Here is a 255,842-nt window from a genome sequence, read left to right as displayed (position 1 = left end):
GTAAACTAATCATTGCAATGTTAATTCATATCAAAAACAGGATACACTGTAAAAAGTTAACATGCAGTTGTTGCTTTAATGAGGTATTTCTACCTGATTCTGCCTAAACTCTAATATTGTTGTTGTAACCTACTTAATCGAGTTTATAACATAATAAAAGGAAATGCTGTTTTAATTTACAGTTTTTTTCGATTGCTAAACGACAGTGAGCACAACTGGAGCTACATGTGCAAAACTCTAACAACAGTCTGCACTACCAACAGTCACCTAAGCTAAACAGTTCACCTCACCTGCAAAACTCATTCCAAGCAACACAACTCTTAACACATGGCTCAAAACAGCTCAGTGCAGCCAAACACTATGCACAACCCTCACTGAGATAACACACACTGTCACTCAGAACACACTGAGAGTAAAAACACTAGCATCAAACACCAATAGAAAATACAAACTTTTCATCTTTACAGTTTGAACAATTTCAGTGACTTCACACAAAGTAATATTTTCTTCAAAGAAAAGAGTGACATTCTTTCACATGATTTATTTAAATTTTTAGAACATAACAATTCTTTAAGGTAAATGAAAATTAGCAGTTTGCTTCAATAGTCTGTAGTAATTTACGGAATTACAGTAATTAGAAAAAAGGGGTAGAAACTAAAAGTACAAACTGTAATTCAAACAAATAATTGAGGGGCTAATCCTGCCTCTCTCTAGCATCAGGCCACAGGTTTTCATCAACATCACATCTAATGTTCTCTCTTGCCATGCACCTGGGGAAGAACCTTCTGGAGTGCCTTATCCATCCCTGGCGTGTCCTCACATCCGGCACGCATCCGCCCTCTCCCTGCCACCCTTCTCCCTCCACGTACCCGTCTTCCTTGTTCCATTTCCAAAATCCATCTTTCTGAGCTCATATATATGTGTGTGTGTGTGTGTGTGTGTGTGTGTGTGTGTGTGTGTGTGTGTGTGTGTGTGTGTGTGTGTGTGTGTGTGTGTGTGTGTGTGTGTGTGTGTGTGTGTTCACTAACAAGTCTAAAACCTGACCCCTGCTTAGCCTTTCAGCTGAAATTGCACTCAGCAGTGTTTGAAAGGCACAAGGCTGAAATCTATTCTGTTTTGAATGTGTGGTTCACAGTTTTGACAGCAGTGTGTTAGCATTTGAACAAAGTGCTGTAAATCCACAGTGTTGTGCAGGTTGTGGTTAAAGTCATGGGATAAGTGTGTAGAGTTTTGAAAACTGTGTTCAAGCAATGAAACACGAACTAGAGTTTGGTCCACATGAACTGCTGCTGTGCAGACTGTAGTTAGAGTTTTGCACATGTGACTCCAGTTGTGCCCACTGTCATTTAGCAATCGAGAAAAACTGTAATACAATGACCCAACATACAATTTCCAATAAAGCTTGGTATGGACACATTCAACACCTTCTCCTTGCTGATTTGCAAATTTTGCTTCAAGGAGAAATTGTGATTTGGGGTTATTATGCACATTGTGTTGTATCAAATTGAAAATCGAAATTGACAACGCTATTCTTCAGCACAATGGTAACCACGACATTCAAAATCAGAAACTTCTCTAAATGTTCAACATTTATAACTGAACATTAAACATTAACATAAACTTATAAACTTATATACTTTCCTTTTACTGAAAAACACATTAAATAACACTTAATCCCCAAATTTACTCTCCCAATGCAGTCCCTTGCAAAGCATGCTGGGAACTACAGATCCACTGCCCATGGCTGCATTTCTCAAAAGCATTGATCGTAGAGACCATTGGTGGCAATGGCTCTACGATCCACTTAGGCTTACGATGCTTTTGTAGTGCTTGTGCTTAGGCTGTGGGCACTCAGTGTGGGCAAGCTCACCTGTCTTTGCTTAGTGGTTCATTTTATACAGTGTGCATAATGATGAAAGACACTGTTGACGCAACTAAACTGATGTGTTTTGAATAAACTAAATTAAATTGTGCGTAAAAAATTCTTCAATCAAATTAAGTAAGGGTAATTAATTAATTTTTGAGTGTATTTACATCATGATGGAAAAGGACTTTCATCATATAAAACAAAAAAGATTAACAAACTTATTAAGTAAATTGACCTTGCTGGAGAAATCAGGTTACATTTACTGACAGTTATGCTTCAGTAAAACCTTGTTGTTGTTGTTTTTTTCAGTTTGGTTGAATTCAGTTATAATCAGTAATCTTAAATACTTTATTTCATTTCAACAAAACCAGTTATAGATGTTACCACATGAAGTACATTTTCTAAGTTGAGCTGACAAAACGCTTTTTTTCTGTGGCCTAAAGATGTAATGATCCGAATGACCACATTAGATTAATGCAGCTGTTCAATTAGGCAGATATAGTCATTTAAATTGCCTCATTAAATTTAATTAATTCATGAGCAATATTTGCATAATTATAGGCTATATGATACTTGCGTTCCATTATTCTATTAAATGATCACATAATACACAAAAAAATAATGGCTGTTTTCCTATTAATTAAATAAACACAAACTATATTCAGCAGCCTGCATGTCTATTGAAATAAATGCCATTTTGAAAAGACATCTTCATTCTTATGAATCTAAAAGTTTCATCTTAATCTCCTTAAAAGCAATTTATTGTTAATGTTTAAATTATCATCTTCTCCGAGCATGGGTCAAGACCAATTGGCTATGGCAAGTTTGATAGATTCCCTCGTATTTGATGAGGGTAATTATGCATAAAATGTGCTATAAACAGCCCTTATACTGTAAATGCCTAAGCCCAAGTGTGATGAATTATATGGTCGAGAACGCATTCAAGGAATATTAACTGGCTGCAGTTTTGGAGGTGGAGAGCAGAGGCAATTTAAGACACATGCACTGAAGTACTTGGACGTGTTGTTAAATCTCAATGGCAGATGATTTCTTAGTCAGGGAACTGCTGTTATATTTATTTATTTATATGATATTTTAGCAATATCACAAGACCAAGACTGCTGAATTTCCAAATATCACCCAACAGTTCAATGAACTAGAAGTTGCTATTAAGTACTTCCTTTAATCAACGTTTTTGAACAACTGGGGTGAATAGTTAATGACTCGCTCATTAATCACAGTCACTTGTCACCACCTTGTGTAATGGTTTGACCTGAATACTCAATGTAAAATCCATTTTTGGGTCTTTGACTCTTTTCTGTAGTTCCTTATGAAAATAGTTTGTAACAATAAAGTCAGCGCTGAAAATCAAATTAAGCTGTAGTGAATTTTTTTCATGATAAAACACTGCATCTCTTTATTTTTTACTTCATTATAAATAGTTAACTTGATTTAAAGAGGTTTAGTAGAAGGCCAAAGCATCACAGTTCCTGGGACAATTTTTTTGCAATAAATTAAAATGTAGTTTAAATTTATATTAAATGCAGTTAGTTAAACTTAAGAGTGATTTAAGTTATTTCATAATTACTTCTATTGTCTTGGAAATATGGTCAAGTGTGCTGCCAAATGTATTGACAATCATATGGTAAACTAAAATGTAATGTAATTGTAACGGGAACAGGAATTTTAATACTGACCCTTGAGGTACAACAACAATAGACAAAAGGTGTATAAACTCAGTTTTATTAACAATCTTTCAATACATAAAACACACTATATATAGATGTATACACAACTAGGAAAAGAGGTTAATAACATCTATATACGCGGTCCATGGTCACGCTAAAGATCACAGATGATTAAGTACACATAAGCATATTAAGCAAGTAGCACTACTGCTATAAAAACCAATGATAAAAATATGGCGCCCTCTAGAGGGAAGTAAAGTCCCAAGGTCACAGTTATCTCAACGCTGGTAGATGCACCACTAATAATTCTACACTCGTGTACAAAAATCACATCACACACACACAATCACACTTTCATGAAAACAAGGGTTAAATAACCATAAACGCATGTGACAAAAGATACACAGGATCACACAGCAAACTGCTACCACGTTAAAAACGCTGCTTACACGAGGAATACCCTTTCACCACATTCACTATTCAAGAAAGTTATAGCGAGCAGCCAGACCTTATAGCCTAACCATTGTCTGCTTAATAAAACCCCCCGTTTCTATACAAGACATAAATTAACAGCCCAGCAACCACTCACGGCCAGTCCACAGTTCAAAATCACAGTACAAGGAAATCGCCGCCGTCTCCGTCTCTTCGTTCCTTATGACGATGCAGGGGATCTCGCGCCTCCCGTCGACAGCGTTCCTCCACGGACGGCAACCGTGAAAACTCCACCCAGGACTGCGAGGAGGGGAAAGTGGATCAGTCAACTTTTCACAACAATATCACGGGGTAAAGCCCACTCGTTCGCGAGACAGTTGCAAAACTACTTCCCTTAAATACGAGGAATAGAGTGCGTTGGGATAATTCTTTCGCCGTCTTCACTGCGTCCAAGTAGATAATGACCAGCTCGCGGCTATCTGGAGAATCGGAGGCGGAACAATACCGGCGTCTCCGCTCTCGTGGGTTGCGGTGCGTGAAATCGTGTTCGGGCTCCGGCTACTCGACCCCAGGTTACCAGAATCCATCAGCTTTTATCCTCTCCAGCCACTAATCATGAAGGCTGCTGATCGGTCCCCATTATCAGGCGCACCTGTGGATGATCGTCTCAAACACACACAGACATGTGTACAACCCCGCCCCCCAGACAGTTTATTCAACATCTCAATTACGTGTAGCCCCGCTACATTTTCACCCCCCTTTAATAGGGCTCGTCCCGAGCACTAAGAGTCCAGTAATAGGGCATAATGTCCCATAGTTCAATTTATGGTCCAGTCTGTTGCGACCTTCAAGGTCGGTAGCGCACAGGAAGGTTCCCCCGGTTATCACGGGCCGGGTACCGACTAGGAGCACATGCCTCCGAATTTTGGTAATGTTCTGGGGCTGTACAGGGGTCTATCATTGGCTGTGGTGGGACTATTGTGTCCTGAGCAGTCCCTACCATTTGCAACTCTGGGCCAGGGGCTTCATGAGAGGGGGCAACTGAGGCAGAAGAAAGAGGTGGAGTCACTATAGGGTTGAATGGTACGTTAGCTGGCTCTGGCAAGGAGGTCGATACAGGGTCGAGCCGATATGGTGGAGCTGGCTGGATTAGTACCACAGGAGCAGGAGGCCAAAAGGTTTCTGGGCGATTGGCTATCCCAGGTTCGTATACCCCATTCTGATGACCTTCCGCGGTGTCATTATTGATTGCCGGAGGGTCTCCAGGACATGGCCGCAAATTGTTACGATGGAGGGTTCGACATGGACCATCTTTACCCTCTGGTCGTATGGTAAACACTGGGCGGTCGGGATGGGACTGCCCGACAACCACAAACGGTGCTGGTAGCCACCGCGGTGCAAGTTTACCTTGAGCGCTGCGACGAAAGTTTCTCATCAACACCCTCTCTCCTGGCAACAGTGGCAAGGTCCGAGTGTTCCGATTGTAATGCCTCTGGTTCCAGTGGTTGCGACGCTCTGCATTGTTACGGACAGTTGCATAGGCTTGCAGAAGAGTCTGGTGATGGCTTCGGACCCAACCCTCTAAACTATCTCTACGTTGGGGTGGTGCAACCTCGTACAACATATCTACTGGTAGCCTGGCATGGCGGCCAAAAACAACGTAATGTGGAGTCATCCCGGTGCTTGCGTGCGTGGTGTTATTGTAGGCCTGTAAAAGTGCAGGTAGCCGGCTAGGCCACTGGGCCTGGGACTGTGCTTCGATAGTGCAAAACAGAGCTAGGAGAGTGCGATTAAACCTTTCGCATGCACCGTTCCCCTGTGGATGGTACGGGGTGGTACGCATCTTCCTACAGCCATACATCATGCATAGTTGCTGCACCAGAGTTGACTCGAACGCTGCCCCCTGGTCTGTGAGAATTCGCTCTGGGCATCCAAAAGGGAGGATAAGTGCCGTCCACAGGGCCTTTACTGTGGTAAGAGCCGTCTGATCCTTGGTAGGTACAGCCAGTGCGTATCTAGAAAACAAATCCGTAATGATCAGGATGTACTGGTACGTGTCAGAAGGTCTCCCAAGGGACAGATAGTCTAAGGCCACAGTCTCAAAGGGGTAACTAGAGTCAATTGGGCACAGCGGGGCTTTTGGCTGAGCTCCTGATTTCCCAACTACACAAGTGGTACACTCTGTTGCCCATTTCCGGGCATTTGCACTCATCCCCACCCAGTAGAACCTCCTTCTCAGCAATGAGACCATTTTGTCCCCACTCGCATGGGCTGCTGCCTTATGATATTCTTCCCAAAGTGGTCGGGCCTGCGCTTCTGGGATAATAATTTGCTTCACCGGTGCGCCTGTATCTGGTTCCGCAACGCACCTCACCAGGGTCCCATCACACAGCTCCAAATGTCGCCACTCTCGGAGCAAGCAGCGAAGCTGGGGAGACAGAGTCGCCAGGTTATGGGCTACCGGGGGCTCATTGCTCCCCTTCCAAGTATGTAGGAGTTGCAAATCAGGATCATCCCTCTGCCGTTCCCCCCATTGTTTTTGCAGGGTATGTGATTCTAATGATGAAATGCATGCCATGGTGTACACCGTGTGTTCCGCTGCCTCTCCTGGCAGCCGTGACAGGACATCAGCATTTCGATTGGCTGTCCCTGGTCGGTAGCGTAGATTGTATGAATAGTTTGCAAGTTGGGCCACCCATCTTTGCTCCGTCGCACCCAGTTTCGCCGTTTCGAGATGGACCAGAGGATTATTGTCGGTAAAAACGGTAACCTCAGCTCCCCACAAATAATCTTTGAACTTTTCTGTAATGGCCCACTTTAAAGCCAGTAGCTCCAGTTTAAAGGAGCTATAATTTTGGTCATTACGCTCAGTGGAGTGGAGGCTGCGGCTGGCATATGCGATGACCCTCTCTCTTCCGCCTTGGACCTGAGCTAAAACAGCCCCGAGACCATCCAGGCTAGCGTCAGTGTACAATCTGAATGGAAGCTGGAAGTCTGCATAGGCCAAGATGGGGGCGCTAAGGAGGGCCTGTTTCAGATTATCAAAGGCCACTTGGCAACCAGGTGTCCACTGGATAGGGGCAGAGGGTCTATTGGCTTGTCCTTGTAGGAGTTGGTGAAGGGGAGCTGCTACCTTGGAGAAAGCTGGGATGAAGCGCCGATAGTAGCCGGCAAAGCCCAAAAATGATCTCACTTGTTTCACCGTCATAGGCACAGCCCAATCACGGACAACCACCACCTTATCTGGATCCGTCGCTACCCCTTGGCTGCTGACGATATGTCCCAGATACGTCACTTTCCTTTGAAACAGATGGCACTTCCGTGGCTGTAACTTCAGGCCATGTTCTTGAAGACGGGTAAACACCTTTTCTAGGTGCTGCAAGTGGGCTGTAAAGTTGGATGAATAAACAATGACATCATCAAGATAGATAAGGAGATGATCATACACCTGTGCTCCCAGACAGCGTTGCATCAGCCTCTGGAAGGTGGCTGGGGCATTGCAGAGGCCAAAGGGCATACGCTCAAAGTGATACAGGCCAAAGGGGGTGGTGAAAGCGGTCTTCTCTTGGTCTTCCGGCGTGACCTCCACTTGCCAGTACCCACTTGCGAGATCGAGGGTGGAATACCACTCACACTTGGTTAGGCTAGTGAGGGATTCCTCAATGCGAGGTAGAGGGAAGGAGTCTTTGTGGGTTATTGCATTCAGTTTGCGGTAATCAACACAAAATCTCCATGAGCCATCCTTCTTCTTGGCAAGAACCACTGGAGCAGCCCACGGGCTCGAGCTCTCCTTCACCACCCCGCTGTCCAGCATGCCCTGTAGCAAGGTCCTCAGTTCTGGATAGAGGTTTGGGGGAACCGGGCGATAGCGCTCCCGGATTGGGGGCGCCGTGCCAGTGGGGATTTGATGGGTGACCACGGCTGTTCTGCCAAAATCCTCTTCATGGGCTGCAAACACATGAGACCACTTCTTTAAGAGGGCCTTCAATTGGGCCTGTTGGTCATCGTCCAGCCCTTCACCATGCAGAGCTAGGGCTGGGTGATCGTCACTTAGGGTCCGTCCCACCTGCTGTACATCAACCTCGATGACTTGGGGGCCAGTATTCCGTAACACTAGTCTCGTCCGTCCCCGCACGTCCTTTTGGTCGATTTGGGTGACTGTAGCCAGGGGGCATCGTTGAGGCAGCTCCATGGGGAATGGGTTTGGATTACAGATACGCAGGGGAACCTTCCCTCCCCTGGTCCAGCTCAACGATCGAGCCACTCGCCATTCGCACCCCTGGTTCTCCATATCTTCAATCAGGACAGGGCAATCAGGCAGACCAGCAGATTGCGGTACATGAGCCCAGACAATCATTTCCGCGGAGGGAGGCAACACCACCGGGGGCTGTCGTTGGAGTCTAGCCACACCTTGAAGCTCCACTCGAGTCACGGAAGCTTCAGCCCTCCGGCAGGCAGCAAAAGCTGTATCCCATATTCTTTCTGCGGAAGGGGGGAACACAGATTTAAATGCAGCAACTCCGGGATGGCCACCTTTAAAAACCCCGGTCCAGCAATCTGCCACAACGTTCATCCCCAAGAGTCCATATTCAGTGTTAATGCAGTCATCGCGGACAATAACTACCCCCTTCCCCTTTACCTCGAATCCCCCAATACAAAAGTCTAAGACGGCGTAGCCTACATAGGGAATATACAGGCCATTAGCTGCTTTTAAAGCTAGCCATGATATACGGCTAGGGTCTTGTATACATTCATCACCAAAGTGGCGCTGGAATAGTGTTTGGCTAAACAGGGTGACTTGAGAGCCAGTGTCTAGTATGCATGGAATTCGTTGCCCTTGGACAATTACCTCGATTTCAGGGCATCTACCAACCATGGAGGGTCTTTGTTGGGGGATGGATAAGGACCCCTCCCGGTTCACTTGCCCTGCTGTGACCGGGGGTGCCGAAAACCCGTCTGGGCTGGGCGTCGCCGTGGGCAGAATCTCTGGATGTGTCCGGCATCCCCACAGTCACGGCAGATAGCTTGGCCTTGAGCATCCCATTGGTAATACGACTGTCCAGGAGGGGCTGATCCCAGGCGTTGGCGTTGAGGGGCATTGGACTGTGACTGCCAGGATGGTTGAGGGGAAGTCTCCACCTCCGGCAGTGGTTTCAAGCATCCTTGTAGCTCCTCTACAATAGACTTGCCTAGAAGGGTTACCTGTTCTTTCAACTCTTGGCGCAACTCAGCCCGCAGAGCTTCCTTCATTTGCTGCAACTCTGTGACAATGGGAGTAGGCCGTGGGTATGATGTTCCAGCAACGGTTGGGCAAACGTTGGCTTCTTCGGTGTGGCCCAGTTCCCGCTCTAATGCTTTTGCCTCCTCACAAGCCTCCGCAAAGGTGAGCGCTGGGGTCCTTCGGAGCTGCCTCTGTAGCTCCTGCTTCAAGGATCCCGTTCTCAGGCCCATGGCAAACTGTGTCCGTAGCAGCTCATCATCTGTCCCGGCGTCCAGGGGATCCCTGGCTCTCCATCTGTAATGCAACTCACGTAAATGGAGAATGAAATCCCCGAAACCCTCCCCAGGTTCCTGTTTACGATTAAAAAACTGGACTCGCAACTGAGCTACTGGTCGTTGGACTCCATACAGTTCACTTAGGGCCTCTAAAATCTTGGCTGTCAGTGTCACGTTTGTTAGCCGCCAACAGCACCACCTCTCTTTTAGCATTTGCCTCCAATGCGCTCAGCACAAAGTCCACCCGTTGCTCTACATTCAGCCCCTGGGCCCGGATAAAGGCTTCAATTTGTGTTTTCCATTCTAAAAACTTTGATGCACCCCCTTCCCCACTAAACTTTGGGACCCATGGCCCCCCCATAAACCATGGCATTAATGCAGCTACCATTTGTGGCTGTGGACCCGCTACCTGAGGCTGCTCGCTGCTATTCATATTGTTGTGTACGTCAAGGGTCCTGCCGACACTACGCCAAAATTGTAACGGGAACAGGAATTTTAATACTGACCCTTGAGGTACAACAACAATAGACAAAAGGTGTATAAACTCAGTTTTATTAACAATCTTTCAATACATAAAACACACTATATATAGATGTATACACAACTAGGAAAAGAGGTTAATAACATCTATATACGCGGTCCATGATCACGCTAAAGATCACAGATGATTAAGTACACATAAGCATATTAAGCAAGTACCACTACTGCTATAAAAACCAATGATAAAAATATGGCGCCCTCTAGAGGGAAGTAAAGTCCCAAGGTCACAGTTATCTCAACGCTGGTAGATGCACCACTAATAATTCTACACTCGTGTACAAAAATCACATCACACACACACAATCACACTTTCATGAAAACAAGGGTTAAATAACCATAAACGCATGTGACAAAAGATACACAGGATCACACAGCAAACTGCTACCACGTTAAAAACGCTGCTTACACGAGGAATACCCTTTCACCACATTCACTATTCAAGAAAGTTATAGCGAGCAGCCAGACCTTATAGCCTAACCATTGTCTGCTTAATAAAACCCCCCGTTTCTATACAAGACATAAATTAACAGCCCAGCAACCACTCACGGCCAGTCCACAGTTCAAAATCACAGTACAAGGAAATCGCCGCCGTCTCTGTCTCTTCGTTCCTTATGACGATGCAGGGGATCTCGCGCCTCCCGTCGACAGCGTTCCTCCACGGACGGCAACCGTGAAAACTCCACCCAGGACTGCGAGGAGGGGAAAGTGGATCAGTCAACTTTTCACAACAATATCACGGGGTAAAGCCCACTCGTTCGCGAGACAGTTGCAAAACTACTTCCCTTAAATACGAGGAATAGAGTGCGTTGGGATAATTCTTTCGCCGTCTTCACTGCGTCCAAGTAGATAATGACCAGCTCGCGGCTATCTGGAGAATCGGAGGCGGAACAATACCGGCGTCTCCGCTCTCGTGGGTTGCGGTGCGTAAAATCGTGTTCGGGCTCCGGCTACTCGACCCCAGGTTACCAGAATCCATCAGCTTTTATCCTCTCCAGCCACTAATCATGAAGGCTACCATGATCGGTCCCCATTATCAGGCGCACCTGTGGATGATCGTCTCAAACACACACAGACATGTGTACAACCCCGCCCCCCAGACAGTTTATTCAACATCTCAATTACGTGTAGCCCCGCTACATAATTTCTACTGAAATTGAATGTTATGCATTTAAATATATTTGTACATATATAATATTACATATTTGTAATGTTGCAATTTAGTACATTTAACTGTGTTATTTAATATTGCAATTTAAGTTAATATATATTATTAAAAGGTTATTCAAACATAATTATTTAAAAATGATGTACACTAACATAGCCTAAGTAAGCTGTTTTATTTTACATGGAACAGATTGCCTTATGGTGAGATGTTGTATCGTTTAGTTTCATTTCCATGAACTTTTAAACTGTATGTTCCTGTTTTCCTTTGTTCCTGTTTCTAGTTTGTTTCTATGGTGTTCACTTCTGTCTTGTTTAATCCCCTGTTTTCTTGTGTATTTAAACCCTCAGTTTGATTCAGTTCTTGGTCCTGTATTGTCTGTGCTGTGCTTAGCTGTTGTCTTTTTGCGTTTTGTTTTGGAATTACTGTCTTTGTTTTTTGGTTTGTCTTGTTAATAAATGTTTTGACTTAACCAAGATCTTCCTCTCTTCTCCCTGCCGGACCCTGTCATAGCAGCGTAGTGTTGGGATCACGTGACCAACCAGATACCACTGCTTAGCTTCATTAACCTGTTATTTGACCCATTTGCTCACGTAATAAATTAGACTTTATTATGCATAAAGCTTTTTTTTTTTTTTAATGTTTATACATCATACCGCATCCATGCCATTAAGTCTTAGTAGAAGTCCAAGGCAATAGCCATTTTTTCTCAGCCCACAAGTGCACCTTTATGATGGCCATATTTTATGGAATAATTTTTATGAAACTCAACATTTAAAGGGATACTTCAGGATTTAACATTAAGCTTTGTATTAGTAGAAAACCTGTAGTATTTTCGAATTACCGTGCTTCCCACCCTCATATCCCCCTGAGACGAGAGATTTATGTATTTTTTGTCTGGAAAAAATCCTCCGATGACGCAAAAATCGTCATTTTGCGTCATCAGAGGATTTTTTGGCCAGAGGCTAGAGACTACAGCCAGTAGTAGGGGCTGTCCCGCATGTCTTCAACCTGCCCAAAGAGGGTGGGATCTCACTCACAGAATGTACACATAGTGTCAGCCATCTTTCTTTGGAAGCTAAGCTAACAGGCTCTTGTTCTGTGGAGAAAGCTGAGTAGTAGGAGAAAGCTGAGTAGTAGGGGTTACCATCCTCTTTTTCCTGGACATGTCCGGCCGTCGAGATCGTCCAGAATGTCCGGGATTCGGCTTTTGATTTCTGCAGTCGCCATTCATTGTTTACATGCACACCTTTTGTTTCAATCTAACTGAATTCATTCCGATTGGTGAATCTGAATGTAGTGTTTACATGAACGCTAAACAAGTGATCGGTTGATGTGCGTTTTAATATTGATAAGAAAATTCCCGCTCCTCCGTGAGAAGTATGAGACCGGTGCGTCTCAGTAATCACGCCACCGGCCTCGCGCCGTTCTCCCGCGGCCCTCAGCCTCGTCCTGCTCGCCACAGTAAACATGATGAATGGCGACAGAACGCAAAAGCGGAATCCCGGACATTTTGGTCGCTCTTGAAATCCCGTGTAGACTCGTCACGGAGACTCACAAGTAGCCTAGCCTTGTTGTTTAATTGCGCGCTCTTACCGGTAGGCGTGGCTTGGGAGTGGCCTCCTAGGGCAGCGAAGCAAGTGCATTCTGGGAGTTGTTGTCTTTCATCCACATAAGCCAAAAATAAATTTTCTGGCTTTTCTCAGTCTAGAAAGCTCCAAATTCAAAAATAATATCACTTTTCTTATACATAAATGACCCATTTTAAATACACATTCATCTTTCCAGAGGTGAAGTATCCCTTTAAAAATACTGACCTGCATTTGGATTAATGGCTAATCTTTTAGTGGCCTATCTACATTTGTCATAAAAACATCAGAATTCAAAACTGCCATTAGAACACATTAAACGTTCAGAATGTGGGCGTCCTGAGCCCTGCCAGCACTCCTGTCTGTCTGCTGCCAGACACATGTCCCATAAAACATGAACTCCAGCTGCTGTCTCTAAACTCTGACCACAATCCATTACAGTGTTTTAAAAACAAACCTACTGCCTTCTGTTGGCATTGATTTCTGCATCCCTGTCCTGGGCTTGTGTGCTTGTGTCTACAAGCGGGGCAGCGTTCAGAGTTATGGGTGCTCTGACTTCCCCCTTGGTCCCAGTTGCTGTGGAGGTAATGGTCTTGCGAATTGATTGAGTGGAATGGCTGCAGATGTTCTTTGTCTCCAGCAGATGCCTCTGTCCTTTTGTCTTCCTGGTTTGTTTTCTGTTTTCTCACATCCGAAATGAAGAGTTTTATGGGTTTCAGCGTTGAGGGCACAAGAGGGAAATTGTAAAGAATCGAGGGAGAAAGCAAGCACGCCTTCGGCATATGGCCTTGGCCAGAGGAGAATTTATGGATAAGATAAAGATACACATGGAGATTCGTATCCCTTTTTTTAAGTGATTATAAGATGGAGGGTGTTGCAAATGACACCCTTGTCAAAGGCTAATGGGTAATTTATTTCTTAGAATCTTAACCTTAGATCTTATAGCCTAAGCACAAAAAACACATCTTTCTTAACATAAAGAAACAAAAAAAGGAGAGTGGGAACTCTGGCACAGTATACAAACTTGGCTCATTTTGACCATCTACACTATCTGACTTTAAGCCTGAAAGTCTGAGACTATAATATCTGGGATTTAAAACTTAATTCATCCAAATACTAAGAATATACGAAACTTTTTGAACCAAAACAGATTAAAAAATAAGCAGAAAGCACATTGCTGTTTATACATAAAGCTGTATAAAAATGCTGTTTGAAATATAGAATTTAGAGTATACATTACACATGTATACATTACAAATGAATGTTAATTTAATACCAAAAATTTAAATAGATAAATGCTTATTAAAATGTAGAATTTAGATAAAGTACACCATATCACATCATAGGACAAGTCAACTATAAGCACATGCAAAATTACATCTCTTTCATACTCCCACATTAGCTTTTTTACATTTCTATAACCTTGGGATTAAATCCGAATGGCCGCTGAGACAAAATGAGATGTAGTTTGTTTCATGGAGAGTATGATCACAAATCCTAGTGACATTCTGGTCCTCGGTCCAAATCTCAGAGATGTAAAGACATGGCTTTACACTGCACCGAGGAGCTGTGAAACAGGCATAGACGCAGCAGTATGATCCTTTTGGCGAGGTGATGGCCTGTAAGACTCTCTCCAATGCAGGATGTATCAGTCGTAGAGATCGGAGCTCAAGACAGAACCCAAAGATACAAGACCTATGATCCAGAGGAAATGTCTTTAAATGGAAGTAAAGAACATCTACTGTGAATTTTAGATCATACAATCACTAAGTGACCCTCTGCTAGGTAGGTGAAAGGTTAAATAGAGATACCAATAGGCATGTCAATCAAAATGCATACTGGACATTAGCACTGACAGAATGCAGTTAGTCTGCTTTAAAGTAGACCCAAAGGAGAATATCGTCTTTGTTCACTCTTTCTTTCTTCTTTCTCTGCAAGTTACTGAATCGTTTTTCTGGAATTAAATTGCCATCATATAGGTTTCAACTGATTTGAAACCCCATTAGCACTGCTCTACTAACAATACTGTAACGCAGTTAGATGTTGTGGGAAGAAGGAGGCGGGACCCTGCGAACATTCAACACACAATTTAATAATAAAATAAACAAATACAAAATGAAAGTAAAAGACAGCGACCCCTCATGGACGACTGCTGTCACATATAATAAAACAACACAACACAAGTCCAGGCCTGTCTTCTCTCGGTCTTCACTGTCGTCGCTCCTCCTTTATGTTTCCGCTCCTCCGTGAGAGATACGAGACTGGTGCGTTGCGCAGGTGTCGCTCATTATCAATCATGCCACCGGCATCGCGCCATTCTCTCACGCCCCTCGGCCTCGTCCTTGTCTCCACAAATACTTTGTTGCAGTTGTGGCCTAATGGTTAGAGAGTCGGACTTGTAACCCGGAGATCGAAGGTTTGATTATCAATACCGGCAGGAAACGACTGAGGTGCCCTTGAGCAAGGCACCTAACCCCCAATCGCTCCCCTGGTGCCGCAATGAATGGCTGCCCACTGCTCTGGGTGTGTGTGTCCACGGTTTCGAGTCTGTGTGTGTTCACTGCTCCTAATGTGTGTGTGCACTTGGATGGGTTAAATTCAGAGGACAAATTCCAAGTATGGGTCATACTTGGCCTTCAACTCAACTCACTTAACTCACAGTGACTGTTGCAGTTTTTTCAAATTGCTTTGTGGTATCTGACCTGCATTATATTTAATGAATAATCCAGAAAACTTACTCTCCCAACAAATGTCTATGAAACTTCCCCCAAATCTAACATCCCAAATGAAGCTAACACACTGGCAGAACCCGGTGTCCTGTTAAGACTGATAAGACTTTTTACGACCCCAAAAGGAATTTGCAGAGAGTTGTGACTCTCACTTAATTCTTGCTGAGGAGGAGAAATAAACCCTTTTAATCCTATATATTCAATATATAACCAATTGAGAAATGTATAAACATGTATCTAATTTTCCCATCTCATGATTTTCCTTTTATGTGGTTTGGCCTATGTATTCATTCTCTGTTTTAAACTCTTTTGAATTAATGTTTCAGACTTGCATACTATGGTTAACCAAAATCATATGTGTAGCATGTTTAGTCTCTAAATTGTCTCTGGTCTCTATAAACTCCAATCTTCATCCCCCATTTGTTAATTTACATTACATTTTGCTAACTTTGTGACGCATTAGTATTATAATCTTGAAGAGTCTTTTGTTAAACACCCAATCAAATGACATGTTCAAAGGCCTGCTTGAACAAAAGGTCGTAAAGAAATTCCCTCCAAAGGGAACAACTTCTTATTGGCTCATAACCCTCCAGAGGGTGTGACATCTTCACGCTTTAAAAATCACTGATCACAAGATCACGCTTTTCAGTCTCTTAGGCCCTGTCCCAAATGGCGCACTTCATGTGGACTTTCGGTCTCGTGGACTTAAATTGCGCGTGCTCGCCGAGTCTACGAGTCCGTAGGCCGTCCCATTCAGCATTTTAACGCTCAGAAGTGTGCTCAGCAGCGCCCCCTTTGTACCCTTGAAGCGGTCTTCCGTGAAGCCCGCATAGATGCAGGCTCCACACACTTTAACTACCCAGGAATACTTGCGAAAGGCCAATCAGACAACGGATGGGAGGAGATTTCGCTCACGGACAATTGTTGACGAGGCTGAGAAGAAAATATTACGTTTTTTATGACCTAGATGTACATTTTACCAGTTGTTACCTACAGTTTATACAAACATTATGGTCATCGAGCAGTGGTTGATGTCTCAAACATAATAATGGTGCGTTGAATAATACGATAGCATTATGATTCATTAAATAAATAGAACTGAATGTCAGGGCTTTACTGAGTCATGTAAACATAGTATGAATATTGAAACCTGTAAATTCATCTGAAACTCATGCACATTTTCATTATGTGTTAAAATTGTAATCTTAATTCAAATGGAACATTATGTATTATTATAAAGCGGCAACATTCTAATCTGAAAAATGAAGCCGCGAAAAACTGCAATACATCGAAAATCCGCTAGGGGAAGGTCCCAAAAGGGAGCAAATGTCCATACACCGCCATGTTAAAATGTCCGTTTTCACAGCATAAATTCATGTTTTTACAGGTTGGTCCCATGGACTTTTATTGTATTTTTCGATAGGTTCCGAGTGCCTGACAACTGTGAGGGGGGTGAATTTTTTTCTGACTCGTTAGTTTAGATCGTATTTAGATATAAAATGTATGACAAATAAGGGCGCGATTGACAGCTTGATTGACAGCTGACAACGAGCATAGGCTGCGCCGAGTGGAATTCCTGAAATTTTACGTCTCGGCCATGATCTGACACAACACATCATACCTGTAAGTTATCCTTTCTGAACATTTGTATTGAAATATGGCGCCGCCCATACCCCCCATAAACGGCCTCAAAACCGTTCTTCAGAAGTCTATGGGTGACGTCACAGACGCTTTGTCCATATTTTTTACAGTCTATGATTATTATGTACAACTGTATACATCATTTAAATAAGCATGATATATCTATTGTCTAATGCCCAGGTGGCATGCACAATATCAAAATATAGAACTGTAAAATTAGGCTGTGTAGTTGACATGGAGATAAGACGTCGGAGCGCAAAAATTTGATTTCTCCTGTCCAACAACAACCAGACCGTTATTTCCGGCTTGACGATTGAGTCTGTCCCAAAAAAGACCTCTCAATGCGCCCTCGTGGACTCGCGCCAAGGGCCCTATAGATGTGCACTACATGACGTCACCAAAGTGTGGACTCTGAGGAAGTCCACAAGTCCGGAGTGTGCCATTTGGGACAGGGCCTTAGTCTCTTAGGGTGTACTCACACTAACCAGTTTGAACCGTGCCCGAGTGCGTTTGACCACCAAAGCGCGGTTCGTTTGACTAGTGTGAGTGCTCCGAACCGTGCCCGGGCGCGGCTCGATTAGCCGGCCCTGGCCCGCTTGGAAGAGGTGGGCCAGAGCACGGTTCAGTTGGACTCGGGCGCGGTTCGCATGCAGTGTGAGCGCTAACCGTGCTGGACTCCATTGTGTTCAGTGAGAGCGCCGCTCTTCCTGTTTATCCCGAAACCGTCGCACCATAATGAAGTAAGCGTGCTCCGGCACGAATGCTGAAACCCTATGTGAGTGCAGGCCAGAGGGGGAGTGGGGAGGGGGGACAATCGTACTCGGGCCCGGTTCATGGCAACCGTGCCTAGTGTGAGTACACCCTTAGTCCCTTTCTGAAATCCTGATGTGAAGATGATGCTGAACTAGAAGTTTTCTAAGGACTCCCAAGCTTGTGCCAGGCTGCGGCCTTGTCTTTTCATTCACCAAAGATCCTCTGACTCACACTGGTTCTCTCTCATCAAGACAACATCAGCAAAGATCAACTGGAGCCTCAACAAATTGCATCAGGACAGTTTAATTCAAATGGTTAAACAGACATGCAAGTGTCAAACTTAGCCTCATTATTGGATCCATTAAGTATCCTTACCCCTTTAAAGAAGGGCGTGTTAGAACTAAACTGATGGTTTGCTCAAGGCTGTTGATCTATGCTATAACTTCTCACTTTCCTGTTTTCTGCTTCAGCTCTCTTTCCCTTGGTAAACTGTATGCATGTTAGAGTAGTTTAAGTGTTTTGAGTTATGTTTCTAATGTAGAGAACTGTGTTTAGAGTTTTGAAAAAAGTTTGTTTTACAATTGCAAACTGAGTGTAAATAGTATAATGTGCGTGCAGTTGCAGACTTGGTCTGAAGATTATGTGCATGAGTGAATGGTTTCACTGAGTGAGCCTCAGTTCATTAATCAGCACCTGGTCTGCTCATAGAGGAACATGTAATTTATAAAAACTAGGAACACCCTCATAAACTTATTCTACTGCAATCTAAAAAATATTTAATAAATTATTAAAATAGGTTTTGTCTACTGCAAACTGGTGGAAACACCTTTAGTATGACCTCACCAAAGAGGCATGCAACTACCAGATCATTGTGGTTTGTGAGACTGCTCAAATGTTTGTGTCGGGGCCCTGGCAAGGGATCAGAGAAGCCTTTTCAAGTTTCAGACCTTCCTTTCCTTCTTTATTTTCCTTTATTCACAGAATCCCCAAGCCCTTCCTTTCTTCGGATGTGTATTTGTTAATCGTGGCCACAGTCAAATCTTCTCTGTTAAAAATGTATTGACTAAAAGAGACATCAAAGACATCAATCTCACTTTATTTTCAAAGGAATAATGGCAATATGAGGTTTGAAGAAAGAACAGCTTTCTACTGAACATGCAGAATATCTCAGACCACACTGTGATCCTTCTCCAAACACAATGATCACGCTGAAGAGAGATGTGGGGAATTCCATGACAATGACTTTCTCGGTTAACCCTGCAGTGTCAAGTGTCACATTTAGCACTATTTTAATTACTTCTGTATTCTACTTTATTACTTCTTTAATATATATATCCAAATTCACAACCTAATAAAAGTAAGTAATTATGTCTAAAGCAACTAGAGAATTTACAAGCCACTATATATATTTATATATATATATATAAAGAAAAGTATAAAAGAAATACATATGTAATGCAATGGTGTATATGTGTGTGTGTATATATATATATATATATATATATATATATATATATATATATATATATACGGGCATCTAGTGGTTACACCATTGCATTACATATGTATTTCTTTTTTACTCCCACCAGATTGCACTGATATACATTCAAAAATGTTAAAGGCCTTGTCTATATTCTAACATGAAATACTGCCTTAATTAAAATAAAATAAAAAATGAATGGGGAAAAAATATCATAATTATTGAAAATATTAATTAGTACCATACAATTCTCTATTGTTTTTTTTTTTATAAAAGGGGGGGGGGGGGGGGGGTTGGGTTGCAGGGGTTCGGTCACTTTTTTTTATAATTTTTTTTATTAATTTTAATTTATTATTATTACAATTATTTTTATTTTTCTCTCGCGCCTTTTACGAGTTCATCAAACCCAAAAGGAGTCATGAACTGGATTGTTTTATTATTTTATAATGTTGCCTGGGGTGCCCTTATAATGTTAGTATGATTTTTACATCAAAAATTGTCATTATTTATAAATAAAAGGCATTTTTCCAAGCCTGATTTCAGCCTCAGATTTGAACGCTCTGTTTTAAGGGGCGTGTCTGCTGTGAGACTGCAGTGCAAACGCCCACTGCTGTGATTGGCTGACATGCTTGCATATGAAATAGCTAGTATTACATGAACTCTCTCGAAAACTTTTACTACGTTTTTACTATTACAGCTATCGAGATTAACAAATCGTGAAAAGTATCATTTAAAGCATTATATTTAAATCTATTCCATCACATGAAAGGTTGCAGCATGATGAGCACTGACTGAGCAGATGACAGTCTGTTGATCGCGTGAATAAAGATCTTATCATTGCAACGCAATTTTTGTAAAATGTTTAGCACAGACACCTAAGCCAGTGGGAAGGGTTGTAGGAACCGCGTCATTAAAAATGAATTTAATCCACTGGTCCCTGATAGCTTGGTCCGTTCTTGGGAGAGAAAAAAACATTTCCATGATTCTGATTCTGGCAGTCAACAGAGCAACTCACGTGTGCACCACGTTTCTGCATCTTTCACGGTCGAGTGCGTACTTCGAATCGGAATTCAGTAATGGCGGCGCTCGACTGAATATGAGGGGGAGAGGGGCAGGGCGGGCTTCCTGCAGCATAGAGACAGAGCGCATCGCGTCATAATCTGAAGACCACGCCCACCAAGGGGGAAAACAATCAAACCGTCTCCATTGACTTTGCATTGCGAGAGGCTGCCTCCTTGTCGTTTCTTGCTTCTAACAAAAGACAGAATAATGCCTAAATGCTGCTATGTGACAAGGTGTACAGCAAACAAGCTAAGAAACCCAGAAATAAGTTTTTATTAGCTCTCGACCCCAAAAAACGAGCGTTTGAGGACATAAAAGTGGATACAGGCTGGAACGAATGGGTAATTTGTGGGATCCTGACACTCTGTATGCACTAAAAATACACTACGTGTGCAGTAAGTTAAACATTTAGTCACTGGTGAGTCAAATATCCAAATGTCAGTTTTATACATTATATTTCTGTAAGATAAACTATCCTGTGTTGCCGATTACAGTCTCCTCCGGCGGGCGTACGTTAGTTTTCAGAGTAATGAGACACGTGACGCTCTGTCTCAACTGCCTGTATCCACTTTTATGTCCTAAACACTCGTTTTTTGGGGTCGAAAGCTAATAAAAACTTATTTCTGGGTTTTTTAGCTTGTTTGCTGTACACCTTGTCACACAGCAGCTTTTAGGCATTTTTATGTCTTTTGTTAAAAGCAAGAAATGACAAGGAGGCAGCCTCTCGCAATGCAAAGTCAATGGAGACGGTTTGATTGTTTTCCCCCCCGGTGTGGGCGTGGCCTAAACGCGCTCTGTCTCTATAGGTCTGCGGTGTCCATATATGGTATATCCTGCGCCGACTTGACGTCAAGTCGGCGCAGAAATTAACATCACGTATTTGAGTGCGCGTGCACGTGGGCTGGTTGACGAACCCAGGGGTAAACAAACGCTTCACTTTTAAATATCGGCTTCCCGGCCAGTGTATAATCGTTAGGCAATCATAACATAATTTTTTTCTCGTGGAAATGACTCCTTTAAGTGGGTAGGATCAGTCAACAAACTGTCCCAGGAGGGGATGCAACATGTATAGCATAGCCTTCTGTCAGCACAGGATTTACATGTGATAAATGCAGGGAGATAGTCAGGCTGGCGGAGAAGATTTCAGAACTAGAGACACGCATCCAAACTTTAATCGAGGTTAATTATAAGAGTGCAAGGGCTTTAGATACTGATTTGGATGCAACTAGCTTAGTGAACTCAGTACATTGTCCGGTTCCGGCTGTAGTAGAGACCGTGCAGCAGGCCAATTGGGTGACAGTGAGACGCTGTAGTCGCGGGACAAAACACTGCTCTTCCATTCCGATTACCATAACAAATAGATTCATCCCCTCCTGGGATGGTGCTGCTCTTGACTCTAGTAATATAGCACATAGTCTTAGAGCTCAAACATGAATTGGGGCTCAGGTCAGGAAGCAGAGAGACTGGCTAAACCGACCGTCTGCCAGCTGTCTCACATCGCCAAGGTCAGATAAATCCCATCACATAGAGCCTCTTTCACCCAGATATCATCATATAGAGACTGTGTCTGTTCCCCGAATTAGGAAATACAAAAAACTTCCAAACCTATATAAGGGTAAAAATTTAATTGATGTTCAACAAATAAAACACATACAAATGAGCAAATGATAAAGCTTGGGTTGCTGAATATTCGATCCCTTACTTCAAAAGCACTTATTGTTAATGATATCATATGATTACAGACTATAACCTAGATGTGCTGTGTTTGACAGAAACCTGGCTAAAACCAAACGATTACATTACTTTAAATGAGTCCACCCCACAAGATTACGGTTATAAACATGAACCTCGTCTGAAAGGCAAAGGGAGAGGTGTTGCTGTAATTTATAGTAATATTTTAAGAATTACTAAGAAGTTTAGTTTCAACTATAATTATTTTGAAGTGTTGGTGCTTAATGTAACAATATATAGTGTAAATGATAAATCACTTTTGAGATTTGTGCTGGCTACTGTATTCAGGCCACCAGGGCACCATACAGACTTTATCAAAGAATTTGCTGACTTTCTATCAGAGTTAGTACTGGCTGCAATTAAAGTCCTAATTGTTGGTGATTTTAACATGTAGATAACGAAAAATATGCATTGGGATTGGCATTTAAATACATTTTTAACTCTATTGGAGTTAGACAGCACGTGTCAGGACCTACTCATTGTCGTAATCATACTCTAGATCTAATATTATCACATGGAATCAATGTTGATGCCGTTGAAATTCTGCAGCGGAGCGATGACATCTCAGATCATTATCTAGTCTCGTGTAAACTTAATTTAGCCAAGGCTGCAAAGCTGACTCCGTGTTACAAAATGTGTTAGACCTATCACTTCTGCCACTAAAGATTGCTTTATTAATTATCTTCCTGATCAGTTTCATCATCTCAGCATCTCAGATAGCTTAGAAGAACTCGATATTGCGACAGAAACTTTTAACTCTCTCTTTTCCAGAACTTTAGACACAGTAGCTCTGTTGCGCTTAAAGAAGATTAAAGAAAATTGTCCAATGCCATGGTACAACGAGCACACTCGGGCCCTTAAGAGAGCAGCCAGAAAAATGGAGCACAACTGGAAGAAAACAAAACTAGAGGTATTTCGCATTTCATGGAAAGAGAGCACGATTGCATACAGAGAGGCCTTAAAAGCTGCCAGATCTGCTAATTTTTCAACCCTATTAGAAGAAAATAAACAAAACCCTAGGTATTTATTTGAAACAGTGGCTAAATTAACTTAAAGCTAACTTAGCTTAAATTAAAGCTTCATGCCCAGAAGTTTCCAAGCAGCACAGCAGTAATGACTTTATGAACTTCTTCACTTATAAGATTGATAATATCAGGGAGAAAATTCTAACTATGCAACCGTCTACTACAATATCGCATCAGGGAGTCCATTGTAGTCTCCCTAACGAAAAATTTGATTCATTCATTGCTATGGGAGAGGAAGAATTTTCTAAACTTGTTAAAACATCTAAATCGACAACATGTATGTTAGACCCTATACCGACTAAGCTACTGAAAGAGATGCTTCCAGAGGTCATAGATCCTCTTCTTAATATCATTAATTCATCTTTGTCATTGGGATACGTACCAAAAACTTTTAAGGTGGTTATGATTAAACCGCTTGTAAAAAAAAAACAACGCAACTTTATCCTATAGAATAAGTAAATTACAGGCTGATCTCGAATCTACCTTTTCTGTCAAAAATACTAGAAAAGGCAGTATCTTCACAACTATGTTCCTTTTTAGAAAGAAATGATATCTGCGAGGATTTTCAATCAGGATTTAGACTGTACCATAGTACTGAGACAGCTCTCATTAGAGTTACAAATGATTTGCTCTTATCATCCGTTCGTGGCTGTATCTCTCTATTAGTGTTATGATTTTAGTGCTGCATTTGACACTATCGACCACAACATTCTTTTAAATAGACAAAAAAAAAAATGTTGGCATTAGTGGAATTGCATTAGCATGGTTTATATCATACTTATCTGACCGTGTCAGTTTGTAGCAGTAAATGAAGAGATGTCTTATCGATCAAAAGTTCAGTATGGCGTACCACAAGGCTCAGTACTAGGACCGTTGCTGTTCACTCTGTACATTAGGAGATATCATTAGGAAGCATGGCATTAGTTTTCACTGTTATGCTGATGATACGCAGCTCTTTATTTCTACACACCCTGACGAAACTTACCAGTTCACAAAATTAACGGAATGCATAGCTGATATAAAAAACTGGATGACTAGCAATTTCCTACTACTTAATTCTGAAAAAACAGAGATTCTAATAATTGGACAAAAAACGTCCTCATGTAACTGTCTAACACTTGATGACTGCTCTGTCAAGTCCTCGTCGTCGTTTAGGAACTTGGGTGTGCTTTTTGATACCAATCTTTCATTTGAAAGTCACGTGTCTAGTATCTGTAAAACCGCATTTTTCCATCTTAAAAATATATCTAAATTACGTCATATGCTCTCAATGAAAAATGCAGAACAATTAGTTAATGCGTTCATGACATCAAGGCAAGATTATTGTAATGCTATTATGGGTGGTTGCCCTGCACGCTTAATAAACAAACTGGTACAGCTGGTCCAAAATTCAGCAGCTAGAGTTCTTACCAGAACCAGGAAGTATGACCAGATTAGCCCAGTTCTGTCAACACTGCACTGGCTCCCTATTAAACATTGTATACATTTTTAAATATTTCTGATTGCTTAATGGTTTAGCTCCCAGTACTTGAGCAGGCTCTTAACGCATAATAGTCCTTCACGACGATTGTGATCTCAAAACTCCGGCCAGTTGATAATACCTAGAATATCAAAATCTACTGCTGGCGGTAGATCCTTTTCCTATTTAGCACCAAAACTTTGGAACAATCCCATACGGAAATGTAATATATGTACACATGAAATATACATATATTAAATATATCCACATTAAAATGTAAACATATACTGTATGTACATTTTATATATCTGCCCATATATAAAACCTATTAGAAAATGGAACAATTTCATATATTAACATAAAACTACCCCATATATTTTATGTATGTATAATACAGTTTTTTTGTATATATGTCACATATATAATTATCAATATACATGACATATTTCATTGTATATATGTTCAATATACAAACTACCCATATATGCATAGCATATTGCTTACATACATGTGGCATATATATGTAAATAAATAATAAAATACATACAATAAAATGTATGTTTGCAAGTAGAATTTGTGTAGTATTTGTTTTGTTTTTATGAGCCAGTTAAGATAGGTAAAAAAAAAAAAAAAAATCAATTTTATTTATAAAAAATGGTGCTAATTCTAAAATGGGATAGAAATTTAAATGAAATGTGGATTGTGTAGACTTGTTAAAAGTTCAAGCTGTTCAAATAAGGAAAACACGGAATGAATTAATAAGGAAACCATACACTAAGTAAAATTCTGGCAGCTGTGGTTCCAGCCCTTTACCACAATTTTACGGTTTCAACAATGCTGCAATTTCACAGTAAACTAGATGTACCGCATCGCGGTACAAAATATGACCGCCGCTCAGGCCTGCACTGGCTTTCCACAAAAATAAATGACGTGGAGTAATTTGGCTGTATTGCGTGTTTATGTATATACCTAAAAAAAGTAATAGTATGTGCATGTCTGTCTGTGTGTGTGTGTGTGTGTGTGTGTGTATGTGTGTGTATTTGTGTATGTGTGTGTATTTGTGTATGTGTGTGTGTGTGTCTGTGCGTGTATGTATGTGTGCGTACATGTGTGCGCGTGTGTGTTTGTGTGTGTGTGTGTCTGTGCATGTGGATTTGTATGTGTGTGTATGGGTGTGTGTCTGTGCGTGTGGATGTCAGTGTGTGTGCATGCTTGCGTTTGTTTGTATTCCTGCATGTGTGTGTGTGACAGTATCATCCTAAACCAGCAACCCTTCGCTCAACAGCACCATCTACAGGCCGATGAGTGTACAGTCACTAAATGTGCACATAAATGAATTTATTTTATACCCCCCCATGGATGAAATTCTACAAAACTTAGCAGAGGATACCCCCAGAGGTTGTCAAGTTAATCATACACATGAAATATGGTGCAGTTCTGAACATCTCCACTGAAGATAGGGGCGATTAAAGCAGAATAATATTGCATTTTCATTTTTTATGGGAGGGGCGCAAATCACAAATGAGTGATTATGGGCTAGGTTGATGTGCCATAAAAATTTCTTCATCCTCGGTGCCACGGTTCAGGTAGTTATTTAGGAAAAACTGCATTTTTTTGGGTTTGGGGGGGCCCAGCGCGCGGGGGGGGGGGGGGGGGGAGTGGCCCCCGGGGACCAAACGAAATTTTTCCGTAGAAGTCTAGTGGGGCTACATGCCCACCAAATTTCATGTTCCCCGGTGTTTCGGTGTCCCTGGTATCGTTGACGAAAAATTTACGGGGGCCCCAGCGCAGGGGGGGGAAGTGGCCCCCGGGGACCAAACGAAATTTTTCCGTAAAAGTCTAGTAGACCAACATACCATAAAAATTTCTTCATCCTCGGTGCCACGGTTCAGGTAGTTATTTAGGAAAAACTGCATTTTTGGGGGTTTGGGGGGGCCCAGCGCGGGGGGGGAGTGGCCCCCAGGGACCAAACGAAATTTTTCCGTAGAAGTGTAGTGGGGCTACATGCCCACCAAATTTCATGTTCCCCGGTGCTTCGGTGTCCCTGGTATCGTTGACGAAAAATTTACGGGGGCCCCAGCGCGGGGGGGGGAAGTGGCCCCCGCGGACCAAACGAAATTTTTCCGTAAAAGTCTAGTAGACCAACATACCATAAAAATTTCTTCATCCTCGGTGCCACGGTTCAGGTAGTTATTTAGGAAAAACTGAATTTTTTTGGGTTTGGGGGGGCCCAGCGCGGGGGGGGAGTGGCCCCCAGGGACCAAACGAAATTTTTCCTTAGAAGTCTAGTGGGGCTACATGCCCACCAAATTTCATGTTCCCCGGTGCTTCGGTGTCCCTGGTATCGTTGACGAAAAATTCAGTAAGGTGACAAAAAAAAAAAAAAAAAAAAACTTTGACAATCCCTATATGACCGGCTAGCTACGCTAGCGGCGGTCATAATTACTGGCAGCTGTGGTTCCAGCCATTTACCGTAATTTTAAATTGTACTTGCAGCAATGGTTACAGCAATAATTCTACAATACATAAAAAAATACATAATACATAATTAACATTTCTAGTATATGTAGTATGCCGACATAAACTATTTTTCACAAGATGGAGAGAAAATAAATACAGAAGAACTAGATTATGGTACATCATTTTCTATTTATTAAAACACAAGCAAAAAAATAGGCATTTACAAATTGGCTGAAACTGATACAAACAGTAAATTAAAAAGGAAAATAGCACTTTGCTTTAACAAACACAAATCCTTTAACTCTCTGGTGTTCTTCGTTCACTTTTGACCACGAAGATAACAAGTGTGACTCCCAGAGGGTTAAAGAATTTGTCAAAAAATTTAATTCTCATGATTCTTTTACCTTGATACAATCCCAGATGTGCACAACTGCCTTTATTCAGCAGAACACAAACATTTTTAGAAAGAAATTCAAAATCTTTAGATGCATACCATGAAAATGAAAGACTATCATTTGGAAAGTCCAAACGTAATGCATGAACCTGATCAATTAATATCTTATGTAGCAAAACAATGGGTGTAAACAAAACAAATAAAGATTTAACAAAAAAGCTCTTCCTGTCTGCACTAAATTTATTGCGTAGCTGTGCAACGCAAGTATGCAGGCATGCTAATGTGAGTAAAACGATGCTTTGATTGCAAACAGAAGAATGAACTTCATATGAAAATTCTGATATTTCAAACGGTATCAGAAGCACTAGTTTAAAGTAGAGTGACTACGTTTACATGCTGTCAAATATCGGGTTATGGTCGGGTTAAGGTCACTATTTGGGTTTCTGAAACATTCGGAATAACCCGTTTACATGCGTGAGTAGAGAGAGTTACTCCTGTATACATGGAATTTGTAATCAATTGGCAATATCCCGATGTAAACGGCGACGCACGGTTAGCGTCTGGACGTACGGACAATGTTAAGACGCAATGTGCGTCATTTCCGATTCTTCTTCCTGTATCCAAAGGCAACAACAACAGCAGCAGCACGCGGATAATGAATAGTTCGGGGCAGATAGCGATCGCCTTTGTTTGCGATTTCCTCCTCGCTCCCAAAAGTGTGGTGCTGTGCTGCGTCTCGCCATGTTTACCTCTACTTCTTGTTTACTTCCGGTATACTGCACGCGGGTTTTTGTATGCGCCGTCTCTACTCAAAAGACCAAGATTCCTTGCGAATAGAACATGCGCAGAACACAAATCAATGTTCCTTTTGATGGGGATATGCCGATACGCGTTTACATGACCAAATATTCGGGTTAGAAAAGGGGTACCCCAGGGATAATATCCGGGTTTTTAAAAACCGGGATATGAGCATATCCGGGTTTTTGCCGGTGTTTACATGGCCGTGCGCGACCGGGTTATTGCTAATATCCCGGTTTTGAACGGGTTATTGGCTGCATGTAAACGTAGTCAATGTTTAACTTATTGATTTGTTTCTTACATTAATCACAATGCTGGAACCCATTTTCTTGCATTGTATGCATCCTACAGAGCTTGAATTTCCTCCAGATTAAATATATGCATTTATGTTCTGATGAAGAAAGTCATATACACCTTGGAAGGCATCAGGGTAAATAAATAATGAGAATCTTTATTTTTGAAATGATGTAGCATTATATTTTTAAACATTATGATAACAGTTTTAAGAGGATAAAACAATGTCTAAGAGAAAAGTGTAAATTGCCCAGCCCAATGAGAGGATCTAGTGAGTGAATTAACCTTAAGAGACCAAAAAAAAAAAAACCCTTACACCCACTTTGTATAGATCTGGCAAGACGTCTGTCGAAACTGGTCAACACACCCAGGTCTGAGAAGAAAAAAATAAATGTTAGTGATTATATATAGCACATGGTAAACGATACTTATAAATAACATTGCACACACTTTTAAATTAAACATAAAATTAACTGTTTAGTAAGTAGATGAATGCAATTAGAAACTTAAAGGGATAGTTCACCCAAAAATGAAAATTCTGTCATCATTTACTCACCCTCATGTCGGTCCAAACCCGTAAGACCTTTGTTCATCTTCGTAACACAAATTAAAATATTTTTGATTAAATTAAATTAACAGCTATTTAATAAACACTTTGAAGGCCCAGAATGGTAAGACATCGTTAAAATAGTCCATGTGACTACAGTGGTTCAACCTTAATTTTATGAAGCGACGAGAATACTTTTTGTGCGCAACAAAAACAAAATAACGACTTTATTCAACAATTTCTTCTCTTTTGTATCAGTCTCCGACCCACGTTCACGAGAGCACACACGGTACATGCATGACCTTGTAGTCACATGGACTATTGTAATGATGTCTTTACTAGAGATGCACCGATTGATCGGCTGGTGACCGGAATTGGCCGATTTTCACGTGACCGGCCGTGACAGGCGACCGGCCGGTCTGTCTGACAAATATCGATTTTATGCCGGTCAAATGCACTCGGGCGCCGCATGATTAACATCGCGCAACATCAGCATCACACGTGCACACGCAACACACATATAGGAAACCTCGTGAATTACGTCCGTACAGACCGCAAGCGCGTATTTTTTTTCGGCGTGCATTCACAACGGGAGCAGGAGCAGTGCGTGAGCGTCAAGCAGGAGCGTCGCGAGCAGTGAAGCGCGTGTTTCGGCGCCGAGTCTATTTGTTGCACTACTCACGCTCAATTAAAGGGAAAGCACACTTTTGATGGACAAAATATCCTAAATAGGGTTTCACAAAAAAAGTGCCCAAAATGCACAGAATTTGCGTCTTTTAACCTGTTAACCCTCACCAGTGCGTCGGCGCACTGAAGCGTTTTTTTATTTATTTAGTTCAAAGTTACTATCAGATTAAATGTTTTACCTTGACAAACTATACATCATTAAAAAGATATAAGACTCAAGTTTCAGTATTTGACAACTATTGTATTCTGAGAAACTTATAGTGACAGTTATGTCTTATTTTGTGTCAGGAGTTATGAAATGGAAAAATGCGTTGATACCTTTAATATGATTTATGACCGTCAGCTGGTCCATTCAGAAAAAAAAACTCCGTGCTGTCGTCATGACAGCGATTCACAAAACAACGTCCCTCAGGGCTTTTAGCTCAAAAATGTGCAGACTTGGAGAAATATTGATATATTCTCATAGATTCACATAATATTTCTATAGACAGGAATAATATTTATTGAATTTATACCCAAATGCGTCGATGTAATCATTATGAGCGCTTCTTACTGAGATGTGCTGTGTTTTCAATTCATACCAATAGCCTGAGGGCGCTATATGCACAAAAATACTCCATATATGGAACATGAAGAAGAGCCATAATCATGTGACCTTCAAGGACGTCACTGATAGCAGCTACACACAAAGCTAACACAGAGATCGCTGTAATATGCAGATACAGACGTTTTGAAGACAATAAACATGATTGCAAATGATATTTGATATTTGAGTGTTCTTCAAGCAATGCCAGGTATTTTTATAATAATAGATTATATTTATAATGTAATGCTAATCGATATAGACTTTATCATCGTGCATACTATAAATAATATATTTTCTTTCTGATTTTTTTTTTATCTGAAGCCAAATTAGATCACAGAAGATTATTTAAAACAATCGACTTGCGTTATAAAATAAGTTTGAAGCACAAACATAGTTTTAATCTCATAAATGGTCGTGTATTGATGGTGTGCTAAGTAGGGGTGCAACGGATCAAAAAACTCACGGTTCGGATCGTTTCTCGGATCAGAGTCACGGATCGGATCATTTTTCGGATCAGCAAAAAAAAAAAAAAAAAAAAAATTTTATTAACACTTTTAAATTATTAAATTAAAATATATAAAATCAACTTAAAGTGCACAAGGCATAATATCTTCTTTTTAACATAATTAATGAAAAACAACTTAAAGTGCAACATAAAACGGCATCTCCTTCCTTTAAACATGGACCAATGCTTTATGTGTTTCCACTGTCATATAGGGCTGTCAAAATTGCTCAAAAATGACGTTCGAATATTCCCTCTAAAAAACACATATTCAAATTATTCGAACATCTGGTTGCGCATTTTGTCAATGACGTGCATTAGGCCTATGTCAATAACAGGACAAATTAATACAAAGATACATAACTACTTGTATATGTAGTTCATTTAAGTTTAAACATATTTGACAACGTATTACCTTGCTCGCTCGCACTCGCAGGCACTCTTTCTCTCTCTCTCGCCGTCACCCATGCTGCGTTCACACCAAACGCGAATAGAGCGTCTGGCGCGAGTGAAGTCAATGTAAAGACGCGTTTACGCACGTCTGGAGGTTTTGCGGCGCGAATGAGGCGTCACGCTCTCTGCGGTTCATAACGCTCGCCATGACCACGCTGTGTGTGGACTGAACATGCGCACAACTTTTTTTTCATAAATCAATCCGCGGATCACGTGAGTGCCGAACCGAAGATATTGATCCGAACGGATCACGGATCAATGATGATCCGTTGCACCACTAGTGCTAAGCTAACATGCTAGCTAGCTCAGGTGCACCTGTCACCTAGAAGTTATTCTTTTATGGGTTTTTTTTCTAAATAGTAATGCTTTTCTGAAATGTTTTAGTGCATTTGATACAGTTTCAAATGTAAGTGAGAACTTTGATAAAAAAAATTAGGGATTGAAACCCTATGAATAGCCTGTGAATAGCCAGTCGTTAGTAACTATAATGCAGACAAAAGATATGCATATTTAGATCCATAACCAGGCTGGAGAGGTGTGTGAATGTGTACTGGGGAGACTGAGACTGAATGGGGCTCGTTTGCACCACAAAACAATAGAGACAATAGACTGAATAAATGACTTAGATGATGACTAAACATCAGTAGCATTTTTAGAGTCTAATCAAAATAAAGTAATTTGACGTGATCTTGAAAAACATTTAACCAAATACAGAGTTTTAGACTTATCATTTTCAGATTTTAAATATAACATGGTCACACATATGGCTTTAGCTGCAGTGCATTTCTAGATTGCTCCAGGGCCCACTTCAATTTTATTTTCATGAATATGTTTAATAAAAATACATTTCTAATAACTTTACAAAACTTTGAAGCTATTTAAAAAAAGTTTTTTTCATTATGACAATAATTAATTCTACATTTACAATAAACTACCAGGTGTCAGCTTTCAAATGAGATCATACTTGTGCTTTTAGTGCAAAGGGTTCATGAACTGTATGTGTTTCAGTTTGGGTATGTCATTTCTGGGGATTTTTCAAAAGTGGCGTTGCAGCTTAACAGGTTAACAAGAACTGGAGTAGGCTATGTCAGAAAAGAACTGAACTTTATTTTATTTTTTATTTATATATTATTTTATTGCCATTCCCTGTTTTCATACAGACTTTAGTTTGCTAAATACATATATAAAAAAATGATTGGATATTGAATGTGAAAAGGAAATGGTTCTTCCATAACACTGCACTTTAGATGTGTGTGAATTACCCACACCTGGAGTAATTTATATAGTTCTATTTTATAGCGTTTATCTGTTAAAAAAAATATGTACTATGCAAATTGTAAAATGTTCTATAACAGAAAAGGTATAAAATAAATATTTGTGTGTGCTGTAAAGTGGTTAGAAAAAATTTAATCGGAATCGGCTAAAATCGGTATCGGCAGGTCAAACTTAATGAAAAATCGGAATCGGCCCAGAAAATTGTAATCGGTGCATCTCTAGTCTTTACTACATTTCTGGGCCTTCAAAGTGTTAATTAAATAGCTGTAAATGGAGCCCTCGACCTTAGTTATCGGATTTCATCAAAAATATCTTAATTTGTGTTCCGAAGATGAACGAAGGTCGTACTGGTTTGGAATGACATGAGGTTGAGTAATTAATGACAGAATTTACATTTTTGAGTGAACTATCCCTTTAAGTAAATAAATGAGCGTGTAGGTTTGTTACCATAGAGAAAACAACAAAATATCACCCTAACAGAAACGGGGGCCAAGATATGACAGTTTAGCTGTGTGTAAAAGGAATTGATTTTCCAGTTAGCCAGAGAGGATTGAATAATTAGATGATTGAGTGTGTGTCTGTAAACTATGGGTGTATTCTGTATGCTACTGGAAACATGCATGTGAATTTGCATGTGCCTCACAAATGCATAAATGGCACTGCATGTGTGCACAAATTTTGTACAGGACTCTGATCATACAAAATTGGAAATACATCCTATAAAAGAAAACCAAACCACTTGCAATATTACCTCTTTATAATATTGTTCCAGCTGTTCCAGGCAGGTCCAAGTAGTTCCAGGCATCTTGAGGATTTGACCGCATTACAGTTCCATATCACGCCGCCAAACGATTTCAGTTATCTCAAAGGTCCTTAGGGCCTAGAACAGCAAAATACCCAAAACCCACAAAAAATGTATCAAGCAAATAAATATAACTAACAACAGGATAAAAATTACAAACCTTTTTCATGTTTTATCATCTATGGAACGCATACTCTCTTTATCCCATACAAACGCACAAAGATATAGTGCAAGCACACACTCGCACTGTCGCACATAGACCGTAAACGGCAAATTTATTAATAAAATAGTTTTAAAATTAAAAAGCGTACCATTTCTTAGTTACATAGTAATGTCGCTTTTCTTGAATCACTTCTCTGTTAGCTCTAATAACATTTTGAACTGAGGCTTGGTATCTGATAAGAAAAAATACCTTGAGGTGTGGTCACCGAGGATGAATAACTGACGACGAGCCGTTGAATTGCACTTCGAGTCGTGGCTGCCTGCATTACAACCTCGGATGTGCATTATTTTTTCAAATAATTCAGCAGCCCTTCATAAATTATTCCCAAACCTAGAGTAATAATCTGATGGAGAACACTGACTACAGTGAAATGCCTCACCCAAGAACGATCTATGTGGCTGCAAACATACGATTCGCGCCAAGTAACTTAACGTTGGTAACTTACAGTCAAAAAATAAAAGGCGAAGTTGAGTGCAACATATTAAAATAACAACAAAGAAATAAACTTACCTTGAACAATTACCGTCTTTAGTAGACGCAGATCGGTAAGAACTTTGAAGAGATGCCGTTGACCGCTTTCTGCAGACGAGACAAGAGAGCTCGTGCCTCGTGTGGTGTTGAAGTAGCCCCGCCCCCATGTGCTGCTTTTTTACAGCGCGCAACCGTTTTTCACAGAAACAAACCGGTTTACTGTTAAATGCTGTACATTTACTGCAAGTGCTTAATTTAACAACCATTAGCTGTAAATTTACACAATTTAGCTGTTAATTGAAATAACAGTATTTTACTGTTGGAAATTGTCTGTATTTTTTCAGCAATTTTTGCATGTAAAATGTATGTTGTTTAAATAAATTGGCATATATAAATTAAACATATCGGTGACATATATGGTCATAACATACAATATTATATAAATAATAATCATATACATCATATTAATATATGACAATATACTCATTTAATATGGAAAATGTATATATGTTATAAACTTATATCAACATATATCTAGAGATATGTATATATGTGATAGCAATATATTGTCTTATATTTAGCATATATGACGGCATCACTTGCGATATAGGGACATATATGTCATATATTACATTTCCGTATCTTCCTAACATTGTTCGGGAAGCAGACACACTCTGTCAGTTCAAATCTAGACTAAAAACACATCTCTTTGGCCTAGCATACACATAACACATTATAAACTATAATTCAATGTTAGGCTGCATAGATTAGGTCAGCCGGAACCGGGAACACTCCCCATAAATCCTGATGTACTTATTACATCATAAGAAGGATAGCGTCTACGCTAATATTAGTCTCTCTGTTTATCCGAGGTTTACCACAGTCCGCCGGATCCAGGCCATATCCAGATCTGATGAATGACCTGTGCCTGGACACAATGACAACTGAGGTGTCAACCAGTCCCTCCCATGTGAAGGCCTCCTTCCCTTTCCTTTACCTCAGTACAGATAAAATGTTGTCGGGATGATTCCGGTTCACGTGGCTACGCAGACGCGACAAAACATTTCTGTATTATAATTTTTTGAGGCCAGACAAGTAGTTTATTGAGGGTTGATTTGTAAAGAAGGACTACACACCTGTGCACATATATATTCAAATGCGCTTACCTTTAGACTGAACACGTAATGCGCATGTGTGCAATGTCTGCGTTTTCGTGGGTTTGCGTTTTTGAGGTTTGTGCAGAGATAACGATAATCGGCTGCTGGATAATCATTTGCACCTTCTAACCTTTTGCGTTCTCGAGACACCAGGCACTGTTTTGTGCGGATGGGCAGCCGGAGCGTGTTAAGGGATTTCCTGTTAGAACGGTGTCGTGTTAGCGGCCCCTAAGTTAATTACTAATGGTCTTCGCAACGGAAGTGAATCAATCAATTAGAAACTAACTTTAGCTGGACAATAACTTTATCATAGAGCTGTTGTAAAGCCTAAACAATCTGTTATGGTAATTTCCTATTATCTCTGTAAAGCTGCTTTGAAACAATCCATATTGTTAAAAGCGCTATATAAATGAAGGTGACTTGACTTGACTTTTGACTGTGAAAACCACATGTGTGACTCCCAAATGAGGAGGACCAGAGGGTTAAACATATTTTTCAAAATTATTAATTTATTAATTTCTTCGTCTGTTAAACTTAAATGAGAAAAAAAAATACAACACATCTTTTAAAGTTAATTAATTGTGAATTCTGGGATTGGTGTCAGAAATTAAATCGAATCTGATGTGGTCATGTAGGGCCGAATAAAAAAATTGCTTATTCAGAAAGTTTTATTGAATCATTGTTTCATAAAGAGAACAGATTGTTGCTTTCCTTTAGTAAACACAGTTAACTCATTCACACTTAACTCATTAGCTTTAATTTGAAAGTGAGTGTTATAGTTCATGTGCATGTACATTTATATCAAATATTAAAATACACAGCTGTCTAGGATTTTGATGACAGCTGTTTCATCAGTTTTTCTTTTCGTCAGGAGTTTTTGTGACTTTCTTCTTGTGACATTTGTCATGCGCTTGTGAATCACTGACATAATCTTCCTCTCAGTGTAAGAGATGCTTGTTTGTTCTTCATTTTGTTCTCAATAACTCACTCAAAACACACCGGAATATTCTTTTCCGTTTCACTTCTCATTTATAACCACAAGTTTTATACAGTTTAAATAATTATACTGTGAAGGTTGAATAAGTCAAAACGGGTATTGCATGTAACAAATAGGCTGTCTTTCCAATTCATAAATTCAAAACAATTCCTGTTGTGCACACCTGATGATTGTTATATTTGTTCTTATTTGACACTTTTGACAAGATTTTAAGCATAGTTAGCTAAAGTTGAACTTTCAGGCCACTTTGAAAATGTATTTGAACACGAATGAACATTAAAATATCATAAATGTTATTGTTCTTACTAATACTATTATATTTGTTTAGAATTTGTTTAGAGCTCTTTCTTAACATGAAGTGTTTTATGATCAGTTGGCCATCACTATGATCACATTAATGTTTATATTGACAGTAAGTACCAGCAGACTTGAGTCAGCATTGTGGCAGGAGAAAGGAAGTCATGAGGAACAGATGCTGTATATTTCATGATTTACTGAGTATCATGGGAGACTGGGCAGTACACTAATGGAAACATAATGATAAAAACACACAAACTGATGTTTAACCTGCCCACTGCAAAAAAGAACAGAGCACTGCCAACAACACAGAGGACTAGGTAGAGCCGGTAACCAGAAAAACTTGGAATAATTTTGTATTAAACACTGGAGTAAAGGCAAGACATAGTTGTTCTCTTGAAGGTGTATGCAGGTTACATCCATAGGCCAGTAGGTGGCAACAAGTGACTGTCTTTATATACATATAGTTTATTTGCAAGTGTACATTTTTTTTAATATTGTATAGCCTATTCAATTTCACAATGTCAAAAATGGAATTTTCTGTGCATTTTCCTTGCTGCTTCTGTAAAATATTTAATGTAAGCTTAAGATTTTTAAATCTATTTTTATGTTAATACATTTAATCAAGTCAATACATTTTCAGATTAGTAAAACAATTTGTCTTCTCTTAGTTTTCTACTGCTCTTTCACTGAATTCTAACATCATCTCATCCCTGTTGAATTTATGTGTCCAGCTCCTGCTGCAGAGCCAATCGAGGACGCCCCTTAAAAAGTTTATAATGATTAAAAAGGGTAATTTATTAATACTGACAAATCTGCCAGGCAAATGCATAGTTTCCCATAAAGCACTTAGATGTCCTTGTCTGGGGTTCCTCTCTGCATTTCTACCATGTTGAACACTCGAGAAGAACGTTGGCTAACAATGTTACTTAAAGTTAACTTGTAATAAAAAAAAATACTATACAGTAGTTTGTAATTAACATAAAAGTGATTAATATGATGGATGCAGGAATAATGTTTAAAATATGAGATAAAAAAGGAAACTTTCAATTTTCTGAGGTCAATTGTTCCCAAATCTTCAGTTATTAAGGCCATAGTTACAAGGTGGTCACATTGCTAAATGGATGTCTGAAGCTTAACTACAATTATTTAGCCTCCAAACAAAATCATATGCCAACATATGTGCAGCATTTTTTATTAATAAAAATAGAAATAATTGGAAGAGGAATTAACATTGAAGTGTCTGGTTTAATGGAACAATCCATTGTGCTGTTTTGTTTGTAAATGTCATTGAGCTATAGCTCTGAAGACTGTCTTTCATCCATGAAGTGAACAAATAATGATCAAATGTGGATGTGTGCACTGTTAAAAAAATCTGTAGAAATTACAGTATTATTGGCAGCTACTTGCCAGTAACTTACTGTAGATTTAAATTGATGTCATTTACTGGCAACAGTTTGTTCAAAGTTAAATGAACATTAAACATTAACAAGTCTTTATCTTTACAGAATAAAACTAAAATAACAGCCTCATGCAAAGCATTCTGGGAACCAAAATCTGAAGGAAAATAACAGAAAAAGGTTGATGAAGATTTCTGGTTCCCAGAATGCTTTGCATTAGGTTGTTATTTTATAGTTTTATTCTGTAAAGACAAAGACTTGTTAATGTTTAATGTTCATTTAACTTTGAGCAAACTGTTGCCAGTAAATAACATTGATTTAAATCTACAGTAAGTTACTGGCAAACAGCTGCAAAACTACAGCAAATTGTTTACAGTGTGATAATACTTCATGTATCATCAACATGTGTGTGAGGAAAACACATGCCCCACATTATAATGTAACTGATTGTCTAATAAGCTGCTTCAGAATGAACAGAGAGGGATGGGAGGTACACCATAGAAGCTCTGCTTAATAAATGTGCAATTTAAACGGGAATATGGTACTATCCTATAATTTCCAGATGTGTCTAAAGATTAATCTCATTTGCTTTATTTTTATAATGACAAAATGCTTATTCATGGTCTATGTAAATGTTAAAGATACCTATAGCAGCTGAATAAAGTTGTAATATAAAATAAATGTAATAATAAATACAATTTAATAATTATAAAATAATGAATTGATAGCTTCAATTGTAAAACATCATTCATGTGGAGAAATATTGCATCCTCTAGTCTGTTCTGCAACACAACTAGCTACAAAGAAATGACTTATTAATGGAAGAAATCCAAATATATATATTTTTCTTGACTCAATTCCTTTTTAGGAAAGGAATCGAGTTAAGCTGGCATAAAATGAAAATTCAGTATCTTTTAAATTAAGTTACAGATCTTATCATGAACCATTTATCCGTAGAGATTCATTTTCTTTCTTTTTGACCTCATAATGTTTAATCAAAATTACGTAACTCGATCTTCTAGTGAAAACAAACTTCTCTCTGATAACATATACCAGACATCTCCAATCATTTAGTCTACTTAAACAGCATCCCTCCCCTCCACAAACGACGGCAAGCTAACATTCTTTTTTGAGTGCAACGGCCAACGGCCATACTCTCAACAATCAATGATAGAACCAAGTGCCTGTTACATTCAGATGTACATCACGATATGAAATTAAATATTTGTTGCTAATTTCATTACATCACTACGTTTGTAATACAGAGTCGTCAGAATAACCACTTGCAGCAACAAACCTACATTACAAATATTATTACAACTTGAAGTAGTTGGCTTCACTACACTACCTCAATCTGTATTTGTCAGCTAAAGCTTGTGGGCAAATTGGTAGATCAGGAAGTCTGAGGGTAGGAGGCAGAATTTTTTTTGCATGTTTCCACCTAGAAATCCAAATGACTGCATTAGGGGAGTCAAAAAAGAAAAGGCCTCAGCATGTGTCTGATGCCACAGCACTCTCAAGAGGCCAAAAATTACAAAAGCTGCAGTTGACTAACAGGTTACAAATTAGTTAAAACATCTTAATACATCAGAAAATTTAAACCTTTTATTACTAAAATAACACTCAAGGTGTCATTTTCCTTCACAATCCTATATTTCGAGTTTATTATGTCCCAAAAAAAATAATCATTTCCCAAATAGAAAAAAAAACAAAACAAAAAAAAACACGTTTTACATAGCAAAAATTGTGAAGTATTTACATTGTGAGGAAAACAACTATCATCGGTTTGTCAGGACCCGTCTGTGAGAGGCTTTCTATTATGGTTCAATTCGGTCACAAAAGGGAGGCACTTCATATCAGATAACCTTTACATTAGGGACTTAGAAAACAAACATTTTAATCACTAACAGGTGCATAAATACTGGTATGCTGAAGTTGGAAATAAATATTCAAACCCCAGAGATAACTAGTAATAACAGTTTGCTTATGGACACCATTAGAAACGTTTGAACCAAAAAGTAGATCTTTCAAATTAAAATGAGACCTTTGGAGATTTTGGAAATAGTGAATTGAGGTAAACTGGCCATTTAGCTGACTGTCTAAAAATGACAACTTATTCACTTACTAAGATTTAATTTGTTTCCTAAAATCAATCTCCCAATAGGACAGGCTTTGTAAAGTCAATAAAATGAGACAAGAATAGATCACACTAGAAATTCAGTACCACTTTGAGGTAAATGTACTACACCAAAACCAATATTTTAAACAACTGTACGTGTTAAATTATTGCGTATTGTTTTCAATAGGAAGGAGACTGTGTGAAGTTACTAACCAGCAAAAGTTAAGATCACCTGGTGAATCTGCAGTTAAAGTCAACCATGCACTGATTAGATAAAAGGAATTTAAACTGAAGCCACTGGTTTAATCGGTCAACAATAGGGGCACATTTGGATTATAATCTGCTAATGTCAAAAACAATTTGGTCTTTGAATACCCCTCTGATGTGCTTACCTAGCCATTTCTCACATTCAATATCTGAACAACTCAACTAACCTTTTAAATGCTGCACTCTGCACAGTTCGGTCACTTTTGAAGTTAAATAAGACAAAGTCCGATCTCTGCTTAACATGCCTCTCTTTCTCAGTGAATGACAATGTGTGCATATGTACAATAAAAACAAGATCATTCTGAGAGATTCGAATCAAATGACTGGGCAAAAGAAAAATCACTAGAAAAACATGAATAAAAATAGAAAATTGAAAGTCTTGTGATGGTTCTGAACATTCTGAGTTGGAGTCTGTTGGCTCAGTCCTGGAACAAAGGATGGTGAAAGGTGAAAGTGTCATATCTTCTCCTGAATGAAAGGGTGCTGCAGGGCCTGGTTGATGCTGATGCGTTTAGCAGGGTCCAGCATCAGAGTCCCATCCAACAGATCCTTCAGCTGCATGACCTTCTTCCTTTGATCCTCAGGTAACCTCTGACCTCCGATCATGTCCGCAAGTAGGTCTTTAGTGGGGTTAATAGTGCTCATCACAGTTACCTTCTCCTGAAAGATTAAAAGAAAGTGCAAGAGAAAGAGAAGGATAAGAAAAAGGAAGCAGATGTGCGCGGTGATATCATAGTTTATCAAAAGTAAATTAGAGTAAATTAGAAAATCAATACATGTGAGATCTGAGAACATACCCTTTCAGTCACTTTGTCAACCTCGATGTATAGGAAGTTCAAGTTCTGGTCAAAATGTTGGTCTTTAAACAAGCCTTTCCGGATCATCTACAGACAAATGAAAAATAAAACACCATGTAAGAGACTTAAATACAATAATAAAGCGAGTAAAAGTAAAGAAAATTCTGAAGGTATAATATGGAACTTTTTTGTTCAAAATTAAAATACTGAACCCTGTTATAATTATTTATATTTTAGACCTGTCGTGATGGTTTTCATTGGAAACTGTGTACATTGATCACTCGCCTGTGCGCGTCTCGTCATATCCGTAAATAGAAAAAAGTTGCTCCGGCTATTTTGATGCATTTATGGTGGCATAGGTTAGTTGTCACAATGAGCGAGAAAGGATGACATGGAGCAGCTAAATCTCGAACCTCCAGGGAATCACTCGTAAAAAATAAATAAAATTTAAACACAGAACAGAGAACGTGACGAAGCTCGTAATAAAACGAGAATCAAGATTGGCTTTGCTTTTCAGAGATGGCTGAGGGATTTGAAATGTTGTAAAAGCATTTGAGATGCCGTTTTCATTACTCAATAGGTGAATAAGGTATTTTATTGAACAGATAAAGTGCCATATTTAGCTCATTGTAAAACTATCCATTTTGAAGGGTTATTTCATTATGGTTGTTGTAGCACTGAGCTGGAATATATTTTCAAGGAAGTACCACATATTAACTCTTTCCCCACCAGTGCATTTTTTAAATGTTGCTAACCAGAACGAACAGAGCCTCTGCTTTTAAACAAACAAAATTTGATCTAACTTTATGCATTGTTTTTTTTTATTAACACTTGAATGTGGGCAAGTTTTTTTTTGCAACATTTTGAACAAAAAGCTGAGAAAAATCGAATTTTTGTCGAAGACTACGTTTGGATTGGATTCTGAACAATGATCAAAACATAGATGGAGTAAATCGCTTCCATCAACACCCCAAAAGCTTGCACAGTCATATACCCCTTCCTGGGTAGACATTTCATTTGGTAACATTAGGAGGTTTCGATTTATATGCGGTTTAATGTTTGATCGTGTTATTTTATGTGCTTCTATTGCTAGTTTCTGCTTCCCATGTGTTTTGATCCATCCTAGATTCTGTACTCTTTCAGGAGATGAGTAATAGTGCCTCCTAACTTATAACAGTGACAACATGGATTGCCGGAAAATTCCATCAATGGAGGGAAAAAGAGTTAATGGGTACAGCTACAGTAATGTCTTCAGCTACTCAGTTTGAGATGCTTTCCATCTAAAGTAATTATATCTAGTAGTTAAGGCTAGTAGTGAATGTCTGAGCAGTAGGATAATCTCTCTCTCTTTTTTTATAGTTATGAAAAAGAACCCATGTGGATTCTCAGTGTAAATTTCCAGTACCTTGTTTGGCATCTTGCCCTTCACATCCATGGCCAGTTTCAGCATGTGGTTGTTGGATCCACCAGGGAACAGGATCTTCCCTGCGTACAGCTCATACAGGGTACAGCCGACTGACCACATATCAATGCCATAATCATATGGTTTACCAATGACTAAGGAGAAAGAGAGATTAAATCCAATTACTAGGCCCACATAGAAATGGTTCACATGTTCTGCTGTTATCACACAATTACAGTGCAAATTACCGATTTCAGGTGCCCTATAGAATCTGCTGACTAGGTAGGGAGTGATTTCATTGTCGGCAACATGGGATGCAGAGCCGAAATCACAGAGTTTAAGAATTGTCTTTGACTCGTTCACCTGCAGACAGAGAGTTGAGTGAGTGAGTGAGTGAATGAATGAATGAGGTCTTTGGAGTCAGGGGCCATATAAATGATGCTAACCAGTATGTTGTCTGGTTTGATGTCAGCATGGAGGATGTTGCAGCGTTTCAGTAGTTTGAGGGCCAGAAAGAGCTGCTGACTGTAGGAACGCACTGCCTTGATGTGTAGCCCCACGTCTTTACCATACTTTTTCAGCACTTCCCGCAGATTCATACTGCAAGACACAAATATGGCAAAAAACAGCTGAGAATAACTTTTGCATTATCTTTGAGATTATTAGTTATTAGGGGTGTAACGATACACGTATTCGTATTGAACCGTTCGGTACGAGGCTTTCGGTTCGGTGCGCATTTTCAAACCGAACGGTTCGTTGGACCATTTTTCCTGCCGACCAAAATTTCGTCATTTCAAATGTAGGCGCGTTGCGCGTGTCAAGCGCGCTCATAATGTAAGAGACGCCGGCGCGACCACAACATTGCACAACATCAAATGACAAACGTAATGCAAGCGGAACGAAATTGCTCATTATTGTGTGGTTGACGGACCGTTTATCGGTTTGGACCAGTGCAGCGCGAGCCGATCGTGATCAAGCGACACTGTTACTACACAACGCTAATAAGAGATCCAGTAAAGAAAGCATTTGAATTCGCCACATAAGTAATAACATTGCTGCGAGATCTAGTGAGAAACATTCACATTTCTCCGTTATTAACGGATCAAACAGCGCTGACGTGGAAACCTGGAAGAAACATTGTGCCATGAATGAACTATCCAGTGTCCACAGATCAGCAACATTCACCATGGATTTACTGTAGTAACACTAACTGCAACCATGGAAGTTTGGCAGGAATAGTAGGCTATAATGCCTTCAAGTAACATTACGTCGGTTTTATTTTGACATTATGAATACAATTGCTGCCCTCAAATGTTAATCTGAACTAAATAAACCTTATAACTACTAACGTTACAATATTACATTTCATTTTTTCCAAGGAGCTGTTTTGTTTTATATGCTCCTAAGAAGAGTCAATTATAGCTCCAGAATTGCTCAAAGTAAAAAAAAAAAAATCATACTTTATGATGAAAAAAAGAATAAAAAAAATGAAATCAAGGAAATTTCTCTGGCATTTCTTTATTTTTGCTGTAGGCTATCGAAAACGTACCGAACCGTGACACAAGTGTATCGTATCGAACCGTGAATTTTGTGAACCGTTACACCCCTATTAGTTATGCATTACATGTTAGTGACCTTATCAACATTAATATTTATAAGGGATGTGCAGATGATTGTTATTTTTTTCTGATTGGCTATTGCAGCATTTTGGGTGGTTCCTGATGTCTGATTGGCTAGCGTTAGGACAGCATGCAGTCCAGACTGGCGAAAAAGTGACACTATAGATTTGAAAGCGCACACAGTAATGCCTTGGAATTACTTTGATAACGAAAATACAGTTAAGTGCAAGATGTGCAGCACCACCAATATATCATATGCATAACATTATGAGAACACTACTGTAATAGAATTTTTTGTGCTTTAGGTGCCTGTATTTCAGCGTTGTTGTTACGGGAAGAGCACATTCACAATGGAGGTACACATTCAGACATGCACGGTCAAGTTCACGTGAGCATTCACATCCTTTAGTGCAAGTCATAATATTATTTTTATGTTTTATATATCAGATTAATCTCATATAGGATGCGTTTAGTTGAGTTTATTAACCCGCTAGCAAAACACTTCAGATTACGCTGTTCATTCACTCTTCAGCATCAGCTCAAATGGCAATGCACGACATTGTCTCAAATAACCAAATCATAGTCAGACATATTCCTTTGAGGTTTCTTAAAAAATAAAAATAAAATAATAATAATAATACTACATCAAAAATAGTCAATTTTGAAATGAGACATTTTTCCCTACCCTGATTTTAGCCCTTTGATTTGAACTCTGTTTGAAGGGGCGTGTCTGCTGTGAGACTTCAGTGTAAACGCCCACTGCTGTGATTGGCCAACATTTTTGCATATGAAATAGCTAGAATTACATGTGAACTCTTGAAAGCAAGTTTTTACTAGTACAGCTCTCAAGGTTAACTAATTGTGAAATTGTGTTAATTTAGATTTTTGGCATTATATTTAGATCGTGACATGAAAGGTTGCAGTGATGAGCATTGTAGCTGATCACCGACATATTGAGAGTATGAATGCAGTGATCTCGTCATTGTAAATTGATTTCTGCACACTAACGAATGGTTTCACCATAACTAACAGTGAAAATGTAAACAAGAGATTTGTTGATTCTAAAGGGAGTTTTGGCAAGAGTCCAGAACTCAGTCACTGATAAACTTGCGCTGTTTGATTGACAGCTCCAGCACAGCAGTTTGATCAATTTGATATAATTTAAGCACAGTTTAAATAACAGATTATTTTCATCCTACTAAGAGAAACAAAGTGAAATTGACCATTTAGTCACTAGGTTGATTACTGGTGTACAGTTTACTCTTCAGCTTCACCTCATGCAGCTGCTAATACTTTTAATAATTTGTCATTTTTAATAATTTAAGATAACTTGATAATCTAGCAGTCTTATTTTCATATTTTGATAGACATATTTGCATGTCATATTTCTATTTGTCAACATACATTTTTGTGCCAGTGTTTTAAATAAAATATTGTCATTATCGCCATGACAGACACACCCCGCCCCCATACAATTTTTTTAATCTATCAGTACTCAAAATAAAAATAAAAATATTGGACATGCCCATCCCTAATATTAATATCGGTTATTTGATATCAGAATCTTTTAGAACTATTAGGCCGATAAAGAAAAAAAGATATCAAGGCTGATAAAGAAAAAAAGATAATATGAAGGCTGATTTTCACCCCAATTCAAATACTCTTTTTTTTTTTTTTGCATAATTTCTTGTTCCATTTCAAGGTTTAAAAGTACCAAACATTAATTTTTATTCATTTATAAAATGGTTTGATTCCTTATGTCACATCAAGAATGTACAATTTTAGATGCATTTATGAATTTACACAACCTTTCAAAAGTTTGGGGTCGGTAAGATCAAATGTTTATGAAAGTCTCGTGCTCACCAAGGCTGCATTTGTTTGATTAAATAAATAAATAAAACCGAAAACAGTTATTTTAAATCGTAATATTTCACATTTTTACTGTTTTTAATAGTTTAATACATTTTAAAATGTAATTTATTCCTGTAAAGCCAAAGCAGCCATTACTCCAGTCTTCAGTGTCACATGATATTTCAGAAATAATTTTAATATGGTGATTTGGTGACTCAAGAAACATTTTTATTATTAAATGTTGAAAATTGTTCTGCTTCATATTTCTGTGGAAACCGGTATTTTTTTCAATTTTATTTTCAGAATTCGTTGATGAATAGAAAGTTCAAATTTAAAATACAAATCAATTAATATACTGCATCCTTACCAATTTTCTAATGTGATGTATTGAGGAGGTTCACACAGATATTTGTCAATTTCCACAACACTCTCCCAAACACACACACACACACACACACACACACACACACACACACACACACACACACACACACACACACACACACACACACACACACACACACACACACACACACACACACACACACACACACACACACACACACACAATGAAGTACCTGAGAGGTTCAAACACCAAACAGAGATGCTGTTTGTGGTAAAAGTGTCTGAAGAGACGCAAACAATGAAATTTATCGTCAGGATCTGCATCATTCAGCTTCTTCAGAAACTCAAGTTCCTTCAGTCCCGTCTTCTGCCTGCAATCAGACAACAAATTAAACTACTGAATACAAACTGTTTTCTGAGCCAGGACTACACTGACTGAACTAAACAAAATAGTACATAAACTTAACATTTAGGTTAAAATTAAAGCTTTTAAGTGATAAATTTTTTTAAATGAAAGCTTTTATAATACATCATTTAATTAATTGGATTAAAAAATTGATTAAATTGCAAATTAAACCAATTTTGGCTGAGAAACTCCCCAAAAAATATTATTTGAAGTCATTGTGTTGGATGAGAAAAGTGTCCAATAGACATTACAAAAGAAAAAAATATTTTGATTCAACATTTTATTACACAAACTTTGACTACAATGTGGCCATAAAATTTTTTTTTTTTAGTTCAGAAGCTGCATCTGAAGTGACATTTAGGTATATTTACAGTACATAGACCGTTTAATGCATCTCAGAGGTGGCATGAATGTGAATAAAAAAAGTGAAATTATACTAGTGGTGGGTGGTATGACCAAAAATTTATATCACGGTATTTTTCAAAATTATACCAGTTTCACGGTGTATATATAAGGGTGTATTTTTTTTTTTTCAAAGCATGACTGGGTGTTAACCACATTTTCTACTGAGAGAGAGAGGAAATACTGCAGTAGATTGACTTAGAATGCCCTCTTTTTACTGTCATGAGTGAATATTGTAGAGAAATTCCACACTAGGATTAATACAGGTTTGCAAAGCCCCACAAAATTATGCTGTTTACGCTTAGGCGCTTTAGGAACGGCAGAAATAGCGGTTTCCCCGGTAACGGCTGTACACAAAGCAGCGCAACGCTCATAAACGCTGCTTTATCAGAAAAGATAGATGAATTAAATGAAAATAACATCGAAACATTTCTAAAGACAGTCGGTTCCATTCAAAGATGCATTCATATAAAAACACCCGCGCTGCATTTTGACTTTGAAACGTGCAGTGCTCATGTTTATTCAACCATGTCAAAATCTTGTGTAAAATCTATTTGTAGCGGGCAGTGTTGATATTGTGAACCAATGTATGGGAAACACTAATATAATTTGAGAGCTATCAATTATAGTTTAACCCATCCATCTTCACAGTCACGCTTGCCCTCACCACAGTGTCACCTAGGCATGTGCCGGTATCACATTTTCATGCTGCGATTAATTGAGTGATCTTTTATCACGGTATACGGTATTATCACGATATTTTAATTGCACATGAGAAACAGATGGATTTTGGGGGGGGGGGGGGGGTGTAAAAAATTTATTAAAACTTGCATCACAAGGTGTAATTGTGATTGTCAAAACATTTGGTAACTAAACTGAATTTTATTAAGTTTAGTGACAACACCATGTTACAATGATTACATGGTACAATGACTGGTAGGCTACTGTTTGTATTGCTTAACACAAATTTAACGATTTCAATTCAATACTTGGGATTTGATTTAAATCTTGATTCAATATTGACTTATTTTGGATAAATATTAGGAAGGCTACAGTAGATAGCCCACATGTTATTTTTTTCTCATGAAAAAAAATATATCTCACATAATGCTATGTAACCATATAGAGCCCTATCAGCTGGTATTATTAAAGGTTACAAATAACTAATTAAATCAAATATAATGTGGTTTTCATTATAATAACAATAATGTAATGACACAAGTAAAAATATAATAAATATGTAAAAAAGTGCAGTGCACATATTCAGCAAAATACTCCTCTTTATGTTTTAGTCATCTAACATGCTGCTGGTCATTAAATAGTTTAAATGTAACGTTCTGTGACACAATTGTTCTCCTGTTTCATATCAAAAGTAACCTGCTCTGTCTTGTTTGACGGTCTTCGTGTCCTCTTTGCTCCGCAATTTTTCTCTGCGTGAGAAAACGGATGTGTGGCGTGAGCGTGTGAGAAGTCTCGCGCTGAATGCGTCGAGTTGGCAGCTCTCTTTTAGAAGCGGGATGGATCCGGATAGATCGCCGGCGGCCATAGACTGTAGGCGGCGGCGTTCCTCCTTCCGCCATGCTGCTTCTCCATGTGAGGACTGTTTACATTAGACTAGAAGTGCAACGGCCGCATGCTCATACACGTGGCGATTGTTTACATCAGAGTGCGCACGTGTTTCGCGCAGCATAGGCAGTGCTTGTTTAAGCGGTTGATGGAAAATAAGCTATAATGCACGTTCTAAAAATCTAAATTCGGATCTATTATTTTTCACGGTATTTTGAAGTGCCCACGATAACAATATCGTGCATATTCATTACCGCGATTTATCGCATTACCGAATACCGGCACATGTCTAGTGTCACCAAACGTTGTTTAAGCAACATACACCAATATATATAAAAAATTCAACAGCACTCTAGCCCTTGTGGTTTTGCTAAACTATACACCATGAAACTTCAAATAATAGCTGAGTCCCAAATAGACGCCTGTCTCTTTTACACGCCTGGTGTGGCTACAGGTTTGGATAAATAAAGGCCGGTCTCAAATAGAGGCCCGGTCTGTTTTTTAGTTTCGGGTTGTACTTGATCTTCTAAAACCCGCCAGATCGTCTGTTTAAGCCAGTTCTATGGAGCAGATTCCGCACGCAAGAGAGTCCTGCGCATCTGGGCGGGAGCTGTTAGCGCAAGCAAGGCAGCCAGAGTTAGCGGAGGCCAGAGAGGGAAGTGGAGGAGAGCGACGAGGAGGAGGATTTCGGCAACTTGTAGTTGAGGATCGCGGTGATGATAGTGATGAATAGGGTTCTTTTGTATCACATGATTGCAGTTGTTTTACAGGGTAGCCTTCATTCTTTCTTGTTGATGTGTTTCGGGCAACTAGTTCATAGGCTCGATGGATATTACCGGTAACTTGTATTGTTCAGCCCATGGCTGTCACATCTTTTCGTTTTTTTATGCTGCCAATAATCTAAAGGGGGTCGCACACCTTACGAGAAGCGCAGCGCAGCGCAGCGTCGCGTCTATGACAACTCGAGGTATCGCACACAGGACGCGCACTTTGTCAGTTTATGGCCAGCAATATTGTTATGTTTAAGGTAGGGGTGACCCCGAATAGTCGAAGATTCGATGCTTCGATAGGAGGAGCCTGATTCGACTACCGATCTCACGGTCGAATCTTCGCAGAGGTGTTATGAAACGATCGAGGCTCATGCCACTTTGGCTATATGAGGGCGCTCAATGTCTGATTTCACATAGAACAAGCTTTTATGTAAATACGTTAATATTCAGCCTATTATGATAATGCTGTAGGCCAATATAAAAATGTGCAAAGAAAGAAGCTTTTAATAAAAAATTTAACGTGCGTGAATAAATCCAAACACCCCGAGACAGATTTAAGTTTCACTTTCAATCCGTGACCGACAGAGGAGCGTCTTCGCGGCAAGGATTTAAATCTTTAACAATGTCTGGGATAAGAAAATCTAAAGTGTGGATGTACACAATCAGAAAGGATATTCTCCAAGGCTGGATTTAGCATCAGGAAAACCATGATCGCACTTCTGCCGGCCAACGTTAACATGTTTCACGCAAAGCCTGGGTTTCACGTTAGAATGTATTTTATCCGCGCGCACAATTTGAAAAGACTCCAACGGACAGACAGAGTGAAAGACGTTCAGGATTTGTTCTCTCGATCAGGTACAAGTGATTTCAAAACTTTTCAGCCGGTTCTAATTTTATTTTTGGATGCTGTGAACATTTTTAGCTAAAAAGACTGCCTCTCCAGTTTAGCATTTATTGTTGTTTCTGCAGTTAAAAAGACAAAGTTGAAAATTCTGGCTACTATCGTTATTTTAATAATTTCTTTATTTTTATTTTATTTATTAATCTGTCAGGGTTATCTAATCTAACTATTTGTGGCTTGTGTTTTGAATGTATGTTCCCCTGCACTTTAGGCATTTTGCACACATTTGCTCCTCATCCTGTGACTTGATTCTGATTTATTTCGTTTTGTATTTTTTATTTATTAGAAAGGTATATTCTGTTCTAATTTAATTTAGTAAATTATTTGTTTATTATTTCGGTGCATCGATGTTGTGCTGTAGGCTGGCCTGCTCGCACAGGTAATTTAGCCGATTTAATTTGATTTGCATGTGAATGTGAAATGCAAATCTGCAGTGTGGCCTTTCTGGAGTTATTTATGTTATTTCTTAGTTTTATTGATCAAAAATGTTTTTATACATTTTCTTCTATATCTTTGTGTGATTTTCTGTACATCGCGGCTTTGAAACGTTAAAGCCCCGCCCCCAGCCCCACCCCTATACACATGATTCGACTATTAGTCGACTATAGGCAAGACATGACGATTCTGATTCGACTATGAAAATCCATAGTCGGGGACAGCCCTAGTTTAAGGATATTATGGAATTAAGATCATGTCTGTACTATGTTATGATTGTACTGTACAATTAAATACAAACGTTGCTTAGTCTGCACACTTTACCTCAGAGCGTACGTTAACTGAACGAATTGAGCATATCACCTGAAAATCCAATAACATCAGCAATTTTCATTCAAGCAGCTGGTTTCTGTAAATGAGTGTAAAACTGAATGTATATTGCAGCACAGGGTGAAGTCAGTATATACATTAACGACGATTTGAGACAATGTACACTCAGAGAATAAGGTGTTCGAATTTTATAGACGTGGTGCTGCGCTTTTCATCTGGTGTGCGACCCCCTTTAGTAGGGCTGGGTATCGTTCCAAAAATTTCGATACCAATACCGATACCTTGATTTCGATACCGGTTCCTGAACGATACTTTTTCCGATACCAATTTTATGAAATCCATTTTAATAAGATTACATAACACATTACATCAGAAAAACTTTGGTTTTATTTTTTCCGTTTGACTCATGCTCCTTAGCCAGTGCACAAAGGAACAACTTTTTTTTTTAATAAAGAGCTCATGCTCACCAAAGCTGAATTTGTTTGATCAAAAATACAGTAAAACTTGTAACATTGTGAAATAGTATTACAATTTAAAATCTTATTTGAATATATTTCAAAATGTAATTTATTCCTGTGATGTCAAAGCTAAATTTTCAAAATCATTACTTCAGTGTCACATGATCCTTCAAAAATATGAAAACGATGTGCTGCTTAATATTTTGGAAACTATGATCATTTTTTTCATGTTTCTTTGATGAATAAAATTTTCAAAAGAACAGCATTTATTTGAAACAGAAATCTTTTGTAACATTACACATGTTTTAAGGTAATTTTTGATCACTTTAATGCATCCTTACTGAAAAACAATTCTGACTAACCAACAATTTTTTGAACGGCAATGTACATTCTGTAGGTCATTATTGCAATATAAACACTGTCAGAGTGATCAACAAGGTATCTCTTCATTTACCAGTCGAAGACGAAGCAACTTCTGCTCTTATGTTTACTCCGTACACTGTTCAAGGGCTCCATCATATCTGTCGTGGTACCGGCCTTTGCAGCAATTATTTTACCGCAAATACTGCATCGCGCGCTGTTGGCATCGAGCCTGGAGAAATGTAGCCACACTTTTGATCGACTTATCCACATCTTTAAGGTATTGTGTGTGTGTGCGCGCGCACTCGCGTCTCATAGGAGTATGTGCGTGGAGAGTTTGTGTGTGTGCTCGCGTCTCATTGCGTATGTGCGCGAGTTTGTGTGAGCGCGCGCCTCTCATATGAGTATGTGCGCGGACAGTTCCGCGTGTCTCGTGTGTGTAGAGTTTGCGTGTATTTGCGTGAGTGACTTTAGGTGTGTCGTTGTGCATTTTATATGTATTTGTTTGAGCACTGACGTTGACGAGTTAACCCCTTAGGTATCGAAATCTGGTACCGAACAACGAGTCATTTTTCGATACTCGATAGTATCGAGGCAATTCGGTCGGTACCTAAAAAGTATCGAACTCGGTACCCAGCCCTACCCTTTAGACATACAGAATAGGCTAATTCTTGCATTAACTGATTTGTTAAACAAACACAGATTTGGTAACCTCCTAGCCTGGGAAAACCCAGACAACTTCCGGCAAATTTAGATTTGCTCTGCAAGTAGTCTGGCAAAGAGCTCATTCAAGCCCATTTCTAATCCCTCTAAATCACGGCACCAATCAGAAACGTTGGGGCGGGCTTTACACGATGACGATCGCTCTGATTGGTTTTAGGTCTATCCAATTGCACCCAGAGGCATTTGAACGACGTCCGTTGGTGAAGCGCAGCAACTTTTAAATGCATATTAAAATTGCAAACACATGAGGACAGTCTCCATGAAAGACCCACTGGCAGATGAACGTGCTACTACATTTCTCTCCGAAACGGTAGGAAATGAAATTAGATTTAATAGAGGATTTTAACTGTGACAAGATGATTGACAGGGCAGTTTACGTGACAGATCCGTCCGATAAAGATGACGTAGTAGTATGTCCCAAAGCTTGCCTACTTTTTTGCTACACATTCAAAAGTAAATACCTTTTCTTCATAAAAAGAGTACATACTTTTATGGCGTAGTGTAACTTAGGCGAATTGGGACGCAGCATATGGCTTTACACGATGACGATCGCTCTGATTGGTTTTAGGTAGAGCCCGACCGATAAAGGATTTTTAAGGCCGATACCGATACAAATATTTGGTGATTTAAAAATCCGATATATATATATATATATATATATATATATATATATATATATATATATATATATATATATATATATATTTTAAATCCAGAAACGCGTAACAAAACATGAACAGATTTCCCTAACATTAGTTATTTGTCGTTATTTAAAGGGATAGTTCACTTTGAAATTAATTTTTGGTATGTTTTAGCTTACCTCAAAGGCATCCAAGATGTAGGTGTCTTTTTTTCCGCAGTAGTTTCAATTTTTATATTTTTAGGTCAAACCGTTCTTGTCTGTCAGTCATATAATGCAGGTCTATGGTCATTCTCAAAACACAAGTACAGAGTCCAAATTAAAACAATTCCCCGTCGTCCAAATTAAACAATTCCCCATCGTAAGTACACATTGATGGCCTAAGACACGAAACGAGCGGTTTGTGTGAGAAAACGAACAGTATTTATGGCTGCGTATAAGAGGTAAAAACGATATAAATACTGTTCGTTTTCTCACACAAACCGCTCGTTTCGTGTCTTAGGCCATCAATGTGTACTTACGATGGGGAATTGTTTAATTTGGACGACGGGGAATTGTTTTAATTTGGACTCTGTGCTTGTGTTTTGAGATAATGACCATAGACCTGCATTATATGACTGACAGACAAGAACGGTTTGACCTAAAAATATCAAAATTGAAACTACTGCGGAAAAAAAGACACCTACATCTTGGATGCCCTTGAGGTAAGCTAAAACATACCAAAAATTAATTTCAAAGTGAACTATCCCTTTAAGAGTCCTCAGCCTTACTAAAATAATATGATAATGCAGTTTTTTAAAAAAACTTGTTTATTTTATTGTCACAACAGAACAGAATATATTAAAGTTCTGATAAATATAATGTATAAAAATACAAACTTAAGATATGAAACTTAAAGTCCTTTGAACAAAAAAAAGTCAACTATTATTATTAATATTGACAGTAATAAATCAATTATGTAATAATGTGTGTGTGTGTGTGTGTGTGTGTGTGTGTGAAGAACTGATAAGATTGTAAATGTGTACCTTGAAATGCAATGTAAGTCGCTTTTGATAAAAGCGTCTGCCAAATGTCAATGTTATAAGCTACCTTATAATTACAACGTCAACTTGCTTATCCCTTTACCTGCACTCTTTTAATTCTATCCATCTATTCCATCAAGCTACAACAAACCATTTTCAATCATCATTTGCTGCCTGCCTTATAAAATCTACTACTTAGTAGTGATGCACTAAATACATTATGTGACTCGTTAATGCTGCGGTTAAACGAAGTCAGCAACGCACACTTGGATTTCACACACGTGTAAAAGAAAAGCTAACTTTTATGCACAGGCCATGTTTGATACTTTTTCTCTATATCTAAATGTTCACTCCTCGCGTGCCTAACTTACATTTTACAATGCAGGGACTGGAACTACAGATATGCTAGTTATAAATACAGTACTAATCATTACTTTATTTAGGCAGAATAAGTTCGTTGTGATTTCCAAGCTCATTAGCCGCGTTTCCACTGTCGGGCCAGTGCGAGCCAGGGCTTTAAACGGGCCGTGCCGGGCTAATAGCACCGGGCCTGCGTTTCCACTGTCGGGCCAGAAGCTCCACAGCGCTTCACTAAAACACGCCCGTAACACGCCTCTCTGGAACAACGTCACACTAACCCATTCACCAACAAATGGAAGTTTTATCAGAAAACTAATCAGAAATCACTGGAAACCGCGTTTAAAACAAACATGATAAAAGCGGCCGTTTGCTGGCATTTTTGTTGTTTACTTGAATATTTAAAACCCAAGCATCGATGTTTTACCACAGGTTTACAATAAAAAGTGATACATTGATCATAATGAATTAATTTATGTCAAAATTGCACATTAGTCACTCAGAAATAAATTAGGTCTATTTCACAAAAGAAAGAGGACACACTTACTTCTTCAGTCGCGTCTGTTACTGTTTATCTGGTAGTTGCAGGACATATTTACATCACATTTAGATAGAATGATCATTTCTACAAATCCCGAAAAAGCTCCCGAAAAAAAGTTGCTTTATTTTATGATAGTCCGGTATAAAGAGACGAGACGTAGGCTACTGACAGATAAAATAAAAACATGACTGTGATAGCCTTTATGATTGGTCTGATTTCTTCAAGCGTTCACTATGTTTTTACACTATGCGTATCTTCAAGCGTTTACTATGTTTACTATGGTAATGGTTAGCGCGCATAGTCTTTTGCATCACAAACACAAGGTATTCAAACATGAACGAGAGTTAAATTATTTTAAAAGTCTTTAATGCTGACAGAATCATCCGGCGCTGCCGTCTCCCGACTCAGGTGAACTCTGGACTCTGCTCGTAACCACTCCTCTAGCCCGAGCGATCTTCCTTGTATAGTGCCCTCTGGTGGACAATCTATGCAGCGCCACCACTCATAACATGGTTGAAGGGTGTTTCGTCCGCTTTTATTTTATTTTTTAAATATTCATTTATCGGCCATTATAAATGCCGATACCGATAGTTTGAAAAATGCCTAATATCGGCCGATAGTATCGGTTTTAGGTCTATCCAATTGAGTCCAGAGGCATTTGAGCAACGTCCGTTGGTGACGCCCCTTTGGAAATGAGTTATTAATGAAGCTTTGCTAGACCATAACTCAGTTACTACTGAGAATGGTCTGGTTTTAACCAGGCTAGTAACCTCCTACTGTCATGCTTTTCGTCTATCAACCTATGCTATTTGGATCGTTATCTCTAGGCCTACACTCAATGAACAACATCTCAACACAAAATTAAAGGCCTGTCTCATATAGACGCCTGTCTCAAATACAAGCCGGTGCAGTTCGGCGATTTGGTAAAATAAAAGCCTGGGCTATTATTTGAAGTTTTACGGTAGACATATTATATAAATATATAATATGTAAATATAAATAAAATGTAAATAAATATTTTTTTGCCCTCATATCTTGAATTTTAGTGGGTTTTTTTATGCATTCTAATGGATTTCAACATGCAGTCAGTCATTGCCCTGCATCATGTTTGTAACTAAACTGGATGCAATGGGTCGGGGCGGGGCAAGCTGAGGGGGTCAAAATTGACGTGTTAAATCGACAGCCCTAGTTAAAATATAAAAGAACACAAAAGCACAGAGATGGTCATTGTTTAGTAGGATACTTACATGAGCTCATTGTTTCGGATGATCTTGACTGCCACCTCCTGGCCAGCCCGGGCAGTGTCTCTAGCTCTGACCACATTACTGAACACACCCTGTCCAGTGTACCCATACACTTCATACCGCTTCTCCAGTATTTCACCAATGTTCACACCTTAAAAGAGTTGTTTTTAATGATTCATTCTTGCATTTAAAATATATTTTCTTTGGAAAAGAAGCAAAGCTTTAAATGGATTTAAAGACTTAAATAAGGCTTACGGTAGTATCCCTCTGCATCAGTCCAGTTGTCCCTGAGGTTGGGGTTCTCCTTAAAGTCTTTTCCAATGCCTGCAGCCCTGAGTCTGGCACTCTGTGGATGGGAGAGAGACAGAAGTCAGATCTCTCAAAGTAACCAACTGGTAACTGGTTTAATCTAATGCCGGCAGAAAAATCAAATAAGTTTACGTCAAAATCTGCAGCAAACATGTCATCTGACTCAGTGAACATGTCAGGTGCCGAGGGCTTCTTTGGGTTGGCTCCTGCATAAAATACAATAAATAGTTAGTCATGCATTAGCTTATAGATTATTTGTGTCATTATGAGAAAGACCACCTAGATTAAAAATTGTCCCTACAATCTGAAACATTTCCTGAAAACTGTTCAAGCAAGAACCCTGCTAATGTGCCAACTTCAGCCAGAGTACACCACCTTCTTTCTCCTGAGCGATGAGGTTGTGCTTGGCCTTGATGCTGGCCTCAAAAGTGTTAACATTCTCCCGCTCATATTCCTTCACGTCGGCCGCTACCCGTTCCAGGATGTCATCAGGGGAGGGTGAACGGCTGCGGGTGCTACTCTGAGGACTGCTGGGTTCTGACGCCATGGAGCCCATATTACTGTCCTCATTTACCATTTTATATTTCTATATCAAAACAGAACAGTTTTATAATACAAAAAATTATATCTCTCAATAGAAGGAAGTTACTGTGCCTCAGGATGACTGTTGTATTGTTACCTGTACGATTGCAAGCCGCTGTTGTCGTCGCTGCTCAATCAGAGCCTCTTCATCCTCCTCTTCTGCATCAAAATCTTCCATCCTAAACATTTACATCCAGGCGACTTTAATATAACCATGTTAAAAAGACGACTCAATGACAGTGTAGAGAACTGCAGCACACGTCTGAGAAAATATTAGATTAAATATAAATTCTGCATTAAATAACCTTCTCAAAAAAGGTTGATAAAATACAGTCAAATAAACAATTTCAATATTAATAATATTCCAAAATGTAAATAACACTTAATTATTTAAATCACACTTGCCTGACGGCTCATGCTACTGCTAACCTGGACACCGACGTCACTTCACTGAGTTGAGAAAGGCACGTAAAAATCCTGACAGAAAGCGATGCATAAGGATGTAGTATAACGACGAATTATAATTTTTTCCGAAGTGTTGACAACTTAGTGTTAACTAATAATAGTTATAAACTGGTACTACCAACAAAGTATTTGTGCATTCCTGGAACTGGACGTTGTTACACTACATCCTTATGCATCGCTTTCTGTCAGGACTTTTACATGCTTTTCTCAACTCAGTGAAGTGACGTGTGTGTCCGGGTTAGCAGTAGCATGAGCCGTCAGGCAAATGTTATTTAAATAAACTCCTGATGTACTTACAAACTTTCCAATGCCTTGTTTTATGAGTAAAGAACCCAAGGTGTCACACAAGACACATCTCATGATGGGTAAAAGCAAAGAGCTGTCTCAAGACCTTCGCAACCTAATTGTTGCAAAACATAATGATGGCATTGGTTATAGGCGCCATTCTAAGCTTCTGAATGGTCCAGTGAGCACTTTTGGGGCCATAATACGGAAGTGGAAAGACAATAATTTCACCATAAATTTGCCTCGACCAGTGCTCCTCGCAAGATTTCTGATAGAGGAGTGAAAAGAATAATCAGAAGAGTTGTCCAAGAGCCAACACCAAGTTGTATGGTGTTTTTAGGGTAATGTGCACTGCCATTTCTCCTCCAAATATGGTGTGTATTATGGCATCCAAACAGTTCAATTTTGCTCTCATGTGACCACACTATATTCTCCCAGTATTTCACTGGCTTTTCCAAATGTTGTGCAGCAAACTTTAAATGAGCTTCAACATGCTTTTTTTTCAGTAATGGAGTCTTGCGTGGTGAGCGTGCATACAGGCCATGGCGGTGGACTGCATTACTTACTGTTTTCTTTGAGACAACAGTACCTGCTATTTGCAGGTCTTTTTGAAGCTCTCCACAAGTGATCCTTGGCTCTTGGACAACTCTTCTGATTATTCTTTTCACTCCTCTATCAGAAATCTTGCAAGGAGCACTGGTCGAGGCAAATTTATGGTGAAATGATTGTCTTTCCACTTCCGTATTATGGCCCCAAAAGTGCTCACTGGACCATTCAGAAGCTTAGAAGACCATTCATGGTGCAAAGGACCCTAGTTTGATTTTACTTCGAACCATCCCTTTAAGGTAATAAAGAAAAAGAAAGGCTTTTTGCATTAGTGAAATAATTGAAAGGGATACTTCAGCATTTAGCATTAAGCTTTGTATCAGTAGAAAACCTGTAGTATTTCTGAATTTTTTGAAAAGCATATATTGCTTTCTACAGTCGCCATTCATTATTTACATGCACACCTTTTGTTTCAGTCTAACTGAATTCATTCCGATTGGTGAATCATCTGAGTGTTTACATGAACGCTAAACAAGTGATCGGTTGATGTGCGTTTTAGCATTGCTAAGAAAATTCCCGCTCCTCCGTGAGAAATAGCCTACAAGACCGGTGCGTCTCACAGGTGTCGCTCATCAGTAATCACGCCACCGGCCTCGTGCCGTTCTCCCGCGCCCCTCAGCCTTGTCCTGCTCGCCACAGTCAACAATGAATGGCGACTGTAGAACGTAAAAGCCGAATCCTGGACATTTTGGGCGATCTCGAAATCCCGGGCAGACTCGTCACGGAGACTCACGATAAAACGGCGTCTTTTAAGTTTCGAGTCAACTAGTAGCCTAGCCTAGTTGTTTAACTGCGTCCTCTTACCGGTAGGCGTGGCTTGGGAGTAGCCTCGTAGGGCAGCGAAGCAAGTGCATTCTGGGAGTTGTTGTCTTTCATCCACATGAGCCAAAAATACATTTTCTGGCTTTGCTCAAAACTAATTTCACATTTCTACTACATAAATGACCCATTTTAAATACACATTCATCTTTCCAGAGGTGAAGTGTATCCCTTTAAACTATTTGCAAATATTTTATTTTTAAGTATGCATACATTCTCTCTACATGAATCAAGGAAATGATAGCATATTTCCAATTCAAAAAGGCAAAATTTTATAAAAAAAAAAGTTGAGTAATTTGCATTGCCGGATACTGTCGGTAGTTGAACATTTTTATTGTAAAACAGTTGTCATATTAAATGTTTATCTACTTACATTTTACGAGGCATTCGTTCACTGTTAACACCGTTCTGTGAACAGTAAGCCCCCGCCTTCTAATCATTTTGACATTGATGAGCTAGACCGCTGAACTTTGTCATCCTAACAAAGAGCGGTGCATAATGGAGTGCATCAGAGCAGCATCAAGAATATCAAATAGCCTACATTGAAGTGAATCTCTTATTTGCATCGAAAGTGTAGAACTCTGTGAGCTCGCGCAAAACATCTTCAGCACAGCGATTCATTTAAACGCCTCTGATTGGCCTATGCGTTCAACAGACATGTCTGTGATTGGCTACAATGCTCAACGCTGCAAAAACACGTTGTAGTAACTAATGCAAAGGGAAAAATATAAATAAAACTGTAATATGCACTTTTCATGACTAGTTAATCATGACAGCTATAATCTTATTCACATTTGTTTTTCTGATTTGCCTAATTGTTTTGCTCTATGAGAAAGACAAGGTAACAAAATATTCGGGGCTTTACAAGAAACATTGAGGGCTTAAGCCCTCTTAGCACAGCTCTAGTGCCACCCCTGGTTTAACCTATCTATCTTCACCGTCACGCTTAATAAAGTGGACTTGACTTGACGTGTTACTGTCAATCAAACCATGCAACAGTACATTACGCAGCAGACTGAAATTGCATTTCTCCCATACTCCAATGTGCAATATTAAAACAAGATTTGACACATACCAAGCATAAACTAAACAAACTAAACACAGCTGTGCCCTAACCACAGTGCAAAAAGCGACCCTCTCAAACAATACTGCGTTCCGATCGTTGTTAAAGGGACAGACGGTATTGCTGTATATTAAAAATTCATATCATGACAAAAATAATCATCGGTATTCGGTATGAACCGGTATACCGCCCAGCAGAGTCCCGGGTACCCGCATAAAAGTGGCTAAAACGGGTGGATTGTGACATTCCTAAAATTCACGGGCGGATAATGAACTCCTTGCGGGCGGGTAGCGGATGAAAAATATGTGCAATATTTCGTATGTCTAAATTACCAGCATTACACATACGCAAATATGTGTTTTAGTAAAAATATTATTGTTTGCCGTAACCCGACCGACCCTGTCAATTTAGGACTGACCCAATTGAATTTTTTTCTCCCCTTTTAGTCCGACCAAGTTGCGACATTAAATTTCTCTGTACTGTAGGCTAATAGGCCTATGTGTTGTAGCCCAGTCATTAAAAAACGATTTAGTTTCATATTCATGTTTAAATAAAATAATATACTTTTTTTATTTTTATTTCATGGTGATTATATGAAAAGTGAAAAGCATGAATAAGATAAGATGATCCCGAATATCGGAATATCGTGAGACAAATGGAGTGGGCAGACATGATTTTGACCACTTCATTAAGTTTGTTAAGCCTTTCTTTAAAGTGAATTTCGTTTTGTATTAATTGTACCTTAATTTTAATCAATGTTTCATCTACCAAATTAATGGTTTAATAAATAAGAATATAGCAGGCAGGCAATATAATCAGGACACGGCCGGAGGCGCCCGCGCGTGAACTGAACTGATCGTCTCTTAAATGAACCGAAACTCATCATATAAGCTACTTGCCTCACAGACCTGAGAAATAGAAAGCATGAAATGTGTACTTTTAAACAAAACAATTCAAAACGAAAGAAAACAGACTGTTCTCTGCTTATAATCCGTATGAAATGTGCATTTCTCTCTGGCGCGTTCACTACTGTGAAGATCGCGAGTCAGCATCGTCATCTTTGACACAGAAAACACTTGCTTATTAATAAACAACTGAAATGTCTCATTGATATATTTGACAGGCCTATTAATAATCATTACTTTTCCCAGTTCTTTGTGACAGCTTTTAGGTGCGTTATTGGCAGCGCACCCTTATGTTACATGAACGCGTCACCTGTGTGGTTTATCGCGGGCACGGGTCGGGTAACGGGCCAAATATTAACGGGTCTGGGCGGGTGCGGATTTAATTTTGATATTATCACGGGTGACGGGTCGGATCTGGTGCTGAACTTTGCGGGTACGGGCGGGGGCGGGTCTCCAAAAATGGACCCGTGCAGGACTCTGCCGCCCAGCACTAGTTCGGTTGCTCGAGTTTTGTCCCGAATTGTCCCGAAAATTATACTAAAGCAAAATCTTGAGTAGCCTAGTTATTGTCTGATAAAACTAGGGCTGTAATCAACCAAAGAAAATCTTGGTCACCTGAAATCCTGAAATTTTCAACAAAAGAAATCGACTAAAAATGACGTTAGGAAAAAAAAAACGTTAAATGAATTAGCTGCGCACTGTGCGCAGTACTTGGTAGCCTTGTTGTCCGCCTAAATGAATTATAAATAAACAAAAAACAAGTAGGCTATTTGCAGTATATTAAATTGTTTTTGACCTAATTATTTTGCACTGAAATGAGTCACAAGAGTCTGTCGGCTCTGACAGCGTTGCATCACGTGCACCTGCGCAATATTAGAGCCTATGATTTCCGAAAATAGTACGGTTGTCAACTAGTGATATCATCACAAGAACTTTTGACTGAGGAATATACAACATAATTTAGACAATTGTTTTTGTCATATGTATTATTAATAACTGACAGACACTATCATTTCAGCCGCTCTGTGCAGCTCGCATGAACATAGGAGCTCAGCTTCGTGGCTGAGACACGAATAGACTATTAACTTAAAGCTTTTACTCTTAAACACAAAAGGCACGTCCACTTAATAAAAAAAGAATATTTATTAAACAACCCAGATCAAGAGCAGAAACTAAATGAAGTGCATAACTGAAAAATAAAGCATAGGCTTAAAACGAATACAAACAGTGGGCACAGCGCAAATTTGCATTCGACTTTTTTCCCGTTTTCTATTTTAAAAAAATGCTGCCACACTGCCGATGTCTTTGTTGACATGGTAGAAGAGGACTGACTATGAATTAAACGCTCTCACAATTAAATAAATAATATTCAGCAAACCTTCTAGTAGCCTACTTTCTTCAATCTGTCTCTCTTCTCCAGTGGGTTGGGATAATCCAAAAGAAGTGAAAGCAAGAGGGTGTTCTGAAGACAGACTGTTACCTGTGAAACAGGGGTGCTCTGAAAACACCCCCATTAGCAATTAGTACTTTCCACCTGATAAAATGAACGCGGAAAAACTGATGAAATGAACGCGGCAAAACTGATGAAATGAACGCGGCAAAAAAATCGACCAATCAGAATTTTGGTCGAGCCAGAACGTATCGACCAATTAATCGACTAGGAGATTGCAGCCCTAGATAAAACATTAAAAACTGTCTGTGGAGGTTGAGTCGTCCTGCAGCCAGCCCCCGCCGGCTGCTCATTGGCTGCAGCATCTTTTTTCTTTTTTTTTTTTTACAAAGCTAACTAAAGCTAGTTCTAAGCTAGTAGAACTAAAAGTTCTACTTTAGTTCTGTAGGCGCGAATTTATATGCATTGATAAGCGAGCGCAAGTTGCAGCAGCTGCAAGGACAGTGAATGTGCAGGCAGCCAGTCGTAAAGGAGTGTAATAATAATTTTGGCATTAGGCTTATTAGTGTTATGGCAATATAGCCTGAAAGATCTGATTTACACACTGTTTTTTGTTTTTCACAAGGACATTTGAGTTCATGATTTTAATGTTGTTTGTTTGTGGCAGACTAAAGACTTGATCTTTGAATAAAAATGTGTTTGGTTCAGGTTTGAAATTCATTATCTTTTATTATAGGCTATGTAGTCTGATTATAGTAGGCCTACCCCCCACTCGTACCCCCCCTTGCCCTTATGAAAATAATACCACTACTCACACTTCTTCAGAGGAGGAGTCCTGGTCTGCTTTCATACCCTCTGACAGACTGCCTTTGAACTTATCTTCATCTCGGCCCCGCCTCTTCCTCCTCCTCTCACGATCTCTGGAGGTGGATCGTCGTAGTCTGGAACGGAAAAACCGATCCCTATCAGCAGACCTGCCAAAACAGAACAGTACATTAAACAATTATATTACTTACAGCACTACCAGACTGGACTGGGTTTCACTGAAAAAAACTACAGTTCAAGAAAGCATTTCTCACTGTGTCTCACCTGCGTCTTAGGGGCGATCGACTTCGCCTTCTGGGGGAGGATCGAGACTGTCGCCGTGGTGATACAGACCTACGTCTGAGTGGTGAGCGGCTCACTCTGCGCCGAGCTGGACTTGTTTCCCGTGATCTCCCAAGTGCATCCACACGAGGACGCTTCCTAAGAGACATGAAACATTTGCCAGATAAGTTATTTTATAATAGGTCGTAAGCAGAGGTAATAAGCATACATAAACACCAATTCACCTTAAATATTCAAATCTTAATGTCTATTATTCTGACCCTAGGAAAGTAAAAAAAACTTCAAGACGTGTATGAATTTTACTTTAACCCCAGGCTGTTTTAGTGAGGACTCTACCTTTTAATAGTGTACAAGAGATTTTAGAAACTGCCTCAAACCAAACAATTAGGTTCCCTCAATGGCACAATCTACTCAACAGGGAGATTCCCAGTGACTGGCCAGTCCTTCACCTTGATATCAAACCTAAAAAAAGCTCTGATCAGGGTTCAACAGTGTGAGGGTTTCATATACATTTGCAACTAAGAATAGATACAGCACAAACTGTAAAATGCATTTAGGAGCATGAGTACAAAAAAGATTCTTAAATATCTTAAAGCAGAGGTATTCAACCATGCTCCTGAAGACCCACTGTCACGAAAAGTTTATTTCCAACCTGCTTCAACACTATTGTTTATGATTTCCACGCCTTCCTGGAGAGTATAATTAGCTGGTTCAGATGTGTTTGATTAGGGTTGGAGCTAAACTCTACAGGACAGTGGGTTGAAGACCTCAGTCTTAAAAAGTCTTAACGACGAACATCTTAATTATTTTAAGAGGTCTCCATTTTAGGAATGGAAAAACAGCTATTTGACCTAATATGATTATTAAACTTCAAAAGGCAATGATTTAGGGTGTGTTCGCACTTGTAATTCAGTTGTCTTGGTTCTTTTGGTCCCCGACCCAAAAAAAAAAAAAAAAAAAAAGATATATAGATTGGTTTCCGTGAAGCGAATCTTTTCAAACTTCACAAAAAAACAAACAAATGCTAATTAGGTGTGTTTCCATCAAATTGTTTGAGCGGATGATGGTGGTATTGGTAACCAAGTAACAAACAGTAAATAAAACCCCATCAGCGGAAACAGCCTATTAGTCATGTGGGTTTAATGTTCGCTATGTCAGAATTTATTCATCATATGCGTTTCCATCTCCTTTTAATCGTATTAACTTTTTCGCACAAGTCAAAAACCACCTCAAGCAGGTGTAAAAACTTTTCCCCCAAAATCTGGCATTTCCATCACTTGTTTCTGATACAATACTTCAAAATTAGCATAAAAACAGGGTGACGGCAACAGCCATTGTTCGCTTAGCGTTTACACTTATTGTTTTTTTTTATATACCAAACTTAAAGATACACACAAAAAAAATTCTGACAAAATGTGTCAAATATTTTGCATCATAACTTAAGGGCCTCGGTTAGGGCAGTGAGCGAGCCTTCTCTGTGACGAACTATAATAAATCCAAAGATGATTCTGCGTCCGTGCAACCTCTGTGCTACAATACTCTTGTGGCAGAGATTTTTCACGTTTAAAGCATAATGTTTTCATAATGTAAAGCAGTAGAAAATTACATAGCCGCCATCTGTTTAGTCACTAAAAATGAAAATGACAAAAAAAAGGACAAGTATCATTATTTGCGGTCTTTCTACGATTTTTGCATTTGTGGAGCGATCTGGATCTGTGTTTTTTCTCAATTGAAACGGAATTGCTTTTCATAAAATAGGCTCTCTTATGTGAAGACAAATTAGGTATAAAAAAAATCTTAGATTTTTTTTATTAATATGATTAATAACCGTGATTATCTGTTCAACCATTATCGTGCAGACCTAGTACGATTGACTTTCTTCTGTGGAACACAAAAGATGTTCCAAACAACATTGAACCCTTACTGACATTCTATCACAGTTTTTCAAAAGATCTTCTTTCGTATCCCTCAGAAGAAAGTCATGCGTGGAACAACAAGAGGGTGAGTAAATGATGACAAAATGTAATTTTTTGGGGTAATTTTCCCCTTTATAAAAGGTGTGCTGATGAATACCTGGAAGGGGAATCTCTCCGGCGCTCATTTGAGCGGCTTCGTGCTCTTCGAGCGGCTGGTGATCTGTTCCTAGAAGGTGAGTGGCTCAGTTTGGTGTTCCGGTCCACAGAACCTGAGGGGGGCTGCGGAGCGGAGTTGGACTGGCGGTCCCTGTGGCGAGGTGAGGAACTGCGTCGGCGTTGAGGGCTAAGAGCTCGGCGTAGATGAGGCGACCGATTCTCTTTCCCAGAAGAGGTGTCTTTGGATGGAGACTTTCCTGGCCTCTTTTCTCTGTCAGTCTCCGATCGACCCACCCGGGCATCTTTAGAACGAGATCGTCTATCTTGTGAACGGCTCTTGCACCCTCGTGAGCCTGATCTCTGCCTGACTTGTTCCCGCTTATCTTCTGAACGGGGAGGAGAACGTCGATCGGAATGTCCCTTCTGGTCTGGTTTTCTCTCTGCAGAGCATCTCCTCGTAGATGGGGACTGGGACCTTCTCCCGCGCTCCCTAGATTTGTCCCTGCTCCTGGAGCGTTTTTTCTCTTTGGACTTACTATGCTCCTTAACGGTCTCTTTCGCACTTTTGGTCGTTCGTTCAATCTTAACGTCCCTCCCGGCTCTCTCTCGGGAACGACTGCGTCGTTTAGTGCTTGGTTTGCTGGTGTCTGTTGAGTCCCGTCTGGATCTACCCCCCCTGCTAATCTGGTCTTTAGGTGAGCGGATTCTGCCCCCACTACCTCTTTGCCGTTGCTCCCCATTACGTGCCCTTTGCCCCTCTCCATCCTCTTCAGAGCCAGAATTGTAACCCTGTAGAATTAGGCCCATTCCTGACTGAACTTTCCCCTCCATCAGCTGGCTGTCCAGCTCAGCTTTAATCAGTGCTCTTTGTTTCTCCAGATCTTCAAGAAGCGCCTTGTCATCCAGGGCTGCATTGCCCAGTGAAGGGGAGCCATCCTCAGCTCTCCCCTTGATGGCCCCAGGCGGCAAGGAGGACGGCTCCTCTTTGCGCCTGTGCTTCTTATGTTTGTGTCTATGTTTTCGTTTGCGTTCCTTATCTTCCTCAGACGCATGTTTGTGTTTTTTGTGCTTGCTACGGTGCTTGTGTTTCTTTTTCTTGTGTTTGCTGCCGCTGCTGCTGTGATGTTTAGGACCGCTTTCTTGCTTCTCTCCATTCACCTCCACTTCATCCTCACCCTCCTCTTCATCCTCTCCAGACATGTCACCATTTTCATCCTCATTCCCGCTCTTCTCCGGACTCTCCAACTCCTCTGACCTGTAAATATGAACAACACAAACACATTAACAGGCAGAATCAGTAAATCTTAAATGTAAAAAGAAACAAGGGTAATTTATGCAAGATTTCAGTTTTTCCTTGTAATAGTCGTTTCAAACACAATGTTTCTTTAAAAGCACCTTTTTTTTTGTTGCGCTTGTTATATTTAGGTACCAAATAACATGCTGAGGTTTACCTAATTATGTTTCATCAAGGCAACACAGTGTTCTTCACAAGGACACACATGCTGAGCATAACTCACCAACAATATAAATAGGTATGTTAATGTACTTAGGGATAGGGACTGATGATAAATTATACTACTTTAATGGTTTAACTGACAGTAATTTTCTAAATTAGGAGAGATAACTAACAAACGGAGCATATTGATCATATCAAGGCTAACTACGGATAGGATACCTTACGAAATAAGCTAACCATATAAATACTTAAATTCAAAGGACGTGGTAGAGCTAGGTGGTAGGATGTGGTCGGCTTTCAAAACTGAGAACTTCACAGAACCAACCGAAGTCATTTTAAACAAATTAATCTTGACAACTGGCTACTTGAGAGAATTTAGCACTAGCATGCTAACACTAGCCGGATACGAAAACAGATATCAAAACCCTCGTAGTTCACTATTAGAAAAACCCAACCCAAACAAAATCCGTCCCTTTTCCCTAAACACCCCCATCTAGGCTCTAAAATGCGTTGTTGGTGGGGTTAAACTACGCACGTGCTCTTACCCGTTATTCAGCCTCTTGCTCTGTAAATCCATTTCCACTTCGGCCATTTTGTTTCAACAGCGGCCCGCTGTGTTTATTCTTCAGCAGTGCGATTATGAGGAGGAACAGAGCGCCGAGGAGCGCTTGTGCTCCCTAGTGTCTGCATTAACAACTGCAGATAATTTATATGAATTTATAAGAGGACATGTATTCCTGTAAAAATGGTACCAAAAATAAAATAAAAAATTTGGTTGCTTTACTAGCCTATTTAGTTTTTAAATAGTCCTGCTGTGTTACAAAAAGTACAAATATTTCATGTAGTAGCAATTAATATGAGGCTACAAAAGATGCATCCATGATAATTATAATTATAAAATAATTAACGAAATTTGATTCGAAATAGTGTAAAATGTATATCTCATGTTTAGGCCTATAGATCTGTTAGATATTTTGTTTGTTCTTCCCCCTTGATGTCACAAGTGTTGCTGGTATTGTCCAAAAACAGTGTAACTTTGTTTAGTTTTCCCCCCACACACCTTGTTGATCATGTGAAGTTGCACCAGAACAATTACACAACATTTCCAGAGTACGCTATATTGTTACACTGCAGGTGAGAACATGCAATAAATACTTTTTTATTTATGGAGCTGTAGTGTGCCAAATATTCATTTTTGTGACACTGCAGGATACACATAGCTTGCTTAGTGTGTTTAGGCTACTGACATAACATAGCCTATAGGCCTACCCTAATTTTAAAAGTCACTAATGTTGTGACACTAAATTATTTGGTGAGCTAGAAATAGCAGTTGCACTATGCAAAATAACATAACTTTCAGGGGCCGTATTCACAAAGCATTTTATCTTACCACTAGGAGTACTCCTAAATCGCACTAAAAGATTTTAGCTAGGAGTTTTCTCTTAAAAGTTATTCACAACGCCTTTCAGACCTACTCTTAGTAAAGAAAAATGAAAACTCCTAAACTAAGATCGAGTCTTCGTTGCTATGGATGACGTCATTACTCATGCACGAGCTTGACTGAAGTGACCACCTTGATTGGCTGATGATTGTAACGCGGGAATGATTCCAAACACCTCCCCTACGATGATGAGTGACAGGTGACAGGTCTGAGAATGCGTGCGCTACACAAGTAGTGCGAAGGACGGAAGATGATGAATAACTGAATAAATAGCCTAAATGAATAAAGAGTAAGGCAAACCAAATATATAGTAGCCTAATGAAACATATGGATTGATGCAATATCTTTGCAACATTATTGAATTAATCTGTCACTATATGCCTCTGCCTACGTTTGCAAAGAGAAGGACATTTTAATTTGATTCACAATGAAACGTTACAATTAGTTTACATGCAATGAGTAGCCTAGGTTTGGTTGTTGTTGGTGGCGTTATTGCATCCAATGCAAAATTGTTCCCTCGCGATTGGAAGCTCCTGTAGCCGCCGCATACATATTTCAAAACATCGCAACGTGAAATGCCACAAAAAGCGGTTTGTGAATAGGTCTTAGTGAGTTAGGAGTCCTCTCGACTTCTTTTAAGCTGTCCCAGGCTTAGGTGCTACTTTTAGGGCTAAAATGCTTCGTGAATTACTCTTAGTCAAAAAAATGAAGAGTCCTAAAGTACGAGTGACACGGCCATTATTTTTAGGAGTTGCTCCTAAATTCGCCAGTTAGGAGCTACTTTTAGCCTTAAAATTCTTTGTGAATACGGCCCCAGAACAACATGAATTGATTCTGCAATGTCAGTCCAAGATTTTATCGTTTGCATTTGCAGTTTGTGAATGAAAGATGTATATAAATCTGGAAAAGCTTTCCTTAGGACAGGTCCTCTGATCAAGAATCTCTTCAGAATGATACTCTATTGCACTGCACATGGATGTTAGAACTGATGTGAAGCATTAACTCATAAGCTCATTGGCAGAGAAAATAGTATTGCATTATAAACATCCATATTAAATATTTAAGCACCGTTCAGTAGCCTATTACTCACTAATATTTTGTTTTACTGTAACTATACTTTAAAACATTAATAGGAAATTGTGTCCTGCTAAAAAAAAATTAAGCATAAAGGCACATTTCAGAGACAAGCATTTTATATATATTTTTTATTAAAACCATACAAACATTTGTTGTAATCTGATATAAAATGAACAATGAGACTTTGCAAAAACTTCCCAGTCTAACGGTGCTAGGCACCACAACTCCATTTTGATCTCTCTGTTTAATGGGAGGGCACAGGGATTCCTCCTTTATAGAGTAGGATACTTAAACTAATTCTGACCCCGGATGCCACCTAAACTCTTGACTACAGTTTACAGAATGAATATGTATTTACAAGCATGAAAAAACAAAACAAAACAATTTTTTTTTTTTTTTAAACAACAAAGCAACCAACATTGTTTACATGTTACATTTCTCAATGCCCAACCAACAGAATATATTTTTTTATGTTTCATGTAACATGTTAAGTCATAGGACTCTTTCCATACACATTTTATTTTTGGCAGTGATTATTTTGTATGGAAAGGCATTAATAAGGCACATACCTTAGGCTCAAACCCTTTAGTCCTTTCATTTGGGAATGGGTCATACCACTTTTATGTTCAAAACACTGACACACAACTACAGAAAAAGTTCAAATAACTGTACAAAAACAAACAGAACCTAATTCTCAGAGTACACATTTTAAAAAGCTGTACATATGCAGTTTAGAAACTGCAGGGTAGTTTTAATACTGCTGAAAAGTCTCTTAGCTCTTGCAGTGGAGCTCGATGTGTCTTGGTGTTTATACGTCTTAATTTCGCTAATTAAATAATAAATGGGTAAAAACAGGTTGATCTAAACAGCATACATGATATCTAACTATAGATGCACACAGCACACAACTGAGACAAAGAAACAAATAAAATTACTGATATATTTAGATAAATTTAAACATGAATTGACACCGATGCTTTCAACACCCTTTTGGCCACAAACTAAACAATCTTTGTGCAATAAGTATGTTGAGATTGACTAAAATGACCATAATGTTTTTTCCACAATGATCACATAACGCACTGCCTAACGTCAGCACCAGTCATTTACAATATGATCAAAATGATGATATTTACAGTATAAAAAAAAGAAAAAGAAAAATTACATTTATTTACAAAGATACAATTAATATAATCAAGGTTCTGAGATATCAGCTCTCAGTTTGCATTCAGCTCTCCACACTTATACAACAAAATGGTCCCTCTTACTTGACATGTTGTAAAAAAATTGATCAAAACAACATTTGGTACTTAAGAAATCACTGAAACATCATTGATTTAAGACACTTAAAAAGACAATTAGAATAATCAAAATATGACACTTGGGCTTGTTAAGAGTGATATTTGACCCTGTCTTGACCTGTTGACAGTTAAGTCTGTCTGTATTCAACACTGTTTTTGAAGTATGCAATGCACTCTAAAATAAAGGTACACAATACATGAGTTAACCTACTCAATTTAGTGGACACTGAGTACACTTGATAAGAAAAATAGCATGCACTTGTAGCAACAGTGTACAAAAAAACATACAGCAACAACAACACGTGATGGAAAGTGTCTCCTGTCATCATTATATGTATATAAAAAAAATAGCCTCTATATATGTATCTATATGGTTTTATTGGTCATTGCCTCTAGGACGATGAGACAGCTTTAAAGTAGATTGTAAACTCTTTGTCAACATTGCCTATTAAACTATTTTAATGAGTATAAAGGAAGTACTTTTTTTTTTCTCATACCACATTTAAACATTACATGCATATGTCTGTTATATTTATCTTATCTATAACATAGTTACGATTTTATTTTTTAGTTTTTGGAGGAGGAGTTCACAGACTACTGCATAATAGCCAGAAATTTACTCTCTTCTGCGAGGGTGGTAAGGAGGGAGCTCATGTCACCTATAGCCATGTTGTTAGTGCCTGGATGCATGCTGTGAAATGTAGCAGAAACACGAGGAGTAGTCAGTCGAGAGGAAGTCCGAGACAGACCCTGGAGAAAACTAGGACTGATTATGTCAGACACCACACTACCCTGCTCAAAGCCATCCTCAAGGATGGAACAAATATCTAAACCCATATTATCTAGGACACCTGGGCTTCCTTCTACCGTGCTGGTAACCTGATCAACCCCAGAGGAAAGAAGAGCCTCAGAAGGTGTTTCTGTCTCTTCTGTCAAGGACTCCATTAGACATGACTGTGCTATGTTGTGAGAAGATGAAGTTTTGGACTCTGTTGTGTCAAAACACTCAGCAATAAACACTGGCTGTTGTTGCTGAAAGGAAGAGCAAGTGCTAGTTTGAAGGTGATCATCTGCCTCAAGCTTCAGCCCTGAAACCTGATTTGTAAGGGAGCAATTGGTGCCATTTCCATTTCTTAAGCTTTGCTGCAGGCATGAATGTGCATTTTGACTGTTGCTTACATGCTGAGTGGAGTAGAACTGTGGGTGATATAAGCCTCTACGGCCACTGTTGACAGGTGGGTGGGTCATAGGAGGCTGGGGCTGGTGAGGCAGTAGTGTTGCCGGGGTCAAGCTGCAGTTTGCTTGTCTTTGCAACAAAAGGTTACCGCTGATTTGATGTGTTGTGGGATTTTGCTGGAGGTGAGTTTGGGATATAGTTGTCTGCTGGGCACAGCTAGGGCGGATGGGCCCCAAATAGATATGAGAGAAGTCTGGTCGACCAAAGTTATTGTGCCTTGATTCCAGTTGGGATGTTGAGGAAGACTCAATCTTAATGCCTGGATTAATCTTGGACTGCTGTTGGGCTGGTTTTGCAATTTGTTGATGCTGCTCTGGATGTCTGCACCTGTAGCTCATACCTGTCATGTCTCTTTGAAGACTTAAGTGTTGATCTATGAAATCTGTATGCAGTTGTTGCTGCACAATCATGTTTCCAAATCGACTAAAGGGGTTGCTCACAATGCCACTCTGGTCTGACCATCTTTCGCACCTCTGAGATTGCTGCCTGGGTGGAGTAAAATCAGCACTACCAGAGCTCACTTCATTCCACTGGATAGGCATTACATCTTTACTAGTGTCTTTCCCTTCAGCCTCTTCCTGTTGCGGGCTGAGGAAGTTCTGGCTGTCTGCAATACCCTGGTCAAAACTGGATCTATGGGGACTGGAATCACTGCTATGGTTGTGAGCCGATTCCTGATCTTGAGAATGGAGATACTGTACCAAATCATCTGGTAGGATGACTTCATTGACATGTAACAAAAGACCATCCTGGTCCATGGCCAATTCCTCAAGTGCTGATTGCTCCATGATGCTAGGAGGGCATGGAGAGTGTAGACTCTTCTGAAAGCTACCTACTTGGCAGGTATAGTTCTGCAGACTTAGACTGTGATCTTCTCCATCTGAGTAATGATTACTAGCAAGATGGGGTAATGAATTCATGTTGTTTAGACTGCTAAAACGCTGTACCTGTGGCAAGCCGAAAGCACTAGGATCCCGTGGGCGCACAGGGTCACTGGCTCGTCGATCGCTATTCCCTGGACCTTCACCAGGGTACAGTCCTCTCCGTTGATACACTGCTTGACTGCCTTGTAAGTTGTGCATACCATCACTACAGCGACGTGGCCTGACCAGTGGTGGTAGTGTAAGCTGGCCTGTGTTCTGTCCATCTCTCATCAAAGTCAGATGAGTCTTTAGACTCATTTGCTCCATGTTGGGCAAGGGTGTGGGAGGAGGCCCACCTGTAGCAGCTGCATATTTGGCCTTCAGGTGATAGTGTTGAGCTGGAGTAAGGTTCAAACCACCTCTTGCTCCCATTCCAGTTCCTCCGATACTTCCACTTCCACCACCCCAGCTTCCACCGTACATCATCCCAACTGAACTTCCTCCTCCACCTCCACACTGGCTGGCTTCACTGGAGCGTCGGGAGGCATCAGTGGAGATAGGGTCATACGAATCAGTGGCACTGAGATTGTGGATACGCCGATGATGGCTGTGCTCAGACTGCGAGGCCTGGCTAGATCGGCGGCTGGAGAAGCAGGGGGAGATGCCAGAGGAGCGACGGCTGCTGCTTAGGTAGGCCGAGCTGGTGTTGCTACCACTGCTGTCCCGCCGTTCATGCAGCAAACTCAAAACTGTCAGCTCTGTGTTGGACGGCTCAGGACGTGGAGAAAGCTGGAGCACCCCCACAGAACTACTCCTACCAAGGCCTGAACCTAATAATGAGAGATACTCTTGTTAGGAGAGGTTGAATGTTATCATTATTATGCCATTATAGTCATATTTAGACACAAATGGGTACGTTCACCCAAAAAGAAAACTTCTGTCAAACTGTACTCACCCTCACATCATTCCAAACCGTCAAAATATCTTCTTTTATGTTCCGCAGAAGAAGAACAAGTCATGAAAATGACATAAGGGTGATGACAGAAGTTTCATTTTTGGATAAATTAATCCTTTAAGTTTAAAAGATTATAAGAACACCTGGTGGTCTGCACTTAAATTTGTAGAGTTTGGTATGTTGACAAAGCTCTGAAAGTAAGACTTACCCTTTCCTGTGAGGGCAGGCAGGGCCTGGCCTTTAGGGGGTGGTGTTGGGGACAGATGTCCTAGCCTAGGCACAGCTCCATTCACCTGCCTTAACCTCTCCATCTTAACATGTTCCATCCAGCGTAGGGGCCGTCCTACACTTCGGCGTGTCTGCAAAGCTAGTGTTGCCGTCGTGGCTGTTGCAGTGGATACTGTAGAGTCCATAATGGGGGCATCCTCCTCCTCTCCCTCTCCTTCCTCCTCCTCTTCCTCCTCTTCTTTTTCCTGGTCCTCAAGCACTGCCACCTCCCCCAAAAGCCCAATGCTGTTTACAGCAAGCTGGACTCCACGGCCGATATGGGGGCCGCTGGTGGACTGGTCACTGCCGCATGAAGACTGACTGCCAGGGCTTGGCTGAGACGTCTAAGAGAGGAAGAAAGAAGAGAACATATTTTTAAAATGTTAAATTTATGACAAAAATTAAACAATCCTGATATTTTGGCACATTTTCTATAGGTGAAACAGAAGAATGCAATGAGGAGAATGAAATGCAATGTTGAGAAAATTTCTCGCACTCAGCCATATAACAAGACCTATTAGAGCAGATGTATTCACCCCTGCCCCCGGAGACCACTGTCCTGCAAAGTTTATTTCCAACCTGCTTCAACACACCTGCCTGTAATTTCCTGAAGACCTTAATTATCTGGTTTATCTGGTGTGTTTATCTGGTGTGTTTGATTAGGATTGGAGCTAAACTCTCCAGAACAGTGGGTCTCCTGGAGCAGGACTGAAGACTTCTGTAAGAGTATATGGTTAATGTGAGCAATAATTCTACACAATTTCTTCTTTCTCAGTTTACATAACACTGTATTTGAATCAATTTCATCTCTATGTCAGCATGGAATGTAAACTAAAGTGAATCACAGACGTGTGAGAAACAGGTTCCCTCATGCTCAGCAGCTGCCAATATCAGAACTAAATGACCAACAGCGGGAGTAGAGGTAAGCTTGTTTGCCCCATTTTCAGAAAACAGGGCACATGAACAATGGTCTCCCTGTAGAGCTGTTGGGTCCTAATTAGGTTGTTTTTTTGTGTGTTGCAAATGGATAATGGCTGCTAAAGAATTGGCTATCTTGTTAGTAGTGGTGTAAGAAAGCTTGTATTTGTCTTTGAAATTTGCAAATGCGTTTTCTCAACCTAGAGCTGTACAAAGATCCAGAACACAATGAAACCATAAGTGCAGTCACAGCTCACTGATTTAAAACGGCAACAGAGTTCCAGAGCCAAATACATAAACAGTTACTAGAGGTAGCTTTGTCATGCAAGCTGATATAATACTCATGTGACCATAGGCAACAATATTATGACAACAAAGTATGCACCATGCTTTAAATAAAAAACCAAAAAATATTTTTACATTCAGCATTAAAATATGTAAGAGATGACATGATGCTGTTGACCGATGACTGAATGAATAGCCAAAATTGATCCAGATGGCCCAGACTTCAAAGGATAGAATGAGTAATAAAAAGAGAAAAGATCAGACCTATAATAACATCACCATTCTCACCTGATCACCCACTGTCCTTATTAAGAGAGGAAAAGTAATGCGTGTGGTAGTGGACAAAAAAGATATTCAGTTATTTATTTGAACATGCAAGGCAAAATGTAGCTGGCTGTAAGCAAGTATTAGCTGAGCAGCTATGAAACCAGGAATGGAAGGGGTAAAGACATACGTTTTGAAGTAAACATTTGTAAGACAAAGGCCACATACACACTGCAGTTAAATTTGGTTGTCACTTCACCTCTTTAATGCTTAATCCCATTATGTATACCCGCACAGTTCAGAAATTTACGGGAGTGACAACTGCATTCTACAACCGTATTAACTCCCGAAAAAATGCAAGTAGTGACAACACTTCTACGCAGTGTGTACGTAACCGAACAACTAGTTTTTAATGACATATTTAAATGCACATCAGAGATATTTCTCTCTTCTGTATGAGCTCTGCAAGAAAATCACAGAGAAATAGGTACTAGGCTTGACTCATTCATGTTGCCAGATCTTGCTAAACAATAGCAGATATGAATAAGCCTATAATAAACCAAAATAAATCCAAATGCTTTATATTGCAAATAAGGCCTCTGTTGACGGTGTTTTAGTTAAAATTTCAAAACATAACGAATCTTTGGTTACTGTAATATTACTTTGTTCAAATATAGCGGATACCAAACATGTGAGACGCCAGAACATTACTATGGTTACCACGGTGTTAATCATCTCAGGACTGTGTTCTGTACACACACAGAACGATAATTTAGGGGATTCACTTCTGTATTTAAATACAGGAATACTCCTGAAACTTTCTAGCTTGTACATGGTCAAAAGGACATAGATTTAGATTTCAATAGGTTGGATTTCAGTTTATTTATTTTACATTTTTGGAGATGAAACTTTAGCATAAGTATAGCAAACCATTCCTTTTTGTAAATGTTATCTTTTTTACATGGAAGGAAGCTTACCATGGGCTTTTCTGTTTTGATTGACTTCACTTGTAGACATTCATCCTGTTTCGAGGTAGCGTGGTTATACTCCCTTTGGTCCGTGATCGCTCCGAGAGGCAGTTGTCCTGGTGACCGGCTTTGTCCATTACCTCCAGGTTCTCGTGGCTGAGGTGGGGGTCGTGGGTATGTATCCCCACGCTGTTTCTTGGTGACGTGGGCTTCAGGACCATGTACAGTCTTAACATGTTTCCGTAAAGAGCTGGGATCAGTGTATCGCTTAGTGCAACCAGGGATTTTACAGACATAGGGTTTCTAAGATAAGTAAAGAGAGAGGGAGCATCGGCATCATGTAGAAATATTAAACTTAAAACAACTTAAAGTCAACATGAATGGTATAGTCACAACTCATTCTACTTCAGTGATGTGATGTATTTTGAGTAAAAATAATATTCAGTGAGAAAATTATGTAGGATGGGACCTCATTTTAGCCAGAAGTTCATAAGAAGACCAGGAACATACTTGTCCAAACCTGACAGTGTTAGAAGCAGGCCTTTTGCTTGGTACACTCCTGTTTGTGAATTTACCTCATTGGAGTGTGTGCGATTCTGGTGTTTGGCTCGGTCGGACGCGTTGGAAAACGCTTTGTTGCAACCTTCATGTTCACACACATATGGCTTCTCTCCTGTGTGTGACCGCAAATGTGTCTTCAGATTCTCTAGTCTGGAGTAGGCCTTTGAACAGCCTTCAAACTGACAGAGAAAGGACACACAGTTGCATTGATTTGTTCTAGACTGTCCAAGGCTTTTGCAGCAGGTAGGTTCGTAGAAAAAAAAAAAATCAGGTCAAAAGCTGTTCTACCTATTGAAATGAGTGTCTAAAAACAAAACAAAAATACCAAATGTATTTAATATAATTCTCACCGTGCATTTATGAGGCTTCTCTCCTGTATGTCTGCGCATGTGCACCACCAGCATGTACTGGGCCTTAAAGGGTTTTTGCTCTCTTGAACATTCCTCCCAGCGACACACAAACTCCTTCTTTTCTCCATGGATATGGTCATTATTTATGTGCTGTGAGAGGAAGAGAAGGTCAAAGTTCATGTTAATGAATAATATGATATATAGTATGAAACATTTACCACACTATGGTATGCTCCGGTAAAAAATATTTTCCTTATGTCTACTTTAACAAGAGTTGAATATTTAAAAAATGAGTTTACATCTATTAATGTTTTACATGTTAGATTGAATGTACTTATTAATATTAACATCTACTTTGTATGCAATGCAATGACATTGTTGTGCCACTAGAGGGCTTCAGGATCACACAGTTGAGGCTTCAGTAACTGCTCATCAATTGCTTAACCACTGCAAGCACAGAGTATACTGTGTTCATTTTACTCAAAACAATAAATATCTATGCAATATCTTATAGAAGAGATTCTGCATCATAAAACTAGGGGTTACACTATGGAGGATATCTAAGATTATGGTGTCTCATTCTCTAGTGGTCAACAGCAGCAGTCTTTAAGGGAACTTTTAGAGAAGTTTGCAGAGCTATCTGGATCAACATTGAAACGCAAGTTGAGCATCAAAAGAAGCTACTCAGACATCTACATGAGTTTGTCTTTTCCTTGTCTTTTGTCAGGCTTTATGTGCAATTTTTATGGACGCCCATTTCTGCACACATAAGAAAAAAAGTGATTTTGTAAATCCAAAAATGACATAAAAAGTCATAATTATGGCATCAAATAAAAAAATTATGACATAGTACAAGATTAAAAGTCAGAATTATATTTTGTCATAACTTTGACGTCATCAAGATATACTAAAGCGTGATTTTTTTCTTATGTGGCATAAATTGGCTTCTATAGAAATGTTAGATCAGTTAGTCCTGAACTTAATTTCAATTACTTTAATTCTTACAATCAATTACTTTAATTGGAAAACAATGCTATATTTGTGTTGTATGTTTGTGAAAAGTAATTGTTAAAAATCTCTTTATGTTTATTGTAATGTGAAGTCATTCAGACTCTATGATTCTTTCTTTCTTTCTTTCTTTCTTTCTTTCTTTCTTTCTTTCTTTCTTTCTTTCTTTCTTTCTTTCTTTCTTTCTTTCTTTCTTTCTTTCTTTCTTTTTTTTTTACAAACTCCCTGCTCCTCCTTACAATGATCAGTTTCCCTCTCTCTCTCTCTCTCTCTCTCTCTCTCTCTCTCTCGTTCAGTATGCTCAGTCTGTTGTGAGTGATCATGGTTTGTGAGTCTCAGTGTCCGATTTAAATGGGATTTCAAATAAACCCCTGTCACCTCCCATCAGTATAGGCCTATGGTCTGTAGTTGACAAGTGCTGACAGATGTGCTGCTGTGGCAACTTTTGAATCTAAGGTTTTAGAAGGGGTGGATTGGGGGATGTGTTGGGGGTGAAAGATATTGAAAGTTTAGTGAAAGCATTTCTAATGCCAGAGCTTTCCAACTGCAGCCCATCATCTTCATTCGCCCCTCTTGTTGATACTGTCACCCCTGTCTTAACCAAACCAATTACTTCCTCTCACTCGCTGTCATTTGCCCCTTCTCTCTCCTACAAGCCATCAAATCCCTGTTGCGTTTCTTCTATCTTTCTCTCAACATGCTGCCTCCACCTCATTTTCTCTATGTAACCCCTTTTTTATTTGTCTGGCCATCTCTGTCATGCACACACGTGCAGCAAGGGAGTTGTGAAGGGCTGAGGGTTTCAGAGGAAAACACACACTTTCACGTAAACCGCTGAGCGAATGAGGTCAACATCTGGCATCCACACAAATACAACAGTGTGCAGCACTTATGAGGGCTTTTCCTGTCCCGAAGCCATTTGATTTAAAAGGAACAGACACAATATCCTGAACATAAGCGAGTGGGATTAACGCATTCCAAAGCCACTGAGCATCTCTGCAAGAGATAGAACGATCTCGTATGGAATACAGGGAAGAATATGCAAGAGAAAGACAGACAGACAAGCCAAGAGAGAAAGACAAAACAGGAAAAAAAAAAAGACAGCCTGAGTTGACTTCCCTTACATACAGAGTAGAAGAGGGGACAGACCAGACTGACAGTTGGAAGTCCAAGAAAAGGCAGAGTGAAACGGCTTCTAAAAAAGAGTGAGAGGTGGCAGCAGAGACAGCGAGCAGAGCTCATCCTTTATTCCTCTTCATGACACAAAGGCGGCCTGCATCACAGTCCTCCCCGTCACCTCGCTGCAGTTACAGCCAAACTTTCACAGAGTTTGGTTGAGAAACATGCACATTTGTGTGTGAGCTGAGTGAGTGTATATGTGCACACTCAATATTTGCACTTCTTCATCACTAGACGTCAAAGTCGGACTGTCATTCAGATTTTTCTTTTCGACAAAGAGTTGAGCTTCAATCCCCTGTCTGGGTTGAGTTTATGTCAACTGATCACCATGAGAATGCCAGACCTTAATTGAGAATAACTGTGTCACAAATTTCCGTTCGTTTCCATAAAACATCTTCCATAAAACGCTGTGTATGGAAATGCTTTCTTAAGCCCAAAGTATTCACTTTTGACACAAACGCTTAGAGTGTAACCGAAAAGTAACTCCATAGTGTGCTTGAACACAGGAAGTCGGCACATGCACACTAAAAGTGTAATTTTTGCCTTCAATTTTGTCCAGTGTCTGTGCTAGTTATGACCAATAAAAATTTCTCTGTAAAAGAGGTGGACAGTAACAAAGTACATTTTATACTTTTTTTTCACTTTTTTCTGTACTTTACTTAAGTATTATTTTTTCTGGAAACTTGTTACTTTAACTTCACTACATTTGAAAGACAAATATCTTATTTTTTACTCCACTACATTTCTGTTAAGGTCCCTTGAGTAGAAAGTAATGTTAGTCAGGGCATGATTTTTTTTTTTTTTTTTGCTAAAACGTGATTGGATTTTTGTCTGATATCCTATCAGTAATCCCTCTTGTAGAACTTAAAGTTAAAGGGATAGTTCACTTTGAAATTAAATTTTGGTATGTTTTAGCTTACCTCAAGGGCATCCAAGATGTAGGTGTCTTTTTTTCCGCAGTAGTTTCAATTTTGATATTTTTAGGTCAAACCGTTCTTGTCTGTCAGTCATATAATGCAGGTCGATGGTCACTGTCTCAAAGAGCATGCACAGAGTCCAAATTAAAACAATTCCCCATCGTCCAAATTAAACAATTCCCCATCGTAAGTACACATTGATGGCCCAAGACACGAAACGAGCGGTAGCCAATGCGACATCTAGTGTATATATCTATACCCGCCCGTGTCTTGGGCCATCAATGTGTACTTACGATGGGGAATTGTTTTAATTTGGACTCTGTGCATGCTCTTTGAGACAGTGACCATCGACCTGCATTATATGACTGACAGACAAGAACGGTTTGACCTAAAAATATCAAAATTGAAACTACTGCGGAAAAAAAGACACCTACATCTTGGATGCCCTTGAGGTAAGCTAAAACATACCAACATTTAATTTCAAAGTGAACTATCCCTTTAAAGTTTTATTTTCATGGCAAATAAGTATTTCTGTTTTGCTCTTTGTTAAATCAGTATTGCTGTTGGTCAGTAATACAGCTTTAATTTACAGACCACTTGATTCAAATGTGCATGAATGGATAGTACACATAGATGTGTACTTCTTTTGTGGGGGTGGTAGGAGTGTTAAATAAAATAAAAAAGACAATTATGGCTGTCTTTTTTGTCAATTCAGATGTTTAATTTCTATAGGTTTTGTAACATTCTAAAAGCACTTAATTCCACAGTTACTACTTACTGGTAGGTGTATTCACTAGGTTGCTTCAGAGGCATAAGGTACTGTAACAATGCAACAATAATAACACAATGCATTGACATTTACTTTTTACTTTTGATTCTCAAGTGCTTTTAAAAGCAAGTTCTTCTGTACTTTTACATAAGTAAAAATTGGTCTTTACAACTTTTACTTGTAATGGAGTAAAATTTGACCAGTAGTATCTGTACTTTCACTCAAGTAAGGAAGTTGCGTACTTTGTCTCTGCTCTGTACTCCATTTAAATGAGAGTTTCTTGTACAGTATTTGTAAATCCCCTTACAAGTGCTCATCAACTTTTTATTGTTTATTGTTGTTCAGGTCCGGCTTACCTTGTGGTCAAACTAATTTCAGTCAGGACCACTCTGTTTGATTAAGATTATTGTAGAGGCTCTGAATGTTATTTGGCGGTAGGCTTCCCTCTGAAGGGTTCAGCTTCTGAGTTGTCCACAAGCAAACCTTGCTGAGGTTTTAACCGTACCAAAGTTAATTATTAACTCCTAGGTGGCTTGAGCCCTTTTTTAAACAGACAAATAAAGATAATGTTTTATAGCTGAAGTCTTCAGATCCTTGAAAGATGTATGCAGATATCTGCTAAATTTGTAGAAATCACAGATTCCAAACAATTCTAAGCATAGCTAAAAACCCTTAACATGAGAAGATTCGCTTGGATTAATGAATATTTGTTGATTTATTTGCAGACGACTCGATTTAAAACTATTCTTTTCATTCATTCATCCTTCCTTTTATTCCTCGCTCCAAGTGGGATTCCCTGTGGCATGTGATCTGTCTGCCGGCCCTGTCGCTCGATAACACAGAGAAAGAGCAGCAGAGAGAGATTGCAACACATCCCTGAATGCTGGTACTCTCGCCTGTACAAATGAGCTTAATGCTGTCGTGCGTGATGCATGACCTGGCCACGCTGATAAAAGGATGGAAGAGGAAGCGAGGGAAGTGATTTGGGGGGTGACACTAATGCCCTAATGGCCTGATGTAATGGCAATGGTTATTGAGCGGATGATGGCGTTGTTGTAAGTGAACGAGGCTGCAGCCAAGGGAAATAGACTAACAGGTGCTGATGCTACACGTGCAGCTTTGAGGAGAGATCTATTCATCTTCGGCCTGCCATGGTACAGGACAACAGCAACCACTGGGACTCCCAGACTCAGAGGAAGGAACAAGATGCTTACTTTTATTTGTTTGCTGCATGCAAATACAAACAAATGCACCCTGGGGCATAGCTCCAGATATATATGTTTTGCTTTCTTACATTACTATAGAGCAAAATGGCCTGTGTGAAGTTGAATATTTTCAGATTACTGCTTTCCATCATATAGCGCACGCGTGCATTAGGGATGTGTATAGGCAAGAATCTGGTGATACAATCCGCATTGCAATACAAGGTTTACGATACAATATATTACAATACTATTTATTTTTTAGGGAGGGGATCAAATTTGAGGAAAACTGTCATAAAGAATACATATGCATAAAACTCCATTTTTTCAAAAAAAATTATTTTTATTTTATCAGAACAGTGGGATCTACATTTGCATTTATCAGTCCATGTAACATCCAACATCATAACACCATTTAGCGAAATTGAAGATTGAACTGGTGTGATGTCATGTCGAAAGAACTGCTTTATAATAGCGAGTTGTAACTCTAATTGAAACTGACACTATAAAGCTGCTAGCTTTAATGCCATCTATTGTGTAAAGTGCTATATAATAAACATAAACTGACCTGAGTGTCGAATTGCAGAACTCGTGGAAACATATCCATATTGCTATGATCAGATATTTTCTTAACTGCTGTTTCCTATTCACCGTCATTTTTGTTGTGTTACTCAATAAAAGTGCACAGAACATATTTACATATTCAGCTAAACGTTGCCACAGCAGAGTGGATGGCACCGAGATGTTAAGTGTGCTCTTAGATTCGATGTGTTCCCTTAGTATTTGGTTTTGGCATGGCTTATTTTGCAAACAGCATTTTTGTCAATCTCCTTAGTGCCAGAAGCCAAAATAAGTCCACACTTCTTCAGCTCTGTACACCGTGGTGGGAGCTGGTATAATTCTTTATTCTTCATTGATGGTAACCATAGATATGTACACAGATGCCACATTTGATCGCTCCAGACACGTTGATGCGCCATCTTGGAATGGTTAACATGACACTGTTCATCACTCACACTAACAAATCAATACATTTTCATCAAAAATGCCACAGCATTGTGCAGCCTATGGCTGTAAAATCCACAGAGTTATAAATTCCAGATGAAATGGGATAACCTGTCAGAGGTGAGAATATGCTGGTTTGTAATTTTATGTATAACTCAATATGCAATGTTCATATGCAGAATTATCACATTAATGATAAACAACATGCGGTAAAATCATCTGCTAATGTCTACTGCAGATATAGATATTCATATATGTGAATAACTAGGTCGCAGATACACAGTCAACTTGCTCTTGAGTAGTCACCAACCGGATTTGACCATTCCAATATGGCGGTACGCTGAGACTAATGAGGCATCTATGTATATATCGATGGTAGTAACTAGTGAGCTGGATTTGCCAATGCTAATGTAAGCGTACAAAGTAGTGTACAAATGAATTTACTTAAAAACTACATTACTCTTTCCCCGCCATTGACTGAATGTTCCGGCTATCCATGTTTTCACTGTCACATGTTGGGCGCTATTATGCATCTTCTAGTACAGAATCTCTGGATCAAAACACAGGTGAAGAAAAGCAGAAACAAGTGATAGAAGATTGCTTATGAAAATGTAAAATAACGGGTCCATTAAAGGGCCCCTATTATGCTATTTTAAAGTTTCCTAATGTTGTTATGGACTCTCCTACAACATGTTTACATGCATCAAAGGTAAAAAAAAAAAACTGTTTAATTTCCTCATAATATACATTTGCACATCATCACATTTTCAATGACTCTCAAACGACTCGTCAAATGAATCAATCTCTCTAAATCCCTCCTTTCCGCGATATACTCTGCTCTGATTGGCCAGACAGCTCAGTCTGTTGTGATTGGCATACTGTGTACAGCACGTCGAAAACAAAACCGCCCATTGCCATAACAACGTCAGCTATGCTTGTCCTGAGGCTTCCTGCACCGTAAACTAAACACAGTAACGAACAATGACGTCGATTTTACCATATCAATGCAAGCGCGAGTCCGATGATGAAACATTGGAAGAACTGTTATTCAACCCGAACCTCCATTGCAAGGACGACTCAAGCAGGACATTTCTCAGTGATACACTACTCAGTTTGAGGCACATTATGAGATGTTGCAACTGTAATTCCTCACCATCAGCATTAACAAGTGCATGTCCATCAACAAACCGATTATTTTACTTGTACTAATTTATTTACAGAGTATTTTTCTAATATATTGCGGTGAACATGTGGAAACTGTATCAATAACAGTAATATTAGAGTGAATGATCTTATATAACATAAACGTTGGTAAAACAAATATTTCCTCAAAGTAGTGAGAACGACAGACAATCTGCATTAATAGACAGTTATAGGTAATCGTGGCCCACAACTGATTAGCAGAAGTATTTCAGTAAGACAGTAATAACGTGAGTTAGCCAGTTAGCAGGAGACCTACACAATATAAAACTCAAAACTAAGTATTTTGAACACCATCTTTCAAGAGCAAGCGGTTTGTGAATCCTGCATTGAACTCTGAGATTTGAGAAGCAGTCCTCAGTAAAATAAAGGGAACACAGCAAAAGTTTAGGATTATACTGCTGTGATATCGTGGTAAAGATTAACTTTAACCACTGATTCTTCACATGCTCGTCCTTGGGCAGTGAAAAAAAACTGGCTTTACCTTCACATTATAGAGCACAGCGCCGTCTTCTCGACATGATGCTATCCAGTATCCACAGGAATCAGCTGCTGGTTTGAGGTTCAAGTTTTTCCTGGTGTCTGCGCACGCAATAAATGGGCGGGCAATAATCTAATGTTTCGTCTTGACGTCACAACGAAACGGCTTATGACTCGTTTGAAAAACGTTTCATTTAATTGACTCAAGAGTCGACTCTTACTTTTGAAAGACAATAACTTTATATAAAATCAATATATCAATTATATAAATCAAAACTGCCTATATAATGTTACCGAATGAAATGTCGAACCCATGAAGAAGAAATGACTGTGAAGCTTTGGGGGTGTTCATGGACGTGATCTATCATGTTTTGATTATCATTCTGAATCCGATCCGGATATAGTCTTTGACAAAAATGCGATTTTCTCAGCTTTTTGTTTAAAATGTTGCTTTTTTTTTTTTTTTGAAACTTACCCACATTCAAGTGTTGATTAAAAATGGACACATGAGGCTAGAATAAAATGTTTTAAAATGGAAAGAGTTAAAGAACAGTAAGGTATATTTCAAGTATAAAACATTTACTGTATACCTAAATGAACAAAGCTTACAAGTATACTTGCAGTATAAAACTACTAAACTAGTAGTTTACTGAGAGTATACTTCAAAGTGTTCTTTCATAAACTAAATAAATTTACTACAAGTATTAAAATAGTAAACTACTAGTATACTTATGTTCACTTTTAGTACATATGTAGTACAAATGAAAAAAAAAACTTAGTTGTGAACTAGTTGTGCATTTATAGTACACTTAAACATATACTTTTATATACTAAAAAGTGGGCCAATTTAGTCCCAAGCAGTATTGAAATAGTACACTTACAAGTTTACTACTAGTACATTGATATTAGTACACTTACTACATAAAATGTACTTCATAAAATGAACTTTTTTTCGTAAGGGACAGTTTACACTCTGAGATAACAACACTGCCATATTGCAGTTGGAGTTAAACCTCAAAACAAAGCCACTGCCACAAATCTTGGATCTAAACAGATAATTAAATATTGATACAGTGTTTTTGAGAATTGTGTATCAATATTTTCTTACAACCCTAATGTGAATGAGTGCCCTAATTTGAAGCTCTCTTAAATTCATCTGTATTGTATTCTTATCTGGTTACTTTTTCTAGGCCATGGCCTAAAATGCAGCCACACATGAAAAGTGCCTGTTTACACGGCAATTTCACAAAGCTCCGGGATCCGCAACAGCATTTAGCGTTATCACATACATACTAATAAATCATGCTCTCTTTTTCACGTCAGTTGCTAAAGCGCAATGAAAAAAGGAGGAAAAGCTGACAAGAGGCATAAAAAGATGGAGAGCATTAGTAATGTGTGCGGAGGGAGTCAATTGGCATGTGTAATTCAGCGCAGCTTTTCATCTCCGCATAAGATACTCCAAACAGATAAGGTGTCTAATCCTCTGCCTGATCAAAAAAAATCTACATTTTGCCAATTAAAGGGTCCTTGCCAGCAGCCAGATAGGGGTCCGCCTTCCCACTCAGCCCAAGTTTATCTCCCCCAGCACAGGGAGGAGCACAGAGCAGCTTAAAAGTGCTATTCTTACCATATACACACAAGGACATAGACCACCCCACAGCGCCACCATCAGTCAAAACCACCTTGAGGGTGGAGGGAGAGACGGAGTCAGAGAGAAAGAGGATCTAAAATTAACTCTTAGTAAAACAGCCAAATGAGAGTACAAATGGACTCTAAAGTGTAAAAAGGCTAAATATTACACTTTTGGTATTTGGTATGAGTTAATAATTAAAAATAGTAGTTTCCTACAACAAATCAAATATCAATTCAGCAGATTATCTAAAAAATTAGGACACTATAACAGGTCAAAATCACCATTTTATTGGGGTTACAGATATTTCATATGTCTCTGTTTCGTTTATCACTGGGCATCCTTGTTTACTAGCAAACCCACACGCATCAGCTAACATTAAAGAGCCCTTATGAACTAGAGTACCCCTATTGAGTGAGATGCAAAGAGAAAGACTGAGAGAGAACCAAGGTAACCTGATTGGGGGTAAACTAATAAGGTGTTTTTTTCTTTTTTTCTCTCGGGGATAAGTCAAAAAAAGATAAATAATGAAATAAATCAGTACAATTTGACACTCGATTGGTATATGCTGACTGTGTAGAGCAGATAAGTGCGCTAAGTTGCAGAGATTTGATGTTTATCTTATTGAGAGTGCTAAGCTGTGCTGATAAAAAAGCGCAGAAATGTGTCATGGTGTGAGCATGTTTTACATCACTGATGTGCTGGCAGTTTTTATATCGTTAAGATTGTTCTAAAATATCACAGTGGCTCAGTGGTTTTGTTTCTATGCTAATGTATCTTACTTTTTTCCCCCCACATATCACAGTCTAATTTTAGGTTGGGATATAGTTTTTCTGTGCTGCGGTTGTACATTTTTTTTTTTTTTAGCTTAATAAATCTACAGTATATAAACATTTATTTAATAAAACATTTGTTTTTCCAAAGTGTAAACAGAAAATGTGAACAGAACGGAATATTTGGAATCTTTTTTTTTTCTCCCACCAAACAATCTTATGGAGGTCGTGGGATATGGGGGAGGGGTCTTATATCTTTGATATATGGAAATAACACCCCCCCCCCCCCCCCTCCACTCTTTGTTGGATGAGATTCACTGTGGTCCACACACTGCTCTCATCCTATTACTGAGAAAAGAGCGATAAGAAGCCTCATCCTTTGCTCAGTTGAATTAGAGGGGAGAGAATGAATTAGAGTGTAGGCAAATATTTTTATTAGCATGTGGCTATGGCAAAATAAAACACAATAATTGAAAAAAGGCAAAAGAATTGGAAAACAAGCATATTTTTTATGAGACAGTGATGAATATCACAGTGATTTGAGGAATATCAGATGTTGATTTAAGAAACTATTTCATTTTCAGTGCTTAAAAATATATGCTAATGGAGGAAAGTAAAAGAGTTAGAATAGAATAAAACTCACTTTTTCATAAAATAATACTCATTGGGTTGTTGATATGATATTTAATCTATCCTACAATGTGATACACTAAAACTATTTTAAACAAACAAACAAAAATTATTATTATTATTATTATATATACATTGTATATATGCATTTATATGTTTTAATTACCTGATATAAATGAAGACTACATATTTATACTTTTTAAAACGTAATCTGTGATACCTCAGGATTATTAGCAAAAAAAGCTAAATGAAGATTGTGAAAATTGTGAAAATTTGTCATTGTTACAATGTAACTTATACATTTAAATACTGAGTAATATTAATTAACTATATGGCTAGGGTTAGGATTGGGTTTGGTTTAGGGTTAGCTACATGTAATTATGCATAATTCATAATTATTACATGTAATTTATCTACCACTCAATTACTAAATTCTAAATTTTGATTTCAAGATTTTTCTAAAACGTAGAAAAAATTTGTGATATATAGCGAACAATGTGCACATCCCTCTCTCAAATACACAGTCAAGAAATTGTCAAGATCTTCAAGCTTTGAGCACAGGCCTTCAAATGTGGGAGGCAGGCCATTCCAACTGGAGGCTTTCAATTATAGATAGGGGTTTGCATGGCCGCCATGGATTGCCATGGATTGCCATGTCAGAGTAAGAATAGACAGCCATGGAGAACTGGGAATCTTTCTATCAGATGTGTGCCTTTGGGGTTGGTGTGTGTTTCTTTGAATGTGTGTGTTTGTGTGGATGATAGGAGACAAGAGCTGTTAAAAGAATGGCTGTGTGTGTGTGTTGTCCAGAGAGAAGTGGTTAAGGGAGACAGAGTGGTGTATTTTCAACAGGAAGTGGGCTTTCATGTCCCTTCAATCTATGCCCAAGCTTGGGAGTGGCTGTGACAAATGGGATGTCTGAAGCGAAATATAGGCTTTCAAGGTGTGAATGTGTGTCTTTTCCACCTATTTAAGACCCTTATCATAAATGATTCTATTAAGAGACTCAACATTTTCATAGATTAAACACAGATGTTTTGTCCACTCACGTGCACAAGCTGCTCTTGGGTGTCGAACTCCCTGCAGCAACCTTCCCAGTGGCAATTGGTCTCATACACTACCTCCGGCTCTTGCTTGCCCTCCTCTTTATCGCCCTCCTCTTTTACCAGAGTCATTCCATCCATTTGCTCCTGCACAAACGCATGCAGCAAATTGGTGAGGGCATTTGGGTCAATAATGAAAACACATTTGAAAACACATACAAATATAACGCTAATGTGTATTACTGCAGCGTGATGTGAAGGAAATTACTATGTGTGAAAAAATTATATGTGTGGCCTGGTATATGAGAGTTATTCAACAGTGCAGATGAGACGGTGTATGATAAATGATGTTATTTGGAGTACATGACAGCTAGATGAGCTTATTTGTAATCATAAACACAATGCTAAATTTAATAAAAATGGATCTGCTATTTGGAATACCTCTTGAGAAACATTTAGCTGTATGCCTTTACAGGGATGTTGTTCTTTTTATCAAGGGAAAAATGCCCTGGGAAAACCACTTTGCTTTTTAGGTGCCACAAATTATGCAGATTTGGGGATTGTTTATAAGTTCTAGAAGTGTTAACAGGTTTGGAAATGGAAACCAGGCTTTGTGAATTCAGAGGCCTGCAGTCAAATGTAGGTTATATAGTACATTTGATTTAGCTCTGTTTGGACTACAAAGTGAGAGAAAATAAATGAGAAAAACAATAAAAACAGAGGTCTTTTTACTCAATTCAGCAGTCGCCCAACCATGTGTCAGTAAAATGTGTCATCTAATTTTTCTTTCATTTTTCCATTCAGTTAAGCATCTGATTAAAAGAAAAACAATTTCCTTCTGAAGCTGTGGAGATCAATGGGGCTTATCGCATCTGAAGCAGTGCCACAACAGGCGACCAAATCAAACACACAAATAAATAGCTTTACAGTATGTAACATAATTGGTCCCAAAGCTCTTGCTGTGTGTGCATGTGTGTGTAGCCCAATGTGTATGCATGTGCACTTGTGTAAAGATGCATACCTGCATGCTAACAGCTCCGGGGCTGGGTGGCTCCTCATCTGGTTTGAGTTTAGAGCGTTTGTGGTGCATGGGATCACCTGTGCTGCTCACAGCTGACTCGCTGGTGGGTTTAGTCTAGAAATAAATATTTTTAAAAAAACACACATACAAATAAGTTACCACATAAAGAGTATAATCATCATCATCATAAATGTAGGTCCAATTTTATTTTGGAGGCTGAATGATTACCATATTCATGTTCACATTCATGAGATGGTTCTCCAAGATACTTAAAAAAAAAATAGTATTACCATGGTCCATCAAAGGAAAACATTGTGCCCCCTTGTGAAAAAGAAGTACACTTTAGTTTACTTATTAGTACGTAAATATTCTACTTTAAAAATAATATACTTAAAAGTGAACTGAACAATGTTTTAAGACACTTAACTGCATGCTAATTGCAATTAAATGAAAATGTATTATAGGTTAAATTTGTATTAAATGCAATTAGCTGAACTTTAGAGTGCTTTTTTTGACCAACTTAAGTAGGACTTATTAACTTTATATTGGCCCGGTTTCACAGACAGGGCTTAGATTAAGCCAGGATTAGGCCTTAGTTCAATTAGGACATTCAAGTAACTTTTATAAATGTGCCTTAGAAAAAACATGATGTGCATCTTGAGACAAAACAATGGCACATATTTTAAGATATGTCAGTGCAAGTTGCTTTCAGTTAAAACAGCTCAAACATGCATTTTAGTCTCGGACTACCTTAAGCCTTATCTGTGAAACCGGGGGTACATGTGTTAAGAAACATAGATATTGTCACCATTATGTGCAGTTTAGTTTTGTTCATGGACTTTTAGTTTGTAAATCTTCAGTTCCTGTGTTCCTTTGTTTAAGTTTCCCGCGGCCCGCCACTAATCTGTAACCATGGTCTCTATCTATCTATCTATCTATCTATCTATCTATCTATCTATCTATCTATCTATCTATCTATCTATCTATCTATCTATCTATCTATCTATCTATCTATCTATATATATAATTTTAGTTTTTAAAAAATATACTTTTGAAATTTGATGCACACTAAAAGTGCTCATTCAATAATATTAAGTACACTTCTTTTTCACAAGGGACTAGCATGGAACATAACTGAACTAAAAACTATTGTATTGCTATAGTCCAAAAAAAAAAGAAAAAAAAGTATATTACCACTGTATTTTAGAGAATACCACAGTACTGCGATGGTAGATCAAAAAAGCTTGATTTTAACATTGTACTATTCTCAAAAAATGGATCTTCTTTGTTAGTGTAATAATACGCATACATATAACAAATCCACTTTGTTAAACAAAACCCCCACAAAAACAAACACAATTAACATGTTGAAACAGACATTATTCTCAATTTCTCCCTGAACAGCAATATCCCTTCTTCTGACTCTATCCGCTCATTCACTGCCTCTCTCTCTCTCTCTCTCTCTCTCTCTCTCTCTCTGCCAGAGGAAGTCCCTTGTGACTGACCAGAGCCAGTAAAGAAGAAGGACTCGGTGGGAGAGAAAAAAGTAACATTCCCTGGATGAGAGAGCATGATTCCTTGGCTCTGAAGGAAGGTTTATCCTGCCAGACTCCTCTAGCAGAGCGTTTAACTGCTTTCAGCTTCCTTTGCTCTTAAATCACAAAAAAATACAGGAGACGTGTGGAATACTTATTGACGTTATTGTGACTCTTTAATGAGCATACATGTACAAAATTGGAAGATATTACTCAAAATCAAGCCAAAAACTAATTGTTTTGCATTGAGTATTGAAAATAGAGCAGATGAGTCTGACATTTTGGTAAAGGCACAGGGATTCAGTCAAGGATTAAACCAAATATATTTACTTAGATGTTCAAAACCCTTTTTGGATTGCAAAATAATTTATTTAGCAGAGTGACCAGTGCATTAACTTGCCGAAAACACCCGTTCAAACCTTGCAAATCATTGAAGTAAATTATGACAGCATGTTTGTTTTTGGATGACCTATCCCTTTTAAGCTCAAGTATTCATGAATTTATGCAATTTATGAATACATTTTAAAGACAATCTTAGGAATATATATTGTATACCATATGAAGTGTATAAAACTAAAATAAAAAAAAGTTCCTTGAGAGCTTAGAAATGCAATAAAAAAAACAGTGGTCTGCTATTTCTCTGTCTGTCACATTGAGCAATGCTCACACCTTCTCTCTTTTTCCATTAATTGTTCTTTTACAACCACATGGTGAGACAAATGTCCCATGATGCCCTTCTATTAAAGAGCCTGCTGCTGTCTGTGGTCAGGCGGGGGAAATGGATGACAGTTGGGACGGAGTAGTGGGTCTGTAATGGCTTGAAAGGAGAGACTGGCATTGGGACAATCTCTGGAAACACAAAGAGTTAACTTACTAAAGTAAAAAAAAAAAAAAAAACAGGGATCGATACAAAAATGGATAAAAACAACAAGATGCACTCTGCAGATTTTAATCGAGCGAACACAGTGAGTATAAATGGATGGGAGCACACTTGGGTGAAAAAACGAAAGAAGAAAAACACTTTTACGCTCATCCTTCAAAGGGAAGGTTTGAGAATGTATCTGTGTCTGATTAATGGTGGAGGTGGTGGGATTTTTGCTCTTAACAAGCTAGGTGTTATTTCTCAAAGGTACCTTCCAGGCAAGCTCACCAGCTCTCTGCATCGAGACACAACATAGAGACTACGTGCACACAAGGGAAAAACTCCCATGAGGCCTGTCTGCAGCCACACTTTCTCAGCTGTTTATATATGCTGCTGTGTTGGTGGTGCATGTTTTCATGAGCCACACACAATAACAAATAGCGCTGGCTCTTGTGATGATAAGCACTGAATAAATTTAAGCCTTGAGGGGGAAAATCACTGTGTGATCTAAACAAATTCTATTTGCTGTTTACACCCAAAAGCAATCATGTTAAATGATTTAAAAATGCATTGTGTTGCTTAAACTCGAGAAAGAAAAAAATCTTGCTTCATCTAATTTTAGTTCTCCCAGCTTTGCATGTGTATTCTAACTGACTTGTGAAGGCGGTTAACACGTGCTCCAATAAAACCGAGATGTAGTGCTCATATGGGAAACACAAGTTCAAATCCAGCTTGCGTTAAACTGTCTCGTCTCCATCATCTCTTGCCATCTCTCCATCTTTTCTATCAATAATTCATACAGTATTGAGAACTGACCTGTGAGTCATTTAAGGCTGTGGAGTGTTCTGTAGGTGCCAGACTGGAGGGGGGGATCCCAGGAACAGGTCTCTGGGTGGCAAAGGCAGGAGCTGGGTGCACGAGGGGCGGACTGTGTCCGAACGCAGAACCTACGATACCCGGTTGCCGACTGATCAGCTGCTGATGCATTTGTAGTGCTACAGGCGTCGGAGGATATGCAAAACTCAATGCAGGGCTGAAAGACAAATAGAGGAAAAAAAACAACAGCTTATAAGAAAGATTCAACCATGAGAAAGTTCATGTTGCAAATGAGTGAAATGGTGATGTGGTACATTACAAATTTTCTTTATATAAAATTTACCATTGATTGAATATCAGTAATTTAATATTATTTATAATACACTATAATTAGATTTTTAATGTTTTCTGAATTTTTTTTTTTTTTTACCAAGGCTACATTGTTGTGCATAATCAAATTACAGTAAAAACATTAATACTGTGAAATGTTACAATTTAAAGTGACTGTTTTATTATTTGAATCTATTTTAACAAGTCATTATTCCTGTGAAGTAAAATTTTCAGCAGCCATCACTCCAGTCTTCAGTCACATGATCCTTCAGAAATCATTCTAATACGGTAAGCTGATTTGGTGCCTGAGAGTCTATGAAAACAGTCGTGCTGCTTAATATTTTTTAGGGATTCTTTGATGAATAGAACATTCAAAAGAACTGCATTTACTAAAAATAGACATTTTTATATATTATATTTTATTTTATTTATTTTTAAATGAAATGAATAGTCTTTACTGACAATTTTGATCAATTTAATGCAGCCTTGCTAAATAAAATAATTAATTTCCAAACAAAAAAACAAAAACTTCTGAAAGGTAGTGTAGGTAATGTAATATAATAATATAATAGTATAATATAAAATAATATTATCAATAAAATACAATTATTAATATTAATAATTACCATTAGCCCAAAAAATACAAATATAATTTACTACACTGTTAATCTTAATTAATAAACAAATATATAAACAACAACAATTATAAACCCTTTAAAGAAAGGTTCCAATAGTTCATGCATAAATTATGAATCACCTGTAGAGAATAAAAGCTGTATTTAAGCACACTATTGAACTTTCATATATCACCTCCTCCTCTATAGATGCCACAGTCTCTTTAATGGCAAATCCCTGGTGCTCAATAACAGACATTCATAGGGGTTTCCATTCATCGTGGGACATGCTGGCCGCTCCATGCAAGCTCATACATCTACTGGTCTTATTAAAGGCAGAGAGGAAATCAATGTAGCTGGACGCTGCGTGGCTGACGCAGCTGTCTCATCACTCATTGGGCTTGGACCCTCGCCTGCCATGTCTGTCTATTCATGTATACACGAGATATGACTGATTAGCTTACAAAAAACAGTCACTGATAATCATTCTCAGTGTGGGAAAGAGGAACATTTCTGTCATCTTTTCTTTCTCTGAGACCCCCACCCAAACATAGGTAAAGTCACCAGGTAAAGGCATTTCCTAATAGTGCTGGATGGCAGATGTCAAACTGAGTGACACATAGCCAGGGATGCTAGCTATGTCTCACACTATGTCTCTTTGGTAGATACATCGTTCAGTTTGATAGAGAAGTTACAAAAACTGAATGTCAAACAAACAAAAACAAAAATTAAAAAGAAATCTCATCTCCGGTTTAACATCTGTTGTAGTACTCATTACAAATTAATTAATAAAATTGTCTGAGGAAATTAAATCTCAGGAAAAAAAAATCATTTCACATACACTTCAGTTCAAAGGTCTGGGTTAAGTAATTATTTTATTTAATTTTTTAAAGAAATTGACACTTATTCAGCAAGGATGCATTCAGATGATAAAAAGTGACAGTAAAGACATATATAATGTTACAAAAGATTTATATTCCAAATAAATGCTTTTGAACTCGAAGACTCGATCGCACAGGTAGGTAATCCACCGGTAAAAGTTCAGTCTAGAACGACGAGACCAGACCCACGTGTTTTTAGTGCTGGCTTTTATGGAGGAACTGATGATGCTGATGGCAGACAGGTGTGGTAATTGAGTGTGCACAGGCGGCAGCCAGAGAGGATGATGGGACACGTAGTATGCTGAGGTGACTGGTCTGGTGACTGAGAAGGACATGGCAGTTGTCCAAAGGCACAGACCAAGATGGCATTGCAGGAAATGGCGAAGGGCTGACAACCTCTAGCAGAGGCAGGGCTGGAGGACTGGCTGAGCAGGGCGGTGACGGAGGCAGATAAAAAGGTAGACAGGGTTGAATGTAACAATACATTGTCCATGCAGGTGTCTGTGCTGTCTAGGAACAGCGATGAAAAATCCAAAATGGGGTGGGATAGGGTGGGAGACGATACCTCTGCGCTGAAGTCAATCAGCCAGTCCTCAGTCTCAAAATTCATCAAATTTCCCTCGGCCACTGATATCGTGGGCTCACACCCCTGGTCAGACTCACTTGGGGGCTCCTCTCCTGGGGCGAGTGTCCACACTGCCCTCTTATCTTCAGGCACTGGCTGACGTGTCACACGGTAGCTCTCCGTCTGCAGGGGGTCACACGTTTCCTTCGTGGTCGATGGTCGTGGAACGGACTCTGTGTCCGGCTGTGTTCTGGACCGGGGGTAAACATTCTCCAGACACCAGATGATAGCGTCCCTCCAGTTCAGTCCAGAGGTGTCTGGGAGGTCTACGGGGTGATGGTAATTCACCCCGATCCAGAACAGAGACTTCAGGGTCTCGTCGTCAAAGGGGCTGGTGACGGCAAGGCAGAAGGTCTTGGTAAAAAAAAAAAAAGTCCAGGTTCTCATGAGCCACAACAGCAAATCGTGCTGCATAATACATTTTAGGTCTGGTCTTCTTTCATGGAACAGAAGAATGCAGACACAGGTAAAATCTGAATAGTTTATTTAATGACACACAGGATGGTAGCAGGTGTGTCTCTGGATTGCAAATAGTTAAGGTGAAACTGGCAGGAAAATGACTGTTCTTTTCTGTTGTAGGTGGAGATGACAGGTGACTGGAAGACCGGCTGACTGGAAGAGGATATGATCACAGAAGACTGAAGACTTGACAGTTCAAGATATGATCGCACAGGTAGGTAATCCACAAGTGGGTAGTCATGTTGAAGTTCAGCCTAGAACAACGCGACCAGACCCACATGTGTTTTTGGTGCTGGCTTTTATGGAGAAACTGATGAGGCTGATGGCAGACAGTTGTGGTGATTGTTGAGTGTGCACATGTGTTAGCCAGAGAGGATGGGAAATGTAGTGTGCTGAAGTGAGTGGTCTGGATTGTGCAGCAACATTGATAATAGTAAGAAATGTTTCTTGAGCACCAATTATTAGAATAATTTCTGAAGGGTCATGTCTCACTGAAGATTGGAGTAATAGTTGTCATTTTAAATTTAAATAATAATAATAATATCTGTTAATTTAAATAATAATATTTCACAGCATTACTGTTTTTTTGATCGAATAAGTGCTGCCTTGGTGAGCATAAGAGACTCCTTTCAAAAACATAAAAACAATTTACTGACCCCAAATATTTGAACAGTGGTGTATGTCTGTACCATTTTATAGTAGTGCAAGTAGTGTGTTTACACACACACACACACACACACACACACACACACACACACACACACACACACACACACACACACACACACACACACACACACACACACACACACACACACACACACACACACACACACACTTACTGCAGAGAGTAGGCAGTAAGTCGGAATATGGGAGTGTGTTGTGACTGGGACACATTTAGATATCCCAGCTTAAAGTAGCATTAGGTTGATCAGTATCTGAATATTGATTAGCTCATATGTCAATAACAGTGTCACTGATGTCACAAGTGCTTCATTATCCACTTAAAATCTGTCTGGACTCCTGCTATGAACTGACCGAACTAATTGAGCCTCATATAAGTGAGATCAGGTTGAAGCACTATTGAATTTCAACTAAGACATACTAAGTGGGTGAGTTTTATTCACTTCATCCACAACAGATTCTCTCTCTTTCCCATTAAAGCTTGTGTTACTGTCCTCAGCCCAGACTTCACTTCCTTCCCTTGTCCCCCTCTTCATGACCCTTTCATTTGTCATTCCCCCTTCCTCTCCTCCTTTCCAGCATGAGCGATTGCGAAGCGGCAGTGTTAGGATAAAGCTCTCCTCAGCTGATGGAGAGAACATTAATCAGGTGATGCATATCAGACAGACGAGTGTGAGGGAGGAGGGGAGGAATATGTTCACACGCTTCCTCCTAATAGTGCTCTCTATGTTCCCTCGTTTATTTTGCCGTCCAGTGTTCATTCATCACTTCACTGCTGAGGATGTACTGGAGTGTCCACTTTCAGCACGGGTCGCTTTTCCTGTCTATCTCTTTCTCAGAATCTCTCTCGCATTATCTTGCCTCTTGTCTGTTCCAATATACACCACTCTCTTTATTTTCATACTTGGTACAGGGTCCAAGTTTGGAATAATATGAAGGTGAATAAATAAAAAATTTAGGGTAAACTATAATTTTAAAACCTGTCAAGTGAGAGACGAAGACTGGCTCATCTCAAAAGGATGTGAATGACACAATAATCTGTCCTGAAGGAAAAACTAAACTATTCCAATGACATATGCCGTACGAAAAAAACAAAAACAAATTTAAACAAAAATTATGTAAAATCCAGTTTTATGGCCAGCCAGAAATAATTCTGAAATTTTTTTTAAAAAAATATTTTTTATTTACTCTTGTATGTACCTGATAGTGCCGGCTGAGAGGTGTCCGTAGGATCCACTGGTGGATGAGCTGGAGCGGGAATTATTGAGAATAGTGACTAGAGAGTTGGGCGAGGTGCGAATCATGGCCTGCAGGTCAAAACTGGGGTCAGACAGGCATGGGGAGCTGGGAAGGGGTCGTTTTCTGCTGGGACGATTTGTGAACCTAGGACTGGGAAATCGAGAACCTGAGGGAGATAGACAGACAGAGAGAAAAAGACCATAGTAAGTAAAACCTAATAGTAACACAAATGTCAAAATGTATTTTATCTTAATTTTATTGTATTGTATTTTTTATTTCAGAAAAGCTGTTACTATCGAAGAGATATGGGAATTACCACCATAAACTGTCAGCCAGATATTTTATAGTCATGCCTGTCGAGCACAAATTTCCATTTTCATGTGGACAGTATATTGTTATTGTGAACTAACCACACAGAGGGCTTTACATATATTATTATTTTTTAATTATGTGTAATTTATTCATCATAGACAATGCTTTCAACAACGATTGCATTTCCTGCATTGCATGCATTTTGAACACACTGTAAAAACAAGTTCGACTACACTTTTCCCACTGCTTTTTGGCAGCATCAGTGTGATATTGAATCATGTTTAATTGGGTTGAATAGTGTGTCAACACTGAATGGAATTGCACTAGTTGTTTTTGAAAAGCTTTCTCTAGAAAGCAGATCGAACGCAGACAGGCCCCTCCACTCACGCACAATGACTGGCACCTACAGATTAAGAAATGACTTTTGTTGTCTTTTCATTGGCAGATGTCACAAACAAGAAAGAAGGGAGGGAGAAGTGAAAGGAGGAGGGGAAGAGAGGGGTGCGGGGGTAATGGTGGTCTTTTGTTGTATGGAGTGACACAATGACTTTGTGACTCATATTTTTTTCTTTCAGTTATTCTGTACTTTTTTAACAGAAAGCATGCAAACAAAACAAAATTACGCTTTCTCTCTCTCTGACTCTCTCCATCTCTTTCTACTTTGACACATACAGTGATTACAGGGTCTGTCATTCATATTTAAATCACTGTGTGTGTGTGTGTGTGTGTGTGTGTGTGTGTGTGTGTGTGTGTGTGTGTGTGTGTGTGTGTGTGTGTGTGTGTGTGTGTGTGTGTGTGTGTGTGTGTGTGTGTGTGTGTGTGTGTGTGTGTATTCACACATTTGGAACATCTTTTTACATTGTTAGCATTCTGCTTAGAACTGTGATTTAAGCCTTTGAATGATTTTGGATGTGTGGAGCACAACAAACACAACGTGAATAATATTTAATTAATAATAATAATAATTTTATTTGTTACATTTATATAGCACTATTTCTAGGTACTCAAAGTGCTTTACATATGGAAGGGAGAATCTCCTCAACCACCTGCAATGTGCAGCATCCACCTGGATGATGCGACGGCAGCCATATTGCGCCAGAACGCCCACCACACACCAGCTTATTGGGGGAGAGGAGACAGAGTGAAGAAGCCAATCATTATATATGGGGATGATTAGGAGGCCATGATGGACAGAGGCCAATGGGCAAATTTGGCCAGGATGCCCGGGGTTAAACCCCTACTCTTTTTCGAAGGACATCCTGGGATCTTTTATGACCACAGAGAGTCAGGACCTGCTTTTTGACAGTATGATGTCCTCATCACTATACTGGGGCATTAGGACCCACACAGACCACAGGGTGAGCCGTACCCCCTACTGGCCTCACTAACACATCTTCCAGCAGCAACCTAGTTTTCCCAGGAGGTCTACCATCCAGGTAGTGACCAGGCTCAATCCTGCTTAGGTTCCGTGGGCAACCAGTCTTGAGCAACAGGATGATAGACACATGCACAAGCTTACACACCCATACACAAATTAATCCATATGTACATGAGCATGACCATTATACACACATATAATTCACACTCATATTCAATACTATGTTCAGTCTATAAGGCCAATTTGGACTGGCATAAACTCCAAGATGGTCTCAAGTAGTTTAAATCAGCAGTTATGGTCTGTTTATGATATGAGCTGGTTAACTTAGGTAGAACAAGGAATGCAAAAAGATGGTTTACATAGGTAATCCCACTCTACAGATAAAGCGTTGTCGGGAAAATTCGTTTCGCGTACCTACCCCGAAGTAACAAAATAAAATAAAATTCTGTATCAAAATTTATAAGGAAAGACCAGTACTTTGTTTAGGCTTGGTTTGTAGGGAATTACAAACCTGCGCACATATATTCAAACGCACATAACTGTAAAACCAATTCTTAAAGGAACCGTATGTAAGATTGTGGCCAAAACTGGTACTGCAATCACTTTCAAATTACTGTAGAGCGGTGCATAGATATCCATAATAAATCCTTTATTATATGATATCTATGGAGCGGTGTATCCCCATCCCCCTCCCCCTGACTCGAGGTTGCCAGTTAGGCTGCAGGATCCAGCAGGAACGTAGGCTGCTACAAGGAGCTTCCAATGGCAAGTGACGAGTCCTACACAGTACGTTTTTTTTCGGACTTTGTCACGACGTATTTCAGATTCATAACGAGGTCTTTTAGGTTTCGTAACGTTAGACATTTTTTATCCGACACGTTTGTAGCTGCAGTTGTGGTAACTAGAGCAGAGCTGGCAACCCGGATGCCGAAACACTACTGACTTCGTGATTAGTAGATAGGTGGAGGGTGGAGCATCAGGCCAAAACACAACATGACAACATCAACATCAGTTGAGGGCTGCAACTTCACTTTTAAATGACAATATCTTGGCCGGACTACTGTTGTCAGTAATATAAGTATTTGAAATGAACATGATTTCTTAATGTCTAGTGACATATCAGGGCCATTTTATGATTAATTGAAATACATTTCTTACATACGGTTCCTTTAATGCGCATGTGAACGCCATCAGCGTTTATCACAAATTCGCGTTTAAAGTCTGTGTAGAGAGCGGCCCCTAATTTAATAACAAATGATCGTTGCGACGGAAGCGAATCAATCAAAACTAACTTTAGCTGGAAAAGAACTTTATTAAAGAACCGCTATAAAACCAAAACAATCTCTGTTACCTTAAATTATACGTTTATCTCTGTAAAGCTGCTTTGAAACAATCTACATTGTTAAAAGCGCTATATAAATGAAGATGACTTGACTTGACTTAATTGAAGCTGTCACCAGCTAAACCAGCTTATTTTTTCTAGGTTTTGATGGACTTGTTTTAGATCAGCAATGTTGTTTATTTCTGACAAAAAACTATTGGTAGAACAAATAATGTCGGTAGTCAAAACCAGTATGAAAGTTCCCAAAACATACACTTTACTGGTTAATAAAATGCAAATTGCAAATAAAATAAAAAAAGAAGATTTTACATTTAATTGGTCGTTTAAGATGATCACCAGCTGGTCTAAGTTTTCACAGACTTATTATTATGATATTATATTGGCAGTACTGGTATATTACTGGCATGGGCTAGCTAAGCAAGTTTAAACAGCTTGACTACTGGAACTATGATGGATAAACAATCAAAACCTGCATGAATGTGCCCAAAACACCTTTTCTTGGTCAATAAGGTGAAAATAAGATATTCATGTAACCAGATATGCAGTTAACTGATCTGGTCTATTACTGGCATACACTGGTTAAGCTATAGGTAAAACAGTGGTTCTCAACCAGTTGGCCGGGGCCTACAAGGGGGCCTCAGCAAACTTATAAGGCATCAAGATGACTTAAAATTATTTAAAATGAGACAAAACAAGCTTTAAAATAAGCTAAACTACTAAAAAATGTATATTTAATTTACCCCCAAACTCCTGAAATTCTAAAATGTAATTATTTAAATTTTAATTATAATTATTTTAGTTACTTAAAAATGGACACAACTAATTTCTGTAAATTGAAAAGAAAGTTGTGTAAATTGTTGTGGACAATGGGGGGCCTTGGAGTCAATAATGTTGAGAACCATGATGGTTGAACAGCCAAAGAAAGAAATTGCCTAAAACATATATACATACAAATATATTTTTATTTATATATTTTATTAGGTTTGAAGATGAGCCAGTCTTTGACAATTCCTGTAGTATGAGTAAATATTACATGCTTGGTCAAACATCATTATCAAAAAAGTGTGGAGGAAAAAACAATAATTCCATCTACATCCTGCAGAGGGTCCAAATTGAGGTGTGTAATAAGTAGAATCTAATCAACACTGGCTAATTAGAAGCTAACAGGTTGAACAATGCACGGCTTGAACACACATCCACAGTACAGGTTCATTCTTTCATTAGTCCGTACTTCTCTAAAAGTAATTACACTGATGTGAACTGAGCTCTAAACTACGACTGTGCCATCCCATCCCCATTATTAACAAAAGCTTCTAGATAACGCACTTCTCCTCATTCACTTCCCTTCTCAGAGTCTATATATCATAAAAGAGAGCTTTAAAGTGTTAATTTGGCTGGCATGGAACACACATTGTTAAAATAGGATGAGTTATTACCAAGGGCTGATCACAGGCGATTTGAAGTTGGGGGGACGCGACATCTTCATTTGAAAATGGTGGCCCTAATTGTTTTGTTTCAGTCTATTAATCTTAAACAGTGCCACAGTAGAAAGGATTTCTCCGGTGATGAATAGTGGGACATTCCAATTCCCACCTAATAGCAATTAATTTTCTGATACCCATGCAATTTTGGCTAGTTTTAATTAGTTTGTGAGAAACGGCAGAGTGGGGAAGCTGACGGGCTAAATGCATTCTCATTAAAGACTAACGGGCCAGTCCACCTGACCTCTCTTCAGTCACCGTGCCTTTAATTTCCTATTTACTCTTCAAAATAACTCATTTGCATATGTTCTGTGCAACCCCCCCAACCAACCCCCCAACCCCCCATACCCCCATACACACACACACTTATTTTTTTCTCAGAAAAAAATCAATTTGACCAGTTTAATTATTTGGGAATGGTTTTAAAGGAAATAAAGATGTATTACTTGTTCCACTTACAACTAGTCTCTCGTTTGACAAAAAAATAAAATAAATAAATAAATATATATATATATATATATATATATATATATATATAATAATAATAATAATATATATATATATATATATATATATATATATATATATATACATACAGTATATACATATTTAAAAAAAAAACATGCAGCTTTTGCTTTTTTGATTGGTTAAGGTTAGAAATAGTCAAAATATATAGCCTAAATCTGCCCCTCTGATAGGTGGATAGGATAGGTGGACGTTGTAGACATCAGAAAAGAGTATGCAAGTGGAAAACTTACTTTCCATAGCCTGCAGGTACTCCATGTGCAGGGCGTTGCTTGCAGCCCCTGTTGTGGATGCCACTGAGGGAATGATGTCAGCGTAGGGGCTGCGGTGACCTGCAAGCAGGGCCATCTGGTGGTAGTACTCTGCCGTGGTCAAACCAGTGTGGGGTACTGAGGGGTCAAAAAGAGTGGAGAGGACATAAAAACATCAGTCATTTGATGAATACAAAACCATTCAAAAGTGTGAGGTGAGTAAGATAAATAAATAAATAATACTGAATTACTTTCATGTGACACTAAGGAATGGATCACCATCACAGCAATCAATTACATTTTAAAATACAGGTATATCCAAATAGAAAAATGTTACTTTAAATGGAAAAAATATTTCACAATATTACTGTTTTTAATAAATAAATGCAGTCTTGGTGGCCATAAGATAATTATATATATATGCAAATGACTTTTTTTACTCTCAAACTTGTGCATCAATGGTTTAATTAATATTTGACTTCAGAAGACTTTGCAAGAGTCATATGGTCCGGGTCCATGCAGTCTGTGTACCTTCGGATAATTGGTTTTCGATGGCTACACTTGTAAGGATTCTTAAAGCGTTTATTGCAACTACTTTTCATCTCTTTCTCATCAAACAACCAGACTAATGAATGGCTTTACACAAACCGTAACGGGGAAGAACGTAGACAAGGTTTTTTTCTGTGTAGACATAAATTCACCTACGTGTGCCGTGAAATATTAGTTTATCTCACAAAACAAGACAAGTCACCTTTATTTAAATAGCGCTTTATACAAAACAGATTCTTTCAAAGCAGCTTTACAGTGATAACAGTGATTATGTATTTCAGCTTTTGTTCAGCTAAAGTCAGTTCAGTGTTGATTCAGTTCGGTAGTAAAGATCATCAATTATTAATTAGTTAATTTCATCTACAAAGCAGTTCTGCAAAAAATTATGTCATTGTCCAGCTCAGTTTAGTTCTCATACAACAGCATCCGTACAGTCAGATCAATAATTTTGTTGAATATTAATTTACTTTGCATCTGCACCCACAACTACCCCTCACCTGCATGATAGGGAACAGCACACCGCCTGTTCCCTATCAGCATTTACTCTCAATGCTGCGCTGAGTTTAGTACGGTGAGTTTTTGTCGTGGCCACAACATATAAACTCGTGGGAACGTGATATTAAGTCGTGGGAACGTCATAATATCTCGTGGGCACGAGATCGTATGTTGAGCGAATGACATCCATTTCTCGTGGCCACGAATTAATATGTTGAGGGAACGGCATCCGTTTTTCGTGGCCACGACTTAATATGTTGAGGAAATAGCATCCGTTTCTCGTGGCTACCAGTGTTATAACATCTGGGAACCGAATCTTCACACGCGATACGGGCTCCTCCTTTTACTTGATCTTAGTGCTGCGTTCGATACTATAGATCACACAATACTCTTAGATCGACTACAAAATGATACTGGTGTTCAAGGACAAGCATTAAGCTGGTTCAAATCATACCTATCTGACCACTACCATTTTGTCTATTTAAATGGATACAAATCGATCATAACTTCGGTAAACTATGGAGAGTGCCGCAGGGATCTGTGTTGGGCCCTCTATTATTCTCAATATATATGATGCCACTTGGAAATATTATAAGGAAACATGGAATTAGTTTTCATTGTTATGCTGATGACACTCAAATATATATTTCATCACGGCCGGATGAAAACGCTGTGTGTTAAAGATATAAAAGATTGAATGACGCGTAATTTTCTTTTATTAAATCCAGACAAGACAGAGGTAAAAAAAACGCCCACAAAACCTCTCAGAATACAACTTTAACATCGTAGGATGTCCTGTTACTTTATCCTCTACAGTAAAAGACCTGGGTGTTATACTAGATTGCAACCTGTCTTTTGAAAATCATATTTCATACTTTACAAAAACAGCCTTTTTCCACCTTAAAAACATTGCTAAGCTACGTAATATGCTATCAGTTTCTGATGCAGAAAAGTTAGTTCATGCATTCATGACCTCGAGACTAGATTACTGTAATGCTTTATTAGCTGGTTGTCCTGCATCCTCAATAAACAAGCTACAGTTAGTCCAAAATGCAGCCGCTAGAGTTCTTACTAGATCAAGAAAATATGATCATATAACACTGATTTTATCATCACTGCATTGGTTACCTATAAAGTTCCGTATTAATTACAAGGTATTGCTACTGACTTATAAAGCCCTAAACGGCTTAGCTCCAGTCTATTTAACGGATCTTCTATCGCCCTATAATCCATCACGCTCTTTAAGATCACTAAATTCGAGGCTTTTGGTCATACCTAGGATATCCAGATCCACCAAAGGAGGGAGAGCATTTTCACATTTAGCTCCAAAACTCTGGAATAGCCTTCCTGATACTGTTTGTTGCTCAGACTCACTCTCCCAGTTTAAAACTAGATTAAAGACGCATCTCTTCAGCCAGGCATTCATATAATATTTTTAATCTTACAGTTCAAACTACAATCCGGCCTCTAGTTCATAAATGCCAGAGGAGAACTGGCCCCCGACTGAGCCTGGGTTCTCCCAAGGTTTTTTTTTCTCCATTAGGTCACCTGATGGAGTTTTAGGACACCATTAGGTCACTTGATGGAGTTTTTCGGTTCCTTGCCACTGTTGCCTTTGGCTTGCTCAGTTGGGGATATTTTTGGGGATATTTAATTTAATTTTATCAATCAATAAATTCCACTAGAAACAAACCTTGTTGTATTATTTTAATTGAATACTGTGAAGCTGCTTTGATACAATCTGTATTGTGAAAAGCGCTATACAAATATACTTGACATGACTTGACTTGACTTTTACCCCGGTCATAATTTACTTTGTTATTTGTTCATTTAAGTTTCTCGTAATTTGTTTTTGTTTATTGTCTTAAACGGGACTTTATTCGTGACCAGAGTATTTCATTCAAGCTAGCAAATTTCCGACGAAAAAGCCCATTCAACTTAAGAGTGCGCTTCAGGTGTCTTTCACTTACGTACCCATGTCTTAATGCCAGAGACCGCACTATATCTTTATATGACATTCCTAATTCAAAGTAAAATGTTATTTCATCAGTCATCTCCATCTCCGACTGCTGTATGGTTGCAGTATTGACCGGTGTGGTAACTCGTGGCCACGAGAAATAGATGCCGTTCTCTCAAAATATGAAGTCGTGGATAATGATGTTGTTACCTCAACAAAATGATCTCGTGGCCACGATTTATTATCAAGTTCCCATGACTTAATATGACGTTCCCACGAATGAATATCTCGTGGCAACAACTTATTATCACGTTCCCACAAGTTTATATGTTGTGGCCACGACAAAACTAAGGGAACCGAACATGTCCCCTCCCAGTCACCGTAGTTTAGTGCTATGGGAAAACATCTTTGTTTGACCAGTTGTGAAGTATGTGTGGCAAACACGCTAAAAACTTTAAATAACTTCTGATGATGCGCGCTCGTGAGAGGCTGTAAATAGACGTGAAACAGTTGTGCTTTCAGGTTTTCTTTGTCTTCAGAGAACCGTATTGTGTGTGTGCTACACTTTCTATCTGTCCACTTTGTTAAGAGTTAGCGTTCCAGCTGTCAGTGTGAAGAAATATGTCATGTCGCAAACAATCAGAAGATGCATTCCTCCATGTTCACGGACCATCCCTGGTTATGATACGCATGAGTTCTGCTTTGAGCGCTTGTGTTTGAGCATGGCGAGTGTGAGCACTGTGAGTTGTTTTCCATTAAAGTGCTTCTTGCTCGTCTCGCATATCACGAGTTGATCTGGCTGAGGAGCGGGAGACGGGTTTTGCTCGAAATTATTGTAAGTGTGAACTACACTTATAATTAGAGTAAAATAGTATGTGTATTTGGTGTGCTGTCCGGGGGAGGGCTCCGATCTCGGAATGTGGCCTGAACCCAGAGTACTCCCCCGTATCCCTGGCTGGGATTAGCCTGGGTTTCCCCATGCTGCCTTGCTCGCGGCGCAATTTTATTCACGCTGCTTGGCAGCCTGGACACCAAGGACCAGATTTTCCCCTGAAAAAGGGAACCAATCACAGAACGGGGAGGGAGCAGCAAGACGATGACGACACCGAAGCAGTTTGTTTATATCTATGGTTCCAACATGGCATCAGACTCGACGTTACCTCTACCCTCATGTTTATCTTGCACAAACGGTAATATTCGCTAAACGCCATCGTGTACAAATAAATCTTTGACCCATCGTCTTTTTCCTCGTCGAATTTCTGTCACTCTACATACGTCATCTGGTATAATTGAAGCGATTCGCTATGAGCTACGTACAGGCGCATTTGATAGACATTCATAGCGCCCAATAAACGGCTCTGGGCATTCGTAAACCACGCCTCAAATACGAGAAAATGAACATGTGGTTCCCGACGTTAGCCAGGCTAGGCTGGGATAGGAACTAGCCTAAAGTGAGGAGTCAGGGTGGCAGAGGAATGCAGAAAAGACTGTTGAGGAAAATAGGTGAGTCGGCAGTATATATATAGGCCTCCAATCGTACTGATTGGGTAGATCATTTGAACGTGCTCTTCCTGAACTTTGTTAATAAAACCTCTCATATATATATATATGTGGAGGGAACTGAGCAGACAGGAGATTCCATTTCTCTCTTGTTCCTATGATCACATGCAAACGAATTATGTGTGTTTGCAAGCTATGATTTTATGATTCTTTTTTTAAACTGTTCTGGCAGCGTGGAAATTACTGCCAAGTATCTCTCCTTGGGTCTTAAAGACACAAGCATAATGAAATTAGATTAATGTCTTAAACAACATTTTGAATACAGAAATATGAAATGAATGAATGACAAAATGAAACAATACTTGGATCATGAAATGTCGCCAGTAGGCGGCGGCAAGTCAATGGTTAGAGATGTGGCCTAATGGTTAGAGAATCTGACTTGTAACTCGAAGGTCGCAGGTTCAAATCTCAGTACTGGCAGGAAATGTAGGTGAAGGGAGTGAATAAACAGTGCTCTCTTCCACTCTCATTACCCACAACTCATTACGCACCAAACCCCAAATCTCCCAGGGTGCCCCAGCCCGTGTGTGTGTTCAATACTGTGTGTGTGCACAGAGCACAAATTCCAAGCATGGGACACCATACTTGGCCACACGTCACGTCAATTTCACCTTCACTTTTAGGCAAAGAATTTGCAGATTTTTTTATCGGAGTTAGTACTGGCTGCAGATAAAGTCCTAGTTGTTGGTGATTTTAATATACACGTAGATAACGAAAAAAGACGCATTGGGATTGGCATTTAGAGACATTCTGAACTCTACTGGAGTTAGACAACACGTGTCAGGACCCACTCATTGTCATAATCATACTTTAGATCTAATATTGTCACATGGAATGTTAATGTTAATGCCATTGAAATTCTGCAGCAGAGCGATGACATCTCAGATCATTATCTAGTCTCGTGTAAACTTCATTTAGCCAAGGTTGCAAAGCTGACTCCGTGTTACAAATATGTTAGAACTATCACTTCTGCCACTAAAGATTGCTTTATTAATAATATTCCTGATCAGTTTCATCTCCTCAGCATCCCAGATAGCTTAGAAGAACTCGATATTGCGAAATAAACTTTTGGCTCTCTCTTTTCCAGCACTTTAGACACAGTTGCTCCTTTGCACTTAGTAATAAATAAAATAGTCCAACGGCCAGAAAAATGGAGCGAAACTGGAAGAAAACAAAACTAGACATTTTTCGAATTTCGTAGAGAGAGCATGATTGCGTACAGAAAAGCCTTAAAAACTGCTAGATCTGCTTATTTTTCAACTCTCTTACTGTGCGTTCACACCGCCGCCGGCGATAGTGTCAAAGTGGCTGGAAGTCATTCATTTTCAATGAGAGCCGATGGCGAGCTCCGGCGAGGGCGGCGCGGCACGTCTTGGACAGTGAGAGCGGCGAGGAGAGTTGAAGTCAGGTCAACTTTATGGTAATAAGCTATGACGCGGTTCGGCGGCAACCAGTCAGAATGTAGAAGTCCTCCGCCTGAGAGGATTCCAGAGAACGCAATCATGTAAACAATAGGCTTGTTTGAGATGCGCCTTGCCTCGCCTGAAATGTACGCGAGAGTAGGCGGCTGCAGTGAGGGGAGGAGTGAAAAAAGCGCAGGCAAGACGGACAGTTCTCTCTTCTCGTAGTGGATCTGACACCTGCGAGATCAAAGATGGATATCGCGGGATTCACCGGATTCACGCTCGTGCACAGTGTTGCTAATAAACTGGATGGAATTTAAGTTCTGTTGCTTTTATATGAAAATAAATATAATGAACAAGACACCCAAAGTAGCCTACTTATTTAATTCCATTCCAAATACATGTTTATCAATCTTTTTTTCTTTAATACATGTGTTGTTGTTTTCTTTTTCTTTTCTTTTTTATAAAAATTACATTGCATAACCCATAGAGATCGCACTGTTAGATAGTTTGGGAATATTCACACATAACGTATACACATAAAACATGATATCAGAGTTTTAAAATCAAACATTTTAAAAGAGAACAATACATCACGGTTGTTTAAACCAATGAACATTAAGCTGTGTCGTCAGCAAGTCGTTTCCCATCGTGCTTTTGATCAGCGCAGTCAGTGGAGAGCAACTGCGCTCGACTGCAGAATCCGACAGGTGCGCCTTGCGCTCGCGAGAGATTTTTGACATACGTCAGCATGACATCAGAGCAAGGCGGACCGCACTCGGACACATTTCTAACCGGCATGCATGTCGCGCTGATCACCGCTGATCGATTCTGCGCAGATTTTGCTCATCTCAAACAAGCCTATTGGTCCACTTCGATCTACGTCAGAGCATCAGAGCGTCCTTGAATCTTTCTCCAGCGTCGTTGGCAGGGCGGCGAGAGCGAATTTTGCCGCTCTCGCCGGCGGCGGTGTGAACGTACAGTTAAGCCCTATTCGGACAGGACTAGATTAACATAGAGAGGTGGGGTGATGTAATTTTACCACAAGACATCTGTGATAATAATGGCCAATTCGCAAGATATCATAGTAAAACTAGAAGAAGTGGGAGGGGTAACTCGATTTACGCACCGCCGTCACCTCCCTGTCATCATGTGAGTAATAAGTTGCTTCCTGATCATCATCATGTGCGCAAACACACACACACACACACACACACACACACACACACACACACACACACACACACATATATATATATATATATAACCTTTGTATCTATATAAAACAGTTAGGTCCGGTCGGATGTATTAAATACATTCAGATTGTAAGTTGGTAATAGGCACTTATCTAACGCTAAAAATAAATGTTGTGCCTCTAAAAAGTGCGTTCGACCTTCTTTTTGATCTAAATGGTGTGTGGAAAACACTTGAGTTTTGCCACAGATTTGTCTCACTGCCTAGAACGCAACTGAATGCTTTTTCAAACGTCTCCATACTTGGAAAAACCGTGGAAAACTATTTTTAAACAGGAAATTAGGGAATATTTACGTACATATTTACAGCGGTTCTATTCGCACGGGATGAGTATTACCTGAGGTAATTTTTCCGGACCTTGATTGCTGACATGGCACATTCGGACTGGACTAAAATCACTGAGAAGCTCTGGTAATAATTACTTTACCACACTTATCCATGTTAAACTAGTTCCGTTCGAATAGGGCTAAAGAAAAAAACAAACACAACCCTAGGTATTTATTTGACACAGTGGCTAAATTAACAAGTAATAAAGCTTCTACTTCTGAAGTTTCCAAAGAGCATAGCAGTAATGACTTTATGAACTTCTTTATTTACAAGATTGCTAATATTAGAGAGAAAATTATAAATATGCAATCATCTACTACAGTATTGCATCAGGCAGTGCATTGTAGTGTCCCTGAGGAAAAATTCCATTCATTCGTTGCAATAGGAGAAGAAGAATTGTCTAAACTCGTTTAATCATCTAAATCAACATGTATGTTAGAACCTATACCGACTAAGCTACTGAAAGAAATGCTTCCAGAGGTCATAGATCCTCTTCTTAATATCATTAATTCATCTTTGTCACTAGGATATGTACCGAAAACTTTAAAGCTGGCTATTATTAAACCTCTTATAAAAAAAACCCAACTTGATCCTAGAAATTTAGTCAACTACAGGCCGATCTCAAATCTACCCTTTTTGTCAAAGATGCTAGAAAAAGCAGTATCCTCACAACTCTGTTCCTTTTTAGAAAGAAATGGTATCTGCGAGGATTTCCAGTCAGGATTTAGACCGTACCATATGAGACCGCTCTCATTAGAGTTACAACTGATTTGCTCTTATCATCCGATCGTGGTTGTATCTCTCTATTAGTGTTACTTGATCTTAGTGCTGCATTTGATACCTTTGACCACAACATTCTTTTAAATAGACTCGGAAATTATGTTGGCATTAGTGGAATTGCATTAGCATGGTTTAAATCATACTTATCTGACCGTTATCAATTTGTAGCAGTAAATGAAGAAATGTCTTCTCGATCACAAGTTCAGTATGGAGTACCACAAGGCTCAGTACTAGGACCGTTGCTGTTCACTCTGTACATGCTACCCTTGGGAGATATCATTAGGAAGCATGGGATTAGTTTTCACTGTTATGCTGACCAGGGGCGTAGCACAAGATCCCGGGCCCTATGTATAGGCAGTCCTGATGGGCCCCCGTGTTCCAAATAAAATATATTCCAGACTTTTCAAGGGCCCTCTCTCCCCTTGGGGCCCTGGTAATCAGTCCTGGTTTTACCCCCAGTCCGACGCCCCTGATGCTGACGATACTCAGCTCCACATCTCTTCGCACCAACGAAACTTGCCAATTCAAGAAATTAACGGAATGCATAGCTGATATAAAAATTTGGATTACTAGTAATTTCTAATGACTTAATTCTGAAAAAAAAAAAAAAGAGAACTAATGATTGAACCAAAAACCTCTGCACGTACTAACCTAGAATACTGTCTAACAATTGATGGCTGCTCTGTCAAGCCTTCGTCATCGGTTAGGAACCTGGGTGTGCTCTTTGATACCAATCTTTCATTTGAAAGCCACGTTTCTAGCATCTGTAAAACCGCATTCTTCCATCTTAAAATTATATCTAAATTACGTCATATGCTCTCAATGAAAAATGCGGAACAGTTAGTTCATGCGTTCATGACCTCAAGGCTAGATTATTGTAATGCTCTTATAGGTGGTTGCCCTGCACGCATAATAAACAAACTACAGCAGGTCCAAAATGCAGCAGCTAGAGTTCTTACTAGAACCAGGAAGTTTGACCATATTAGCCCGGTTCTGTCAACACTGCATTGGCTCCATATTAAACATCGTATACATTTTAAAATATTGCTGATTACTTACAAAGTACTAAATTGTTTAGCTCCCCAGTACTTGAACGAGCTCTCAACACATTATAGTCCTTCATGTCTATTGCAATCTCAAAACTCTGACCTAGCCTCTGATTCTACCTAGAATATCAAAATCGACTGCTGGCGGTAGATCCTTTTCCTATTTAGCACCTAAACTTTGGAACAGTCTTCCTAACATTGTCCGGGAAGCAGACACACTCTTTCAGTTTAAATCTAGGCTAAAAACACATCTCTTTAACCGGGCATACACATGGAAAATTATACATTCCTATTATTCAAATCAGTTAAATGATTATTAGGAACCAGGAAAACTTCCTATAACAGCCGGTGTACTCGTTACATCATAAGAAGAATGGCATGTAAACTAATGTTAGTCTTTCTGCTTATTCCGAGGTTTACTGTAATCAGCTGGATCCAGGCCGTATCCAGATCAGATGGTGGACCTGCGCCTAGACACGACCACAAACGCATGATGTAGTCATCCGGATCTGGACCGTATCCAGTCCAGATGGCGGACCTGCACCTAGACACGACCACAACGCATCCCTGAAGTGTCAGCAGAGATTGTGTCTACTAGACTCTCCCCTGTGAAGGCCTCATCGACACGGATCCTTGACAAACCCGTCTGCATACCGGCGTTACTCCAATCTTCAACCAGATGGAACTGGATAATATTCGGATTTTTCTAACCCAATCTGACTTCTGACCTATAATGCTGCCTGAATCATAATCATACACTGTTCGTTCATTGGCCAGAGGAGAACTGGCGCCCCGACTGAGCTTGGGTTCTCCCAAGGTTTTTTTTTTCCATTCTGCCATTCCGCCTTTTCCCACCTTTGTTGCCATTGTTGCCTGATTCATTCAGGAATAAAAATCAAGTGGCTGTCTATATGGGTCAGTGAATCACTCACTCAACCGATTGGTTCAAAGACTCAGATTCATTCAACACCACTCTGGAATTAAACACCACTCTGCGTGCCTATGCTGAGAGTCAGTCGCACAACGGTTCTGTGACTTTGCTTTGGAAGTTTACAGTAGATGGCAGATAAAATTAAACACACCATTTTCAGTGACATCAATTAATACTCAATATTAATGAAATAAACTCAGCGTATTGCAGTTATGACTGCTGTATTGACACTTATAAAGATACAAGTCTGTGCTTCATTACAATGTAAATGCATTTGCTCCACGCTGTCCAGTGCGTCGTGGAGCTTTGCCACACAGAGTTTGAGAGTCGGCCAGCTAAATAGAACAGGAGGTGTGCTAAATGAGTAGACTACTGGGTAATGTGGGAGCAAATGAGATACATTCATATTTCCGAAATAAACACTTATAAAAGTTTATTTCTCTGGCACGGGTAGTTAGCCATAGTGAACCTATGTCTACACAGAAGAAAGCCCTGCCTAGGCTCTGTCGTGGTACGGTTTGTGTCAGGCCATTAGTCTGGTTGTTTGATGAGAAAGAGATGAAATTCAGTTGCAATAAACACTTTAAGAATTCGCACAACTAGCAACAAATGACTATTATTCTGTTGAACAGAACTGAAGAAGACATGATGACAGCACTGTTTAATCTTTGCCTGACCAATCAGTGGTAAGGGGCGTTTCATTCCCGAAGTCAATAAAAAGTCACGCCTGATCCTCTTCCTCTCACTTCTGTCAATAGTGGGAAGAGGATCAGGCGTGACTTTTTACTGCGCCGAGTCAAATTACTCCCGAAAGTGCTATTCCGCCATACATTATAGTTATCCTTTTTAACCCGCTTAGAAAAGCGCCACGTTTTATTTTGTGTCACCATACTTGATCGTATAACTACTCGTGTAACTGTTTTTAAATAGGGAAAACGTTGATGTGTTTGGTCACTTCTAAATTCATTGCTGTCAGATACCATTGAATATACAGTCGTGGCCAGAATTAATCATACCCCTGGTAAATATGATCAAAAATGGCAGTAAAAAATAAATCTGCATCGTTTATCCTTTTGATCTTTCATTAAAAAAATTGGCAAAAATCTAACCTTTCATTGAAGTAAAAGAATTGAAAATGGGGGGGAAATCACATTATGAAATAAATGTTTTTCTCCAAAACACGTTGGCCACAATTATTCATACCCCTAGAATTTTTTATGAATAAAATATCTCTGAAGTATATTCCCATTAATATTTACCTTTTTTAGCACATCAGGGTGACTAAGAACATGAAATTGTCTAGCTATGACTTCTTGTTTCACAGGAGTTTAAATATGAGGAAGCACAAAGGCCAAATTCCCTGAATCATCCATCACAATGAATAAAACCAAAGAAAATAGTTCTGATGTGCAGCAAACGATTGTTGAGCATCACAAAATAGAAAGTGGATGTAAGAAAATAGCTAAAGAATTGAAAATCCCCATTTTGACCATCAGGGCAATAATTAAGAAGTTCCAATCAACTAAAGATGTTACGAATCTGCCAGGAAGAGGACGTGTGTCTATATTGTCTTAATGGACGGTGAGGATGAAAGTTTGAGTGGCCAAAGACTCTCCAAGGATCACAGATGGAGAATTGCAGAGATTAGTTAAGTCTTGGGGTCAGAAAGCCTATTAAAAAAAAATCAAACAACCCCTACATCCCCACATGTTGTTTGGGAGGGTTTCAAGAAAAATGCTCCTCGCTCATCCAAGAACAAACTCCAGCATATTCAGTTGTCAGACATGACTGGAACTTCAAACGGCACAGGGTTCTGTGGTCAGATGAAACTAAAAAAATTGCTTTTTGGCAGCAAACACACTAGATGGGTTTGGTGAACACAAGGATAAAAAGTACCCCATGTGTACAATTTAATATACCATTGGATCTTTAATGTTGTGGGCCTATTTTTCTGCTGGAGGTCCTGGACTTCTTATTCAGAGACCTGAATTGTGAATTCTATCAAATATCAACAGATAAAAAATCAAAACCTGACGCCTTCTGCTAGAAATCGTATAATGGGCCGTGGTTGGATCTTCCATCAGGACAACGATCCAAAACAAACATCAAAATCAACACAAAAATGTGTTTGGGAGCACAAAATGAAGCTTCTGCCATGACCGTCCCAGTTCCCTGACCTGATGAGTGGGGTGAACTGAAGAGAAGAAGCACCAACATGGATCTGGGAATCTGAAGGATCTGGAGAGATTCTGTATGGAGGAATGGTCTCTGATCTCTGGTCAGGTGTTCTCCAAACTCATCAGGCATTATAGGAGAAGACTCAGAGCAGTTATCTTGGCATAAGGAGATTGCAAAAAGGTATTTAATAAAAGGGTATGAATAATTGTGGCCAACGTGTTTTGGAGAAAAACATTTATTTTATAATGTGATTTCCCCCCCACTTTCAATTCTTTTACTTAAATGAAAGGTTAGGATTTTGCCAATTTTTTTGAATGAAAGATCAAAAGGATAAACGATGCAGATTTATTTTTTACAGCCATTTTTGATCATATTTACCAGGGGTATGATTAATTCTGGGCACGACTGTACTTGGGCTAAGCTAAGTACTATCAGAGTGTCACCGCGCGTCAGAGCGATTGAGTGCACGCACCGAGATGAGAGAGGTATGTATCAACTCGTCTTAGTTAAGGGAATAACATAGTTTAATATGAAAAAACGGTGGAGTATCCCTTTAAGTTGTTTTCCCATTTTCTACCCCTGAATGTAAAAATTAAAAATCAAGGCAAGTTCTTCTTTTCTTGTTTAATAATTTTTTTTTTTTTTTTTTTTTTTTTTACATACTAAAAAAAGCATAGTTTTTTTTCATGTTATTTATTTATTTTTTATATATTAAATAGAAGAAAAAAACAAATGAATGCAACATACACCGACCGGACTTCTTTCATGATACATTTATAGTGATTCGTTGTTATTACTGGATCTTGACAGGCCCCATTCACTTTTCATCATATGGAAAAATGTGACGCCTAGACATTCAGCTATCTCTAGCTATATCTAGCTCAGTCATGAAACTCTGGAGGGCGCAGGTTGATAGGTCCTTTACATGCAATCTGCAAGCAATCACAACATTACCACATGCTGATTGGCCTATGCTGATCCTGCAGCCAATGGGACTGCTTGCTATACATTTAAATAGTCTGGTTCAGTGTTTACTGCAGGGTAGTCAGATTTACTCTGAAACTCTCCACCTCCCCCAGCTCCACATGCCTAGATCTGTTACGGGATTTATGTATGTCTATTTATGCAGCATCAGCATGTCTTAAATGCTCACAGGAGCGTGTCTGTGTATCTATTAGGAGTAGCAAGTCCATACTTGTTCTGCAGCAGCAGCAACAGCAGCGGCGTATCAGATCTAGTCTACCAAGACCAAATACATTAACAAATTCATTAACATGCTAAAACTTTTTTTGAAAGTTGTCATGAATAAACCTCTTTTATGTTTCAAAGAGAAATCATGAGTTTGAAAGGACATGAGGGTGACTAATTAACAAAATGTAAATTTTTTGATTAAAAAATGGTGCCAAATTTTATATGCAAACCTTTAAACTGCTTTTTTTTTTCTCTCTTTCATGTGTTCCCTCTATCTTCCTTCTAATCTTTAGCTACAGAGTGATACAGGTCCTAGAAATTCATCCTAAAAATAAACTTTTGGCAACATGCTTAAAATAACACACAAACACACACATATACACGCACAAAAAAGGAAGGAGAATAAGAGAAAGACTGACACAGTGCTTCTCAATGCAAATACAAAATCAGTTTAGCTGCACAAAGTGTTGTGGCTAATTCCTGTCTTCCCCAGAAGAAATGAACAGAGCGGATGAAAAGATCTCGACTGACGCCCGGACTGAATGCATGGAATATGCATCTCTGATTGGTTGTGTGAATGTAAGAAGAAATTCCAAATTAATTCGATGTGGGTATTTTGTCTTAAGTAGTGAGGGAGGGGTTAGGGGGGCTTCCTTAATTGTCTCCGTTGTTCTGCTTTGCCTCGGCTCTCGCATTGAGCCGTAATGTGCCTCGTTTCCTCATTCACGTGCAGAAAGAGCTTTGCGGAATTTCTAAATTGGAGATGTTGGCACCGAATTGCAGGACTGGCGGTGGGGAATGACTGGAGCGAGCGTGTTCTGCTTGTGGGATATCAGAGTGGCAGTTTTTAAGGATGAATATGCATCCTCAGTATGGTGCGCCACCAGAGCCAGGAGGCATTCTGCTGGTGGACCATGTAGGCATCTGGGAGAGTACATGAAAATGTCTTTAAAACAGGTTTGGAAAGCAAACAGAAATCAAAAAACAAAATGATAAAGTGAAAGAGCAAAAAAAAACAAAAAACTAGCACCTATGTTTAGTAATTCTCAGCCACCAACATGAAGTGGAGGTTTTATAAGGAATACAAAATATGATTAATAATTTTTATTTTAGAATTCATTTTATGTAACTCAAAAAAAAAAAAAAAAAAAAAAAAAAAAGCCTAGTTTAATGTGAATAATAAACCGTTTATCTATGTTCATGGAGACTAAAAAGCACTTCCTGATAAAAAGACCAGCCTAGATGAGCATAATTTTTTTTTTTGAAGACCTGCTAGTTGAAGTTGATTGATAAAGGAAGTTTTGCTGGTTAAGATGACAAGTGGGGACAGAATGACAGCAGAATCCAAAACATATTTTGTTGTTTTCAGCATATAATTGTATTAATAATTGCATATATTTATAGGATTTGTATTACTGTTATAATATAAATAAAATAATTATAATTCATCAACATGCCTATACAGTATATCATAGTTTGTTTTACAGAGTTATCCATAATCAATCAATCAATCAATCAATCAATCGATCAATCAATGTACATTTTTTGTAGTCTGGGGTAAAAAGGCATTTTTTGCCATATAAACAAATGGCTTTTCAGTTTTCACCCAAACCACAAAAGGTCACATCAAAACAAACTTTTTATTTGTTTATTTTAGCCCTTAATAACTATACATCTGGAAATGTTTCATTTCTTCCTTTGACACATGTGGTACATAGCAAGACCTGGCTGACGTGAGATGGCACCGCAGTTCAATACAGCCGTGATTATCTGTGGCCTCAGAGAGGCCTCCTTTGGTATTTGAGCTTCAGGCTTCAATTAAAACTCCATGCCTGAGGAGAAGGCCAAGAGGCCAGCATACTGCAGAGACTCTTTAAAAACAGCAGGCTCTTACTGACCCTGTAATGAATTTCCCAGTCCGCCTTCACGCAAAAGAACAAAAATGGCTCCCTGAAGTCCATCCTCTAGTCTAAACCATTCCCACTTCTCATCCTTCCCTCCCTACTCGTGCCCTCCGCCCTCAACCATGGCCTTGAACTTCACCCCCCTCTTAACTCAGGATGTGATCGCTAGTCTCTGCCTGACACGCTGAATGTTCCTCCAGAGGTTTTCTAACATGAGACAAAGAACAGAGAGAGTGACCCCATCCAAATGATCAAACTATGGTCTCCGCCTCCAGAGAGAAGCTAACTCTAATTTTAAATAAGAATTGTAAGAATTGTATTGTTATATGTTTGCCACATCCCAGACTTTACCAGACGGAACGACAGATAGACAGACAGACAGACAGGCAGACAGACAGACAGACAGACAGACAGACAGACAGACAGACAGATAGATAGATAGATTTTTAGAGGGCCCAGAACAGGTCTCTGAGGTACTCACCATCTGCGGGACTGAGGCCCCTTGCCGCAGAGATCATGGACAGAGAGGGACTGCTGTGCAGTGAGCGGATGTAGTCCATATAGGGGTTAATGTATGGATGTGGGGGGTTAAAGGGCGACTCCGCCCCCACTGAAGGGTTTCGGTGCGGCGAGATCCGGATAAGGGAGATATCAGAAAATGCTGGGCTGGCTGCCAATGCAGGAGGCCTGGAATCAGAGACGAAGAAAAGCATTTAAGCACCTTAGGAGTCTTTTTCAGATGGTGTATTCTTCCTCCATTCAGCGGGGTGGGATGTTCCAAGTCTTTGGGTTTATTTGCAAAATGTCATGTTAACTGTGCATGTACAAACCAAAGCATATGCATACATTTAGAATGAAGCATAGAAGAAAACAGAGCTCAGCACAAGGCACAAAAGCTCGGCATGTGATCTATTCTTTCTCGATCCCTGCTCCAGGTCTAGCGTCTGCACAGAATGGTGTAGGAGCTTGAGCAGGAAATGAATGGTGACACTATCTATCGGCCTCCATCTGCAGGGCCAAATCACAGAGTGAGCGGGAGGGAAAAAGCCCAAGCTAAATTCCAACTTCTCCCTCGCAGACATTTCCTAAGATCAAAGCCAGCTTTCAACACATCACATTTTAATCAGACAGAGACGGCCAGGAATTCTTACCGCTACCCACAATGCCTTGCCATATTTTCTTGAGATGGTGAGTGTCACTCAGTCTGAGGATTTTGTTGTTGTCTTAAACAGCCCCTATTCAACCATTATTGTTTTAGTTTTCTTCAAGCAGGACTGTCAGTGTGGGTTTGCATGACTTAGTATGAGTAAAATCAAATAAATTGTGTTTCTTCTGTATGAATTTAAGGAATAAGTGGCTTTTAAGAAAGAATAAAATAAAATGAAGAAGATAATCTTCACTATTGCTGAAAAATCTGAAAATGTTTGGCCAAATTACTTTAAAATAATAATTACTGACTCTTGCAAATATACTTGACACACAAACGCACACACACACACACACACACGCACGCGCACACGCACACGCACACACACACACACACACACACACACACACACACACACACACACACACACACACACACACACACACACACACACACACACACACACACACACACACACACACACACACACACACACACACACACACAGTTCTGTAGAGAACTTTGATTTCAAGTGACCTCTCTGAAGGGCCAGATGGACCCAATTACAGTCTAAAGCTTGTCCACACTGAATTGTCTCCTGTTGGCCTCAGGAGTCTACTTCACCAGCCACTAATGAAAGAGATTGGCCTGTATCTTATAAATGAAGAACTAAAGCAGAACCAACAAAACTCTTTCTTAAAGTGTCTTCAAATCATTCAATGAAATTCTGAAGGGTTTTAGGTAAGCTAAAAGTTAATGGAGATTATTTTGTATATAAGCAATACAGCATTGAATCTGATTTAATAGCTTAATTTCAAATAATCAAAAAAAAAAAAAAAAAAAAAAAACTGATTCTTTAAATCTACATGGAATCAGCACCTACATCCAGTTCTGTTAAAGTTGATTAAAAACTAACACTATTAAAAATAGTTTTCGTTGATTGAAATTAAGCTGAATTAAAATGAGATAAATATTAGATAGCTAATTTAAAATTAAAAACTTTAACTAAAACTAAAATGAAAACTGAAAATATTCAAATGATGGCTGTCAAAATTAACTTGTTAATGCATGCAATAATTATTATTATTTGTTTCAGTTTAATGCATTTTTGCTGCGTAGCATCCATTTTTTCCATCATCGTTTAGCTAGCATTACATTATATGATCACGCTCTTATTCATGCAAATGCTTTTAAACTATTTAAGCACTACAAGACACAAAAGAGTGCGGCTCAGGGCTCAGTGCGGCACTGTCTTGCATGCGTCTGTGAATCTCCTGTCTGTGTGACACACACATGGCTCATGCGCAAGAAAGTCACTTCAGACAGCGTGCCGGCCACATTGAGTTTTCTTTTGCGCTTGAACGGACAAAAACACACAAAATTATGTAAAAAATCAAATTTTTTCAACCCCTTCTTTAATATGCATGACCATAAGATACACATGCACAACTACATACATTGCTGGATACAAAAAAAATGACAAATAAACAAATCTACACAAAAACAACAAAAACAAATACACTTAACTGTAAACTCACATTATTTAACATCTAATTTATACGCACCTTGATTATATGCATTATTTCATGTTTCATGATCATCTGTCCTGGAACTTTAGAAGAGGGCTCCATATTTTTTCAAAAGCAGTCATTTTGTTTTTAAGTAACGCAGTCATTTTCTCAAGTGTGTCTACTAATAGACTGAACCATTGGGTAATAGATATTTTTGTTCTATTCTTCCAGTTTAATAGTATTACTTCTTTTGCTAATATGGATAAGGTCAAGATAAATGTTTTTGTTACTTTTGAAGCGCTAATATGAGAAAGATCTGAAAGGGATTTAGAGAGATTAAAATCTAGAATCACTTCAAGTTTATATATAACTTCTGACCAGATTTTCGTTATGTATGTACAGTTCCAGAAGGAGTGAATATAATCATCTATACTATTTTGACTGTATGTACATTCATTAGTGTTGGCATGGCCCATCAGAGACAATTTACTTTTTGTGATATGCACTCAATATAGTGTTTTGTATTGTAACAACTGTTTTCTGGAATTACTAGATATGACAAACATATCTTTGCAAAGTTCTAAAAGGTCTAGGTCAGTATATTCAGAATGAAGATCGTTATTCCATTTATTTGTAGGTAGAGAAATTATGGAATCATTGGAGGCTAGGCTATTATATATCCATGATAATAATTTGATATAAGGTAAAGATTAAAATTTTCATGATTACTATTCACAAAGGTATTGATATTAAGTTTACTTTTTATAGCTTCCTTTAATTGTATGCAATATTGTAATCGTTCAAAAGTCATAAAAAGTCATTTTCAAAAACATCTCCTAGTTTAATATTCCCTTTCTCTTTCATTTTTAGGAAGAGAAAATATTTTTTGTTTATAGTAAACATATTGTTGTTCCATAATGGTGTCCAAGGAGGAGGTGAGATGAAAAATATACTGTTAGCTTTCCACCACACAAAATAATGTTGTTTATAGTAAGATATTCAAAACAATTATGTTTCTTAATGTTGTTGTCAATAAAAGGGATATTTTTATTTTTGTATTTCTTGAATTGATGACTGTTCTATATCTTTCCAAACTAAAACTAAATCACTATACCAATATTTAATGTATTCTAACTGTATTGCTAAGAAATAGTAGTAGAAATGTGGTGCATTTAACCCTCCGAGAGGTTTGGGTTTCTGTAAGGTTGTGAGTTTGATTCTTGGTTTCTGTCCTCACTGCTCTTGACTGAATAACTTTTGTAGCTTTAATAAAAATGAATCTATATTTAATTGATAATTTATGCAGTGAAGAGTGCAGTGTTTGATCACTTTATTCAATTTCTGTATATTTCCTACCTGTTAGATCAGATATCTAAAATATACTGTCTTTATTGTTTCTACATTAATTTGGAGATTAAGATATTTAAAATATACTGTCTTTATTGTTTCTACATTAATTTGGAGATTAAATGTGAAATTATTACAATATAAAAATATAATAAAAACTTTAATGTTAGGTGCGATTAATTGCAATTAATTACAGAAAAATGTGTAATTAATGTGTTATTTTTCTAATTGATTGACATCACTAATTAAAATAAAAGCTAAATAATATCAAAATATCAATTGCTAATTGCTTGCTAATTTCAAGTTTACTAATTATCTGCAAATTCTCTGTTTGTTTAGTAAAACCATAATTTAAGCAAAATAAACATTTAAATAAATACTGATGTTAATAACTACAGTAACATTTTAATTCAATACTCCACTTAAGATATTCTAACTACATGTCAACTACCAGTCATTAGAGTATTAGTAGACTGTCCGTTTAATATCTGCTAACACTTTATTTTGATAGTCCCCCAACATACATTCTACTGATTATAAGTAACATTGCAAGTACATGTCAAGTAGTCATTAGAGTATTAGACCTACAGTCGACTATATTCTAATGAGTGTTAGTTGACATGTAGTTGCAAAATATTGTAGTTGCAATAGGATTTTACGATTATAAAGTCACACTAAATGTTGTCTATTAATCTCTGAATGTCACATGACTTTGCAGTACTTTTCAAGATGAAAGATTGTGCCAGTTTTGAGTTTCACCAGATCCGTTCTGGTTCACATATTAACGAAGATGTGTTTCGCTTTTGGAATGTCTGAGTCAACTGCTTGCCATGCTTTCTCATAGGCACTACGGGACATTTTGCACATCTTCAATCACAAGACATGTTTATACTTCCTCCCCTAACACACACTCCCATACCCATGCTACAGCAGGGGTGTGTTCAGGCATGCAAATGTGAGTGACAGCACCCTCATGGTGTGTGTCTTTATAATGTGGAAACATCAGCAAACTACTAAAGAGACAAACACATACTCATGCCTTAACAATGCAGTGAAGGTGTATGGCCCCTATTGCCCAAACTAAACAAACACGTAAACACATACACATACACATACACACACACACACGTACACGCACACACTTTCATGATGAACCTTTTATGACAATCGTGACAAAATAACCTACAATGATTATTTATCTCCAATCATGACACTTTACTACAAAATCAATATTTGCAATAGTAGCTTTCACACCGCTAAAAAAAAAAATCAATCGCCCTAAGCACTGGCAAAAACAAACCTGACATGAACTGCACTAAATTTACACCCCCTCAGACCTATATATTGATTGCTGCCATTCAAAATACAGTACCTTTAGTGGTAACTTTACACACTCATTCTTAACTTGTTTTAGAAGACAAACGGCCACTCGTTTCTTATTTTACAAATATACAGTGTTATCAGAAAGAATGCAAGATTATAAACTGATACACTATTGTTCAAAAATGTAGGGTTTAATGCTTTTGAGAAGTCTCTAATGCTCACCAAGCTGAATTTATTTGATCAGAAATCATGTTTTATAATATTGTTTCATATGTCCATATCAACACCATTGCTGAGTCAGGCCTGACAACTTTTGAGTTTAGCTTGGAGTGAGAATTATGGAAAGGGGGGGATGTAAAAAAAAAAAAAAAAACTTGGACATTTGGTCTCTAAACAGAATTGTATTAAGTTTAGTGATGACATGTTACAATGGACTGGTAGGCTACTGTTTTTATTATAGCTTGACACAAATTTCTCGATTTCAATTCTGTGATTTGATTAGATAATTTTGGATAACTATTAGGTACATAGTATTCTATTAACAAATACATGTTAATACATGTTAATTTTTCTCAAGAAAAAATAAATAAATCTCACCTAATGCTGTAAACATAGAGAGCCCTGTCAGTTGGTATTATTATTAAAGGTTAAAAATAACAACTCAAAAAAAAAAAAAACATTTTTTTATTATAATAACAATGTTATAATATTTTAATGATATAAGTAAAAATATAATAAATATGTAAAATGGTGCACTTATTTAGCAAAATACTCCTCTCTATAGCTATTTTTTTCTAGCCAACTAACATATGGTCATTCAATGGCTTTCCTGAGGTAAATGTAACATCATTTATCGATATTATGTATGGGGCATATACACTTCGGTAAGTTGTACTGTATCTTTCAACATTTTCTATTGTTCATTTGTGTTTATTTACTATTAATTAGTAGTAAAGAGTAAAAGATGATCAGTTCATGTGCCGCTTGATCTGAGGCGCTACAGCGATCTGTCACATCACATTTACGAGTGCCGAAACGGTATTTATTGTTTGAATTTCATAATAAAATCGACCAAAATCTGAGAGCTGAGAATTTGTTTCATATCAAAAATTCTCAAAAGTCTTGTCTGTCAGTGTTGCTTTGCGAATTTTCTCTGCGTGAGAAAATGGATGTGTGGCGTGAGAGTGTGTGAAAAGTGTCACTTGAGTGAGTCTCACACTGAATGTGAGTTGGCAGCCCTGGCTGAGTATTTTTTCCTTATGACTTTAGTGAACAAACACAGACTCAAAAAAGCAGGTTCGAAATCGCTGGTGTTTCTTACGTCACAAACTACCTTGTAACCAATCACGTCAATGTGTCGGCGGCTTTTAGCATATCATTAACATCGAACTAGCAGGGGAGTCTCAAGAGAAGCCAGGTTATCCCGGTATATTTTTATGTTGATATGAAAAATGGGGTAGATTTAGCAATATGGCGGGTGTATGATGTATATTATGATGTTATGATGAACTAAATACCTTTCTCCACTGACGTTCTGAGTTGTTCAATGCGTTTGTAAAAGGATGCTGAATTTTAGAGAGGGCAGCTGACTGACTCTGACATGGCGAATGGGAACATGGTTTGTGTAACATTACCAACACATTAACTACCATTATGTGTCCGACGTTGTAAAGGGTGATACCAGTTTGCAGCATATTGTAACTTGAGTAAAGTTGACCAAGTGATCTCTGAGATGTGTGATTAAGTGGAGGCAGGGCTAATTTGCTTATTCATGGATCAGAGTATACTAAATGGGTGTAGTTTTCTTTGATGAATAGGAACTTCAAGAGAACAGCATCCATTTGAAATACAGATTTGAAATCCTTAAACATTAGTAACATTATACATGTATTTACTCTCACTTTTATCAATTTAATGCATCCATGCTGAATAAAGCTATTAATTTCTTTTTTTTTTAAAGGAGAATCAAAAAAAGAAAAAAAGAGAACTTTTGAACCATAATGTATATGAAAAAGACAGAGAATGAGAACTCATAATTTAGCATGACAGAGGTCTTTTTGACATGTAGGGAAAGATGCATTCCACCTCTTGAATAGTTATATCATGAACAGGCCGAGGGAGAGAGAGGGCTCCACATATGGAAACCATTTCCTGACCCCCCAACCCCCCTCCCCCCTCCTCCTCCTCCTCCCCCTCCCCCCTCCTCCTCCTCCTCCTCTCCTCTCCTCTCCTCCTCCACAAAGACACACACTTTATCGTTGTTCTCTGTCTCTCATCTTTTCTTCTGCACGTTGTCACATGTTCATTCTCCTCGTTCTCCTCATGAGACTGTGCTTGCAGCTTAAATTAACAAATTTGGACTGACGTGCTTGTGTTATTCTTCAACAGGAAATGGTGTCAGGCCATGTTAATATTATGCTGGCAGCAGAGCTTAACAACGTTGTGACTTTTGCGGTTTAAACAAACTGGTGTAACGGCTCCCTGCTATGATCAGAGTAGCCGGTCTGCAAATATATACTTGTGGTGAGAGTAAAATAAATATTAGCTTGCATTAGCTTACATTGTTTGAGACACAAGCAAATGTGTGTCTGATTTAAGAAGAAGGCACACTAAACTTTGTTCCTCTCAGACTGTGTAAACATAATCTGAGCTTAATTAGTGATAATGTTCAAGGTCACAAGAGCCAATAAATAAATAAATAAATAAATAAATAAATAAATTACTGTTTCTATATAATAGTAGAATATAACATTTTAAAATATTAACAAACATATATATATATATATATATATATTTTTTTTTTTAAGTTACATGCTAAAATGTAATACTTAACAGAGGTTTGTTCTAAGTATGAGCAATACAATTATATATAATGATCGTTCTTAACAGCTAGGTCATAAAATAAGTAATGATCACAAGAAAATGTATAAAAATGGACAGTTAGTATCATCTGTCTTTTATTTCCCAAAGTTGACAGGAAGTCTGAATTGAGCAGATCCCTGACTGATGCGAGAGAGAATGAGATCCCATAGTTCTCTGACTAGAGCACAAGTTCTTCTTGGAGCACAATGCCAGAACTCCGGCACAGCAGCGAGAGAAAGAGACGAGACAGAGGATAGGGGAGAAAAAAGAGCGGGCACAGGAAAGCAAAGGGTGTAGGAGAGTGGTAAAAGAGAGGAGAGGACAGGAGAATGATGAGGGGAAACGGGAGATGGCCCCTGACTGCGGAAACAGCGGCTCTTTAATGTTTCTCTTTTCACAGAGATCAAAGAACAGAGAGAGAGAGAGAGAGAGAGAGAGAGAGAGAGAGAGAGAGAGAGAGAGAGAAGCTAAGAAAGTGTAAAAGCTAACCCGAGAGGAAGAAATAAATAGCGAGAGGGGTCGAGGAAAGCTCAGGGTGTGAGGAATGACGTATGATTCGCATGCTGGAGAGATGACATGACATACATTAAGGAATATTGACAATAAAGCACAGAACAAAACAAAAAAAAGCTTGTGTCAGCTATTAGGAGATATACTGCAAGGCAGTGTGTGTTAGAGTAGATGTATCTTATGTCAGTATGTGTGTAAATATTAATGGACTATTGAACCATTTGGCCAAAAGTGTTGCCTTTAGAAAACTTCTTTACATTTCTGTGACACCAGTGTCACCAAACAGAAATGTTTAGCTACATCCAGAACACTAGATTAAAGGGATTAGTTCACTTAAAAATGAGAAGTCTGTCATCATTTACTCACTCTCATGCTGTTCCAAACCTTTATGACATTCTTTATTTCTACTGCAGAACACAAAAGAAAATAGTTTAAAGAATGTTGGTAACCAAACTGTTTTGGTGACCATTGACTTTCATTGTATGGGCAAAAAAGAAAAGAAAAAAATTGTGTTCAGAAGAAAGAATAGTAAGAGTAAACAACATTTTCAGAAAAATGTACTCATCCTTTAATATTTACTGTGCAGTAGTGTTTTTTTAAATAGTTCGTGAATCAGAACACATTAATAATAATAGCAATAGTAAAATGAATGCTAGTATGTTATTCTGAACAACAATAGCTTACTACTCTTACTATTTCCGCTATAGTAGCAGTGTTGTTCTCAATGCAGCCAATCTTTTTCAAACAGATTGCATAGACACTCCCCTTGTCTTCCATTGGTTGCACAAAAAGATACTCCCGCTCCGAACACATGATATTGTTTTGATATCTTCAATGAGCCACAGTGTTTGCAGTTTTCAAGGAAATCAACCTACAAATGACTACATATTAAGTTGAAGGAGAAAGCATTTTTGCATCAAATAAATACATGCTTCAAATGAAAAACATCTAACTTGCAATTATTTATGGCAAAAAACATAAGACGGCAAAATAGATTCTGCGCACCCAAGCTCTAAGTTTTATTCCTTACTGGTTGCAGACAGGATTTCAAAGAAACCATGGTGTTGTACCAGATCATGTCCTTGTGAATTTCTGACACCCCGTTTGAACTTTCTCATGCTTGAGCATCAATGGCATTGCACAAATCTCTGATAATGACAAAAAGAACATCTAAGCTGTAACCAAGCCTGGATAGGATGATTTTTATGGGAGGTGAGAGGATTTCTGAACAAAAGGGGAGGAATAGTGTCCTCCCTTATTTGTGAATTTATGTTCTTTTCACACCCACAGTCAATGAGAGACAGAGAAGAGGTTGAGATGAAAGGGATGAGAGGGGGAACGGGGTGGAGATAAATGTTCAACTTAATGAACAGCGCCTCCCTTTAGGACCACCAGGGACCGCCTCACTTTCCCCAAGAGAACCAGAAAAACTGTCCTTGTCTGTGGCCAGAGAGAGAGAGAGAGAGAGAGAGAGAGAGAGAGAGAGAGAGAGAGAGAGAGAGAGAGAGAGAGAGAGAGAGAGAGAGAGAGAGAGAGAAATACAAATGGCCAGAAAGATTAAGTACGGCTTTGTAGTTTATCTCTAATTTCCTACTAAAGGCATGTGTGAACTTTTCATTTTGGGTTCATCTTGAGACAAAATACCCCTATACTGCATGTATGCCCACAGCTACCCAAATGTCCACAGCTACACACACACACACACACACACACACACACACACACACACACACACACACACACACACACACACACACACACACACACACACACACACACACACACACACACACACACACACACACACACACACACCACATTTATATCATACAGTATAAACTTTATAAATCAAGACATAAATCCCTTGCAAGATTTTAAAATTTTGATTAATATAATGTTTGCATAATCACAAATAAATAAATATAAATATATATTTAATTTTATAATATTTGTAAGCTTATTTCTAAAGTGTGTGTGACAGCCAAAACTACCAAGCATGTAGTGTAAACCACAATTTGCAAAGTTTATGTTACAGTTGAACTTTAAAAGAGCTTGTTACACTATCTCTTCAGCTCTGTTTGTTTCTGTACCACAACTGTGAGTAAACTGTAACTTCTATTAAGGAAATGTTTATGTTCCAGCGCTCTGCAAAGCAAAGCTTCCTGCAAGTTGTTTGGAAAATTTCTCTGTCATAATTAAATGGCATTTTAACCATCAGAATAGGGCATTACAAATAACAAGTCTGTACAGGAAGTCCAAACAAAAACCGAGACATCAAAGTCAAGTGTGCTACGATGAAGCTAGCTATTTTGAAGCTAGCTGGCCTTTCAAATGTGAAACAGTAAACAAATAACCAGTTATAAAATAAACTAAAATAAAAAACAGCTGTCTTTAAAGTGTCTGCTGCATCTTGTTGTTTTAAGGGGCATATGGTGCATTAAAAAGTAATCACTACTCTAAAGTTCCAACCCTTGAGAGCAATAAAATTGTTTACAGTTCAATAGTACTGCTTGAGAAGTGCATTTTGGAGAAGTTTAACTTATTTACGTTATCTGTGTGAGCATACGTGGGGTTAACCTCTCACTCCAGTGCTGTCCTGCAGTGTGCCTCGGGCAAGAGAAAACAGAAGGCCAGAAGAGAAGTGTTGTTTTTTAACACAATGAAAAGAAAGAAAGAGAATATATCAGTTCCTTTTCTCAATGCAGCTCTCGTCTTCAGACTCGGGCAAAGAAACAGCACCAGGAGCCAAACACAAAGACAAGGTTATGCAAACCCTGGACAGTGTCAATATGGTACAGCATGTAACCACCTTGAGGAGTTAACACAGGCGGGACAGGCACAATGAGAGATGGTGATACTGGAGGTGAGGGAAGGATTTAGCCAGTGTAGTATGCGTGTGTTTGAGGGATTTCAGACTGTAAAATAAGATTTCAGTTGAGGACTCCATGTGGCTAGGAAAAAAATTACCACAGGATGCAGAAAAAAAAAAAAAAAAAATCTGCTCCCAAAAGTCTCTCCCATATTTTTTTTCTATGTAAAAGGCAGGCAGGCTTTTGGTAGGGTGTGGGCCGCAATAGCCTACTTTAGTCACACCAGTAGATCCATCTTGTTCAACTAATAAAATGTCAAGAACGGTGTGTTGATATTTAATCATGAGTGAACGTTCGGGAGGGACTCAAACTGTGTGTGTGTGTGTGTGTGTGTGTGTGTGTGTGTGTGTGTGTGTGTGTGTGCGTGTGTGTGCGTGTGTGTGTGTGTGTGTGTGTGTGTGTGTGTGTGTGTGTGTGTGTGTGTGTGTGTGTGTGTGTGTGTGTGTGTGTGTGTGTGTGTGTGTGTCTGTCACAGTAGCAGAGAACATCACATGCTATACTACAGAAGACCAGAAACACATGTGCATGAACACAAACACACACATGTTCAGATTTAACTTTAAAAAACAAAATCAATTAAATCTCGCTTTTTTTCTATTTAACTATGAGATTTAATTGAGAACAAATGAAGACTTTAAATCACCTGCTTCTTGGATTTTTCCTCCTAAGACCAAAAAAAAAAAAACCCCAAAAAACAAAAAAAAAACAACAACAAAAAAAAAAAAACACGTCTAGATACTAATCCCTGCAATATTTTTATAAAAATGTTATTTCTCCTACAGCATGAGAGGAAAAACATTTGAGATTCCCATGAAGAAAATTTTTCTGGAAATATTAACACAAAATTTCTTTGGTGTTTCTTATTAAAGCCAAAATTGTGACAAAGAGGTCTCTTTAAACATATTACTAATTGTTTGAATATGTGATTGCATATGAGAAAGAAATTTTTACAGAGAAGGAAAGTGTGATGAACGTGTTTGCATGCATCCAAATGTGATGTGGATGACCTCACAGACAGACAGTTGGTTCTACTTGAAAAGGGAGAAAAAGGTTTTGGTAATGGTTGAAAAATACAAATATACCTCATAAATAATTAATGATTTTGACAACACAAAAACATGCCCCTGTAACATCAGTGGAGAAAACTTATATTTAAGTGCTATTATAGAAATATAAATAAATCAGAGAAATTAAGTGACAGGAGTAGGAGAAGAAATTAATTTATTCTTAGCATGTCTAGCCACCTCATTCCAGACAACCAAATGTTTTAGCAGCTCCATGTGGTAAGGTCGTAAAATACCTCACTGGTATACATACATTTACACAGATCTTTAAGAGAGCATGCTGGCACAAGAGAGAGCGAGTCAGAGAGTGTTTGGGACACAGAGAGAGTGGGATAGGTTTCTGGCTGAGAGCAGGTATAGGATTTATTGCTGTGTTCTGAAAAGCTGGTTGAACACTGTAACTGCCCCCCTGAGCGAGAGACCAGGGCCTGCTGCTCAGAAGTCCTTAATGGAAACTGCACATTTTTAGCCTGCTCCCCTCCGCAGGGGCCAAACGCCACAGCACATAGATATACGGCAGACTTCTCCACATTAACTCATCCACTAATGAAATACTGTTCACCAGAGTGCAATCAGTTATACTAACACTGGAATCTGAATGAATACATTTATTTCTATACATGATGAGAGAAGATTTATTGAGTAGTGCAATTCAGTTCTAAATTTCTGTGTATATAAAAAAGAATGACTTCATTAAAAAAATCTATTTATAATTGTCATATTCATCAGCATAATCTGTGATGAAAAACTGGATAGATTAATTCATAAATTATCTTGACAATCAGTTGTGTGTGAGCGAGTGAAAGAGTGTGTGAGAGGGGGCGTGTCTTCTCAAGCCAATTAAAAGAGGACGTGGCCCATTGAGTGACACTGAATGACTGACAGTCGCCCTCCTTAAACTGCCTGAATTTGATTACATAGATTTAGCCTGTCAAGATCTGCAGTTCTTTTTTAAAATGCATTCTTTACCATTCAAATTATTTACCCTTGAAATATCTATAGTTGTTGGTTACTGTAGAAAAAAGTATTTGTTAACAACTGATGTTGACCAAAAATAGACATTTAAAAATGTAATTTGAATATAAATTAAGCAAAATTTTAGTTATTACGTTTTAGATATTACATTTTATAAAAAAGAATCACATAATAAAAAGGTGTTTAAAAATAAGAATTATATATATATATATGTATATGTATACTAGATACTAAATAAGAATAAGAATCCTTTTTTGCTTTACATACAGTATAAATAATTAGTATTTAATCCGTTTAAAATTGTCACACATTAACAAATCCATATGCGTGCGTGAAAAGGATTCTTGGAAGATTGAAGGCCTCAGAAAACGTAGCTTCTTTCTCACACACTCTTTTTTCCCCTCTATCCTCTCATTTGCTCATCTGTTACTTGTAAGTAATGCTTGAATAGCCCTATAATACCCACCTTTCTCATACTGGCTTAAAGCTATAAAAAAGGGGTTGGCCATGCATTTAAGTGATGAAACCAATGTATTACCAAGCAGTGAAAAAAAGATATTACATCAGTCTGCTCTCATTTCTCCTAAGGAATTTATCTCACTTCTTTCCAAATCCTTAAATTGCTTGAGAAAAAAAAGAGGGGAGATATTTTGTCCATTCTTGAGCATCTCCACAAAGTGGCATGCAACTTTCTTTGCATTTCCCCCTCTCTCTCTCTCTCGCTCTCCCTTTCTTCTCTCGTGAAATTGAAGAGGCTTAATGTCAAATACGGCTAAAGCCAGCCTTTCCATATCATACCATGCAGTGTGAAAATTACTAGGGCGATGATAAAACGGCTAGATAGCAGAAGAGAAGAGAGAGGAGAAAAAAAGAGGGAGGCCGACAGAGAAAGGAGGTAAAAGACGACAGAAGGGAAGTGACTCCACTCAATTATACTGCAAAATTGGTATGAGTGAATATTTTTCATTCAGGTGACTGATGATATCTACTGAGCAGCAATGCAGATAAATAAAGGAGCTTTCTGTCAAGTATAAACATCATTAATCATGAGGCCAGCCACCGCCTGACCGCCTGTCCTCACACCGCAGCACAGGAGCGAGGAATTAAAGAGAAAATGAGGGGGTCGGATAGAGAGAGTATGAGAAAGGAGAAAGCTAAGCTTTTAAATCTGGAAAGGGGAGGCATGAAGGGGACCGTTCTTTAGACTTAGTCTCCATGTTGGGATATTAGACATTCTAATGTCATACTCAAGATGACAGCACTTTATAGACTTTCTTTTCCACTATTTGAAAATTATGGAATTTTACAGGATTCTAATTTACTGCGCAAGATTATCAGGAATAACTATTATATTTTATACAACATTTACTATTACCCTGATTTAAAAAAAGAAGATACCACATTAAATAAGGCCAAATGCCCTGGAGAATCTATAATTACAGTTTAAAATAACAGTTTTTTATTTAATTTATTTGAAAATGTACTTTATTCATGTGATGGCAAAGATAAATTATTTTACTTCCATCAGTGTCACATGGTCTTTTAGAAATCATTCTAAAACATTGATTTGGTGCTCAAGAAACATTTCTTATTATTATTTTGAAACAGTAGTTTTGCTTAATATTTTTTCAGGATTCTTTGATGAATAGAACATTTTAAAAGAACAAAATTTATTTGAAATGGAAATATTTTGTATTCATGCTAAAGCCTTTACTGTTTTAATATCAATTTTATGCAACCATAGCTGAAAATAAGTAATTTCAACTATTAAAAAATATAATGACTCTTTTGAATACTCACCCTTAAAATCGGCCTTGTAAATGTATATTTATATTTATAAAAACATAGAGCATATATGAAGAAAGAGAGAGTGCATACATGTTTGCGTCTGCAGGGGGCTGTTGAGATAAAAGACTGTTCTTTATGCTAAACACAGCGTTGCCACTCAGATTGGGCAGCCTGACAACAGTTTATGTAAATATCACAATTCAAAGCACTCGTCACACACATACACACAAACAGTGCAAGCATGCACCAAAATGTAATGCTGTGTTTTGCTTTCTAAAATAAGCTTGAGATGGGCAGCAGTATTATCACAATCAACACAAATGGTCATCTTATTTTGTTATTTTGCTTAACTTGCATTACTTTGAAAACCCACTAACAAACAATGTCTTCAGCCAACTGCAAAAATCTGGGTTACCACTCTTAAAGTGATAGAAAAATAGCGAGGGGAGAGTGCAAATATTACAGCCTATGCATAAACATTCCTCTTTAGTACTGCAAATCATCTGAGCCACTCTGAAAACAAAGAAAACAGGAAGAAATCTCTTGCTTTAGCCTATTTGGAATGTAGTTGAAAAACATGAGACAACAGCCTGAAGATTTTACTTTTGCCCACAAAAACACATTCCAGCACAGCGGCCATCAAATTTGCCCAGTTAAATCTCATTGGCTACCTGGGGAAAGACTGCATGACTGCAGCTATTAATTTGACCCCAATTAGTGACTGTAAATGAACAGTTAAGGTGCTTGTAATTTTCCCTAATTGCTTGATATTAGGCTGAATTCATTGATTATTGATTGAAGAGAACACAAAGGGCAGACTATGGATAACGAAATTATGCACTTTAACACATTTGAGGAGTTTTGATTCACCAAGCACATTTCTTTTTTTCTTTTTTTTATCTGAAAGCCATTTTATCCTTTACTACAGTTCTTCTAAGCAGCTGTGCTGCTGAGCCAAGCCAGTGAGTCTATTAAGTATGTGAGGAGTGTGTCTGGTAATGTGTGTTATTTTATTGCTTGCTCCGAGCACAAGAGGTTCTAACTCTTGAGTAAACTCGGGTGTTGGGCAATTAACTTGAGACGAATGCCTCCGTTTGTCTAAAGCAGTCACCAAGGAGACCGAAGCCTGTCACTCGGGCTTTGTGAGTGTGTGTGAGTGTCTTTTGTTTGGCTAAGAAAGTAACACTCATGCAAAAGAGAAACTGAGTCAGTGAGTGAACGCTTACTATTAAGCACCAGACATAATGAGCAAGTCAGCAAGATGCATTTACAAACAGACACCCTGCAGAGTGTCTATTTTGCATTTATCGTATTTGTTTAAGGAGAAGTGATCTGTTTAACCTGGGATGAATAGAGCCAAGCTGTCCGCAGGTCAGGGCTGCCAAAAGGTCATGAGAGTCATGTGATTCAATGATTAAAATTATTTATTTATTTATAAATTGTTCCAAAAAGGAGAATAATTTTTTTAATTACTATAAAAGCTAAAAATATTTTCTTTAGTCATTTCAATATAATTTCTATAATTTTACTGCTATAGTTTTGCAAAAACAAAGATTCCGAGATGTGGCCTGGTGAGTAGTTTATTAGACGTGGTCCAATAAATTGAATAAAACAAAACTACTCAACACATACAGTACCACTCCGTTGGTGCTTTGGCACAATGGCTGACTTCCTGTATGAATGTATGACTTCCTGTGTAAGTCAAATAAAACAAACAGCCACATTAGTCGACACAACCCCCGCCATTTAATATTGAATACCACACCGGTGCCCTCTCCCATATGAATTCATAACCCACACGATTATCCTCTGCAGTAATTGCGCTTTTCCATGGCCTAATAAGACTGCCGCGGGAGAGAGGGAGAAAACACAAAGGACAGTTAATTTGTGATTTCCTCTGCTCATTCGGAGGCAAATTAAGTGTCAAACTGCTAATATGAAGCATATTTCATTTTATGAGCTTTTAATTTAATTCCGTTCCCTCATATCACAGCCATTAGTGTCGTTTAGCGAGCTACGCTAGCAGCTTCCACTCAGAGCAAAGAGGGCAATAAATAAACATGTTTCAATTAAAGTCTTCTCAAATAATAGGACAGGACTGGCTAACTCTGCCTTGTCAACCAGCAAATCAGCACTGGATGTGGGAAATGAGATGGTCATTACCACTGTGTTTTTCTTTCTTTCTTACCCTGTTTTTTTTTTTTTTTTGTCATAGATGCCCACTCACAGCTGAGAAAGGCTGTGTAGATTGATAGCACTGCCGCGAGGTGAAAGCTACTGTAATTACGAGCTGTAATGAGGAGCTGCATGGGAAAGTACTGCAATAATATCCCGGCTGATCCTAGGCATATATTTAAGAGTGCAAATAACGATTAATTCTGTTCACCAAGGAGAACTTGTCTTAAACAATTTAATTTTTCTTTTTTTTAACATCCACTCCAGCATCTATGTCACTGCCTTACACAAACAAACACTCTGTGCACTTTCTGTTCACTTACAGGTGTAACAAAACAGCCAAACATATTTGATGACACTATCAAAAGTTACTTACAGCATCTTCAAAAATAAGGTAACACTTTATTTCGATAGTCCACTTTAGACATTCTACTAACTATAATTAACTTTGCAGCTACATGTCAACTAACTCTCATTAGAGGATTAGTAGACTGTCTGCTTAATATCTGCTAACACTATATTTTGTTGGTCCCCCAACAGACATTCTACTCACTAGTAACTTGGCAACTACAAGTCAACTTGTTCTCCTAACCCGAACCATAACACCTAACCATAAACTAACAGTCTACTGACAGTCTATTACAGCCTACTAATATTCTAATGAGAGTTAGTTGACATGTAGTTGAAAAGTTACTTATATATAGTTAGTAGAATGTCTAAAGTGGACTATCGAAATAATGTGTAACCAAAAAGAATAATACAAAATAAAAAATTTAAATAAATAAAAAAATATAAAAAAATCACAGAAATGTGCACTGTTTAAAATTTTGAGGTTGGTAAAATATAAAAATATAAAGTCTTACTGACCCCAAACTGGAATTAAATCCAATACAATGGAATTAAAGCAACTGTTTTTAATTGCCCCCATAATCTTCCATTGTAGGTGGTTTTAACTGTCAAACCCTGTTTCTTAATGCATTTGTCTGTCTCTTCTCTAATTGTGTGATGAAGTTTGGATTTGAAGATGTCAGAAAACAAGCTGCATTGCCAGGAGACATCTGACATGTTTTCATTTTGCAGGAGTGAAATACGATTTTGCCCACCTTTACAGCTTCTGGGCTGTTAATGGTAATCAATACAATGAATTGATGGATAAATGCTTGAAGATGGTCATTTCAAAATGACAGCAATTTTTTCTTTTTCCAAAATCAAATTTAGGTCTTATTACTTTTTGATCAACATTAAATCAGATTCCCATAAGGACTACAAACCCTACTTATTTAATTCACATAAAGAAGATTAAACAATACTGTTTAAAAGTTTAAAACTCATTACTCATTACTCATAACTCATTCAAAACTTTTATTCAGCAAGGATGCATTAAATTGAGCTTTTTTGCTGTTCACATTAGCTAATTCTGATCAGATTTGGATATGCACAAAAATCGGATTTGATCTGACATTATACACTAAATGTGTTACTTTACATTAGCATTACTTTTTCTCACCTGAGCTGAGCTTGTTTTTTTTGTTGTTTTTTTTTAACAAAATAACAAAAGTTCTATTCTATAAGGCAAATTTACACCTGTATAATAGCGAGCGCAGCTCAAACAAATGTAACTGCCATGCTGGATTGCAGAAGAATAGGACACAGGAGAAGAATGTTCCCCACTCTTCCTTCAGCAATAAAAACAAAACAATTAAACACAAATGTGATGTTTATCTAAAGTGATTTTTGCTTATTGGTATGGTTGAATTGGATCATCAAAGGTCAGCAGCAAAGACATTGGTTAATAAATTGAGATTAATTATATAAAGTACATTTGTATTTTTAACATATTCAATTATTGGAGTCAAGTCAATTCAAGTTTTATTTATAGAGCACAAGTTTAACACAACCGTAGTTGATCCAAATTGCTTTACAATACAATCAAATAAATCAATTTTAAAAAAAAGGAGTAAAAAAAACGAAATTGAGATAAAAATCAAGTATCAAAAATAATTCAATGTATGTATATACATAACGTAGAACACCAACTAATTTAGTGAAAGTGAAAGTGACACGTGATGGCCAAGTATGGTAACCCATACTTGGAATTTGACCTCTGCATTTAACCCATCCAAGTTAATGCACACACATTAGGAGCAGAGTAGTGAGTAGTTAACACACACACACTGCAAACATGGATACACACACCCAGAGCAGCGGGTGTGTGTGTTTAAAATACATAGACAACATCACTCGAACGCAAGAGAGTAAAAATAGGTCTTTAAACTGGATTTTAGGTTAGCATAATATTCTGAGTTTGCACTTCTCAGTTTGTATTCAATTTAAGGAATACTGAATCTGTTTTGTGCAAGTGAGATGCATGCATGCTCACATTTAGTCTAGAACTACAACAACCATCATGTTTAAACAACGCCTCTGCACCTTACTCCTGATTTCTCCCAAAATGGGGACATGAGAGATGTCAGTAAATAAACGAGAAAGTAACTTGCATTATTTGAAAAAGTAACGGTAAATTTAAAAGTAATGCATTACATTACTCGTTACAATACATTACTCGTTGCATAAAAAAAGTAATCTGATTAGTTACGTAGCTCATGGTACTCATAATGCGATACCCTCAACACTGCTTACTACCATCGGTTTACTGTCAGTTTAAATAAAAGTTCTTGCCGTTTCACTAAACTATATTAATGGGAGTGGACACTGTTATCGCTCTTTGTCATATTCAAAGATTCAAAGTAAAGTGATTTGTGGGACGGCTCACACTTTGTTAAGTACATACATAAAAGTATGTCTGTCTACTGCAAGGCAATTGTAGCAAGTCAGGCATGTACTGTGAATACAGCCGCCCCACCTGTAATTTAATTCACTTGATAAACCATGGCAGATATTTGTTTGAGTCTTGTTTGAGCCTCGTGTTGCCCCATTATCTCCACATAAACTGAATGCTAAATTATATTTGTCATTTTGTTTATACTGACATTGGACATAAATCAAGCCCCTGGCGCGTGTCTCTCCCCCCTTTTCACACCTCTCTTTAGCACGTGAGTTAGAGCTAGGAGATGACATAAAAAATTCATTATTCTTAGCGGTGTAATGGGCACAAGAGAGATATGACTCTAGAGGATGGAGAAGGGGGGATGTGGGGAAGGCAAAGGATGTAATGATGAACAATACAAAACGTAATATGGACCAAGTAGCTGCCCCATTCAATTTGTCCCACCATAGGGCTACGATGGTTTCGCGTGTCATGCAAAAGAGGCGGAGATAGGGAGAAAAGCGGAGACAGATGAGGATCAAAAGGCAAACACATATTGTAATTTAAAATGGGAACATGGTGTTCTGAAATGAATACAAAACAATCAGAAAAAGGAAATGATGAGTAAAGAAAATGAAAAAGAAAGTTCAAAAGATTATAAATGCATACTTGCACATCTCAGAGATGTGAGGATGAGAGCAGGGGAAACTGCTGTGGGAATCCCCCGTATAGAGAACTATACAGAACCCGTGAGGGAACACAAACATGCACACACAAACATGCACACTTACATAGACTTTGATTCTATATAAAAACTACAATTCTGAATATCTGAAATTGAAATTTCTCTGTCAATACAAAACACACACAAAAAAAATTTATTCCAACTTTATATGTCACAATTGTGACTTCATTCAGTATCTCACAAAGTGACTTTTCATCTTGAAGAAGGTAACATCTTCATACAAATTTTTACACAGTGTACAATAGCAACACATTTGGGGTTGAAGTGGGGTATTGTTGTGCTACATGTGACAGCTTGCAGAACAGCTGTGTGAGAGAGGAGTTTGTTACATCTTCTCTGACGGGGCCTGATGAGCAGTTTTAGAGGAATCATGCACTAACAGGCTCTCATGTCTGTCTCTGTGTCTGATGCACTCATTAGCATGTCTCTTGTCAATGTGTTCACCTAGTCTTTGATCTCTGACACAGAACTACAGATCATCTGAGAGATGTATGGATCAGATCCCATGGAAACAGTTAATGCACGTGTACTGCAATACCGCTAGACCAGACATGGACACCCCTTCTTATGACACATCTGCCAAGATGAGAACTGATAACATTATACAGATAATAAAATAATACTAACAAGTCATAATCTATATTAAAATCGAATCGAAAATGTGAACTCCTTTCTTGTTTAGATTGAAAGTCATGATACATTTAAGGCATATTAAGGCAACACTACAGGTGAATTGGGTAAACATTTTAACAGACACTTTATTTTACCCAGCTGATTAATCACATTACATTAAGATAAATGTTTTGTATTACAGTTTTTCTGAAATGTTATGTTTAAATATGCAAATTACTCATTATCTAATTAAATTGCACTAATTTGCATACATTTCCAGCACAGATATATGAACATTAGATAATGTCAGGTTAAAAATTCTTGTTTCATTTTGATAACATATTACAGATTTTGGATATCTCTTTTTATCACTCCATATAAAATACTGTCAAGTTAGGTGTACTGTACGTAACTCATTTAGGGAGGCTCATTTTGAGAAAACATGTTTTACAAACGTATAGTACTGTAATTGAAATTATACAGTATAATAAAATAAAACACTTTTAATATGTATTTTGAATGTGTTCTTGCCAGTAGCCTGAATGACAAGTTATGGAAGCAAAATAGCCCAAAATCTCTAAATTGAACAGTGCCTGTAGTGTCTTACATTAAAATTAAATAGAAGGCTAAATACATTAATGGGGGCATTAAATATTGGAATAGACATAAATAAAGTTGTGAGAGTTTGTGTGTTTACTCACACATGTAGCGGTGGTACTGGCGAGGGTTCATAAATGTATCGGCCTTGTGCGTGTCTATCATCAATTGGTACCGGATGATGAAAAGCAGGAAAGAACTGGGGTGCAGCTGTAAAAAGAAAAAGAAAGATTATTAAAAACGAATTGCAATTAAATGTTTAAACAAAAGAACCATGTTACATAGTAATTTGTTTCATAAGGGTGCATTCACAGATTTGTTTTTTGCAAACAAACATAAAGCTATATAAGTACACTAACACCTAAAAAATACACAAATCTGTGTGCAGCATCATCATAAAAACACACAGTTGCTTCAAGGCTAATCAGCAACAACAACCTTTTGTGATAAGATATCCTGTATAGTATGTCCCACACGTGCTTGTGTTTGCATACTGCAGTGTTGGATTGCGTGCTCCGCTACATTTCAACAAGCTTCAAAAAATTATTCGTCACAACAGTCAGAGAGAAATGGGAAGACTTCCAGAGATAAAACATTAAAACACTGGGATAAAATCTGATCACAAACACAATCTATATTTAGACCTGATAGAGGAGGCTTAAAGTATAATCAGCATTACCCATCAGCATAAAAATCTTTCAAAGCAACTCAACAACTCGACTCAACTTTCATCACATAAATGGCGACTTTTAAAAATCTGAAGTAGTTCAACCCCTACTTTGAATCACTTTGAGTTTAAAAGTGCTCCACTGTTTTAGGTTATTCTGTGTGGAACTGGTGTCCTCAGCATGTGTGCAAACATAACAATTATTTTGGGTAATGTGAGGTCAGTTGACAAGTGTGACATGTCAGTGAGACCATGAAAGGGTATCTATGTCACGGAATCCCCAGATTCTAATTGTCTTAAGGATGGCATGCCTAAAGTGTGGCAAAGTGACGCAGCATCTTGTTGACTTCTCAGGGAACGTTCTCTTTCGAGGGAACTCAACGCTGTATCATGGCATTGACACTATGGAAACATCAATACAAGCACTGCTACACTGAGGAAGAATACCTGCCCAACAAAGCTGTGTAACAGAAACCACAGAAAGGTCCCAAGAAAGAAATAACCTGCAGATAGATGTTCTTTGAGGATCTCCAGCACTCTATCAAGCAGGCAGTGGACTGGGTTTACGTTGCGATGTTCACAACATTACACAAAGTTAGGGCATATAATTTCCTCAAAAGAACTCAAAATTCTCACAAAATCAGTTAAGACACAGAAAGTCATGAGCTGGTATCCCTCAGGGTCCAGACCCAAATTTTCCAAATCTCTGGCTGGAGGTGAAAGGGGTGAAAGCATCATCGAGGCAATACACCAGATCTGTAAACCATACCCGGGCTGACCAGAACAGAGCCACTAATAATAGATAAACTCAGTCTTGGCGAATGCTTGCTAGGACTCCCCGGAGCAGAGCTATCCGAGGAAAGGCATGCAGAGAAAGCCTCAGCCACATACAGTATGTACCATGGCATCCAGCCCCAATGGAGCTGGAGGAGTGAGGGCAAACCAGAGGGGATAGTGGGTCGACACCTTGGAGGTGAACAAGTCCACTTCCGCTTGGCCGTACCTCTGCCATATGGTCTCCACCACCTGTGGGTGGAGTCGCCATTCCCGGGGCCTCAGTCCCTGCCTCGACAAGATATCTGCTTTCACATTTGCATGCCACAGAATGTAAACTGCCCTCAGGGAGAGCAGTTTGTTTTCTGCCCAGAGTAGGATCTGCGGCCCCTGCCTGAATAGGGGGTGTGAATGCAGCCAGCACTGGTGATTGATGTAAGAGACCACTGTAGTGTTGTCCATGCAGACCAACACATGGTAGCCTTACAGTTGTGAGAGGAAGTGTTTCAGTGCTAGAAACACTGCCCTCATTTTCAGACAGTTTATGTGCCATGAAAGATGAGTATCCTTGAAAATGATGGTCCTTGATTAGTTGCTTGAAAGCTGCCTGTAACACGGTATGTTGTTATGGGAAGGAGGAGGTGGGAACCGGAAGAGATTGCAGAGCAAGCTTCTGAATCCAAACTGGGACCCTCCAACAGGGCCTTAGAAAGGGGGAAAGATGGGGGAATACTAACTGGACCTGTGATCCCCATGATTAAAGCCACCACCCCTCCTCGGTAGCCGCAGAACCTGAACCATGGGGCGCAGACTTTCGACTTTCCTCCCTCCAATCTGGGAACGGAGATTTTGTATTGTGCTCAAAGTGCACGCAATAAACCCCTTCGAGTGCATGCTCCTCTCCTAAATAAAACACACACGTGTGAGTCGTCCCCTGTAATATAGCTGGGACATGGTGTCACACATCTCCTATACTGTTTGCCTGCCATTTTTGTTGCTCTAACTACCATATGAGACAAACGAGATACAAAATATGACAAAATATACACACACGGTACAGACATGCGGCTTCCTGAAGACAAAGAACCTGGGGATTCCGTGACGTAGATGGTCTCATTGACGAGTCACACTACGTCACCAGACCTCATGTTGGCCAATAGAATTGGCATGCTTGCACACATGCTTCAGGCACCGGTTCTGCAGGAGGCGTTCTTAGAGTCAAAGCAGCGCCATAATGCAGTTTTGAGTTCCCTTGGAAGGGAACCAAGAAGCTTTAAAAACTACTACAAACCCTACAACCTCCAGCACGAGTTGCAGTCACACACAGACTGTGACACAGTGCAGCAGGAATCACAGTTCACTGATCACGTGACGATGGCGGAGGATTTGTTGCGCGACAGAACGTCTGATAAATGTCTTAGGGGCGGTTCACACGGAAAGCGTTTTTCCATTCCAATGTGCTACTTTTCCATTGTTTGTCTATGTATACACGCGCTACATGGATGTGTATAACGTTGCGCTCACGTCTTGCATCTTTTGCAGCGTCTCGCGCCTGACACATCATTCTAAAAACGCGGCTCAAGTTAAAATCGTTTAAACTTTTAAAAAACGCATCTCGGGACCTTGCGTTTTTTTCCATTCCACTGCCAGAGCCACTGCGATTTACAAAACAAAAACACGTTAGGTGTGAATGGCCCCTTATCTTGTAGAATGTGCACTCAGCACCACCACTACGGACTACACGCGATCACGAATTAAAAAAAGTGAAAGTAAAATACGAGCTCCCTGATGCCCGCAAATTAGGAATCTGACAACTCCTCCCAATATCAAACCTATCTCTGGACTGTGTAGTTGTGGCTCTGGTCTCTGTTTTGGTCTCTGTTTGCACTTTGAATCCTGAGATAGTACTTTGATTATGGTTGCACTTGTTGTTTGCACCAATAAGACTAAGAATTTAATTTAATTTAATTTAATTTGTTATTTGTACTGTTTTTATTTCTATTCAATTTGTGGAAAGGAGTTCAGTTAGGAGGTCACACACAGCCTCAATCAGAAGTTCTGGAAGCTCATAATTCATGTTTTTAGCTTATAAACATCTGCCGTCCTTGTGCCAAGGTGTTTAAGGGCTGTGCCCAGGGACCAATGGGCATCTGGGCCTAATGCTGCACCATGCCACGAGCGCCTCGCATTTGTAAAGCCCTGCTTTACCTCATTCCTCCCCTTACATTAGGGGCTGTTAACGTGTCATAGTCAAGTCAAGTCACCTTCATTTATATAGCGCTTTAACAGTATGGATTGTTTCAAAGCAGCTTTACAGTGATAATAGGAAATTAACGTAACAGATTGTTTAGGTTTTACAACAGCTCTAGGATAAAGTTATTGTGCAGCTAAAGTTAGTTTTGATTGATTGATTCACTTCCGTTGCGAAGATTCATTAGTTATTAACTTAGGGGGCGATAACACAACACCGTTCTAACAGGAAAACCCTTAACGCGCTCCGGCTGCCCATCCGCACAAAACAGTACCTGGTGTCTCGAGAACGCACTCCCTGAAATAGGTTCGAAGGTGCAAGCGATTATCCGTTATCGCTGCACAAACCTCAAAAACGCGAACCGGCGATAATGCAGATGTCGCGCAAATGCGTAACCTCGGATAAACAAAGAGACCAGGCACGTGCAGAGGGGGGGGGCGTTGGGTGCTCGAGCACCTGCCCTTTTGCCCCTTGGTGCCCAAAGTGCCCTTTTTTTTCAAGGCAAAATTTCCTCTCCTTTTTTGTAACTAAAGGCCCTTTTGTGGATGCCTGCCCAATCTAACTATTAGTAAAATTAATGAATAATTTAGCCGTAAATAAAATGACCCACATGATGACCTTTCACCTGACGAACTCAACCGGGACGATTCCTCACGCTGCACGCGCATTTTTAAAATTTGCGCGGCTACGCGCACTACCAGACGATATCTTCAACTCTGCGGCTGCTGGTAAGTGGTGTTTCATTCTCAGCGAAGTGCTTATGATGTTTGTTTACTTATTATTATTATTTTACAAGAACGACGTGAAGAGAGCATGCAGAAATGTTTACATTGCTGTCTGTGTGTAGGCTGTAGAAGTTACGTTAGCTTGCTGTTTAGGGAGAAAAGTTTCACGGGTGTCGAGGGGTCTGGTCTTTTTATGTTATTTATACTTTAAACTATTATTATTATTACAATATTTATTTAAAAAACGTAGAGTGCCTTAAAAATGATCACAACACTGGTAAGACTTACCAGTATCTTATGTTTTGTGTGCAGCAGCCTCTGTGAACATCTCCCCTAGCAGCCTGGGCAGAGTCTGCAGCTTTACAGCAGGTCAGTGAGCTAGTGAGCCAGTTCCAAACACTGTCAGCTATCTTTACATCTTGTCATGGTCACATAAAAATTGTTTAATCAGCTAATATATCTCCTATATGTTTGTTTTAATGTCTACAGTCTCAGATCAACTCCAGCAGTATCATCATCAGCAGCAGCAGCAGTAACAACAGCAAAGGCAGCAAACTCACTTAAGGACTTTAGTAAGAATTTACCAGAAACAGGTATCACATTAATGTTAAAAATATTGTAAAGTATTAATTGCTGTATTTTTTTTCTGTTTGCTTTGTTTTTATTTTCATTGTATAAATGTAACTCTTGTATTTTTGTAAATCAGTTTATGCCATGAAAATAGCCACAGATGCTGACATGGCATTAAATAAAACTATACTATACTGTACTGTACGAAACGTGGGCCACGTTGATTTTGTCCTACACAGTTTACTATAACAGCTGTTCTTTATTATTCTGTAGGCTATAACAGAGAAGGAAAAGCCATCAGGTTGGGGCAACTTAAGATACTTCAGTTTCTAATCCCAGAGTTATTCATATGTAGCCTACACATAATTATTTAAATTTTTTAACTTTTAAACTTAAAATTTGTCTTTCCTGTTTCTTTTTCAAAACTGCATCAATGCATTTGCTGCCGTATCGATACAGAATCATCCATATTGATATATTGCTGTATTGATATTTTGAGCACAGCCCTATTTAAAGCCTTGTTCCATGTGCCCCCTTTTATACTTTGAGCACCTGCCCCTCCAGAGGTCTCTGCACGGCCCTGAAAGAGACTAATAGATGCCATTCTTCTTATGATGTAACAAGTACATACATCAGGATTTATGGGGAGTGTTCCCGGTTCTGACTGACCTAATCTATGCAGCCTAACATTGAATTATAGAAGTCTATAATGTGATATGTGTATGCTAGGCCAAAGAGATGTGTTTTTAGTCTAGATTTGAACTGACAGAGTGTGTCTGCTTCAATGTTAGGAAGATTGTTCCAAAGTTTTGGTGCTAAATAGGAAAGGGATCTACCACCAGTAGTCGATTTTGATATTCTAAGTATTATCAACGGGCCGGAATTTTGAGATCGCAATAGACGTGAAGGACTATAATGCGTTAAGAGCTCGCTCAAGTACTGGGGAGCTAAATCATTCAATGCTTTGTAAGTAATCAGCAAAATTTGTTTAATAGGGAGCCAATGCAGTGTTGAAAGAACCGGCTAATATGGTCATACTTCCTGGTTCTGGTAAGAACTCTAGCTGCTGCATTTTGGACCAGCTGTAGTTTGTTTATTAAGCGTGCAGGGCAACCACCCATAATATCATTACAATAATCTAGCCTTGATGTCATGAACGCATGAACTAATTGTTCTGCATTTTTCATTGAGAGCATATGACGTAATTTAGATATATATTTTTAAGATGAAAAAATGTGGTTTTACAGATACTAGACAGGTGACTTTCAAATGAAAGATTGATACACCATGTAACGGCACTCAGAAAGCTAACTGGTGAAACTGAAAGTACTGCAGCTCTCATTCCAACACTAGTCCTTGAGAAAATCATATCTGATAAGATCAAAAAGTGCAGAAAGCCAGAAAGAATTTGACACTGGACCCAAATGTGTTTTTGAGGGCTGTTGGACTATTTCTTCTCCTTTAACGAAAAGAACATAGAAAGAACTCAAACAGGGATGCATTAGAAAGCTGAATTTATGACCAGCTGCATGCTGGGAAACACATATAATCAGAAATGAGAAAGGATCCATTATCAAATCATTACAAAATTATAACAACAAAACAGGACAATCCAGTGATATATTTCAAAGAGTTTAGATTTTTGCATACAAGACTGAAATTACATTGCCATAGTATTGCTATATAGTTTCTCTGAGTATTTTTAAATAATATTTTAGTGTAATTACAACTTTTCTATCCCAATCTCTCTCTTTGTTCTTCTTTTATCACTCCACAAAACATATACTCTACATATACTGTACAGCACTCCAGTAAACCTTCAACTCTCTCCTCGCTATCTTTCAGCACTTGTTTTATTCCACTCTGTTCCTGTTCCATCACTCATAATATTATGTTCATCCCTCACATCAACACTCATCTCTCCCTTGCTCCTCAAAAGTTGTATGCTCCCAAATTCAGCTTTCTCCACTCCATCAGTAGCTCATTTCAGAGCCGCTCTGCACTCTGTCAACCCTCCTCTCCCACGTTCCTCTCTTCTCCTTCATCAACTTCTTCTTCCTCTCCTGTATCAACCCCGCTATATTTCCACACCAATTCTTTCACTTTTTCCTGTTCCTTATCTCTTATTTTCTCTCAGCCTCACTCATATGCAAGTGATCATTGTTATGGGCACCTTTAGCTTATATATATTGAAAAATCTTTTTTTCTTTTTTTTTTTTGTATATGGTTGCTAATTTTAACAAGGTAACTAGCAGTAAAGTAACTTGAAAACCCCACTTGTTTCCTAAAATGTATTGTGTGATGGTAATGAAAGAAGTATTGGGGACAACAATTATAATTTTTTTAATAATTCTACACATAAATAAATAAATAATTTAACACGAAATCTTAAGTTCTTCGTTATCTTTTTTTTTTTTTTTAGTTTTGTAATTTTAAGAAAATTTCAATAAATCTATAAAATTATCTTTGTTAAAAAAATGTCAAGGTAGGGGACAAGTAAAATAATCATTAAAAAATTTGAGATAATGAGCACTCATGAGAGATTTATATAATTTAATACAAATTCTTAAGTTCTTGGTAATATTCATTTTAAAGTTTTGTAATTTTAAGAAACTTCATAAATTTATTTAAAGTGCCCCTATTATGGTTTTTCAAATACGCCCTGGAGTCTAGACTGGTGTAATCAGGTGGGTGCTGACTCCAGGGCGAGGGACCTTGGGCAAGGAAGGTCCAGTGGGCAGAGACTCTGGAAGGGTGGTCTCGGCGGGACGATACTCTGGAAGGCTGGTCTCGGCAGGACGAGAATCCGGAAGAGTGGTCTCGACGACACGAGACTCTGGAAGGGTGGCCTCGACGGGACGAGACTCTGGAAGGGTGGTCTCGACGGCACGAGACTCTGGAAGGGTGGTCTCGGCAAGACAAGACTTTGGAAGGGCGGCCTCGACGGGACGAGACTCTGGAAGGGCGGCGGGGATGGAAAGGGAATCCGAATCTGCTTCTCCAATGGTGCAGGATGATCCACTCACCCACCGGATGTTCTCGATGTATTCCCTCAAGGAACACGTGGTGGCAGTCCATGTGGCGCAGCCGTCCCATGGTGCTTTCTAAACGCAGTGGTCAAGGAGGCTCAAAAGCCTGACAACTCAGCACCACTGCGTGGTGGAGCTCTGTGGGTGGAGGCCTCAACATGACAACTCTCTAAAACAAGAGGAGGCCTGGCAACGTCCTAAGCAAAACTCTACTCATAGTGAAAGGGCATGACTAAGGAGGCTCATAGAAAGCAGTAACTAAGGAGGCTCACTGATAGCCTACTACTTAGTAAACTATCTGGCGTCTGAAAAAGCATTCACAACCAGCTTCCTTCTGAAAGCAGTGGCCAATAAGGCTTGCAAAGAGCCCAAACACAGCACTACTGCCTGCCGAGCTCTGGGGACGGAGGCCTGAATATTGCTATCGGCGTGCTACGCTCAGAGCAGCTTACCAAGGAGGCTTCGCAAAGCCTAACTCTGACCCGCTATTCAGGTGGATCTCTAGGGAGTGTAGGCCTGAAAGAGTGACTCTCTATAAAGAGAGGAGGCCTAACGACACTCAGCTGCTGTAAAGGCAGTAGTCAAGGAGGTTCACAGAGAGCCTAACAACCTAGCTTACTGCCTGGCTGATCTCTGAGGACAGCATGGCGACTCACTCTAGCATGAGGCAGCCTAACAATGTCCTATGCTCAGGAGCTAAACGCACATGCTCCTCTCTCATGTACAAACAAACAGTCTCCTGAAGACAAGAAAGACGAAGACGTATTTTACAGGTGCCTTTTATACTCACGGTCGCACCAGTGGTGAAGTCATAGGCTGCCACATGCTAGGGCTGCACAATTAATCGCAATTTCCATGTAATCGCACTTAAACCGATTTGGCTTATTGCAATTTTGAAATCGCAAAGACTGATTATTTTTTATAATTTTGTCAGCCGATCCAGGTTACTACCGATCAGCCGCACTGCACTGACAAGCTGCGCATAATAGCAAGCCTTTGCCAAATCGCGTGCGGTTTCTTTGCGATTAATTGTGCAGCCCTGCCGCATGCCAAGGTCAAGTTCATTGTCGTGTTTAGACTCATGCCTCAGACACCAGTCATGCCTGAGGCATTCCCCATAGCAACCCCTAGGGAACGCAACTTGAGTTCCCCTTCGAAAGGGAACATGATATATAATGTTATCTGTCCATGAGAGAACAAAAGCAAACAGTTTACAGAGAACAAAAAATTATTAAAGCTATCTAATATCAGATAACGTATATATAATGGCCGTGGGCTTTTATTTTATTTTTTTTAATTAACGGGCTCGTCGAGGTCGACCCGTTCGGCAGATTTACCTCAGCTCGACGAATATGCAGTCCGTTTTCAAACCGACGACTACTTCAACGCAGAATAATGACGTTTTTCGCATATCAATGACGTGCGGGTCGGATACATGCGACCTGGCCGTTCAGACTGAAGTCGCATTTGAAAAGATCGGATATGTATCGGATTTGGGACCACATACCCAAGTGGCCTGGGTCGCATTTGAAAAGATCGGATCTGTGTCGTTCAGACTGTCATGAAAAGATCAGATACAGGTCGCATATGGGCAAAAAAATCGGAATTGGGTCGTTTCAGCCTGCAGTGTGAACGTAGCCTAAGTTTTATTTAGCAAGCATGTCAAGTCAAGTCAAGTCATCTTCATTTATATAGTGCTTTTAACAATGTAGATTGTTCCAAAGCGGCTTTACAGTGATAATAGGAAATTAAAGTAACAGAGATTGTTTTGGCTTTATAGCAGCTCTAGAATAAAGTTATTGTCCAGCTAAATTTAGTATTGATTGATTCACTTCTGTCGCAACGATCATTAGTTATTAACTTAGGCGGTTATTAACACGACACCATTTTAACAGAAAACTCTTTAAGTTCTCTCTACGCAAACTTTAAAAACGAGAACCTGTGAGAATGCTGATGACGTGCACATGCGTATTACGAGTTCAGTCTATAGGTATGCACAAATGGAAAAGACCATTTACAGCCAATACAGGCAATTTAACATAGGAAATATATGGTTTTCAAAGCTTTTTAACAGTTATAGCGCCACCTATGGTCCGATCTCCATAAAATTGTGCATGCTTGTTTAGAATGTTATGTCACATATGCTCATTGCTCACCAAGTTTTCGTTTAGGATTTATAGGCTTTTGAGTGTATTTTGCCACGGCCATTTTCTAAATGACCCTGTTATAGACCTTATGCGCCAGAGAAACGCGGGCGCCGCCATCTTTAGAATATTGTCTTTGAACTTCTGTTTTTGCGGTCGCTCTGTATATTCCTATGGCATTGCTGTCCAGGAGTAATTAGCTTTTGAAGTGGATTTACTTAAAGGGATAGTTCACTCAAAAATGAAAATTATGTCATCACTTACTCAACCTCGTGTTGTTCTAAACCTGTATGGGTTTCTCTGTTCTGTTGAACACAAAAGAAGATATTTTTAAGAATGTCGGTAACCAAACAGTTGATGGACCCCATTGACTTCCATAGTGGGGAAAAAAAATACTATGGAAGTCAATGGGGTCCATTTGACTTCCAACTGTTTGGTTACCGACATTCTTAAAAATATCTTCTTTTGTGTTCAACAGAACAGAGAAACCCATACAGGTTTAGAACAACACGAGGTTGAGTAAGTGATGACACAATTTTCATTTTTGAGTGAACTATCCCTTTAATGTAAAGTTAACGAAAGTTATGAGGATTGTAATGTTTAAAGCAGATGTCTTAACAAATTTCAGTAGACCGGGAAGATTTTAAAACGAGCCGTTCATTCATAAATATGCAAGATTGCTGTGAAAATACAGACCGGAAGTCAAAAGACAACGAGCGGAGCGCTGAAAAGGGGCGGGACTACATAAGGTCTATAGCCATTCAAATGCAAAAGTTCAACTTTTTTTATTTTTTTTTATAATTATTGATCTAGAGAGTCTAGATAATTGTTCTAGACTGGTTTGGTTCCAATCGGCGAAAAACCTAGGACTAGTTTGCAAAAGTAGATTTTTAATATAATCGCGAATATTTAATGAATGATTTGATTGACAGCAGTAGTTCTTGAGGCAAAGCTGTTCAGTATGAGGAGATCTATCAAAAGATATACATTTTGTGTGCATGTGTGTAACACCACGTGATTACAGCGCCGTAAAACTTGTTTGCGCCAACTAGTGACCGATTTCTTTCAAGACCTCAGACCTCAAGGGCCATGAGTCGAACATGCCCACTGAGTTTTGTTCTGATCAGCTTCCGAACGGTCAGGTGGTCATAGCCCTTTTTATGTTTTTCTCATGTTATAGCGCCACCTAGTGTTCAATCGTCGCTATTTTTTTACTGTGACCTCAGATTGAACAAATACATATGTGTACCGAGTTTGGTGAAGATATCTAATTTACTTCTCGAGTTATATCCATTTTAGTAAAATAGGCTCCTCCCACAACGTACATTTTCACCCTTAGTGACTTTTTTCAATAGTAATTTTCTGAAGACAACTGCTACACTTAGTAAAGGCCCAAATTGTGCATTTATAAATTGGTTGTTATTAAAATAAAGCTGCACATCTGCATAAAAATGTAGTTCATAATAAAGAAATTTACATACCCTGTTTCTCTAAAAATCGTCGATTGTCTTACCATGATTTAGAACTGAAGGATTTAAAGCTCATGAGAATGTCTACGATGCCATCTTAAAAAAAATTAAATAAAAAAAATAAAAAGCGAGAAAAAACACACCTTAAGCTATAGCAGTTTAATTTGCTATCACATTTTATATTTTGTGGTTTTGCGGTTTGTGTGAGTCCTAATATTTCCAAGACTAAGACCACAGGTCTTATAAATAGTTAATATATAAATAAATAACTATAATAAAAAAATATTTTTAACTAGGGCACTTATTTTCAAAGATGTGGTACCTTGTTGTAGCACTATAATTATGCATTTTATAAGTACTTATATATATATATATATTATAGTTTTGAATTTGCAATACAGCTATTGTATTGAGATAAATAGCTTTGGCTCTGCATCCAAAGTAAAAACAGGAGGACAACCAGTATTTGGCTGAGAAATGGCCTCTAATCTCTAGTACACCAGTGCATTGCCTCCTAGGAAGTACTTCATCAGGCCTATAGTGACGCAAGAAACTTCCTAGAAAGGGAGCAAAGGGAGCACCCTTTCCCAAAGTTACTAATTTAGTTTAAACTTTTTCAAAAGCATGCTGTAAAGTTCGGTCTACCTTTCCCAACAGCCCTGCTTTTGAACTTCCACTTTTTGTAGCCATGCATAATGCAGAGGGCAATTTTTTGCTATCATTATTTCACAGTGCATTCATTAAGAAGCGATTATAAAGGGTTTTAATGAAAGAGCTGATTAAAGGCAAACTTTGACCAGACTCATTAGTTTCTGATGGAACACAAACACACGTTGAACAGAAAAGAGAGTGTGAAGATGATCACAATTACAGCTTATTATTTAGGAGGATGATACGCCCTGAAGCATTTACTAAAATCTCTCCCATAATTATTTTATGAACACTTACTTCTTTCCTTCTCCTTTTCTCTCTTCAAGTTTTATTACACATGCTCTTTGGGGGGACTGCCGTAATATTATGTTAACTCCCTGATTGAGAGGTAATTGTATTGTGACCAACAGATCAGATTGAGAGAACTGCTTCTTCTGGCACTTAAAAAGTCATAAGCAAGTCCAAGAAGAGAAAACTTTCAATGATCAACAGTGTAGCATTGCTGACCATCCTCCAAACACCTCTGGGTCAATGATGTAACATTCCTTTAAAAAAAAAAATAATAATAATAAAAAAAAATTCAACCAACCAACAAACAAACAAAAACACACACACACACACACACACACACACACACACACACACACACACACACACACACACACACACACACACACACACACACACACACACACACACACACACACACATTCAAAAATGCAACTATTAATACAAATACTTGAATACAGCTTCTATGATGAGTATGTTTTTTTGGTCATTTGTTTTTTGGACTGGATAAACAAAAATGTCAGGATGATACAACTGTCCTGATATCTTATGCCACATTAAAAGAATTATACATTTTTGGGGGAAAAAAACCTTGTGGAATGATCTTCTATTAACATGTTTTATTGATTTATTCAAATACAAATAAGATCTTACAAGATCTCACATTCAATGCTTAAATAAAACATGTTGTGATGTTTTTTCCAAACCATAAGAAACCAGACTGAATACAAAAACTTGTTTACAAAGACGTGTTTTATGCAACAAAAAAAAAACATAATAAATGATAAATTGTTAGAGAAAGGGAGAGAGGCTGGTGAGTTTGTGAATCAGTAATGTAGAACATATGATGGCTCTGTGCCATTCTATGTTGTGTGTGCGCCTTGCACGTTGCCAGATTTCATTACGCCACTTCACTTGCTCATGATCTCACTGCTCAAACATGCTCGCCTGCACAGAGCTGATGACTGAGGGGCCAACGAGCAATAAACCCTGTGAGTTTGTGCAAATTGTACGTGCCAATGGGAAAGCAAGTGCTTATTTCACCGTATATGTGTGTGCAAACCAGAAAAAAACAAAGTATCACAGGCAACCAAACACACCCATTCACACCTGTGTGTGCTTGTAAGCAGTTGATAAGCTCATGATGAGAAGCATACCTTAAGGACACCAAATATTGCAAACAGCACGCGTCTGGTAAAGCATTCCGAAAACAGGCTGCAGGATCCAGCTGTGTCTGCGTGTAAACACACATGAGCACTGTTGAGCGCTGCTCTGCGGGGGTTGCTGTTGACTTGAGCATTCTGTTTAATTATAGTTCCCGATTGGTGTGACGGTAATGGGCTAATTACAGCTGTATAAATTATCCAAACGTACCAAATGTGTCTGGAATTGAGGTGGTGGAGTGCAGGCATGGGAAACAAAGCAGAAATACAGAGGGAGGGAAGGAAGGAAAGGAGGGATGGATGGATAAATATTTTGGTTGTTAAAGTGTGTGTTGTGAGTCGGACTGTAGGTTTTCGGCCCTCTCTGGTGTTCATCACTTAGTTTAAATGCTAACAAATTCCACCCGCTTAGATTGATTCCATTCATTCAACATCCAACTTGTAAATAGTGAGGCTGATTATTTTATTAAAAAAATAAAATTAAAATAAATAAAAAAATTAAGAAAATATTAATTCAGAGTAATTATATTTAGTTATATTATAATAATTATATTTCTGAATCCCTTTTTTTTTTGGACAAAAAACAAACAAACAATAAAATAACAGTGAATAATTGCTCATAAACAGTTTTTTAATCAAATAATTTGACAATATATTGTGATAGCATAATATGGTCAGTCTTGCAAAAGTGAATAAATAAAGGTTACTATTTCTATTCCTATCCTTTCCCCTGTATACATGTAGGGATTATGTAACAAAATGTATGCTGTATAGGGATGGAAAATAATGATTATGCTTCTCTACAGTCCAGCATAAACTGGAAAAGGAGGGGTTGGGAGAAAAAAAGTTGGTCTAATTGTGGCTTTATCAAATAAAGTGCCAATCACATAACAGAATCCTTCTATTCATCCCTCAGCGGGATAATTAAGGAGGGTCAGTATGGCAATAATTCCCTGTGCCTCTTTTGAACAAGGGACAGCAGGAGTGAAGAGAGACGAGTCTGCATTAAGGTAATCAGTGTAATCATGGTCAGGTCTCGGAGGTAGATAAGGGTCAGCACCTCAGGGCAAATTAAGACCTGTACCTAACTGGCTCCATTTGTCTCACTTTCAAATTTCTCACTAGCTTTTCTCATCCTGTTTCAAAAATGTTAACCACTACACTTTCTGACTTTGCAATTCTAAATATATTGTAAATAAAATTAGCTTTGGGTTCAACAGCTGATGTTCTCTGATACTGCTCCAACACAAGATAAATTGGCACAACTATTGGTTTTCATTTTTCACATTTGTCATTTGTTCTTTTTGTTTACACATCCACATTCTGCACTTCGCTCCGTCCCTCAGCGGAAACCCGCATCCCTCTTGGCACCTTGAGAGTTATGGCCCAAAAACAAGCAGGAGTTGTAATCCATTTATTCTGTCCCACCAAACAAAAACTACTCAAATAATCCTCGACAACACAGGTCTTGTCGAGAGACCAGGCCTTAGGAGAGAGAGAAAGCACAACTTAGACAGTCAGGGAGTGAACATCTCTCTTCCTGTTTCTCGCTGTCTCTCGCTCTCCCTCGCCGCCTCTTTATCAAGCAGGTGGTGCCCAGGGGTGGCTGGCCAGGGCTGGCAGACAAAAGCGTATGTGTGTAAACTTTAAAGCTGATTAACCCGGCCCCACTGCCTTAATGAGTGCGCCGAGTAGCGGGCACCTCAGAGACCTCCGCACTGAACCCTTCCTGCGCTTCAGACCCAGCCAGTCATCCCACTCCACACACATCAAAGAGCTTCCAGCACAGAGCGGAGAGGTGAGGAAAGTGGGGGGATGGTGGGAGATGAGGAGGGGGAGGATGGACAGAGGGATCCCTTATCTCCTCCTGAGAGGATGCTGCTCTGCAGAGTGAGATTGTCTCGAGCTGCCACCTGTCCCAGCCATCTTTGAAGGCAATGCTAAGCCTGTGATGGGCCTGACCTCCTTCAGCTCCCTTTCTTTTATGTTTCTTTTTATTTTCTGCTTAGTTACTATCCCCTCCCACCCTTTCCACCTAGCATTCTTCCCCTCCACCCCTCTCTGTCTTGGCTTTTCTTGTGATTAGTACTTGAGGCAGGGATGCGTCCCTTGTTACCGCATACAGACTCATAATAATAATTAAAGGAGGGAAACGTTATTAGTGCTTTCTGTCCCTTCAAATAAATACCTAGGAAAGCACCAAGTGGTGGTTTCCCTAACATTAAAGGGGACATGATTTCCTTGCTCTTTTGAGAAATAGTTCAATGTATCTGATAGACATAATCTGACATTAACAACACCATTGTGATATACCATCTAAGCAGAAAAAAAGAAAATGTCATTAAGACATTTTCAGGGTTGTGATACTATACTACTATACTATAAAAAGAAGTGGATACGTGCAATAAGTATAAATAGCATTTAACAACTATTTACACTTAGTGAAAATAACATCTGTCGCTATTTTTCGAATTTACTGTTAGCCTCCCGAAGTTTTAAGAAGTTAGGACTTGCCTAAGTTATAGTCATAATGGGCCATACCAGACAAATATAAAAAGAAATATCTGCTAAACTGTTTAGTAGATCAAAATTAATTATTAAATCATTATTTTTATAATGTACAAAGTGTAAAGTCTATCCCCTAACTCTAAAGGGCCTTTCACACTGAGTGCGATTAAGCGACTTGAATGTATGTCTCAATGACTCTCTTGTACGAAACAATAGATCCCTATGGAGCTATTCACACCAGGCATGATCAATCACATTATTTTTTTCGACCAGTGTGTCGATTTTTTTTTTTTTTTGCCCTGCAACGAAATGAGCCATCCAATTAGATTTGAGCTTACCCGAGCCGCTGCTGTTGCAAAAAAGTGTAAGAGTGGTGGCGTTGTTTTGAAAACCTGTGTAAACACAGAAGAAAAGTATTCCGGAATAGAAAAGAGAATGGATATTGTGTTATCATTGGTATCTGCATGTTCTTTATACAGATTATAATTTCTATTCATTTTCCACTGAATTATGCGATCTGAAGAGCTTGAAACAGCGTACAGAGCGCTGTTTTCTTCCGTGAGTCATAGAGATCATTCGCTCTAGAGCTGTGAATCATATTATGGAATCATAACTCCTGCCCTTCCTAATGACAACATTGTGTTCCACTTTAGATAGCAGTCAGAAGTTATTTTACATACTCGATGATGGTTTCTGTATACTACCAAACTTTATTTATCTTAATTTACTGTTGTATATTGTGCAGCGGATGAGGTTAAAACCAAATGGGAAAACCTACGAAATACATATATGAGGAAAAATGTATTCTCGCCACCTACCGTGCAGGCGGGAATTAGCTGAAGGCAATCAATCGTATCTTGTTCAGTGTGAAAGCTCCGTTCATCAGCGATTCGCTTAGCTTTATCGTGCCACGCTCAGTGTAAAAGGGCCTTTACTCCTAAACCTACCCTTCACAGACATTTATTTTTATTTTTTATTTTCATAAAACGTAATTTTTTATGATTTATAAGCTGCTTTTCCCATGGGAACCTAAAAATGTCTCTTAAAAATTACTAGTATTTTTATCCTTGTGGAGAAATTTGGTCCCCATAATGTAGGGAATTCCAGGTGCACACACACACACGCACACACACACACGCACACACACACACACAGAGGACTGGAGCGAGTGTAATGCTGTCTGAATACCCACTGAGGATGAGAGTGAGAACCAGTGGTGTGATTTATTTACACAGTAGTAGTCCACTCGAAAAAGAGAGAAAGAGAAAGGGACCTCATAGTCAAGCCATTGTTGTAGTCTCCCACGTTTTTAAATTTCTCATACAGATAAGAAGTTTCCAAGAAAAACTGATGTCCATTACTCCAGTATCAGGCTGAGGAACATTTCCACTCTATTCCAACATGCTTCACCCTGAACCCTCCAGGCGAAAGAAAAAAGAAAAGAGGGAAGTCAAAGAAGCACATGAATCTAATGGTACAGCCATACACGGCAAAACTCCTTTAATAACCTCTATAAAAGAGGATCATAAGATTATCTGTGGTGTACTAAACTAAGAAGGATAATAACAGTAAAAGATTCACTTTCAGAATGAAAGGATCAGGATGAAGGAGAAGAAGAGACTTCTTACTAGTGCCCAAAGACTGCTCCCGGCATCTTGGCCCCTGTGAGCTCTGGTTAAGCCGTAGCAGGGCCCCTCTTTCACAAATCCAATATGGAAACAACCATGCAGACCATCCTTGCCATTAAAGTTGTTAGTGAGAGCCTCTCTATGGCTTGTATCTTCATTTTGAGACATCATTGTATTTTTATGATTTCATTGCAAAAAAAAGTCATTAAAGCCATGTAAACTTCGGAGTATAAACTCCAAACAAAAAGTATGTGGGTGTTTCTTCAACCAAGGACATGCTCAAAAAATATTAAATCTATAAATGATTAGAAAAAAAATCCAAATACAAAAACCTTGTTACTCGTATAGATGAGATATGTATTAGAATTGAAATGCAATGTTTTGCTGAAATGTTTACCTGGTATCTAGCCAGTGAGACTGATTTTCATTCAGTCATAAATACACGTCAACTCATGTCATCAAGACCACGGGGTATAAGGTGAACCTCTCAACATCATACTGCTCTAGATAAGTTCTTAGGAAAGGACAAGGTTTCATTTAAACAACAACTAGCATGTAAGGAGGTTTACATAAATATTTATTATGTCCAAGTAAAGTCCTAGTCAAACAACCAACTCCACATCTTCATTTGATATGGTTATCCAGAATACACTAGCTGTTAGATTGGTTCTGGTCATGTCTATATCCTTGACAGCAGATGTTTACAGTTCAGTGGCCAGTGAAGGTTTGATTTTAGAGGTAAGGGGGAAATAACACCCAGCACTACCCACCCAATATATCAGTGTCAAGCTCAATCTTTTTCACCATCTCAGAAAGCCCTCTACAAGTCTTTTGTTCAGGCGGCGGTGGCATGCTATGCTCCACCAAGGGCACTGAAGTGGGAATATCCTCTGATATGGTGCGCACCAATGCAGAGCTGACCAGACAGATGCAAGCAGTTTGGATGTGTCTGTTTGGTGGGATATCATCAGTCCCTCCTCGTGTTGGTTTGTCTGGACTCTGGTGCAAGGCATCAATGAGGCTTTGGTAGAGGATTATAGGCTTCAGGAAACTTGGTAGATCTTTATCCAAGCAAGAACACAGGACTGAAACTGTAGCCCCACAACGCTGATCAAGCTAAAGGTGGGAGCCAGTTTGCTTTTGAGTGGGGACAATATTTCACACTGAGAAGTTGTAGACCGACACTAAATAGGCTTAGGAGTTGACCCTCTTTGCAGTAATGACACTCATGGGCTTGAATGTAAAGGACAAAGGGGCTTCAAAGAGCTAAACTCTCAAAATCTTTGGGAAAGTGCTTGTGAAAAAGCACAAATGCTTTAAGACCATAAGGACAGCCAAGACTGCACTGTGCAACGTGAATAAACCTATTGTTCAGTTGAGTTTTCTGAGGAAAAAGGATATGGCTTTGCGCTGCTGGGACAACCATGTGTATGTCCAAGATTTTAAAGCATTGAGGAACGGCAAGATTTTATCCCTCCCTGCTTGCCTTGTTCAAAACATTCCCATTCCATCTTTAGATTCATATAAAAGGGAAACATTCAATTCAACAAGCTTTAATTCCCATAACAGGACATGGCTCTTACTGGAGAAGGGCACATCTGTTTAAGAAAATACAAACAATTAGGAAAGAGGATAAAGAGAGAGAAGAGAAGGCTCTTCCACTTCCCCAAGAGAGATAAGAAATGCAACGGCAGCAAGTGCCTCACTGTTGCTGCTTCCCGATGACCAGCGAACAATATAAACAGATGTCACAGTGTTAGCCGCATTTCACACTTCCACATATTTAGTGCTCTTCCCTTCATTAATCCGTCTTTCAATCCTGCCGTCTTATCTATACTGTGCATTAGCATGGTGCTAAGCAGGATATGGGACTCTTATCCAGTGTTTGTGTGAGAAAAGAGGATAAGTCTCAGGAATGACGGCTAATGCTAATGCTTCGACTAATGCTCACAAAGAGGGCTATTTATCCTGTGCGCTCTTTATGCAAAATTCGCTGGTCCTTTATGCACTTATGCAGTGTGTGTCTACACAAGAGTTTGTGTAAATGCAGTATTAGCACCTTGACTCGCTGAAGTAACGGAGGAGATTTGTAGGACTTTCTCAGAGGTCCTTGCTGTTTTCATGCCTTGCCCCTCCTCTGGCACTTGTCGTTTGGAGCTTTGTTCCTGACACCCACTCCCAGGGTGCCCCTCTGTGTGTTACCGTGGTGACCAGGTGTGCAGAGGCGGCAGGTGGAGGCTCATTTAGGCGCATTAGGCCTTGACATGCGCCAGCAGGAAGAGTAATCACGCTTTACCTGCCACTAGTACTAGTGCATACACAGCACAAAGAGCCCGACTCGCTCTCCATCACATACTCTCACACACGCACAGTCTCACACTTACACTAGCACACACCTGGGACGCATTTACGAGCTGATGGATCTCCAATGGGAAAGAGAAATGCAGGGGGCTCTGTCGAATGTGAGTGTGTGCATGTGTATTGGGGTCAAGGTTTTTCACAACTCAAAGCCTGCAGAACTGAGTGAATGGCACCAGTGTGTGTTTTAAAGCAGTGATGGGGATAGGGAAGGGTTAGTTAAATGGTTCTGGCCTCTCATAATCCCCTCTGGTGAGGAGTGTACACCACATCTATAATCAACGATACACCGAGCCCTTTATTTAATCATAGTTGCTTTGCAGTCTAGACAATATAGGTTTCAAACGTCACACTGCAAGAAAAAAAAAAAAGAAAAAAAAAGGTTTACAGTATTGAATACCCCTGGGCTGAAGCAGTAATTCACCTTTTTAATTTTTTATGTAAACACCTTAGTCTACCTGGAAGTGTGCACTGTTTTATTTAAAAAGTTGGACTAATAGCAGTATTGTGTAATTGTGTAATTAAAGTGTAACATGTATTTAATCCTTTAAATATTTAATTTCGCATTGTGTTATGTAAACTTGGACAGACAGATGAAGGACTAGCTTGACTATAAAAAAAATCTGCTTTAGCTAAATTATAACTGCACAAATAAATATTCTTACAGAGCCCATAAGTAATCACCTAACGTAGCAACAACAAAACACCATGTTATTGTTGCAGTAAGTTATACGTTTTATGAAAATATAAAGAAAATATAAAGAAAATATAAAAACCTATTCTGGATCTTTTAGGGATTCTCTTATTGTGAGACAAATAAGTAATGGTATATGCAACTTATGGAGCTGTAGATATTAGTTTAACAGGACTTTAGGACATTCTCACTCTGTTGTTCAGGCCAACTTTAGCAATTTACAAAACATTTTTTTATTTAATAAGAATCAAATCAAATGCCAGTGGCATGTCTGCGAAATGTCTCAAAAGCAATAATTTCTTCCTGAAGAGTGAGACATGGGAAGAGTGCCTCGCACTCCTTCTAGCATTCATTCCATCATCAACTTTCTCCACTCCACAGTTCATTGCTGCCCTGGTGATCCCCCATGCAGAGAGAATGGACCTTTGGACGACTAAGAGGCTCCTTTGACATGTCCTGCTGTTTTTGAACTCCTCTGTTTCAGTGTATGCCTTCTACACCTGACCTCTGACCCCCCACCACCCTTTCACCCTGCACCCTCTGCCCCAAATCCCCCCTCCGGGCTCCAGCCACCCGGAACACCCCTTTTTCACTTTTGTTCTTTTTTGCCTTGCCCTTTTAGCCTCTGTCTCTCCCCCACATTTTAACTCTCTCGTTTCCCTTCGCTTCACTCTTTTTCTTTGTCTCCCTTCATGTTTCCCTTTTTTTTTTCTATAAACCATTTAAAAGAATGTTATGAGTTCAATACAAATTAAACTCATAAAGCACAATGTTTATTAAGACAGAACAATATCTTCAACTTGTCAACAACAACAATAATAATAATAGTAATACTGATTGAACTTGATGAAAACTTGAAACATTTCTTTGCTCTCTCATTTGCTGGAGCACCCCAACCAAACGCTGCCTCATCGCAGGCACAGAATGGAGATTTCTTAGAGGTCCTTACTGTATAATCCATACCTTCCCATTCATCCGACACTGCCTCGCCCCATTAAAACACTCTCTTTCTGCCTATTTCTCTCAATTTCTCTGTAAACAGAGAGTGGCAGAATTGCTGAGGTGGTCAGGTCTGTATTAATCAATATTTGAGGGTCTGACTGGTCGGATTGTAGTTGACCCTCGTGCATTAAGACGGATGGATCAAAACTAGACCAACAAAGCACTTGGCTGCTAATGAAAGGGCCTAAATGATCAGTAGTACAGTGGTAAATGGTTTTGTGAGAGAGAACAAAGGTAAAGGGCATTTAATTAAGTGCTGTGTATTAAAACTACACTGTCAAACCTAATTCAAAACCAATTTAGCGAAACTAAACAAGCTATCACATCGGATCCTCGTCCATAGGTGATGACCAGGCAATGGTGGTCCGCAATATTAACCTCTTAAAAGGCATTGACTAGCCTCGTCTCTCTCTCTCTCCCTTTATTTATCTCCTTCACTCTATCCTGTCCATGCATAGGTTCTTGCTCTCTTGCCAAGAGTCTCTCATGATTATTGATTATAAAAATGATGGGGGAGTCCGGTGGACCAGAGAAAAACAAGGGAAAGTTAATATGGAAAAGAACAAGGCAGGGGGGAGTTTGACTGCTCTCCGCTCTGTGGCGCTTTGATCACGCCGTTGATGAGCGAGACTGGAGTTGTGTGCTTATACTCGGCCCCTAATGAGGGAATTAGGGAGCAGAGAAGAACGTCCCCCATACTAACTTCCCCTCTGAAAAAAAATGAAAAGGCAAGCGAGAGCGAATGAGAAAGAAAGGGCAAATAGTCAACTGTCAGGCCCAATCAATCCATTAGCAGCTTTGCCTTTTGCCTCGCAAAGGGGGAAAAGTTAGTGTGCTGGCCCTGCACTAGATGTTCGTCCTTGAGTTTTATGCATAGACAATATCTACATTCTATAGGGACTTGATGTTCATGGTTCATTTTGACTGTCCTATGCAAAACACATTACTGAGATAACTTATGTAGGTATAGGTTCACCCAAAAACGAAAGGCAGGAGGCAGACATTTTTTTGTAACAAATCAAATATCAGTTTGTTCCTCACACAAATGTCTTGGATATCTATAAAAGACATTTGGTGAACCTTTTTGTCAATATCTACTATTTGTTGCAAAAAAAGTAGCAGCCAATACATTCTCCAAAACGTCTCGGGTTACGACTGTAACCCTTGTTCCCCGAGAAGGGAACGAGACACTGCGTCGTCCTCGTGACGACACTATGGGAACGCCCTCAGCGTAACGCATCTGAAGCATGAATGAAATCTGTCCAATCCTGATTGGTGCTGCGTCATGACGTAGTAGATGACGGCATAACCGGAAGATACAAAGGGACGCCGGCACAAACACACGTTAGCTCCTTTGCGATGAAGCACGCGCTCTGCCCGTGATAGGTGTGGCGACGAGACGCAGTGTCTCGTTCCCTTCTCGGGGAACAAGGGTTACAGTCGTAACCCGAGACGTTCCCCTTCGAGGGAACTCGCACTGCGTCGTCGTCGTGACGACACTATGGGAACGCAATGCCCACTATGCCACACCGTAAGCACGCCACCCTAGTGTGAAGCTGGGAGACCAGGCACACTTAGGACGCGATCACTCTGGCGCCAGGCGTCACAGGGAGTTGCAGACTAAAAAAAATCTTATGAAGGTGTGTGGAGTGGCCCACCCAGCCGCTTCGCAAATATCTTGAAGCGAGGCTCCAGAAAGGAGGGCTACCGAGGAGGCCATGCTCCTGGTAGAATGAGCCCTCACAGCTATAGGTGAAGGCAGACTGCGCACCTGATAAGCCATGGCTATAGCCTGAACAATCCAATTACTGATTGTCTGCTTGGATGCAGGCAGCCCTTTCTTGGGTGAACCAAAGCACACCAACAACTGGTCTGACTTCCTCCACTGAGGGGACCTCTCAAGGTACACTCTCAGGGCTCTGACCGGGCAGAGCAGGTGAAGTCTCCCCTCTTCCGCCGTCACGTGAGGTGGAGGATGGAATGCCTGAAGAACCACTGACCGTGCCACATTAAATGGCACCTTGGGCACATAGCCCGGTCTAGGGTGTAAGATGGCCTTAACTCCGCCAGGGGCAAACTCCAGGCAAGTTGGCAATATAGCCAAGGCCTGGAGATCCCCCACTCTCCTCAGAGAGGTGATAGCAAGGAGAAAGGCCACCTTAAGGGTCAGGTTCTTTGCCTCAGCCGACTCCAGTGGCTCGAAGGGGGCCTCAGCCAACCCTTCAAGTACCACCGCCAGGTCCCAGGTTGGAACTCTGGAGCGAGCCGCAGGCCTCATCCTCCGAGCCCCACGGAGGAAACGTACAACCAGATGGTGCTTCCCCAAAGGCCCCTCACCTATAGGCGAGTGGAAAGCCGCAATGGCAGCCACATACACCTTAAGTGTGGACGGGGTAAGACCGGCGGAGAAACGATCTTGGAGGAAATCCAGCACTGAAGCCACTGGGCATTTAACTGGGTCCACCTCACGCTCTCTACACCAAGTGGAAAACACATTCCACTTCAGGCTGTACAGTCTCCTGGTAGAGGGAGCCCTGGAGCTGAGTAAGGTCTCGACAACATCTGCTGACAGGCCAGCCTCTAGGTACCGAGCCCCCTCAGGGGCCAGACCCAAAGGTTCCACAGCTCTGGCCGGGGGTGAAATATTGTGCCCCCTGCCTGAGACAGCAGATCCCTCCTCAGAGGGACCTGCCACGGGAGGCCGTCTAGCAGAGCTATAATGTCCGAGAACCAAACTCGGGTCGGCCAGCGGGGTGCTACTAAAAGTAGACTGATCCCCTCTCGGCGAACCCGCTCCAAGACCCCCGGGAGCAGAGCGATCGGGGGAAATGCGTACAGACGCAGCCTCGGCCACGTCTGCATCATGGCATCCAGCCCCAGCGGAGCTGGATGTCTGAGAGAGAACCACAGTGGACAGTGGGACGTCTCTTGAGACGCAAAGAGATCCACTTCCACCGGGCCAAATCTCACGCATATGGCTTTTACCACCTCTGGGTGGAGTCGCCACTCCCCGGGCCTCAGCCCCTGCCTCGACAGGACGTCTGCTCCCTGATTTTGGTCCCCGGGGACGTACATCGAGACGATATTTTCCCCTGGGACCACAGGAGGAACTAGGTGTGCCAATCTGCATAGAGGGCGCGACCTCAGACCCCCCTGGTGATTCAGATACGCGACAACGGAAGTGTTGTCCGAGCGTATCAGGATATGGTGGCCGCGGAGGTCTGGGAAAAAGCTCCTCAGAGCTTTGTAGACCGCCAGCATTTCCAGGCAATTGATGTGCCAAGAAGAGTGCCGGGTCTCCCACAGACCTCTCGCAAAGCGGCCGTCCATGACCGCGCCCCAACCAGTAAGGGAGGCATCTGTTGAAACGGTTTTCCGGCAACATGATGCTCCCAGTACTGGTCCCTGGGACAGGAACCAAGGTTTCCTCCATATGACGAGAGAACGAAGGCATCTGCGCGTTACTCTGATCATACGGAACGGATTTCCCCTCGGGGAAAACCCCTTGGCTCTCAACCACCACTGTAGGGGTCTCATGTGTAGCAGGCCAAAAGGTATGACGTTGGACGCTGCTGCCATGTGCCCCAGCAGTATTTGAAACTGCTTCACAGTGAGGTTGTGGCCTAGCTTCACTCTGGAGACCAACGCCTGTATGGAACCCACCCGAGCAGGAGACATTTGTGCCCGCATCGTCGTGGAGTCCCATACCACTCCCAGGAACGTAGTCCTCTGGGAGGGCGTCAACACGCTTTTCTTCGTGTTTCTTCGTGTTCTCAGCCCCAAGCACCTGATATGAGCGAGAACGACATCTCGATGTCGAACTGCCATATCGTACGACTTGGCTAATATTAGCCAGTCGTCGATGTAATTGAGTACACGAATGCCCTGGAGTCTCAGCGGAGCCAGCGCTGCATCCATGCACTTGGTGAAGGTGCGAGGGGAAAGAGCTAGGCCAAAGGGAAGAACCCGATATTGGTACACTTCGCCCCCGAAAGCGAACCTCAGGAACTTCCTGTGACATGGAAGGATGGAGATATGGAAGTATGCGTCCTTCAGATCTATCGTGACGAACCAGTCCTCGAACTGGATCTGACTCACGATGGCTGGAATTGTGAGCATCTTGAACCTGAATCTCCTCAGAGAACGATTCAAGTGCCTGAGATCTATTATTGGACGCAACCCCCCATCCTTCTTGGGAACTATGAAGTACCGGCTGTAGAACCCGGACTCCCTGTCTGGCAGAGGAACACGTTCTATGGCCTCCTTGACCAACAGGGATTGAACTTCCTGTTCCATAACCCGAACCTGCTCTGAGCCGACCACAGTCCAGACCACCCCGTTGAACTTCGGGGGAGGGGAGCTGAACTGCAGTCTGTAACCCAGCTCTACAGTACGCAGGGCCCACGCAGATATATTCGGAAGCATGACCATGCGCCGAGATAATCTACTAAGGGAACCAGCCTCTCAAGGCTGGCCTCGGGTGTCAACCGAGCCTCATTCCCGACCCCCTGAAGCGGCTGACCGGCAGGGAGCAGTCGAGAATGATTTTCGGTGTTTGTTCGCTGCCCAGCCGCAGGTCTTTCTAGAGGCGGCTGGAGCGGCGTGCGTGCGCGGGAAACACAGCACTGATTTCCTGAGAGCTCCGGGGGGAGGCGACCTCGATCGCTCCACCCCGGGGGGGACAGCTCTGAGTGGTCCGGCCGCAGCTAGGACCACCTGGCAGAAGCCTTCTTTGCCTAAAGGACGGTCCTCAGATCGACCTTAGGCTCAGAAGGCTTGCCGCAAGAGCGCCGTCTCCTTTGCCAGGCTCCCTCGGGAGGGGCGCAGGAGGCGACACTCTTTTTGCACCTGTCGGTGCGAGGCTCAACATTTTAATTCCTCAAAATTAAATGCAGCCAAAAAAAAACACTAGATAAGTGAAACGGTGGTAGGCTGAATTAAAATATCTAACTTCTCAAAGTCAGATAATATTCCATCATTTTAATTCCATTAAGAATTAAATGCAGCCATAATCACCAGACAATACTGTTTGTTTAGTTTATTATTTATTTAAACGGTTTCGTAATCTACGCGCTGCCTCGGCAAACGCGAGATTCGAGCCGTCGGTCACAATATATCGGCTTTCATCCCTCGAGAAGAAAGTCACCAATTGCGAGGTTGAAACATCCGACAGCGCACGGCTTTTTTCTATGCACGCACGCCGAGATATTTCTCAATGAACACTGCCAGCCCCCTCAGGAGCTGACTGTGAATGCCTCGCACCCAAACAGTATTATTTCACAGATCGTGTGTGTCCCTTTTATAGCAGACTCGTAATCTACGCGCTGCCTCGGCAAACGCGAGATTCGAGTCGTTCACAATATATTTGGCTTTCATCTCTCGAGAAGAAAGCCAACGGGCGCGAGGCTGAAACACCCGGAACGCACGGCTGTGTGCGTCAAGATATTTCTCAATGAACACACAGCCAGCACCCTCAGGAGCTGACTGTGCATGCCTCGCACCCACACAGAATCTTTAATGCAGAGTAGCCCCGTAATCTACGCGCTGCCTCGGCAGGCGCGAGACCCGAGCTATAGATTCTGTATTGCAATGCAGACATAATCTACGCGCTGCCTCGGCAAACGCGAGATCAGTCACAGAATCTTTATTGCAGAGTAGACCCGCAACCTACGCGCTGCCTCGGCAACGCGAGATCCGAGCCACTAGATTCTATATTGCAATGCAGACGTTATTTGTGACAATTCTTATAGGACAAACAACACCAAATAGGACAAACAGTTTCACACAGAGCGCTGAAGAGCAAAAAGCTAACGTGTGTTTGTGCCGGCGTCCCTTTGTATCTTCCGGTTATGCCGTCATCTACTACGTCATGACGCAGCACCAATCAGGATTGGACAGATTTCATTCATGCTTCAGATGCGTTACGCTGAGGGCGTTCCCATAGTGTCGTCACGACGACGACGCAGTGCGAGTTCCCTCGAAGGGGAACATGTTACTTTGTATTTCACTTTTTAAGGTGAACTATCCCTTTGGGATTTAAGGATATGTCCTAACATATTTTAGGATAAATAGCCAAAAAGTATAGGTTCATTGGATTAAACCAAAAAAGCCCATAACTGCATATTGAGAGAGTGCTTGTCCCGAATATGCCCCAAAAAACTATGAAAAATTGTAACTCACCATAGTGAGGGTCCAAGTATCCATTGCGAGGGTCCATAGCAAACAGCGTCCCCCGATAGGGCAGGGTGTGGTCTGCCAGGTGGGGCAGAGAGCTGTGAAGTTCTTTCTTCACCAATGGGGAGCGATCTTCTGTAGAGGTGGATGGCTCCTCACTCAGTTTTCCTGATGTGCCCAGAACCGCGGTCCGCCCACTGATGGCGTTACGCCTCTCGCGATGATACGGGGAACCTGAACTGTCATCCTCTAAATGAGAGGAAAAAAAAGAAAAGAAAAAAAGAATGAATATGAAACTTTTATTGATAAAATATGAATATTTTAATGTATTTTTACATTTTATTTTATTTTTATTATTACTAAATATAATTTTAAATGTTGCCACTTTATTGAAAAGTAGAGTACAAAGAGATGAATTTCAAGAGGACCACGACTAAATGTGTTTGCATGTGTGCAGTTATGGTCTAAATCTGCAGTTCTCAATCTTTTTTACTTCAATCACCCCCCAAAGACAATATTTAAAGGCTCCTAAATATATTTCTTGTACTTCTGCTGTATTGATAAAAAACTGCTCATTTTGAAACTTTATTTTCAGAAATTGAAAGTGGCAATATATTAAATAATACATAATTCAAATAATTAAATTCCATATTACCCAGAGTTTCAATAACTGAATGTTATTCAGCATTTCTACCTGCTAAAACATTTTAGATCTAAACATAACTAAATCATTATTAAACATGATGTTTTAGGATTTTATTAATTTCCACAAATTTCCAGGTCTGGAAATCACACTTTTAAAATTCCCTCATATTTCCAGCTTTTCAAAGAAAATTCTGGTGCGTACATTTTTTAAGGGCATTACATAAGAATATGTAACATAAGCTTAACAAACATATACCATATAACAAACATAAGCTTGTTTCCAAGCAGCACAGCAGTAATGACTTTATGAACTTCTTCACTTATAAGATTGATAATATCAGGGAGAAAATTATAACTATGCAACCGTCTACTACAGTATCGCATCAGGCAGTGCATTGAAGTCTCCCTAAGGAAAAATTCGATTCATTCATTGCTATAGGAGAGGAAGAATTTTCTAAACTCGTTAAATCATCTAAATCGACAACATGTATGTTAGACCCTATACCGACTAAGCTACTAAAAGAGAGGTTATAGATCCTCTTCTTAATATCATTAATTCATCTTTGTCATTAGGATACGTACCAAAAACTTTTAAGCTGGCTATGATTAAACTGCTTGTTAAAAAAAACGCAACTTGATCGTACAGAATTAGTCAATTACAAGCCAATCTCTAATCTACCTTTTCTGTCAAAGATACTAGAAAAGGCAGTATCTTCACAACTATGTTCCTTTTTAGAAAGAAATTATATCTGCGAGGATTTTCAATCAGGATTTAGACCGTACTGAGACAGGTCTCATTAGAGTCACAAATGATTTGCTCTTATCATCTGATCGTGGTTGTATCTCTCTATTAGTGTTACTCGATCTTAGTGCTGAATTTGACACTATCGAAAACAACATTCTTTTAAATAGACTCGAAAATTATGTTGGCATTAGTGGAATTGCATTAACATGGTTTAAATCATACTTATCTGACCATTATCAGTTTGTAGCAGTAAATGAAGAGATGTCTTATCGATCAAAAGTTCAGTATGGTGTACCACAAGCCTCAGTACTAGGACTGTTGCTGTTCACTCTGTACATGCTACCCTTGGGAGATATCATTAGGGAGCATGGCATTAGTTCCCCTTCGAGGGAACTCGCACTGCGTCGTCGTCGTGACGACACTATGGGAACGCCCTCAGCGTAACGCATCTGAAGCATGAATGAAATCTGTCCAATCCTGATTGGTGCTGCGTCATGACGTAGTAGATGACGGCATAACCGGAAGATACAAAGGGACGCCGGCACAAACACACGTTAGCTTTTTGCTCTTCAGCAAAGCGCTCTGTGTGAAACTGTTTGTCCTATTTGGTGTTGTTTGTCCTATAAGAATTGTCCCAAATAACGTCTGCATTGCAATATAGAATCTAGTGGCTCGGATCTCGCGTTTGCCGAGGCAGCGCGTAGATTACGGGTCTACTCTGCAATAAAGATTCTGTGACTGATCTCGCGTTTGCCGAGGCAGCGCGTAGATTATGTCTGCATTGCAATACAGAATCTATAGCTCGGGTCTCGCGCTTGCCGAGGCAGCGCGTAGATTACGGGGCTATTCTGCATTAAAGATTCTGTGTGGGTGCGAGGCATGCACAGTCAGCTCCTGAGGGTGCTGGCTGTGTGTTCATTGAGAAATATCTTGACGCACACAGCCGTGCGTTCCGGGTGTTTCAGCCTCGCGCCCGTTGGCTTTCTTCTCGAGAGATGAAAGCCAAATATATTGTGAACGACTCGAATCTCGCATTTGCCGAGGCAGCGCGTAGATTACGAGTCTGCTATAAAAGGGACACACACGATCTGTGAAATAATACTGTTTGGGTGCGAGGCATTCACAGTCAGCTCCTGAGGGGGCTGGCAGTGTTCATTGAGAAATATCTCGGCGCGCGTGCATAGAAAAAAGCCGTGCGCTGTCGGATGTTTCAACCTCGCAATTGTTGACTTTCTTCTCGAGGGATGAAAGCCGATATATTGTGACCGACGGCTCGAATCTCGCGTTGCCGAGGCAGCACGTAGATTACGAAACCGTTTAAATAAATATTAAACTAAACAAACAGTATTGTCTGGTGATTATGGCTGCATTTAATTCTTAATGGAATTAAAATGATGGAATATTATCTGACTTTGAGAAGTTATATATTTTAATTCAGCCTACCACCGTTTCACTTATCTAGTGTTTTTGGCTGCATTTAATTTTGAGGAATTAAAATGTTGAGCCTCGCACCGACAGGTGCAAAAAGAGTGTCGCCTCCCGCGCCCCTCCCGAGGGAGCCTGGCAAAGGAGACGGCGCTCTTGCGGCAAGCCTTCTGAGCCTAAGGTCGATCTGAGGACCGTCCTTTAGGCAAAGAAGGCTTCTGCCAGGTGGTCCTAGCTGTGGCCGGACCACTCAGAGCTGTCCCCCCCGGGGTGGAGCGATCGAGGTCGCCTCCCCCCGGAGCTCTCAGGAAATCAGTGCTGTGTTCCCGCCGTCCAGTACGCTTCGGGCCACACTGATTTCCCGCGCACGCACGCCGCTCCAGCCGCCTCTAGAAAGACCTGCGGCTGGGCAGCGAACGCGTCCGCACACCGAAAATCATTCTCGACTGCTCCCTGCCGGTCAGCCGCTTCAGGGGGTCGGGAATGAGGCTCGGTTGACACCCGAGGCCAGCCTTGAGAGGCTGGTTCCCTTAGTAGATTATCTCGGCGCATGGTCATGCTTCCGAATATATCTGTGTGGGCCCTGCGTACTGTAGAGCTGGGTTACAGACTGCAGTTCAGCTCCCCTCCCCCGAAGTTCAACGGGGTGGTCTGGACTGTGGTCGGCTCAGAGCAGGTTCGGGTTATGGAACAGGAAGTTCAATCCCTGTTGGTCAAGGAGGTCATAGAACATGTTCCTCTGCCAGACAGGGAGTCCGGGTTCTACAGCCGGTACTTCATAGTTCCCAAGAAGGATGGGGGGTTGCGTCCAATAATAGATCTCAGGCACTTGAATCGTTCTCTGAGGAGATTCAGGTTCAAGATGCTCACAATTCCAGCCATCGTGAGTCAGATCCAGTTCGAGGACTGGTTCGTCACGATAGATCTGAAGGACGCATACTTCCATATTTCCATCCTTCCATGTCACAGGAAGTTCCTGAGGTTCGCTTTCGGGGGCGAAGCGTACCAATATCGGGTTCTTCCCTTTGGCCTAGCTCTTTCCCCTTGCACCTTCACCAAGTGCATGGATGCAGCGCTGGCTCCGCTGAGACTCCAGGGCATTCGTGTACTCAATTACATCGACGACTGGCTAATATTAGCCAAGTCGTACGATATGGCAGTTCGGCATCGAGATGTCGTTCTAGCCCATATCAGGTGCTTGGGGCTGAGACTCAACACAAAGAAAAGCGTGTTGACGCCCTCCCAGAGGACTATGTTCCTGGGAGTGGTATGGGACTCCACGACGATGCGGGCACAAATGTCTCCTGCACGGGTGGAATTCATACGGGCGATGGTCTCCAGAGTGAAGCTAGGCCACAACCTCACTGTGAAGCAGTTTCAGAGACTGCTGGGGCTCATGGCAGCAGCGTCCAACGTCATACCTTTGGCCTGCTACACATGAGACCCCTACAGTGGTGGTTGAGAGCCAAGGGGTTTTCCCCGAGGGGAAATCCGTTCCGTATGATCAGGATAACGCGCAAATGCCTTCGTTCTCTCGTCATATGGAGGAAACCTTGGTTCCTGTCCCAGGGACCGGTGCTGGGAGCATCATGTTGCCGGAAAACCGTTTCAACAGATGCCTCCCTCACTTGGTTGGGGCGCGGTCATGGACGGCCGCTTTGCGAGAGGTCTGTGGGAGACCCGGCATTCTTCCTGGCACATCAACTGCCTGGAAATGCTGGCGGTCTACAAAGCTCTGAGGAGCTTTTTCCCAGACCTCCGCGGCCACCATGTCCTGATACGCTCGGACAACACTTCTGTAGTCGCGTATCTGAATCATCAGGGGGGTCTGAGGTCGCGCCCTCTATGCAGACTGGCACACCAGATCCTTCTGTGGTCCCAGGGGAAACTGTCGTCTCTCAGAGCGATGTACGTCCCCGGGGACCAAAATCAGGGAGCAGACGTCCTGTCGAGGCGGGGGCTGAGGCCCGGGGAGTGGCGACTCCACCCAGAGGTGGTTGAAGCCATGTGCGTGAGATTCGGCCCAGTGGAAGTGGATCTGTTCGCGTCTCAAGAGACGTCCCACTGTCCACTGTGGTTCTCTCTCAGGCATCCAGCTCCGCTGGGGCTGGACGCCATGATGCAGACGTGGCCAAGGCTGCGTCTGTACGTATTTCCCCCGATCGTTCTGCTCCCGGGAGTCTTGGAGCGAGTCCGCCGGGAGGGGATCAGCCTACTTTTAGTAGCACCCCGCTGGCCGACCCGAGTATGGTTCTCGGACATTGTAGCACTGCTGGACGGCCTTCCGTGGCAGGTCCCTCTGAGGAGAGATCTGCTGTCGCAGGCAGGGGGCACAATATTTCACCCCCGGCCAGAGCTGTGGAACCTCTGGGTCTGGCCCCTGAGGGGGCTCGGTACCTAGAGGCTGGCCTGTCAGCAGATGTTGTCGAGACCCTACTCAGCTCCAGGGCTCCTTCTACCAGGAGACTGTACAGCCTGAAGTGGAATGTGTTTTCCACTTGGTGTAGAGAGCGTGAGGTGGACCCAGTTAACTGCCCAGTGGCTTCAGTGCTGGAGTTCCTCCAAGATCGTTTCTCCGCCGGTCTTACCCCGTCCACACTTAAGGTGTATGTGGCTGCCATTGCGGCTTTCCACTCGCCTATAGGTGAGGGGCCTTTGGGGAAGCACCATCTGGTTGTACGTTTCCTCCGTGGGGCTCGGAGGATGAGGCCTGCGGCTCGCTCCAGAGTTCCAACCTGGGACCTGGCGGTGGTACTTGAAGGGTTGGCTGAGGCCCCCTTCGAGCCACTGGAGTCGGCTGAGGCAAAGAACCTGACCCTTAAGGTGGCCTTTCTCCTTGCTATCACCTCTCTGAGGAGAGTGGGGGATCTCCAGGCCTTGGCTATAATGCCAACTTGCCTGGAGTTTGCCCCTGGCGGAGTTAAGGCCATCTTACACCCTAGACCGGGCTATGTGCCCAAGGTGCCATTTAATGTGGCACGGTCAGTGGTTCTTCAGGCATTCCATCCTCCACCTCACGTGACGGCGGAAGAGGGGAGACTTCACCTGCTCTGCCCGGTCAGAGCCCTGAGAGTGTACCTTGAGAGGTCCTCTCAGTGGAGGAAGTCAGACCAGTTGTTGGTGTGCTTTGGTTCACCCAAGAAAGGGCTGCCTGCATCCAAGCAGACAATCAGTAATTGGATTGTTCAGGCTATAGCCATGGCTTATTAGGTGCGCAGTCTGCCTTCACCTATAGCTGTGAGGGCTCATTCTACCAGGAGCATGGCCTCCTCGGTAGCCCTCCTTTCTGGAGCCTCGCTTCAAGATATTTGCGAAGCGGCTGGGTGGGCCACTCCACACACCTTCATAAGATTTTATAGTCTGCAACTCCCTGTGACGCCTGGCGCCAGAGTGATCGCGTCCTAAGTGTGCCTGGTCTCCCAGCTTCACACTAGGGTGGCGTGCTTACGGTGTGGCATAGTGGGCATTGCGTTCCCATAGTGTCGTCACGACGACGACGCAGTGCGAGTTCCCTCGAAGGGGAACGTCTCGGGTTACGACTGTAACCCTTGTTCCCCGAGAAGGGAACGAGACACTGCGTCTCGTCGCCACACCTATCACGGGCAGAGCGCGTGCTTCATCGCAAAGGAGCTAACGTGTGTTTGTGCCGGCGTCCCTTTGTATCTTCCGGTTATGCCGTCATCTACTACGTCATGACGCAGCACCAATCAGGATTGGACAGATTTCATTCATGCTTCAGATGCGTTACGCTGAGGGCGTTCCCATAGTGTCGTCACGACGACGACGCAGTGTCTCGTTCCCTTCTCGGGGAACAAGGGTTACAGTCGTAACCCGAGACGTTTTCACTGTTATGCTGATGATACGCAGCTCTATATTTCTTCACACCCTGACGAAACTTACCAATTCACAAAATTAATGGAATGCATAGCTGATATAAAAAACTGGATGACTAGTAATTTCCTACTACTCAATTCTGAAAAAAACAGAGATTCTAATGATTGGACAAAAAACTTCCTCACTTAAAGGTGCTCTAAGTGATGTTGGGTGACGTCACTTCTTGTTGACGTTTAAAGTATTGTCAAACAAAACAGAGGCTAGCTAGACCCTCCCTCCTCCTCATCCGTTCACTAACCCCCCAAACCACACCCCAAATTTTTCTTGTCGGTTATTGGCTGGAACAGCTTGTTATGTTTCGTGGTGCGGGTTAGCCCAGTTTGTTTTTCTTGCCGTTTGTGGAGCCTGGGGTGTCTACAGAGACCGCGTTTTTTTACAGTGTGTTCAGGGGACAGGCAGCTAGCGGATGGTGAGGAGATGTTTGCTGTATGTGACAAAAAATGTTTTGGCCTAAAAAACGCGTGACATCGCTTAGAGCACCTTTAAAGGGATAGTTCACTTTGAAATAAAATTTTGGTATGTTTTAGCTTACCTCAAGGGCATCCAAGATGTATGTGTCTTTTTTTCCGCAGTAGTTTCAATTTTGATATTTTTAGGTCAAACCGTTCTTGTCTGTCAGTCATATAATGCAGGTCTATGGTCACTGTCTCAAAGAGCATGCACAGAGTCCAAATTAAAACAATTCCCCATCGTCCAAATTAAACAATTCCCCATCGTAAGTACACATTGATGGACCAAGACACAAAACGAGCGGTTTGTGTGAGAAAACGAACAGTATTTATATCGTTTTTACCTCTTGTACACAGTAGGGGTTTCATCAACTAGTCGACTAGCCGACTAGTCGACTGTCACAACCACTAGTCGGCGCTGTCGGCCCTAATCGACTAGTCGGAAAACAAAATGGCGTCAGGCGCTGAGGTACCTATGCGTCCAAAACGGTCAAGGTCATGGAGTGCAGTGTCGCATTTGGTGCAATATAGATGGACACGCAAAACGGGACACATTCAGAATTAATAAACATTTAGTAAACTACAGAACAGCGCGAGTGGGAAATGGCGCACCTCACGCGGGCAGGGCTACGAGAACGGACACTGCACTGGTGATATAAAACGCACACACACAGGTCTGTTAACTTAAGCAATACTTTTAAGGTTGTCTAATATTTTTCTGACTAACAAATTACTGACACAGTAGGCTAAAGGGTAGATTTAAAAAAAGAAAAACGAAATTTAAATAAAGAAAAAAACAAAATTTAAATAAAGAAAAAACGAAATTTAGGCTAAATAAAACAAATGAAATTTAAATGAAGAAAAAACGAAATTTAAATAAAGAAAAAACGAAATTTAAAAAAGAAAAACGAAATTTAAATAAAGAAAAAACGAAATTTAAATAAAGAAAAAACGAAATTTAAATAAAGAAAAACGAAATTAACTTAAATTAAAAACGAGATTAATTTAAATTAAAAACGAGATTAATTTAGATTGATAATAACGGGTAAAAAGACTAATACATTTTGTTTCTATTATTCTATTTTCCACAATGTCAAAGCAACGCAGCTTAACCGAAAACACAAGCTCAGGCATGCACTTCGGTCCATAGAAACTCCGCTGTTCTGCACTCTAGCGGTTCGAGCCGCGCCTGAATCGCGTGTCTCACGCAGGCAGTGTGCAAACTCCAACCTGTTAAGCTGAGACGCTCACGCCACGCAGCCAGTGTGTGTCGCAGGTGATACAAAAATATAGTGGTTCAGTATAACCTACATCAAACTTGTATCGGCCTATATGTTTAAATGATATTTGCTTAAAGATGCAATGAAAAATGCACAGTTAAAACTATATGCAAAAAATATGTCGTGATGTTGACAATGTTATTGTCTGAGGCTAGCCATGTGGCAAGTTTATCTGCAACGTTCGCTGATGCGCGTGGTGTGGCAGTTCATAACAAGAATTTTTTAATTACAAGAATGTTTTAAATAAATGCTGCTGTTTTTGTATTAACACAAGAATAACTGATGAATTTATTTATTATGTTATTTCTGAATTTCAAACATACATTTCCAATAATTCACCAGAACTCCTTCCTCTGTCTTCCTTAACAATGCTCAATGCGTTAATGCGTCAATTTAATGAATAAATAATTTAACGACTAGTCGACTAGTCGTCGACTGTTATGCAAAACTAGTCGACTAGCAAAAATCAGTAGTTGTGAAACCCCTAGTACACAGCCACGTCCAAGTGATCTGAGAGCACGGGCGGGTATAGATATATACAATAGAAGTCGCCTTGGCTACTGCAGTTCATTGGAACGAAACCGTAGCCAATGCGACATCTAGTGTATATATCTATACCCGCCCGCGCTCTCAGATCACTTGGACGTGGCTGTGTACAAGAGGTAAAAACGATATAAATACTGTTCGTTTTCTCACACAAACCGCTCGTTTCGTGTCTTGGGCCATCAATGTGTACTTACGATGGGGAATTGTTTAATTTGGACGATGGGGAATTGTTTTAATTTGGACTCCGTGCATGCTCTTTGAGACAGTGACCATCGACCTGCATTATATGACTGACAGACAAGAACGGTTTGACCTAAAAATATCAAAATTGAAACTACAGTGGAAAAAAAGACACCTACATCTTGGATGCCCTTGAGGTAAGCTAAAACATACCAGAATTTAATTTCAAAGTGAACTATCCCTTTAATAACCTAGAATACTGTCTAGCATGTCCTCGTCGTCGGTTAGGAACCTGGGTGTGCTCTTTGATACCAATCTTTCATTTGAAAGTCAAATCTCTAGTATCTGTAAAACCACATTTTTTTCATTTAAAAAAAATATATATCTAAATTACGTCATGTGCTCTCAATGAAAAATGCAGAACAATTAGTTAATGCGTTCATGACATCAAGGCTAGATTATTGTAATGCTATTATGGGTGGTTGCCCTGCACGCTTAATAAACAAACTACAGCTGGTCCAAAATTCAGTAGCTAGAGTTCTTACCAGAACCAGGAAGTATGACCATATTAGCCCGGTTCTGTCAACACTGCATTGGCTCCCTATTAAACATCGTATACATTTTACAATATTGCTGATTACTTACAAAACACTACATGGTTTAGCTCCCCAGTACTTGAGCGAGCTCTTAACGCATTTTAGTCCTTCACATCTATTGCGATCTCAAAATTCCGGCCAGTTGATAATACCTAGAATATCAAAATCGACTGCTGGCGGTAGATCCTTTTCCTATTTAGCACCAAAACTTTGGAACAATCTTCCTAACATTGTCCGGAAAGCAGACACACTCTGTCAGTTCAAATCTAGACTAAAAACACATCTCTTTGGCCTAGCATACACATAACACATTATAGACTTCTATAATTCAATGTTAGGCTGCATAGATTAGGTCAGCTGAAACCAGGAACACTCCCCATAAATCCTGATGTACTTGTTACATCATAAGAAGGATGGCGTCTACGCTAATATTAGTCTCTCTGTTTATCCAAGGTTTACCGCAGTCCGCCGGATCCAGGCCGTATCGAGATCTGATGAAGGACCTGCACCTGGACACGATGACAACTAGGGTTGGGCCGATAGACGATGCCATCGTCCATCGTGATGGCTGACAGACATCACAATGTTGAGTTGTTTTTGCTGCTTCCATAGACGCCTGCATAGACGCCTTCCATAGCTGCTTCCATAGTTTGTAAAATACATTGTGTATTTTACAAATTATAAATGTATTGTTTTGCTATAAATTATATGTATTTAAATGTCTGAAACTTAAAATAAACATTATGTGGTTTAAACACTGAATAGTTGTGATATATGACAAGCATTGAGAGCACCCGTCTTTGGCTCAGCGCCAGCCATAGCGCAGAAGCACAGTTTGAATCTGGCAGTTATGTCACGTCACTGTACATTCACTCCTTAGTGGTTAGCTGATGCAGAGTGTGCCAAAATCGAAATTGCTGATGAGATGTAGAGGAAAATATCTAGTGGAAAATAAGAATGTTATGTTACGTTATGCTTGTTGTCTGAGCTTTGCTAATGTCATGGTCATATCAAAACCATCATTATAGCTAGTACTACAATAGGAAAATTCATGGCCACAAAAACCGATACATAGATACACAATGCAAATACACAGAGACACTCATAGGTAGACCGACCTACAGACAGCGGCAATAAATATGTGGAACAAGTCTGGTCACGCTAAGAGTTCGGGTAGTGCAGGGAGGCATTGTTAGTGCTAACATGTGCTTTAGGGAGCTCTTTATGGGTTTTATGTGCAAAGCCTCCTGGGCTTGGCCTCTTCCAGGCAAATGTGCAGGTTCATAGCTTCACACAAGAGCAATGGAGTGACTCTGTGTCTCTGCTTGCCACAGTCTGTGAAATAAAACAGGCCAACATTCAACATCACAGCAGCAGTCAGGCAAGGATTTCCCATAAGCTCTCTCTCTCTCTCTCTCTCTCTCTCTCTCTCTCTACTTTTTTTTATCTTCTTTTTTTTTTCAAAGACACAGAATCCCATGGAGAGGGCAGCTGAGTCTTTTCCCTGCATTCCAAACTGCCCATTAAATGGCCTCATGGGTAGTATCAACGCCCACAAGCTATCCGCCTTCTCTCTCTCTTTCTCTTTCCATATACCAGTCTTTTAACACTGTTCCTGCCTCTCTCTCCTATACACACACACCAAAAGGGGTGTACTTTCCTTATTTCTATGTCTGCAAGTAATCTGTTCTGGCAGACAGAGTTGGACTTGTACCCCACAGGGACAGTCTCCAGTGGTCTAAAATGGGGCAGAGAGAAGCAAGTTTACAGGGCTTTGCAGGGTTTACAGGGTTTAGTGCTTGATCTTTCTTGAAGACACATGACCCATTACCTGACCCCATCTGGGTCATGACCTCTCAGCCTAGAATAAGTAGTGGAGCAACCCATAATTCAGTCCTCTAACCTACCATACCCTTTCACTGCTGTATAACATGCTTTTTAACCTTCAGGAGTTCAGTTCATAACTGCAGCAGTAGGGGTCAATGAGGTCACCGATGATGTCATTTAAAGGGACTGTGAGAATTCTGTCATTATTAACTCACCCTCATGTCGTTCAAAACTCATATGACTTTCTTTATGCAGTGGAACATAAAAGTCAATTCTGAAAGACTGACAAAAAATATTGAAGATATTCCCTAAAAAATATTGACATCTGTCTTAATTTAAAAATTGATTTAATCTGCAAGTGTCTTGCAGTCAACTACTAGCAACAGCACACATTAGCATGCTAAATGCAAACTTTTTGTTTCTTTTTCTTTTTTTACTGTATCTAGTATAAAGTTTTGGTAGGAAAAACAACAAATAAAAATAAAGGTTCCACATGCAGGTTTTCACAACAATGCCATAATAGAACAATTTGCCGTTTTTAAAGAACCTTTCAGTGAACAGCGAACCTTTTTGTCTTAGTGTGAAGAACAATTTAAGAGTGAACATACAGCCTTGCTTTATGTAACCATCCGCAAACTAAGCACCAGGTCCATTCTTCAGCACAAAATCCCAACATTACATGAACATTAAACACTAGTTTCCTCCTTTTATCATTTGGCACAAAAACACATATATAAACAGTTAATATCATAATTTACCACCGCACAATTTATTATAATTGTAGGGAAATAAAATGACCAGCATATTATGTCAAATGCCTCCTTCTTTGTTCCACATTATTCCACATTAATGTAATAAATGTTCCACATTAGGAATAAAGTCATACAAGTTTGGAATAACAAGAAAAAAAAAGTCATTAGGTGAATTATCACTCACATGTGTAGCGAAACTAGACCAGCAGACGCTGATATATGAAGCTTTATCAGATTCTTGTATCTAAGCACTTTAAAAAACAGCACAACTTTTTAACAAAATACAGACCATAAGACTGTAATTTGCAAAGTAAAAGAGTGCTGGCCTCGGGAAAGCCAGCAAGAGTCAGTCTGACAGAATAAATGGTATCAGCGGGTTCTGGTGGAACGGAACACTTGTGTTTTGGCATGCGAGAGCGGTTGTGACTCAGGTCATTAAGCTCAAACTGTAAACCTCCTCCGGTTTGGCCGAGTTTAGCAGTATGCCGTTGCTGATGAGTGCTGCTCTAATGCTGGGCTGTTTTAAAATCTTTCTGTTCTAAAAACTCTAGTGTGGAGGCATGGAGCTGCCGCCAAATGTCCCGTAGCGCTGGAGCTAAGGTTAGCGCTTGGCCCAGTGTACTGTGCTGTAGCAAGGAAAATTCAATTAAAACTATGTGGATTAAAGATAGTATTTTACGTATCACTATGGAATACACTTTACATAGAGAGATAGAGAGCATTCAAGGTTCATCGATCCATGAAAAATGACAGCATCAGTTGGGTTATAAGTCTTTAATCCTATACTGCAAAGCCAGTGATCTTATTGAGGGAATAATAGCACTTATAAAGTTAAAGCAGGATTAATAGGCCTGCTCCCATAAAACCACAATATTAACATAAAGGGATTTAAGTATCATCCTGTTACCATGCTCAGACACACACACACACACACACACACACACACACACACACACACACACACACACACACACACACACACACACACACACACACACACACACACACACACACACACACACACACACACACACACACACACACACACACACACACACACACACACACACACACACAAGGATTTGAAAGTGAATACTGAGGTATGGGTATATGGAAGTAAGGGAAAGAACAGTCCTGACTAAAAACAACCTAAATTCAATAACTATTTTAAATTGGCTATATTTAATTTATTTTAATTTATATTTTATTTTATTTTATATATGATATTTGTATTTTTTGTACCGAAACAAAAATATTTTTTGAAAGTTGTATTTAAAATTTACTTCACTCAAAAATATGTCTTGATAAAAAAAAAAAAAAATGTTAAGCCTAAACATTTTTTATTATTTTAAATGAATTCATACTAGAAATTAGATTACAAATCTACTGTCTACCCCTGAAGAAGTCTTTCATTTATAGGGTGCACGTTTATGTGTACAGTATGATTCTTTGAAAGGGTACCATGTTTCTGTGCAAACCTCAAGATTCACAAGTGCTCAACTGTGAATTTAGTAAATAAACTGCCTCATTGACTAGTGTGTGGTCTGTCTTAGACTCTTCCGCCCGGGGGTCCTGGCCCTCCTTACCCCCATAATGCTAAAATCTCCCCCTCTGGCTACTACAGAATAGTTTTTGTTTATGGTGCCAGGAGGCACCTATCAGGAGGGGGGTGTTGTAATATTTACATTCACTTCCTGTGTTTCATGTGCCACTTCCTGTTCCACCATATTTAAACCATGCTTGCCAAACAATCCCTGAAAAGTATTGCCAGTTCATCTGCATACCAAGTGTTTTCATATGTTCAAACATGCCTCCAGTGAACCTCCTGAATCTATGCAGATCGGACAAGCCTGAGTCTCCATTGAAGAACGGCAGCAAAGTTTACAGAACCGTCTATATTTTTTATGTGATCAACCTGATCATTGTTGCATTTCCTGTCCAATAAAAACCAAGGCTGAAACAACTAAATGAGTCAAAGTGAGTATAACCCCTTATCCACACAGTTTATCACTTCCCATAACACTATGGAATGCCCATTCCATAGGCCCAGGCCCATTCTGTTACAGCCTTAGTGGATTCAGGATCTGCAGTGAATCTCATACATCAGCAAATTATTCAGGAATTTAACATTACCATGGTGCCATGTTCGCATCCAATAGAGATCACTGCAGTGGACAATAAACCCATCGGAAAAGGCCAATGGGAAAGATTAAGCTTCAAATTGAAATATTTCCTACTGAAGAACTCACTCTGTATGTCATTTCCTTAACTCTTCATCCAATCATACTAGGACATAAAGCTGCTTTAATTATTAAAAGATTGCGATCTCATTCCTAGGTGACGATCCGCCTGTGTCTATTAAACCTTTGACAAAATCACACCAGAACAAAGAACAATCCACAGCTTCGCCACTATGTATAAGTATGAAACACCTTTGCAAACAGCTCTACTAGGATGTTATCAGTTCATGATCCACACAGATCATGAGGCACTACAGCAATCTGTCACGACACATTAAAGAGCCACAAAATGGTATTTGTTTAATTTTCTTAAAAATTTACAAAATTTGAACTTGAATTTTAAGTAAACTGTTATGGCTTGCCTGTCGGCACGTTGTCAGTGTCCTCTTTGCTCCGCGATGTATTCTTCACTGTGTGAGAGCATGATGTGTAGCGTGAGAGCGCCCAGGCTTGTCGGACATAGCAACAGTAACTAAAGGGGGCGGGTCTTTGCGAACAATCAACAGGCTGCTTTATGTCAAGGATAAGCCACGATAGGCCGTGTTATGCGAAGGGCACGATAGGCAAAGATACGAAAAAGGCAGAGATTGGCCGTGAAATATGAAAGCCATGAAAGACCACAACAGGCCAGTTAAGAGGAGAAGTTTTTGTGAAGACCAAAGTCAATCGATATCACAGGAAAACAGAATGAAACCACGAGTAGCACGCTAATAGAAATGTACCTTGCTTATTACTTGACAGTGCCTGCTGAGCGTTTAAGTTCATTTTAGAGTCAGATCTTGCTTGGAACTCGAATGATGAGGATTGACTATGTAAACCACCTGTCCAAAAATAATGTATTATGTTGAGATGAGTTGGAAAACCAGTTCTCTGCGTCTGCAGTTAGGAGGATTCTAAACCACTGCATTGTGAAGGGAAGGCTGTTAGGTTTGATAAAATGATAGAAGGTAGTATTTAGGTTCTAACAGGAAGGACTTGGAGCACAAGTACTAAAAAATGTCAATTTTCTTGGGCATGACTCCGGCACACAGCTTGATAGAGCTATACAGACAGAACTCCATCTAACCATCAGAATCTGGCGACAGAAATCCCAAAATGAAAAACAGATCGGCATAACAGATAAGTAAAAGAAATACCCAATATACATAGAACAAAGAACGAAGATTAATAAGCTTTGTCGTACAATACCCTTGCAGAAGGATAAGAATGCTTTTATCTTACTTGAGAATGCTTTATGAGCATTGTTGTTCGATACCTAAGTGAAGAGATAAGCTTACTTTGAGAGAGCCCTGCGAAAGGGGAAGGGTCACGATAAAGCCCAAGTGAAATGCTTATGACCAGGCACAGAGTAACTCTGATGTTCAATGTGTAGTGCGCTGTTATGAATGCGAATCACAGTGATGGTGATGTTCTACATCATCTGCACTGTTTTAAAAAATTAAGACAAGAACAGCAATGATAAGCAATATACTTATCCGTTGCTACGGATGTTTTTTTGTTTTTGTTTTTTTTCACATGCAGGCAACACAAATGTAGCACAAGTATAAAAACATTTCTTACCATCACTGAAAATAACCAAGTAGATTAGCTCATCACTTAAATAGGCATGCATCTGTCATATGACAAAATGTGAATTTTAACAAGAATTGTTATCAGACGAAAATTCTTTATTTGCTAAAATGGCAGACTGCAGGAACAATAGCCTGAAATATCTAATCGTAATCCAAACAATATCTTATAGTCCTGCATGTGCGCAGGTACCCACTGGATGGACCACTATATGTAATGAAATGGGTGTAATTATTATTCTTTTTTACACCTTTACAACGCGTTTGCAGTGTTGAGCATATGAATGCAATGGCTAATCGGAGGTGTTTGTGTTAGCGCAAAATCCATTCAATCGAGATCAAAACGATTCAGAGCTTGTTCACTGCTGAGTTCTTTATGTTAAACTGGTCGGGTCGAAATAAACAAATCGACTGTCTCTTTCCTGTACGTACACACTATAAGAAAATCTGATGCACGTAACAGTATAGCAGAATAAAACGCAGATAGAGATATTAACTGAAGGACATATTAGCTGAAGGAACATGAACACAAAAGCACACAATTGATGGGTGATTGGAAGTGAGGGGGAGGGAGTGAGAGCCTGAGAATGATGCTCCAGGGTGTGCAGGGCCCCACCAGCCTGACCAGCAGCGCTCTGCTGCCAAACAGATAACAGATCGTGTGCATCAGGTTTACTCAATGTGATGTCATAGGACTGCCGTCGGCCAGTAAGATTTCACACGTACCTCAGACACCGTTCTACAGGACGTGTCCCCATAGCATCAGCAACTGATGCAGCATTGAGTTCCCCTTGAAAGCGAACCACAATTCTTAGCGAATAATCAGAATAATGAAAATGGCATGTAAACAGAAGTGATGAGGTTTGCTTGTGTCATGTAAACATTTACTGCGATTAAGTCATTACTCTGATTATTTGAAATAATTACACTATTGGTGCAAATGTAAACATGGTCATTGTCCTAAGGGACAAACTGAGTCTGATCCCCCTGCTGGTTGGCTTTAATCACCACAAAGATCTTTCAACAAAGTCTTATTAGTGTAAGTACTATGATGACCACTAAGCTGAGATATGCCGTTAAGTCCAGAGGCTGAAACCAGTGTGAGCCAGACACATGAAGATATGACCCTTACAATGGATTATAATGACATTAATGCAATTTTACAAGCTCATAATAAAATAATTTAAAATATCTCAGTCTGCATCAAGTCATTTTGTTCCCTCATTTGAACTAGATCCTGAATTCCTTCAGCGTTTACAATGGCTACATCTCAATAGTGGCACAAGTGCACCCCACCCCAGTTGCTATCCTTAAGAACAGAGGATTACACTAATTGACATGCACTTCTGCACAGACCCAATGCATGGCGCTCTGCAAACACTCAACGACAGGAGGTCAACAGCCTCTTGATTCACTCAATAGACAGTAGAGGAGCAACATATCTGATAATGTCCCTCTCTCCTTTCAGCTCTTTCCATTTACTTCATCTCTTCTCTTTATTATTATGCTCCCTTCCAGCACCGAATTTCATTTCTTACCTCTGTTCTTCTCACTGTCCCTAAAGAAAATGTCATTGCTCAGAAATTTCTCCCTCAAAGCTCAGAAAAGTTATTTATTTATTTAAGTATCAACTTTGTCCCAGAAGTTTCTCCTAAAATGATAACATTTAACATACTGTACAGTACTAGTATGAAGCTATACATTTAATCTGGATATCATAGAACAGATAATTTAGACTTTGAATTTGACTAGCAATGCTTGAGTTCATGTAGAAATGTTTGACTTTGCAAACTTTGGTCTCTTGGCTAATCTGAACACAACTTAAGGCATTGTTTAGATCTCTTCTGAAATTCTAGAGAAACATTTGAGGGCCCTTTTCTCAGAAAAATAAAAGAAGTCTCCACTTGCTCTCAAGTTTAAACTCATTGGAGAAACAACTGAGATATTAGAGCACTCATTTGTGGTTTCTCCTTCCTAAGGGACAATAAAAGTGGACAGATTTCATTTAGGTAGTTTCCTCATAAACGGATTCCCATTTGAGCCATGTTACAGAGCAGAGTTCAAAAGTTTCCTTCAGACTTTCAGATGAAGGTGAGTGTGCTATTGCACTCTGGGCTTAGCAGGGCTCTGATGTTGAGATTACAAATGTCAGGAGGCAGATGAGAAGGATTTCCATTGCCTGACCATCAACCCTTCTTCTTTTTTTCCTCGTTTTTTCCCCCTCAGTGTTCTTTTATTTATTTAGCAATTTTGGCTCCACCATTGCTCCACAGATTCACCAATCTTTTCACCTCAACACAAAAACAGCAAGCTTGTTCTCTGTGGACCGGGAGGAAAGCGTGCTCCAGTGAAAAAAAAAAAAAAAAAAAAAACAGTGCAAAAGAGGGGAAGAGAGAAGGGGAGAGAGGAAGAGTGATTGTGCTCCCTCTCTCTCTCTGTAGTGATTGAATTTCTTAACATCTTTTCAAAAATCGCTTAAATGCCTGGAGGCGAGAGGAAGAAACAAGCTAATGGTGGATGGGGAGCACTGAACAAATTTCAGAGCCCTTTCCTGCTTGCGTTTGAGGTTTGAAAGCGAGCGCCCTGCCTTTCAAGTTTCAAAGTCCTCCTTTCTCCCGTGGTGTCACTGAAGGATTTGAAAAGAAGGTAATTGTGCTCACTGCCGCCCTGATCAGAGGCACACAGCCTAGGCTCTAGTATTTCACCAGCTCTCAGTACCACAGGAATAGACTCGGCAACTCTGCTCCAACTTTCCCCCTCTCTCCCCCTCTCACTGGTTCTCCTTCTCTCATTCTCTCTCTCTCCTGTTCTTTGTGTGTCTCTTCATCTCAGTCTCTTGCTTTTTTCCACTCACTTTCTCTGAGTCTTGATCTGGGCTTCTCTCTCTACCAATTGGATCTCCCTCTGTGCATGGTTGTCCTCTGACAATCTCTCTGCTCTTTTCTGCCCTCCTCTTTCCTGCGCCCATCTTTACCTTACTCTTCATTACATTTTGGGGCAAGAATTGTAAAGTCTGCTAGAAACCTTCCAAAAAATTAAAATATATATTTTTTTGGAAACTGTAAAATTCCTTTCTCTACTCAAAACTTAAGCGTTAGAAATGAAATGTATAGTGTTTGGATGTAAAAAATAAATAAAAATAAAAATAATAATAATTCTATTCTATTCTTTTTATATATATATGCATTCAAAGTCATTTTGATTATCCTGAAAAGTGTAAACACCATGGCATTTTCAAAATATTGCTCTTTTTGTTTGAGAATCCTAACCAGCCCAACTTAGCAACAGCTCAACCAATAGCATGAGTTTGGGGCAGGGATATCTGCAGATATTAGTTTTTTTCCACTAATGCTAGGTTCAGATTACACAATATCTTTGTCTGTTACAATAGTCACTGTGTCAGAGTAAGTCTTTTTGACTCCTAAATTCTTGTCATGTCATGAACAAGAAACATGTCAGACTACATGTTGCTTCCCGACCTGTCATTGCATGCCGTCTTTAACAATGTGCGTGATGTGATCGAGAAGGCAGAACTAGCAAATGATAATATTGATTTATTTATTTTATTTAATATTTTTTGCAGTATCGTTTGGTGACACTGGAGCCATAGAAATTAGAAAAAGAAAAGCCCCATGATTTTAGTGAATCAGTTCATTCAGACAGTTTCCATGAACAAAAAAAAATCATTAGCCTAATTTATTTGAGTACCTTTATAGAACTGTTTTTGATGTTGTATAAAACAATTAACCACTTCATTGTTTTTGAGACATATGAAATTCTAGTCTGATAGATTATATAAAACTACTTTTCAAAAAGTAGATTGCAAACTAGAAAAAAATAGCTATCCTAATTATAGCTATTTAAGAGTGCATAAAGATATTCTTATTCATTCTTCATGATTTTTGTTTAATATAATTTATGAGACTAGGATTTATTTGTCTCAAAAACAATGGAGATAACAATTAATGTGCCAGCATTAAACTTAAAGAGAAATATAAATACAAATAAGAAAAATAAGAAAAAAATTAATTACCTCAAATAAATCAATAAATTTTTTGTAACATTGATTCATTGTTTCATTGATATAAACGGAACAAATTAATCCACTAAAATTAATTATACTTTCCATTTCAGTTTTAAAACACTTCTGCAAAGCTACCTGAATAAAATCAAAGTTTTTTTTGTTTTTTTTACTATTAATTAAAGTAGCTTTTTTGGGTTAAAAATCTTCCTAAATAAATTTTTAAGTGCAAAAACATAACCAGCCAGTGTTCAACACTATCTGCTTGCCTTAGCTCGATTCAAAATGGTAAGCTTGTAATAATGTTTTTAATTCCAGTGGTACTGGTGGATTTCCGCGGGAAATTCGAGCATGTCTTTGCGTCATTACGTCACATCTGTACACATAAAGAAGGTGTCTCGGCTAGTAGGCTATATTCAGTGGCGGATTTAGCAAATTGGGGGCCCAAGGCGAAAGTATGTATGGGCCCCCCCCCCCCATTCGATCTTTAAAAGAGAACGAAAAAAAAATTACAGACTGAATGGTGGATAGGCAGGTAAAGCTAATCTATGGGGAAGTAAAGGTTGGAGAGCAGAAAAAAAAAACCCTGCATACATTTCTTTACTCCAAAATGAAGATGGAAAGCAGAGAACACACAAAGTGTAGCACTTCACAAACTAATAGTCACGATGGAACCCAACAGAGAATAAGGTTTCAGATAACACCTGTGTTACAAGAAGTGTATTGTGATGTCAAAACATTTTAGTAACTAAACAGAAACATGTTACAATGTTTACATGGTACAATTTCTGGTAAGCTAAGTTTTTTTTATTATTGCTTGACACAAATTTCACGATTTCTATTCAATTCTTGTGATTTGATTCAATATTGACTCATTTGGATAAATATTAGGTACACAAGATAGGCGTTAATTTTTCTCAAGAAAAAAAAAACCTCACATAATGCTGTAAACATACAGAGAGCCCTATCAGCTGGTAGTATTATTTAAGGTTAAAAATAACTCAAATTAAACATAATGCGTCTTTATTATAATAACAACTTTAATAATATAAGTAAAAAATATACTAAATATGTAATATATTACACATATTTAGCAAAATACTCTCTATAGCTCTTCTTTCTAGCCAACTAACATGCTATAACATATATTATGGTGCGTTAACGCACAAATGTTATTTGACAATTGTTCTCCAGCTGTTTTATTGACGTCTTTCCGTGGATGAAAAACACTGATTGATCGATATTATGTATGAGGAATATACATTTCGGTAAGTTGGGCTGTATCTTTCAACATTGTTCATTCGTGTTTATTCACTATTAGCTAGTAGAGATGATCGGCCGCTAGGGATCTGTCACGTTACATTTACAAGCGCCGGTAACTAAGAGGGGCAAACTGGGGAGAGGTGATGTTGCATTTGGCTCCAAGCAAATCCACGTAACTTATATCCATGTGAGTGTGTTAACGTTATGGAAGTAGAATAATGTCAAATGTTTTTGAAATAAAAAGCCTGTTGAGTTGCACTACTTGAAAAAAAATAGGCATTGCATTAACCATGCTTGCATTTTAATGCATTGTATTTTTAGTGCTTACATTTTTATGGGCTGAAATTCAACATGGTTGAATATTTAAGCAGTGAATATTTCAATTAAAAACATTTCAAACACCTTTTCATTATTAAAAATTCAATAATCCATATTCACCTTTCATATTTCACTTCCAAAATATTCAAACTGTTTAAAAATACAACCAATAATATTCAACAGGCAATTTTCGGTCCATTTTATTTCGCTTTGCAAATTCGCTTCCACAAATTCAGTGGTTCAAATTCGACAGTAAATTCAACATTGACGTCCAGGAACTGCAGGAAAAGCAGTAGATTGCCGAGCATACTCTCCATCTGCTGTTAGTCGACCTCACCATCAGATGGTGCAAACACGCTTGTTGCTGACAAAGACATTCATTCATAAAATGAAAATGATTATCTGTGTCAGTATATGCGGAAAAGATGATAAACACACAAAAGCTGTGTTTATGTTTCATTCAATAACTTCATTGTTACTTTCCCTGTATATTCTACATGTCATCAGCTTTCTCTGCCATGAACAGGATTATAATCGGTTTCCCTCAATACCTCATACTCAAGGATTTCCCTTCCGTTGATACAGTGATATGAAAGACCAATCTTGCAACTTATTAGGGAAGTAGGCTGTAGGCTATTATATAGGCTACAGGCAAGAAGATGGACTCAGAATATGAACTTAACGCGCAAAGTTTCATGCTGAGCGTTTCGTGATATACTGGCATAAAATCAACACATACACACATATATATATATATATATATATATATATATATATATATATATATATATATATATATATATATATATATAGTATGCATACGTGTATTGCATTAGCTTAAACTGTCACAGCACTTGCATATTGTCCTCCTATTGTTAGTTTAACTGTAAATCGCTTTGGATAAAAGCTTCTGCTAAATGACTAAATGTAAAAATTGGCTTGACATTGGACATTAGCACATTTAGGGACCGTCTCTAAAGTTGCATACAACATTGGCATACACGTTTCTAACTTCAATAGCAAACTTAAATTTATTTGAATAAATATCAAAAATCCAAAGGGTGCGCATTATGCCTGACACTAAATGAACACTTTACAGTAGGTTTTATGACTGTAAGTCGTTCTATTCAAATGCTATCAGAGTTAGAAACGTGTATACCAAAGTCGTATACACTTTAGAGACGGTCCCTAAATGTGCGAATGTCCAACATCAAGCCATCTGTATGCCAGTCTATCACTGGGAAATGCTCAGCATTAAGCTTTGCGCGTTATTCTGAGTCCATCTGCTTGCCTGCGAGTTTGGTCTTTTACATTACTGTAGTCCATTAAGCTACGTTAAGCGTTGTATATGTCCAGCAGGGGAATCCTAAGTATTGAGGGAAACCCTAATAGCCTGCATGCAGCACATCGCCACAATATAAAGTTAAGGCAACTAAACAACCAAGAGAAATATATGTCAACCTCAAAAATGTAACATTGTATCTGTATATCCGCATCGGGGAATAACATTATAATCTCGTTCACGGTAGAGAAAGATGCATGTAGGCTACACAGGAAAAGTAACCGTGAAGACACTGAATTTAACATAAAACAGCCGTCATAATAATCACAAATACACTTACATTGCTGTAAATGAGTTTTATGAATGAATGACTTGTTCTAACTGTTGCTGGTCTTCAACATGCGCTTTTGCACCATCTGATGGTGAGGTCGACTAACAGCAGATGGAGAGTATGCTCGGCAATCCACTGCTTTTCCTGCAGTTACTGGACGTCAATGTTGAATTTACTGTCGAATTTGAACCACTGAATTTGTGGAAGCGAATTTGCAAAGCGAAATAAAATGGACCGAAAATTGCCTGTTGAATATTATTGGTTGTATTTTTAAACAGTTTGAATATTTTGGAAGTGAAATATGAAAGGTGAATATGGATTATTGAATTTTTAATAATGAAAAGGTGTTTGAAATGTTTTTAATTGAAATATTCACAGCTTAAAAATTCAACCATTTTGAATTTCAACCAATAAAAATGTAAGCACTAAAAATACAATGCATTAAAATGCAAGCATGGTTAATGCAATGCCTATTTTTTTTTTCAAGTAGTGCAATTCAACAGGCTTTTTATTTCAAAAACATTTGACATTATTCTACTTCCATATAACGTTATCCTCACCTAGCGCCACTTCACAGCTAGCTGCTGCTGCTGTAGCGGCATGTTCAACGCTTTGGACGTTGTTTGTATCCCCAACAGTAGCCGTAAAAAAGTTTGTCATCTTTGGCAGCGTTGCCAAATACTTATCGGCGTCTTTTTCGCTTTTTTCTTTTATTTGAGCCGCTTGGGTAACTTCGTTTCATTTTCGTGTTTAGACTCATCTTGCTTCGTCTCTGTTTGTGTACTTCCCAGTCCTCCTGTCACTGCGTGTTTATCTTTCGCGCTGCGCACCGTTACGGACTAGTCCATTTCATTGTGAAAGTCGGGGGTGTATGTGTAACCATGAACTGGACATTTTAACTACTACTTCAACGTTTCAACGTATTTCTTAAGAATATTAATACAATTTACCATGCTTTTGAAGCGTTCATGATGATAAGGGTTGATAATGATTTTTATTTTTTTAGGTTGGTTGGGGACCCCCCTACTACGACCGCTGGCCTATGCCTCTATGTTAAAGGTGGTATCAGTGATTTCAGGCCCAAAAATATTTTTATCACATTCATCTAATCTTTCCTAACGATCCGCTAGCTGCCCGCCCCATAAGCATGCCGTCAAAAAAACGCGTCTCTGTAGGCAGCCTAGGCTCTGAGATCTGCACACAAAAACAAATGGTTTAGCCAAACACTCAAAACCAAAACAAATAGTGTTCCAACCAATCACTGACAGGGGGAGGGTGTTGTGAGGTTTTGAGCCAGCTTTTTCTTCAGCTCTGACTTCGCGTGCAGCCGTGCACGAGCACAAAACCTCACAGCACCCTCCCCCTGTCGGTGATTGGTTGGAACACTATTTGTTTTGGTTTTGAGTGTTTGGCTAAACCATTTGTTTTTGTGTGCAGATCTCAGAGCCTAGGCTGCCTACAGAGACGCGTTTTTTTGACGGCATGCTTATGGGGCGGGCAGCTAACGGATCGTTAGGAAAGATTGTGATACAAATATTTTTGGGCCTGAAATCACTGATACCACCTTTAAGACCGCCACTGGCTATATTGCGTGTGAGGGTGTTAGAGGTGGAGATTTATAGCCTTTTCTAGCAGCATTTGATATAATTAAACTTATCAATTCGATGGCGGATCCAGAAAGGTTCAAACGACAATCACCAGGAGATTCACCCGCTGTAAAATGCGAAAGACTTCGGACTTCGGAGAAAAAAAGAGACCTCAACCTGCCCATGCGAAAACAAGGATAAATATCGGAAGGACATTAAATGTAGTCACGCAATGCTGATGTTGTTAACATTAACAATTTGAGAACAAAGTATAATTTGCACGGTTTGACATGATATGATAAGCGATCGTTAGATTTAATCAGCATGATTTACTGCAATGCTTTTTTCCCTTAGTTGGTCAGAACAAAAGTGGATGTTACTTACTTGTTCAGACGACATTTTCCGGTGAAAATTCTTATGTTGGTCATACTTCCAAAAAGTAGAATCTTTGATTGCGAATGACAGTATCCACACCGGTGACTGACAGCCACATTCTCCTCAAAAACATTGGATTCATCCGCGCTGTGCCATGCCGAGGCACAACGCACGTAAAGTTGATAATTCCGCGAATAACTGCAATTGCACATTTCGAACAGAGATGGCGACAAAGAGGAAAAACTGCGGACTGCAGCTTTAAATTAACTGTCTGAAGGAACTGATTCACTAAAACGAATCACCAGCGTTGATGCCACGAGAGGGCCTGGACCGGCTACCTCATTCACTGTGCCCCCTTACCTCTGCTCCAATAATCACAACACCTCACGATTTCTGCTGCTGGCTTTCTGAACAAACTGGTTCACTAAAATGAATCATATTTCCCAATTCAATTTGTGAGACTTCGGCAGAAAGATTTATTTATTTTTATGGTTCATTAAAATAAACGGATTCACTAAAATAAATCAGACTTCCCCAACTCAACAAATCCTCAAAGATCCAATTATATGATCTTCTGGCGAGTTTTACAAACACTCCCAGCCCTCCTAAACTCCCACCAAAAAACCCTAAGAGCAAAATTCAATGCACCTCAGCCCTTTATTCTTCCCCGTCGCAGCAGAATAGTTTCTACTGCTCTAAGAGCGCTAATCTCAAAGCAGCCCCTTTCTTCCTCGTCCGCTCTCGTCTCGGCCAACAAACATAGTTCCGCAGCGGATCCGGCTCCAAATAACCCTCACACTCTCTTTCCAGGCTCAAGAACCTCCAGGCATGAGAACACCTCCACTCCAGCCACCCTCTAGGCCAACTTTCACGTCTGCAGCTATTTCTGGCGCAGATCATAGCGTGAGGATGCCTCCGCAATCTGTCCCAGCTATTTTTTTCCTTCCTATTTCCTACTCTTTTCTACCTGCAACCCATACTAGTCAAGAAGGATCAACGAGGAAGCCTCTAGCTCAGCCCTCCACGTGTACAGCCCCAGCTCACTGGCCATCTCATACCCTCGCGCTGGCCACCTCCACCTCCTTCTCATGCAGTAGCCCAGGAACTTCTACCAGTATCTTCACAACTTCACTCTCTATAACTTCTTTCTCTCCTTACATCAGTTCCTACCAACGAATCCCATCGTTCTTTCGAATGCAGTCCCTTAACCATTCACCTTAATGACTCCATCCCCACTACCAAACGGGTACTCACCTTTTTGGAATTCTGCATAGCTTCAGTAGATTTACAAAATTCATATGCGCCGCCTTTCCCACAAGACGTAAAGAGCTAAACGACTATCTCTCCATTATAGCTGAGCTTAGAATCTCTTTTGGCGGTAGTCATTTATACACGTACCACAAACTGCAAAAATGTGCCGCTCGCATTACCCATTGGAATCAGTGCCCATATTGAGGGTCTCTTGATCTCGAACTTTACAACAAAGTTTTCTTGGGCTGTTGAAGGCTCTCCTGCACCATTTGCAGATCGATCACTCACACAACTTCGTCCCCAAATAACACTGGATCCCACAACTCTCCCTGAACCACAAACGCCCAAGTCTACATCATAAGTCCTCCATTCCAAGGGCGAACACAGCATTCAGCCCATTAGTTTCAACTCAGGGAAACAAGTCTGTAACAACTTCAATAACTTTGGCTAGGTTAGACAACGGTGCCGGTTCCTCCATATTTGCAGTTACTGCGGTGGAGCTCACACCAAGAGTATGTCCTGTACGCTGTTCTTCAGCAAATCTAAATAAAAATCTCAAAAAGGATCTCTCTTCCTGTATCATAATTTCCTCTCTAGCAAAAAAAATTTAAAATAAATCCGGACAAAAACTTTACACATTACCACATTTCAGGTTTGAAAGAAGGTTTCGATCCTGGCTTGGAAAGCCTAGCAAATTCCAGTTTAATATGTGACAAACTCCAGTCAGCCTCAGCCGAACCACACTCAGTAGATAACCTCATTAAAAAAGAAGTCGATTCAGCCGGCTTTCATGATCGGTCCTTTCCATTAAATTCCATGCCTCTCTACCCAAGGAAAAAATAGACAGAATAATCGCCATCTCTTCAAACTTGCTAGAAGCCTCCCATTGTAGCAAGCATGACTTGATCTCTCTATGCCCTTTAAACTATGCCATGTGCATAATTCCACAAGGAAGGCCTTTCATTTAGCCGTTTCTCCCAGAACCCTACAATCTTACTGGACAGCCTGGAACTCCTTTAAAAACTTCCACATAATTTATAATATAGCTTTCCAAGATTTTTCCCTCCTCTCAATAAATTATTTTATTTCGCACCTGAACAGTACCAAATCCATTCAGCCAGGATCCATTAAAGTCTACCTCAGTGGTATACATTTCTTGTTTAAACTCATCCACGTCCACCTGAGCCCCGCTATCTCAAACCCCCAGACATTTCTTCTTATCAAAGGCCTACAAAAAAACTCACCCTAGCAAACCCGATACCAGGCAACCTCTAACTAACGACCTCCTAGGCATATGTCTGACTAACCTCCGCTCTGGCCTTTTCTCTCCGAACACAACCAGAACCCAAGACGCTATGTTCAATTTAGCCTTTTTTGGCTTCCTTCGAGTTTCGGAATTCACAACCAATTCCACTTTCAACCCAGCTATCCATCAAACCTTCTCAGATCTTCACATTTTAAACCATGACATGATTCAATTCAACATCAAACAAAGTAAAACCGACCAATTGAAATTAATTTTCAATCTTCCAACATCCATTCAGCCCTACCATTCACAAATCAACTCTCCGTTCGTCCCTCTATTTGATGATGAGTAGAAACAAAAAATTGTCCTCACTGGCTCAAGCATCCCCACAAAATGTTTTCCTCCCACTCTTTCCGCATTGGAGCAGGTACCACAGCTGCCCAGAAAGGCCTATCAGAAACCAGATAAAAATGCTAGATCGGTGGACCTCCCTCTCTTTCGAAACCTACATGAGACCAAACCTCTTCCACATCAGACAAGTCCACCAAACTCTCACATCCACATAATCTCGCTGCTTACCAAGCCCTGCAGGACTCATTTGTATCCGGATGCAGTGAGGGCTCTCCTGTTCAAATGTGCAGAAATACCATGCCTGGCGTAGACTTTCCCATTTGAATTGCAGTGTGGGCACTCCCATCCAGATGCAATGCAGGCTTTCCCATTGTGGGCTCACCTGTTCATCTAAAACGAGAGCTTTCATGTCATATGTTTATTGTGGGCTCCCCATTCCAATTGCAGTGAGAGCTCTACCATTCGAATCGCAGTGTGAGCCCTTTGTTCGGGTGCAGTGGGGGCTCTCCCTTTCCAAATCGCTGTGTGATCCTTCATGTTCTATATCATGGAGGCTGTCCCGCTCGAATCGCAGTGTGGGCCCTCCTATCCGAACAGTGGCCTGGAGGAACCTGAAAGTTGTCCTTTGACATTAGCAGGCCCCTCGTGTTCTCATGCGATTCAGGTCCTTGCGTTAGAGGGAGGGAAGCAATGCGTCTAATACACATCGTAGGCTCCCTCTTTCTGTGGCTGAGGGAGGGGTTATCACTTTGGATATTGTTCGGCTCGCTTCTCCAAGGATAAGGGCCTCTTCCTCACTCATGACATTAAGAGCTCCCTGATATCTGACTCATGCCCCTCCACTGCGGACAGCAAGCCAAATATGCTTAACCTTATTAGCTTAAAGATTATATGGGCAAATTAACTCGTTAAGTGAAGTTCCAAAAAGTAATTTTGGGAGGAGTGAACCCATCTAAAAACTGCCAGAGCATATAAGCAGCCGCTCACCTGGCTCTAGCATCAGCTGTTTTGGCATCCCTCCACCTCCCCAACTCCACCAACATAATTAGGCATCTTGTTACCATACTCATCATCCAAGCATTAGTAGTCCCACTGGGGGGTATGTCTAAGCTTGAGTTGAAGTTGCTTCTTCGAGCCCCTCCACTGTGGACAGCAAGCCAAATACGCTTTAAGCATTATTATCTTAAAGAGATTATATGGGCAAAGGAACTCGTGAAACATTGGAAAATGTACATTCGTGGAAAAATTATAGGTATTTTGAGAATGGTTGAGCTATTGTCACACTTAAATTAAGTTAAGTAACCAACTCATTTTATTGAAACACTCCTCAACACTGTAAATAAGAGATGGGACAGGAAAGAGACAGAAAAGAGCACACAAGATGCCAAAAATACAGGAGAGATCATGAGGACAGGTCAGAACATTGTTCTTGTGACCAGTGAGGGATGTCTCTGGCAGTGGGATGGGAGTTTCTAAAGTTGAAGGCTGGTATAAGGCTAGTATAAGGATAAGCTCAAAGGCAGAGCTGTCTTCTTATTTTCCTCTAGCTCTCTGCCCTCTTTTCGATGCATGCCAATCATCTCTCACCCTGCTCAAAGTTGAACTGGCTCTCCTGCTGCTGAGCGGTCGGCTAATGCCAGTCAACATGCAACAGAGTAGCACAGAGGCCATTTACGTCAGAGTTGCACAGTGTTGCACACCGTTTCCGGTAAGGATGCAAAAAATGGAGAAAGCAAAAGGTCAAGACTGAATATCCACCTGCAGATGTTTTGAAGGGTCTGTTGTCAATAGTTGAGGTTGGTGTAGCTGGGGAACTTTATTTATTTGTTTATTTTTTTGCGGTGGAGGTGTTGGTGCTGATGTGTGGGGAGTTACGGTGGAGGAACAGAGGAGCTTGTGGTAAAAAACAAAACGTTTTTCAAAGCTTTCTCCTCCTGTGAAGTAATCCCTCTGTCTTTTTCTCTCCTTATTTCTTTATCTTGCAAATCAACTTGCAGGAGAAGCAGCCATTAACAATGCAAAGAGGATGCAGATATTCCTGTGCTTGGCATGCGCATAATAACGACACCTCTCCAAAAGGCTTACCTGATTCGTCAGCCTGGCACCTGCGCTAAAGACCATAGAATCATTTGTGATCAGAAAATACCAAAGGAGAGAGTGAGAGGGGGAACAAAACAGAGAGGGAAAAAAAAGAGTTTCACCAAACTCGAAAGGAAGAGAAGAGCAACAGGATTACTACAAGTGTGTGGGATATTCCTCCTCCTTGGCTCCCCATGCAGTAAGAAGGCAAAAGGTTCTCAAAGACTTATCCTTTAACCCCCACCAGGAGAGGTTTAAAGCCAAACTAACACATCCTCAAAGATGGGTTCAACTTCCCATTGTGGAGGCCAATAATCTATTTGATACAGAAATGGTGGGTAGATTACAGGGTAGAACAAAGCAAAAGATCTGCACAGTACACTATTTTTAGGGGTTATTTAGTATTCAAAACTTTGAGGAAAGTAAGTTTTGGGGACTACATTTAAATAATTTTTACTTTTATTCAGAAATTATGCATTAAAGTGATCAAAAGTAACAGTAAAGACATTTATCATTTAAAAAAAAAAAAAAACATTTTGAATAAATGCTGTTATTTTAACTTTCTATTCATTAAATAATCCTGAAAACAAGTATCACACTTTTCAAACAATATTAAGCGGCACAACTTTTCAGAAAACAGATATTTTAAATTGACTTATATGGTTTATTATTATTATTATTATTATTACTTTGTAAAGCTATCAACGAATGGTTATTAGGAATACAAATGACCATAATACTTTTTTTTTTTTATGGCTAATGATTATGTTTTAAATTTCTAAACAGCTAGGAAAAACTGAAAGCTGGCGCGAAGAACAAATATAAACAGATTTAGATGGCTTCAGAATGGCTACACCCTTTCTAAATACAGCCTAAACACTGCCAACGGAAAAATCTGATTATATCTTCAAATGAAAATCACAAAATGTTTTATCTTGAGCCACACAATTCAGGTTATCAAACGGAAATGATAATAGCATCAGGGATCTAAACACAAGATCAGAGGAAGTCATTTTAAGATTCAGAGATGCGAAATACTTCACATTTTGTATTTCCCAAAGTGATTCAGAGCTAAAACACAGGATTGAGAGTAAATTATGACATTTGTCTGTCAGCTCCTTATAAGCATCTTTGCAAATTCAACAGCTTCCACATATCTCAATTTGGTTGTATACATATCCTCCGCATCCCATGTAGCGCATTCTGCCAAGGGAAGACCAAGGGAATACTTGATGTCCCTGATTCCCTTCCCAGCAGTAGTGAGAAGCTGGGATGCAAGGTTTCAAAGACAAGTCAAAGCCTCTTCCCTCTCTCCATGTTCACCTCAAATCAGCGTCACAGAGAAGCTTGAAAGCTCCCCGGGAATCTCGTTTCTCTCCTCCCCCCAGCCTTCTGGGTGTAGCACAGGCATTATCAGAGGTCAGTCTCAATACTCAGGTACGTTCAAGAGCACATGATTGTGCTGGAGAAAGCGAATGCCGGCTGCGGAACTGGGAGTGCTATCAGAGGGGGGACAATGGTGCATTTGGGCTATTCAGAGTTTGCTTTTTCTCTGCAGCCGCTGATGCAGTGCCCATACTCACATCAAACTCAGCTAAAGCATTTGACCAGCCATTCTGAGGCCTTGATCAGACGACATAATGGAGTGTGATTGGTGCTAGCAGGTATGGACCAAACCCAGGTAAGGTGTTGAAAGCAGGAAATGGCTGCATTTTTCCTGAGCAGTGCATGAAAACCAATATGTCAAAAGTATCAAGGTCATGATCTTGTTATTGATCTACATGGCTGAAGAACTTTGAAAATCACCACATTTACATTTTATAATATTCCAACTATGAATAATCTTTTTTTTAAAGAGCAACAGGAAAAAAAAACATTTTAAATGAGGAAAAAAAATTTTCTAAAAAGGAATTTTAGGAGGAACATCTGAATTATTTTGAGCTATACAATTCCTGAGAAATAAAATAGCAACCAACAAATAAAATGTTCCTTTGTGCAGACAATAAGCAATGAATCTTGTTTTAAACTTCATTTCATTTTAGTACAATTGAAGAGTTCAGATGCAAAAGCCTCTAAGTGCCATCTGAAATTTTCTTCTAGAATTATCATTTTTATCAAGCTCGTATATTTAAGTTCAGTAATTTCACTTAAATGGCAATGCAAATTACCTATTAATTGTCATTTAAGTGAAGTTACTGAACTTAAATATACAAGCTTGACAAAAATTATCATTCTAGAAGAAAATTTCAGATGTCACTTAGAGGATTTTGCATCTGAACTCTTCAATTATAGATTATCAGGGTAGATGCCATTTTTTATTTTAAATGAAAGTGGGAGAGAGATGCAGGATTTGTTCAGTAGTTTGTGCGGTTGTTTTAATTAATAAAAAATGAATAAAATATAAATAAAATGTATTTAATTAAACTTTTTTTTTTCAACATTTGAGTAGACAAAAAGTCTGGAAAACATTTTGAAAATGAACGTGGCATTGGATTTTAAGACAGTAGCCTTGTAGCATTTACCAAGAACCATTGGATCAAAACATGATGGATGTAATTAACTTTGAGTTCTTTTGCTTGCTGATGATAAACTAAATGCCGAAGCAATGTTTACTCTGGTTTTTGGAGGGATCGGCACTGCTGGCTGAGACACTGGTCTGCTTTGGGTGGACTGAGACGAATGACCCATGCGTATGCCAGCTTTACGCTGCGCTTGACCGTTAACATATCCCTCCACTCACTCAGCACACAGATCAGGGCCAAGCCTGAGGCTTTCAGATGAACTCACCACAAATCAGCTAGCCAAAATTTACACTCAGGCGAGACCACATCCTTTTCACAAGGCTTTGAAAACAGTAAAAAGAAATTTAAATTTTTATTTTTTTAAATTCTCAATGTTTCTTCTGAACAGCAGACTTCTTGTGATAAATGTAATAAAGCTGGATATTGGAAGTCAAGTCAAGTCAAGTCAAGTCACCTTCATTTATATAGCGCTTTTTACAATAACATTGTTTCAAAGCAGCTTTACAGTGATAATAGGAAATAAATGCAACAAAGATTGTTTTGGCAGTACAGCAGCTCTAGAAGAAAGTCATTGTCTAACTTAAGTAAGTTTTTAATTGATTAATTTCCTTTGTAAAAATCATTAGTTATTAACTTAGGGGTCACTTGCACACCACCATTTTCAACTTAAAACAGAAAAACTTTGAATGCGTTCTGGCTGTTCATTTACACGACAATGGCTTTTTGGTGGCCTGAGAACGCAAACTTTGAAGTAGGTTTCAAGTTTTTGAAAACGGGCTTTGAAAGCGATAGGCTACCGTTATCATCTCCTTGTAAACTTAAAAAATGTTAATCAATGAAAACAGTGATGGCTTGCACATGTGTTGAACAATTGACAAACAATAATAATTATAGATACTGTGTTATGTTTGTATTTGTAATTCCCGTTTTGCTCTGCTTTACTGGATTGTGGGTAAAGTTGTTCAAGCTAGCGAGACTAGGTCGGTGCAGGCTTTATTAAGACAGTTAACAGGAGCAGGATAATTAGACAGTTCAAAGGCACCTGCTTGCCATCCCATAGGGGCTGGAATTCTCTGGCCCCTTCCCCTCCCCTCTCATTTAAAAGCATGTTAACTCCTATCAGGGGCTAGCAGGCTAATTTAACTTCTGACATTTGATATCTGAGGAATGAGAAGGATCAGCCGTTTAGCCGGAACGGGATTACCCCTCCATCTACCCCCACTCTTTCCGTCCCCCACCCTTATGAGAAAGCTCTCAGTCAGGCCAAATTCATTAATTTGCTCGCTGCTAAGCACTTTATCAATGACGGCGAAATGCCGCTGCATAAAGTGGAGTAGCGTCCCCTATGTTAGTGACTGTGTGGCTGAGATTTTTCAGGCCTTACAGGCCAACTGGTAAACTGCCACATAGTTAACAGTCACGAGTTAACAGTTTAGTACTATTTGCTCTAGTTTATCGTACATTTAAATGAAAATGAATTAAATGATCATCTTATAAATGCATTTATTATTCAGTAGAATGATATAAGTGTCACAGCCAATTGCTGTGAAGAAGCACACAACGAAGGAGACAATCAAATAGATATTAATCAAAACAACAAACAGGAGAATAACACAGAGGAACCACAAACACACTGACTTCAAATAACACAAGACAAGGAACTAAAAGAAACAGAGGGCTTATATTCAAGAGCAAACAAAGGAGCTACAGGGCCCTATCTTAACGATCTGAAACGCAAGTATCAAACGCGAAACGCAAGTAACTTTGTGGGCGGATCTCGGGCGCTGTTGCTATTATACCGGCGGGATAAATGACTCTTGCGCCCGACGCAAATCTAAAATGGGTTGGTCTGAAGTTGCTTCATTATTCATAGGTGTGGTTTGGGCATGACGTGAAATAAACCAATTAGAGCGACATCTCACATTCCCTTTAAGAGCAGGCGCGCTTGTTCCATGGCGGATTGAATATTTTTCATATTTTTTTGCAAGTGGTAGATCTTGGTTTACATTTGGACTTTGGATGTGATCTTAGGCTTGAAAAGGTTGGTGACCACTGCATAACGCAAACCCAGTCAAACGTTTGACTGCAGTATCTTCTATTCTATGCGCCTTATAATCCGGTGCGCCCTATATATGAAAACAGTTCTAAAATAGGCCATTCATTGAAGGTGCGCCTTATAATCCGGTGCGCCTTATAGTGCGGAAAATACGGTAATAATGTATGATTTGCAAAAATGAAAACTGCTGCTTCTGCGTAGATGAGAGAATCAAAGTGTATGCGCGTTGTGCACACGCTACAATTGATTATGGCCAAGCATGCGCCCTTAAAATAGCATATGAATAACATGTGCAACGCGCCACAATTGTTTTCTAAACCTGCAAAAACGTTTGCGCCGGAACACGCCTCCTCTTTTCGCTGCACCGCCCCCGGGAGCGCAAGTTCATTCCCTAATTTACCGACGTGCGTCTGTGGAGGGAAAAGTCCGCTGTGCGCGGGTGCAAAATAGGAATGATACATGCGTCGGTGTACAAAGTCAACTGCGCTAGGTGCAAGATAGGGCCCATTGAGGTAATAAATTAAACATACCTGAACTGAGGACTCAAATTAATCTGTAGTCATAGAAACAAACAGGAGGGGACTAGGATTACAGAAATAATTAGCGAAATAGAAGCAGAACACAATGTAAACTAAAACAAACACTCAAATTCAAAATGTGTCAATGAGGGCATTTCTTCAACATCAACTAGATTTGTTGAAAATAATAATAATAATAATAATACAATTAATAATAATAACAACAACAACAATAATCTAATGATCAAAATCTGAAAACTAATAATAATAAAATCATAAAAATGTACAATCAAAATATATAAATCATTTTTAAATTAAAAACTTTGTTGTTAAATTTTTGAAATATGAACTCTACAGGGGTCTTGTAAGTATATATCTTGTGGTTATATATATATATATAAGTGGTTTGGATGACTGAAATTCAGGAATTCCTGATGTATTGTGTTGGATTGGCAACCTAAATCCAGAAAAATTTAAACAAGCTAAATGCAAGTAAAGAAAGACAAATTCCATGATGGGCCAAACAGTGAAAGCAAGACAAAGAGGAGAGAAAGGAATCGCTGGTTTGATAGCAGAGGTATTTGAGCATGTTGTGCTGCTCTGATAAATGTTTGAGCTTCGGCGTGAAAGGAGACAGCTTTGGGTGAAACTGTGTAACACACTGCAGCCCTTTGAAGGTGCAGCTGTTGATGCTTACAGTTTCTCAGCTGCCCCCTTCAGACATAAGGCCCCTTTCACAAGTCACCGTGACAATCAGAATTCCAACCTACAAGCCAAACCTCTTAAAAATATCCCGACAATCAGGATTCCAAACCTCAAATCCGAAACCATTAAATAACATGACAAATTCTCCTTTGCAAGAAAAGCAGAGTATAACACCAATTGCGTGACCAGACGTCCCGTTTTCACTGGGACAGTCCCATATTTCTGCTTTATTTTGTCCTGAGTCCCGACTTATAAAAAAATATATATATTTGTCACGAATTTCTTCATTCCTAAACTGTCTTTGCTAAGCGGTCATAAAAGTGAGTACTAGTCTCCTGTCACGTGAGAATAGCCTAAGGTCCTGTCCATCCCATCCCGTATTACACTATGAGAAATCTGGTCACCCTATCCATATGTGACTCATCACATTAAGACATGCAAAGTTCTTCAGTGAAGGTAATTTTTCCTTAACACAAAATCCCTGTATTTTTATTTTTTTAGGTCATCCCAGTCAAAGACGATCACACCTGCTAAAGATTATTGTGATATATTAGTCAGCGTTCTGAACTTTTTAACTGGCGTAATCATGTGTGTCATAATCTGTGTTAAATGTACTTTGGGGCATCCACCAGTTTCTTATAACTTAGACCCACTTAAAAGATTCTGGGCAGATAGAAAATGTAAATTTTAATCCAAATGTCTAAACCAAATCTTTTTATTAGACTATGAGACACCAAGTGAGACAGGCAGGTAAATGCCTAAAAATACACACATATATTAAAAATAATTCCAGATTAGGGACATCAGACTGATCTGACAGACATAAAAAAGGAAACAAAACAACAGACAGCAAAACCATTTGTAGTCCAATTACAGAACAAATGACTCTAGTCTAATGAACCGGTTCCTTTTATAGAATTAAAAACATGACAGAGTTGACAGTGGAGACAGATCCAGAGCAAAGACCTTTCTTTTACGAGACTTTTTTTTTTTATTAAATAAAATAAATGTATTATTGAATTTATGTAAATAAATGTATGATTTAAACCCCCCCCCCCAAAAAAAGAAAAAGAAAACATATGCATTCATGAATTGTTCACAATAAGATAAATAACATGCATTTAGAAAGTAGATGGATTTAGAAACATCTGAACCATAAATTAATCATTTTATTTATGATTCCCATCCCTACTCAAGATGCATATGAAGATTTGTGTTTGAGATAAAGCATTTACCCTGTTTTGACGAGTTTGGACTACATTTGACCCTTTGCAAAACCCCCTTGGTTACTATTGCTAACTCACGCAAGCTTTACAGAACATCCTGCAAGAAAGACCAGGAGATGTTTTCTCAGTCAGCCTCATCATACTCAGCTATTCAACCCAAACCCAGATCCCTCTCCATCCTCCCTGTTAATGTAATGAGATACACTCCTGAACATTACTGGCATCCCTGAATCAATCTTTATGTCTCCAAAGAAAAGGCATTAAACTCTCCTAAACCTGCTCCCTATGAGGTTCTCTCACTGCTTTTATCTCTCTTCCTTCTCTCTGTCATTAAAGGATGTGTTTCTCGGTCAATGTACCGTCTGTTGATCTGCGATGAAGCCATGATGTTGTATTACACAGTCTTGTGCGTCTCTTTCTACATTTTTGAGTTAGCCAGTGACACTGTAACATAAAAAAGACATGGCACAAACTATGCCGGAAATTGTGTTGCTGTTGTCACATCAAAATCACAGTGGTACTTCAGAAAGAGTCTTTAAAAGCAATGTTTGTATAATACTCTCTCTCTCTCTCGTTGTTTCTACTTCTTTCCTGATCTCGTTCTCTCTCTGGAACCATGCTGAGCAGAGGCAAAGCCAGAACCACACAAAGGTACCATTGATGAGGAGACGGGTGTAAAACAGGCCAGTCTGCCCCTCTTAAAACACAGAAAAGAAGTCATGAGGTTGCCAAATTATTCACAGGAAAGACAGAACACACTGTGTGTGTATATAATTCAGCTCTGAAAGACACCGTAATTTGGAAATCTGTCACATTTCATCATCATCAGTTTCTTTTGTAAAGGATCACACATTCGCATGTTTAGTAAACGTCTAATTCACAAAAAAATGTAATAATGACAGAGCCATAGTCTTGTGGGTTATGCTAAAACATATCTCTTTGATCGTGACGAAGAGTTCCCGATTTGAGGTCCTTTCCTAATCCCATTCCTCTCTCTAACTCAACTGTCCTATTCAAGGGAGGAAAAAAACACTGCCATTCAAAATGCATGGTCAGTAATTTTTATTTTATTTGATATATATACTTAAAATGAATAATGTGAATTTATAATGAATTTACAAAAAAAAAAAAATATATATATATATATATATATATATATCTATCAAATAAATGCTGTTCTTTTGAACTTTCAAAAAACTCTGAAAAACAATGCTTTGCAGTTTCCACAACAACAACAAAAAATATATATATCACAGGAATAAATTACATTTTAAAATAAAACAACAACTGTTACAATAAAACTAATATTTAACAATATTACTGTATATTCATATTAATTTATTAAATTGCATTTTAATTTTTTTTAAATAAAGGCAGCCTTGGTGATTAAAAAAAACAACAATTCTTACCAACCCCAAAGTTTTGAATGGTAGTGTAGCTAAAAAAATAAACAAAAATAAAAAAAAGAATCATTTTATGCAACAATTTTTTAGATCAGTACCATTTAGAATTGTTTACATTATTAATAACTTTTTACATTATTAATAATATAAGTTTACATATGAACTGAGATGACCACCATTTTTGTCTGTATGATTATACCAGAAACAAAATCTGAAACAATAAAGGGTAGCTCACTAGTTGTCAGGATATACACACTAGGCAGATATATTTATTGTGGGCACAAGGCAAACACAGGGTAAACAGAGGGTCTCTTGAAGGGAGAAGATAATAACAGTCCATTTCTCTTAAAGTGCCCCTATTATGCTATTTTAAAGTCTCCTACAACAGGTTTACATGCATCAAAAGTCAAAAAACGGTTTCATTTTCTCATAATAAACATTGCACATCCGTTGTGATTGGTCTACTGCGTACAGCGTGTGTTGAAAACAAAAAAGCCCATTGCCATAAGTGAACTTCAGCTCCATCCAGAGGCTTCCTACAGCTCAGCGATTGTACACCGTAAACTAAAGACAGTAACGAACGATGACTTCGATTTTACCATATCAATCAGAGCGCGATTCCGAAGATGAAACATTGGAAGAACTAGTTATTCAACCCGAACCTCCATCGCAAGGACGACTTGAGCAGGACGTTTCTCTGGACAACACACTACTCAGTTTGAGGTACATTATGAGATGTTGCAACTGTAATTCCTCACCATCAGCATTAACAAGAGTATGTCCATCAACAAACCGGTGTATATATTTCTAATTTGTTGCGGTGAACATGTGGGAACTGTATCAATAAAAGTGCATACATTAGCCGAGCTCTAGCGTGAATGATTAATGTAACATAAACATTAGTAAAACAAATCTTGCTCCATCCTTTATCTTTACTCAACGTAGTAAGAACGAAAGACGATCTGCATTAATAGACACATTTTTAGCTAATAGCAGCCCACAACTAGCCTAGCTCCGCCCTCCTATGTACTTCCGCTCAATTTTCATTTTCCTTTTGGGTTTGCGGTATATTCTTGGGTTTTCTGTGGACAATTTTTTGCCGGTCCAATCAGCGAACAGAGGAAGTGGCTGAGAACGATGACGTTGATGTCGTGCACTAGTTTGAGTTGCATGGTTACGTCACGACCAAACGTTAGCGATTGGTTATGGCAGATCCAGAGTGGCTCTGGACAGATCCAAAAGTTTTAAACTTCAACAGAGTACCAGCCTTCAAGGAAGTTAACGCTTGTCAATGGAGAGTGGCCAGACTCTCTGTACAAATGAAATGTACAAGAGTCTAATAGGACCAGGCTAGCCCACAGCTGCTTAGCAGAAGTATTTCAGTAAGACAGTGATAACGTGGTTTAGCCAGTTAGCAGGAGACCTACACAATATAAAACACAAAACAAAGTATTTTGAACACCAGTAGAAAATATATACATTTATATTTAGTCATACTTACAGGTTGTGATTCTGAGGAGCACGTTGGTCCAAATAAACTGGGCACTGACCCATCTTTCAAACACACCTGAAGCAACCAATTAAGGTCTTCAGGATCACTTGAAAATTAACGGCAGGTGTGTTTGATTAGGGTTGGAGATGTGAACTGTGCAGGACAGTCGATCGGCAGGAGCAGGATTGGGCACCCCTGTTCTAGAGCAAGCGTTTTGCAAATCCCGCATTGAAATCCCAGATTTGAGAAGCAGCCGTCAACAAAATGAATGGAAACACAGCAAAAGTTTGGGAGTTGGTTTGCCAACCGCCATAAAACACCAAACGAAGAAGAAGAAGAAAAGTTTGGGATTATGCAGTGGTATCGTGGTGAAGATGAATTTTAACCACTGATTCTTCACAGCCTCATCCTTTGGAAGTGAAAATAAACAGAATTTACTCTCACAGCGGAGAGCACAGCGTCTTGAAGACATGCTATCCAAACGAACAAGCTACAGCAAGATGTCCTGTCCATGCAGAACGTAGACAGGCATTATGCAAATGTAGCAAGTCGTCACGAGTTCTGAATTTCACGAGTGTGAACTTCGTGAAAATAGATTCGAACTCCAAACGACTCATTTGAGCTGTTCAGAGTCGACTCTTTCTTTTGAGATACCCTAACTGAGCGGATGGCTGACACAACAGGTGAATACTGGAGGTAGATATCCACAGAAACACCAGGGGAATAACTTCAGGAGAATGATCTCTGAGAACAGGTAATAGAGTCTTTCCTTGTTCAAGGCCAAACAAATACGGAGGTAGAGGTGTGTGATTTTATGTGGAGCTGATGAGGTGAGCAATTAAAGTGTGTGCAGGTGGGAGCCAAGAGGGATTCTTGGAAATGTAGTGCTGGAGACTGAGCTGGTGACAGGAGATAATGACAATAGTAATTTGAGTAATAATAAAATTAACTAATACATTTAGACACTATATTTAATGAAATACACATGAAAACAGCTCTGTGGGATGATATAGAGTCAGTAATCAGGTTCAATTTCTAATGTTCACAAGTCATCCACTAGACATCTGTGAAAAGACAAAATTTCCCATGTATTTTCAATGTTTGGTTGTCTAAATCAACCAGACACAACAGTACTTTTATGACGGATAGATGAATGCTTGATTCTGACTCGTTAACACATGCAGAAAAAGTTCCAGATTTGATTACATAATAAATAGCGCAAATTACAGATCCTTTTAAGAACATCATTGCCACATGAATACCACAAGTGAACATTAAAATACTGAAAGGCCCACAATCTATTATTTCTCAGATATTGAGCTTGCTCTTTTTTGTGTCAGATTATATTTGGCATCTACTCGGAAAGCAGTTGGGTTAGAGAAATCGAGAATAAACAATTGATACGAGTATCACTATGACCTTCAATGTCTTTGTACAGAATTGTCTTGTACGAGTTGGCAACTGTGGCATTGATTGGTTGCAGAAGCAGGGCTTGCCCTGGTTCAAACTGTACACCCTACAATGTTATCACAGATAGTCTGACTGCCTGGTAAAAGATGTTTCTTTCAAACGTCTGCTGCCTCTACACAGCTAAGTTCATTCTCACTTCTTAGCTATATCGATCTCTTTTAAGATGCTCAGTTAGCTAAGTGAGTGTTGGCGTACCAAGGCCAGCAATTACGAGGGCTGAACTCTTATCCAATGAAGACAACAAATGGATGGCCTGACACTCCCTCTCTCCGCTTGATAAGAGACAAGAGCTTCTGATTGACAAGTATACAGCTCACCATATCAACTCACTTCTTTAACTGTCAATAATGACTGCGGCTCACATACACACATTACCTGATCCATTTACTGCAGAGATGAGATGGGGGGGGAGCCAACCTCTGTTTCTAATCAGTCATTGAAAATCAATGTCTTCACAGTTCTTTGATACAGGCTCGCTGTTAGGGGTGCTACAATGAGATGAGAAGTGATGGACAAAGCCACAGCAGCAAAAACAGCAAATGAAGTGTGTGTTAGCACTCCATAGAAAATACACTGAAATGCACTATAAACCTATTTATCAACAATAAAATTTGCTTTTGTAATCCAGCATAAATGGATAATGGAATAAAACAAATAATTAGACTAAAGAGTGTTTGAGGAGAAAATCTGATGAGTGGCATGACATAAAGAAAGCCAGAGACAAAGACAGACAGAGTGGGAGGGATACAAAAGTATAATAAATTTACTCAGCAGAGTCAGAAAACGTTCAGTTTGTTCCTCTCTGTGGGACGACACCACTGATGTTCACTCACTAATAAACAACACTACTCCACTTGTTTGCCTACGTTATACATTACACGTCATACATCGGGTCAGAGGTCACCCTTCCGCTAGAACTTTACTCTCTCGTGAACGCATGTGAAGCCAGTAATTATAGTTTATAAAGTTTTAAATATGGATATTTTTCTGACATAAACCAATCGCTTCGTTTCAGATGGAATTTATTAAACCACGTTGTATGGATTACTTTTATAATGCATGGATGTGCTTTTTGGAGCTTCAAAAACTCTATTCAATGCTTTTACAGAGCTGGGAAGTGCCAGGATATTATTTAGTATAACTCTGATTGTGTTCAGCTGAAAGAAGAAAATCATATAAACCTAGCATGGCTTGAGAGTAAATTATGTCATCATTTTCATTTTGGAATCATCTATTCCTTTAAGGTGCCATTTCCCATTAATTTAAAGTGAACCGTGAGCACAGGTTTCCATATTTACCTTTCCAACTTCCTTAGAAAAGTGTAGCTTGGACATTCTGCTAAACATCTCCTGTGGTGTTCCACAGAAGAAATAAACTCATACTGGTTTGGAACCACATGAATTGACATTTCTGGGTAAATATTCCTTCTTCCCATGATGCCTAACTAGATATTCCAGACACAAATCTAGAAACCCTGCAACTCATCAATGGGTTTATGAAAAATATCTGGCAGAGGGAGATCTCATTAATGCTACTCTCTGTAACAACAATCAGAACATTTGGAGGAGCTGAGTCTACAGCTACTGAATCTGTACTTAATCCAGGTGTGTGTGTGTGTGTGTGTGTGTGTGTGTGTGTGTGTGTGTGTGTGTGTGTGTGTGTCTGTCTGTGTGTCTGTGTGTGTGTGTGTGTGTGTGTGTGTGTGTGTGTGTGTGTGTGTGTGTGTGTGTGTGTGTGTGTGTGTGTGTGTGTGTGTGTGTGTGTGTGTGTGTGTGTGTGTGTGTGTGTGTGTGTGTGTGTGTGTGTGTGTGTGTGTGTGTGTGTGTGTGTATATATATGTAGGGCAGGGCTGGGCTGCTGAGGGCCTCTCCACCTCTGTACCAGCAGGGCCCAAGCTAATCCCAGTCCTGAGGCCCCAGAAAGACATCACCCTCTGCCAGCCGCCTGGCCGTCTCCCTGCTGCTTCAGGAAATGAACTCCAGAAGAGCAGCCAGAAGGAGGCTGGTAGACTCGAGGCCAGCGAGGAGCACCTCTGTCTGGAATGAAGAAACACAGGCATCCACCCCACCCCACCCGCTGTGACCCCAACAATGGTAAAGAATTTCTGCCACATTCTCTATGAACCAGGCCAGAGTAGCAGAGGAGACAAAGAGAGCAGGCGTGGAAGAGAGGGGAGTAAATTAGCTCCTATTTAATAGGAACTACCAGTGACATACAGTAAGTGTACTCTGATTGGCCGAACACATGCGAAACACCAGCACCTGCCATTTAAAAAAAAAAAAGAGTATATTTACTCCACGAACTAACTCCACGAACATGGAAAACAGTGATAGATGGACCTCTCAACGTTTACACTGAGGAGAAAATCCAACACAACACAACGCCATCAAAATAAAGGTCCGCCGCGCCATCAAAATAAAAGTCACAATAACAAGCGCGGATTACGTCACTTCAGAGTTCCTACTGGTTCCGAATGCAACCAGGAAAATGGCCCTAGGGGATCCTTTATTTCTCGAGGAACCACCATGGTGACTAGTTCCTATAACTAAGTTTTTAGGTATATGTCAGTGTCTCGTTTCATCAGAAGTCCAGTTCTCCAGTGTGTTCATGTTTTCATTCGTGGGTCATGTCTGACTACAATGGACTGAACAGAGAAATGAACCCGTAAAAGATTTCCACGTGAAAGAAGGTAGAGCTTTTGCGCACACCTACCTATTACATAATCGCCACGGACCAATGATAGTGCAAAGGTGTTTACCAGCTATTGCAAACTTTAAAAAATAAAAAATAAAAGCTTTTTTCGCTTTGGCAAGCTATTTTGAACTTCTTTTTGGCCTGATTTTGTTCTAAATGACATCACATCAGTTTGTTCATTGATTTCGCTTGAAGTATATCGGGGTCTTTATCTAATACGTTTTATCGATTAAATTATTATGGACAGTTAATTGATCACCGATTAATCGTTATCATCCCTAGGCAGTTGCATACTGACCCACAACCACCCACAACACCCTAGTGGCCACCCTGAAAACCAGAACACTTTTCACCTTAATAATTGCATAGCAACACCTTGGCAACCACTCACAAAACCCCAAGACCTCAAAGAAACTGCAACTGCATGCTAACAACTACTCAGAACACCTTTACAACAACACAGCAACACCCTGGCAACCACTCACAAAACCCTAAAGAGCATCTTGAAAACATCTGTATCCTAGAAACCACTAACCAACGCCTTAGCAACCAACCAAAACACCCTGGAAACCATACCTAAGCACTAACAACCACTTAGAACCCATTTACAACTGCATAGCAACTCCCTGACAACCACACACAACATCCTAGCAAGCATATTTACCACCTATATCCTTGCAACCAATGCCCTAACAGCCACCCAAAACACCCTGGCAACCACATCCAAGCAGTAAAAACCACTCAGAACATCTTTACAGCCACATAACATCACCCTGGCACCCACCCACAACACCATAGCATCATCGTGATCGTGACCACTCACTTTTCTTCAGTAAACGGGGGAAAAAAATTGTTCTGTTAAAACTTCCCACTATGCACACAGTCAACAAATCTACAAATAAATAAAACTCTGAACAAACAAAATAAAAGTGAATCACTGTGAAGAAATCTGAGCAAGCATTGTCCTAATATCAGTGCTTTATATGTGCTACAAAAATGCTGAGATCAACAGCGTAGAAATGTTTGCACTGATGTTTACTAGTTTCTGAGGAAGAGAGAGGAGGGTGGTGGGCGCATGAGAGAGGTGGAAACCAGCAGGACAGAGTGTCGAAACAGTTGATTATGAGTCCCATCAAGTGATCAATGATTTCATTAATAAGACGAATCATACAGCTGTCACCACGCTGACACCAGTGTGAGAAATTATCCTGTAGCACATTTACCAAACCCTTCCTCTCGGGAATTCCAGAATTACCCCCAGACGCACACATCCACACGTCCATTCAATAATTTCCCGTTAGTGTAACAGCCCAGCACCAAACGGAGAAAAGAGGGGGGCAGGTCGGACGGGACAAAAAAATGAAAGGAGCGTCAGGATAAACGGTTCTTACAGGGAGAGAGACAGGAAGAGGAAAGGAGAAAATCCATTTTGAGCCCCCATTTTCAATTAGGCTCCACAAGCTGTTATCACAGGTGTTACAGAATAGGCCCGAGCGAGGGAGAGTGGCTGCTATCCGCCTGCTGAAATGAACCCTTATCTGCGCGCCACAAAGATGGGCCGGGACAGACTATCTGTAAATTACTTTCCGGCCGCGCTGCTAACAGGAACTTTATTTCTGTCAGATGACATTCGCCTCTATTTGCTGCTGATCATTTAAATAGCTACCTAAAAAGAGGGACGTCACCTCTGCCTCTCTCTTTCTGTTCACTCTGGCTCTCCTTTCATCCTTTTTATTATTTATGATGTTTAAAGGGATAGTTCACTTTGAAATTAATTTTTGGTATGTTTTAGCTTACCTCAAGGGCATCCAAGATGTAGGTGTCTTTTTTTCCGCAGTAGTTTCAATTTTGAGATTTTTAGGTCAAACCGTTCTTGTCTGTCAGTCATATAATGCAGGTCGATGGTCACTGTCTCAAAGAGCATGCACAGAGTCCAAATTAAAACAATTCCCCGTCGTCCAAATTAAACAATTCCCCATTGTAAGTACACATTGATGGCCTAAGACACGAAACGAGCGGTTTGTGTGAGAAAACGAACAGTATTTATATCGTTTTTACCTTTTATACACAGCCATGTCCAAGTGATCTGATCTGACGTGTACGCAGACTGGTGCATAGATATATACACACTAGATGTCGCCTTGTCTACGGCAGTTCATTGGAACGAATGTCTTTAAGGCGACATCTAGTGTATATATCTATGCACCAGTCTGCGTACACGTCAGATCAGATCACTTGGACATGGCTGTGTATAAGTGGTAAAAACGATATAAATACTGTTCGTTTTCTCACACAAACCGCTCGTTTCGTGTCTTAGGCCATCAATGTGTACTTACAATGGGGAATTGTTTTAATTTGGACTCTGTGCATGCTCTTTGAGACAGTGACCATCGACCTGCATTATATGACTGACAGACAAGAACGGTTTGACCTAAAAATATCAAAATTGAAACTACTGCAGAAAAAAAGACACCTACATCTTGGATGCCCTTGAGGTAAGCTAAAACATACCAAAAATGTATTTCAAAGTGAACTATCCCTTTAATATTTTAATGAAATACTTATAAGCATATAAAATATTACAATTTATGTTAACATTTTACATATTTTATTAAATATTTAAAAATATATGTATAAAAATAAATAAAGTTTTATTACATTTTTGGTTAGTACTCGCCCTGTTTTGCAATAGATTCAATGTAGTTGTTTTTTTATAAGTAACTTATAAGTATTTTTATAGTATAGTTTAGCTACTTTAAATGATTAGTGGCCAAGTTGACAAGTTTCAGAGAGGCTTACCCGACACGGTTTACAGTGAATGCATCTCAAGTCAGTGAAAACGCAAGTTCAAACATTCCAAAGTATTCTCTCCTTTTTTTCCCTCTGTGTGTCCTTACTTTCTTACTTCCCTCCCTCAGTTATTCATGCTTCCTTCATTTTCGTTCATTTCATCACTGTCATTTCATGGCATCCATGAAAATAAACCAACAATCGCGAAAATATTTTGCACTCTCATTCTTTCTGTCCCTCTCTCTCTCTCTGAATGGCAGGTGCCTTTTTGCCCCTTTCTAATTAACAAATTATCCCATGACGACCGAGTTTATTCAGCTGAAGCGCACAGACATCGCTCTCTCTCTTTCTTTTTCTCTTTCTCACTCTCCCTCTCACGGTCCAGGCAGCAACAATAGAATCAGAGGACTTTGTGGTCCACCTGCCTAGCAAATGATGTGAGTTGAGGAGGAGGGAAGCCCCATTCCCTTCACCCCTTCCAAAGAGGACCAATCAGGCCATTGTGGTGGCACAGTCGGTTCCTTTGAGCTGTCAGGCCAGGGGAGCCGGTCCACAGATGAATGCTTTGCAGGCCTGCGCCAGTCTTTATCTAACCATGTGGGAATGCTCCCCACCAAGCCTGCACAATTACACACTGCAGTTAAACTTTTTCACAAACTTTTAGGCCATGTGGTGAGAGAAATAGGAGAGGAAGAAAAGTATTAGGGTGAAGGAGAAGGAAATTGGAAAAGAGAAATGTTCATCATATATTCTTGTAGCTCAATAGTTAAAGCATAGTGCTAGCAGCGGCAAGGTTATGGTTTTGATTCCACCTGGTACTAAGTAACTGTGGCTATTTCAGAGCTACACAGGCAATTATGATAATATTTTGGCCAATTTATGATTTATAAATTTATCATTAATCACAACTAACATGATTTGCCACAAAATAATGGTATGATTAATTTTTTTTTTTTTTTTATGAATTCACATGCCTAAAAAAATGTTTTAACTATAAATCTTTCATTTATTTAATATACTACAGTGATCTGATCAAACACCTGTATTTCTTTACTCCCTATCTACTCTATCTCAAAATCATTTATCTTAACAAGCTTGTATTTCATCCTTTTTCTAAACTCCAACTCCATATTCTCACAGTTATTTGGGGTTTCCCCTTCTGCACATCCTCCAGACATGCCAGGACTGATCTAGGATCAGTTTCAGCATTTATCTAGAGGTAAAAGGTTAATGTTGCACCTCTACCGGCCAATCCTGGGTCTGTCAAAAAAGGGGGGCAATTGGCCACTGACATTGTTGGGCTGCTCACAATTGCCTTTTGTTAGTCTTGAGGGGGCGGCCTGGGCGACACAGGTTAAAGTTGACGGGGGTTTAGGTTACATCAGATAAGAGGTTATGAGTATTGGGAGACCAGGAGAATGTTGGGTAATTATAACCACACCAGGAATGTGTAAGCTATCTTATGGCTGAGGTAAGGCTCTTTGGGAAGCAGGTCTGTTGTGATTGTTGGCCCATTATGGTCTGTTGAGAGCTTGTGGTCAGAACTGCTTATTGGAATCAGAGCTTATGAAAAACTTGCCTACTGTCAGAATGTCAATTTAGTAAAATTTTCCATAACTTGCCTTGAAGACAAGTTCTACAAACAGTTTACTCTGTAATCATGCAAACAAGTCATGAAGCATGCCTTATCAAGATTGTCTCTAAAGGTATCTGAAAATGTCACACTAATGCTGAATCAGAAATGCTTTTGTGTATCAGAAACATAAAACACTCTGGACGAAAGACAATTTCATCTTTTTCATCGTTTTTGTGAAACATAAAACTTGAGTCCCATGGAGTGTCAAGGGTGATGGTATTCATTTAAAAGTGATCCCCCGCGTGTATCCCCTGAGTGTGGGACTGAACCCCGGCCAGATGATCACTGCAGCAAACTTTCCAAGACAAACCTTATGTTGTTCAGAGAAGTAATTACCCTTGCATTACAGAGAAAAATCCACAATCAGTAAGCTAAATTACATCCATGCTTTTTCCACAACAGTAAAGCTGTATCCCCCATCTCATTCCCAACTCTTAGCCCCCCTCTTCTAATTAATGAAAGAGAGCTGGCCATCTGGGAATGACTAACAGTGAGAAAGAGAGAGATGGAGAGGGAGCTCCTAAGAGCAATTAACGATGCCCTCCTTCACAAAAAAAGGAAATTCTTTTTCTTTCTTTTTTTGACTTCATGCCATATTACCAGAGGCTTTCATGTGGAGTGGTACAAAACCAGACCACTCATCAACCAAGACACACACCTGCACACCATTTGTGTGACTTTTTGTGTAGAGAAGGAGAGTGTTTATCACAACATTGATATAAAGCAAAATGCTAATACCATTTTAAGATAGTTGTATGTGATTTTTAGCTAATCCAGGCTGTTTCTTGCAGGCCCAAGCTAGTAATTTAAAGTCATTCTCTGGCCAAAGCTGGTTTAGATGTATGATCAACTATTTATCAGGTAATAGACCTGGTTTGACCTGGTAGGACCCTCTTGGTCAAGCTGATTAGAGTTTGTAGACTACTTTCAACCTGTAAAAACAACCCAGGCTCATTGAAAAAAACTTTTTTTGTAAAATGATTTTGTTGCTGCTTGCAAGTTTTTCAGCACTTTCAAAGTGAAATGTCCAGTAAGTGGCAATAAAAGTGCGTTCAGGTTCATTTTAAATAGATTCATTTGAATCTGGTAACATTTTGCTGCATTAGTATGTTGGTTGTTGTATGTATCATGGCAGTTTGGAAAAGAAATGTGTGGTGAGTGGAGCTAAATGCAGGGCACATTTTAGGAGGGCTTCTAGGCGGGCCAAAATTCTGGCCAGTTCATAATACCTAGAATATCAAAATCAACTGCTGGCGGTAGATCCTTTTCATATTTAGCACCTAAACTCTGGAACAGTCCATTTAAATCTAGACTAAAACACATCTCTTTAACCTGGCATACATGTAACTGTCACCATTATCTTCAGTTCATGCCTTCCTTTGTTGATTTTCCCGCTACAATCTATCACCATGGACACTAACACCATTCATCACAGCTGTTCATCCTTTTAGTCAATCATCACAGTGTATTTAAGTTCCTCTCTCAGTTCTACCAGAAAGACTCGGGAGATAAATTGATATAACAAGCGTATATTTATTAACAGCCCAGCAAGCATAAATTTATAATGTTATTTGGCGTAGGCCCCGTCCTTAGCGCGCAATGCGAGGGTAGCGGAAGCTGCAAATCCTGCCTGAAGACGAAGGCAGGGGCGCAGCCGACCCCTGGAGGTAAAGGAAGGGACCATCCTGGTGGTGGTGGGGAGGATGAAGGGGAAGGTAGCATCTTGGTGGTGGTTGGGGAGGATGGAGGTAATTGGCAGCGTCAGCATCTGCGAACTCAGACAAATGTAAGTACCAATCTTTTATACTGCGAGTGTTAGCACATGATTGGTTAGAAGTGAGGTAATACATGATGCGCTGATTGAGTCTTCCTGGCAGAACTTACGCTAAAGCTTTCATTTATGTTGTTTGTCGGTTGTTGTTTGTGTTGTGTTTAACACTCTACGCCAGTTTACCAGCTATCTGATTAAACTTCGTACATATTTGTTAATCCTGTCTTCCGTCATCTTCATCGTGTGACAGAACAACCGACCAAAATGGATTACGTCGGTAAATTTGCGGCTTTTTATTATTTTCAGAGGAGTTTCTGTCTCGCCATCACCAGCCCCTTCAACGACGAGACCCTGAAGTCACTGTTCTGGATCGGGGCAAATTACCATCACCACGTTGACCTCCCAGACACCACCGGATTAAACAGTCCTCCAGCCCCGCCGCTGCCGGATGTTTACAGCTCTGCGCCATCTCTGTGGAAGCCCTGCTATGATGTCGAGCAGCAGGTCGTGTTACCACCAGGAGCGTCAGTGTGAGAGGATCCTGCGGCTCCATCTCCGGCCTCGGATCTCTTTGCTCCATCTCTGCCCGTCGACCTGTGGGCTTCGCCTTGGCTCCTTCTACCTTTGGCTCCACCGGAGACCCTCTGACTTGCGGCCCCACCAGGTTCCCTTGTCCTGCCGCCTCCCCCTTGGTCATTCGTCATACCACTTCCGCTACGGACTTGTAAGCTGTCCACTGCACTCCGTCTCTCCACCTCTACAGCTGCAGCGGGTTCCTCCTTCACCTCGGCATTGTCTCTGTCCTCCGTCACACCGGCTCCACCTCAGCCCTCGGGTACTCTGGCTTTGCCTTTGACATTAGTCGCTGCGACATTGCCTTGGTCTCCAGTGCCAGCGATGTTGCTCGATTCCATCGGTTCTCCCTCTGCACCTGTGGATCCATCAGCCTCGTCTCCGTCGGTCTTCCCCCAGTTGTTGTTAGCTTCCATACCATCTTGGCTCCTCCCTCCCTCCCTCTACTCCGCCGTGCGCTGTCGGCACTGGCAAGCTCTGGGTCTGTGCCACTGGGACATTTCATTGTCGCTCCCAGGGTCTTGTCGTCCTCCTCCCATCACCATCCCTTCGCCTCATCCTGCCATCATCCCTCCTCTTCTGCCTCTCACCATCCCTTCGTCATCACCTCGCCCACCTCCAAAGCCCCCTCTGGCCCTCCCTATCTTGTTCTGTTACGGCGTGAGATTGCGCCTTGCCGGAGGGGGGAACACTGTCTCCATTATCTTCAGTTCATGCCTTCCTTTGTTGTTTTTCCCACTACAATCTATCACCATGGACACTAACACCATTCATTACAGCTGTTCGTCCTTTTAGTCAATCATCACCATGTATTTAAGTTCCTCCCTCAGTTCTGTTGTTTATCGGTTGTTGTTTGTGTCTGTGTTTGACACTCTGTTACGCCAGTTTACTTGCTATCTGATTAAACTTCTTACATATGTGTTAATCCTTTCTTCTGTCGTCTTCATCGAGTGACAGTAACATATTATTCAAATAATGCAAAATTATTTTAAGGCTGCATGAATTAGGCCAGTTGGAAAGAACCCCATAGGAAAGAAAAAGTGAGATAACTTTAACATCAAATGGAGACTTTTACTTGAGTCTCCTGCTTCTCACACAAGTGACACTTACACACTCCTGAGACAAAAACTCTAACACTCTCACAATGGTCTAATTTAAAGTTTTAGAAGAGATCTCAAAAAATGTACACACTGTGCTCGGATTTTTCTCCTTAGCTAGAGACTCTGGATTGCTCACATTTGTCTCCTCTAAAATTTAGAAGAGATCTCAGCAACATCACACACTTATTTATTGCTCAGTGGTTGCTCTTCCTAAGCTCATGAGACTTAGTTGTGATTCTCATATATCCCTAAATGACATAAAATGTCTCTTTCTTCTAGAGCTACTGTACAGCCAAAACAATCTTTGTTGCATTAAATTCCTATTATCACTGTAAAGCTGGTTCGAAACAATCTGTATTGCAAAAAGCACTATATAAATGAAAGTGACTTGACTTGACCTAAATTTCATGATCACCTCAGTCCCCTTTAAAACTCATATGAAACCTGCGGCAGGCTTCGGCTCATCCCCGTATTTAAGTAACGCATATCTGCGTTTTTTCAGCTTGTTCTTCAATCCGTAGCAGCGTCAGCATCAAAAGCAGAGGACAATGTGTGTGCATTTATTGAGAGATTGTTATGATATCTTTGTAGTTCTTTGTCTTTGTCATAAATGCAGTTTACATAATAGGATATGGGAGCAAAACAAGACAGTTGTTAAGTTGTCCAGTGGACAGATGTCCACTGTAAAATCTAGGCTTATTTATTTTATGAAATTCCATTCGTCTAAATGGCTTGAGACTTTATGGCTTTTCCTACACTTGCTATACTTCATACTTCAGTGCAATAAAATTGCAAAAACAAATTATAAAATTTATTTTATAATAAATCCAAAAGCAAAACACCCAAAAAGAACAATACGAGGGAGTGGAAATGGCAAATGAGCTAATGAGTGGTCCTCTGCAGCCATCTACTGTTATAGTGGTAATTTCAGGTCCTTTTCATGTTAAAAGTTTGATTGTTTTCCACCAGGTGAAAAGCATGGAGCATTCCTCCACTAAAGCAAGGCATATTTTCTCAATCTCAATGAATGAAAATGATAAATGTAGATCTTCTTTAAAGTTAATTTACTGCAAAAAATGTAGTTAAAAATAATAGTGTTTAAAACATTACATGTGTTGAATAAAAATATATAAAAACAGAGAGATAAAACCGCATATGCCGAAGCAACCATGCAATTTTAGCTTGCTTACATAAGATAACTCTTTGAGTTGTTTTACCCTGAACTTGTTCTGTCCTGGACTTCGAGGTACTTGTACCCAAGTGCTTTGCATCACAAGTGCAATGCTGCAAAGCGACAAAGCGACACGATCCCATTCATTTCAATGGAGAGTGGGTGATTTCCGGCAACACGAGCAACAGCGACTGTTGGTGACGGGATGGGGCATGTCCAGCGAAATTACAAAGTTGAGATCTGTTCAACTTTATGCAAAGGTAGAGTGAATTTCGGGAGCAACAACCAATAGGCGTGAAGTCAGTCAGAAGCACGTGATCAGTCGCTCTTCAGTGCAAGGCAAGATTAAGAAGAAGCTCATTTTAGCAGTCAGCAACTGTCCTATAATTTATGATATGTCTCCATGTACATACGGTGGTACTCGCTGTGCTGACTCCGAGCCTGAATAGATTTGTGAGCCCAGATAGACCGGCATTTGCCCTTTTGCTGCAAATAAATAGCTGTGATGGCATTGTATGTACTGATTCCATTTATATTTAGACTTTTCCTTCCTAAATGTTTGATTGTAGCGGCAAGAAAACTGATTTGTTGTCTACAACATGGAGTAACATCTGTGAATGTCATTCACAAACGTTACAAGACAACCAGTAGTGGGAACGCCTACTAGCGTGGCTGATAGTCTACTCAAGCAAGTGGCTGATAGTGTGCCCTCAACTCACATAATTGGTTTAGCTGTTGCTGTGCCAAGCTAGTTGAGGAACAAACAGCAATGTTTCATAGTGCTACAAGCCACAGCTTTTACACATTTGAGAAATTATTACAGTTTTTGGGGATAGTATTTTAATAAATAAAAAATCAATTAACAAAGAAAATATACACACTGTATTTACAGTGTGTAGATTTTCTATTCCCTTTATTTGTAAAAAATTAATCGGGGGGAAAATCGATCAGTGAAGATCTTCTTAAGTCTTCAAAATTTTAACAAAATTGTACACTTCACCTTTAAATTCAAAAAAGCAGAATGAATGGAGAATAGAAGTTTGAGCCTGACAAGTAATTAGAAGAGAAGGTTGAAGTTGAAGTGTTGAAGCTATACCATTGGAGGTTGTGCTGGAGGCCACGGCCTTCTCACTGATGTCGGCACGGGTGGACGCGCTCTTGGTGGCTACAATGGTCTCCACTCTCTTCTTCTTCTCTGCTGCAGAACTGGTCTGGGACTGGGTTTCCATGACAACTGCGCATTCCTCAGTACCTCATCAAGACAGGGTACCTGCAGGGTAACAAGTGAGGAAAAGGTCGGAGGTCAGTGGTCAGAGAAATTTTATTTTTAAATCAACAACAATAAACCTCATTAACAAATAACACACAATTAATAACAATCAATGAATTAGTCCATACACTGAAAATGACTGTGTTTTCCCAAATGTCCAACTCCAAACAGAAACCATACAAATTCAAAAATTTCCTTTAAATGTAAAAACAATAAATAAAAAAAAATAATTAAACCTTAAAATATTATTAGTCTCTGTCTATCCATCTGAATTAAACTGCTGTAATTATCACAAAAAAAAAAAAAAATATTCTAATTGTTTTCTAAGTAACATGAGTATGTTTTTATATGAATATGGAAGTAGCTGTCTGGGATTTACAACACTGCTATTCAAGTTTGATGTGCTTCAGTCTCCAGAGGAGAGGTGTAGCCACAATGAATGAGGAGGGGGTACAGACAAGCATAGTTAATTTTGTTTGTTTAGGGATTTTTTTCCCTCAACCACTCAACACAACATCTGTTAACTTGATGTGTGCGTGTGCGTGTGCGTGTGCGTGTGCGTGTGCGTGTGCGTGTGCGTGTCCGTGTGCGTACCTGTTTTTCTATCCCGGTGGGGACTTGACCCCTGAATGCACAACCTGAATGCACACAGACTCATGGGGACTCATGTCACACTAGGGACCTCAATTGAGGTCCCCATGGGTACACAAGCTTATAAATCATACAGAATGAGTTTTTTTTTTTTAAATGTAAAAATGCAGAAAGTTTTCTGTGATGGGTAGGTTTAGGGGTAGGGTTAGTGTAAGGAGATAGAATATACAGTTTGTACAGTATAAAAACCATTAAGTCTATGGAGAGTCCCCACAAAGTGTGTGTGTGTGTGTGTGTGTGTGTGTGTGTGTGTGTGTGTGTGTGTGTGTGTGTGTGTGTGTGTGTGTGTGTGTGTGTGTGTGTGTGTGTGTGTGTGTGTGTGTGTGTGTGTGTGTGTGTGTGTGTGTGTGTGTGTGTGTGTGTGTCAATAGCCAATAAAGCAATAAAGCAATAAAGTACAAACAATTGTGGGGGGGGGGGGAATTAATTGGGAGAGCGAGAGAGAATGCTTGCTCAATTTTTCCCTTCTCAGTTCATTTTCCTCAAATCCCAAGAAAAGAGGAAGTGGAAAAGAGTGAAAGAGGAAAATTATGAGGTAATCCGTTTGACATGGACTGAAAAAGTAAGGGTAAAAGGGAAGGGAACATATTGAGAGAGATCGGGACATACACATTCCTGTGGACAAGCAAATACGGCAAGCTTGTGTCCACTCAAGCATAGCTGACGTGTCTTTTGTGTGCTCTATGGGGCAGCCGGCCAGTCATCTGCACCAATTAAGACCGAGACCTTTTCACTCATAATCCCATTGACCTGGCCTGTGCAATCTCATTCCATAGGTGTTCCCAAATTCCTTGTTATTCATGCTTTTTCACCCAACTCTCCAATAACACTTTGCGTAAAATATTTTTGAGTAGAATGTTATTGCACTTTCATAGCTCAGGAAAAGTCAAGAGAAGTACAAACTTTGTTCGAGATGTTTCTTTAAAAAAAAATGTAAAAAAAAAATGTTGACATATTAGTCTTTTTGAGCATAGTTTGATACTTTGTTGAAATCTTTTCTGGAATATGTGTGGTTATTAGTAACTTATTCTGAGGAGAAAAATCTGACAAGCAGGAGATTGCAATGCCTCCATTCAGTCTCCATTTAATTTAATTGCTGCTTCATGAGAAACAATTGAGATATGAATCTACTTTGTGACTTTTCTTTCTTGAGTTCATACTGAAATCTTAGATTTGCTTTCCTTGAAAAATGTGAGATCTCTTCTGAAACAAAAGTCTCAATTTAATCTCACTTCTAAGATTAAATGGAGAAAAAAAAAGATATTAAAGAGATTAAAAAAATGTCCTACTTATTATGTGCTCAGTAGGCTATTCTGTCTTGTTCATTTGCCCCATAAGTATGTTCATAATTTAATATTTTAAGTTTATTATTTACAGGTGTACTTTAGTGTGTCGGTCAATAACACAATGTCAATTAAGTGAAATGAATAGATGAAAAGCTTATGGTCTTAAAGTATGCACCAGGATGTTAAAGCCAGCTATCTAAACACCCTGAATTGAAGAAGCTCACAATAGAATGCATTAAAACCACTGTTTTGTGGCAGTTGTTTCCCAAAATAATTCTCATATTAATGCTTATTCCTTGCACAGACAGAGACCCACACCAAATTAGCTGTGGGAAAGAGAAAGGGCGTTTCATTCTGCGTGCTGGCCCATAATCCTTTCTCACAAAAAGAGAAGCGATTAACCAGGTTTAAAATACCGCAATTCAGCCTTCTCCAAAGGAAAAAAAATTCTTATTTTAAGCACATTAAGCAAATCAATTTAACATAAATTATACGCTCTGCTGACAAAAGCAGGGAGTTGAAAGTCAGCTGTGAATGGTACTTCAAAGTCATTCACCCAAAATACACTTTGAGTCATTAATGTGCTTGATTGAAATTTGAATTAGTTAACTTCGAAGGGTTTTCCTCTTCACCTTGGCATCATGCAAACATAAGGTGCCTCCAAAGGTTTTGCATGCTTCTCATACTTGCATATCCCTTATAAACTCAAGTCAGTTTCTATACAGTGGGATTTAGGCTTGATTCAGGGTCTCTGACGTGCAGGTGAGAGGATTAGAGATTAAATTAAAGGTCAAACAAACAGCTTTTGGGTTTTGTGGGAACATGATACTAGGTTGATTTCAAATAGGACAATCCAATCTGACTTCTGACCTGTAATGCTGCCTGAATCATAATCATACACTGTTCATTCGTTGGCCAGACGAGAACTGGCCCCCGACTGAGCCTGGTTTCTCCCAAAGTTTTTTTCTCCATTCTGTCACCCGATGGAGTTTTGTTTCCTTGCCACTTTCGCCTTTGCCGCCTTTTTCGCCTTTGGCTTTTAGTTTGCTTAGTTGGGGACATTTAATATTCAACAATATTATTGACCTGCCTGCATTTGACACCATTATATGAGAACTGAACTGAGCTGGACGATGACATCAAGGTTTTCTCCAGAGCGGCTATATATATAAATGAACTAAATTAATAACTTTTGTACAACAAAAATGATCCATCACTGAACTTACTTAAGCTGGACTGATGCTATTTTCTTCTGGAAACAAACTTTGTTGCATTATTTTCCTGTTATCTCTGTAAAGCTGCTTTGAAACAATCTGTATTGTAAAAAGCACCATATAAATAAAGGTGACTTGACTTGACTTGACTTGACACTGAGAGCTACTGTAGTTTGAAACCATTCCACACAGACGCACACACACACACACACACACACATTTTTTTTAACTCCAGTTCAATTCCAAAAATTCAAATACTCCATACAAAAATATAAATAAATATATACTATAACTATATCAGTGTATTTATTAATGTATCTTGATAAATACACTGATCCTAATGGAAATTTGGTGCCAGCTGCCAGGTGGTGCCAGAAAATATGTAACTTTAAATTATTATTATTATTATTATTATTTAAAAACAATTAAAATGTATGTAGAATTAAATTGGTTTAGTACCATGTATGTATTTTTTAAACATAAACTGTTAAAAGTAAAATATTTGTATACCAAAAAAAAAAATTCAATATGCCTTAAATAAAAATATAACATTATATTAAAAAGTAAATGCATATGAATCTGTACATCACTATGCATGTAAACATTAATATTGAGGGTTACTACTCTGTCTCTGTGCTCTGAGAAAGACTGAATATCTCTTTGATTAAGGGAATAAGATCATTTACCGGCTCAATTACAAAACTTTCAACAGGACATTACATTGATTTTTAAACATAAAGAAGTAATAAACTCTCTGCAATGACATCCTAGTGATCCATTACCCCATAACCAGCTACATGTAGGTGTTCATATTGGGGGGAAATATCTACCGATGGTGAGGCAAAACAGGAAGGTGTTGGAGGAAAAATGGGTAGTTTCTACAACCTTTTCCACTTAAGATGTTTTAGAGGAGCTGGAGAGGGACCGGGAATGACTTTCACTGCTGATTGAGCCCGCCACGTCTTACATTCCTGTGTAACAATTGCACAATGATGTAATCTTAATTCTTACACAGTGCCTCTTTTGCTCTTGTTGCTCAGTAGATAAGAACGGAATAAAGAATGTGCAACAATACCAAACCTCTAGTGAGCACCAGCTCCTTGGCTTATTAGCTGCCTTGTTTGTTTGTTTGTTCTGCCCCGCGTTGGTTTGTAAGCTGAGAGAGAGTGAGTGGAGAGATTCCGAGAACAAGAGACCCAACAGACGTTGCAGATGAAGGAGTGGCTTTTTCATCTTTATTCTTCCCCCAGAGGAGAGAAGTTTTTGTTGTGTAGACCTCTCGCAAATGCTCCTGACAAGACTCATTTCCATGCTATACCACTGAACTCCTGAGTCCTGTCTGATGGATTGCATGCTTTATTCTCTTAGACAAGGGATGGGCAATTCCAGTCTTGGAGGGCTACTGTCCTGCACAATTTAGCTCCATCTCTAATCAAAGATTACATGTTTGTAATTGTCAAGTAATCCTGAAAACTTTGATTAGATTTTTCAGGTGTTTTTTTGTTGGAAACAAAGTAAAATGGGGGAAATGCAAGTTCAAATTTTTTGCTTAAAAGCTTCCAAAATCTTCAAATCTCAGTCAGGGCCTAACACACAGACAAATTAAATGAAAACACACAAGGTAACTTAGTTACTATACGAAGTAGTCAAGTTTGTGTGTGAACATAGGGGGAAACGGGTGTAGTTGTCAGGGCTATTATCTCTCTCTCTCTCTTTCTCTCTCTCTCTCTCTCTCTCTCTCTCTCTCTCTCTCTCTCTCTCTCTCTCATATATTTATATATAATATAATATATATAATTATATTTAAATTTATATATAATTTAATTATGTCATCAACTTTATACGATTCAGATTGTTTCAAAGCAGCTTTACAGTGATAAACAGGAAAATAATTATCAATGATGCAATCAGAATTCAATTCTGATGTAAAGCAGCAAAAAAAAAAAAACAATAGTGTCACGTGTTGATTCAATACAACTGTGTAAAGTTCATCAAATTATGTAATGAGTTAATATCAGCTATAAGCAGCTCTACAGAAGACAATAGCAGTGGCGTCATGCCCATTCAAAGTGAGGGGGCACGTGCCCCCTCAGATTTTTCCTCCCTGATAATTTTTTTTGTCACAACTTTATTCCTATTATGCTCCATAATATACCAGAGCCTATAACGACTCAAATGTATTCTTCTAGATGTGTAAAAAATCGGTCAGCTATGCATCAGCCCGCCCCTTTTTCCTAATATGGTGTCTGTGTATATCAAATCTAGAGCGCTACGCGCGTAGCGCTCTAGAATCTTTGCTGTGTATGTTCAAGCAACTCACTCGTCTCGCACGTTGAGCTGGCAATGTTTTACAGATGGTCTTGAAGTGGTAAGTGGGCAAAGCAACAAATCGGCATTGAATTAGTTATCGGATGATATTAAAAGGTAGTAGTGGGATTATTTGTGGTTAACCTGGAAATTTTAACTTGATCAAAAAGTTATGGATTTGATATTAGCTGCGAATTCAGAGCATTAACTTAAGTTGTGTCAGTGTAACGTTATCGATAGCTAGCCTAGTCTAACCGTAAACTAGTTGGCTAACGTTACTGCCATACAAAGCCATAGTAACGTTATCTGATCGGTTTTGAAACATCTGTTCTGTTTTGTCTTGTGTCAAAGTCTCCAGCTGGTTCAATTGTTTTCAGTTTCATAGAAACGAGGGTGTTAAATTTGTTGTAGGCTAACTGCAAAATCCAACCTAACGTTATCAAGGCATCGACTTGATGTTTCTCCCATAGACTGTTATTCACGGTTATTCACGGATCAGGCAGCTCTAAATTACTCTTTACAAGTTCCTTATTTAAAATATAATAATGAGCAGTGTAACTACAGTATTTCAATGATTTTACTAAAGTAATGTTACATATTACATTTGATTTGATTACTTTTTTACATTTCTGTCAAATATTAACCATTTTCAAATAAACGGGGTAGTGTTAACCTTATTCAGCACTGAAATCTGTCAAACTTCTTTCAAAGTCCTTCATCACATATTAATATTAAAATAGCTTAATTTCAGAGCACCACAAAGTCAGACTGTAAGATCGTTCTTAGGTCACATACCAAATTATCATTACATAAAAACTGCAATGGTACTGTTTTTAAAATCATGTGTAGTAGGCCTAAGTGTACAGTAAGTGTGTGTGTAAACATGCTTTAATGAAGTAGACTTCAAAAGCTTTTGAATTTGAGCTTGCAGTTCTTTCATCAACCTGTCTTTTACATAAACATTACAAAATAGATACTTTAACTTAGTCCTCAGATAGAGGAGAGTTGCTGCTAGCTCCATTAAGGTAGGCTATTTCTGTCCCTCCCAAACTGCATTGAAATGGTATGTTTAGCAGCCAGAATTAAAAAAAAATTCAGGGGGAGAAACCCCCTGACCCCTCCTAACATGATCCATATCACCCGTCAAAACAATTGCAACGTCTCAGATTGTGCCCCCCCAGAATTTTGGCTTGCATGACGCCCCTGGACAATAGTGTCATTATTCACTTCAGTTCAATGTTGATTCCATTCAGTTCAATAACAGTGTCGATGCTGCAAAAACGTCAACCATGAAATATAAATATCTATATAATATACATATTTAAATAATATATTTTAAATAATGCAAATATTAATATTAACATATACACTTCAGGGAAAAAGTTTGGAAAAATTAAGTTTGTTTAATTATTTCATGATGTTTTTGGAGTCTCTTGCTTGCCAAGGCTAATTTTACTTGATTGAAGATACACAAAATCTATAATACAAAAAATTATAATTTAAAATAACTGTTTTCAGTTGTAATATATTTTAAAATGTGATTATGTCTGTGATGGCAAAGCTCAGTTTTGAGCATCCATTATTCCAGGCTTTAGTATCAAAGGAGTCTTAAGAGATCATTCTAATATGCTGATTGGTGTTTAGTTATTATCACAGTTTTTTTAAATTGTAATAATATTTCACAATATTGCTATTTTTACAGCATTTTTTATCAAATAAATGTAGCCTTGGTGAGGTATATATAGATATATACAAAATAAATAAATAATTAATATAAATAATATTTGTTACATCTATAAATTTTGTTGAAAAGGCTATAATAGGCTGTTCCATCATAGCAACTTATGCCATGGTGTGACAACATGCCCCAATAGCATCAATATATATATTGAACTGTATCTTTTATATACATATATGTACTGAGCAATAACAGGGGTAATGTTAAATAGTTTTTTTTTTTTTTTTTAACCATGATATGTAATATTCATTACAGTAAAACTGCCCCTGTTTCCCCTACAGTATGTGTCAAAACACAAGAGAGCCACATGCCATACACAAATCTGACATCTGACAGCACACTAAGCATCTGGAAGTTTGCTGGAGGAGAGACACCCCCCCAATTTTCCATCCAGTGTTTGTGTTTTGTGGTGTGTGAATGTGAAGTTCAGGAAGCTGAGGAGTAAGTAAGAGGGTTTCCTTTGCAAAGCATCCAGCCTGCCCATCTTCCCTTTTTTCTCTCCATCTCATACACACACAATGCTTGCATTGACTGAGATCAAACATAGCTATGGTTAGGCTGCTAAGGCTTTTTTCTTTTTGGGGGGGGGGGGTCTTACGCTTATCTCTCCAGGGACTCAGAGCACACCTCAGTACCTGTCACATCTAAGTACCTCACAGTAACTCACAACAGGTACTGTACCTCTGAACACCGGCTCACTTACAACTAGAGACCCACATACATCTAACAGCTCTACTATGGCTATACATCAGTTGATCTTAACTAACTTGCTAACAGCAAACTAACTAACAAACAAACTAACTACCTAAATAAATAAATAGCTCAGATGTTGCTCTTTCATATTGCTCATGAGACTTAGAATTTCACACTGCAAAATAATGTCACGTTTTATTTATCAATTATGAAACATTTATTTATTAAAATGATTGTTTATTATTGATGATTAATTTTCAGTTTTTGTACAACATTGGCATTTTTTGTTTAAACAACTTATATAACAAATTTATTTATTACAAATTCTTTAAAATAGCCTATATATATTTTTTTTTAATATATTTTTTTATTTATCCATTTTTGATATTGTTTGTTAAAGGTATAGCGGAGGATGTTTTACTTCCTGGTGGGTAACCTATACTATTGGTCCTCCTAATTGTCAATCATTCTGGTGAATCAATCAAACTTTTCAAAAAGTGGAGAGGGCGGGTCTTATCTAAAATTTGGAAAGATCCTCCGCTATACCTTTAACTTTAAGTTTTTTTACAACATTACTATTGTTGCTATCCTATTGATATTTTGTTTAAACAACTTATACAACATTTATATATGACATTTAATTTAATTACTATTATTTGTTCTATGATTATTTAATATTATTGATTATTTTGTTTTATTCAATTAGATATGCAGATTTGCATTTAGATAGCCGTTTTAGTGAATTTTAACTATCTACTGAAGCTGCACATGAAATCCCTTGGCTCTTAGAATCAGGAAAAGCAAAAGACAAAAGCAGGTTCATTCATTTTTTTTCTTATCAGACAGTGTCAGTTACTCCTCAAACCAAATTTCACCAGATATACATGATTCATCATATGTTCACACACACACATGCGCGCTTGCCTATCCAATCAGACAGTCAAAGAAGAAAGGCCTTATTTGGTGTAGAATCAAGGGGCAAATTATCTATCTCGTGGCTTCATGATTCATCAAGCCAGAGCCCAGTCTCTTAACAGCCCCACGCTGCAAACAGCCTCCCTGGAGAAGTCATAATGTTTACTTAAAGACAGGCTGCTACCCCCACAGGCACGCTTTATTAGCTCTTATTAATTCCTATACAGGCCCTGCCAGGCCACACCATTTACAGCTTATTACAACCCAGAAATTAGACTAGATGAAGTCATCCTACAGTATGGGGGTGAATGCAAAATGAAAAAAGTGGAAGCGAGATGGAGGGAGGAAAAGATGAATGGAGGAGAGCAGAAGAGAGAGGAAAGGTCAGGAAAAAGGAATGCATTAGATTTAACATAAACAAAGATAAAGAGAGTGTGGAAGAAAAGCTAAAGTAGGATGGTAAACCTCTGAAAATTAGGCCAGATAAAGTTATCGAAAATTCTGAAAGCGGGATGTTGAGAGGTTAGAAGAGAGGGTGAAGAAAGGAGCATGAGCTGAGACTTTTAGAAATGACTTCATGTCTGGAATGGGCACTTTTTCAGAAGCTATTCAATCATATATTCTAGCAATTGTACTTCCATAAATTAATGTATACTGGCGTTCATATACTTATATGTTGTTTGCTTAGTTTTTATATTGTTGCTTTCTTTGTTGACTCTTATCAAGCAAGCTCAGTTTATTTTTATTTTTATTTTTATTTTATTTTTTCAGGTGCTACATAATAATGAAACAAAAAAGTGAAGACTGCATAATGAGACATGGATGGCCAAAATATACTGTACAAAATTAAGAGTATGAGGCAAAAAAATATATCTACATATTTTAATAAATGTTATATTGTGAAGAAGGTTAAAACATATAATATGCAGATGCATTTATTTTCAAGCCAAACAGTCAATGTTGCCAAGAACTCTAGATTCAAAATGTTATGTGTAAAATAAATAAAATAAATGTACGTATGTGCATGTATATGTTTATATTTAAGGTTATATTTACTGACATTTTAATAAAACTAATACAATTTGTCACACAGGGACATCAGTGAACATTTCTGAGTGAAATGAAAACTGTAATCATTATTTTAAATTGAATTTTAATTTAATCTGTTTGATTCACAAAAATGAATCGAACTCTAACAGGACTAACATTATTGCCCAAATCTATACTTTAATACAGTAAAGTTGGTAGTAACATGTACAGAAAATAGCCTAAAAAAATTACATTTTGTGTAACTGCACCATCCCTGTCAGTGTTGCCGCGATCATTCCCTGTGTGCTCCGGCACTGGTGAGGGTTTTTTTCATTTCCTGAAAGAGCAACACGGGTGCGATTTGCGTCTTTTTCAAGATGTCATTCCACCGTGCGTTTCTGGATGCAGTCATTCCCTGTCCTCCTCTGACGGTCACAATTGTTGCATCAGGTGTTTGGGCTTACTGCTCGCTGAAGAAGCTTTCGTGGATGGTTCATGTTCCCATTGCGGGAATATGACGGTCTCTGTGTTGAGGTCAAGACAGAAACTGCCTGGATAGCTCCTCCCCACTCACTACCCTTGACGGAGGATCCTCGTCTCCCCCCTCAGGCCTGTGAGTTCTCGTCTGTTCTTACAGACAGAGCTTACAAAGCCTGTGGGCAAGCCGTCTCCTCTTTGCATGCCTTGGCATTGCTTCAGGTCATTTTCGAGTGCATCCGTCCCCGAGATTGGTTCGCAGCGATTGACCTGAAGGACGCGTACTTTCATGTCTCTATCCTGCCGCGACATAGGCCATCCCTGCGCTTCGCGTTCGAGGGTCAAGCGTATCAGTACAAAGTCCTACACTTCAGGCTGGCCGTGTTGTCCTGCTTCTTCACGAAGCTCGCTCACGGTTTGCTCCATATGAGACCGCTTCAGCACTGGCTTCACGACCAAGGTGGGCGTGGTACAGCGGCACGTTCCGTGTGACAATCACCCCGGCCTGCCGCCAAACCCTCAGCCCGTGGTCAGACCCTTTGTTTCTCCAGGCCGGAGTGCTCCTAGATCAAGTGTCCAGGCATGCTGTGGTCTCCACAGATGCCTCCAACACCGGCTGGGGGGCCACGTACAACGGGCATGCAGTAGTGAGGATCTGGATGGGCCCCCGGGTACACCTTGCTTTGAGACGCCTCAAAATGCTGCTGCTCGGCAAGCATGTTCTGGTCCGTGCGGACAACAGTGTGTATGTGGAGGATACACATATGGACTGGGCGAATAATCGGGCAGTACAACATATGGTATGTCACTGAGGTGGCTCCAGCCTAAAACAGGGGGGAGACTCAACCGACAGCAACAGCGTGGGAGCTGTTGCATCCAGGAGCGTGGATGCAAAGCTTGCATCTTATTCGAAGATGACAGGCTCCCAAAGTCTGGTCCGTTGCGTACATCAACCATCAAGGTGGTCTACGCTCCTGTCGCATGTCGCAACTCGCCCGCCACCTCCTCCTATGGAGTCAGAAGCATCTGAGGTCGCTTGGTGCCACTTATATTCCCGGCCTGCTCAATCATGCCACAGATGAGCTCTCACGACAGCCTGTTGCCCAGGGAGAGTGGAGACTCCTGTTAGTTGAGTGCTGTTCTTCTCACCATGAAGACCCCCGAAGGTGTTCGATCAGTGCCATGCTTTCTTTCCTGCAAGATGGGTTGGAGCGAGGGCTGTCCCTCCACTCTCAAAGTGTATGTTGCCTCTATTGCCACACATCACGATGCAGTGGATGGGAGATCCGTGGGAAAGCACGACCTGATCGCCAGGTTCCTGAGGGGAGCGAGGAGACTGAATCTAGACCCTCTATACCCTCTTGGGACTTGTCTCTGGTGCTGACCGCACAGCAGAGACCACCCTTTGAGCCACTGCAGGCAGCTGAGTTAAAAGTCCTGTCTTTAAAAACAGTTCTCCTGCTTGCTTTGGCCTCTATCAAGAGGGTAGGGGACCTCCATGCATTTTCGGTCGACGAATCGTGCCTGGAATTCGGGCCAGCTACCTCTCACGTTATCCTGAGTCCCCAGCCTGGATATGTGCCCAAGGTTCCAACCACTCCCTTTGGGGACCAGGTGGTGAACCTGCAAGCGCTGCCCCCAGAGGAGGCAGACCCAGCCCTGGCTTTTCTCTGTCCCGTTCGCTCCTTGCGGTTATATGTGGACAGAACGCAAACCCTCAGGACCTCGGATCAGCTCTTCGTCTATTACAGAGGCCAACAGAAGGGAAAGGCTGTCTCCCAGCAGAGGTTGGCCCACTGGATAGTGGATGCCATCATCTTGGCATATAAGTCCCAAGATGCACCTTGTCCCCTGGGACTGCGAGCTCACTCCACTCGGAGTGTAGCCGCTTCCTGGGCGTTGGCACAGGGTGCCTCGCTAACGCCCGTTTCACACATACTCCGTTTGCAGTGTGTTTGCGGTGCGTGTTGCGGTGCGTATGCAGTGCAGGAGCAGCACGTGCTATAGTGCTTTCACATATGCTGCGTTTGCAGTACGCAACTGATCCGCGGCTGTACCACAAACACATTTACTCACTATTTGTATTTCAAATCCATAAGTTATCAGCAACTTTTATTTAAAAAAAGTTTTGTCACCAGTGCAGTTCTCTTTGTACACATACACTCTTTAATAGACGTATTCAAGTTTAAACACAATTTAAACAAAGTATTATTCAATGCAATACTTCTATATATAGAATATATATTAAGCTGCTCAAGCAAGTGGTAACATATTTAACCATGTAGGCTACTTATATTAAAATTGCAAACATTTTAAATTAAAACTTTAAATTGACAAAAACAGCAGACTCATAGCTTTTCTTTTGCATAATTTAAATCTGTATACAATAAATCTTGCATGTCACAAAGAACTTGTTTTTCCACCTCCACGAATGAGACGAGTGTCGTTGATCGCCTTGTTGAAGTAAATGTTGTTTTCCTTGCTTTACCCAGGTCTTAAAGTAAAAAGATGACTTTGAAAAATAGCAGTATTTAATTAAATGCATTTATGGTGAGATTACTACATTTTCATGTCAATCTGTGTTCATTTTGACCACGAACCATGTGCTGTCGCTTTAATTCAGCGCGTGCAGCACAATAAAAATAGACTCTGTGCGTAAACGATCTCTGCACTGCTGTATATGCACCACACCTGGAACGGATCGCCGGACCGCATCCGCGTGCAGTGTGAAAGCTCTAACCTGTTAACATGGGTACGGAAAAAAATACACACTGCATACGCACTGCAAACGGAGTATGTGTGAAAAGGGCGTAACAGATGTTTGTAGACCTGCGGGCTGGGCGACACCTAACACGTTCGCTAGATTCTATAGCCTACGTGTCGAGCCGGTTGCCGCTAGGCCTACCACTTGTGTGCACTGGTGGAACTTGTGCTAGGCTGGGTCCAAATGTTGTGATCCCTACGGCATCTCCAGGGTACGGCTCCCTGAAGCGAGCCTGTGTCTTTCCCTTGGCAGAGTTTCCTCTGCTGTCGCTGTCGGTTGAGTCTCCCCCTGTTATAGGCTGGAGCCACCTCAGTGACATTCCATATGTTGTACTGCCCGATTATTCGCCCAGTCCATATGTGTATCCTCCACATGTTACCTCCTTGCAGGCTGGATGTGGCTTCCGTAGCGTCCCACCTTCCATCAAAAGGGCACGCTTTCCCAGTGTTATCAAAGTCTAACTGAGTGGGTCTTGCAGAACAGCAGTGACTTTCCTGGCCTAAGCCCTGTCCTATCTCCGCCTCAATAATGCGGGGAATCAGGAAGCTTTTGTCTAGGCACTGGAAGGTGGCAGCTCCAGTGGCGTTTTCATGGGTGATCCCATTCAGTCGATGTCGACTGCGTCGAATGTGAACGACTGAAAGGGAACGTCTCGGTTGCGTATGCAACCCTTTTTCCCTGAAGGAGGGAACGGAGACATAGTCCCTTCGCCACTATTGCTGGACCACCACTGACTCCGGGCTCCGCTCTGCTCCTCAGCGAAAAACAAGTGGTGCGTGCATCCACTTCCGTATTTATACCCGCGCTGCGGGGAGGAGCGTGGATGCAAAGCTTGCATCTTATTCGAAGATGACAGGCTCCCTAAGCGTGATCCCATTCAGTCAACGTCGACTACGTCTACGTTCCCTCCTTCAGGGAACGAGGGTTGCATACGCAACGAGACGTTCCTTTTTTTGGTTTGTCTCCATTCATTTGGTTGTCATATGACCGGTACACATTGTATGATTTTGGGCTGTCCCAGATGAAAGATGACCAATCGTGGCTATTTCTGTGGCAGTGCTATGTCGTACAGTGAGAGAGGTTCAAAGATGATCCTTGTCACGGTCTTGCGACCAAAGATACCCTGCGATAATTTCTGTCAAAAAAAAAATCTGAAATTTAGCTTGATCATTTCACAATGTGTTTGCTGCCACAACCTACATCTACTGACTAGCCAATAAAAAAACACAGTTGCCAAAGTGCGATTCATCTTGCTCAATTTGTTTACCACTAGTGCAAGCTGATGACATTCTACTCTTCTATACTCACTTGCGTTGTAGCCTACGATTCAATATGTGTCATCATCGTACAGTCTACATACATGTAGTATCCGAGTTTATTAGATCCATGTCGTACAGTGTGATTTGTAATGATCTTATAGCATTGCTGAAATCGCACAGTTAGCAGGCATTGGTTACTGATTTGGTTTCCCTCGTTACTGATTATGTGTCTTTTTGGTTCCTCATTTATCCTTGTGTGTATAAACCCCTTAGGTTCAGTTGTAGTTTGTCTGTTCTTGTTGCATTATGTGGTTTCCATATCTCCAGCTTTATCTTGTGCTCCTGAGTGTTTTGTTTCTTTTATTAAAATTAAATATTATCCATCAATATTATCAACTTAATATACTGTATATTTTCAACATCCTAAATGTCCACATCTTTGAATCAGTAAAGTTTTTGTTAATTAATCCCATCTGCATGTGACTGATATTTACCATAATAAACAGAAGGATAGTGTATGTGCATGTGTGTAAAAGTTGATTCACTTGCGCTACCTGCGAGGGGAACAAAGCATGTGTACCTACATGCACTGGAGTGTGTGTGTAATCCTCTGTAAGTCAGAGGCAGATAAAGTTGTAGAATCCGCCAGAAGGAGGGCAACTAAGATGTGGAACAAACGCACTGGGAAGGCAGGCACAGGGGGAATTCTGGAAACTTCTAACAGCTCTCCGTCTCCCCACACACACTCAGAAACATCTTCCATCTGCAGGTACACAGAAAGACACGAGCAGCAGCGAGGAGGCAGGAGCTGTGTCTCACTTCACCTGTGTTCTCAATATCAACCCCTCGTTATCTTCACCATCACCATCCAAACCACCATATTATGGTGCGTTCAAGTGCTCCTGGGCCGGCAGGTGCATTCAGTTCACTTTTTCGTCTGAGCAAGATGGCGGTATACCTTCTCTAATTTAACCACAAAAAAAAATAGCACGATTTTTTAACTCTACTTCTAGAAAATTAAAAACAAAGAATGTGCTTCAGGTTTTTATATTTTTAATTATTTTATGAAGCCCATGTAAACTTTATCGTTACATCTTATATTGTTATATTACAATGCTATCATATTTTGTGCAGGCAATTAGCTTATTTTTGGGGGAATAAAAAAGCCTGACAATGTATTGTGATGTTCTGCCTTGTTTCTAACTGACACACACCCAACTTGTAAACTCTGGTCTTAAAGAAAATCCTGAGTTTCCCCACTCGTGTTTAAGAATTTGTTGTGGCATTCATGTGCATTCAACTCGTAAATATAATCTTTCTGACATGACTTGAATGCACCAATAGTTCTCACAAACATAGGGCCTGTTTACACCTTAATTCATAAGTTTTTATAGCCTGGAAATCCAGACCTAAATCTGAAAGATTAATGGTCTGGCATCGACTAATGAAAATCGCCCAGCTCGAGGGCGGCACCAAGCATGCATTTGAAAATCTCACTGCACGCAATTGGATAACACTACGACCAGTGTTTGAAGTGGGGGGGAAAAGGTGCCGGTACTCTCTTGCATTGGCAAGTAATCATGACATTTGAGATTTCTACAGTGAAAAACAAAACTTGGAGATATTGCTGGTACAACAACAATTTATTGATATTTATTAACAACATAAATGTATTTAAACAAGTCGTGTATGTATGTGTGTGAGTGTGTGTGTGCGCGTGTGCGTGTGTGTGTGTGTGTGTGTGTGTGTGTGTGTGTGTGTGTGTGTGTGTGTGTGTGTGTGTGTGTGTGTGTGTGAGAAAACAGAACTACTCGAAGTCTGCAAGTCCAAAAATACATTTATGGTGAGATTTCTACATTTTATTTAATTAAATGCATTTATAGTGAGATTATTATATTTTCATGTCATATTCTGTGTTAATTTTGACCACGAACCATGCGCTGTCACTTTAATTCAGCGCGTGCAGCACAGCGAAAATAGACTCGGTGCAGAAATGATCGTTGCACTGCTGTATACGGTGGGAAGAGGATCAGGCATGACTTTTTACTGCGCCAAGTGAGAAGAGGATCAGGCGTGACTTTTTACTGCGCCGAGTCGAAGTACTCCCGAAAGTGCTATTCCGCCATACATCATAGTTATCTTTTTTAACCCGCTTAGAAAAGCGCCACGTTTTATTTTGTGTCACCATACTTGGTCGTATAACTACTCGTGTAACTGTTTTTAAATAGGGAAAACGTTGATGTGTTTGGTCACTTCTAAATTTATTGCTGTTAGATACCATTGTATATACTGGGCTAAGCTAAGTGCTATCAAAGTGTCACCGCCAGAGCGATTAAGTGCACGCACTGAGATGAGAGAGGTATGTATCAACTTGTCTTAGTTAAGGGAATAACATAGTTTAATATGAAAAAACGGTGTTAACTAATTAGAATTTACCATGTAAAAGAACCTTCTAATGTTACACTAAGAAATTCTCCATAAAACCACTCAATAACCAAGAAACTGAAATGTTACATCTTCAAACTTTCATCAACAACAACAACTCAAACCTCCCACCCCTTGTTAAGAAAAGAACCTACAATACTGTAAAGAACGTTGAAGAAGCTTTATTTTTAATAGCAGGAGAACATTCATTTGTGAACACCATCCTCTGAACATGCACTTTTAAACATGAAGTTACCAAGCAGTTCACGACTGACTAATTACTCAATAAATCACTGACTGGTGTGCAAAACATTTGTGCAATGATAGAAACCCATTAATCCCAACTATCCCTTAAACACACACATGTAAACCACTGTCTCCATACACACTTTGACACAATCAAATTAGAAAATCACAGACACCCACTCACACTCATTAAAACGTTAACCTAATCTCACACATGTAATTTCACTGATTTGCCACGTTTGTGTGTGTGTATGTATGTAAAACCATGGACAGGTCTCAGCGAGTTAATGAGTTTACATGGCTTGTTGAGCAGGCGAGAGGCACTTTGCATTGATCTCCTTTCGCTGTGTGAGAAGACAAATCACTCTTGCTCAACTCTCATCTCGACCTTTCACTCGCTAATCATATAAACACACTCCCAATATCTACGCCATTAACATATGCCACTTACTTCCAGGGATGCCCAGCGTTTAACCAGCAGGCAAATTGTATCCGCCATTTAGGCCTTTGCTCCCTCACCATGATGGAAAATGTTCACATCTCCTGTCTCCAGGATTTAAATATCACATTTGAATTGGTTGTATTGTGATTAAAAAAAATGTTTTATCGTATAATTATTTTTCTTTCTTTCTTTCATTCTTTCTTTCTTACATTTATATTTCACATATATAACAACTTAGTTGACCAAAGTCACAATTTAGTTAAAAAAGTATAAAATTTAAAAATATATATAATATATATAAAATAATTAAAATAACAAGTAACATTTTCCATAACTATGCACACAAATTAATCATCATTATTATTTTTTTATTATTTTCTTTCCTTTGTTTTTATACATGTATTATTACATCATTTAAATGTATAATAAATATGTTTATTTAAGGGTTAGTTCACCCAAATATTATCTCATCATTTACTCACCCTCACGCCATCCTAGGTGTATATGACTTTGTTATTTTAGACAAACACAATCGGAGTTATATTAAAAAAATATCCTGGCTCTTCCAAGCTTTATAATGGAGGTGAATGGTACCTTGTTTTTTGAAGCCCAAAAAAGCACATCCATCATAAAAGTAATCCATACGGCTCCAGGGGGTTAATAGAGCCTTCTGAAGCGAAGCAATGCGTTTTTTAAACAGCTGACTTCAATGCACGAAGTAACAAATATTGCTTTACAGTAATGCACTTTTTCTTAAATTATTCGACAACACAATCCAGACCATCAAGACATTATGTAGTCCGTAAAGTGTAGCGGAGGGGGATTTTGGTGGGATGAGTTGAGATTTCAGTTGGGTTCAGTAGAGTCATTCAGTCTAATAGGAGGAGACAAATGCTTTGACTGTAGCACAAAAAGCCAAACAACATAAATAATTCTAAAAGCTAAGGAGCCCCTATTGTATGTGGAAGTACCCCTGAATACAGTGCCGACACATGATGCACGACACACACATTTCCTAGCATCTGAAGGTTTTTCAAGCTTTTATGAGAGGACATATTCAAATCTATTAAAAGTATATCAGTAGGCCTGTGCCAGGTATCCCGTTGCCCAGGTGAAACACATATTACTGTACATACTGATATTGTAAACATTGCTGAAATTGTATAAACTGCCAGCGCAAATACTGAAATATAATATGCATGTGCATGTGAAAATCTGCAGTGTTCTGTTCACATGCACTTTATATGCATGAAATAACTCACACAGGTTGGAAGACTTACATACACAGACACACACACTTGAAATGCAGGGCGGTAGAGACCTGTCTTGTAAATCTCTTTGTGAACGCAGCTTTGGGAGGTAGACGTGAGCTTACACTGAGCTCTGAGAGGAAAAAACACTCCTGCTCAACTCTTTCTCTCTTTAACTCTCTCTCCTCGTTTCTCTACCCTCTTTTCTTTTTCTGCAGCCTTCCGAACTGTCTCGACACTTTCCTTCTTCTCTTCCACTTTGCATTCTTCTTTTTCACCACATTTCCCTACAAAAAGCTAACATCTTGCAGCATCCACATCATGAGTATCCCGAACTCTTGTGAACTCTAGTACATTGTGAACATACACTAAAACTTATACATACAAAATATAATATATATATATATACTGTATATATACTGTATATATATATATATATATATAGGTTTGTTTTTAGTTTTTTTTACAACAAAACGTATAATATAGGTAATTTAATTATTATGCTTTCGTGATTGTATCTAAAAAACATAAAATGCTGTTTAAATTAGTTTTAACATGTCACACTGCAGTACATGTCAACTTCCTAAAATTATCACATGTCAGCTACCCACTTACTTCACAAGACAAGCACTTAAACATGCACTTTTGGACATTTTAGAATTATCATGCACTACACAGTACTACCCCCCCCCCCCCCACCCACCCACCCCCCACCACCACCACCACCACCACACACACACACACACTATTTGTTTTCCTCTCTTTCTGTTCCTCATATGGTGGACATCAGCCCAGTCAAGTTCAAGGCTAAAGGGCTCTGCTGTCACAGTAACTAACTCACAGTATGCAAACCTAATTCCCCATTCATAAACCCGGTCAGTCCGGTTGCCTGGGGCCCCAAATCTCTTTCTCCCTCCCTCAGCAGTGAGTAATGTCCTGCCTCCTCTCAGACAATGACTTCGGCAAGTAGCCGCCAAACTGCGGGGCAGCGAGAGAGGGGGAGCGCTCTCGAGCACCTTTGACAAATGGAACCTTTCGCTCTTAACTGTGGCTGCTGGATGAGCCTTTACTATACGGCACACGGCACGCTCGCTGTCCGCCATGAGCAGCCAGCCGGCAACCTAAAGAGTCCGATTATGTGTGTGTGTGTGTGTGTGTGTGTGTGTGTGTGTGTGTGTGTGTGTGTGTGTGTGTGTGTGTGTGTGTGTGTGTGTGTGTGTGTGTGTGTGTGTGTGTGTGTGTGTGTGTGTGTGTGTGTGTGTGTGACTGAATAATACATTTCATAGTCTAACCTTGTCCTCCTACAAGAATAAGATGTACAAGATGTATTTCTCAAGCAAGCTGAGCCCCCTTCGATAAAAACAGCCTTCTGGAGTGGTATGGCAAAAACTCCTTTACTGCCCATGTGCACATTTATCCTGCTGTTTCTCTCTAAATGTTTGCCTCTATTAGGGTAGGGCAGAATGAGTAAATTCTAATAACATGGTAATTATATATTAGTTTATATATATTTATAGGACGCAAACAAAATATAAGTCTGGTGTCACTACAAAAAAAAAAAAAAACAGCTTTACATTGTGTAATAACAAAACTGCTACAATTAAAAAATGAATGATATCAATATTGAGCCACATTCAAAATCATTGTAAAATGCACATCAGTGTCATTATATGAACACAACAACTTGCGCTGTTGCTCAGCAACCGTAAACAACTAAAGTTAACTGAACTTGTTTGGGAACATTTCATGCACGGTCATTTATATATTATTATTATTATTATTATTATTATTTTCACTTTCATGTGTAAAAATAGCCACAGTATAACAAAACCTCTCCTGGTTGACACTTCATCCGTCCCACAACATACCATCATACCGCTAATCCTATCCTCTGTTCCTCCTCCTTCCTTGTCCCTTGAGTGTTGGTGTGTCATATTTGTAATTAACAGTGTGACACATTATCGTTATAAACAACCAAGGACTCCAAAGACCCTGTTCTCTACCTCCCTTCTGCTCCCCTCCACTCCAAAATCTCCTTGAGGGAACTAGTCTGTAAAACTTTCACCTCCATCCCCTCCCCTTCTTTTTGCTTAGAAGGAACTGGTCTTTGTTCAGCGGGAGAGGGACCCCTCCAATAGACCCTGCCTCCCCTTCAAAGTTCCCCGTGGAGTATTGTTAAAACAAAGCCCCCCCCCCCTCCCTCTCTCTCTCTCTCCTTCTCCCTCTCACTCCATCTATGCCCTGGCCCTTAAAACCAGCACACTTTGCATGAGAAAAAGCGATTAGTCTTCAGATGCTGTGATGACAATGGGGGAGTCTTTCAGGCCTGCCTGAAATTTGCTTATATAGTTAAGTCTCCTCTTTTGTTTTTGTAAATAGGGACATTATTTATCTCAGGGAATAGGGAAGCAAAGGCTTTGACATTTACTTTTAAAGTACTCAAAGGGGACAGAGAAGAGTGTAAAACATAGGGAAGAAGAGGCAAACATGAGAGGAGCTATACTTAGGGATTTAGGGAGAACACATGCCCTGGCACAGACTGTTTTTATCTTTCTACATATGAATCTGATATTAAGTGATACTCCCCTGGCCTTGGGTTGAATGCTTAGGTTTGAAGGTTAAGTCATTAAAGTTGTAATTTTTTTCTTATTTAATTTTTTTTATTATTTAATCATATTTATTTATGGAATGCTTTAATATATAATTTTTTTAATTGATATGTTTTAATGGTTAATGTAAAGCCGAAATAATGGAATGCTCTAAAAATCTTAGCATGTTCTTTTTTTAAAGTATTTACATAGTTTACATTTTACAGTTAACATTGGCTTAATTGTATTTTCATTTATTTATTTATTCATTCATTCATATCTGAAATGGCTAAAAATCTCAGAGCAGGAGATAAGACATCGATCACATGGAAGGACCATGTTATCTGTCCCCTCTATGTGTGTGTGTTTTCACTTTTGTTCAAAATACTTCACATCAAAGCCAAAACCATTCACACACAACCACTCGGTCACAACTCCTTAACACACCCTGCCACCAAATGGGGAAGTACTTAGTTCTCTTGTTGCTGCACTTCACACACAGGTTTACATATGGTTTAACAGATGGCAAATTAAAGAGGCAAACCAAGAAGTTATTGCCAACACACAATGTGTTTTGTTTGCAGCTACCTACTTGAGAAAAGAAAACATTAGCTTTATCCATGACACACACACACACACACATCTATGCGAGTAGCACCCTGCCTGAAAAGACCAGCATGAATTTCTCTGGAAGTTGAGACTGGTTTATGCTGGTTAACAGGCCTAATGGTTAAGCTAACATGCATGGCAAGCTGAAGATCTGCTTAAGAATAGCATTTCTCGAGAACTTCTCTTTTCTGGTGAATTCGCTTGTTTTTTCTGCCATTGCTAACGCTTCTCTAAAAGGGTAAATGACCAGGCTAATTCGCAGGTCAATTTTGAGTTTCCAGAAGCCAGCCAGTCTGTCACTCTCATACTTTGGTATGAACCTGCTCATTTCATGTGATAGCCTACAAAGCTGTATGTGAATGAGAGAGAACAAACTGAGAATGAAAAATAGAATATGAAAGTGCAAGAAACAGAGGCTCCAAAAGCTCAGAGCTAGCAGAAAACAGGTTTGAGCAGACTAAATGGCCTGTAGAAGTCCTGCATGCATCAACAGAGAGAAGTCTGCCATTTTCACCAGAAGGTCCAGTTATGATATTTTGATTAAACACTACGAGGTCAAAACAATTTTTTAACATGAAACATACAAATCCTCCACAATACGATCTATAGAATGCATTTGGAAAAGGGTTCATTTTTATTTCATGCCAACTTTAAATGATCACACAATTTATTGCTTTAAATTAAGGTCACTTGGACACTTTCTGATTGTCAAACATTAGTGTAACATGTTCATAGTCAATGTGATAAATTACACACAGCTAGAACACCTCTATGAACTAGAGGACAAATTACTTCATGCTGGGACCAATTGATTAAAAATAATTTGGAAAAAAAATGGCTTTGAAAAGTGAAGTTAGTTTGGAGAAAAGGTCTTGGTATGATATTTTGTATCTTATACAAAATGATATTCATAAATGTTGTACATTCAAGTGTGGCTGAAGTGTCCAAACATGTCCATATATTTTCAGAGGAACAATATATATATATATATATATATATATATATATATATATATATATATATATATATATATATATATATAAAGAAAGTGTAAAAATAGTAAAATATAAAATGGTAATGGAGATAAAGCAAAAAGAAAGAGAGAAAGGGCAACAGAAAGAAGAGAAGGAAGGGGTCGTCCTGACATAGAGGCAGATCTGAGGCATGCCCTGAAGGGATGACTGGGCCTGGGGATTAGAAGGGGGTGAAGAGAAAAGGAAAAAGAGAGAGCTTGAGAGCAAGCCCCCTACAAAGCTAGAGACCCCCTCCACTGAGACACAAATATAGACGAACACTTTTGACGTGTCTCTACTTTTCCACAACAGCTCAACTTCTGATCCGACGCGGCCAACAGCTCGAGAGCATCGCCTCTTTTTCTCAATTACTCGCTTTCACTTGTTTCCCTTTTCTCTTTCTTGCTCTTTGTGTCCATTTTATTTGATGTTGAACGTATCAAAGTTGAGAATCATCAAAGTGAGAGGTTTCAGTTGAAAGAACTGGCTTGTGGAAGCAGAGCGCCACAGTAGCGCACAACAAAGGTTTACGGGCAATTTTAGATCAGGTGCTGCTTGTTAGGGTCAAAAATGCTAAATATGGCCAAATACATCGGATACTTTGAGGGGGAAAAATGCATTTTACTCCAAGATATACAAATTTCCAACAGATCAGGGAGTTAGATTCTTGATTATGAGCAAAAAGCCTAGTTGTCACCTCATGCCGCTACAGATCTATCATAACAAATAACTCTACTTAAAAGCAATCAGCCCGACCTGGATTCCGAGACTTGTAAAAAAAACTCTTAACTGCTGCAACACAAACCATAGCATGAAAAAAAAAAAGCTCCTGAGAGCACCTCCAGGATAGCAATCTGCTATCGGCCTCGCAGAGACACACAAATTTCCCATTCATTTGTTCCTTATTGGTTTGGACAATAAACACAGTGCTATTCAAACCTGCATTAGCATCTCAATGCCCCCCTGTTAGTCATCTCATTCCCACATGCACCTAATGACAGGTAGAGTTGCTTTAGGATGCTAACGCACCCTGAGGGTGAAGGATACAGGCATCCCTCTCCAACGTCGGGCCTAATCTGAGGGTTTTATGCACATGCAGTAAGTGGAAGGAGGGGGTGGGATGACATTGAGGATAATCGTATGTCATCTCCACTTGTTAATATTAGCTGGTGACACAGTGCCCTCAGTACAGCGGGCAAGAAAAGGCAAGAGTGATCTGCTAACATTCTGTTCTGAAATGCAGCCTTGCATGTATGAAGTGTGATAAACTCCAGTTTGATGAGTGACTCTGATCAGATGAACTCTTTTTTAATCTGGTCTACTCTGCTCACGAGTGAGGGTGAATAAATCATGATTAGGCAAGTGTTTTTTTTGCAAAATAACACCTGTTTGATCAAAGGATTGCACGCAAATATTTATTGAATTATTTTTGATAATAGTATAAACACAGATTTTATGAAGACTGTAATGCATACTGAGCAAATGCAACAATAAATGCAACAATAAACATTTAAATATAGGATATTTATAAAGCTCAAGTGAAATTCATATTCCAATAACCAAATCTATTTTTCGATTTTAAACCAAAAAAATATTTTATTTTTTTAATTAAGCTTTTTTACTAATTCCTGTTTGAATTATATAATATCTAGTTTATCGTTTACATTTTAAACAATTTATTTTAATTTTTAAAGCAACAAGGTACAAATTTGTTCCCAAAACATAGAAGCGTGAGATAAACACTGACTTGAAAACTCATGCCGTGGATTTTCTTTCTAATCGCACTGAGGTCTGTGTCTTTTTAGAGAACAATGACTTATTATCATCACAGAGCTTGAATTGAAGAACTCAAATGAATGCTTATTTCATTACAACATTGAGTAAAGGCTGGAAAAAAAATGCATAACTATCTGTTATGGCCTACTGGTAAATTTGACATGAAAGACAGATTACAGATTGTTTGACATATTTCTCTATCCTGTTTGACATGTCATGCAAATTCATAGGTCACCGGACAGCCTAATAACTGACATATTACAAAGAGTAGGCCTATAATATAACAAATTATTGATTGCATTTAACATATAAGAAAGTTTTACATACCTGACTTTTAGCATTTTATGTGTTCAATACAGCATTGGGTCAACAGATTTCAATAGAGACAATTCACTAAGAAACAACTCTTGTACATAAAAGGCAAATGCAATAAAGTAAAAAATATAATGATAAAAGAGAAGAAAAGCAAACATCAAACACGCAATATAGGCAGAGCTCATTTATGTTTGATGGCCAAAAAAAATCGTCAAGCAGGCTTCACTTTACACTTTAAATGCATGTTATTGTAATAAATTATAATTCCTCCAAAAACAATATCATGTAAATACATTAGCTACTGTTAATCAGTACAAGCTTGCACAAAAAAAAAAAAAACGTAACATTAACGGTCAAAGTGTGACGAAACGTTTAACTGAACAGTTGAATTTTGAATTTAAATGTGAGATTCTATGTCCTCAGTTAATCGCGCGCAGGTGTCAGGAGGGGTTTGGCGGGACACGGATGTTCTGAAGCATCGTCGACAAACTACAAACAAGTCTTTCGCGGTATCAGTGTGTGAAGTTTTAAAAAGTTGAAAGCAAATATATAGGCTGTGACACAAAAACTTTACACAACATCCAAACAGTAAATAATGATAATTTCCATTAATATCATCTTGGCTATTAATTAGCATTAGTCTTTTAAAATGAAACATAGCCTACGCAATTATTTAACTTAGGCTACTAACCTAGCATTTTTATCCCTGTAGAGAGCCGAAAACGTATTAGTTACTACGTAATAATTGTCACATTTCTAAAAAATAAAAAATAAATCACCATTCACATGAAATGTTTGTTTCTATCTATTTAATTATCGCAATAATTTATGTGATTTATAGCCTACTCGATTTTAACGGTCTCCAGAGATGTTTTCTTAAGCATTGATTAAATTCAATTAATATAAAAGAGCAATGAGCATGCAGCAGGCTGAAACTTTGATTTTATTTGCGAAATTAATGCAGCAAATAAACGTAAGTTTTCAATTTTAATGTGTTCAATTTTAAAACACATTCCACGCAAATAGAATAGCCTATATTTTACATATTAGGCCAACCATCACATAATTATTGTAGCTTAAAATGTTTGATCGCCCTATTACATCAAAGAGCCACATTTATTTTTTCTAACACAATTCAATTTTTTTGAAACGATATGAAAATACGAGAAACATTCTTACGTTCTGCTTTCTGTTCTTCAGGGAAATGAACGCTTATGCGGGACCCCTAACTTTTCTTCAGAACTATTTCCAATAAAAATTCACTTAAGCATTTGAGAATAGGCTATTTAAACTGTTGCAAGGACACATTGCCCTGAAACCAGCTGCACTGTGATGGTTGCAGATAGGCCTACTTATCAATGTGACAAGCAAATCAAATGGACATTTTCAACAACAAAAAAATTAACAGACCAATAGGGGCAAGGTTGACAATAAGTTGCAAAGTTTGTCAAACAGCACTGCCGAACTTTCTATAGAGCAGAAAACTCGAATAAACAGCCACCGACCGCTGCCAATAGTGTTTTTTGTCCTATATTGCATGTAATCATTTGCACCAGACTGGAAGGAGTATCGCATTTCACATTTTACATGACTCTTCCCCCCCTCTTCTTCGGTTCGCAAAACTTCATGAAACCAAAGAGGCTGAGAAAACTGTACATTAGCCTACTTCCACTTACTAGTTCAGCTGTTGTGAAACTTTTCTGTCCTCTCCTCGTAAGACTTTCTTCTCGCTCGCTTTACAGATGCTTGTTGCAGACAGACTCTTGGCTTCTTCACTTTAAACTCCAAAAACTGCTCTGCGGACTTTTTTTCCTTTTTCCCTCGTCTTCTCTCTCTGTCCTATGTGCGCTTTGCAGGAGCAGCCCAGTACTGAACTAGCGCCCTGTCTTTTTGCCCATACCTTAAGTCTAAACACAAAAGTACAGCGACTCGTTAAACTTCTATACGTTTATCGCAGTAAAGAGCGTAACGCAGAGTTTCTCGGAGAAAGAAGATTTGATTTGTAGAGCCTCAGCTGCCCTTTCCCTGTGCCTGACTCCTCCCTTTCGGAGAGCAGACACACTACCTCTCCTCTTTTTCCTTCTGCCCCCTTTTCCCTCCCTCTCTCCTGGTATTATACCAGCGCTCCTTCCTGAGACGATGCAGTCATGTTTGAAGAGGGAAAACGAAATGGTCACTTCACAAGTTGGCTATGTGCGCGCGATTATGTTAATTACAACTTGCAACTTGTAAGTGTAATTTTTTATTTCTATATAAAATGTGTAACTTACACTGTAATGAAAAGTGGTAACGAGAAAACATTCAAAAGGACACTTTTTTAGACAGCTTTGGACGCAGTAACTTCTTACAAAGAGGATTTGTTGATTCTGAAGATTTGTAAACTAAATGCTGTATAGGAGAAAATGACACAAGAAACTAAAACACAAAACATTCAAAGCTTGTTTAAAATGGTTCTTTCGCATATTTTATTTTAAGCATAAAAATAAATTGTATTCTTTAAAATAAAAGAAGGGTTTATTCTTAATAATGCATTGAAACATATATTAAATAATGAACTTACATTCTTCACCATCAAGAACTTTGAGAGAAACAAACAAAACAATAAAAACTAAATCAATATATCTACACAAATGGTTCTAGACTGCCAAGCACAAATTCATTAGTATTCATTGTAATTTCTTAGGTTGTCCTGCATTTTAACATAAAACACACAAAACAAATATTTAGCAAAATATTAATTTCACTGACTAAATTGTTTATATATATATATATATATATATATAAACAATTTAGTCAGTGAAATTAATATTTTGCTAAATATTTGTTTTGTGTGTTTTATGTTAAAATATATATATGTAATATTTAAGGTTGTATGCTTGAACTATATAAGCAACATGGATTTAATTTTAAAATTTAAATCATATCATTTTCCAGAAAAACAAGAAATTTTTATTAATAAGAGAGTTAAACTAAGACATGTTTTACATTACACTGATTAATTGTCAAAGTCTATACTTTAACACGTATCATCATGCTTTGAAACAGGGATTCCTTTTAAGTACAGGAATTTAGGTACAGGTGTTTTTTTATATATATTTTATAATATTATCCTCTGACAATTCAAATAGTCTTTATCTGTGTTTAAACAAAATCCTCATTTGTTGTCTGAAAATAAGAATCTGTAATGTCTTTCTAAGTTATAGTAATTAATTCTCATTGCATTATTTCAATAGATCAGCCAGGTATACTCTGGAGGGCGAAAATTACAAGATTATACTGTAGAAACTGTCTATGGGAAATAAGACTCAAAGTGAGACCATGATGTTCACAAACATCGAAAGGAAAACTGTGCCTCCAGTATATTCCTAATCAATATACATAATCAATATACAGGGAAATTAGGCTGTTAAAAAAGACCTTCTGGGCTCACCATCAATCAATGGGGCAGCAACTGATTTTTTTCACAGTTGAAAATCACACTCTAATCTCTTAAACTCAATCTGACTGCGTGTGTGGCCGACAAGTCAAGTCCAATAGAGTTCATTTTATGCTGTACAAGCTATACTGATGTGTCTGTTAGAGAGAAAATTATTTACCCTTAAGACACTATTAATGCTGATCTCATTTCACATAGTTCAAGTAAAATAAAATGTGCTTGCTATGATAGAAGCATGATATCATGCTCAAATTTAATGTATCTGTGGCCTGGGTTTTTTAAGTTTTTCACTTGAATCCAAAGAAAACCAATATAGCACAACCAGTTAAGCAATGTAGAACAACCACTTAACCAAATGTACCCTGCTTCAGATTTATAGTTACCACAAAAAAGAGGGGGGTAAAAAATTTAAAAAAAATTAAAAACAGCAAAGCAAAACCATCTGACTAAGATTTTCCATTACACATAACATCTAACATTGTAAGCTACAAAAGCCACATTAATGTGTGTTCATTAATGTATTTGGGTAAAAATAATTTAGTTCATTCATAATTTAATAAAATTGGTATATTTTGAGTAATGTTTTCTGTCTCAAAGTGCTTTTTATTAAACTAAATATCATTTCATATATTTAAAAGCAGATGGTGAATGAGTCTAGAAGGTCCGGACATGCATAACACAATACATCTTTCTCCCTGTTATCGCTATCATCTGTTCTGCTGAAGTGAATGGAGCGACTGATATAGAGATGTAGGCAATCAGTCAGTGTTCTTTGTGAATATCTTTGAGAGAGATGGAAGAGAGAGAGAAGGTTCACGGAGGAGAGGAGGAACTAGAGGAGGGGTAAGGCAGAGTGGGGATTGGGGGTGGTTATCTGCTCCCGAAAGTATTCTATCAAAGAGGAGTCGGATCCCGGGAATTGAGATTTTGCCTGGAGGCAAGTAACCGTTGGTCTCCCAAGAACATATTCCAAAGTTGGCCTCGAAGAGCCAAAGCACACATCAAAAGCAGCAGTGTTGCCAAAGCGGTTCTGGAGGAGAAAGAAAGGGGTACAGGTCCCTCCTTGGCCCCCTTTGAGCCCCTGATCTCACCCCAATTAAACAAGAATTCCTGACTATTCTAGACCTGACTCACATTGACATGGTGCACACCCTGAGACTTATGTACATTCAATAGTCATTTTACCTTGCAGTTTTTGGAAAAACACACTGTGATTCACTTTTGGAGACACTTTTATTTATAACAACAAAGTAGCTTACCGAACAATCAAGCTATGGTCCAATGACATATAAGTTTTAAAATATTTGTGTGTGTGAGTTTTAATATTTCTGCATGCACCACACTTTGAATTAGAAAAATATAATAAATATTTTATCCGTTTTGTTAAAAAAATTATTATAAGAAATTATAATTAACGATTCTACCAAAGGATTTGGTCAAACCAACTGTTCCATGTGTTGTGGTGTGGATTTTTAGTTTGTTCTCTTGATTTCCTCTGCCAGTTTTTTAGTCCCTTTGTTGATTGGTTTTCTTTGATTGTCTCTCAGGTGTGGTATATAGCCCTTGTGTTTCCCATGTTGTTTGTCAGGTCATGTCCTCATATGTCTGTTTGTGACATGTCGTGTTCTGGTTTTTGCTCCTTGTGTTCTGTGGTTTTTTGGTAATAAATCGAGTAACACATTATTTTAAGGTTACGTAGTTACACATTACTACATGTGCTTACTATAGTAGTAACAATAAATTATGCACAATTACAAGTAACTAACCTTAAACCAAACCTTAAACCGTTACTCTATAGTAAGTACAATGTAACAATGTCACCTTAAAATAAAGTGTAACCATAAATTGGGGGTGGTGGCGCAATGGATAAGACACATGCCTTTGGTGTGAGAGACCCGGGTTCGAATCCACTGTGAGACACCAATGTGTCCCTGAGCAATTAACCCCTAGTTGCTCCAGAGGCGTGCGACCTCTGACATATATAGCAATTGTAAGTCGCTTCGGATATAAGCGTCAGCTAAATGAATAAATGTAAATGTAAATTGTAATCTACATTTGGCTTCGGCTCTCTTTCCTGTTTCTGAGTTTTACCTTGCATGACACCAACACACTCTCACAACAACGTGCAATAATTTATACATCATATTATATTGTACAACTTTCCCTGTACAAAATGGTGTGACATTTATAGGCTAGTTGTTTTTTCATAATAAATCATGGTTAGGTTTAGGTTTGTGTCATGTAATCCAACTTGATCTCGTATAAACCATTACAGCCTTTGGCTTGCTAAGTTGGGGTTTAAAAGGTACTAAATATTCAATAATACTGCATTAACGATTTGACAGCACTGACACTATTGGATGAGAACGAAAAAAATGGAACTGAATTGAGCTGGATAATGACAGAGCTGCTTTATGGGTGAATCGACTTTGTTTCATAATTGATTAATTTTGCAACACTGACACTTATTGAAGTGGATTGATTTCATTTCAATAAGATTTAAATATACAT

The 255,842-nt window shown here is 39.5% G+C and overlaps 3 protein-coding genes and 3 long non-coding RNA genes across 8 annotated transcripts; 3 read left to right on the top strand and 3 right to left on the bottom strand.

Annotated features, from left to right (window-relative positions):
• Positions 1 to 27,336: 27,336 nt before the first annotated feature.
• On the bottom strand, positions 27,337 to 34,282 carry LOC309509386. The gene is made up of 3 exons (XR_014209889.1): positions 34,186 to 34,282; positions 33,402 to 33,530; positions 27,337 to 28,973 (listed from the first exon to the last, which is right to left on the bottom strand). It is a non-coding gene; the product is annotated as an uncharacterized lncRNA (long non-coding RNA).
• A 5,306-nt stretch (positions 34,283 to 39,588) lies between these two features.
• On the bottom strand, positions 39,589 to 68,300 carry prpf4bb (pre-mRNA processing factor 4Bb). Its single transcript, XM_082183992.1, has 15 exons — positions 68,157 to 68,300; positions 66,157 to 67,410; positions 64,066 to 64,221; positions 63,792 to 63,950; positions 57,541 to 57,622; positions 57,237 to 57,447; positions 56,994 to 57,067; positions 56,808 to 56,898; positions 56,556 to 56,703; positions 46,631 to 46,768; positions 43,029 to 43,182; positions 42,831 to 42,945; positions 42,586 to 42,737; positions 41,181 to 41,267; positions 39,589 to 41,043 (listed from the first exon to the last, which is right to left on the bottom strand). The coding sequence occupies exons 1-15, from the start codon at positions 68,201 to 68,203 to the stop codon at positions 40,840 to 40,842; spliced, it is 3,072 nt and encodes a 1,023-aa protein (XP_082040118.1). The 5' UTR covers positions 68,204 to 68,300; the 3' UTR covers positions 39,589 to 40,839.
• Positions 49,653 to 56,542, top strand: LOC309509382. 2 transcript variants are annotated; one of them, XR_014209885.1, is made up of 3 exons: positions 49,653 to 49,786; positions 51,114 to 53,316; positions 55,941 to 56,542. It is a non-coding gene; the product is annotated as an uncharacterized lncRNA (long non-coding RNA). The 2 variants fall into 2 exon arrangements; XR_014209886.1 differs by having other exon boundaries at positions 49,659 to 49,798.
• Positions 68,301 to 70,242: 1,942 nt separating the features above from the next.
• Positions 70,243 to 251,941, bottom strand: gli3 (GLI family zinc finger 3). Its single transcript, XM_082183977.1, has 15 exons — positions 251,572 to 251,941; positions 224,726 to 224,899; positions 170,259 to 170,501; positions 142,262 to 142,367; positions 120,346 to 120,551; positions 104,272 to 104,427; positions 98,962 to 99,166; positions 94,169 to 94,385; positions 90,956 to 91,069; positions 89,941 to 90,081; positions 78,099 to 78,248; positions 77,763 to 77,927; positions 77,197 to 77,490; positions 74,694 to 75,096; positions 70,243 to 74,360 (listed from the first exon to the last, which is right to left on the bottom strand). Exons 2-15 carry the CDS (start codon positions 224,856 to 224,858, stop codon positions 72,025 to 72,027), a joined length of 4,869 nt encoding a protein of 1,622 aa, XP_082040103.1. The 5' UTR covers positions 224,859 to 224,899; positions 251,572 to 251,941; the 3' UTR covers positions 70,243 to 72,024.
• On the top strand, positions 146,447 to 147,488 carry LOC309509379. Its single transcript, XR_014209882.1, has 3 exons — positions 146,447 to 146,577; positions 146,887 to 146,943; positions 147,064 to 147,488. It is a non-coding gene; the product is annotated as an uncharacterized lncRNA (long non-coding RNA).
• Positions 234,730 to 243,031, top strand: LOC309509361 (uncharacterized protein). 2 transcript variants are annotated; one of them, XM_082184014.1, is made up of 2 exons: positions 234,730 to 240,957; positions 241,038 to 243,031. In XM_082184014.1, the coding sequence occupies exon 1, from the start codon at positions 236,191 to 236,193 to the stop codon at positions 237,214 to 237,216; it is 1,026 nt and encodes a 341-aa protein (XP_082040140.1). In that variant the 5' UTR covers positions 234,730 to 236,190; the 3' UTR covers positions 237,217 to 240,957; positions 241,038 to 243,031. The 2 variants fall into 2 exon arrangements, with proteins under 2 accessions (XP_082040140.1, XP_082040139.1); XM_082184013.1 differs by having other exon boundaries at positions 234,730 to 240,963.
• Positions 251,942 to 255,842: the final 3,901 nt, after the last annotated feature.

Source organism: Leuciscus leuciscus (genome assembly GCF_965113295.1).
Source record: "Leuciscus leuciscus genome assembly, chromosome: 11".
Taxonomy (NCBI): Eukaryota; Metazoa; Chordata; class Actinopteri; order Cypriniformes; family Leuciscidae; genus Leuciscus; species Leuciscus leuciscus.
The sequence above is the reverse complement of the archived record's forward strand: the minus strand, read 5'-3'. Positions and strand labels throughout refer to the sequence as shown.

Coding starts and splice junctions, on each gene's coding strand:
- gli3 (XM_082183977.1), bottom strand. CDS start 224,858: ATGGAAACCCAGTCCCAGACCAGTTCTGCAGCAGAGAAGAAGAAGAGA. Junction 120,552..142,261: donor CCAGTACCACCGCTACATGT/GTGAGTAAACAC, acceptor CTCTGATTCCAG/GCCTCCTGCATTGGCAGCCA. Junction 77,491..77,762: donor ATCGCACACACTCCAATGAG/GTAAATTCACAA, acceptor TACTTATCTTAG/AAACCCTATGTCTGTAAAAT.
- prpf4bb (XM_082183992.1), bottom strand. CDS start 68,203: ATGGCCGAAGTGGAAATGGATTTACAGAGCAAGAGGCTGAATAACGG. Junction 63,951..64,065: donor CGATCGCCCCTAAGACGCAG/GTGAGACACAGT, acceptor CTGTTTTGGCAG/GTCTGCTGATAGGGATCGGT. Junction 57,623..63,791: donor GACTCCTCCTCTGAAGAAGT/GTGAGTAGTGGT, acceptor GTAAATGTTTAG/GATGGAAGATTTTGATGCAG.
- LOC309509361 (XM_082184014.1), top strand. CDS start 236,191: ATGTCGCAACTCGCCCGCCACCTCCTCCTATGGAGTCAGAAGCATCTG.